The 288358-nt window shown below is 43.5% G+C and overlaps 1 protein-coding gene across 3 annotated transcripts; it reads left to right on the forward strand.

Moving 5' to 3' along the window:
* The first annotated feature begins 109598 nt into the window (after nucleotides 1-109598).
* On the forward strand, nucleotides 109599-112141 carry LOC123395902. 3 transcript variants are annotated; one of them, XR_006609854.1, is made up of 4 exons: nucleotides 109599-110101; nucleotides 110552-110596; nucleotides 111133-111270; nucleotides 111826-112141. XR_006609854.1 is itself a non-coding variant. In XM_045090929.1 (3 exons), exons 1-3 carry the CDS (start codon nucleotides 109721-109723, stop codon nucleotides 111208-111210), a joined length of 504 nt encoding a protein of 167 aa, XP_044946864.1. In that variant the 5' UTR covers nucleotides 109599-109720; the 3' UTR covers nucleotides 111211-111601. The 3 variants fall into 3 exon arrangements, 2 of the variants coding, with proteins under 2 accessions (XP_044946864.1, XP_044946863.1); XM_045090929.1 differs by lacking the exon at nucleotides 111826-112141 and having other exon boundaries at nucleotides 111133-111601; XM_045090928.1 differs by lacking the exons at nucleotides 111133-111270; nucleotides 111826-112141 and having other exon boundaries at nucleotides 109613-110101; nucleotides 110552-110780.
* The last annotated feature ends 176217 nt before the right edge of the window (nucleotides 112142-288358 follow it).

The following is a 288358-nucleotide window of genomic DNA, read 5'->3' on the forward strand; positions in this document are numbered from 1 at the left end:
TAAAAACGTACATCAGACTTTGGCGATCGGTGAATATCTCGCAATGGTTACCAAGAACGTAATTCCGCCACTCTTTCAGTGAATGTACTACTGCAGCAAGTTCGAGGTCATGAACTGGATCGTTCTCTTCATGAGCACGCAAGAGGCATAAACAATCACTTTGCACTATTGCATTAGGACACATACTTTTCCTTCACGAGAAGGATCACAATATATGACGAAATACTTTTTAGTATTTGGAGGAGCAAGTACTGGAGCAGAGGTCAGTTTGTCCTTGAGTGCCTGGAAACTTTCCTGACACTTATCCGTCCACTCATACTTAACACCTTTGCGAAGCAGATTGCTTAAGGGTTTTGCAATCTTGGAGAAGTTCTCGATGAATCAACAACAATAGGTGGAGAGTCCGACAAAACTTCTGACTTGCTTGATATTCTTCGTGGGAGTTCAGTCAAGAATATCTTGAAATCGTTCTGGGTTGACCGCAATACATCCTTGGAGATCACATGATCAAGGTAAGTCACTTCATCCAGCCAGAATTCACACTTGGAATACTTTGCATAAAGTTGATGCTCCCGAAGCTTTTACAATACAAGACAAAGATGTTCAACATGTTGTTTTTTATTCTTGGAGTACACAAGGATATCATCGAGATAAACCACGACGAATTTGTCGAGGTAGTCCATGAAGATAGAAATCATCAACCGAGAGTAGATTGTCGGGGCATTGGTTAAGCCAAAGGATATGACAGAGTACTCGTATGATCCATATCGAGTAACAAAGGCGGTTTTTGGGATATCCTCTTCACGAACATAGATCTGGTGGTATCCCAACCTCAAGTTGAGCTTAGAGAAGACCGAGGGACCACTAAGTTGATCATACACATCATTTATCCGAGGAAGAGGATACTTGTTCTGAATAGTGACATGATTGATGGGGCGGTAATCTTGAACCAAACGATTTGTACAATCCTTCTTTGTAAACAAGAGATAAGGTGCTAGGAAAGAGTCTTGATGACCCATAAGTATAGGGGATCAATCATAGTCCTTTCGATAAGTAAGAGTGTCGAACCCAACGAGGAGCAGAAAGATCTGACAAGTAGTTTTCAACAGGGAAATATCTGCAAGCACTGAAATTATCGGTAACAAGTGATTGTCTGGTGAGATGATTCGTAGCAACCAACAAGTTACAAAAGTAGCAACGGTACAGCAAAGCGGCACAATCCCATATGTAGCAAAGGACAAGCCTGGACAAAGTCTTATAGGAGGGAAAACGCTCCTGAGGACACACGGGAATTTCCGTCATGCTAGTTTTCATCATGTTCATATGATTCGCGTTCGTTACTTTGATAGTTGATATGTGGGTGGACTGGTGCTTGGGTACTGCCCTTACTGGGACAAGCATCCCACTTATGATTAACCCCTCTCGCAAGCATCCGCAACTACGAAAGAAGAATTAAGACAAAGTCTAACCATAGGATTAAACTAGTGGATCCAAATCAGCCCCCTACGAAGCAACACATAAACTAGGGCCAAATGCCTTCCTCTAGGACCAAATAATGGTGAAGTGTTTTGTAGTCGACGTTCACATAACACCACTAGAGGAAAAACAAAATACAACACATCAAAATATCGAACGAATACCAAATTCACATGACTACTATTAGCATGACTTATCCCATGTCCTCAGGAACAAAAGTAACTACTCACAAAGCATAATCATATTCATGACCAGAGAGGTAATGAGTAGCATCAAGGATCTGAACATAAACTCTTCCACCAAGTAATCCAACTGGCATCAACTACAAAGAGTAATTAACACTACTAACATCCTTACAAGTACCAATCGGAGTCACGAGACGGAGATTGGTTACAAGTGATGAACTAGGGTTTGGAGATGAGATGGTGCTGATGAAGATGTTGATGGTGACGAGTCCCCTCCGATGAGAGGAGTGTTGGTGATGACGATGGCGACGATTTCCCCCTCCGGGAGGGAAGTTTCCCCGGCAGGATCATCCTCACGGAGCTATAGATTGGTTCTGCTCAAGTTCCGCCTCGTGGCAGCGACGAATCCTCAAAAAACCCTCCTCCTGATTTTTTTCCTGGACGAAACCCTTCATATAGCAGAAGAGGGGGGCCAGAGGGCCAGCTGGGTGCTCACAAGCCCCCTAGGCGCGGCCGGGGGGGGGGGGGTGTGGTCGCGCCTAGCAGGCTTGTGGCCACCTGTTGGCACCCCTCTAGCACTTCTTCGGCCCAGTATTTTTTATAAATCTGAAAAAAAATCCTCGTTGATTTTTACGGCGTTTGGAGTTGCGCCGGCATTCTACCTCTTCATGTAAACCTTGCAAAATAAGAGAGAAAATGCATAAGAATTGTACCGTGAAGTGAAATAACAGCCCAAGAAGCGATAAATATCAACATGAAAGCTTGATGCAAAATGGACGTATCAACTCCCCCAAGCTTAGACCTCGCTTGTCCTCAAGCGAAAGCCTAGCTCAATAAATATGTCCCCATGTTTAGGGAAAGAGGTGTCGACAAAACAAGATACGAACATGCATGCATCATGATCATGATCAGAACAGCAATACCAGCATATAATCTCTCATGCTAAAATGACAATTCCTTCACAAAGTAAAGCATGAATCAAGAACCTTACTGAGAAGTAACAACCGATAGCATTTATACATTGAAGTAATTGCAATTTATCACAACATCAGAAAGAGTCAAATAAGAGCTTGTAAAGCAAATCCACATACTCAATCATCCTTTCGTTCTCTACAATTGCTACAACTCACGTGGTACTCATGAGATCAAAGTTTCAGTTGGACACAGAGAAAGATAGGGGCTTATAGTTTTGCCTCCCAACTGCTTACCTCAAGGGTAATGTCAACAATAATAATTCATGAATTCTTACCTCCAAGTTGACATATGAATATAGATCTTTCCCTAGCACATGACGTTAGCCAAGATAAAGGCGAAACAAGGAATTAGTGAAGATCACCATGACTCTTTCAAGGGCAAAAAGTAAAGGTACAAGATAGGCCCTTCACAGAGGGAAGCAGAGGTTGTCATGCACTTTTGAGGTTTGGATGTGTGTCCTCTTAGTGCGGAGGAATGTCACTTTATATTATCTCCTATGATAAAGAACTTTATTATGCAGTCTGTCGCTTATATGTCTTCCTCATCACAGGTTCGTTCAAAGCTTATTTTCCACACACTAATAGATCATACATATTAGGGAGCAATTTTTATTGCTTGCACCGATGACAACTTACTTGAGGGATATTATTCAATCCATAGGTAGGTATGGTGGACACTCATGGCAAAACTGGGTTGAAGGTTTATGGATGCACAAGTAGTATCTCTACTTGGTGCGGGAGTTTTGGCTAATATGAGGTGGAAGCAATCCTCACATGCTAAGGGATCTCTAATCATATAACATTGTTCGGAACCAAGCAAACACAATTCATTATGTTGTCTTCCTTGTCCAACATCTACTTCTAGGCATGAAATAGTTTAGTGAGTGTTCACAATCATAGATGGTGTCAAAGATGATATATTTATATGTGAACCTCTCCTTCTTTATCACTTCCTATTAATTGCAACAATGACCAAGGTCTACGTTTGTCTACCCCCAACAAGTTTCAATCAACATTCTTTTTATATGTGAAGCCATCACTTCCCATAAGATCATTACATGATCTTTCATGATTTTGTTCTTTTCTTACTCTTTTGATCATGGCAAGAGGCAAAGCCCTTCTACTAAGACACTCTTTATTATATGGCTCACGAGCTCGAATATGGGGAGACACAAAGCAAAACTCAAGACTAAAACACTAAGACTTTTAAACTACAAGAGAAAAAGAAAACTGAAAAGAAACAAACTAAAGCAAAGGTAACGGCAAAAGATGTGATGGTGATACGATACCGGGGCAACTCCCCCAAGCTTGGCAAAAGCCAAGGGGATTGCCCATACCCATGCTCAGTTGTCTTCCTTTGGAGGTGATGGTGATGGAGTTGCTTTGTCCTTTGATTCCAAGAGGGCCATGAATCTTTCATTTATACCTTGGAGATCTGTGATGTGTTTCTCCAGCAAAACAACTTCACGAGTGAGATAAGTATTGCATCACGAGTTGTTTCACAAAACCTCAAGAGTTCAATCAAGGATGGAGACAACAGGTGGAGGTAGGGTTGGAGGGAATCCACTTCTTCAGCTTCTTCCTTGTTGAGTGATACGTCTCAAATGTATCTATAATTTTTGATGGTTTCACGTTGTTATATTGTCAACTTTGGATGTTTTATATACCTTTCATATCTTTTTTGGGACTAACTTATTAATTCAGTGCCAAGTGCCAGTTCCTGTTTTCCTGTGTTTTTGACTCTTTTGAGATCTGATTTTGGAACGGAGTCCAAACGGAATAAAATCCCCGAAATAAATTTTTCCAAAACAGAAGAAGATCAAGGGACTTGAGGGCCAAGGCAGCGGGCCCACACGGAGCCCACAAGCCCTGTTGCCGCGGCCAGGGGGCCGCGGCAACCAGCCTTGTGGCCTCCCTGGCGCTCCCCTGCCGTAGCTCTTTGGCCTATAAATTCCCTAAAATCGCAGAAAAAATCAGGGCATCCACGAAAACACTTTTCCGCCGCCGCAAGCTTCCATTTCCGCGAGATCTCATCTGGAGACCCTTCCCGGTGCCCTGCCGGAGGGGACTTTGGAGTTGGAGGGCTTCTACATCAACATCATCTCCTCTCGAATGACTCGTGAGTAGTCCACTTCAGACCTACAGGTCCATAGTTAGTAGCTAGATGGATTCTTCTCTCTCTTGGATCTTCAATACAAAGTTCTCCATGATCTTCATGGAGATCTATCCGATATAATCTTCTTTGGCGGTGCGTTTGTCGAGATCCAATGAATTGTGGATTTGTGATCAGATTATCTATGAATTATATTTGAGTCTTTGCTGATTTCTTATATGCATGATTTGATATCCTTGTAAGTCTCTCCGAGTCTTGGGTTTTGTTTGGACAACTAGATGTATGATTCTTGCAATGGGAGAAGTGCTTGGTTTTGGGTTCATACCGTGTGGTGACCTTTCCAAGTGACAGAAGGGGCAGCAAGGCACACATCGTGTTGTTGCCATCAAGGGTAACATGATGGGCTTTCATCATAGATTTGAGATTGTCCATCTACATCATGTCATCTTGCTTAAGGCGTTACTCTGTTCTTTTCAACTTAATACACTAGATGCATGCTGCATAGCGGTCGACGTGTGGAGTAATAGTAGTAGATGCACAAAGTGTTGGTCTACTTGTGTTGTACGTGATGCCTATAGATATAATGATTGCCATAGATAACGTCATGACTGTGCGCGGTTCTATCAATTGCTTGAAAGTAATTCGTTCACCCACCGTCTACTTGCTTTCATGAGATAAGGCACTAGTGAACACTACGACCCCCGGGTCTATTCACAACTATCGTCTCCACTTTCACTTTTACTTTGCTTTGTTTACTTTTTTCTTTCAGTTCTCACTTTGCAAACAATCTATAAGGGATGGACAACCCCTTCATAGTGTTGGGTGCAAGCTCTTTGTGTTTGTGCAGGTACTTGTGACTTGACGCGATCCTCCTACTGGATCGATACCTTGGTTCTCAAACTGAGGGAAATATTACCGCCGCTGTGCTACATCACCCTTTCCTCTTCAAGGGAACACCAACGCAAGGCTCCAAGGCCGCGGGGAAATCCTTTGCATATTTGCCAAGGAAGTCCCTATAGGCGTAGCCCATAGCAGAAGGTTTCCTGGCGCTGTTGCCAGGGAAGGTCCGTTGACGCAGTAGCAGAAGGATTTCTGGCGCCGTTGCCGGGGAGGAGAGATGAAGACAAGATCTATCCAAGTAGGTGTCACAAACTCATCTCTTGCATTTACCTTTTTTGCCAGTTGCCTCTCTTTTTCCTCTCCCGCACTTCACATTTGCCGTTTTCATTTGCCTTTCTCCCTTGCCATTTTCATTTGCCTTTTTGCCTTTCTCCTTTGCCGTTTTCTTTTTCCTTTTGCCGTTTTCTTTTGCCTTTTGTCGTTTTCCTTTGCCAGTTATCTTGCTTGCTTGTGTTCTTGTTGGTTTGTTGAAGTCATCATGGCTGAAAACACCAAACTTTGCAACTTCCCGAGTACTAATAATAATGATTTTATCAGTACTCCGATTGCTCCCGCCACTAGTGCGGAATCATATGAAATCAACGCTGCCTTGCTGAATCTTGTTATGAAAGAGCAATTTTCTCGCCTTCCTAGTGAAGATGCCGCATCCCATCTCAATACCTTCATTGAGCTTTGCGATATGCAAAATAAAAGAGATGTGGATAATGACGTGATTAAATTGAAGCTTTTTCCTTTCTCGTTGCGAGATCGCGCAAAAACTTGGTTTTCTTCTTTGCCTAAAAATAGTATCGATTCTTGGGATAAGTGCAAAGATGCTTACATATCCAAGTATTTTCCAGCGGCTAAGATTATCTCTCTCTGTAGCGATATCATGAATTTCAAGCAACTTGATCGTGAACACGTTGCACAATCTTGGGAGAGGATGTAGTTAATGATAAGAAATTGTCCCGCTCATGGCTTGAGTTTGTGGATGATTATACAAATCTTTTACACTGGTTTGAATTTTGCCTCTCGCAATATCTTGGACTCCGCCTCAGGTGGAACGTTCATGGAAATCACGTTAGGAGACGCTACAAAACTCCTAGACAATATCATGACCAACTACTCTCAGTGGCACACTGAAAGGTCACCTGCTAGCAAAAAGGTACACGTTATAGAAGAGATTAACTCGCTTAGTGCTAAGATGGACGAGTTGATGAATTTGGTTGCTAGTACAAATGCTCCTTTAGATCCTAATGACATGCCACTATCTTCCTTGATTGAGAGTAGCAACGCTAGTTTGGACGTTAATTTTGTTGGTAGGAACTATTTTGGAAACAACAATGCTTTTAGAGGAAACTATGTTCCTAGGCCTTTTCCTAGTAACTCCTCTAACAATTATGGCAATTCCTACAACAACACTTATGGAAATAACAACAAATTACCCTCTGATTTAGAGAGTAATATCAAAGAGTTCATCAACTCTCAAAAGATTTTCAATGCGTCCAGAGAGGAAAAACTACTCAAAATAGACGATTTGGCTAAGAGCGTTGATAGGATGTCTTGTGATATTGATGCTTTGAAAGTTAGATGTGCTCCTCCCAAGGTCAACTTGGGTGAACTTTAAAAGCCATGCGTGTCTCCATGAATGAGAGCAAAGAAAGAACTGCCCAAATTCACGCTAGGCATGAATGGTTTAAAAGGGTGCGTTCTAGTGATGCAAATCACGAAGATCTTAAAGTGCTTGGTGTGACTCCTCTTGAATCTTTGTTTTCGCGTGTCAAGCCTATTGATGAAGGGGCTGGATATGAATACACTTTGGTTGAAAAACGCCCCAATGATTCGGAGTCCACCTATCTTGATGATAAAGGTGTGGAGAGTGGAGTAGAAGAAATCAAAATATTGGGTAGTAATGAAACTCCCACTTTGGATTTCAAGGAATTCAATTATGATAGTTCATCCTTGTTTGAATGCATTTCCTTGATGCAACCCATTGCAAACTCTCCACATGCTTATAGCCAAAGCAAAGCCTTTACCGCACATATCGTAGATGCTATGATGAAATCTATTGAAGAGAAACTCGAATTAGAAGTCTCTATACCTAGAAAACTTCATGATGAGTGGGAACCTACTATCAAAATCAAGATCAAAAACTATGAATGCAATGCTTTGTGTGATTTGGGTGCTAGTGTTTCCGCGATTCCATAGTCTTTATGTGATATTCTTGGTTTTCATGAGATTGAAGAGTGTTCTCTTAATTTGCATCTTGCGGATTCTACTGTCAAGAAACCCATGGGAAGGATCGATGATGTTCTTATTGTTGCAAATAAGAACTACGTACACGTGGATTTCATTGTACTTGACATAGATTGCAATCCTTGATGTCCCATTATTCTTGGTAGACCTTTTCTAAGGACTATTGGTGCTATCATCGATATGAAGGAGGAAATATTAGATTTAAATTTCCTCTAAAGAAGGGCATGGAGCATTTTCCTAGAAAGAAAATAAGATTGCCTTATGAATCTATGATGAAGGCTACTTATGGTTTGAGCACCAAAGATGACTATACGTGGTTCCATCACCTTATGCCTCGCTAAGGGTGTTAAACAATAGCTCTTGTTGGGAGGCAACCCAACGATTCTGTCATTTTTCTTTCTGTTTTGTGTTTTCCACACTTTCATAATTCTGTTATGATTGTGTTTTTTGTGTTTCTTTTGCGTTTGTGCCAAGTAAAACCGTTATGATTAGTCTTGGGGATGATCGTTTGGTCATGCTGGAAAAGACAAAAACTTTCTGCTCACGAAAAGAATTTTTGTTTTTTTCTGTAAGAGATTTTGAGTTGATTCTTTTTGATGCTGATTGCTACGAAAATTCTTCAGACTTCCATAATTTTTGAGAATGGTTGAAGTACCAGAAGTATACAAAGTATACAGATTGCTACAGACTAGTCTGCTGTTAACAGATTCTGTTTTTGTTGAGTTGGTTGCTTATTTTGATGAAACTATGGATAGTATCGGGGGCTATTATCCATGGAAGATTGAAAATATAGTAACCCAACATCAACATAAGTAGAATTTAAGTTTGCTACAGTACCTAAGGAAAGGGTGGTTTTCTTTCTTATACTAATGTTATCACGAGTTTCTGTTTAAGTTTCGTGTTGTGAAGTTTTCAAGTTTTGGGTGAAGTTCTTATGGACAAAAAGATAAAGAGTGGAAAGAGCTCAAGCTTGGGGATGCCCAAGGCACTCCAAGTTGATTCAAGGATGCCGTAAAATCCTAAGCTCGGGGATGCCCCAGGAAGGCATCCCCTCTTTCGTCTTCAACCCATCGGTAACGTTACTTGGGGCTATATTTTTATTCACCACATGTTATGTGTTTTGCTTGGAGCGTCTTGTATCGTAGGAGTCTTTTATTTTTGTTGTGTCACAATCTTCCTTGCTGCACACCTAGAGAGAGAGACATGCACTCACCATGATTTTTTCGAGCTTCACTTATATCCTTTGGTTAGACAATTCAGCTCACATGTGTTTCACTTATATCTTTCGAGCTAGTTGATTATGCTCTGTGTGTTTCACTTCTATCTTTTAGAGCACAGCGACATGTGGCTTGGTGGTTGATCTATGCTATGAAAGTAGTCTCAAAAGGGGTAGTGCATTGAATAGTTAGAGAAGTTTGATTCATCTCAATTAGTTTTGAGTTGTGGTTGTGGTAATATTGAAGTTATACTAGTAAGGTGCTGTGGATCTAGAAATACTTGTGTTGAAGTTAGTGATTCCCGTAGCATGCACTTATGGTGAACTGCTATGTGATGAAGTCTAAGCATGATTAGTCTATTGATTTTCATCCTTTGTGTGGCGGTCGGGGTCGCGCGATGGTCTATACCTAACAACCCTTCCCCTAGGAGTATGCGTTGAATGCTTTGTTTCGATTACTACTAAAACTTTTGCATCAAGTATATAAGTTCTTCATGACTAATGTTGAGTCCATGGTTTAGATGCACTTACACCTTACACCATCACTATCTTCTTTAGTTCCGTGCAACTTTCGCCGGTGCACAAAACCCACCATTAGCCTCCCTCAAAACAGCCACCATACCTACCTACTATGGATTTTTCGAAGCCATTCCGAGATATATTGCCATGCAACTACCACCATGACATGTGCCACCACTTCTACATTGCCATTGCATGATCATAAGATAGCTAGCATGATGTTTCCATTGATGTCTATGCCATGCTAGATCATTGTCACGGTACACTACTGAAGGCATTCCATATAGAGTCATCATTGCTCTAAGTTTTGAGTTGTAAGTGTGATGATCATCATTGATGGAGCATTGTCCCATGTGAGGAAATAAAATAGGCCAGCGAAGCCCATTTACAAAAAGAGGCCAAATATGCCCACCAAATAAAAGAGGCCAAAGAGCCCACCAAAAAAAATGAGAGAAAAAGAGAGAAGGGACCGTGCTACTATCTCCTTTCCACACTTGTGCTTCATATTGAGCACCATGATCTTCATGATTGAGAGTCTCTCGTTTTGTCACCATCATATAGCTAGTGCGAAATTTTCATTATATAACTTGGCTTGTATATTCCAATGATAGGCTTCCTCAAATTTGCCTTAGGTCTCCGTGAGCAAGCAAGTTGGATGCACGCCCACAAGTTTTCTTTAAGAGCTTTCACATACTCTTAGCTCTAGTGCATCATTTGTATGGCAATCCCTAAGCATTCACGTTGATATCTATTGATGAGCATCTCCATAGTTCATTGATATGCCTAGTCAATGTGACCATCTTCTCCTTGTTTGTCTTGCAACCTCTACCACACTCCACTCCACTTATAGTGCTAAAACCATGGCTCATGCTCATGTATTGCGTGAGAGTTGAAAAAGTTTAAGAAAGTAAAGGTGTGAAAACAATTACTTGGCTAATACCGAGGTTGTGCATGATTTAAATTTGTTGTGCAAGGATGATAGAGCATAGCCAGACTATATGATTTTGTAGGGATAACTTTCTTTTGGCCTAGTTATTTTGAAAGTTCATGGTTACCTTGCTAGTTTGCTTGAAGTATTATTGTCTCCACATCAATAGAAAACTATTGTTTTGAATCTAATGGATCTGAACATTCACATCACATAAGAGGAGTTACAAAGGACATCTATGCTAGGTAGCATGAAAGCATCAAAAATTCATTCTTTATCACTTCCCAACTCGAGGACGAGCAGGAGTTAAGCTTGGGGATGCTTGATACGTCTCAAACGTATCTATAATTTTTGATGGTTTCACGGTGTTATCTTGTCAACTTTTGATGTTTTATATACCTTCTATATCTTTTTTGGGACTAACTTATTAATTAAGTGCCAAGTGCCAGTTCCTCTTTTTCTGTGTTTTTGACTCTTTTCAGATCTGATTTTGGAACGGAGTCCAAACGGAATAAAATCCCCGAAATAAATTTTTCCAAAACAGAAGAAGATCAAGGGACTTGAGGGCCAAGGCAGCGGGCCCACACGGACCCCACAAGCCCTGTTGCCGCGGCCAGGGGGCCACGGCAATCAGCCTTGTGGCCTCCCTGGAGCTCCCCTGCCCTAGCTCTTTGGCCTATAAATTCCCTAAAATCATAGAAAAAATCAGGGCATACACGAAAACACTTTTCCGCCGCCGCAAGCTTCAGTTTCCGCGAGATCTCATCTGGAGACCCTTCCCAGTGCCTTGCCGGAGGGGACTTTGGAGTTTGAGGGCTTCTATATCAACATCATCGCCTCTCCAATGACTCGTGAGTAGTCCACTTCAGACCTACGGGTCCGTAGTTAGTAGCTAGATGGCTTATTCTCTCTCTTGGATCTTCAATACAAAGTTCTCCATGATCTTCATGGAGATCTATCCGATGTAATCCTCTTTGGCGGTGTGTTTGTCGAGATCCGATGAATTGTGGATTTCTGATCAGATTATATGTGAATTATATTTGAGTCTTTGCTGATTTCTTATATGCATGATTTGATATCCTTGTAAGTCTCTCCGAGTCTTGGGTTTTGTTTGGCCAACTAGATCTATGATTCTTGCAATGGGAGAAGTGCTTGGTTTTGGGTTCATACCATGTGGTGACCTTTCCCAGTGACAGAAGGGGCAGCAAGGCACGCATCGTGTTGTTGCCATCAAGGGTAATAAGATGGGCTTTCATCATATATTTGAGATTGTCCATCTACATCATGTCATCTTTCTTAAGGCGTTACTCTGTTCTTTTGAACTTAATACACTAGATGCATGCTGGATAGGGGTCGACATGTGGAGTAATAGTAGTAGATGCAGAAAGTATCGGTCTACTTGTTTTGGACGTGATGCCTATATATATAATCATTGCCTTAGATAACGTCATGACTTTGCGCGGTTCTATCAATTGCTCGACAGTAATTCGTTCACCCACCGTCTACTTACTTTCATGAGAGAAGCCACTAGTGAACACTACGGCCCTTGGGTCTATGCACAACTATCGTCTCCACTTTCACTTTTACTTTGCTTTGTTTACTTTTTTGCTTTCAGTTCTCACTTTGCAAACAATCTATAAGGGATTGACAACCCCTTCATAGCGTTGGGTGCAAGATCTTTGTGTTTGTGCAGGTACTTGTGACTTGATGCGATCCTCCTACTTTATCGATACCTTGGTTCTCAAACTGAGGGAAATACTTAGCGCCGCTGTGTTACATCACCCTTTCCTCTTCAAGGGAACACCAACACAAGGCTCCAAGGCCGCGGGGAAATCCTTTGCATATTTGCCAAGGAAGTCCCTATAGGCGTAGCCCATAGCAGAAGGATTCCTGGCGCTGTTGCCAGGGAAGGTTTGTTGACGCAGTAGCATTGAGCACAAATTGCACTTCATCCCATGCTTGATTCTTCTCCTTAGCTTTGCCCTTTGTTTCTTTAGATAGCCTTTCCTCAGCCTCCATGACCTCCATCCTTTTCAGATCAACATGTACTTCTCCATAGACTTGAGGGAGATTGTTCTCCCCCATAGATTCCTGGGACGACATCTTGCTCTAAATCTGCGGCAGAAAACAGGCTCGAAACGAAAACAGAGGAAATCTGCGTGATATAGGGGTCAGACCTTACGGGAGAATATATAATGATTTTTTCCAGACCAGAAGGAGTACTCCGTATGAAAACAGAGTCCGGGAGGCACACGAGGTGGCCACAAGCCCCCCAGGCGTGGCCAGGGGGTGGGTCCGCACGTGGCAGGCTTGTCGCCTCCTCGCGGGCTTTCCGGACGACTTCCAATTTTTCTATTTTTTCAAATATTCCAAAACTGAGAAAAATTCCTATTGGAAAAGTTTTGGAGTCTGTTTTCATTCCGAATCACATACCTCTTCATTTTCGGAGTCTGAAACAGGCTTATAAACATCCCTTAGGTATTTCTCCGGAGTTATGGTATTGATGATATTGCTTTCAACATTTATGGGAGTACCTAAGATATAATGCTTGATTCTCTGCCCATTTACAACTCTCGGACAATTACCTTCTGTGTTGTTGATCTTGATAGCACCGGAACGATACACTTCCTCAACAATATAGGGACCTTCCCATTTAGAGAGAAGCTTGCCTGCAAAAAAACTTAAACGAGAATTGTATAGCAAGACATAATCACGTACATTGAACTCACGCTTTTGTATCCTCTTATCATGCCACCTCTTAACCTTTTCTTTGAACATCTTAGCATTCTCGTATGCCTGAGTTCTCGATTCATCAAGCGAGCTAATGTCAAATAACCTCTTCTCACCAGCAAGTTTGAAATCAAAGTTGAGCTCTTTGATTTCCCAATAAGCTTTATGCTCTAGCTCAAGAGGTAAATGACATGCTTTACCGTACACCATTTTGTACGGAGACATGCCCATGGGATTCTTATAGGAAGTTCTATAAGCCCACAGTGCACCATCAAGCTTCTTAGACCAATTCTTTCTAGACCTGTTGACAGTCTTTTGAAGAATTAGTTTAATCTCTCTATTGCTTAGCTCTACTTGACCACTGGACTGAGGGTGATACGGAGACTCAATTCTATGGTTGACATCGTACTTAGCAAGCGTTTTACGGAAAGCGGCATGAATGAAATGTGAACCACCATCGATCATTAGATATCTAGGGACTCCAAATCTAGGGAAGATAACTTCTTTAAGCATCCTGATAGAGGTGTTGTGATCACCACTACTAGTGGGGATAGCTTCTACCCACTTAGTGACGTAATCAACAGCAACTAGGATATGAGTATACCCGTTGGATTTTGGAAAAGTACGATATAATCAAAGCCCCAAACATCAAATGGTTCAATGACAAGTGAATAGTTCATAGGCATTTCCTGACGTTTACCGATATTACCTATTCTTTGACATTCGTCACAAGACAAGACAAACTTACGGGCATCCTTGAAGAGAGCAGGCCAATATAAACCTGATTGCAATACATTGTGTCCAGTTCTATCTCCTGCATGGTGTCCTCCGTAGGCCTAGGTTTAGCCTCCTTCTTCTCCATGAGGTACTGAATAGCAGCATGATCAGTGTGAATAGTGACTTTGAATCAACTATGTAAGACCTGAACTTTTCACATGCAAACACGACTGCTAAAGACTCCTTTTCTCTAGTAGCATAGTTTCTTTGGGCACTGTCTAGAGTTTTACTAGCATAGTGAATAACATTCAACTTCTTATCAACTCTTTGCCCTAGGACAGTAGCAACAGCATAATCACTAGCATCACACATGATTTCAAACGACAAGTTCCAATCAGGTGGTTGAACAATAGGTGCAGTTATCAAAGCCCTCTTAAGTATTTTGAAGGCTTCCTCACAATCATCGCCAAATACAAAATGGATATCCTTTTGCAAGAGATTAGTGAGAGACCTAGAAATCTTAGAGAACTCTTTAACGAACCTTCTATAGAAACCAGCATGACCAAGGAAACTTCTTATACCTTTGATATCTGTGGGGTATGGCATTTTCTCGATCGCATCAACCTTAGCCTTATCGACTTCAATACCTCTTTCAGAAATTTTATGTCCTAAGACGAAGCCTTCATTAACCATAAAGTGGCACTTCTCCCAATTCAAGACAAAATTGGTGTCTTTACATCTCTGCAAGACTCTATCAAGGTTGCTGAGGCAATCATCAAAGGAAGACCTCAACAATCTTTTCACAAAAGTCACAGAATATAGCCATCATACATCTTTGAAAGGTGGCAGGTGCATTACATAAGCCAAAAGGCATACGTCTATAAGCAAAGGTACCGAAAGGGCAGGTGAAGGTGGTTTTCTCCTGATCAGATTGTGCAACATGTATTTGGGAGAAACCATAATAGCCGTCTATAAAGCAGAAGTGTGTGTGTTTAGACAGTCTTTCTAGCATTTGGTCGATAAACGACAAAGGGTAATGATCTTTCGTAGTGGCTTTATTCAATTTCCTAAAATCGATCACCATCCTATAGCCAGTAATAATCCTCTGTGGGATCAATTCATCCTTGTCATTCGGGACAACGGTAATGCCTCCCTTCTTAGGGACGCAATGCACCGGACTCACCCAATCGCTATGAGCAACAGGATAGATAATACCTGCTTCCAGGAGCTTTAGTATTTCTTTTCTTACTACTTCTTTCATCTTAGGATTTAATCTTGTTTGATGATCATCAACTGGTTTGAACTCAGGATCAGTTTTAATCCTGTGCTGGCATAGAGTGGGACTAATGCCCTTAAGGTCATCAAGAGTATATCCAATAGCAGCACGGTGCTTCCTCAGAGTTTTAGTAACTTTGCTTCTTCATGCTCTCAAAGGCTAGCACTAATAATAACAGGATATATATCTTTTTCATCAAGATAAGCATACTTAAGAGTATCAGGCAACTGTTTAAGCTCAAACACAGGATCACCCTTTGTTGGGGGTGGATCCCCAAGCAGTTCAACAGTCAAGTTATTCTGAAGGATAGGATATTGTTCTAAGACAACTCTATCTATCTCATCCCTTTCATCCATATGCATATCATTTTCATACTCAGGCAAGTATTGCTCTAAGGGATCAGTAGGAGGCACTTCAATAGAAGCTAAGGCAATAGTTTCATCCTTACTGGGAAACTCCTTTTCATGAGGTTGTCTACCAAACTTGGAGAAATTAAACTCATGTGACACACCTTCAAAGCCAACAGTGACATTTTGCTTCTCACAGTCAATATGAGCATTGGCGGTATTGAGAATAGGTCTACCAAATATGATGGGACAAAAGCTATCTTGTGCGGTATCAAGAACGAGGAAATCAGCAGGATACTTCGTTTTACCACATAAGACTTCAACATCCCTAACAATTCCCACAGGGCAGATAGTATCTCTATTGGCAAGCTGAATAGTGACATCAATAGGCTCTATCTCAACAGGTGCAATCTCATCTTTGAGTTCATCATATAAGGATTGAGGTACTACACTAACACTAGCACCCACGTCACATAAACCATGATAACAATGATCTCCTATCTTAACAGAAACAACAGGCATGCCAACAACATGCCTATGTTTGTCTCTAGCGTGAGGTTTAGCAATTCTAGCAGCATCTTCACAGAAATGAATATTATGTCCCTCAACATCGTCGGACATGAGATCTTTGATAATAGCAACGCTAGGTGTCGTGGTTTTGTCACGGCAGATGTCCTCGTGAAATGACTTAATGTTGGAGCCATTGCACCTTGGTGGCGACTCAAAGGGGTTGAACAGGAGCAGGACACAGATTTACCCTGGTTCGGCCCCTCGTGAGGAGGTAAGAGCCTACGTCCTGCTTTGTGTTGTATTTATGATGTTTCGATTACAAGGAGGGCGTAACTCGCCTGACCTAGCTCTCGATGATTTCTCACCTCCCCTCTCCTCCCATGGGACTCGCCTTTATATACAGGTCGAGCCCTTAGGGTTATAAGAGTCATTGCCATCATACAAGTCATGATTCTTTCTATCTCTAAGTCGTCGTGCTTTCCAAGATTGGAGAACTCCCCGATGATTGATTCTCCACGAGGATCTTGAACCGCCATCCAGCTCCTGGGCCAATTGGGCCAAAGCTTGAGTTGCCAAAGGATGAGTCGCCCGCTTGGTGACCCGGCCCAGCTAGGGCGGGTCAGACAGCAGATAATATCCCCAACATTAGGCCCCAGATTGACTTGAACATGTTCACGCCAATACTCTCACCTAGTCAGGAGCGACTCATTCTGCTCTTTTTATGTATCATACGCCTAAACCGCCACCCTTCGCGGAAATATCCAAGTCGCCGAACCGTTTCTTGATGACATCATCTTATCCCTTTAATCTCGGAAGAAATGATGACGCAATCCCCAACGGATCTCTCGGCATAGATATCCCGAAAATCTTGTCGCTATTATGGCGAACCTTTATCCTGTCTTCAGTTCCCGCGCGAGGCGCCTTGATTCCAGCGCCCGACCCAATAAATAGGCTCGGGGAAGGGGGCAGAGAACATCTCCATCTAACCATTTCGTCGGCCTCTTCTTCCTCGCGACCGCACCAAGAACTCCATCGCCGCCCGAGGAACTCCGTCTTCGGCCACCGCGTTCGACGCATCTTCAGGCCGACCAAGAAAGCAACACTCACCGCGGGTCTCTCTTGGTCGCCTCCAGACACCATCATCAGGTCAGCCCTTCGCCATTAGAAATAGATCTTAGCTCCTCGATGTTCATCGTCCGCCAGTTCCTTAGAGCACCTCGAATGCCTCCATATATGTTGATTGATTTGCAGCAGTGATAGGCGCGGTAATATCGACCATATCCTCAATCGATTAGCCCCTGTCGAGGAACTAAGCAAGGCTTCCATCAAATCAACCTCACTGTTTTTACCCTAGCCATAGACTGTTTCACCTTATCCAGGCTCTTTTCTATCCATTTTTACTTGCTCGTCGATCTATATTTTACTGCCTGCCATGTAAAAACCTGTTTATAGATCCGCACTTTACCATTTTAATGAACATCTCTGAGGCTCTGGGATGTCTCCCCTAAACAATAGGAAATTCCTAATTCACCCTTGTGCCCAGATCCGGTCCCTTATTGTCGAGTCAACAGATTCCCTTAGTCATTTGACAAATGTTCGGCGAGTTAACAGATCCTCTTAGCCACTCAACAAGCGTTCGGCGAGTTAATTTATCCGTGACCTTTTCCTCTGTATCTATGGGTACCGTTTTCATGGCCGGTTGGCTCCCGACCAAAGTTGACGACGCCTTCCTCAACGACTTCGTGAAGACGGGGAATCTTGACCTGAAAGAAGTTATCGGATGGCGATCCGGTTTAGGCGAAGAAATCCCCAACCCGAAGGAAGGGGAGATAGTTGTTTTTGCTGAGCACCTCGAACGGGGGTTTAAGCCGCCAGGATCAAAATTCCTCAGAGATGTTATGGCCTTCAAGAACGTCCGCCTCCAAGACCTCGGCCCCAACTCAATTAGCAACATATGTCAGTTTCAAGTATTCTGTGAAGCCTACTTGCATATGGAACCTTCAGTCCCTTTGTTCTGGTACTTCTTCCAGTTGAATCGCCAGACCGAGTTTGCCAATGGCCCTAGCTTAGAACTTGGAGGGGTCAATGTTCAACGTTGCAGGGACAGCACATTCCCATCACTCGCCATGCCTAGCCATCCCAAAGGATGGGGCAAGTCTTGGTTTTATTGCCAGGAAACTTCCCCTCCGGGTGAAAACAAACTCCTTGGCTATAGGAAGGAACGCCTACCTACAAACTTTAAACTTCCAGACAAGCTCACCGAAGAAGAGGAGTCGGATTTTATTCCGGTGCTATCCGAGTTACGATCTTTAACGAACAACGGTCTTACTGGGGTTGATCTGATCCGCTGGTGGGTGGAATGGCGCATCCTTCCCATGAGTCGCCGAGACGGCTTGATGTGTGAGTTTGATGGCACTTTGGACCACCCCCAATGGTACTTCCGCATAGCACTCACGGAGGATGATATTGTGACCATTATCAAGAAGTTAACCGGCGAGCCCATGGCCAAGTGTAGCCAAATAGGGCTCAAGCCATTCTGCAAGATTAACCCAGCTCCTAGGTAAATAATTTAACCCGCCTTTGGTTCATTCTTTCCGACTTACTTGGATTCTGATTCACATAATAAAAATTCCACTTCGGAAAGGCGACCGATTCTAGTCCAAGATGCCGAAGAAGATGGCTTTGAAGCAAGCCAGACCACCTCCAAAAAGGAAAACCAAGGGTAAAAGCAAAACCGCCATCACCGAATCGTCTGATGTGGACAAATCCCAAATCGGCGACGTGTCTTCAGGGGTAAAATTCTATCTTCTTTGTCTTGACAATCTTTGCTATAATTTGTGCTTATATCTCTGCATCTCTTATGTATAGAATGATGATAACGAAAGCCAAGATGACGGCGTAGAGGTAATTTCTATTTCTTCGGACTCATCTTCTCCTCCGCCTAAGTCGGCCAGGCGGGTTTGTGGGAAAGTTCCCATGTCTCACCCGAATGCTTGTCTGGATCCTAATTTTCTCTTGAAGAAATCGCAACACGCTTCCTACCGGAAGACTCGCAGCCACTCAGGAGATTTGGTGTCTGGGTTACCAGTGAAGACTCCCACTAAGAAACGGCAACATGAGGTGTGCTTTATCGATGTCCACCTTAATTTTATTTTGGATTATACTTGTAACCCGCTCATATTTTGAGATATTACTTTTTGCAGACTTCTCCCCTTCATCAGGCGACTCAGTGATGTCAGCCCTTCCGCCAATGGTTCGTGTACCAGGGTAAGTTCTTATAATACTTATGTTCTTCCTGATAATGATGATGCTTGCTTTTAAGCATGACCCTCTTTTCCTTTAGAGCACGAGCGAAGAAGAGAAAACTAGCGGCTCAAATTCCACCCGGCTCCAGAACTTAAAGAAATGCCAGCACCGGCTCGTGCTGACCCGGTGAAAGATATACCTGATGATCGGGTTGACCTTCCAAGTTCTTCCAAGGAAGGCATGGAAGCACCCAACCCGCCAAATCCGTTGAAGGCGACTGAAGATCTTGACGCTGTAATCATTACTGGTACTAGCTTTTCTAAGCCAGCTTTGGCAGTCTTATCAAAGCATGTATCAACATCGTCCGATCCTTCTACTGGACATGAAATTTGCAAGGCAAAACTCTCTCAGTATGAAAATCTTGAGTTTAGAGAGCTCTGCTCCGGCTTCGTAAGTCGCCTGGAAACAAGTTATGAACTGGAGAAGAGCCTGCTCCATATAATGAAGAATAAACATGAGGTGTGCCTTAATGCATACCCTCCTCATTAGCTCCCAAGGGTCGGGTCATCTTTTGAAAGATGAGTCGGGTCTTGATTTGTAGAAAAAACTTTCGACCTGTAACCCCCAAGGGCCGGGTCATCTTTTGAAAGATGAGCCGGGTCTTAATTGTAGAAAAAACTTTTGACATGTAACCCGCAAGGGCCGAGTCATCTTTTGTAAGATGAGCCGGGTCTTGATTGTAGAAAAAACTTTCGACCTGTAACCCCCAAGGGCCGGGTCATCTTTTGAAAGATGAGCCGGGACTTCAAGTGGTATAATTTTTACTAAAAAATTATACATTAGCCCCCAAGTGTTAGGGGTGTTGCTTGCAATAATTCTGAGACTTGACCCTTGATAATATGTTGACAGGAATCTCTGGCCGAAGATGAGTCGACATTGGGCGACTTAAAGAAAAGCTTGGCCGACCAGCAAGATGCACGGGCTAAAGCAGAGGAAAAATACCAGCTAATCTTAGCTGATATGGAAAAGCTGAAAGCCGCCAACAAGAAATCCCAAGCTGACCAGGCCGCCACGCTAAAGCCAGCGGAAATGGCTGAAAGAAAGCTAGAAGCCATGCAACAAGAGCTGGCCGGCTTAAAGAAACATATCTCTAACATGACACAGGCCATCTTTGGTAAGAAGGAAATCCTTGATTTTGTACTTTGCAAGAGAAAAAAATAGTGTGAAAAAAGCACTGACCATTATCGTCCCTTATGCAGGCCCGAGCGCCACCAACCTTCAGGACGACTGCAACTTGAGACTAAAGGCGATTCACACATTGACTGAGCAACTGTATACTGGGAGTGTGCTGACCGTGAAAGCAGTGATGGGCGCCAAGGAACCAATCACATCAATCAAAAAGATGCTTGGCTGCTTATCTACCCTTCCGCCTCAGATAGGTGAGCTAACCCGATCAGCCGCCTGGAAAGGGGTGCTGACTACGCTGAGTCGGTGTTTGGCGTATGCTCCAGAACTGAAACCCGAAGAAGTAGCAGCCGGCTTCCCCCAGCTCAAGGATGACGAGTCAGAATTTACTCAAGATGATTATCAGCGTGTCATGAGGGAATCGCGCTTGGCAGTGACTCAGCTAGCAGCAAGCTTGGACTTGTCAAAATACCAAGCTGCTTATGACAAGAAGAACAAGAAAGTAAACTCGCCAACCTTTGTGACAACCAGCTTGACTCCTCGTCAGCCCAAAAACCCTTTTGATTTTGAGGTGGACCTCTCAGCATTCTTGAATGATGAAGACTAATTTGCCGCTCTATCCAAATGCAATTGGGTGCTGGGCGACTTACAACTTGATGTCGTTAAGAGCCCAGGGCAAGCTGACCCGGAGGCACCAGCAGAATAGATCTTTACTGAATCGGCCATCCGAGCCATGTAATAGGTTAGGGTAGAAAACAATTCCATGCTGCGATATTGAAAAAACCTTGTGTCGCCCTCGGGGCGCCTTATGATGCTTGACCCGCCATGTCAGTAGAGATTTTGACCATCAACCTGTTGGGCTAAAAACATACATCAAAGCATCCTAGTGAGTAATGGATCATAATAAATAATAACCGACTCAAGATGTTCTGGCGAATTGTATGCAGAAAAGCCTGATTCAAAAAGATCTGACGAGTCGTAAAAATTTGTGAAACCTCGTGGCAGTGCCAGGAAGGTTAAGGTAAGAATTTCGTCGGTTCGTTCAAGTCGCGACAGGATAGGACGAGTTAGATAAACTCAAGTGCTACCCGAGGGAGACGTTTTTGTGTAAAAAAGTTCAAGTATTTAGACCGGCTGATCAGGCACGAGTCAAGCTTCAGTGAAGCAGGTTCAATGAACCAATGGTTTCTCTATTATCCATGTGGGGTGCTAGCCGGTACCATCCATGTTTTAACCAAGACGAGTTCAGGGTCCATAGAACGGATTGAGTCGCCAAGAGTTCATGGGTCCATATGGCGATTCGGCCAACACACGGTCCAGTATAACCATTTATAATGCGGTAATTTTTCGCTAGCCAAATGGGTAGTAAGGCTGATCTCAGTGAGAGGAAGTCCCCAAGTGACCTATGATTAGGGGAAAGACCGGTCATAGGATTGTACAAGCGTATACGCTCTTACCACAAAACGACTTGGGAGCTAATAGCCCCCAAGTAAGGCGCCCATGTTTGAAACACGCGCTTGTAGGGACTTGATCCTCTTTGGCTTATCGATACCCAGTGTTGTAATAAGTGCAGCATGGCGACTTATGCTCTCTGGTATGGATAGCGCCCATGCTTGGGCGACTTGTGGAAGAGCAATAAAGATCCATGCTTTCAATAAGATGAAGTGGCAGGAAAGACCCAGAATTCGTGGGCATCAACTTTATTGCTTCATATAAATGAAAGACTTACAATTTTCAAAAGATGAGAAAAGAAAAAGCGGAGCCAATAGCTCAAGTGTAATAAGGCCGCAAGTGGGCTATGTTCCAGGGGCGAGTTGACTCAGCCTCCGTGGTTGGCCGATCAGACCGAAGATCCACTAGATAGTATGACCCATTGCGAAGGTTTTTGCTGACGACGAATGGCCCTTCCCATGGTGGTGACAACTGATGCATGCGAGTGCGATCTTGGATCAAACGGAGCACTAAGTCGCCCTCCTGAAATGCTCGGCTCTTGACCCGGCGGCTATGATAACGCCGCAAGTCCTGCTGATAAATAGCCGATCGGGAGGCAGCCAGATCGCGTGCTTCCTCCAAAGCATCCAAAGAATCCTGACGTGCCAACTCGTTGTCCTGTTCCACATAAGGAGCGACTCTGCGCGAGTCATGCCTAATGTCACTCGGAAGAACGGCTTTTGCTCCGTATACCAGGAAAAAGGGAGTAAAACCCGTTGAACGGTTTGGGGTGGTTCGGATGCTCCATAATACTGAAGGCAACTCCTCAACCCAACACCCCGGGGTGCGCTCCACGGGAACCATAAGTCAGGGCTTGATTCCTCGTAGTACTTCTTGATTCGCCCGTTCCGCCTGCCCATTAGATTGTGGATGAGCGACCGCAGATACATCAAGCCGGATGTGCTCACGGTGGCACAACTCCTGCATCGCTCCTTGTGATAAATTGGTACCATTATCAGTGATAATACTATGTGGGTATCCAAACCGGAAGATCAACTTTTTCAAGAATTTGACGGCCGTTTCTGCATCACACCTATCGACAGGTTCTGCTTCGACCCACTTGGTGAATTTATCAACTGCCACCAGCAGATGAGTTTTTTTGTTGGATGACATCTTAAAGGGGCCAACCATATCTAACCCCCAGATCACGAAGGGCCAGGTGATAGGGATCATCCTCAGCTCTTGAGCCGTCACATGGGCATGTCGGCCATAACATTGACAGCCATCACATCGACGAACTATCTCTTCCGCGCCCGCATGAGCCGTCAACCAAAAGAATCCATGTCGGAATGGCTTTGAGACCAGGGAACGTGACCCGACATGATGCCCACAATCTCCGGCATGGATCTCATTCAGAATTATGCACTCTTCATCGGAAGAAACGCATCTTTGGAATACCCCGGAGGTACTTCGCTTATATAATTCGCCGTCGATGATGACCATGGACTTGCTCCGACGGACGATTTTGCGAGCCAACACCTCATCTGAAGGCAACTCGCCTCGTGTAAGGTATGCCAAATAAGGAAGAGCCCAATCCAGTGTAACCCGGAGAACCACCACCAGCTGGGCCTCAGGATCTGGTATCGCCAACTCCTCTTCTGAGGGCAACCTCACGGAAGGATTATGAAAAATGTCCAGAAAACATTAGGAGGAACCGGCTTATGTTGTGAGCCGAGGCGTGAGAGGGCATCGACTGCTTCGTTAAGTCGCCGGTCGATATGATCAACTTGGTAGCCATGGAAATGACCCGCCACATCAGACACGGCCCTTCCGTAAGCCGCCATCAAGGGGTCCCGGGAATCCCATGTACCCGAAACTTGTTGAGCCACCAGATCAGAATCGCCAGGACATCTGACGCGCATGAGGTTCATCTCCTTGGATAGTCGCAAACCATGAAGCAAGGCTTCATACTCCGCAGCGTTGTTGGTGCATGGGAACATGAGTCGGAGAACATAACAGAACTTGTCTCCCTGGGGTGAAATCAACACCACGCCAGCCCCCGAGCCTTCCAATTGCCTAGACCCATCAAAATAAATAGTCCAGTACGTGAGGTCAGGCCTGTCTTCCGGAATCTGCAATTCGGTCCAATCATTGATGAAGTCGACCAATACCTGAGACTTGACGGCCGTGCGAGGTGTATACCGCACATGGTGCGGCCCAAGCTCAATCGCCCATTTGGCAATTCGCCCCGTTGCTTCTCGGTTCTGGATGATGTCCCCAAGAGGGGCGGAGCTAACCACCGTGATAGGATGTTCTTGGAAATAGTGTTTGAGCTTCTCACTCGCCATAAAGACCCCATAAAGCAACTTCTGCCAGTGCGGGTAACGTTGTTTGGAGAGGGTTAGCACCTCGCTGATGAAATACACCGGGCGTTGTACCGGATATTCTTTTCCTTCTTCCTTCCGTTCGACAGCTACTGCCACACTCACCGCCTTGGAGTTCGCCGCGATGTATAGAAGGATAGGCTCCTTTTCAGTCGGGGCGGCCAAAACTGGCAGGTTAACCAGCTGCTGCTTCAGGGCTTCAAAAGCTTCATTGGCCTTGTCCATACAAACGAAACGGTCAGCTTTCTTAAGCAACAGATAGAGGGGAATAGCTTTCTCCCCCAGGCGGCTTATAAAGCGACATAAAGCCGCGATACGACCCTCCATGCGTTGAACTTGATTGATATTTGCTGTTTCCCAAGCGAAGTAGTTGCTTCAATTTTGTCCGGGTTGGCCTCAATGCCGCGTTCGGACACCAAGAAACCCAACAACTTTCCTGCGGGAACGCCAAAAACACATTTGGTGGGATTAAGATTCATCTGATACACCCGCAGATTGTCAAAAGTTTCCTTGAGATCCTCCAAAAGCGTCTCCTTCTTACGAGTTTTAACCACAATGTCATCGACGTAAGCGTGGACGTTGCGTCCGATTTGGCCACGGAGATAGTTTTGGATGTAGCGCTGGTAAGTCGCCCCGGCGCTCTTGAGCCCGAACGGCATGGATACGTAGCAAAAAACCCCAAACGGGGTTATGAAAGCTGTCTTCTCCTGATCTTCCACAGCCATATTGATTTGGTGATATCCGGAGTAGGCGTCCAAGAAATACAAACGCGCGCAGCCCGCCACCGAATCAATGATTTGATCAATGCGGGGAAGGGCGAAAGGATCCTTTGGACAAGCTCTGTTGAGGTCGGTGTAGTCGATGCACATGCGGAAAGTGCCGTTCTTTTTTAGCACGAGGACCGGGTTAGCCAACCACTTAGGGTGGAAGACCTCCACGATGAATCCGGCGGCCAAAAGACGGGCGACTTCTTCCCCGATTGCCTTGCGTCGCTCTTCATTGAACCTGCGAGGATATTGCTGAATCGGCTTTGCTTTAGGGTCAACATTGAGGTGGTGCTCAGCGAATTCTCTCGGTACATCAGGCATGTCAGAAGTTTCCATGCGAAGATGTCCCGATTCTCACGGATGAATTCGATGAGCGTGCTTTCCTATTTGGGATCCAGACCCGCCCCGATAGTAAACTGCTTGGATGAGTCGCGAGGAACGAAGTCCACCATCTTAGTGTCATCCGTCGGTTTGAACTTGAGGGGTGGCTCAGCATCTGTTGTTGGCTTCTTGAGGGGCGACATATTTGCTGGATCAACATTGGCTTGGTGATGCTTGAGTTCTTCCGCAGCACATGCGCTTTCTGCGTAAGCCGCATCTCCTTCCTCACACTCCTTTGCTATCCTCCTGTCACCATCGACCGTGATGGGTCCCTTAGGGTCAAGAATCTTGAGTTTAAGGTAAACATAGCAGGGGCGAGCCATGAACCGGGCGTAAGCCGGCCGCCCAAACAACGCATGATAAGGGCTCTTTAGCTTGACCACCTCAAATATAAGTGACTCGCTCCTGTCATTGGATGTTGTACCAAAAGCCACAGTGAGTTTGACCCGCCCAATTGGGTATGCCGACTTACCTGGGACGATACCATGGAATACTGTGGTTGACGGCATTAGGTCTTTCTCTAATAGGTTCATCCTTTGAAAGGTGTCAAAATATAATATGTTGATGTTGTTGCCACCATCCATAAGCACCTTCGACAGGGTATATCCTCCGACTTGGGGGCCACGACCAATGCTAAGTCGTCGGGGTGGTCAATTCTGGGTCGGTGATCCTCCCTACTCCACGGGATAGTCTTCTCGGACCAGTGGAGGTACCTGGGGAGTGCCGGCTCAGATACACTATACGTTCGGTGCTTCACCTTCTTGTCTCGCTTACAGGCACTGGTGGTGAACACATGGTATTGCCCGCTGCTTAATTGCTTGGGATTGCTACAGAACCCGCCATGATCATCTTGCCCCTACGGAGCCCCCTGCGGGGGTGGCTGCTGAAACACTCCGGGCGGGTTATACCGCTGCTGGTTATGCATCGGATACTCGCCACTGTTTGGTTGGGAGCCGCCCTGGGCCCCTGGTTCGAGAAAGCCGTCGAACGGGTTCTGGCGTTGATCTGCTGCCTTCTTTTGTCGTTCCCGCCATGATTATGGTGGGCGCGTCCCTGAAACCAGGGGTGATTTTTGGATGACTCGCCTTTCCTCGGCGAGTTGGTTTGCTGCCGTCCTCGCCTGGATCTTTAGTATCGTCCGCCTCGACGTACCGAGTGAGGGTGTCCATCAATTCGCCCATATCCTGCACCTTGCGCTTGAGTCGCCCCAGCTTCTGCACCAAGGGCTCATAGTGGCAGTTTTGCTCCAAGATCAACACAGCCTGAGCCGCCGTGATGCCATCTGACGAGTGGATGATTTCTGCAACCCGCCGCGTCCAGTGGTGGGCCGACTCATGGGGGCGCTGAACGCACTACTGTAAGTCGACTATCGTCATCGGGCGTTTGCAAGTTCCCCGGAAGTTTTTGACAAAACGTTCTTTCAGTTCAGCCCAAGTCAGGATGGAGTTGGGTGGCAGGTTTTTCAACCAAGTGCGTGCCGTCCCTTCGAGCATCATTGTAAAGTACTTGGCACAGACGCTTCACTTACATCGAGCATGTCCATTGCGATTTCATAACTCTCAACCCATGACGCCGGCTCAAGGTCCGGGGTGTAATTGGTCACCTTCCTTGGTCCTTCAAAATCTTTCGGCATCCGCTCATTGCGAAGGGCGGGGGCCAAGCATGGCACCTCTACTTGCCTGCCACCTCCGATAAGCGGCGCTGGGCTGGTTTGAACGTCCTGGTAGTCCTGGCCAGGCGGGTCCCGATGGTCAGGCGGGTTAACCTGAGGTAGGTGTCGCGGTCCGCTGGTTATGGCGGGTTGGTCCTCTGGCCCGCTTCTGGTGCGGCTCGCCTGGGGGTGGAGTGCAGCCGATCGAGGCTGTGCGAGAATTGCACGTTTTGAACCGCCGCCGTCTTCAACATCTCAATGGCTTCTCTTGCTTCTATTTCAGCCGGAGTGTTGCCATAAATCGGAAGGGATTCTAGGTGGCGAGTTGCGGCGAGCACGTTGTCCACGGGGTTGCAAAAGTGGCCCTGAGGCGTCTGGAAATGGGGAACGCGATCCACCGCTGGTTGAAGCGGCGGGTTTGGTGGCTGAGCCGGCCCTTCTCCTAGAACGATTCCTGCCCCGGGAGTGAGCGGAGTGTCGAAAAGGCGGGTAGGGTTCAGATTAGGGTGTAAACGTCCCTCGTGCCTCTTCTGATTAACGGCGTCGGACGATCGTTGATGCCTTACGAGTCGCCAGCTTTCGGTGTTCAAGCGGGCTGTCTCAGCGGTGATCTGAGCTTGTCGGGTCTCAATCCTGGCGGCTTCTGCCTAAGCATCTCGCTGAGCCTTCGCCATCTCATCTTGTAGCTTTGCCAACTCGGCATTTATCGTGCCCTGGTTTTTCGCCGTTACAAGGGTCGCCATGATCCTTGTTAGCTCCGCCGACAAGTCCACCAAGATCGCACGTGGGCACTTGGATGTTTCGCCAGCCCCGTTGTTGCGTGCATGGTTTTTCTCGGACTGAGTCGCCCCAGACATGTATACGACGATCTGACGGCGGGTCCGGTCGAGGACCTCGGGATCCATTTCCATGTGTGTCCCCCATGCAGAGACTGTATTGAATCTGTGTCGCCCCCGTGCAGAGACTGCATTGAATCTGTGTCGCCCATGAATGATTCGTCGTCCGTGTTGACCAGCGTAGTCTCCTGAATCGCCGATCGCTTTGGTTCATCAGAGCCCTGCGTGAAGCCGACGAAGATCGGGCGTGTCAGGTTTGGTATCGCAACGGGATGGATATACCTGGCCGGCTCGATGATGTTGATGGAGGGTGTCCGGCTCAGGCACGGGTGCTCCGACCATGCCGATGAAGATGTTGACCTTGCCAAAGGGAACTCTGTAGCCGGATTCGATTGAATCAGCCTCACGCCCCCACAGCGAGTTGTCGATGCAGTACTTTCCCCGGCGGCTCTAGGTCATGAGCCCAGCCACGTAGCTCCTTGACCCTAGTAGGGATCCCTTTGAGAACTCAACAACACCGTGCGTAGGCCCCACGGTTGGCGCCAACTGTCGTGGTTTTGTCCCGGCAGATGTCCTCGTGGAAGGACTTAATGTTGGAGCCATCGCACCTTGGTGGCGACTCAAAGGGGTTGAACGGGAGCAGGACACAGATTTACCCAGGTTCGTCCCCTCGTGAGGAGGTAAGAACCTACGTCCTGCTTTGTGTTGTATTGATGATGTTTCGATTACAAGGAGGGCGTAACTCGCCTGACATAGCTCTCGATGATTTCTCACTTCCCCTCTCCTCCCCTGGGACTCTCCTTTATATACAGGTCGAGCCCTTAGGGTTTACAAGAGTCCTTGCCATCATACAAGTCATGATTCTTTCTATCTCTAAGTCGTCGTGCTTTCCAAGATTGGAGAACTCCCCGATGATTGATTCTCCATGAGGATCTTGAACGGCCATCCAGCTCCTGGGCCTATTGGGCCAAAGCTTGAATCGCCAAAGGATGAGTCGCCCGCTTGGTGACCCAGCCCAGCTAGGGCGGGTCACACAACAAATAATATCCCCAACACTAGGTTCAACTCTAATTTGCTCAGGGGGTGTAGGTGTTCTAATGTAGCCTCTACGTATCATAGTTGAAGCTTTAGAATGATCCTTTATCCTAACAGGGAAAGGTGGTTTCTCAATGTAAGCACTTGCAACAATAGGATCATTATAGGAAATGACTTTCTCTTCAACTAGATTGGGTTTAACTACATTGACTTCTAAAGGAGGATGATATTTAAACCACTTCTCTTTGGGGAGATCAATCTCAGCAACAAATGATTCACACAATGAAGCTACTATCTCAGAGTCAAGTCCATACTTAGCGCTAAAATCACTAAAGGTATTTGTTTCAACAAAGGATTTAACGCAATCAAACTTGAAATTCATACCTGACTCCTTACCTTATTCAAGCTCCCAATCTTCAGAGTTGCGTTTACTATCTCCAATAAATTCCATCTGAAGTCAATATCTCTCTTCATAAAAGAACGGGCACAAGAAGTGTCAAGCATGGTGCGATCATCATGAGAAAGCCGAGCATAAAAGTTCCGAATGATAATTTCTCTCGGGAGCTCATGGTTGGGGCATGAATATAACATTGATTTAAGCCTCCCCCAAGCTTGAGCGATGCTTTCTTTGTCACGAGGCCAAAAATTATAAATATAATTCCCATCGCGATGTACTAAATGTATAGGATAAAACTTTTGATGAAATTCCAATTTCAACCAATTGTAGTTCCATGATCCAGTATCATCACATAGCCTATACCATGTCATCGACTTATCCTTCAAATATAAAGGAAAGACCTTCTTCTTGACCTCATCCTCGGGCAAACCAGCTTAAATAAACCACAAACTTCATCTACATAGATTAGATGCAAGTCTGGATGTGATGTTCCATCTCCTGTAAAAGGATTAGCCAGCAGTTTCTCAAGCATACCCGAAGGAAATTCAAAACAAATATGTTCAGTAGGTGCAGCAGGTTGAGGAGAAACTATTTGTGCTTCCGTTCGAGGTGAAGATACCCCGAACAAGCCCCTCAAAGATTTAGTTTCCATAGTGACAAGTGACAATACATTTCAGCACACTATATGAATGTTTCCTTACCAAGTTCCACTTACCAAAGGCGCTTCACTACCCGGCAACGGCGCCAGAAAAGAGTCTTGATGACCCACAAGTATAGGGGATCAATCGTAGTCCTTTCGATAAGTAAGAGTGTCGAACCCAACGAGGAGTAGAAGGATCTGACAAGTGGTTTTCAGCAGGGAAATATCTGCAAGCACTGAAATTATCGATAACAAGTGATTGTGTGGTGAGATGATTCATAGGAAGCAACAAGTAACAAAAGTAGCAACGGTGCAGCAAAGCGGCCCAGTCCCTTTTGTATCAAGGGACAAGCCTGGACAAAGTCTTATAGGAGGAAAAACGCTCCCGAGGACACACGGGAATTTCTGTCATGCTAGTTTTCATCATGTTCATATGATTCACGTTCGTTACTTTGATAGTTTGATATGTGGGTGGACCAGCGCTTGGGTACTGCCCTTATTTGGACAAGCATCCCACTTATGATTAACCCCTCTCGCAAGCATCCGCAACTATGAAAGAAGAATTAAGACAAAGTCGAACCATAACATTAAACTAGTGGATCCAAATGAGCCTGAGCCCCTTACGAAGCAACACATAAACTAGGGTTTAAGCTTCTGTCACTCTAGCAACCCATCATCTACTTACTACTTCCCAATGCCTTCCTCTAGGCCCAAATAATGGTGAAGTGTTATGTAGTCGACGTTCACATAACACCACTAGAGAAAAAACAACATACAACACATCAAAATATCGAACGAATACCAAATTCACATGACTACTATTAGCATGACTTATCCCATGTCCTCAGGAACAAAAGTAACTACTCACAAAGCATAATCATATTCATGACCAGAGAGGTAATGAGTAGCATCAAGGATCTGAACATAAACTCTTCCACCAAGTAATCCAACTAGCATCAACTACAAAGAGTAATTAACACTACTAGCAACCTTACAAATACCAACCGGAGTCGCGAGACGGAGATTCGTTACAAGTGATGAACTAGGGTTTGGAGATGAGATGGTGCTGATAAAATGTTGATGGTGACGAGTCCCCTCCGATGAGAGGAGTGTTGGTGATGACGATGGCGACTATTTCCCCCTCCAGAACGGAAGTTTCCCCGGCAGGATCGTCCTGCCGGAGCTCTAGATTGGTTCTGCTCAAGTTCCGCCTCGTGGCGGCGGCGAATCCTCGAAAAAGCCTCCTCCTGATTTTTTTCCTGGACGAAACCCATCATATAGCAGCAGAGCGGGGCCAGAGGGCCAGCTGGGTGCCCACAAGCCCCCTAGGCGCGGCCAGGTGGGTGGTCCCGCCTAGCACGCTTGTGGCCACCTGCTGGAGCCCCTCTAGCACTTCTTCGGTCCTGTATTTTTTATAATTCCGGCAAAAAATCCTCGTTGATTTTTACGGCGATTGGAGTTGCGCAGAATAGGTATCTCAAACTTGCTCCCATTTCAGGCCTGCATTCCAGCTGTCGGCATTCTCCCTCTTCATGTAAACCTTGCAAAATAAGAGAAAAAAGGTATAAGAATTATACTCTAAGGTGAAATAACACTCCAAGAAGCGATAAATATCAAGATGAAAGCATGATGCAAATTGGACGTATCAGAGCTCCCCAAGTAGAGGAACTTGGACGAATGAAACCCAGGCGAAGCAAATTGTTAATTTCTTGCTTAAGTTCAAGGAGCTCGTGTGGTGGCATCTCATAGGCATCTTATAAGAATTGTACTAAGTCGATGAAAAACCCGACAGCTCTAACACGGGGAATCCTTGGAAGTTCTTCTGGAAAGACATCTTGGAAATCCCGGGCAATTGGAATGTTTTCGATTCCTTCAAGAGCCGACGCTTTTAATGCATTCAAGGCATATAGCCGCGCTTCACCATCGCGAACGAGATGAGCATGGTAGCTTATTATTTCATTTAAAGGATGTAGGAGATGAACGAATTTGGTGGCACAAACGATTGAAGCTATATGAGCTTCCAACCAGTCCATTCCCAGAATGAAGTCAATACTCGAAGACTTCACTAATATGGGAGTGGCAAGCCATTCCAATCCTTCAGTTTCAACAGGAACATTGGGGCAAACCATAGATGTTCTACATTGGCCCGTGGGGATGTTTCCACTATCGATATGTTCATCTTTTCGCATTTAATGCCATGCATGAACGCAAAATTTTCTGACATGAAGGAATGTGATGCTCCTGTATCAAACAATACAGAAGGTGGTACTAATTTAACAAGAAGTGTACCCATTACGTTAGCACGCTGGTCTTGAGCTTGACCCATTTCATTGTTGTGGGCCTCACCACGAGCATAAGCAGGCTTGCCATTGTTGTTGCGGTTATGATTGTTACACTGCTAGTTGAGGGTAGTGTTGGGGAACGTTGCATGGGAAATAAAAAATTTCCAACGCACATGAAGACATATCATGGTGATGTACATCTACGGGAGGGAGATCGGATCCACATACCACTGTAGATCGCTAAGTGAGAAGCATTAAGAAACACGGTTGATGTAGTGGTACAGCTTCGTGATTCAAATCACCGTCGTCCCATGATCCGTTCCGATCTAGCGCCGAATGGACGGCACCTCCGCGTTCAGCACACGTACCGCTCGATGATGATCTCCGCCTTCTTGATCCATCAAGAGAGATGGGGAAGTAGATGAGTTCTCTGGCAACGTGACGGCGCGTCGGTGATGGTGATGATCTATTCCTGCAGGGCTCTGCCCGAGCTCCGGAAAAAACCGATCTAGAGGAAGAACTATGAAGTAAAGGTTTTGGGTTGCACGTGACAAAGTTGTGTCTCAAAAATCCCTAAACCTCAAGTATATATAGGAGGAGCCAAGGGGTGAGGCTTTCCCTTGGGGCGCCGGCTGAAGGGAGGAGGGATCCTCCTCCAAGTCGGTTTGGAGGGAGGGGTCTCTTCCTTCCTTCCCACCTCCTCTTTTTTTCTTTCCTTTTTCCTTTCTCCTTGATTTTTCCTCTTTGCCGAAATAGCCCACTTGGTCTGGCTTCACCAGCCCACTAAGGGCTGGTGCGCCACCCTTGGTCTATTAGGTTCACTCCCGGGTAGGTGGGCCCCTCCCGGTAAAAACCCGGAACCCGTTCGTTACTCCCGGTACAGTGCCGGTAATGTCCAAAATATTTCCGTTGGCCAAATGAAACAATCCTATATATCAATCTTCGTTTCCAGACCATTCCAGAAACCCTCATTATGTCTGTGATATCATCCGGGACTCCGAACAACCTTCGGTCACCAACACCTATAACTCAACTATACCGAAATGTCACCGAACCTTAAGTGTGCAAACCCTGCGGTTTCGAGAACTATGCAGACATGACCTGAGACACTCCCCGGTCAATATCCAACAGCGGGACCCGGATGTCCATATTGGATCCTACATATTCTACAAAGATCTTATCAGTTGAACCTCTATGCCAAGGATTCATATAATCCCGTATACCATTCCCTTTGTCCTTTGGTATATTACTTGCCCGAGATTTGATCGTCGTTATCCCTATACCTATTTCAATCTCATTACCGGCAAGGCTTATATGTGATGTTGTATTGCCGAGTGGGCCCCCAGATACCTCTCCATCACACGGAGTGACAAATCCCAGTCTTGATCCATGCTAAATCAACGGACACCTTCCGAGATACCCATAGAGCATATTTATAGTCACCCAGTAATGTTGCGACGTTTGATACACACAAGGTATTCCTCCGCTGTCAGTGAGTCACATGATCTCATGGTCATAGGAATGAATACTTGACACGGAGATAACAATAGCAACAAAATGACACGATCATATGCTACATTCATAGTTTGGGTCTTGTCCATCACATCATTCTCCCACTGATGTGATCCAGTCATCAAGTGACAACACTTGCATATGGTCAGAAAACCTTAACTATCCTTGATCAACTGGCTAGTCAACTAGAGGCTTACTAGGGACATTGTTTTGTCTATATATCCACACATGCATTTATGTTTTCATTCAATACAATTATTGCATGGATAATAAACGATTATCTTGAAACAGGAAATATAATAATAACTATTCTATCATTGCCTCTAGGGCATATTTCCAACAGATAGTGCCAGTTGATTCTGATTCTGCCTGCACTCTCTGGCACGGTAACGTGGACGACCACACTTGAAGCACAACCCGTCCTCAGGACGGGAAGGAGGAGCTCGGGGTGGTGGAGCTAGAAGCCTCGGCTGCCTAGGTGGTGGAGGAGGCAGACGAGTTGCAACATATGATGGCCTTGGAGCAGTAGCAGGTGCATGGTACATGTTGTGGGGAATCCAAATCTTCCACTTATGTGCAAATGATCCCGAAGATGAGCCCATGTCATGGTTGCGCTTGTTGCCATCCTTGTATTCCTGTAGGCCACTTTTCAACCTGAATGGCCTTGTTCACCAAGGTGGAAAAATTAGGATTGTCATAAACAAGGAGTGCCAGGTTGATGTCAGGGTGGAGGCCATCACGAAACTTCTCTTGTCTATGGGCATTAGTTGCAATATCTTCTTCAGCATAGCGGAATAAGTCCAAGAATTCTGGCTGATAAGCATCCACAGTTTGTTGCCCTGGACAAGGTTGTAGAACTCAGGCTTCTTCCGGTCCATGATTCCATGAGGAATGTAGCAGGCATGAAAAGCAACTTGGAACTTCGGCCAAGTGATGGTAGTTCCAGTAGGCTGAAAATGCATGTGATTGTCCCACCATTGAGCAGCAGGACCCTTTAGGAAGTAAGCGGCAAAGTTGATATAGCTTTCGATGGAGCATTGGCAGACTCCAGCTCATATAGCAAAATTGATATAGCAAAGTTGATATAGCTATGTCACGGAGCCAGTCATCAGCGTCGAGAGGCTGAGTTGAGTTGTGGTAAATTGCAGGGTTGAGACGGCATAAGTCTTGCAGTGTCATGTCTTGCAGCTGGTTCATGTTTGGCCTTTGGAATTGGTCCATGAGCCCTTGCGTAAACTGGCAATTCGGTTGAAACTGTTGGATCATCCTAGCCATATATTCAGGGGGTGGGGTGGTGGATTGTTAGCGGCACCACTCAGGCGACCAGCTGGTCTAACCATCGTGCTAGAATTTAACATGGACAATTTAGCATACTATAATTTGAGGGGTATGGAATCATTCATGAAGTAATCAAGCATAATGAAAGGAAATGCGACAGATACTTCATAGTAGCCAAGTTCGACATATAGATCCATACATAAGTTCGATTACAGACAACCGATTACAAGTTCGAAATTTGGCGACAACCAGGACACACTAGGCGGCACGCATGCATGCGGTGGAGGATACAACAACAAGACATAGTGATAATGCTACATCAACATCGGGGACAACCACTGAAATCACAGGTAACATCCTCAACACTTCGTGTGAGTCCCCAATCTTGGTCGTACACATACATACATACATGGCATTTCCCCAAATGGCCCGGGTCAGGAAAGCGGTGACTCATACATACATGGCCAATATAAGCCATGGTTTGGGCCTGAGGCGTGTTGAGAAATCTTTGTCAAGAGGCCGCCAGGGCCCATGAACCAGATGGCAGTTCAAGATTGATGAAGAAGATAAGTCGCCAAGGAGTTTCCTTGGCTTGGCAAACACGGCGACTTAGAGATAAGGAAGGCCACGATTTGTAACGTGGCCAGGACTTTGTAAACCCTGGGGCCTCTACCTGTATATAAAGGCGAGTCTCTGGGGTAGATAGGGAAAGTTAGAAATCATCGAGAGCTAGGTCAGGCGAGTTATGCCCTCCTTGTAATCGAATCCACCATCAATATACACAAAGCAGGACGTAGGCTTTTACCTCCACACGAGGGGCCGAACCTGGGTAAATCTGAGTCTCACTTCCGCTCACCCCCGTTGAGTCACCACCAAGGTGCGATGGCTCATTCACTAAGTCCTTTCATGAGGACATCTGCCGTGACAAAACCACGACAGTTGGCGCCCATCATGGGGCCTGCGCACGGTGGAGTTGATTTCTCAAAGGGAGCACTTCCAGGGTCAGGAAGCTACATGGTCGGCATCATGACAAAGAGTTGTTGTGGAAAATACTACATCGACAACTCGCAGTGGGGACCTGAGGCCGATTCAATCGAATTTGGATACAGAGTCCCCTTCGGCAAGATCCACGTTTTCATCGGCAAGATTGGGGCGCTCGTACTTGAGTCGGACACCTTCACCGACATCATTGAGCCGTCCCGGTACGCCCATCCCACAAAACATTAGGTCAGGGGACGCCACGTTTTCGTTGGTTTTACATAGGGAACCAACCTACCAGACGGGCTGGTAATCTAGGACCCATTGCAAGCACTTCTCCCGTTGCAAGAATCATAGATCTAGTTGGCCAGACTAAACCCACAACTCGAAGAGAATTACAAGGATATGAAATCGTGCATAAGAGAGATCAGAAGAAACTCAAATAATATTCATAGATAATCTGATCATAAATCCACAATTCATCGGATCTCCACAAACACACCGCAAAATAAGATTACATCGGATAGATCTCCACGAAGATCGTGGAGAACTTTGTATTGAAGATCCAAGAGAGAGAAGAAGCCATCTAGTTACTAGCTACGGACCCGTAGGTCTATGGTGAACTACTCATGCATCATCGGAGAGGTCATGGTGTTGATGAAGAAGCCCTCCGTATCCGAATCCCCCCTCCGGTAGGGCACCAGAACGTGCCCCAGATGGGATCTTGCGGAGACAGAAGCTTGCGGCGGCGGAAAAGTACTTTCGATGATCTCCTGATTTTTTTTGGGATTTTTAGGGAATATATAAGCGCAAAACCTAGGGCAAAGAGACCTCAGGGAGCCCACAAGCTAGGGGGCCGCGGCCTCCTCCCTGGCCGCGCCATGAGGGCTTGTGGGGTCCCTGGTGGGCCCGTGCCCTAATTCTCCGGCTCTCCGATCTTTTTCTGTTCCGGAAAAAATCATTTTGGCAGTTTCATTCCGTTTGGACTCCGTTCAAAATCCTCCCATGAAAGGGGTCAAAAACATGGAAAAAACAGGAACTGGCACTTGGCACTGAGTTAATAAGTTAGTACCAAAAAATATATAAAAGGCATACAAAACATCCAAAGTTTGACAAGATAATAGCATGAAACCATAAAAAATTATAGATACGTTGGAGACGTATCAGGCCACCACTCAACCCGGAGCCGCCTCAGCCAATGGAGGCTCGTGCGCCCCGTTTTGAAATGCCACGGGGTCACTTCTCGAACCCTTGGATAACGTGTTGGCGGCAACCCGCCACCTGGAATCTCTCCCGAATGACGGAAACTCCCCGGCTGAGGTGGAGGCGTGAAACGCCATCGAGATGCTGAAAACGGCGGTGGTACAACATGCGCAGTATTCGCATAGCCGCGAGCGGCTACACTCCACGCCCCACGCGAGACACACCAGGAGTCGCCATGATGACCTGCCTGCGGTGACCAGCGAGCAACGGCGCGGCGCTTGCCGCAGACCAATCCGCCCGGGATGCTCGATACACGGGCTCAAGATCTCGTGGATGCGGCGTGAGCTACACGCTTGATGGAAACAGGAGCTGCGGGGGGTCAGGGCTATCCGGCTTACACCCTGCCTCCTCCCACGTTGACCGAGATAGGTGGCAGGCATGTCGGGGTGCCCTGTCTAACACCCGCCCTTCGCAACGAGCGTATGCCGAAGGATTTCAAAGGACCGTGAAAGGTACCCAATTACACACCAGACCTCGAGCCAGGGTCGTGGATCGAAAGTTACGAGCTTGCAATGGACTGATACGTCCATTTTTCATCATGCTTTCATGTTGATATTTATTGCTTTTTGGGCTGTTATTACACTTCACGGTAAAATACTTATGCCTTTTCTCTCTTATTTTGCAAGGTTTACATGAAGAGGGAGAATGTCGGCAGCTGGAATTCTGGCCTAAAAAGGAGCAAGTTTGAGATACCTATTCTGCGCAACTCCAAATGCCGTGAAAATCAACGAGGTTTATTTTGGATTTTATAAAAAATACTGGGCCGAAGAAGTACCAGAGGGGAGCTAGGAGGAGGCCACAAGCCTGCTAGGGGCGCCCCCATGGCAGACCCTAGGGGGCTCGTGGGCTCCCTGCTGGCCCTCTGACCCCCCTCTTTTGCTAAATAAGGGTTTCGTTCCAGAAAAAATTAAGAGGAGGCTTTCGGGAGGAATCGCCGCCGCCACGAGGCGGAACTTGAGCAGAACCAATCTAGAGCTCCGGCAGGGTCGTCCTGCCGGGGAAACTTCCCTCCCGATGGGGGAAATCGTTGCCATCTTCATCACCAACACTCCTCTCATCAGAGGGGACTCATCACCATCAACATCTTCATCAGCACCATCTCATCTCCAAACCGTAGTTCGTCTCTTGTAACCAATCTCTGTCTCGCGACTCAGATTGGTACTTGTAAGGTTGCTAGTAGTGTTAATTACTCTTTGTAGTTGATGCTAGTTGGATACTTGGTGGAAGATTATATGTTCAGATCTTTGATGCTACTCATTACCTCTCTGGTCATGAATAGGATTATTATTTGTGAGTAGTTACTTTTGTTCCTGAGGACATGGGATAACTCATGCTATAAGTAGTCATGTGAATTTGGTATTCGTTCGATATTTTGATGTGTTGTATGTTGTTTTTCCTCTAGTGGTGTTATGTGAACGTTGACTACATAACACTTCACCATTTTTGGGCCTAGAGGAAGGGATTGTGAAGTAGTAAGTAGATGATGGATTGCTAGAGTGACAGAAGCTTAAACCCTAGTTTATGCGTTGCTTCGTAAGGAGCTGATTTGGATCCACTAGTTTAATGCTATGGTTAGAATTTGTCTTAATTCTTCTTTCGTAGTTACGGATTCTAGAGAGAGGGGTTAATCATAAGTAGGATGCTTGTCCAAGTAAGGGCAGTACCCAAGCGCCGGTCCACCCGCATATCAAACTATCAAAGTAGCGAACGCGAATCATATGAATATGATGAAAACTAGCTTGACAGAATTTCCCATGTGTCCTCGGGAGCGCTTTACCTCCTATTAGAGTTTGTCCAGGCTTGTCCCTTGCTACAAAAGGGATTGGGCCACTTTGCTGCACCGTTGTTACTTTTGTTACTTGCTACTCGTTGCGAATCATCTTACCACACAACTATCTGTTACCGATAATTTCAGTGCTTGCAGAGAATACCTTGCTGAAAACCACTTGTTAGATCCTTCTGCTCCTCGTTGGGTTCGACACTCTTACTTATCGCAAGGACTACAGTAGATCCCCTATACTTGTGGATCATCAAGACTCTTTTCTGGCGCCGTTGTCGGGGAGTGAAGCGCCTTTGGTAAGTGGAATTTGGTAAGGAACCATTTATATAGTGTGCTGAAATTTATTGTCACGTGTCACTATAGAAACTAATCCTTTGAGGAGCTTGTTCGGGGTATCTTCACCTCGAACAGAAGCACAAGGAGTTGCTCTCAACCTGCTGGACCTGCTGAAAATATTTTCTTTGAATTTCCTTTAGGTATGCTTGAGAAACTGCTGGCTAATCCTTTTACAGGAGATGGAACATCACATCTAGACTTTCATCTAATCTATGTAGATGAAGTTTGTGGTTTATTTAAGCTTGCAGGTTTGCCCGAGGATGAGGTCAAGAAGAAGGTATTTCCCTTATCTTTGAGGGATAAGCCGTGGACATGGTATAGGCTATGTGATGATAATGGATCATGGAACTACAACCTGTTGAAATTGGAATTTCATCAAAAGTTTTATCCTATGCATCTAGTACATCGTGATCGTAATTATATTTATAATTTTTGGCCTCGTGACAGAGAAAGCATCACTCAAGCTTGGGGGAGGCTTAAATCAATGTTATATTCATGCCCCAACCATGAGCTCTCGAGAGAAATTATCATTTAGAACTTCTATGCTCGACTTTCTCATGATGATCGCCCCATGCTTGACACTTCTTGTACCGGTTCTTTTATGAAGAGAGACATTGACTTCAAATGGAATTTATTGGAAAGAATTAAACGGAACTCTGAAGATTGGGAGTTTCATGAAGGTAAGGAGTCAGGTACGAATCTCAAGTTTGATTGCGTTAAATCCTTTGTCGAAACAAGTACTTTTTGTGAGTTTAGCGCTAAATATGGACATGACTCTGAGATAGTAGCTTCATTGTGTGAATCATTTGCTGCTCATATTGATCTCCCTAAAGAGAAGTGGTTTAAATATTATCCTCCCTTAGAAGTCAATGTAGTTAAACTCAATCTAGTTGAAGAGAAAGTCATTGCGTATAATGATTCTATTGTTCCTAGTGCTTACATTGAGATACCACCTCTCCCTGTTAGGATAAAGGATCATTCTAAAGCTTCAACTGTGATACGTAGGGCCCACATTAGAACACCTACACCCCCTGAGAAAATTAGATTTGATCCTAGCATTGCTATTATCAAAGATCTCCTCTCCGACAATGTTGATGGCTATGATATTCACTTCTGTGAAGATGCTGCTAGAATTGCTGAACCACATGCTCGAGACAAACATAGGCTTGTTGTTGGCACGCCTGTTGTTTCTGTTAAGATAGGAGATCATTGTTATCATGGTTTATGTGACGTGGGTGCTAGTGTTAGTGCAATACCTTAATCCTTATATGATGAAATTAAAGACGAGATTGCACGTGTTGAGATGGAACCTATTGATGTCACTATCCAGCTTGCCAATAGAGATACTATCTGCCCTGTGGGAATTGTTAAAGATGTTGAAGTCTTGTGTGGTAAAACAAAGTATCCTACTGATTTCCTCATTCTTGCTACCACACAAGATAGCTTTTGTCCCATCATATATTGCAGACCCTTCCTCAATACCGTCAATGCTCATATTGACTGTGAGAAGCAAACTGTCACTCTTGGCTTTGAAGGTGTGTCACATGAGTTTAATTTCTCCCAGTTTGGTGGACAATCTCATGAAAAAGAGTTGCCTAGTAAGGATGAAACTATTGCCCTAGATTCTATTGCCGTGCCTCCTACTAATCCCTTAGAGCAATACTTGCTTGACCATGAAAATGATATGCATATGGATGAAAGGGATGGGATAGATAGAGTTATCTTTGAACAATATCCTATCCTTAAGAATAACTTGCTTGTTGAACTGCTTGGAAATCCACCCCCACCAAAGGGTGATCCTGTGTTCGAGCTTAAACAGTTGCGTGATACTCTTAAGTATGCTTATATTGATGAAAAAGAGATATATCCTGTTATTACTAGTGCTAGCCTCTCAGAGCATGAAGAAAAGAAGTTACTAAAAACTCTGAGGAAGCACTGTGCTGCTATTGGATATACTCTTGATGATCTCAAGGGCATTAGTCCCACTCAATGCCAGCACAAGATTAAACCGATCCTGATTCCAAACCGGTTGCCGATCATCAACGGAGATTAAATCCTAAGATGAAAGAGGTAGTAAGAAAATAAATACTAAAGCTCCTGGAAGCAGGTATTATCTATCCCGTTGCTCATAGTGATTGGGTGAGTCCGGTGCATTGCTCCCAAAGAAGGGAGGTATTACCGTTGTCCCTAATGATAAGGATGAATTGATCCCACACAGGATTATTACTGGCTATAGGATGGAGATCGATTTTAGGAAATTGAATAAAGCCACTAGGAAAGATCATTACCCTTTGCCTTTTTTCGACCAAATGCTAGAAAGACTGTCTAAACACACACACTTCTGCTTTCTAGATGGTTATTCTGGTTTCCCCAAATACAAGTCGCACAATGTGATCAGGAGAAAACCACTTTCACTTGCCCTTTCGGTACCTTTTCTTACAAACGTATGCCTTTTGGCTTATGTAATGCACCTGCCACCTTTCAAAGATGTATGATGGCTATATTCTCTGACTTTTGTGAAAAGATTGTTGAGGTTTTCATGGGTGACTTCTCCATTTACGGGTCTTCTTTTGATGATTGCCTCAGCAACCTTGATCGAGTCTTGCAGAGATGTAAAGACACCAACCTTGTCTTGAATTGGGAGAAGTGGCACTTTATGGTTAATGAAGGCATCGTCTTAGGACATAAAATTTCTGAAAGAGGTATTGAAGTCGATAAGGCTAAGGTTGATGCAATCAAGAAAATGCCATGCCCCACAGATATCAAAGGTATAAGAAGTTTCCTTGGTCATGCTGGTTTCTATAGAAGGTTCATTAAAGACTTCTCTAAGATTTCTAGGCCTCTTACCAATCTCTTGCAAAAGGATATTCCTTTTGTTTTTGACGATGATTGTGAGGAAGCCTTCAAAATATTGAACAAGGCTTTGATAACTACGCCTATTGTTCAACCACCTGATTGGAACTTACCTTTTGAAAACATGTGTGATGCTAGTGATTATGTTGTTGGTGCTGTTCTAGGACAAAGAGTTGACAAGAAGTTGAATGTTATTCACTATGCTAGCAAAACTCTAGACAGTACCCAAAGAAACTATGCTACTACGGAAAAGGAATTTTTAGCAGTCGTCTTTGCATGTGAAAAGTTCAGGTCTTACATTGTTGATTCCAAAGTCACTATTCACACTGATCACGCTGCTATTAAGTACCTCATGGAAAAGAAAGACGCTAAACCTAGACTTACCAGATGGGTTCTCTTGCTACAAGAATTTGATTTGCATGTTGTCGATAGGAAGGGTGCTGAGAACCCCGTAGCAGATAACTTGTCTAGGTTGGAGAATGTTCTTGATGACCCACAACCTATTGATGATAGCTTTCCTGATGAGCAATTGAATGTCATCACTACTTCACGTAGTACACCGTGGTATGCTGATTATGCAAATTATATCATTGCCAAATATATACCACCTAGTTTCACAGACCAGCAAAAGAAGAAATTCTTCTTTGATTTGAGACATTACTTTTGGGATGATCCTCACCTTTATAAGGAAGGAGTAGATGGTGTTATTAGACGTTGTGTACCTGAACATGAACATGGACAGATCCTACATAAGTGTCACTCCGAGGCTTACGGAGGACACCATGCGGGAGATAGAACTGCACACAAGGTATTGCAATCAGGTTTCCATTGGCCCACTATCTTCAAGGATGCCCGTAAGTTTGTCTTGTCTTGTGACGAATGTCAAAGAATAGGTAATATCGGTAAACGCCGGGAAATGCCTATGAATTATTCACTTGTCATTGAACCATTTGATGTTTGGGTCTTTGATTATATGGGACCTTTTCCAAAATCCAACGGGTATACTCATATCCTAGTTGTTGTTGATTATGTTACTAAGTGGGTAGAAGCTATCCCAACTAGTAGTACTGATCACAACACTTCTATCAAGATACTTAAAGAAGTTATTTTCCCTAGATTTGGAGTCCCTAGATATCTAATGACCGTCGGTGGTTCACATTTCATTCATGGTGCTTTCCGTAAAACGCTTGCTAAGTACGATGTCAATCGTAGAATTGCTTCTCCCTATCACCCTCAGTCCAGTGGTCAAGTAGAGCTAAGGAATAGAGAGATTAAACTAATTCTGCAAAAGACTGTCAATAGGTCTAGCAAGAATTGGTCTAAGAAGCTCGATGATGCACTGTGGGCTTATAGAACTGCCTATAATAATCCCATGGGCATGTCTCCGTACAAAATGGTGTACGGTAAAGCATGTCATTTACCTCTTGAGCTAGAGCATAAGGCTTATTGGGCAATCAAAGAGCTCAACTTTGATTTCAAACTTGCTGGTGAGAAGAGGTTATTTGATATTAGCTCACTTGATGAATGGAGAACTCAGGCATATAAAAATGCCAAGTTGTTCAAAGAAAAGGTTAAGAGGTGGCGTGATAAAAGGATATAGAAACATGAGTTCAAAGTAGGTGATTATGTCTCGCTATATAATTCTCGTTTAAGATTTTTTGGAGGCAAGCTTCTCTCTAAATGGGAAGGTCCTTACATTGTTGAGGAAGTATATCGTTCCGGTGCCATCAAGATCAACAACACGGAAGGTAATTTTCCGCGAGTGGTAAATGGGCAAAGAATCAAGCATTATATCTCAGGTACTCCCATAAATGTTGAAAGCAATATTATCAATACCATAACTCCGGAGGAGTACATAAGGGATACTTATCAGCCTGTTTCAGACTCCTAAAACAAAGAGGTATGTGATTTGGTAAGTAAACCGGCTCCAAAACTTTTCCAGTAGGATTTTTCCTCCGTTTTGGATTTTTTAGAAAAACAGAAAAATTTAAAGTAGTCCGGAAAGCGCACGAGGAGGCGACAAGCCTAGCAGGCGCGGCCCACCCCCCTGGCCGCGCCTGGGGGCTTGTGACCACCTCGTGTGCCTCCCGGACTCTGTTTTCTTGCGGAGTACTCCTTCTGGTCGGGAAAAAAATCATTATATATTCCCCTAAAAGCTCTGAAGGACAAGATCTTCAAGAAGGTCATCAATCCCTACCTCACGGTAGTGCTGCAACACCCTCAATCTATCGAGATGCGTGAGGGGATGCTGCACATCCGTGATGTTGAGGGGCCAAGAAGACCGGAAGCGTGGAGGCAAGGCTCGAAGCAATGGAGCAACGGGTCTTCAAGTGCCAAGGGATGGTTGAGCGTGGACTCAACGCCAACCACATGATGATCACGGAGTTCACCAACAAGCACGAGATCGATGCCAATGACATCGGGAAGCACCTCTCCAGGCTCTATGACAGAATTGATCACCTCCAAGCCCAGATCTATGACCTGCAGAACCAAAACTGTGAGTATGAGTATAGATTTAAATCAATACGGTTGGCTGCAGATTTGAGGATTCTGGAGACTCGGTCATCTTTCCATGATGGAGCACCTATGCCTTGGAAGACGGGGGATCAAACCTAGGTTGCAACAACTCCACCACCATCACCTCTAAAGGAAGACAACTAAGCACGGGTATGGGCAATCCCCTTGGCTTGTGCCAAGCTTGGGGGAGTTGCCCCGATATCGTATCACCATCACATCTTTTGCCTTTACCTTTTTCTTAGTTCGTCCTTTTTGGTTTTATCTTTCTCTAGTAGAATAAAGTTCTTAGCGTTTTAGGCTTGAGTCTTGCTTTGTGTCACCCCCGATGTATTCGAGCTCGTGAGCCATATAATAAAGAGTGTCTTAGTTAAAGGGCCTTGCCTCATGCCATGATCAAGAGATTGTGAAAAGAACAAAAGCATGAAAGATCATGTAATGATCTTATGGGAAGTGATGGCGTCACATATAAAAAGAATGTTGATTGAAAGTTGTTGAGGGTAGACAAACGTAGATCTTGGTCTTTGCAATTAAAAGGAAGTGATAAAGAAGGAAAGGTTCACATATAAATATATCATCTTTAACACCATCTATGATTGTGAACACTCACTAAACTATTGCATGCTTAGAAGTAGATGTTGGACAAGGAAGACAACATAATGAATTGTGTTTGCTTGGTTCCCAACAATTTTATATGACTAGAGATCCCTTAGCATGTGACGATTGCTTCCACCTCATATTAGCCAAAACTCCCGCACCAAGTAGAGATACTACTTGTGCATCCTTAAACCTTCAACCCAGTTTTGCCATGAGAGTCCACCATACCTACCTATGGATTGAATAAGATCCCTCAAGTAAGTTGTCATCGGTGCAAGCAATGAAAATTGCTCCCTAATATGTATGATCTATTATTGTGGGGGAAATAAGCTTTGTACAAACCTGTGATGAGGAAGACATAAAAGTGACAGACTGCATAATAAAGTTCTTTATCACAGGAGGCAATATAAAGTGACGTTCCTCCACGCTAAGAGGTCGCACATCCAAACCTCAAAAGCGCATGACAACCTCTACTTCCCTCTGCGAAGGGCCTATCTTGTACCTTTACTTTTTGACCTTGAACGAGTCATGGTGATCTACACCAATTCCTTATTTCGCCTTTTTCTTGGTTAACGTCATATGCTAGGGAAAGATTTATATTCATATGTCAACTTGGATGTAAGTATTCATGAGTTATTATTGTTGACATTACCCTTGAGGTAAATGGTTGGGAGGCGAAACTATAAGCCCCTTTCTTTCTCTGTGTCCGACTATAACTTTGATCTCATGAGTACCACGTGAGTTGTAGCAATTGTAGAAGACAAAAGAATGATTGAGTATGTGGATTTGCTTTACAAGCTCTTACTTGACTCTTTCTAATGTTATGATAAATTGCAATTGCTTCAATGACTAAAGGCTATTGGTTGTTAATTCTCGGTAAGGTTCTTGATCCATACTTTACTTTGTGAAGGAACTATCACTTTAAGGTAAGAGATGATATGATGATATTGTTGTTCTGAATATGATCATGATGCCTGCATGTCCGTATTTTGTTTGTCGACACCTCTCTCTCTAAACATGTGGGCATATTTATTGATCTCGGCTCTCGCTTGAGGACAAGTGAGGTCTAAGATTGGGGGAGTTGATACGTCCATTTTGCATCATGCTTTCATGTTGATATTTATCGCTTTTTGGGCTGTTCTTATGCTACTTCTCAAACAACAGCGCAGAAATTGACACGTTGACGGAGATTGGGCTTGCGTTGGTTTTTCCCTTGAAGAGGAAAGGGTGATGCAGCACAGGAGCAGTAAGTATTTCCTTCAGTTTGTGAACCAAGGTATCGATCAAGAAGGAGGGTCTCGTCAAGTCCAGAGTACCTGCGCAAACACAAACAAGCTTGCACCCAATGCTTCAAAGGGGTTGTCAATCCCTTCAAGATTGTTTGCAAAGTGAGATCTGAAGGCGGAAAGTGCAACGAAGTAAAAAAGGTGTAAGGCTGAAAATATGGTGTGGAGTAGACCCTGGGGGCCATAGTGTTCACTAGAGGCTTCTCTCAAAATAGCAAGTATTACGACGGGTGAATAAATTACTATCGAGCAATTGATAGAACCGCGCAAAGTCATGGCGATATCTAAGGCAATGATCTATCATATAGTCATCACGTCCGAGACAAGTAGACCGATACTTTCTGCATCTACTACTATTACTCCACACATCGATCGCTATCCAGCATGCATCTAGTGTATTGAGTTCATGATGAACAGAGTAACTCTTTAAGCAAGATGACATGATGTAGAGGGATAATCTCAAACCAATGATGAAAGCCCCATATATTTATCCTTGATGGCAACAACACGATACGTGCCTTGCTACCCCTTCTGTCACTGGGTGAGGTCACCGCACGGTATGAACCCAAAACCAAGCACTTCTCCCATTGCAAGAATCAAAGATCTAGTTGGCCAGACAAAACCCACAACTCGAAGAGAATTACAAGGATATGAAATCATGCATAAGAGAGATCAGAAGAAACTCAAATATGATTCATAGATAATCTGATGATAAATCCAAAATTCATCGGATCTCGACAAACACATCGCAAAAGAAGATTACATCGGATAGATCTCCATGAAGGTCATGGAGAACTTTCTATTGAAGATCCAAGAGAGAGAAGAAGCCATCTAGTTACTAGCTATGGACCCGTAGGTCTATGGTGAACTACTCACACATCATCGGAGAGGTCATGGTGTTGATGGAGAAGCCTTCTGTGTCCGAATCCCCCCTCCGGCAGGGCACCAGGACGTGCCCCAGATGGGATCTTGTGGAGACACAAGCTTGCGGCGGCGGAAAAGTGATTACGATGCTCCCCTGCTTTTTTTGGGAATATTTGGGAATTTATAGGCGCAAGATCTAGGTCAGGGGACCTCCAGGGGGCCCACAAGCCTACATGGCGCGCCCCCCTGGCCGCGGGGTGGGGGCTTGTGGGGCCCCTCGGGCTCTTATGGCTTGGCCCCCAAGCTCTCCGATCTTCTTCCGTTCCAGAAAAAATCTTTTCGGGGATTTTCTTCCGTTTGTACTCCGCTTCGAAATCTCGTGTGAAAGGGGTCAAAAACATGGAAATATCAAGAACTAGCACTTGGCACTGAGTTAATAAGTTAGTCCCAGAAAATAAATAAAAGGCATGCAAAACATCCAAAGTTTGACAAGATAATAGCATGAAACCATAAAAAATTATAGATACGTTGGAGACATATCAAGCATCCCCAAGCTTAACTCCTGCTCGTCCTCGAGTAGGGAAGTGATAAAGAATGAATTTTTGATGTGGAATGCTAGTTAGCATAGTTGTCCTTTGCAACTTCTTTCACGTGGCATGAATATTCAGAGTCGTACGATTCAAAAAAATAGTTTGCTATTGACATGAAAACAGTAATACTTCAAGCAAACTAGCAAAGTAATCACGAACTTTCAAAATAACAAGGCCAAAGAAAGTTATCCCTACAAAATCATATAGTCTGGCTATGCTGCATCATCCTCACACAACTAATGTAAATCATGCACAACCCCGGAATTGGCCAAGTAATTGTTTTTGCACTCTTACTTTCTCAAACTTTTTATAACTATCACGCAATACCTGAGCGCGAGCCATGGATATAGCACTATAGGTGGAATAGAGTGTGGTGGTGGTTGTGAGACAAAAAGGAGTAGATGGTCACATTGACTCGGCGTATCAATAGGCTATGGATATGTCCATTAATAGGTATCAATGTGAATGAGTAGGGATTGCCATACAAGAGGAAAAATAGTGGGTGTGCATCCAACTTGCTTGTTCATGAAGACCTAGGGCAATTTTGAGCAAGCCCTGTCGGAATTATGCCCTAGAGGCAATAATAAATGTATAGTTATTATTATAATTCCTGTATAAAGATAATAGTTTATTATCCATGCAATAATTGTATTGAATGAAGACTCATTTACATGTGTGGATACATAGACAAAACACCGTCCCCAGCATGCCTCTAGTTGGCTAGCCAGTTGATCGATGATAGTCAGTGTCTTCTGATTATGAGCAAGGTGTAACTGGATCACGTCATTGGGAGAATCACGTGATGGACTAGACCCAAACTAATAGACGTAGCATGTTGATCGTGTCATTTTGTTGCTACTGTTTTCTGCGTGTCAAGTATTTATTCCTATGACCATGAGATCATATAACTCACTGACACCGGAGGAATGCTTTGTGTGTATCAAATGTCGCAACGTAACTGGGTGACTATAAAGATGCTCTACAGGTATCTCCGAAGGTGTTAGTTGAGTTAGTATGGATCAAGACTGGGATTTGTCACTCCGTGTGACGGAGAGGCATTCGGGGCCCACTCGGTAATACAACATCACACATAAGCCTTGCAAGCAATGTAACTTAGTGTAAGTTGAGGGATCTTGTATTACGGAACGAGTAAAGAGACTTGCCGGTAAACGAGATTGAAATAGGTATGCGGATACCGACAATCGAATCTCGGGCAAGTAACATACCGAAGGACAAAGGGAATGACATACGGGATTATATGAATCCTTGGCACTGAGGTTAAAACGATAAGATCTTCGTAGAATATGTAGGATCCAATATGGGCATCCAGGTCCCGCTATTGGATATTGACCGAGGAGTCTCTCGGGTCATGTCTACATAGTTCTCGAACCCGCAGGGTTTGCACACTTAAGGTTCGACGTTGTTTTATGCGTATTTGAGTTATATGGTTGGTTACCGAATGTTGTTCGGAGTCCCGGATGAGATCACGGACGTCGCGAGGGTTTCCGGAATGGTCCGGAAACGAAGATTGATATATAGGATGACCTCATTTGATTACCGGAAGGTTTTCGGAGTTACCGGGAATGTACCGGGAATGACGAATGGGTTCCGAGAGTTCACCGGGGGGGGGGGCAACCCACCCCGGGGAAGCCCATAGGCTTTGGGGAGACACACCAGCCCTTAGTGGGCTGGTGGGACAGCCCCAAGGGGGCCTATGAGCCAAGAAAAAGAAATCAAAGGAAAAGAAAAAAAAAGAGGGAGGAAGTGGGAAGGGAGGGGGACTCCTCCCACCAAACCAAGTCCAACTCGGTTTGGGGGGGGAGTCCTCCCCCCCTTGGCTCGGCCGACCCCTTGAGGGTCCCTTGGACACCAAGGCAAGGTCCCCCTCCCTCCTCCTATATATATGGGGCTTTTAGGGCAGATTTGAGACGACTTTCTCACGGCTGCCCGACCACATACCTCCATAGTTTTTCCTCTAGATCGCGTTTCTGCGGAGCTCGGGCGGAGCCCTACTGAGACAAGGTCATCACCAACCTCCGGAGCGCCGTCACGCTGCCGGAGAACTCTTCTACCTCTCCGTCTCTCTTGCTGGATCAAGAAGGCCGAGATCATCGTCGAGCTGTACGTGTGCTGAACGCGGAGGTGCCGTCCATTCGGTACTAGATCGTGGGACTGATCGCGGGATTGTTCGCGGGGCGGATCGAGGGACGTGAGGACGTTCCACTACATCAACCGCGTTCTCTAACGCTTCTGCTGTACGATCTACAAGGGTACGTAGATCACTCATCCCCTCTCGTAGATGGACATCACCATGATAGGTCTTCGTGCGCGTAGGAAAATTTTTGTTTCCCATGCGACGTTCCCCAACAGTGGCATCATGAGCTAGGTTCATGCGTAGATGTCTTCTCGAGTAGAACACAAAAGTTTTTGTGGGCGGTGATGTGTGTTTTGCTGCCATCCTTAGTCTTTTCTTGATTCCGCGGTATTGTTGGATTGAAGCGGCTTGGACCGACATTACTCGTACGCTTACGAGAGACTGGTTTCATCGTTACGAGTAACCCCCTTTGCTCAAAGATGACTGGCAAGTGACGGTTTCTCCAACTTTAGTTGATTCGGATTTCACCAAGGAGGTCCTTGGATGAGGTTAAATAGCAACTCATAGATCTCCGTTGTGGTGTTTGCGTAAGTAAGATGCGATCCTACTAGATATCCTTGGTCACCACGTAAAACATGCAACAACAAAATTAGTGGACGTCTAACTTGTTTTTGCAGGGTATGATTGTGATGTGATATGGCCAATGATGTGATGTGATATATTGGATGTATGAGATGATCATGTTGTAATAGAAATATCGACTTGCACGTCGATGGTACGGCAACCGGCAGGAGCCATAGGGTTGTCTTTATACTAACGTATGTGCTTGCAGATGCGTTTACTATTTTGCGAGGATGTATCTTTAGTAGTAATAGCATAAGTAGCACGACAACCCCGATGGCAACACGTTGATGGATGATCATGGTGTGGCGCCGGTGACAAGAAGATCGTGCCGGTGCTTTGATGATGGAGATCAAGAACCACGTGATGATGGCCATATCATGTCACTTATGAATTGCATGTGATGTTAATCCTTTTATGCACCTTATTTTGCTTAGAACGACGGTAGCATTATGAGGTGATCTCTCACTAAAATTTCAGGACGAAATTGTGTTCTCCCCGACTGTGCACCGTTGCTACAGTTTGTCGTTTCGAGACACCACGTGATGATCGGGTGTGATAGACTCAACGTTCACATACAACGGGTGCAAAACAGTTGCGCACGCAGAACACTCGGGTTAAGCTTGACGAGCCTAGCATGTGCAGACATGGCCTCGGAACACATGAGACCGAAAGGTCGATCATGAATCATATAGTTGATATGATTAGCATAGGGATGCTTACCACTGAAACTATACTCAACTCACGTGATGATCGGACTTGGGATAGTGTAAGTGGATCATGAACCACTCAAATGACTAGAGAGATGTACTTTTTGAGTGGGAGTTTCGCATATACTTTGATTAAGTTAAACTCAAATTATCTTGAACATAGTCTAAGTCCACTTTGAATATATTTGTGTTGTAGATCATGGCTCACGCGAGTGTCATCCTGAATTTTAATACGTTCCTAGAGAAAGCTAAGTTGAAAGATGATGGAAGCAACTTTGTAGACTGGGCTCGTAATCTTAAGCTAATCTTACAAGCTGGGAAGAAGGATTATGTCCTTAATGCTGCGCTAGGAGATGAACCACCCGCTACGGCTGATCAGGATGTTAAGAACGCTTGGTTAGCGCGTAAGGAGGACTACTCAATAGTTCAATGTGCAGTCTTGTATGGCTTAGAACCGGGACTTCAACGTTGCTTTGAGCGTCATGGAGCATTTGAGATGTTCCAGGAGTTGAAGTTTATCTTTCAAAAGAACGCCCGGATCGAGAGGTATGAGACCTCCGATAAATTCTATGCTTGCAAGATGGAGGAAAACTCGTGTGTCAGTGAACATGTGCTCAAAATGTCTGGGTACTCAAACCGTCTAGCTGAACTAGGGATTGAACTCCCGCAAGAAGCTATCGCTGACAGAATCCTTCAATCACTGCCGCCAAGCTATAAAGGCTTTGTGTTGAACTACAACATGCAAGGGATGAACAAGTCTCCCGGCGAGTTGTTTGCGATGCTGAAAGTCGCAGAGTCTGAACTCCGTAAAGAGCATCAAGTGTTGATGGTGAGCAAGACCACTAGTTTCAAGAGAAACGGCAAAGGCAAGAAGGGCAATTCGAAGAAGAGCGGCAAGCCTGTTGCCAATCCGTCGAAGAAACCCAAGGCTGGACCTAAGCCTGAAACAGAGTGCTTCTATTGCAAGGGTATGGGTCACTGGAAGCGCAATTGCCCCAAGTATCTGGCAGATAAGAAGGCGGGCAAAGAAAAATCAGGTATATTTGATATACATGTTATTGATGTGTACTTAACCGGCTCTCGTAGTAGTGCCTGGGTATTCGATACCGGTTCTGTTGCTCACATTTGCAACTCGAAGCAGGAACTGCGGAATAGACGAAGGCTGGCGAAAGACGAAGTGACGATGCGCGTAGGAAACGGTTCCAAGGTTGATGCAATCGCCGTCGGCACAGTGTCACTTCAGCTACCATCGGGATTAGTGATGAACTTAAATCATTGTTATTTAGTGCCTGCATTGAGCATGAACATTATATCTGGATCTTGTTTATTGCGAGAAGGTTACTCTTTTAAGTCTGAGAATAATGGTTGTTCTATTTCTATGAGTAACATCTTTTATGGTCATGCACCGAATGTGAGAGGATTGTTCATATTGAATCTTGATAGCGATACGCATATACATAAGATTGAGACCAAAAGAGTTAGAGTGAACAATGATAGCGCCATATTTTTGTGGCACTGCCGCTTGGGTCATATTGGTGTAAAGCGCATGAAGAAACTCCATGCTGATGGACTTTTGGAGTCACTTGACTTTGATTCACTTGACACGTGCGAACCATGCCTCATGGGCAAGATGACTAAGACTCCGTTCTCCGGAACAATGGAGCGTGCAAGTGACTTGTTGGAAATCATACATACCGATGTGTGTGGTCCAATGAGCGTGGAGGCACGCGGCGGATATCGTTATTTCCTCACCTTCACTGACGATTTAAGTAGATATGGTTATGTCTACTTGATGAAGCACAAGTCTGAGACATTTGAAAATTTCAAGCAATTTCAGAGTGAAGTGGAAAATCATCGTAACAAGAAGATCAAGTTCCTACGGTCTGATCGTGGGGGTGAATATCTGAGTTTCGAGTTTGGTACTCACTTAAGACAATGTGGAATTGTTTCGCAGTTAACACCGCCTGGAACACCACAGCGTAATGGTGTGTCCGAACGTCAAAATCGTACTTTGTTAGAGATGGTGCGATCTATGATGTCTCTTACTGATTTGTCGTTATCATTTTGGGGTTATGCATTAGAAACAGCTGCATTCACTTTAAATAGGGCACCATCGAAATCCGTTGAGACGACACCATACGAACTGTGGTATGGCAAAAGGCCAAAGTTGTCGTTTCTTAAAGTTTGGGGATGTGATGCTTATGTGAAAAAAGCTTCAGCCTGAAAAGCTGGAGCCCAAAGCGGAAAAGTGCGTCTTCATAGGTTACCCAAAAGAGACAGTTGGGTACACCTTCTATCTCAAATCCGAGGGCAAAGTGTTTGTTGCTAAGAATGGAACTTTTCTCGAGAAGGAGTTTCTCTCGAGAGAATTGAGTGGGAGGAAGATAGAACTTGACGAGGTTGTCGAACCTCTCATCCCTCTGGATGGTGGCGCAGGGCAAGGGGAAACCTCTGTCGTTGCGACGCCGGTTGAGGAGGAAGTTAATGATGATGATCATGAAACTCCAGTTCAAGTTTTTGTTGAACCACGCAGGTCGACGAGATCACGCGCTGCTCCAGAGTGGTACGGTAATCCCGTCTTATCAATCATGTTGTTAGACAACAATGAACCTGCAAATTATGAAGAAGCAATGGTGGGCCCAGATTCCAACAAATGGCTAGAAGCCATGAAATCCGAGATAGGATCCATGTACGAGAACAAAGTGTGGACTTTGGAGATACTGCCTGAGGGCCGCAAGGCTATTCAGAACAAATGGATCTTTAAGAAGAAGACGGACGCTGACGGTAATATGACCGTTTATAAAGCTCGACTTGTGGCAAAGGGTTTTTCACAAGTTCTAGGATTTGACTACGATGAGACCTTCTCACCCGTAGCGATGCTTAAGTCCGTCAGAATCATGTTGGCAATAGCTGCATTTTTCGATTATGAAATCTGGCAGATGGATGTCAAAACGGCGTTCCTTAACGGTTTCCTTAAGGAAGAGTTGTATATGATGCAACCCGAAGGTTTTGTCGATCCTAAAAATGCTGACAAGGTGTGCAAGCTCCAGCGATCCATTTATGGACTGGTGCAAGCATCTCGGAGTTGGAACAAACGCTTTGATGAGGTGATCAAAGCATTTGGGTTTATACAAGTGGTTGGAGAATCCTGTATTTACAAGAAAGTGAGTGGGAGCTCTGTGGCGTTTCTAATATTATATGTGGATGACATATTACTGATTGGAAACAACGTAGAGCTTTTGGAGAGCATAAAAGGTTACTTGAATGAAAGTTTCTCTATGAAGGACCTAGGAGAAGCTGCTTACATTCTAGGCATTAAGATCTATAGGGATAGATCAAAACGCCTGATAGGACTTTCACAAAGCACATACCTTGATAAAGTTTTGAAGAGGTTCAAAATGGAACAGTCCAAGAAAGGGTTCTTGCCAGTGTTACAAGGTACGAGATTGAGTAAGACTCAGTGCCCAGCAACTGATGAAGATAGAGAGCATATGCGCTCCGTCCCCTATGCTTCAGCCATAGGTTCTATCATGTATGCAATGCTGTGCACTAGACCGGATGTTAGCCTGGCCATAAGTATGGCAGGTAGGTTCCAGAGTAATACAGGAGTGGATCACTGGACAGCTGTCAAGAATATCCTGAAGTACCTAAAAAGTACTAAGGAGATGTTTCTCGTGTATGGAGGTGACGAAGAGCTCGCCGTAAAAGGTTACGTCGATGCAAGCTTTGACACAGATCCGGACGACTCTAAGTCGCAAACCGGATACGTATTTATTCTTAATGGGGGTGCAGTAAGCTGGTGTGGTTCCAAGCAAAGCGTCGTAGCAGATTCTACATGTGAAGCAGAGTACATGGCTGCCTCGGAGGCGGCTAAGGAGGGTGTCTGGATGAAGCAGTTCATGACGGATCTTGGAGTGGTGCCAAGTGCACTGGATCCAATAACCTTGTTCTGTGACAACACTGGTGCCATTGCCTTAGCAAAGGAACCACGGTTTCACAAGAAGACCAGACATATAAAACGACGCTTCAACCTCATCCGCGACTACGTCGAGGAAGAGGACGTAAATATATGCAAGGTGCACACAGATCTGAATGTAGCAGACCCGCTGACTAAACCTCTTCCACAGCCAAAACATGATCGACACATGAACTGTATGGGTGTTAGATTTATTACAATGTAATTCACATGGTGATGTGAGGGCTAGATTATCGACTGTAGTGCAAGTGGGAGACTGTTGGAATTATGCCCTAGAGGCAATAATAAATGTATAGTTATTATTATAATTCCTGTATCAAGATAATAGTTTATTATCCATGCTATAATTGTATTGAATGAAGACTCATTTACATGTGTGGATACATAGACAAAACACCGTCCCTAGCATGCCTCTAGTTGGCTAGCTAGTTGATCGATGATAGTCAGTGTCTTCTGATTATGAGCAAGGTGTTGTTGCTTGATAACTGGATCACGTCATTGGGAGAATCACGTGATGGACTAGGCCCAAACTAATAGACGTAGCATGTTGATCGTGTCATTTTGTTGCTACTGTTTTCTGCGTGTCAAGTATTTATTCCTATGACCATGAGATCATATAACTCACTGACACCGGAGGAATGCTTTGTGTGTATAAAACGTCGCAACGTAACTGGGTGACTATAAAGATGCTCTACAGGTATCTCCGAAGGTGTTAGTTGAGTTAGTATGGATCAAGACTGGGATTTGTCACTCCGTGTGATGGAGAGGTATCTCGGGGCCCACTCGGAAATACAACATCACACACAAGCCTTGCAAGCAATGTAACTTAGTGTAAGTTGCGGGATCTTGTATTATAGAACGAGTAAAGAGACTTGCCGGTAAACGAGATTGAAATAGGTATGCGGATACCGACGATCGAATCTCGGGCAAGTAACATACCGAAGGACAAAGGGAATGACATACGGGATTATACGAATCCTTGGCACTGAGGTTCAAACGATAAGATCTTCGTAGAATATGTAGGATCCAATATGGGCATCCAGGTCCCGCTATTGGATATTGACCGAGGAGTCTCTTGGGTCATGTCTACATAGTTCTCGAACCCGCAGGGTCTGCACACTTAAGGTTCGACGTTGTTTTATGCGTATTTGAGTTATATGGTTGGTTACCGAATGTTGTTCGGAGTCCCGGATGAGATCACGGACGTCGCGAGGGTTTCCGGAATGGTCCGGAAACGAAGATTGATATATAGGATGACCTCATTTGATTACCGGAAGGTTTTCGGAGTTACCGGGAATGTACCGGGAATGACGAATGGGTTCCGAGAGTTCACCGGGGGGGGGGGGGGCAACCCACCCCGGGGAAGCCCATAGGCTTTGGGGAGACACACCAGCCCTTAGTGGGCTGGTGGGACAGCCCCAAGGGGGCCTATGCGCCAAGAAAAAGAAATCAAAGGAAAAGAAAAAAAAAGAGGAAGGAAGTGGGAAGGGAGGGGGACTCCTCCCACCAAACCAAGTCCAACTTCGTTTGGGGGGGGAGTCCTCCCCCCCTTGGCTCGGCCGACCCCTTGAGGGTCCCTTGGACCCCAAGGCAAGGTCCCCCTCCCTCCTCCTATATATATGGGGCTTTTAGGGCAGATTTGAGACGACTTTCTCACGGCTGCCCGACCACATACCTCCATAGTTTTTCCTCTAGATCGCTTTTCTGCGGAGCTCGGGCGGAGCCCTGCTGAGACAAGGTCATCACCAACCTCCGGAGCACCGTCACGCTGCCGGAGAACTCTTCTACCTCTCCGTCTCTCTTGCTGGATCAAGAAGGCCGAGATCATCGTCGAGCTGTACGTGTGCTGAACGCGGAGGTGCCGTCCGTTCGGTACTAGATCGTGGGACTGATCGCGGGATTGTTCGCGGGGCGGATCGAGGGACGTGAGGACGTTCCACTACATCAACCGCGTTCTCTAACACTTCTGCTGTACGATCTACAAGGGTACGTAGATCACTCATCCCCTCTCGTAGATGGACATCACCATGATAGGTCTTCGTGCGCGTAGGAAATTTTTTGTTTCCCATGCGACGTTCCCCAACAAGCCCATCATTGGAATATGCAAGCCAAGTTATAAAACAAACATTCCCACTAGCATATGGTAGTGACAAAGCAAGAAGCTCTCAATCATGAAGAACATGGTGCTAACATGAAGCACAAGTGTGGAAAAAGATAGTAGCATTGTCCCTTCTCTCTTTTTCTCTCATTTCCTTTTTTGGGGCTCTTAGGCCTCTCTTTTTTTATTTTCTCTCTTTTTTTTGTTTTGGGGCTCTTTGGCCTCTCTTTTTTTCCTCACATGGGACAATGCTCTAATAATGATGATCATCACACTTTTTAGTTACTCAAAGCTCAAAGATCACAATGATGATGACTCCATAGGAAATGCCTCCGGTAGTGTATCGGGATATGCAACGATCTAGTATGATCATGCAAAGGCAATATGAGAGTGACGGCACAAGTCATGAGACGGAACGGTGGTAGTTGCATGGCAATATATCTCGGAATGGTTATGAAAATGCTATAGTAGGTAGGTATGGTGGCTGTTTTGAGGAAGGAATTTGGTGGGTTTGAGTACCGGCGAGAATTGCGCGGCACTAGAGAGGCTAGCAAAGGTGGAAGGTGAAAGTGCATCTATACCATGGACTCAACATTAGTCATAAAGAACTCACATACTTGTTGCAAAAGTTTTTATTAGTAATCGAAACAAAGTGCTAAACGCATACTCCTAGGGGAAGGGTTGGTAGGTGTAAACCATGGCGCGATCCCGACCTCAACACAAAGGATGACAATCAATAGATCAATTATGCTCCGACTTCCTAACATAGCGGTTCACCATACGTGCATGATACGTGAATCACTAACTCCAACACAAGTATCTCTAGATTCACAACACCCTACTAACATAAATCTCAATATTACCGAATCCATGTCTCAAAACTAATTGAGAGGAATCAAAACTTCTCTTTCTACTCAATGCACATGAAGATGGAGGTTTTTGCATCCTCTTTGGGTACCTAGCACATTTGGGACTACTTTTATAGCATAAGCCAACTACCAAATCACGCACCGCCGTGCTCTAAAGATATAAGTGAAGCACAAGAGCAAAAGGTATCTAGCTCAAAGGATATAAGCGAAGCACTAGAGCAAAAATATCTAGCTCAAAAGATATAAGTGAAGCACTATGAGTATTCTAGGAAAATCACGATGAGTGCATGTCTCTCTCTCTCAAAAAGGTGTGCAGCAAGGGTGATTGTGACACAACAAAAATAAAAGACTCCTATGATACAAGACGCTCCAAGCAAAACACATATCAAGTGTTGAATGAAAATATAGCTCCAAGTAATGTTACCGATGGATTGAAGATGAAAGAGGGGATACCTTCCTGGGGCATCCCCAAGCTTAGGCTTTTGGTGTCCTCGAATTTGGCTTGGGGTGCCTTGATCATCCCCAAGCTTGAGATCTTTCCACTCCTTATCTCTTTGTCCATGAGAACGTCACCCAAAAATTCAAAACTTCACAACACAAAACTTAAACAGAAACTTGTGATAACAATAGTGCAAGAAGACAAACTACCACTTCTTTTGGTACTGTAGCAAACTTGAATTCCATCTATATTGATGATGGGCTACTGTATTATCACTTTTCCATGGCTAGTACCCCCCGATACTAACCATAGTTTCATCAAAACAAGCAACCAACTTAACAAAAACAGAATCTGTCAAAAATAGACCAGTATGTAGCAATCTGTATACTTAGTATACTTCTGGTACCTCACAAAATCTGAAAACTTATGAAGGTCTAGGGAAAAAGCATATAAATCAGAAGCAAAAAGAATCAACTCAAAATATATTTCTGAATAAAAATGAAAAATCATCTCGTGAGCGAAAAGTTTCTGTCTTTTTCCAGCAAGATCAAACAACCATTACCAAGACTAATCATAAAGGTTTTGCTTGGCTCAAACACAAAAAGAAACACAAAAAACCCAATCACAACACAATTATGAAAGTGTGTACGCAACAAAGCACAAATAAAAATATAAATTCATTGGCTTGCCTCCCAACAAGCGCTATTGCTTAATGCCCTTAGCTAGGCATAGTAGCGATAGAATCACGTATCGTCGTCTTTGGTGCTCAAACCATATGTGGCCCTCATCATGTATTCATAAGGCAGTCTTATTTTCTTTCCAGGAAATTGTTCCATGCCCTTCCTTAAAGGAAATTGAAATCTAATATTCCCTTCCTTCATATCGATGATAGCACCGATAGTCCTAAGGAAAGGTCTACCAAGAATAATAGGGCATGTAGGATTGCAATCAATGTCAAGCACAATGAAATCCACGGGTACATAGTTCCTATTTGCAATAATAAGAACATCATTGATCCTTCCCACGGGTTTCTTGATAGTAGAATCAGCAAGATGCAAATTAAGAGAACACTCTTCAATCTCATTAAAACCCAGAATATCACATAAAGACTTTGGAATCGTAGAAACACTAGCACCCAAATCACACAAAGCATTGAACTCGTAGTTTTTGATTTTGATTTTGATGGTAGGTTCTCACTCATCATGAAGATTTCTAGGGATAGAGACTTCCAATTCAAGTTTCTCTTCAAGAGCTTTTATCATAGCTTCGACGATATGATCGGTAAAGGCTTTGTTTTGGCTATAAGCGTGCGGAGAGTTTAACATGGATTGCATCAAAGAAATTCATTCAATCAAGGAGAAACTATCATAATTGAATTCCTTGAAATCCATGGTAGTAACTTCATTACTACTCAAAGTTTTAACGTCTTCTACTCCACTTTTAAAGCTTTTAGCATCAAGATAGATGGACTCCGAATCATTGGGGCACTTTTCAACCAAAGTGGATTCATATCCAGCCCCATAATCATTAGGTTTGACACAAGAAAACAAGGATTCAATGGGAGTCACACCAAGCACTTTAAGATCTTCGTGATTCTCATCACGAGAACACGCCTTTTTAAGCCATTCATGTCTAGCACGAATTTGGGCGGTTCTTTCTTGGCTCTCAATCATGGAAACATGCATAGCTTTCAAAGTTTCATCCATGTTGATTTTGGGAGGAGCACATCTAACTTTCAAAGCATCAACATCACAAGAAATCATATCAACGCTCTTAGCCAAATCGTCAATTTTGAGTAGTTTTTCCTCTATGGACGCATTAAAATCTTTTGAGAGTTGATGAACTCTTTGATATTACTCTCTAGATCAGAGGGTAATCTTTTGTAATTTCCAAGGGTATTGTTGTCGGAGTTGCCAAAGTTATTAGAGGAGTTACCAGGAAAAGGCCTAGGAACATAGTTTCCTCTAAAAGCGTTGTTGTTGCGAAAGTTATTCCTACCAACAAAATTTACGTCCAAGCTAGCATTGCTACTCTCAATCAAAGAAGACAAAGGCAAATCATTAGGATCCAAAGGAGCACTTCTACTAGCAACCAAATTCATTAACTCATCCATCTTAGCACTCAACGAGTTAATTTCTTCTATTGCGTGTACCTTCTTACTAGTAGGTGACCTTTCAGTGTGCCACTGGGAGTAGTTCGTCATGATGTTGTCTAAGAGCTTTGTGGCTTCACCTAACGTGATTTCCATGAACATTCCACCTGAGGCGGAGTCCAAGATATTTCTAGAAGCAAAATCCAAGCCAGCGTAAAAGATTTGAATAATCATCCAAAGGCTGAAGCCATGAGCGGGACAATTTCAAATCATTAATTTCATTCTCTTCCAAGCTTGTGCAACATGCTCATGATCAAGTTGCTTGAAATTCATGATATCATTACGGAGAGATATGACCTTAGCCGGCGGAAAATACTTGGATATAGAAGCATCTTTGCACTTATCCCAAGAATCGATACTATTTTTGGGCAATGAAGAAAACCAAGTTTTTGCCGATCTCGCAATGAGAAAGGAAAAAGCTTCAATTTAATCACGTCATATCCACATCTTTTTTCTTTTGCATATCGCAAAGCTCAATGAAGGTATTGAGATGGGATGCGGCATCTTCACTAGGAAGGCCAGAGAATTGCTCTTTCATAACAAGATTCAGCAAAGCGGCATTGATTTCGTGTGACTCCGCACTAGTGGCGGGAGCAATCGGAGTACTAATAAAATCATTATTATTAGTATTTCAGAAGTCACAAAGTTTGGTGTTTTTGTTCATGTGACTTCAGCAAGCAAGCACACAAGCAAACAAAAAGCAGGCGCGAAAAAGGGCGAACGAAAAGGCGAACGAAAAAGGCAAATTGGTGAAGTTGGGGAGAGGAAAATGAGAGGCAACTGGCAAACAAAGTAAATGCAAGAGATGAGTTTGCGACACTTACTTGGATGAGTTCTTGACTTGATGTTCCTCCCCGGTAACGGCGCCAGAAATCCTTCTGCTACTTCTCAAACAACAGCACCAGAAATTGACACATTGACAGAGATTGGGCTTGCGTTGGTTTTTCCCTTGAAGAGGAAAGGGTATTGCAGCACAGGAGCAGTAAGTATTTCCCTCAGTTTGAGAACCAAGGTATCGATCCAGAAGGAGGGTCTCGTCAAGTCCAGAGTACCTACGCAAACACAAACAAGCTTGCACCCAATGCTTCAAAGGGGTTGTCAATCCCTTCAAGATTGTTTGCAAAGTGAGATCTGAAGGCGGAAAGTGCAACGAAGTAAAAAGGTGTAAGGCTGAAAATATGGTGTGGAGTAGACCTTGGGGGCCATAGTGTTCACTAGAGGCTTCTCTCAAAATAGCAAGTATTACGGTGCGTGAACAAATTACTGTCGAGCAATTGATAGAACCACGCAAACTAATGTTGATATCTAAGGCAATGATCTAGCATATAGGCATCACGTCCGAGACAAAGAGACCGATACTTTCTGCATCTACTACGATTACTCCACACATCGATCGCTATCCAACATGCATCTAGTGTATTGAGTTCATGACGAACAGAGTAACGCTTTAAGCAAGATGACATGATGTAGAGGGATAATCTCAAACCAATGATGAAGACCCCATATTTTTACCCTTGATTGCAACAACATGATACATCCTCGCTACCCCTTCTGTCACTGGGTGAGGTCACCGCACGGTATGAACCCAAAAGCAAGCACTTCTCCCATTGCAAGAATCATAGATCTAGTTGGCCAGACAAAACCCATAACTCGAAGAGAATTACAAGGATATGAAATCATGCATAAGAGAGATCAGAAGAAACTCAAATAAGATTCATAGATAATCTGATCATAAATCTACAATTCATCGGATCTCAACAAACACACCGCAAAAGAAGATTACATCGGATAGATCTCCATGAAGATCATGGAGAACTTTGTATTGAAGATCCAAGAGAGAGAAGAAGCCATCTAGTTACTAGCTATGGACCCGTAGGCTATGATGAACTACTCACGCATCATCGGAGAGGTCATGGTGTTGATGGAGAAGCCTTCCGAGTCCGAATCCCCCCTCCGACAGGGCACCAGGACATGCCCCAGATGGGATCTTGCTGAGACAGAAGCTTGCGGTGGCGGAAAAGTGATTACGATGCTCCCCTGATTTTTTTGGGAATATTTGGGAATTTATAGGCGCAAGATCTAGGTCAGGGGACCTCCAGGGGGCCCACAATCCTGCATGGCACGGCCCCACCCCATGGCCGCGGCGTGGGGGCTTGTGGGGCCCCTGGGCTCTTCTGGCTTGGCCCCCAAGATCTTCGATCTTCTTCCGTTCGAGAAAAAATATTTTCAGGGATTTTCTTCCGTTTGGACTCCGTTTCAAAATCTCCTCTGAAAGGGGTCAAAAACATGGAAAAAACAGGAACTGGCACTTGGCACTGAGTTAGTAAGTTAGTCCCAAAAAATAAATAAAAGGCATGCAAAACATCCAAAGTTTGACAAGATAATAGCATGAAACCATCAAAAATTATATATACGTTGGAGATGTATCATATTACACTTCACGGTACAATACTTATGCCTTTTCTCTCTTATTTTGCAAGGTTTACATGAAAAGGGAGAATGCCGGCAGCTGGAATTCTGGCCTGAAAAAGGAGCAAGTTTGAGATACCTATTATGCGCAACTCCAAAAGCCGTGAAAATAAACGATGATTTATTTTGGATTTTATAAAAAATACTCGGTCGAAGAAGTACCAGAGGGGAGCTAGCACGAGGCGACAAGCCTGCTAGGCGCGCCCCCCTAGGGGGCTTGTGGTCTCCCTACTGGCCCTCTGGCCCCCCTCTTTTGCTACAAGAAGGGTTTCGTTCCAGAAAAAATTAAGAGGAGGATTTCGGGAGGAATCGCCGCCGCCACGAGGCGGAACTTGAGCAGAACCAATCTAGAGCTCCGGCAGGTTCGTCCTGCCGGGGAAACTTACCTCCCGGAGGGGGAAATCGTCGCCATCGTCATCACCAACACTCTTCTCATCGGAGGGAACTCATCACCATCAACATCTTCATCAGCACCATCTCATCTCCAAACCCTAATTCATCTCTTGTAACCAATCTCCGTCTCGCGATTCCGATTGGTACTTGTAAGGTTGCTAGTAGTGTTAATTATTCTTTGTAGTTGATGCTAGTTAGATTACTTGGTGGAAGATTATATGTTCAGATCTTTGATGCTACTCATTACCTCTCTGGTCATGAATATGATTATGCTTTGTGAGTAGTTACTTTTGTTCCCGAGGACATGGGATAAGTCATGCTATAAGTAGTCATGTGAATTTGGTATTCATTTGATATTTTGATGTGTTGTATGTTGTTTTTCCTCTACTGGTGTTATGTGAACGCCGACTACATAACACTTCACCATTATTTGGGCCTAGAGGAAGGCATTGGGAAGTAGTAAGTAGATGATGGGTTGCTAGAGTGACAGAAGCTTAAACCTTAGTTTATGCATTGCTTCGTAAGGGGCTGATTTGGATCCACTAGTTTAATGCTATGGTTAGACTTTGTCTTAATTCTTCTTTCATAGTTGCGGATGCTTGCGAGAGGGGTTAATCATAAGTGGGATGCTTGTCCAAGTAAGGGCAGTACCCAAGCGCCGGTCCACCCACATATCAAGCTATCAAAGTAGCGAACGCGAATCATATGAATATGATGAAAACTAGCTTGACAGAATTTCCCATGTGTCCTCGGGAACGCTTTACCTCCTATAAGATTTGTCCAGGCTTGTCCCTTGCTTCAAAAGGGATTGGGCCACTTTGCTGCACCGTTGTTACTTTTGTTACTTTCTACTCGCTGTGAATCATCTTACCACACAACTATCTGTTACCGATAATTTCAGTGCTTGCAGAGAATACCTTGCTGAAAACCACTTGTCACATCCTTCTGCTCCTCGTTGGGTTCGACACTCTTACTTATCGAAAGGACTACGATAGATCCCCTATACTTGTGGGTCATCATGGACATGCTCGACGTGAACGAGGCGGTCTGTGCTAAGTATTTCACCATGATGCTCGAAGGAACAACACACACGTGGCTGAAAAACCTGCATCCCAATTCCATAAACACCTGGGCCGAGTTGAAGGAACGCTTTGTCAAAAATTTCCGAGGAACCTATAAGTGCCCGATGACCATCGTCGACCTACAACATTGCGTCCAATGCCTGGATGAGTCAGCCAATCATTGGACGCGGCGAGTTGCAGAAGTCATCCATTCGTCATATGGCATCTCGGCGGCTCAGGCCGTGCTAATTCTGGAGAAAAATTGTCATTACGAGCCTTTGGTGTTGAAGCTTGGGCGACTCAAACGTAAGGTGCAAGACATGGGCGAGTTGATGGCCACTCTGAGCAGGTACGCCGAGTCAGACGAAACTAAAGATCCCGGGGAAGATGACAACAAAGTTAGAACCGCCAGGAGAGGCAAGTCGTCAAAAGGCCACTCCCAGTTCCAAGGGCAGAGCAACCACAACCACACGGGACAAAGTAAAAGGAGGCAACAGGAAGGCATCGCGGACTTCGTCTCTAACACTAACGCTGGAAACGGGAACCAACGCCAGAATAAAAGGGGTTTCAGCGGGAAAAAACCACGCAACTATCACGAGATGCTCAAAGGCCCTTGCCCACAACACGCCACTGGCAAAGGTCCATCTACCCACTCTGGGGAGGATTGCTATGTGATGCAGGAGTTCCGAGCTGAGGCACTCAAAAAAGGTCAAGGAGGTAACCAAGGTGGACATCTGGAATAGTTCGGCACGCCCAGATCATACCGAAGCCCGTTCGGTGGGTTTCCCAACCTGGTCCCGCAGGGCGGGTCACACTCTAATGCCGGGCAGTACCAGGTTCACAACAATCAGCGGTACAACACGCAGGGCGTGTTTTAGCAACCGCCCCCGCAAGGTGATCCCCAGCAGCAGGATGACAATGGCGACTTTCAGAATAATCCTAAGCAATTGAATAGTAGACAATATCATGTGTTCACCACCAGCACTTGCAAACGGGACCGAAAGGTGAAACACAGAGCTTTTAGCGTGGTTCAACCGGTGCTCCCTAGGTACCTCAATTGGTCTGAACAACCCATTATCAGGAGTAGGGAGGACCACCCGCCCCGGGTTGATAATCCCGGCGACTTGGCTTTGGTCGTGGCTCCCCAGGTCGGGGTTTACACCCTTTCCAAAGTCCTTATGGATGGCGGCAGCAGCATTAACATCTGATATCTCGATACCTTTTGGCGGATGAATTTCTCAGAAAGCGACTTGATGCCATCTTCCACGGTCTTTCATGGCATTGTTCTAGGTAAGTCAGCTTACCCTATTGGGCGAATCAAACTTAATGTTGCTTTTGGCACGGAGTCCAATTACAGGAGCGAATTCCTCATGTTTGACGTGGTCAAGATCAAGAGCCCTTACCACGCGCTGTTCGAAAGGCCGGCTTATGCTTGGTTCACGGCCCGCCCATGTTACGTTTACCTCAAGCTCAAAATGTCTGGTCCTAAGGGGACCATCACGATCAACGGGGACAGGAAGATAGCTCAAGAATGTGAGGAAGGAGATGCGGCTTATGCCGAGTCGGCTTGCGCGGCTGAAGAGCTCAAGTTTCACCAAGCCAATGTTGACCCGGCAGATATGACACCGCTCAAGAGACCCACAATCGATTCAGAGCCTCCCCTCAAGTTTAAACCGACGGATGATACGAAGGTGATAGATTTCATGCCTGGCGACTCATCCAAGCAGTTCATCATCGGGACGGGTCTGGATCCTAAATAGGAAAGCGCGCTCATCGAATTCATCCGTGAGAATTGGGACATCTTTGCATGGAAGCCTTCATACATGCGAGGTGTACCGAGAGAATTCGATGAGCACCATATTAATATTGATCCTAAAATAAAGTCGGTTCGGCAGTATCATCGTAGGTTTAATGAAGAACGGCGTAAGGCAATTGGGGAGGAAGTCGCCCGGCTTTTGGTCGTTGGTTCATCATTGAGGTTTTCCATCCTGAATGGTTGGCTAACCCGGTCTTGGTGCTCAAGAAGAATGGCACTTTCTGCATGCGCATCGACTACACCGACCTCAACAGGGCATGTCCAAAGGACCCTTTTGCCCTCCCTCGCATTGATCAAATCATTGACTCTACGGCGGGTTGCGAGTGATTGTGTTTTCTGGATGCTTACTCAGGATACCACCAGATCAAGATGGTTGTGGCGGTTCAGGAGAAAACATCATTCATAACCCCCTTTGGATCCTTTCATTACGTGTCCATGCCGTTCGGGCTCAAGAGCGCGGGGGCGACTTATCAACGTTGCATCCAGAATTTCTTGCACAGCCACATCGGGCGCAATGTTCACGCCTACGTTGACAATATCGTGGTCAGATCCCAGAAGAAAGAATCACTTTTGGAGGACCTCAGGGAGACTTTTGACAATTTGCGGGTGTACCAGATGAGACTTGACCCTACCAAGTGTGTTTTTGGTGTTCCCGCGGGAAAGTTATTGGGTTTCCTAGTGTCAGAACGAGGCATCGAAGCTAACCCGGATAAAATTGAAGCGATCACTTCTCTAGGCAAGCCGGCCAATATCAACCAAGATCAGCGCATGGCGGGTCGCATTGCGGCTCTAACTCGTTTCATAAGTCGCCTTGAGGACAAATCCATCCCTCTTTATCAGCTGCTCAAGAAGACTGATCGCTTTGTTTGGACGGATGAAGCCAACTAAGCTTTCGAAGCCTTGAAGCAACAACTAGCTAAGCCGCCTGTATTGACTGCTCCAACTAACAAAGAGCCTTTGCTCCTGTACATCGTGGCCAATTCTAAAGCGGTAAGCGTGGCGGTGGTCGTCGAGCGGAAAGAAAAAGGGAAGGAGTACCCGGTTGAACGACCAATCTATTTTATCAGCGAAGTCCTAACTCTCTCCAAACAGCGCTATCCACATTGGCAGAAGCTGGTCTTTGGGGTGTTTATGGCAAGTCGGAAGTTGAAGCACTACTTTCAAGAGCATCCTATCACGGTGGTTAGTTCTGCCCCCCTCGGTGATATCATACAGAATCGAGAGGCGACTGGACGAATTGCTAAGTAGGCCATCGAGCTAGGACCTCACCATGTGCGACATACCCCTCGCACAACTATTAAGTCTCCAGCGCTAGTGGATTTCATCAACAATTGGACCGAGTTACAGATTCCGGAAGACAGACCTAATCACACGTATTGGACTATCCATTTCGACGGGTCTAGGCAGCCGGAAGGCTCGGGGGCTAGCGTAGTGTTGACTTAGCCTCAGGGTGACAAGTTTTGCTATGTCCTCGGACTCATGTTCCCATGTACCAACAATGCGGCGGAGTATGAAGCTTTGCTCCATGGGTTGCAATCGCTAAAGAGATGAACCTCAGCCGAGTCAGATGTTTGGGCGACTCAGATCTTGTAGCACAGCAAGTTTATGGCACGTGGGATTCCAGAGATCCCTTGATGGCGGCTTATAGGCGAGCCATGTCGGACGTGGCGGGTCATTTTCATGGCTATCAGGTGGATCACATTGATCGTCGACTCAATGAGGCAGTGAATGCTCTTTCATGACTCGGTTCATAGCGTAAGACTGTCGCCGCTAATGTCTTTTTATATGTATTGCATAACCCGTCAGTGAGACTGCCTTCACACGAAGACTTGGCGGTTCCTGATCCCGAGTCTCAATTGGTGGCGGCTCTCCGTGCTACCCCGGATTGGGAAATCCCCTACATGGCGTATCTGGCACGAGGCGAGTTACCTACTGATGAGTTGCTGGCCCGCCAAATCGTCCGTCGATGCAAGTCCATGGTCATACATAAAGGCGAGTTACACAAGCGAAGCATTTCTGGAGTTTTTCAAAGGTGTGTCTCTTCTGAGGAAGGGTGTCCGATTCTCAACGAGATTCATGCAGGCGATCGTGGTCATCGCCGGGTCATGCTCTCTGGTATCCAAAGCCTTATGCATGGGTTTTACTGGTTGACAGCTCATCCGTATGCTGAGGATATAGTTCACCGATGTGATGGCTGCCAAAAATTTGAACGTCAGATGCATGTGTCTGCTCAGGAATTACGGATGATCCCAATTACATGGACATTTGCGGTCTGGGGGATGGACATGGTTGGTCCTTTCAAGATGTTGTCCAATAAAAATACTCACCTATTGGTGGCAGTCAACAAGTTTACCAAGTGGGTTGAAGCAGAGCCGGTTAGCAGCTGTGATGCAGACACGGTCGTCAAGTTCCTGAAGAAGTTGATTTTCCGCTTCGGGTATCCTCATAGTATTATTACTGATAATGGTACTAACTTGTCAAAGGGTTCCATGCAAGAGTTCTGCGCAGAGGAGCACATCCGGCTTGATGTTTCTGCAGTTGCACACCCCCAGTCCAATGGACAGGCTGAAAGGACGAATCAAGAAATATTGCGAGGAATCAAGCCCCGACTTAAGGTACCTCTAGAACGTACCCCGGGATGTTGGGATGAAGAACTGCCTTCAGTTTTATGGAGCATCACAAGCACCCCAAATCGGTCTACTGGTTTCATGCCCTTTTTCCTGCTCTATGTGGCAGAGGCAGTATTACCAAGTGACATCCGACACGATTCACCACGAGTCGCCGCCTATGTGGAACAATACAACGAGTTAGCATGTAAAGATTTGTTGGACGCCTTGGAGGAGGAGCGTGATTTGGCCACATCATGATCGGCAATTTATCAACAAGACCTGCGACGCTACCATAGCCGCCGCATCAAGAGCCGAGCTTTTCAAGAGGGCGACTTAGTGCTCCGGTTGATTCAAGATCATACTGGTATGCATAAGTTATCCCCTCCATGGGAAGGACCTTTGTCATGAGCAAGAATCTCCATAACGGTTCATATTACTTGGTGGATCTTGGCCCAGATAGGCCAACAACAGAGGTTGAGACAACCAACCCATGGAACATTACCCACTTGCGGCCATACTATACTTAGAGCCACTGGCTCCTTACCTATGTTTACAATTTCGAATTTCTAATCTTTCGTTTTATTTATAAAGCAATAAAGCTAGCGCCCACGAACTTCAGGGTCTTTTGTTGTTTCAGCTTCTTGAAATCATGAGTCTTTATTGTTCTATAAGTCGTCCAAGCATGGACACTATCAGCATCAAAGAGCATAAGTCGCCACGTTGCGCTTATTTCAAAACTGGATGTTGATACGGCAAAGAGGACCAAAGTTGCCACGCTGCACGGTTCAAACATGGGCACCTTATATGGTTTTGAGAATTAAGCCGGCTTACTTGGGGGCTACTAGCTCCCAAGTCGTTTTGTAGTAAGAGCGTATACGCTTCCGCAATCCTATGTCTGGCTTTTCCCTAATCAGAGGTCACTTGGGGGCTTCCACTCACTGAGTTCAGCCTGAATACCCTCTTGGCTAGCGAAAAATTAACGCATTACAATCGTTATACTGGACTGTGTGTTTGGAACTTGCGCTATGGTCCCATGTACTCTCGGCGAGTCAATCCACTTTTGGAACCTGAACTTGCCTTGGTTAAAACATGAAAGGTACCGGCGAGAGCCGACACATGGACAATAGACAAACCATGGGTTCACTGAACCTGCTTCACTGAAGCCTGACTTGCGCCTGATCAACCAGTCTAAACAACTAGGGCTGTTGCAAAAGCCTTCTTGGGGTAGCACTAGAGTTTTGCAAACTCATCCTATCCCGTCATAACTCATCGAGCCGACGAACTTTATGACTATCTTTATGGTATCGCCCAAAGGTTTCATAAAAAAATTATAACCCGCCGCGACTTAGTGAGCCGGCTTATTGTTTATAACCCGCCGCGACTCACTGAGTCGGCTTATTGTTTTTTCTCTGATAAACAGGGCAAAGAACATTTTTTGTCAAAACATGACAAAGCTTTGGGAAAGGCGATTCATATTAATGAAGGCTGAAACTTCCAAACACAAATCGCAAGGTACGGTTATCATAGTGTTTTCCTGAATCCTAAGACTATTACATGGCTCACCAGGCCATACCGGGCATCATATCCCGGTTAGAAAGGGATCAAAATATTCTTGGAGGATAAACTTCTTGACAATTCGGTTTAGGCCGCCTCCGGGTCACCCTGCTTCGAGCTTTCCCCTTCTTTGATCTGTAAGTCGCCCAGTTTCCAATTGCAATTGGTCAAAGCGAAGAACTCGTCTTCATCAGTCAAGATGGCAGACAAATCAACGTCAAAGTCGAAAGGATTCTTACGGCGTCGTGGAGTCAGGCTGGTGACTTCATACGAAGGAGGAGTCACCCTTTTGTTGTGTTCATCATAAGTCGCCTGGTATTTGCCTAAGTCTAGGTCGGGTGCTAGCTGAGTCGCCCGGAGCAAGACTCTTTCACACAATGATGGTAGTCTTCCTCGATGAAATCTGATGCATCATCTTTTAACTCTGTAAAGCTAGCAGCTACCTCCTCCGGCTTAAGTTCGAGAGCACAGGCCAAATACCGGCTTAGGGTGGTCAGTGCTCCTTTACGGGCGGCTGACCTTTTGAACTGTTCTACCTCGGGCGGCAATGTTGACAGGCAACCCAACATGTGCTTGATGGATCTTCTGGGTTCCCTGTTTCCCATCACGACCTTCATAGTCATCATGCCCCCGTGTATAACTACTCTGTCGAAGTGTAAATTGCTTTCAGCTTCAGAATGCAGTCATTCTACAGGGTGGCGGCTCGTGGACCTACGAGTGGCAAAACAAGATAATTAGCATTTGCAATATGCCTTGCAGCATTTTTCAGAAGAAGGTAATTGACTCTTACCAAATATAGCTTGGGTCATGTTGGAGATATGATGCTTCAAGCCAGAGAGTTCTTGTAGAGCGGCTTTTAGCTTTTCTTCGGCTTGTTCCGCCCGTTTCATGATGGCGGCTTGTTCAGCATGGGCCTTATCTGCAAACTTCTTGTGTTCAACTTTCATCTTCTCCATGTCAGAAAGGACAAGACAAAAATTTTCTTCAAACTTAGCCCGAGCATCCTGCTGTTCAGCTAAGCTTTCTTTTAAACCGGCCACGGTTGAGTCGGCCCGAGTCAAGGATTCCTGCAAACAAAAATTGGGGAAGCAAGTTTCATGACCATTGCAAGAAATATCCCTCACACTTGGGGGCTAATGTATGACTTAATTCTTTGCAAGTCATACCTTCATTCAAGACCCGACTCATCTTTCCAAAGATGACCCGGCCCTTGGGGGCTACAGGTTGAAGAAATTTTATATTCAAGGCTCGGTTCATCTTTCAAAAGATGACCCGGCCCTTGGGGGCTACAGGTTGAAGAAATTTTATATTCAAGACCCGACTCATCTTTCAAAAGATGACCCGGCCCTTGGGGGCTGCAGGTTGAAGAAATTTTATGTTCAAAGACCCGGATCCATTTTTTGAAAAGATGACCCAGCCCTTGGGGCTGCAGGTTGAAGAAATTTTATGTTCAAAGACCCGGATCATTTTTTTTAAAAGATGACCTGGCCCTTGGGGGCTGCAGGTTGAAGAAATTTTATATTACAAGTGAAGACCCGGATCATCTTTCAAAAGATGACCAGGCCCTTGGGGGCTACATGTTGAAGAAATTTTATATTACAAGTTCAAGACCCGGATCATCTTTCAAAAGATGACCCAGCCCTTGGGGGCTACAGGTTGAAGAAATTTTGTATTCAAGACCCGACTCATCTTTCAAAAGATGACCCAGCCCTTTGAGGCTACAGGTTGCTGAATGATGCAAAAGTATGATTCGTCATGGATGACCCATCCTTTCGAGGACTAATGGGAGGATATATTAACAAAGACAAAGATGTCATACCTCATGTTTGACTCACATCAAGTTGTCCAGGCTTTTCTCCATCTCGCGGCTTGCTTCCAGACGGCTCACTAAACCGGAGTATAATTCTTCGAACTACAATTTTTCATAGTGAGAAAGCTTCATATTGGTGATATCCTTCTCTGCAAATGTGTGGGCATCTTTTGGCGTATGTTTGGTTAACACCGCTGTTGTAGGCTTAGAATAACCAGTACCAGTAACAATGACTGCGTCTGGATCTTCAGGCGTCTTAGCAGGACTGGGCGGGTTGATGTTTTCAATCACCTCCTTTTGAGGGCATGAAGGCTCGACCCAGATATCAGGAATATCATCAAAAGTATAGCCCTGGATTTCAGCTGGATCTTCTGGAGCTTCTAGTATGGAGGCACCTTTACCAGACATTTCAGCCGCTTTGGGAGCTAAAGATGAGTCGCCTATTTTCCTTTTCTTTGCTTGCGCTCTGAGAAACAAAGGTACCAATGTCGGAAGAAAATACATGGATGATTGAAAGAACATGTTAGTAAAGAAACCTACCCCTGAACACGAATCATTAGGGGGCTCTCATAGTCATCATCCTATAAACAAGGGCGATAAAGCATAAGTGCAAGTCAGAATGAAGTAGTAAAAGACAAGAAGTTTTACCTCTGACTGTTCCTCAACGGCCCGAGACTCGCCAATGAGGGATGACTCTTTGATTGCAGCTTTCCTTTGCCCTTCTTCTTCTTCGTCTTGGAGGGAGGTTTTGTTGTATTCTTGACAATTGTCTTGGTTCTCCAGGTCCAGAATGCCGAATCCCTCCGATTAAACATGGTGAAAGGATCAAGACCAGAAACATAAATGAGTATATGAAAAAGTTACATTTTGGAGTCGAGTTGTTTACCTCTGGAGCTGGGTTGGTGATGCAAAAGGGTTTGAGCCCAATTTTGGAGCAATTTTCAATAGGCTCACCACATAGTGTCTTTATGGTATTAACAATGTCTTCTTCCAAAAGCCTCACATTGTAAAAGCATTAGGGGTGGTTCAAGTCACCATCATACTCACACATCAAACCATTTCGGTGGCTTAAGGGCGGTATCCTCCATTCTACCCAACAACGGATTAGGTCAATCCTGATAAGATCATTGGTGGTAAGGCCCCTCAGCTTTCCAAAGATGGGGACGAATGTGGCTTTCTCTTCTTCAGTCAACTTTTCGGGCAACTCGAAGTCCATAGGTAGGCGATCTTACCTGAAGCCTCGCAGAGGGTTCTCGTTGGATGGAGAAGTGTCGCGGTAGTAGAACCAAGTCTTTTCCCAGCCTTTGAGATGACTAGACAATGTGACAGCCGGAAACCCGCATTCACAACGCCGTTGAATATTGACTCCACCCAGCTCTAAGCTAGGTCCATGGGCAAACTCTGTCTGGCGGTTCAGATAGAAAAACATCCGGAACAATAGCACGGTGGGCTCTATTTGTAGATAAGCCTAACAGAAAACTTGAAACTGACAAAGATTACTAGTGGAATTTGGTCCCAAATCTTGAGGATGAAGGTGGAAGAAATGCAGGGCATCTCTAGAAATCTTTGAGCCGGGTGGCTTGAAATCTCGCTCCAGGTGATCAGCAAATATGACTACCTCCCATTCGACAGGTTGGGGAATTGTTTCCCCGAAGGCGGTCCGCCACCCAATGACTTCCTTGGGATCTAGATTACCTATTTTTACAAATTTATCAAGATAAGCATCATTGACCTCTGTTGGTAGCCAGTTGCATTTTGAGATAGTGCCCATAACTACAAAAAGAAAAGAGCAGGGCAGGTGGTCAGGAACTACGGAGTTACAACTCGCCACCTAAATGATCTATGATGTATCTACAGGGATATTACAACTTGCCAGCTAAATGATCTACGATGTATCTACATGGATATTACAACTCGCCAGCTAAATAACCAAAGGTGTATCTACAGGGATATTCTAACTCGCCATGGCGAAAGGAGGCGGGTCACGGCTCTAAAAAGGTTTTTCCTTAGGGATATTCTTGCTTGGGGACAAACATGTTTCTAACATCCAGCGATAATTTATGGATCTACGGGCGATTCCGATGGAGAAAATGATGCTGGCCGAAGGATCAAACACTACAAAACGCAAAAGAACACTGTGAAAAATGGTGTGTAGATCTATAAGCAACAAAGGAACAACGTATTGCTAGGGAGCATGACAAGAACTACCACGATTATCATTTCATATATGGGTCTACGATACCGCATCTAGATGGGCTAAAAAGCAAGGGGATGTAGTGTTCATGGACCTCTGGTTTGCCCTAAGAAGTGCAAAGATTCAGATCTACTCCAATGGGAGAAGGAGATTTACTTGAAGGAAGAAGGAGATGCCACGCGAGGATTGAGGAAGTGTCGCGACGGCAGCCGCACCCTCGGCTGGCTCGGGAAGCAGCTGGACTGCGACGGGGCTTCGGCGGCGACGAGGTGGTCGAGGTACGGCTGGAAGAAGATGATGCGGCCAAAAGGAAGAAGTGGGGGTAGGTGGCGTTGCCCTCCCACTCCCCCGCGGCTATTTAAAGCCCTAGGGCAAGACAGAAAATACGGCAGGCGCGGGAATCGAGGCGACAGATCGAAAATTGGAGATGATGGCGCCTAAATTTTTGGGATGACAGGATAAGGATGAAAAAGGATCCGTTGGGAAGTGATGTCACCAGAATTACTGGAATAGTGGAGAAAGTGACATCGTCAACAAATGACCTCGCGACTCAAGAAATTGAGAAAGCTTGCGGCTTGTCATTCATTGAAGGAAAGATGGAGGTGAGATGAGTCACTGAAGATAAGAGTAAAGATTTGTTGGCATGAATAAATTCAAGTCAAACTGGGGCCTAATGTTGGGGATATTACGTGCACTATGACCCACCCTATTGGGCCGGGTCAGGAAAGCGGCGACTCATACATACATGGCCAACATAAGCCTTGGTTCGGGCCTGAGGCATGTTGAGAGATTTTTGTCAAGAGGCCGCCAGGGCCCATGAACCAGATGGCGGTTCAAGATTGATGAAGAAGATAAGTTGCCAAGGAGTTTCCTTGGCTTGGCAAACACGACGACTTAGAGATAAGGAAGGCCACGATTTTGTAACGTGGCCAGGACTTTTTAAACTCTCGGGCCTCGACCTATATATAAAGGCGAGTCTCTGGGGCTGATAGGGCAAGTTAGAAATCATCGAGAGCTAGGTTAGGCGAGTTACACCCTCCTTGTAATCGAATCCACCATCAATATACACAAAGCAGGACATAGGCTTTTACCTCCACACGAGGGCCCGAACCTGGGTAAATCTTAGTCTCGCTTCCGCTCACCACCTTTGAGTTGCCACCAAGGTGCGATGGCTCCTTCACTAATTCCTTTCACGAGGACATCTGCCGTGACAAAACCACGACAGGAAGATATCACAAAACAACTCTAGACACAAATAAAAGTCATAGAAGCTTCATATTACAAGCTACGGGCCTTGATGGCTCAAATGCAAAAGATCGGGAACACACGACTTAGCAGAAGCAAAAATATCTAAGTAGAGACATAAGACAACAAGTTTTGCCTTAGAGAAGGTTATCACAAAAGATACATACGACGAAAGAGGCGAGGCCTCGTGCCTGGGAACCTCTTGAACTACTCTTGGTCGTCAGCGGCCTCCATGTAGTAGTACACACCATCGGGTTAGTAATCGTCGCCGGCAGGATACGCCATCTCCTGGGCTCCATCATCTGGCCGCGACAAACGTATCAAGGGGAAAAGAGGGAGAAAATCAACGGTGTGTACTCATCCAAAGTACTCGCAGGACTGACATGAGAACTATGCTAAGTATGCATCAGTATCAAGGGAATGGGGTTATATCTGGACTGACTGCAGCAATGCAAGATTAGAGAGAAGGTCTAGTCCCATCGAAGACTAGCATCTTCAGTGTCTTGGAGCATCAGAAGAGTTTAGATCAATAACACATTTGTAGTCATATTGTTGCAACAATTTTAATTAAGTCATTCCCAGAGATTCTTCCTCGACTCCATGCGAGAAAGCAATCTTGGAGCCAAACATTCAAGTTAATTCAAAGTCCTAGTTGTATTAGATCGGGATACAATTCCAAAATGTCCTGTTATCGTTGACACGGCTATTCGAATAGAACAATTCATCCCTGCAGGGGCGCACCACATTTCCCAACACGCTTGATCAACTGTGGCCGGACACACTTTCTTGGGTCATTCCCGACCTCGGAAGATCAACGCATCGCAGCCCTACCTAGGCTCAACAGAGAGGCCAGCCCACCGGTCTACATCCTAAGTGTAGGGTTCTTGGGCCAATCTCCCTTTGCTCTCCTGCACATTGCGAGGGAGGCCGAGATCAGTCCTGGCACCTCTAATACAAGATCAATGCTTACACGAACCACTCGAGCATGCGCCGCTCCAATGCAGACATCCGAAGAACTTCCGCTGATACAACGATGATGAGTACCATAACTACTCCCATGTGAAGGTTAGTGCAAAAGGGGTCAACGACCAGCTCAGATAAAATACTCAAATACCCTTAGAATTTTAAATAACTTGCAGCAATGATCATCAATCCATGATATGTGGTCCCATCACCCCGTCTCGAGGATGTGTGACAAGGGCCAAGAATTCACGGCCACGCCTCGTCACAATCATTTGGGAATCCACTCGCAATACACCTTTCTTCATTTTCCCACTAGTAAGGTCAAGTAACCGTGTAGCTTTTACATCAGAGGAATCTAAGGTATCACCCTCCATGGATTCCAATCGATGTAACCGTCAAGGTGACCTGGGAGGAATCACCTTCAATGGTCCATGCTTGAGGGGTGGCATGACAGAGTCGTTATCGGAGGTGGTGAAGAAGGAATCACCCTCCGTAATTCACCTCAAGTTAACTACACTAGAGAGGTAACATCAGGAGTACGTAATGAGGTGTCACCCTCGGTACTCGATAGTAGCCCTGCAGAGTCGTACAACTAAGGGGGTGTGAAGTGATGTGACGGGTCATGGCTCGTCGATCAGTTGATCGAGTCTTCGATGATAAAGCGGGGGCTACTGGGACTAAGGGGTCAATGGGGGTCACAACTCCAGCTATACTAAGCATTTAATGTACATTATGGTATAGTAATAGTTTATCAAAAACGGGACATGCATTAGAATAGGAGCTATCTACAACAGTAGCAAAATTTAATGCAAACATGAGGGAGAAAGAATGGGTGACATAGGGATGATCAAGGGGGGTTTCTTGGCTTGCCGCTCTCCTGCAAAAGGCGTGTCATAAGGAGGGTAGTCATACTTGGCAGCAACTTTAGCTTCGGCGTCTACCGGAGAGAAGAGGTGGGAGAAACAATAAATAATAGCAAGCAGGTGCATCACGATGCACGGCATGGCAAAATGCAGTGCTAGGCATGAGCTGACGCAATACTACATGTCATGGACAGTGCGGGAATATATCTAACGATATTTCCCGGGTCTGTGGCTACTACCGGCAAGTGAATTTGATGGAAAAGTTCCATGTTCGTTATGCTAGGGGCATGTGACACACGAACGGACAATGTATTCGGGTCCGTCTCGTTTTCCGAGCAACTTTCATGTACAAAGTATTTTCATGTGCGTTACGGATTATTTTATATGAATTTTTAAAGTTTTATTAATATTCAAGAATTAAACATATACGTTTAAAATAAAAATAAAAATATGACATCAACATGACATCATGCTGACATCAGTAGTCAACAGTCTAGTTTGACTGGTCAAACTAATGAGTGGGTCCCACTATCATAGACCGAGTGTTTAATCTGTTGGAAATATGCCCTACTAGCAATAATAAATTGGTTATTATTATATTTACTTGTTCATAATTATCGTTTATTATCCATGCTAGAATTGTATTGATTGGAAACTCAAATACATGTGTGGATACATAGACAACACGCTATCCCTAGTGAGCCTCTAGTTGACTAGCTCGTTGATCAAAGATGGTTTCTTGGACATAGGCAAGTGTTGTCACTTGATAACGGGATCACATCATTGGGAGAATGATGTGATGGACAAGACCCAAACTGTAAACATAGCATATGATCGTGTCAGTTTATTGCTACTATTTTCTGCATGTAAATGTATCTGTTCCTATGACCATGAGATCATGCAACTCTCGGACACCGGAGGAATACCTTATGTGTATAAAACGTCGCAACGTAACTGGGTGACTACAAAGGTGCTCTACAGGTATCTCTTAAGGTGTCTGTTGGGTTGGCATGGATCAAGACTGGGATTTGTCACTCCGTGTGACAAAGAGGTATCTTGGGGCCCACTCGGTAATACAACATCACAACAAGCCTTGCAAGCAAGGAGACTAAGGAGTTAGTTATGGGATCTTGTATTACGGAACGAGTAAAGAGACTTGCCGGTAATGAGATTGAACTAGGTATGGAGATACCAACGATCGAATCTCCGGCAAGTAACGTACCGAAGAACAAAAGGAATGGTATACAGGATTATATGAATCCTTGGCATAGAGGTTCAACCGATAAGATCTTCGTAGAATATGTAGGATCCAATATGGACATCCGGGTACCGCTATTGGATATTTACCGGAGAGTGTCTCAGGTCATGTCTGCATAGTTCTCGAACCCGCAGGGCGTGCACACTTATGATTCGGTGACGTTTCGGTATAGTTGAGTTATATGTGTTGGTGACCGAAGTTTTGTTCAAATTCCCGGATGAGATCCCCGACATCATGAGGAGTTCCGTAATGGTCCGGAAACAAAGATTTATATATTGAAAGTTGGTGTTTGGATTCCGGAAGGTTTTCGGGCATTGCCGGTAGTGTAAGGGGAGTGACAAATGGGTTCCGGAGGCCCAACAGGAGGGCCCACCATGCCCCAAGGGATCCACATGGGTTCATTGGATGTGCAATAAGGCATAATTGGCTAACAAAGTCATCCAAGGAAATCCCATGAGGAAAAAGTGGAAAATCGAAAAGAGGTGGGAAAATTAGGAAGGAGCCCTAATCCAATTGGGATTGGAGGAGGACTCCTCCCTCCTCCACTTCGGTCGAGCCAAGGAGGCTCTCCTTGAGCCTCAAGGCTAGCCCCTCCCTCCTCCTATATATATACTAAAGGGTTTTAGAGTTTTTGAGCCACAACTTTGCCACGTGCAACCCTAAACCTCTACTTCGTAGTTCTTCCTCTAGATCGAATTTCTGCGGTGCTTAGGCGAAGCCCTGCATGAATAGATCACCACCACCACCACCACGCCTCCGTGCTGGAGAACTCATCTACCTCTCCACCCCCTCTTTCTGGATCAAGAAGGTGGAGATCGTCATCGAGCTGTACGTGTGTTGAACACAGAGGTGCCGTCCGTTCGCACTTGATCGGGATGGATCGTGGGACGGATCTTGAGACGGTTCGTGGGGCGGATCATGGGACGGTTCTGTTGGGTAACGTAGCATAAATTCAAAATTTTCCTACGCCATATTCAGATCTTCCTATGGAGAGACCAGCAACGAGAGAGGGGTGAGTGCATCTTCATACCTTTGAAGATCGCTAAGCGGAAGTGTTGCTAGAACGCAGTTGATGGAGTCGTACTCGCGGAGATTCAGATCGCGGTGTGATTCCGATCTAGTGCCGAACCACGGCACTTTCGCGTTCAACACACGTGCAGCCTGGTGACGTCTCCTGCACCTTGATCCAGCAAGGAAGAGGGAGAGGTTGGGGAAGATCTCCGGCAGCACAACATCGTGGTGTCGATGGAGAGACGAGGTCTCCCGGCAGGGCTTCCCCAAACACCGTGGGAGGAGGAGGAAGGAGAGGAGCAGGGCTGCGCCGAGGGAGAGAAGAAACCGTGTGCAAAACAGCCCCAAACCCCTACCTATATATAGGAGGAGGGGAGGGGGTGCCACCCCTAGGTTTCCCACCGTAGGTGGTGCGGCAGCCCCCCCTACATGGGAGGTGCGGCGGCCACGGCAGGGGGAGAGGGTGGCGCACCCCTAGGTGGGCCTTAGGCCCACCAGTGCCTAGGGTCCCCCCCCTCTCCACCTCCTGCGCATTGGTCCCCTTTGTGGGAGGCGCACCAACCCACTTTGGGCTGGTTGCCCTCCAGCTTTTGGCCCATGCTACCTCTTGGGGCTGGTAGCCCCTCGTGGTGGACCCCCGGGACCATTTCCGGTGGTCCCGGTACGCTACCGATGACGCCCAAAACATTTCCGTTGTCCAAAACCATCCATCCTATATACCAATATTTACCTACGGACCATTCCGGAGCTCCTCGTGATGTCTGGGATCCCATCCGGGAGTCAGAACAACTTTCGGTAACCTCATATAACAATTCCCAATAACCCTAGCGTCATCGAACCTTAAGTGTGTAGACCCTACGGGTTTGGGAAAGAGGCATACATGACCGAGACACCTCTCCATCCGATAACCATCAGCGGGGTCTGGATAACCATGGTGGCTCCCACTTGCTCCACGATGATCTCATCAGATGAACCATGATGTCAAGGATTCAATCAATCCCGTATACAATTCCCTTTGTTGGTCGGTATAGAACTTGCCCGAGATTCGATGGTCGGTATACCTATACCTTGTTCAATCTCGTTGCCGGTAAGTCTCTTTACTCGTTCTATAGCATGTCATCATGTGACTATTCTTAATCACATTGAGCTCATGATGATGTTCTACCGAGTGGGCCGAGACATACCTCTCCGTCACACGGAGTGACAAATCCCGATCTCGATTCGTGCCAACCCAACAGACACTTTCGGAGGTACCCGTAGTGCACCTTTATAGTCACCCACTTACGTTGTGACATTTGATACACCCAAAGCACTCCTACGGTATCCAGGAGTTGCACAATCTCACGGTCGAAGGAAAAGACACTTGACATTAGAAAAGCTTTAGCATACGAACAATACGATCTAGTGCTATGCTTAGGATTGGGTCTTGTCCATCACATCATTCTCCCAATGATGTGATCCCCTTATCAATGACATCCAATGTCCATGATCAGGAAACCATGATCATCTATTGATTAACGAGCTAGCCAACTAGATGCTTGCTAGGGACACATTGTGATCTATTTATTCACACATGTATTACTGTTTTTTGTTAATACAATTATAGCATGAACAATACACGATTATCATGAACAAGGAAATATGATAATAACCATTTTATTATTGCCTCTAGGGCATATTTCCAACAGTCTCCCACTTGCACTAGAGTCAATAATCTAGTTACATTATGATGTATCGAACACCCATAGCATTATGGTGTTGATCATGTTTTGCTCGAGGAAGAGGTTTAGTCAATGGGTCTGCAACATTCAGATCCGTGTGTACTTTAAAAATATCTATCACTCCACTCTGGACATGGTCCTGGATGGAGTTGTAGCGGCGTTTGATGTGCTTGGTCTTCCGGTGAAACCTGGGCTCCTTGGCTATGGCAATGGCCCCAGTGTTATCACAGAAGAGTGTCATTGGACCCGACGCGCTTGGAACCACTCCAAGGTCGGTGATGAGCTCCTTCATCCAAATTCCTTCATGAGCCACTTCTGAAGCAGCTATGTACTCCGCTTCACATGTAGATGGTACCAAACCTTCTTGCTTGGTGTTGCACCAGCTCACTGCCCCACCATTCAAAACATACACATATCCGGTCTGTGATTTAGAGTCATCCTGATCTGTGTCGAAGCTAGCATCGACGTAACCCTTTACGACGAGCTCTTCGTCACCTCCATAAACGAGAAACATCTCCTTAGTCCTCTTCAGGTACTTAAGGATATTCTTGACCGCTGTCCAGTGTTCCATGCCGAGATCACTTTGGTACCTCCCTACCAAACTTATGGCAAGGTTTATATCAGGTCTGGTACACAGCATGGCATACATTAGAGAGCCTACGGCTGAGGCGTAGGGGATAGTACTCATCTTCTCTCTATCTGCTGCCGTGGTCGGTGACTGAGTCTTACTCAATCTCATACCTTGCAAAACTGGCAAGAACCCCTTCTTTGAGTTTTCCATATTGAACTTCTTCAATATCTTGTCAAGGTGTGTACTTTGTGAAAGACCTATGAGGCGTCTCGGTCTATCTCTATAGATCTTGATGCCTAATATGTATGCAGCTTCTCCAAGGTCCCTCATTGAAAAACTCTTGTTCAAATAGGCCTTTATGCTCTCCAACATCTCTATATTATTCCCCATCAATAATATGTCATCCACATACAGTATAAGGAAAGCTACAGAGCTCGCACTCACTTTCTTGTACAGATAGGCTTCTCCATAAACCCGTAAGAACCCAAACGCTTTAATCACCTCATTAAAGTGAATGTTCCAACTCCGAGATGCTTGCACCAGCCCATAGATGGAGCGCAGGAGCTTGCACACTTTGTTAGCACCCTTAGGGTTGACAAAACCTTCTGGTTGCATCATATACAACTCTTCCTTAAGATTCCCGTTAAGGAACGCTGTTTTGACGTCCATTTGCCAAATTTCATAATCATAAAAGGCGGCAATTGCTAACATGATTCGGACTGACTTCAGCTTCGCTACGGGAGAGAAAGTCTCTTCGTAGTCAACTCCTTGAATTTGTCGAAAACTCTTTGCGACAATTTGAGCTTTATAAACGGTCAATTTACCGTTTGCATCAGTCTTCTTCTTGAAGATCCATTTATTTTCTATGGCTTGCTGATCATCGGGCAAGTCCACAAAGTCCATACTTTGCTCTCATACATGGATCCTATCTTGGATTTCATAGCCTCAAGCCATTTGTTGGAATTCGGGCCCGCCATTGCTTCTTCATAGTTCGAAGGTTCACCGTTGTCTAACAACATGATTTCCATCACAGGGTTGTCGTACCACTCTGGTGCGGAACGTACCGTTGTGGACCTTCGTGGTTCAGTAGCAACTTGATCCGAAGCTTCATGATCATCATCATTAACTTCCTCTTCAGTTGGCGTAGGCACCACAGGAACAATTTCCCGCGCTGCGCTACTCTCCAGTCCGACAGGGGTGTAATTACCTCATCAAGTTCTACTTTCCTCCCACTTACTTCTTTCGAGAGAAACTCTTTCTCTAGAAAGGATCCGTTCTTGGCAACAAAAGTTTTACCTTCGGATCTAAGATAGAAGGTATACCCAATTGTTTCCTTAGGGTATCCTATGAATACGCATTTCTCCGCTTTGGGTTCGAGCTTCTCTGGTTGAAGTTTCTTCACATAAGCATCGCAGCCCCAAACTTTAAAAAACGACAGCTTAGGTTTCTTGCCAAACCATAGTTCATACGGTGTCGTCTCAACGGATTTAGATGGTGCCCTATTTAAAGTAAATGCTGCAGTTTCTAATGTGTATCCCCAAAATGATAGCGGTAAGTCGGTAAGAGACATCTTAGATTGTACCATATCTAATAAAGTGCGATTACGACGTTCATACACTCCGTTGCGTTGCGGTGTGCCACGCGGTGTTAGTTGTGAAACGATTCCACACTTCCTGAGGTGTGTGCCAAACTCGTGACTCAAATATTCTCCTCCACGATCAGATCGTAGACACTTAATTTTTCTGCCACGTTGATTCTCAACCTCACTCTGAAATTCCTTGAATTTTTCAAATGTCTCAGATTTGTGCTTCATCAAGTAGATATACCCATACCTACTCAAATCATCAGTGAGAGTGAGAACATAACGGTAGCCACCGCGAGCTTCAACGTTCATTGGACCACACACATCAGTACGTATTATTTCCAATAAGTCGGCCGCTCTCTCCATTATTACTAAGAATGGAGTCTTAGTCATCTTGCCCATGAGGCACGGTTCGCATGTGTCAAATGATTCAAAGTCAAGAGACTCTAATATTCCATCAGTATGGAGCTTCTTCATGCGCTTAACACTGATACGACCAAGGCGGCAGTGCCACAAGTATGTGGGACTAGCATTATCAACTTTGCATCTTTTGGTACTAACACTATGGATATGTGTAACATCGCGGTCGAGATTCATCAAGAATAAACCATTCACCAGCGGAGCATGACCACAAAACATATCACTCATATAAATAGAACAACCATTATTCTCTGACTTAAATGAGTAGTCGTCTCGCATTAAGCAAGACCCTGATACAATATTCATGCTCAAAGCTGGTACTAAATAACAATTATTAAGGTTTAAAACTAATCCCGACGGTAGATGTAGAGGTAGTGTGCCGATGGCGATCACATCGACCTTGGAGCCATTCCCGACGTGCATCGTCACCTCGTCCTTGGCTAGTCTCCGCTTATTCCGCAGTTCCTCCTTTGAGTTGCAAATGTGAGCAACAACACTGGTATCAAATACCCAGGAGCTACTACGAGCGCTGGTAAGGTACACATCAATAACATGTACTCCCTCCGTCTCAAAATAACTGTCTCAACTTTGTACTAGAGCTAGTACAAAGTTGTACTAAGCTTAAGACACTTATTTTGGGACGGAGGGAGTATATCATATATACCTTTAACGTTGCCGACCTTCTTGTCCACTAAGTACTTAGGGCAGTTCTGCTTCCAGTGACCTTTTCCCTTGCAATAGAAGCACTCAGTCTTAGGATTGGGTCCATTCTTTTTCTTCTTCCCGGCATCTGGCTTACCGGGCGCGGCAACGGCTTTGCCGTCTTTCTTGAAGTTCTTCTTACCCTTGCCCTTCTTGAAACTGGTGGTCTTGTTGACCATCAACACTTGATGCTCTTTCTTGATTTATACTTCTGCAGACCTGAGCATCAAGTACAAATCGGGAATGGTCTTCTCCATCCCTTGCATGTTGTAGTTCAACACGAAACCTTTATAGCTTGGTGGGAGAGACTGGAGGATTCTGTCAATTATAGCATCATCTGGAAGTTCGACTCCAAGTGAAGTCAGACAACCGTGTAACCCAGACATTTTGAGTATGTGCTCACTGACAGAACTGTTCTCCTCCATCTTACAGCTAAAGAACTTGTCGGAGACTTCATATCTCTCGACATGGGCATGATCTTGAAAAACTAGTTTCAGCTCTTGGAACATCTCATATGCATCGTGTTGCTCAAAACGCCTTTGGAGCCCCATTTCCAAACTGTATAACATGCCACACCTAACCAGAGAGTAGTCATCACTCCGCGTTTGCCAGATGTTCAGAATGTCCTGGGCTGCTGCGAGAACAGGAGGTTCACCTAGCGGTGCATCAAGGACATAAGCCGTTTTAGATGATTCAAGGATGAGCTTCAAGTTGCGAACCCAATCCGCATAGTTGCTACCATCATCTTTTAGCTTGTTTTTCTCTAGGAATGTGTTGAAATTGAGGTTGACGTTGGCCATCTATGATATTTATAAACATAACTTTTAGACTAAGTTCATGACAATTAAGTTCATTTAATCAAATTAAGTATGAACTCCCACTTAAATCGACATCCCTCTAGCCATCTAAGTGATACATGATCCATGTTGACTAACCCGTGTCCGATCATCACGTGAGATGGACTAGTCGTCATGGTGACCAACTTCATGCTGATCATATTCAACCATACGACTCATGTTCAACCTTTCGGTCTCTTGTATTAGAGGTCATGTCTATATATGCTAAGCTCGTCGAGTCAACCTAAGTGTTTCGCGTGTGTAAATCTGGCTTACACCCGTTGTATGTGAACGTTAGAATCTATCACACCCGATCATCACGTGGTGCTTTGAGACAACGATCCTTCGCAACGGTGCACACTTAGGGGAATACGTTCTCGAAATTTTAAGAGGGATCATCTTATTATGCTACCGCCGTTCTAAGCAATAAGATGAAAAACATGATAAACATCACATGCAATCATATAGTGACATGATATGGCCATTATCATCTTTGCTCTTTCGATCTCCATCTTTAGGCATCGCATGATCATCATTGTCACCGGCGTGACACCATGATCTCCATCATCGTGTCTCTGTGAAGTCGCCACGCCAACTACTACTATCACTACTACTATAGCTAACCGTTAGCAATGAAGTAAAAGTAGTAAACACATGGCGTTGCATCTCATACAATAAATTAAGACAACTCCTATGGCTCCTGCCGATTTTCATACTCATCGACATGCAAGTCGTGAATCCTATTACAATAACATGATCATCTCATACATCACACATGCAACATCACAACTTTGGCCATATCACATCACATGTCAAACCCTGCAAAAATAAGTTAGACGTCCTCTAATTGTTGTTGCAAGTTTTACGTGGCTGATTTGGGTTTCTAGCAAGAACACCTTCTTACCTACGTGACAGCCACAAAAATGATATGCCAAAGCTATTTACCCTTCATAAGGACCCTTTTCATCAAATCCAATCCGACTAGAGTGGGAGAGATAAACACCCGCTAGCCACCTTTATGCACGGTGTGCATGTCTGTCGGTGGAACCAGTCTCACGTAAGTGTACATGTAAGGTCGGTCTGGGCCGCTTCATCTCACAATACCGCCGGAAAAGAATAAGACTAGTAGCGGCAAGCAATTGACAAATCATCACCCACAACCTTTTGTGTTCTACTCGTGCATAGAATCTATTCACAGAAAACGTGGCTTTGATGCCACTGTTGTGTAACGTAGCATAAATTCAAAATTTTCCTATGCCATATTCAGATCTTCCTATAGAGAGACCAGCAACGAGAGAGGGGTGAGTGCATCATCATACTTTTGAAGATCGCTAAGCGGAAGCGTTGCTAGAACGCGGTTGATGGAGTCGTACTCACGGCGATTCAGATCGCGGTGTGATTCCGATCTAGTGCCGAACCACGGCACCTCCGTGTTCAACACACGTGCAGCCCGGTGACGTCTCCCGCACCTTGATCCAGTAAGGAAGAGGGATAGGTTGGGGAAGCTCTCCGGCAGCACGACGGCATGGTGTCGATGGAGAGACGAGATCTCCCGACAGGGCTTCGCTAAGCACCGTGGGAGGAGGAGGGAGGAGAGGAGCAGGGCTGCGCCGAGGGAGAGAAGAAACCGTGTGCAAAACAGCCCCAAACCCCAAGGTATATATAGGAAGAGGGAGGGGTGCCACCCCTAGGGTTCCCACCCTAGGTGCTGCAGCAGCCCCCCCCCCCAGATGGGAGGTGCGGCGGTCAGGGCAGGGGGAGAGGGTGGCGCACCCCTAGGTGGGCCTTAGGCCCACCAGTGCCTAGGGTTTCCCCCCTCTCCACCTACTGCACCTTGGGCCCCTTTGTGGGAGGCGCACCAGCCAACTTTGGGCTGGTTGCCCTCCACCTTTTGGCCCATGCTACCTCTTGGGGCTGGTAGCCCCTCCCGGTGGACCCCCGGGACCATTTCCGATGGTCCCGATGGTCCCGATGGTCCCGGTACGCTACCGGTGACGCCCGAAACGTTTCCGGTGTCCAAAACCATCCATCCTATATATCAATCTTTACCTCCGGACCATTACGGAGCTCCCCATGATGTCCGAGATCTCATCCAGGACTCCAAACAACTTTCGGTAACCTCGTATAACAATTCCCTAAAACCCTAGCGTCATCGAACCTTAAGTGTGTAGACCCTACGGGTTCGGGAAACAGGCAGACATGACCGAGACACCTCTCCGGCCAATAACCATCAGCGGGGTCTGGATACTCATGGTGACTCCCACTTGCTCCACGATGATCTCATCGGATGAACCACGATGTCAAGGATTCAATCAATCCCGTATACAATTCCCTTTGTCTGTCGGTATAGAACTTGCCCGAGATTCGATTGTCGGTATACCTATACCTTGTTCAATCTCGTTGCCGGTATGTCTCTTTACTCGTTCTGTAGCACGTCATCCTGTGACTAACTTCTTAATCACATTGATCTCATGATGATGTTCTACCGAGTGGGCCCAGAGATACCTCTCCGTCACACGGAGTGACAAATCCCGATCTTGATTCGTGCCAACCCAACAGACACTTTCGGAGGTACCCGTAGTGCACCTTTATAGTCACCCAATTACGTTGTGACGTTTGATATATCCAAAGCACTCCTACGGTATCCGGGAGTTGCACAATCTCACGGTCGAAGGAAAAGACACTTGACATTAGAAAAGCTTTAGCATACGAACAATACGATCTAGTGCTATGCTTAGGATTGGGTCTTGTCCATCACATCATTCTCCCAATGATGTGATCCCATTATCAATGACATCTAATGTCCATGATCAGGAAACCATGATCATCTATTGATTAACGAGCTAGCCAACTAGAGGCTTGCTAGGGACACATTGTGATCTATTTATTCACACATGTATTACTGTTTCCTGTTAATACAATTATAGCATGAACAATAGACGATTATCATGAACAAGGAAATATGATAATAACCATTTTATTATTGCCTCCAGGGCATATTTCGAACAGGTTCGTGGGATGGATTGTGAAGACGTACCACTACATAAACCGTGTTTATTAACGCTTACGCTTAGTGATCTACATGGGTATGTGGATCCGATCTCCCTCTCGTAGATGATCATCACCACGATAGTTCTTCATGTGCGTAGGAAATTTTTTGTTTCCCATGCGACGTTCCCCAACAATGGCATCATGAGCTAGGTTCATGCATAGATGATATCTCAAGTAGAACACAAAAGAGTTTGTGGGCGTTGATATTCTTTTTGCTGCTCTCCTTAGTCTTTTCTCAATTCAGCTGTATTGTTGGATTGAAGCGGCCCGGACCAACCTTACTCGTACGCTTACGAGAGACTGGTTTCATCAACTAACATGCAACTTGTTACATAAATATGATTGGCGAGTGGTTGTTTCTTCAACTTTATTTGAATCGGATTTGACCGAGGAAGTCCTTGGAGAAGGTTAAATAGCAAATTGCATATCAGTGTTGTGGCTTTGCGTAAGTAAGATGCGATCATACTAGATACCCATAGCAGCCACGTAAAACATGCAACAACAAATTAGAGGACGTCTAACTTGTTTTTGTAGGGTATGCATGTGATGTGATATGGCCAATGACATGATATGATATATTGGATGTATGATATGATCATGTTTTAATAGTTAAATATCGACTTGCACCTCGATGCTACGACAACCGGCAGGAGTCATAGGGTTATCTTTAAACTAACGTTTGTGCTTGGAGATGCGTTTACTATGTTGCTAGGTAGTAGCTTTAGTAGTAATAGCATAGATATCACGACAACCTCGATGGAAGCACAATGATGGAGATCATGGTGTGGCGTCGGTGACGATGAAGATCCTGCCGGTGCTTTGGTGATGGAGATCAAGAAGCACAAGATCATGGCCATATCATGTCACTTATGATTTGCATGTGATGTTAATCCTTTTATGCACCTTATTTTGCTTAGAACGACAGTAGCATTATAAGGTGATCCCTCACTAAAACTTCAAGATAAAATTGTGTTCTCTCCGACCGTGCACCATTGCGACATTTCGTCATTTCGAGACACCACGTGATGATCGGGTGTGATAGACTCAAAGTTCACATACAACAGGAGCAAAATAGTTGCACACGCGGAACACTCTAGTTAAACTTGACGAGCCTAGCATGTACAAACATGGCCTTGGAACACAAGAGACCGAAAGGTCGAGCATGAATCATATAGTTGATATGATCAACATGGAGATGTTCACTACTGAAACTATGCTCGACTCACTTGATGATCGGACTTGAGTTAGTGGATTTGGATCATGCGCCACTCAAATGACTAGATGGATGTCTATTTGAGTGGGAGTTCTTAAGTAATATGATTAATTGAACTAATTATCATGAACATAGTCAAAAGGTCTTTGCAAATAATGTTGTAGCTTGCGATGTAGCTCTACTATTTTTAAATATGTTCCCAGAGAAAATTTAGTTGAAAGATGATGGTAGAAATTATGCGGACTGGGTCCGTAAACTGAGGATTGTCCTCATTGCTGCACAAAAGGCTTATGTCATTAATGCACCGCTCGGTGTGCCGAACCTCGAGCATCGTCTGTGGATGTTGCGGACATCTCACATACACGTTTTTTGATGACTACGTGATAGTTTAGTGCGTAATACTTAACATCTTAAAATTGAGGCGCTGATGCCGTTTTGAACGTCACGGAACATATGAGATGTTCTAAGAGATGAAATTCGGATTTCATGCTCGTGCCCTTGCTGAGAGGTATGAGACCTCCGACAAGATTCTTTGTCCACAAAGTAAAGGAGAAAAGCTCAATCGTTGAGCATGTGCTGAGATTGTCTGAGTGCAATAGTCGCTTGAATCAAGTGGGAGTTAATCTTCTAGATGAGATAGTGATGGTTCTCCAAAGTCACTGCCACTAAGCTACTAGAGCTTTGTGATGAACTATAACATATCAAGGACAGATATGATGATCCTTGAGCAATTCACAATGTTTGACACTGCAAAAGTAGAAATCAAGTAGGAGCATCAATTGTTGATGGTTAGTAAAACCACTAGTTTCAAGAAGGGCAAGGGCTAGAACGGATACTTCATGAAACGGCAAACCAGATGCTGCTCTAATGAAGAAACCCAAGGTTGAACCCAAACACGAGACTAGGTGCTTCTGTCATGAGGGGAACGGTCACTGAGGCGGAACTACCCTAGATACTTGGTAGATGAGAAGGCTGGCGAAGTCGACAGAAGTATATTTGATATACATGATATTGACGTGTACTTTACTAGTACTCCTAGTAGCACGAGGCTATTAGATACCGGTTCAGTTACTAAGTGTTAGTAACTCAAAATAAAAGCAACGGGATGAACGGAGACTAGCTAAAGGCGAATTGACGATATGTGTTGGAAGTGTTTCCAAGGTTGATGTGATCAAACATCGCACACTCCCTCTACCATCGGGATTAGAGTTAAAACTAAATAATTTTTATTTGGTGTTTGCATTGAGCATGAACATGATTAGATCGTGTATATTGCAATACGATTATTCATTTAAAGAGAATAATGGTTATTCTATTTGCTTGAATAAATACCATCAATGGTTTATTGAATCTCGATTATAGTGATACACATGTTCATAATATTGATGCCAAAAGATACAAAGTAGTAATGATAGTACCACTTACTTATGGCACTGCCGCTTGAGTCATGTTGGTATAGAATGCATGAAGAAGCTCCATGCGGATGGATCTTGGTACTCATTCATTTTTGAAACGTATGAGACATGCAAACCAAGCCTATTGGTATAAACGCATGAAGAAACTCCATGCAGACGGATCATTTGGACTCACTTGATTTTGAATCACTTGAGACATGCAAATGATACCACATGGGCAAGATGACTCAAGGCCTCGTTTTCCAGTGAGATGGAACTAGAAAGTAACTTATTGGAAGTAATACATTTGGATGTATGCAGTCCAATGAGTGCTAAGGCACGCAGTTGATATCGTTGTGTTCTTACTTCACAAATTATTTGAGTAGATACTAGTGTATTTGCTTGATGAAATACACGTCTGAATTATTGAAAGGTTCAAGTAGTTTCAGAGTGAAGTTGAAGATCGTTGTGACAAGAGGGTAACATGTCTATGATATAATCATAGAGATGGATATCTGAATTGCGAGTTTGGTACACAATTAAGGCAAATGTGAAAATTGTTTCACATCTCATGCCACCTAGAACACCATAGTGTGATGGTGTGTTCGAACGTCATAGTCGCGCCCTATTTGATATGGTGCATACTATGATGTCTCTTATCGAATTACCACTATCGTTTATGGGTTATGCATTAGAGACAACCGCATTCAGTTTAAATAGGGTACATGTATTTTTATGGAGATGACACCGTATGAACTATGGTTTGGAGAAACCTAAGCTGTCGTTTCTTCAAAGTTTGGGTCTGCGATGCTTATGTGGAAAAGTTTCAGCATGATAAGCTCGAACCCAAAGCGGATAAATGCATCTTCATAGGACACCCAAAACAGTTGGGTATACCTCCTTTCTCAAATCCGGAAGCAAAGTGTTTGTTTCTAGAAATGGGTCCTTTCTCGAGGAAAGGTTTCTCTTGAAAGAATTGAGTGGGAGGGAGGTGGAACTTGATGAGGTTATTGAACCGTCACTTCAACCAGTGTGTAGCAGGGCGCAGGAAGTTGTTGTTGTGGCGCCTACGCCAATTGAAGTAGAAACTGATGATGGTGATCATTAAGCTTGAGATCAATTTACTACAAACCTCGTAAGTAGACAAGGTCACGTACTGCACCAGCATGGTACGGTAACCCTTTCTTGGAGGTCATGTTGTTGAACAACAATGAACCTACGAGCTATGGAGAAGCGATGGTGGGCCTGGATTCTGGCAAATGGCTGGAGGCCATGAAATCTGAGAGAGGATCCATGTATGAAAACAAAGTGTAGACATTGGAAGAACTATTTATTTGTTTTAAGACTATTAAGTACAGATGGATCTTTAAAAGGAAGACAAACGATGATGGTGAAAAGTCACCATTAAGAAAAGCTCGACTTGTCGCAAAGATGTTTCCGACAAGTTCAAAGAGTTGACTATGATGAGACTTTCTCACTCGTAGAGATGCTAAAAGTCTGTTGGAATTATGTTAGCAGTTGCTGCATTATTTATGAAATGTTGCACATAGGATGTCAAAACATTGTTTCCTCGACGGTTTCCTTGAGGAAAGGTTGTATGTGATACAACCAGAAGGTTTTGTCGATCCTAAGGATGCTAACAAGTATGCAAGCTCCAACGATCCTTCTATGTACTGGTGCAAGCATCTCAGAGTTGGAATATATGCTTTGATCAGATGATCAAAGCTTTTGGGTTTATACAAGGTTTATGAGAAACTTGTATTTCCAAAGAAGTGAGTGGGAGCACTATAGAATTTCTGATAAGTATATGTGGTTGACATATTGTTTATCGGAAGTAATGTAGAATTTCTGGAAAGCATAAAGGGTTGTTTGAAATAAGTTTTCCAAAGGAAAACCTAGGTTAAGCTACTTGAACATTGTGCATCAAGATCTATGGCCATAGATCAAGACGCTTAATAAGAACTTTCAACGAAATGCATGCCCTAACAAGTTTTTGAAGGAGTTCAAAATAGATCGGCAAAGAAGGAGTTCTTGGCTGTGTTGTAAGGTGTGAATTTGAGTAAGACTAAGAGCCCGACCATGAAGGGCGTCCCCTATGCCTTAGTCGTAGGCTCTAAAGTATGCCATGTTGTGTACCGCACCAGATGTGTGCCTTGCCATGTGTCTGTCAAGGGGTACAAAGAGTGATCCAGGATTGAATCACTGAACAACGGTCAAAATTATCCTTAGTAACTAGTGGACTAAGGAATTTTTCTCGATTATGGAGGTGATTAAATATATCGTCGTAAAGGGTTACGTCGATGCAAGTTTTGACGCTAATCCGAATAACTATGAGTAGTAAACCGGGTTCGTATAGTGGAGCAGTCATTTGGATTAGTTCCAAATGGTGCATGGTAGGAGCATCTATAGGATGACATAGAGATTTGTAAAGCACACACGGATCTAAAAGGTTCAGACCCATTGACTAAAACCTCTCTCACAAGCAAGATATGATCAAACCCCATAACTGTATGGGTGTTAGGTTCATTACAATCACATAGTGATATGAACTAGATTATTGACTCTAGTGCAAGTGGGAGACTGTTGGAAATATGCCCTAGAGGCAATAATAAATTTCTTATTATTATATTTCTTTGTTCATAATAATCGTTTATTATCCATGCTAGAATTGTATTGATTGGAAACTCAAATACATCTGTGGATACATAGACAACACACTGTCCCTAGTGAGCCTCTAGTTGACTAGCTCGTTGATCAAAGATGGTTAGGGTTTCCTAGCCATAGAAAGTGTTGTCACTTGATAACGGGATCACATCATTGGGAGAATGATGTGATGGACAAGACCCAAACTATAAACGTAGCATATGATTGTGTCAGTTTATTGCTACTATTTTCTGCATGTCAATGTATATGTTCCTATGACCATGAGATCATGCAACTCCCAGACACCGGAGAAATACCTTGTGTGTATTAAACGTCGCAACGTAACTGAGTGACTACAAAGGTGCTCTGCAGGTATCTCCAAAGGTGTATGTTGGGTTGGCATGGATCAATACTGGGATTTGTCACTCCGTGTGACGGAGAGGTATCTCGGGGCCCACTCGGTAATAAAACATCACAACAAGCCTTGCAAGCAATGTGACTGAGGAGTTACTTACGGGATCTTGTATTACGGAACGAGTAAAGAGACTTGTCTGTAACGAGGTTGAACTAGGTATCGAGATACCGACGATCGAATCTCGGGCAAGTAACATACTGAAGGACAAAAGGAATGGTATACCGGATTATATGAATCCTTGGCATAGAGGTTTCACCGATAAGATCTTCGTAGAATATGTACGATCCAATATGGACATCCAGGTCCCGCTATTGTATATTGACCGGGACTGTCTCAGGTCATGTCTGCATAGTTCTCGAACCCGCAAGGTCTGCACACTTAAGGTTCGGTGACGTTTCGGTATAGTTGAGTTATATGTGTTGGTGACCGAACTTTTGTTCGGAGTCCCAGATGAGACCCCCGAACATCATGAGGAGTTTCAGAATGGTCCCAATACGAAGATTGATATATAGGAAGTTGGTGTTTGTATTCCGGAAGGTTTTCGGGCATTGCCGGCAATGTACCGGGAGTGACGAATGGGTTTCGGGGGCCCACTGGGTGGGACCACCACACCCCAAGGGGTCCACATGTGTTTATGGGATGTGCAGTAAGGCATAATGGGCTGACAATGTCATCCAAGGAAAGCCCATGAGCAAAAAGTGGAAAATCCAAAAGAGGTGGGAAATTTAGGAAGGAGTCCTAGTCCAATTGGGATTGGAGGAGGACTCCTCCCTCCTCCACTTCGGCCGAGCCAAGGAGGCTCTCCTTGAGCCTCAAGGCTAGCCCCTCCCTCCTCCTATATATACTAAAGGGTTTTGGGGTTTTTGAGACACAACTTTACCGCGTGCAACCCTAAACCTCTCTTCGTAGTTCTTCCTCTAGATCGGATTTCTGCGGTGCTTAGGCGAAGCCCTGCAGGAATAGATCACCACCACCACCACCATGCTGCCATGCTGGAGAACTCATATACCTCTCCGCCCCCCCTTTTGCTGGATCAAGAAGGCGGAGATCGTCATCGAGCTGTACGTGTGCTAAACGCGGAGGTGTCGTCCGTTCGGCACTTGATCAGACCGGATCGTGGGACGGATCTTGGGATGGTACGGGAGACGGATCGTGGGACGGTTCGTGGGACGGATCGTGAAGACGTACCACTACACCAACCGCGCTCATTAACGCTTCCTCTTAGCGATCTACAAGGGTATATGGATCTGATCTCCCTCTCGTAGATGATCATCACCATGATAGGTCTTCGTGTGCGTAGGAAATTTTTTGTTTCCCATGCGACGTTCCCCAACATAATCTAGGGTTTTATTAATCTAAAATTGAATTATGTTAGCTAATAGGGTGGGTCCCACATGTCATACCCTTTTAATTGATTAACAGAATTAATTAGTCTAACCAGGTTTACACTAATTAAGTTAACTAACTGATCTTATTACTTACTTACTTAATTAATTATTTAATTTTACTAATTAATTATTTTATTTTTCTGTTTTAGTTTTCTAGTTTTCTATTTTCTTTTTTTTTTGTTTTAAGGGGGATGGGCCCCACCTATCATTTGGTGGGGGAACGGGCCAGCCGGGGCGAGTCGAGGCCATGGAGAGCGCTCCGATGGGGCTGTGCCGGCAAGGGTGAAGCACGGGCTGCAGCGGGACGTAAGGGCGAGCAGGGGCACGGGCGTAGTGGCATGCTGCAGAAGTTGCGGTCGGGCGATAAGCCAAGGACACGGGGCACGTCACGGGCGAGGTGGAGGCGAGGCGGGGGCGCGAGCGGGGCAGGGACAGAGTGCAGCTGACGGGGCACGACGATGGGCTTGGGAGCAGGAGAAGCGGCACCTAAGCGCAGTGGCGGTAGCCACGTGAGGCGCGGGCATGAGATGCGGCGGCCACGAACGATGCGGGGTGTGACTTATGCGGGCACGGGGGGCGCATCGGCATCGGGGGTTCGCCGGAGGGGCCGTCAAACCGGGGGATGGGAGGTGAGGAGGGAAGAGGGAGCAGCCTTAGTGTCATCGTGAGGAGAGGGGCGTCAAGGCATGAGGAGGCCGTGCAGGGAGGGGACAAGGAGGAACAGCGGGGCGAGCGACGACGGGGTGGCGTCGGCTAGGGTGGCTGGGGCATCGGGGTGTCTTGGTCGAAGGGGGAGGGCGCAACCATGAGGGGGTGGGGAAGAAGGGGAGGGAGGAAAGATTTTTAGGGTTGCGGGGGTGCTGGCCTTTTATTGGCCGGGGAGTGAAGGGGAGTGAGGGGGAGGCAGGGTTGTCTTGTTCGGCCGGTGGCCAGCTGGTCCGAGGCCCACGAGTAGGGGGGTTCTTTTTCTTTGTTTTATACTTTCTATTTTTTGCACAACTTAGCTTTAGAAAAACAATGTGTGACTTGCTCCAATAAATAATATCCAGTAGTTAGTATTGCTACAATTTGTTTAGGATTTTAATAAATCTGTTTGAATTTTCCATGATGTTTAAAGGGCAAAATAAATGCTTTTGGGCTTTTATTTATTTATTTTGAGGCACCAAAACATTTTATAAAATGTTGGTTACAATTTCATAATTGCTTATGGAATATTTGCAGTCCATCCATGATTTTTATTTCCAGGTTTACAAAACTTTTAAATCCACATTTCAAATGAATTTGAATTGCAAATGAAAAATGAATTAGGATTTGATTCCTTACGTAACCACATATGGATTAGCAAAATGGATTAGCTTAATCCTCATGTTACTGGAACTTAATTACATTGATCAGTGTAGCATGATTCCAAGGGTGTCACACTAAATTTGGGGATGCCAAAGGCATCCCCAAGATAATATCCAAGGAAGAATCAAGTGTCTAAGATTGGGGATGCCCTGGAAGGCATCACCTCTTTCGTCTTCAACACTATCGACATATCTTACTTGGAGCTATATTTTTATTCATCACATAATATGTCTTTTCCTTGGATAATCATTTTATTTTGTTGTCTCTGCTAGATTTCATTGACAATCTTGTTTTTCAATAAAAAGTTCCAAGTATTGCCTTTAGGATGTTTAAATTGCTTGTTTGATATGTGCTGTTGAAAGTGCAATCATGCCCTTAACCATATTTTGTTGTTGTTGACAACATACATATAGGAAACTAATCATCTTCATCAAGTGTATCTCAGGTTTTGTTCCCAAGAGAGTGTTATGTGGATCGTGACTATCATGTCTAGGATGCTTAAGAACAAAGAAACAAGATACCGTGTTCAATCATTTTATTTATCATTCTTGAGTATAGGGACCCTACACTAAGAGGGGATAATTGGGTCTAGCAAAAAACTTGCTCAAAATCTAGGAAATACCTCTCTCTCTATTGCACTTATGGTTGTTCTGCTCTTGTCCAAACGATCAGTGGTTCCCGAATGTCCGGATGCCGGATGAACAACATCCTCCGGAAATTCGGAGCCATCCATCAGATCCAAATCCTCAGATTTCGGGTCCCTCCGGTCGTTCCTGCACCAGACGTCCGTGTACGGTCCGTAATCCGTAGCCACTCACCAGATCCAAATTGTCGGACTTTCGACCCCTTCCAGACAACTGTTCCCCGGACGGCCGACATCCTCCGCACGTCCGTATGCTCTTCACTATTTCCACCAGATGTTGTGCTGACCTGCACCTTCCTGTTTCTTCGGTTGACCGACCCCTGTCGGACGTCCGACCCCTCATGGATGTCCGGACGTCCGACAACTACACAACATAAGTGGCTCCAACGACCATTTTTCTATCACAACTATATATGGTCTTCTCCCACCTCGTGTGGGGGTTGTCCAACACAATCAAAAGATTCTAAGTACACCTTTCTCTCTCACTCCCATTTGTCTACACCAAATCCTAGATTCCAAGTGCATCTGTGAGGTCCTTTGAGTGTTGTTCCAATCAAAAGATAGATAGTATCCCTCTCCTCCTCTCAACGAAAGCAATTTGTGATTTGAGCAAGTCTTGAGTAGTTCCCGTGATCTTGTTACTCTTGGATGTTGGACACTCCTAGGCGGTAGGAGTTCTTCGGAGAGGAATCGAACCTTTCTTATTTCCCCCAGAAGTTTTGTGAGGGTTTGGAGGCCACCTCAAAGGCCTACCACTAGTGGTTGAGGAACGCCTTCACGGTGTTGTCTCAAGGAGAAAATAGGGTGAGCCTTCGTGGTGTTGGTGTGCCTTCGTGGTAACATTCACCTCTCTAAACGGTCACGTAGCTTCCCTCCAAGGAAGTGAACATCGGCATACATCCTCGTCTCTCGGAGTTGCAGTTATCCCTAACCCAAACTCCCTAATTGTTACTTGTGCTTTATTATCTCCTACTTGTTCTCATGCTTGGTACACATAGCTTAAGCTTCATCCTTGCAATTGTTAGGCTCACTTTCATACTCCACAATATTGCCTAAAATTGCTAAGTAAAGATTAAAATTTGTAATTGTACCTATTCACCCCCTCTAGGTCCATCCTGATCCCTTTCAATTGGTATCATAGCCTCGTGCTCTAATATTGTGGGTTAACCGCCCTAGAGCGAGATGAACCATGATGGGACTCCCCTTGTTGTGGATCCAAAGGATAAGGGCGCAACTTCCAGGAAAGTCAAGTGCTTCACTTCTAAGGATCTGGAACAGGCTCTTGTTCAGCAAAAGGATGAGCATGATGCTTCTCTTGAGGCCTTGGTCCAAATGAGATTAGCCACATTATCCACAATGATTGCATCACCTGCACGTGGTGCGGCCTCGAGGCCAACTGTGCATATTCCTTAACTTGTCCAACAACCTCTTAGCAATGATCAAACTAGTGTTCCATGGATTTATGCTAGACCTCAAGTTGAGAAACCTAAGTATAATCCTGGAGGAAAACCTCCCTTGCTTGATGACAGTTCCAACTTTGTTTTTGTGGAGAGTTGATATGCACGATCATCTTAGGTGCGCCAATGATGAAATATTGGACATTTTGGAGCATGGCTACCACCCTGTCGGCCCAAAGAATCTCACTCCAAGACAAACTTATGACAAGCATCTCAACGACGCCACAATCATGTGCATAAGAAAAGGAATGAATGATAAGCAAGGGAGACCTTACATACACCTCACAAGTGCCAAGGAATTATGGGACAACATTGTAAGGACAAATACCGGTACCTCCACCATCCGACTTTCTCAGTATGAAATTTCCAAGGGCCAATTGCAAAAAAATTGTATGGAAAAAGGTGAATCCCCAAGGAGCTCCTAGAGCGTCTCATGACTCTCACCGCCGACATTGAGTCCTGTGACTGTGACAAGACACAAGATGGATTCAACATGACTAAGAGATTTCTCGTGGACAAGCTACTTCATGCTCTTGCTCCATATCATCACCAAATGGTGTGGGACATAAGAAAACATCATGGGTTCAAGGAAATGACTCTGATGAAATCATATCCACTTTCCAACTATTCGAAGAGTCGAAGGCAAATGCTACAAAACATCTTGCCATGCATGGTACCTCAACATCAAATATCAATCTTGTTTTGAAGGCCAAGCATGTATGTGAGGAAGGGCAAAGTGAAGAAGAAGAAGATGATGGCGATGGTGAATATGGTGATGAGATAGAATCCAATGAGAGCTCTTCATATGAAAACATTGCCCTCTTTGTCAAGAAGTTTAGCGTGGGAAAATTCAAGGGAAGATTCGAGAAGAAGAAAGTGAGAAAATGCTACAACTGTGAGGAAACGAACCACTTCTCCAACGACTGTCCTCATGAGAAGAGAGAAGATAAACCAAGGTTTCCGAAGACCTTTTCAAAGAAGAAGTTGCCAAATCCTATGAACTCCAAGCTCAAGAGGAGAGATGGGAAAGCAATGGTTGCTCACGAAGAACCTGATCCAGATGATGTTGGTGGGGTTACCGGAGTAGCTCAAGATTCACAGAACATCTTGAGGTTAGTCAACAAGAGTGGTGATGTTGTCACCTCCAAATATATGAAAGACTACAAGGGCAACGCTCACAAGTGCTTAATGGAAACGGTTGTCATAGAAGATGGAGAGGACCAAAACTCTCCTAACAAGGTCAAGGTAATCCCACGCACAACCCCCCCTCTTTTGTCGTCTACTCCTTGTGATGAGTATCTTGATGTGGAGGATAAGTATGTTGATGACGATACAAATGATCCTATGCTTGCTAAAGTGAATAAGTTCATGTGCTCCCTTAAAGGAAAGTAGCTCACTATGTTTCGTATGCTTATGGAGATGGTGAGTAAGCACACCAATACCACTAAGGAACTCGAAACCCTCATCACCAAGGAAAAGGAAAAGTACAAAGTCCTTGAGCGGAAAGTCCAATATGAGGAAGCACAAAATGATGAACTATGCTTAAAAATTGGTGCAAACACTGATGATCATGCTAAAAATCTTGCATCCTTGAAAAAGGCCAAGAAATCGTGCAAGGAATTGATAAATGATAAAAGTAAGTTTGTGGAGTCTCATGCTTCTCTCTCTAAGGATTGTGAGCTTCTATCTCTGTCCCTCAAGACTAAGGAAGAGGAGCTCACTCTTCTTACAAAGATATTTGAGACACTCAAACTTACTTATCTTAAAACTCTAGCCAAGGTTTACTCTTCACCTATTATCAATGTTGATACTTGTACTACTAACTCTAGTGGTGACCTAGCATCTATTCTTGAGAAAAAATGTTTTCTAAAGGCACAACTCGAGAGAGGACTCGTGACATGTGCTCAAGGACAAAAGAACCTTAATGAGGTACTAAGCCAACACAATGAGGTGTTTGCCAAGCAAGGGCTAGGGTTTGACCCAAGCACAAGCAAGAAGAAGAAGTCTTCTCACAAGTGCACCACCCCTATGAAAGAAACATTTGTACAAGAAAGGCACAAGGAGAAAGGTAAGGTTGTGAGTGGGAAGGACACTAGGGGCATGCCCACTCTCAACAAGCCAAAAGAGTTCATGCCTCCATGATATGTACTTCATAAAACAAAGGATGGAGAGGTTTATGCTAAATTTGTTGGTCCTCATAATGCATTCCGGTTCTATGCTATTTGGGTCCCTAAGACCCTTTTGACTAACTTGAGAGGTCCCACTGCAAAATGGGTGCCTCTAACCAAGTCATAAATTGCATGTAGGTTGCTTCTTTGGTGGAGTCAAATGGGTGATCGATAGTGGATGCACCAACCATATGACCGGAGATAGCAAATTGGTTTTTGATTTCATAGAAGCTATTCAACCATTTATGAGCATTGTGTTGGGTGGAGGATCAAAAGGACATGCATTCGGGTTGGGCAAGGTGGCTATCACAAATGACATGTCTCTTGCAAATGTCATGCTTGTCCAATCCCTTAAATACCATTTGCTTTCTGTTCGCCAATTGGCTTCTGTTGGTTATGATACACTATTTGGACTAAAGGATGTGAAAGTCTTTAAGTGATATACTCTCGAAGTGGCTTTTTTCGAGCGTTGGATGGCAACCTTTACACGGTTGATTTCTCGAAAGAGAGCACATTTCATGCAACTTGTCTAATGGCCAAGGACGACAAGGGGTGGCTATGGCATCGCCGGCTAGCCCATGCCGGCATGAGAAATCTTCAAAATCTCTTAAAGGGTAATCACATCCTTGGACTAACCAATGTCTCTTTTGAGAAAGATCGTGTGTGTAGTGCATGCATAGCCGGGAAGCAACATCAATCAAAGCACCCACCAAAGAATATTGTATCAATGACTCAAAAGTGATTTCTCACAGATGTAAAATATAGAGTCCTCTTGCTCGAAGCTTGAGCCAATACGATTCGTTTCCTTGCATCAAGGGTTTTCTCCTCACAATCCTTTCGCCAATGCATCTTTCAAATTTTTTGAAATGTACTTGGATAAGATCATTAGTTCAATGATACACATGTTGTGATTAATTACCAAAACCACCTTAGGGACCAATTGTGCTTTCAGGGATCGATCATGGAAGGCTTCTTCACCAACCTTGATGCCCTCACGATGATGTGTGTGTAGTTCACCATAGACCTATGGGTCCATGGACAGTACCAAGATGGCAATCCCTCTCTCTTGATCTTCAATACAATGATTATCACATCTTCGCTTTGATCCACATGATGTAATTCCTTTTATGCGGTGCGTTTGTTGGGTTCTATGAATTGTGGGTTTCTGTTCGGATTGTTCATCATAAATATTTGAGTCTCCTATGAATACGTATATGATTCTTATGTGCATGATTGTGGTAACTTTGAAATTCTCTCTAATCTATTGAAATAGTTTGGCGAACTAGATTGATATTTCTTCGGTGAGAGAGGTGCGTTGTAGTGAGTTCAACCTAGCGAATTTCTATTTCCCAGTGATAGGAGGGGACAAGATGCGTCTTTGTGTTTCTACTACTAAGGATAAAACAATGGGGTTTATTCATATTGCTTGAGCTTACTTTGTCTACATCATGTTTTTGTTCTCCATGCATTACTCTATTTACTTAATACTCTAGATGCATGTTGTATAGCAGTCGATGAGTGGAGTAATAGTAATAGGTGCACGCAGGAGTCGGCCTATTTGTTTATGGACGTGATGCCTATATACACATGATCATTGCCACGAATATCGCATTACTATTCGCTTTTCTGCCAATTGCCCAACAGTAATTTGTTTACCCACCGTATGCTATTTTTCACGAGATATGCCATTAGGGAAAACTATATCCCCCGGGTCTATTCACAACATATATAAAAGACCTTCAATCCATTGTTGTCATTTACTTGTTTCTTTATTATCATGCTATCTACAATTATCTACACACCCACTCGCTTGTGAATAACAACAACAAGAGGATTGACAACCCGCTTGCCCGCATTGGGCGCAACTTGCTTGTTCTTTTGTGTGCAGACGTTGAAGACGGTTGTGGTTGATATTCCTATTGGTTTGATAAACCTTGGTTTCATAACTTAGGGAAATGCTTACCCACATTGTGTTTTGATAACCCATTCCCCTTCATGTAAAACCCAATGCAGATCACGAGTATCTCACTACTAAAGGAAGAACAACATATATATCAACAAAATATCAAACAAATACCAACTTCACATGATTACTTATAACAAGATTTCTCCCAAGTCCTCAAGAACAAAAGTAACTACTCAGAAATCATATTCGTGTTCAAGATCAGTGGAGTATTGAATATGCTTAAGGATATGAACAATCAATATTCCACCAAACACACCAACTAGCATCAACTATGAGACGTAATGAACACTACTAGCAACCCACAGGTACCAATCTGAGGTTTTCAGACAAAGATGGAATACAAGAGATGAACTAGGGTTTGAGATGAGATGGTGCTGAAGTGCTCATGCCTAGGTTCCGCCTCGAGACAACGACACTTCGTCCCAAAAGTGTTCTTTTGATTTTTTTTCTTGGAAAATAACATCCTATTGGGGAAGATGGGCTCCACAGGCTTGCTGGTGGATCCACGAAGTCACAAGGCAAGGGTTGGCGCGCCGCCTAATCTCATGACTTTCTAGAACCCCCCCCCCCCTCCTCGTATTTCTTACCCAATACTTTTTACATATTCCAAAATAGTTCTCCATAAATTTTCAGGTCGTTTGGAGCTGTGGAGAATATCCAACTCTATTGTAGCCTCTCCGGGTCCAGAATTCCAGCTGCCGGCAATCTCCCTCTTTGTGTGAAACTTGTAAAATAAGATATAAAAGACATTAGGATTGCATCATAAAGTGAAATAGTGACCAGAAAACTAATAAATATTATTAGTAAAACATGATGTAAATGGGCGTATCATCCCTAAAATTCTTATTGTTGTGATGGATCTCATATTATAAAGGGAAATTTTGGAAAGGTAATCCATAAGTATGGAGTGACTCATCAATTAGCTTCACCATCTCACCATGAAACAAGTGGTCAAGTGGACCTTTTGAACCAAGAGATAAAGACAATACTAACAAAGACAGTGCAAAAGTCCAATAAAGATTGACCACGAAAGCTAAATGAAACGTTATGGGCTTACCGCATCGCTTACAAGAACCCCATGGGTATGTCAAAATATAAGATGGTATAGAGTAAGGCATGTCATTTACTCTTGGAGTTAGAACACAAATCTTATTGGGCACTCGAAAATATCAGTTTCAATCTTAAGGAAGCAGGGGAGAAGAGATTACTAGATATACATGCTTTAGGAGAGCTTCAAAACAATGCTTACGAGAGTGCCCAGTTGTTTAAAGAAAAGGTTAACATGTGGCACGACCGTTAAATATTGAAATGAACAATTGGTACAACGGACAAAGTCCTCCTATTTAACTCTTGTCACAATTTGTTTCCATGGAAACTCAGGTTTTGCTGAGATGGGCCATATGAGATTGAAGAAGTGTATAATGCCGAAGCCATTTGGTTAAAAGGGGGAAAACACATACCATGGATCATGAACAGGGCAACGCTTGAAGCTCTACCTCGTAGATGAACAAAAAGAAGAAAGTAAAGTGGAGGAGGTAAGTTTTGTAACGGCCGCGGAAGCCGAAGAACTCCAACATAAGCAAAATATATATGAATCTTGGTTTAGGAATGATTTCCAGCAAATTAAGCGTGTTTAATTTAAGACCCGTGTCATTTAAGTTTTCATCCTAGTTGGGAGTTTTTGCTACTAACCTTTCACAGATAAAAAAAATCTCTAATGAAGGAATTAACAAACATGCCTATAGATTCAAAGACGGTGTTCCATACAACCGCATCTGATCATTGATGAATCCAATTTATGTGACAATTTTACTAAGTATTTCATGACTGCACCGTAGGCTTTGTGGGATTTTACCACGTTCATTTACCTCATTGTGTCGATGATTCCTCAGCTAACACTTTTTCGACCAATTATCATAATATGGACAATATCCCTAGAAATGGTAGTGAAGTCGCGTATTTAAAGTGATAATCACCTACCATAAAAGAAACAAGCAAGGAGGCCAAAGGAGAAATCATCACAGAGTCTCCAGAGCAGAAGACAGCGTTCCACACGACTACACCCGCTCGTATGGACGGTCGTATGGCGCCGCCGCCACTACCTCGTCAACTATTTCCACTCCGTGTAGTTGGATCGGGAATCAGACGCCCGGAACCACCAGAAACTCATCCATAAGGAATAACCCTAGCCTCCAGAGTTCTTCTAGAGGACGGATTCGCAAGGACGAGAGGGCCATCTTCCTCACCACGTGCATAGGGGCTTCAACATCATCACCACCATGATCGTCATCCTCATCACCACTTTCATCATCATCATCATCCACATCCTTCTTGTTGTAACATCGAGAACCCCACTGGATCATCTTGTGTGTTATATGAATCAACCATGCATGTATTCCCTCGCTATGGTTATGATGTTTGTCTTCCCCATGTGTGAGTAGAACCCTAGTTCTCGAGTATATGGATGAACCTTGGTATGTGCAGGATATGGAATGGTATTTTGGATATGCGATTCTTTGTTGAATACTTAGCTTAATAACTTCGTGAATGTTGCGAAGGGGCGGTAATGTTGTTGAATACTCATCATTTCTGCCTTATGGCCACAAAGTATACCACTATCGATGTAAAGGACAAGGAAGGGGCGGTAATTCAAGGTGACGGTAAAAGCCTCTTGCTCCAAACCTTTGAAATTGATAGGGGAATTATGGACAACCCATAGATAGGCCACATTGACGGGATAACCCTTAATTATCATGAGTTGTAACCCTCTTGGAGAGACCATGATGGTGGCGTGCGTGGCACGAAGTCTACTTCGAGTAGAACATGTTTTTATACCCGGATCTGTTTAGCATAATTGTAAACGGCGGCCCGTGAGTACCTTGAGCAATTGAAAAAATAGATCAGCTGCATTCCATGCTTATTATTATACTCAAGGAAAAATATTCAAGATAAGAAGAATGATTAGCAGTTTTGTGCAGCATCTAAGTGAAAAAATAATTGATGCATATATAAGGTATTGAGGTATACTCTTTGAATGCCCCGAACATCATTATCCCAACAATCTAATCGTGAACTACTTTTATGTCGGGCTTGATTCACAGAGTAAGCACACACTAGATATTGTTTATAAAGGATCTTTTATGGGGACTGAGATTTGACATGTGTGGAATATACTTGATAGAATTCGTCATAACGTCGAGAGTTGGTACTTGTGTTCAAAATAAAAGACGAGATTGATCTTGTTTACAATCACATTAAATCCTTTCTCAGAACTAAGAATATAAAAATTTATCGTCGTGAGCTTAGTATTGGAACTGACCCGCCTTGCGTATTTTGAAAGATTTCTCTGAGTTGTTGGATTTACCAGATAAAAGGTTTGTAAAGCATACTAGGGAAGCTAAAGCGATTCGCGTGGTGGAGGAAATTAAGAAGAAAACTACTCCGCCCCAATGCGGACATGGAACTTATTTTAAGTAGAAGAGCAAAGAGAAGGGGGGTCACTTTCAGTCAAACATAAAAAGAGTATTAAGGTTGAACAATATTGGACTCCAATGTATGATGATATCACGAAGGAACTTGCTACCCCATAATAGTGGTTAACAAACAAGTATACCTAGAGTGAGATTCCATATCTTACCTTAACAGGTATGCCAAAGGTAAGGATACTGGTAAATAAATTTTATCACATTCCTTTGGCATTAAGTCTTATTTTGGACCATATGATCCTGGATCCCTAGTTAATGTTATCCCTTACACTCTTTATGCAAAAAAATTGGAAGAGATTTCTCCCCAAACTCTTGAGCCAACCGAAGTTGTCATTAAACTTGCAGATAAGACATATTGAATACCTTGAGTCATTCTTAGAGATGTCAATATTATAATTGGATCACTCATTTATCCTATTTATATTTATGATTTAGAGGATAAGGATTGTCCTATTTTTTTGGGAACTTATTTTCTGAATGTTGTAGGAGCATATATAAAAAGGAAAACTATCTCTATGAAATGAGGGGATGAGATGATCAAATTTCCATTCTTCTCCATCTTAAGGAAGCCATATCAGGAGGAAGCTCAAGATGAGGATGAGCAAAAATTGAACCAATTAGCTGAGGTTCATCTCCATACTCCTGAAGATGAAGTTGAAAGGGTTCTCGTAAGGTTAGAGTCCATATTTGATGAAGAGGAAAAATAAGAAATTCAAATGATAATGGATGCCACTCCAATAGTCAGATAACACGTGAATGAAGTGTATGAGATACTGGAAAGAAAAGGAGATGGTGACCTACATCCTCATGTTCTAAAACTATTACCTAAAACTAAAAGACTAAGGTATGAGTTCATGGATGATACTAAAAGATTTCCTATTATACTTAATGCTGACCTTTCAGGGAAAGATAAAGAGAAGTTATTGCCAGTTCTAGGTAAGCACCGCAAGGCTTTGGGTACTCCATGAAATATGTGAGGGAATAAATCCCTCCATTTATATAGTGCCTGCTGCCGTGCTCCATTGGATGCTTCAGATTCCATGCGGGTTGTTTGCCTCCTTTGTCCAAGTGATGATGGGTTACCCGAGTGGAGGGAATGGTCCCCGAGTGAGTAATCATTATCCGAGTGACTGGTAGCGTCCGAGTGGAATATGTCTTGAAGATCACTTGAGTGTGCTTCTGTCCAAAGGCTTCCATATTTGTTGATTATGTGGCCCTAAACAATGTCTAGGATGCATGTCCTATGACCCTACTCGTAGTAGGTGACCCCAAAACTATGCTCGACGCTTTACAAAACGAGCCTTGTTCCGATACTTGTGGATCCGTCTTTTTTATTTAGAAACATAGCCTGAGCTGCGGACCATTACTACAACATTCATCTTTGTGAAACATAGACCTGCTACAGACCATTGCAACACTACATATGTTTGAGAGACATAGCCACTCATAAAACCGTTTTTTTATTTTGAAAACAAGGCTTAGTTGGGGATCACTACAATAACATTCGTGTTTTGGAAGGACAGATTGTTGGAGACTATTGAAAAACCACGTATGTTTCAGAAACATAGCCCCTGCTGTAGGAGAAGCGCGCCAGAGGGAGGGTGGTCTGCGGACTCTCATTTGGGCGCGTGTTGTGCATGAAAGACCATGACATGATCCTTGCAATCCGTTGGGTAATAGTAATCATTTTCCAAATTGTTACCTGAGCAAAGAGTTTACTAGACGAAATGAACTAGACATGCAAGATATAAAAATGCTAGACCTATGACTTTACCAGAAGGATCCTACAACCCCTTTCAACTAACATTTTTAGGGGATAAAATAAATTTATATTCAACTAATATAGAGGGTGGAAAATATATATAGTTGCTAAAACTCTCAAATCCGTCCAACTAACTACTTGTCTTCCCCTCTTGTCCTGCGAATTTCTGGTAGGCCGACTTTCCCGGCTGAGTTGAATCATAGGTTGCGAGAGCTTTACTCGGTAAGTATTTTGGGTATTCGATGTAACATCATTTAAATTGAAAATGGTTCACATAAAAATTAAATAAATATTATTTAAGAATGGGTTGACGTGTTGGACCTAGACCGAAACTGACAAAACAATGGGTGTTTGGACTTGTCCGCCAATTCGCCTACTCTGTAAGATTTTTCTTTTCTTTTGGCGGGTACTCGGTAAGATATTGGATACTCAGCTCAGCAGTCAGCCAATTCGCATGGAGCTATAACGAGACGTGTCCGGCCTCCTTCCAGTCACTCCCGCCTCCTGCAGCTCGCTGCTCCTTTTCCCCCATAGCTCCATGGCCGCTCCGTCGCCGCCCACACCAGGCACGGGCAGACTCCCGACGATGGCGGACATCATGGCCACGTCGCGCGCGCAGGGCCTGCGCATGCGCTTAAGCACGCTTGGCCCTCTCTTCCGCGTCACGGCGACCCGCGTCGGCGGCGACGGCGACGTGGAGCTGGGCCGCGCCGAGGGCGCCATCCGGCCTTGGCCCGGGGGCGCCGTGTTGCACCTCGATTCCATGCGGATGTCGCGCGCCACGCTCGAGGTCCCCAACCGGCCCCTGTTCGGTCTCGGCATCTTCCTAGGCGCCGTCACCGTGCGTCATGGCTTCGACGCTGGCTGCGTGCGCGCCGAGCTGCTAGCCATCAACGATACGCCGCTCTATCACAAGAAGGTATCACCTCTTAGACACCGTCTGTCGATTTGTACCAATGGTTAGTGAATTGCAAGTCTGAGCAAATGTGTACCGTAATGATATTTGGAAACATCGTGTGTAAACATCTAGAGTTGTACAAGTACAGAGGGGTTAAGAAGATTTCGAGCAGACGTCTATTATTCTTGATTTGACGACTGATTATTTATAGTGAAGTTAGCTGTAATGACTCAGATTTTCTATATATTTTTTCTATTTACTTTATTTCTGAATTTTCTACCACCTAAACACAAACTTTTTTTTAACTTGATAGAGAAATGAGAGCCGCCAAAAAGCAAGGAGCATGGTTTTTCAATGGATTTTTGCTTAGTGTGAAAGCAAATTCCGTTATATTTTGTTTTTACTGAGTATATTGTTTTTGGAATCTTTTTCATTTATATTCATTAATTGGTGTCTTTTTGTTGTTGTCAGCTTGTTAAGTTCTATACAAGGATGGGTTTCAAGGCTGTGCATGAGGTAGACGGATCATCAATCACAGATTTTACTCATATGTTAGTGTGGGGAGGTAGAGGAACAAGAATGGATGCTGATATAGAACAGCTGCTCATTAAATGGAGCAGAAGATTCGGATCTCAAGACTGAAGGTTTTTTTCTCGAATGGGAGTTGCATTCGTTGGAGGAAGTTATATATATATATATATATATATAGGGTAAAACTACTGGTCCAGCTTTGATTTTTTTTTTCTTTAACGAACTTGCTTGCTTGTGTTTATGTCACGGTAGGGCGATTGTGCAGCGAGAGCGGGTAGTGTTAGGCTCAATGGCACCAGGCCATTGGCCTTCGCAGGTTCCTTCTAGATTAACCATATTCATCATATGTTTGGGGCTTATATGTATTGCTTGGACAAGTTACATCCCATGTGAAAGATCGTCTCAGTGCAAAACATTGCTTCTTATATGTGTGAATATATGCATGTAATATTGATTGACTAGCGAGTGCAATAAGCATGAATAATTGGTTTGCTAACAAGTTTGCAACGTTCCATCTTCAGCATTTAAACAAATGGCCAGACAGATTATATATTTATATCCCGGTGACAACCGAATGTAAGGGAGCAAGAAAATGGTGACTCAGCTCAATATTCAGGAGCTTCACTTCCTGAGAGACAGTCAAGCTCTTCAAACTGCAGGTCAGGTCAAGCAAGAAATCTCCATGATCTGTCACCAACTTGATGATTTCTACATGTGCATCGGCAGTCGACCTTTAGCTCCACCCAGCCAAAAATATAAATGAAGCTGCCTGCTCGTAGAGCTATCAAATGTAACTCTGCCTACAAGCCTATCTACCGTACAAGCAATAGAATCAAGTTTTGATTTTTAGTTCACTTATGATAACATTTAGATCCTTTTGAGAATCAATAAAATCCTTAATAACTCCTTCAAGTTCAATATGTATTCAATTATTATTGTTGTAAGAATTTCCACAAGGATTACATAAGAGTTTGTATAAGGATAGAAGGATATGACCTAGGATTGTTTCCAAAGCTATTCCTATAATCATTTTTATTAAAATTATTCCAATAAAATTAACATCAACTTGATCCTTATTTAGGATCAACGGGAACTTGTATAGAAATAAGCCATATTTTCATTTAACGAAGTGATCTCCTCAACAGAGTTTATCTTCTTATCAATTGAAGCTCTTTCGGTATGGCATTGAGAGAAATTTGATGTCATATTATCAGGTAGCTTGGTTGAGGCACCAAGGGTATTCCCATGAAGGTTTCACCTGCAGCTGAATCGAAAAGAATTCTAGACATAAAGTTAATTCTTTCATATAATGTTTGCACTACCATCCAAGTACCTAAATCACGAATAGGACAATGTTTTATCACATATGTCATTCTTTCCCAAGCTTGGGTTACATGTTCTTGCTCGAGTTGTTTAAAATTCATGTATTAGATTCCTTGGTTGTATGATTTTAACAGGAGGATAATATTTTCCAATGTAAGTATCTTTGCATTTAGCCTATGAATTAATATTACTTTCTAGGCAAAGATAGCAATCATTCTTTTTTTTGAGAGGTCTAACAACGACTATTCTTTAGCTTTATCTCTAAAATGGGAATGAAACCATTTTTTTGAAAAACACCCCATATATTAACTAATCCAAAGATAAGTGCTTACAATCATTTGTTACAACATACACCACGCAAGGCGGAACATAATTAATAAGAATCCCATCAGACCTAGTGCTAAAGCCAAACTTAGCAATCTCATGTGCCACCCCATTTGCAATCCTATCTATCTTCGAAATCTGAAAGTTTAGAATCAACCTGAAGACACTCAGAGCCTCATTGATCAGATCAGCCATCGGGGACCTGTCAGGCTTCTCATTCGCAAGGAAGGAATGTACGAAAGCACAATGAGTCTCCAAAATAATAGATTGGTGAAGGGTGATACCTATATAAAGTCCTGCGAGGCAGGCTCGGAGCTCAGATTCATTCACACTGGTACACCAATCAATAAAATCCAAAGAAGAAATAATAATTTCTTCGTAAGAATTGCGAGCAACAACCCCCACACTCGTTGCATTAGTACTCTCCACAAAACTGGCGTCAACATTGACCTTGATATGGTCTAGAGGTGGAGGACTCCACACCACACTTTTTTTAACGAAGCATAATCAGCTACAACACCCCTTACCTTCTCCTTACCTTTGTGACTAGCGTCCGACAGAACAGTATCATGAGAGGATGTGAAAGTAGCCCAGAAATTGTCCACAAAACGAGAAGAGGCAATAGTGGATTATTTCCCCTTACCCAAAATTAAATCATTTCTCAAATGCCATACACGCCAGAAAAGAAATAATAATTGATCCCGCTGCTGCATGCTCACCTGATTCAAAAAAAAACCCAGTCTGGACCCGAGCATTTGAAGAGCTCCTTATCCGGAATGTTCCACAACTCTCTCAATGCCAGTCACAGAGCTCGAGCCTTAGAGCAATTTACTAGAGCATGAAAAGTTCTTTCGTCTTCTACACCACAAATAGAACACATACCTGACTCAATCTGATGGTGCTTAACTCTATTCATCTGGACCGCCAAGCTATTAGTTGCAGCTCTCCATGCAAAAATTCTGATCTTCTAAGGGATATTAGCCTTCCAAATTAACTCCCAAATCTCCCTTACCCCCTCTGGTTCACCACTAGATTGTCCAACAGTATCCTGATTATCCTTCAATTTAAGAGAAAAATTGTCTGCACTTTTAACAGAGAAAATACCATTCTTTTCATGGTGCCACGCAACAAAATCACCATCCCTAGAGGCTTGAATACGAGTCTTGAGGATTTCTTGTGCATCATGTGGGTAGAAAATATGCTTAATCAAGTTTTTGTCCCAACACTTACGCCCGCTCATGAACAAATAAGATACCCACTTCAATCTGGTATTATGTTTCCTAGCTAAGATTTTAGGCCATGTCCCCTTGGTATCCAATTATCCCTCCAAATATTAATACTAGAGCCATCACAAACCCGCCAAATGGTCCCCTTCTTAAGGAGTTCAAGACCACGAGCAATCCCTTGCCAAGTCACTCAAGTAGCATGTCGAAACACCGTATCCAGAATATGCCCTTGATGATAATACTTTGCCTCCATTAGCTTCGCACATAGCGAGTGAGGATAAACCAACAAACGCCATGCTTGTTTAGCCAAAAGAGCTTGATTAAAAAGTCAGAGATCACGAAAGCCCATTCCACCCTTACCTTTAGGCCTTGTTAGTTTGTCCCACGCTAACTAGTGTGTTTTCCTTCTATCTTCTTCATCTCCCCACCAAAAATTCCCAATAATCCGGGATAAATCCTCAAAGAGAGAAACACGAAATTTGAAAATCCCCATATCATACACAAGTAGATCCTGAATTACTGTTTTGATTAAGTCTTCCTTGACTCCACAAGAGACATATTTTTCAATCCAGTCAGAAAGCCTTTTCAGGAACTTATCTTTAGTGTACTGAAACTTACCAGCCTTCATTCTTCCCTCTGGGACTGGTAAGCCAAGATATTTATCCTCGAACCCCTCCACGGTAACTTTTAAGATAACCAGAATATTCACTTGATTCTCCAAACTACACTTTTTTCCAAACATCATGGAGCACTTATCCGGAATATGTAACTGTCGAGTTCCCTTTTCATATACTGTGAGAATATTTTAATTTGCTAAAGCTTGATCAGTCGAGCCCTTGAAAAATAACAAACTGTCATCCGCAAATAGCAAGAGAGAAACACCAGGAGCTTGTCTATTCAACCTGAATTCCTGAAGAACTCCCCTGACGGACGCATCATTCAGCAATAGAGACAGTGCCTCAACAACAAAAAGAAACAAATATGGAGATAACGGATCACCCTGTCCGAGACCCTCGGTAGGTGAAAATGATTTCAACAATTGACCATTAAAGCAAACCGCAAATTTCACCGAAGTAACACATGTCATAATATATAAATTCCAGTGCCAGTTTTTGTCTGCTGATGTCTATTTTGCAGCGGCTTTTACCCAATTTTCCGAAGCCCAAATAATTCCAAGATAAATATATAAAAAATAAGTGAAACACAAGCTTCCGGATCACCGAAGATGGCCCAGAGGGGGGCCAGGGGCCGTCCAGGCGACCTGCTGGCGTGTCCAGGCCCTAGGCCGTGCCAGGAGGCCGCCTGGGTGGGTCTCACCTCCTCCGGTGCCCTCCTTTGGCCTATATTTAGTCCTCCGCAAGGAAACCCTTCGACTACTTCCAGAATCGCGAATTTCTCCATCGTTCCGCCGCCGCAGCGCTTCCGAGATCGGGAGCGTCAGGAGACCTCTTCCCGACACCCTGCCGGAGGGAGAATTGACCTCCGAGAGCTTCTCCACCACCATGGACGCTTCCCGGACGTGCCATGAGTAGTCCTCCTTGGACCATGGGTCCATGACCAGTAGCTATGTGATGTCTCCTCCCCAATCTTGTGCTTCAATGGTTAGTCCTTGTGAGCTGCCCTACATGATCAAGGCATCTATGTAATTCTCTTTCTATTGCTATGCTCGGTTTGTTGGGATCCGATGGATTATGAGATTATGTTCAGATTGTTATGAGTTATATATTTGTTTATCCTTTTATATTATGTTCCTTAGTGATTCATGCATGTTCTCCGTTGCTATTTTTTGCTTTGGCCCAGTAGTAGATTGTAACTCCAAGAGGGAGCATTATGCATGATTCTGGTTCGTGCCCCTCGATTTCTAACTTGAGTGACAGAAACATGAGACTAGGGGATGTGTTGTTGCCACCACGGAGAAAACAACGGTGCTTGTGACCACGGTTGCAAGGATTGTTTACCTTACGCATAGTTCGTTAATGCAGTTGTCCGTTGCTTTGAGTTTACACTTTGGGTGGGGCTCGCAAATTAATACCAGCGAGATGTTCTGGATAGATATCTCAAGGTGGATGATTAGTAAGTAGATGCTGATGAATAATCGTTCTACTTGTCTTGGCATACTGCCCATTAATATTGAACATCTAACTATCAAGTAGCATAATTAGCATTGCGGTGCGTTCATAATTCTGTCAATTGCCCAAGTGTGATTTGTTTACCCAAGCATAGTTGTTTATCGTGTTTTGGGAGAGAGACATCACTAGTGAACATCATGTGACTCTGATCCATATCACCATCATTATTTACACCTCCATCATTTACCGCTTTCATTTACTTTTCCGTTGCAATCACTATTACTTTCCCGCTTGTGTTTTGATCCTTTGCAAACTACAAGGCCGGAGAGATAGACAACCTCTCTGTACTCGTTGGGAGCAAAATTATTTGTTGTGTGTGCAGGTCCATGTCTTCTGCTAGCGCCAGGGTGGGAGACGCCTACTTGTTGATCCTAGGAGTCTTCCTGGTTCGATAAACCTTACAGTTCCCGTGTGAGGGAGAACTTGCTGCTGACAACATCTCAACCTTCCACTTGGGGTAACCAACGAGGTGCGAGAAGTATATACATCATCTCGTCATCAAGCAAAGTTTTCTGGCGCCGTTGCCAGGGACTCCAGTCTTCAAGATAGGGGAGTTGCACGCTATCCTTTACCTTTGCCTTTTAGTCTTGTTAGTTTGCTTTCTAGTTTTTGCTTTAGAGTCTTATAACAAAAAACCACAAAAAAATTAGTTGCTTTGTTCTTGTTTGTTTCCACTGCTATGGATTCCACTGAAAACACCAAGTTGTGTGACTTCGCTAGTCACAACAACAATGACTTTATCTGCACTCCTATTGCTGCTCCCGCCACTCGAGCCACGTCCTATGAGATTAAACCTGCTTTACTGAACCTAGTTATGAAAGATCAATTCTCCGGTGCTGGAGATGATGCTCCCTTGCACTTGAACAATTTTGTTGAGCTCTGTGATATGCAAAAATATAAAGAAGTAGATGGTGATATTGTTAAACTTAAGCCTTTTCCTTTCTCTTTGAGAGGAGGAGCCAAAGTGTGGCTTCAATCTTTGCATAGGAATAGTACAGATTCTTGGGATAATTGCAAAGATGCTTTTATTGGAAAGTATTACCCACATGCTAAGATTATCCAGTTGAGGATTAACATTATGAATTTTAGACAATTGGATAATGAACATGTTGCTCAAGCTTGGGAACGTATGAAATCTCTTGTTAAGAATTTCCCTACATATGGTTTGACTACTTGGATGGTTATCCAAACTTTCTATGCAGGATTGAACTTTACCTCGTGGAATCTGTTAGACTCAGCCGCGGGTGGAACCTTTATGTCAACTACACTTGGTGCTGCCACAAAGCTATTGGATGAAATGATGACAAATTATTCTCAATGGCACACCGAGAGAGCTCCAACAGGTAGGAAGGTAAACTCTGTTGAGGAGATCTCCTCCCTTAATGATAAGGTTGACATGATCTTGACTTTACTTACTAAGCAAGCTCCTATTGATCCTCATTATGTTCCTTTAAATTCTTTGGTTTCTCAAGAAAGAGAGCAAGTTGATGTTAATTTTATCTCTAGGAACAACTTTAATAACAATGCTTATAGGAGTAGTTTTGGTAGCAATCCTAGACCCTTCCCATCCAACAACTATGGGAACAACAACAATTATCCTAGCACCAAAAACTCCACTTCTGAATTAGAGAGCATGCTTAAAGATTTTATCACTTCTCAAAAAGCCTTCAACAAGAGTATAGAAGAGAAACTAGAAAAATTACATAGTCTCTCTTTGAAGGTGGACAACATAGCTCATGATGTAGAGATGCTTAAAATTAGAACTTCCCCACTTGAGTAAAGGAACACTACACCTATGAATGCTATCCAAGTCCAAATTAATGAGAACATAAGAATGCTAGCCAAACTTAAGGATAGATGGGCTAGAGAAAAAGAAGAGGAAGAGAGAATTAAGAGCCTTCCTACACACACTACCATTGCTACTATACAAGTTGTTGAGGATCTCAAAACTTTTAGCACCCATCGCGCTCCTAGTCCCAATGGACCTATTAATGGTGATGCTAATACCTCAACTACAGGACAAGAAGGTCCTTTGAATTTAGACTTCTATTCCTGGAAAACTAGAAGATGGTTGGGATCCTATGGTCAAAATTAAATTGAATGATATCTCTTGCTTTGCATTGTGTGATGTTGGAGCTAGTGCCTCCGTTATGCCCAAAAGAATGGATGATATGCTTGATTGGAAACCTTATGATCCATGTTCTTTTGGTGTTTGTCTTGTTGATTCTTCCATAAAGAAAACTTTAGGTAAAATGGATGATGTGCTTATTATTGTCAATGATAATTATGTGCCCGTAGATTTTCTTCTTATGGACATTGAATGTGTTCCTTCATGTCCAATTATTTTGGGACGTTCTTTTCTCCGCACCGTTGGTGCTATCATTGACATGAAAGAGGGAATCATTAAATTCGAATTTCCTCTTAAAAAGGGAATGGAACACTTACCTAGAAAGAAGATTAAGTTACCTTATGAGTCCTTTACTCGGGCAAGTTATTCTTTTGGAGTTTATAACACTTGATCTTCTTGCATTATGCCTAGCTCAAAGGCATAAAAGAAAGCGCTTGTTGGAGGCAACCCAATTTGTTTTTTTACTTTCAGTTTTAGTGGTCTTGATGCTTGTTCCTACTGTAGCAACATCATTGTATCTTTATTTTCAAGCTTTGTGCCAAGTTATAGCCTCTGATTGCAAGAAAGTTCAAAAATTGTGACATGCTGTCCAGAAACAGATTCTGTCTGCCTGACGGAAAAAATCGCCAAAAATCACCGATTCATCTTTTTGATGCGATTTTTTTGAACAGCATGCTCTATATAATGGCCTTTCTGGCATCCGTTCTTAGCTTTTTGATTTTAGTTGCAGAAGTGCACCTTATAAATTATTTACTACCTGCTATTCTGTTTTTCATAGATTCTGCCATGTTTTGCGTTTTCATTGTTTTGCAAATCCTAAGCTTACTTTTTATTTGCAAAAAACTTTTGGAAATCATGATAAACATTAGATTTTATAAGAAATCATTATTTCCAGTAGGTAATGAATTATTTTATTAAGGGTACTAACCACTCTAATCAGCTTATGATGAGTTTCGTATGAAGGGAGTTTTCAAGTATGCGATGGGAGATGATGAAAGAAGATACACGAGTGTCAACCGCTCAAGATTGGGGATGCCCCCATGCACCCCAAGAAATATTCAAGGAGACTCAAGCGTATAAGCTTGAGGATGCCCCCGTGCATCCCCTTCTCTATCAACAATCATCAGTTCATCCATTTCCATGCTATATTTTTATCACTTTATATGTTACGTGCTATGCTTAGAGCGTCCCACTCCTTACTTTTTAGTTTGTTTTAGTTTTTCTTGCTGTTCATAACAAGTCGGAACCTAGACTAACTTGTTTGGGAGATATACACACTCCATTCCACTCTAGAACACAACATAGGTTTTCATGATTATCTTTTTGTGTGTTCTTCATCTTTCTATAGCTACTGTCATGCTTAGCTCTTAGTTTTCATTCTTATCTTTTAAGAGCTCTTATTTAGGTTTCTTCTGGAACTCTCTTGAGTTATCATGCTTATCTTGTTTAGAGAGTTGGCTCGTTGCACGGAGTTGTGTGTCTTGCATGAGTAGGTAATTGAGGTTGCTATTTAAGTATAGTAGTAACTTGCAATAATTTTGAGGTATTTGACTTGAATAGTGTTTGGACTATTGGTTCCAAGAGCTTGAGCCTATTAGGGATAGGTGTCGTATTTTGGGAAATCCGTGTGTTTTTCAAAAACTAAAAATTAGTTGAGAACTCTAGCTACTAAATTCATCGCTAACCTCAGGAGGGGTTGGAATATATAGAGTACCCTCACGTTACCATGAGTCGAGTGTGCACAAGGATAACCAAACCCCCAAACACTCCTCCTCGGGGTACTTGTCTCTTTATGAATTTCCTAACTAGATAGAGAATTACCGATAATAAGTGTATGAGTTCTTCGGACTAATGTGAGTATTCGATTGTTGGCACTTCCACCATCCATATTTTTCTAGCCTCTTCGGTACCGCGCATTACCCTTTCTCATCTTGAGAGTTGGTGCAAACTTTCCGAGATACGCTCTGCCATCATAAGCCTCATTATATCTTTCCTCAAAACATCCACCATACCTACCTATTAAGGCATTTCCATAGCCTTTCCGAGATACATTGCCATGCAGCATCCACCATCTCATGACTTGATCTTCATGTCATACATGCTTTTTCTTGATCGTAGATCCGCATGATAGTTGGGCCTTGCCCCAATTATAGCTACATGACGTGCTAGTTTCATTGCATATCCTACTACACTGACAGAGGCATACATTTGCATATATCATGATAGTTTTCACTTGTCTTTATGTTGTGTACTTCTTATAAAGTGTGATGATCTTCTTTTTATTCATGTAAAACATAGAGTGTTGCCCTTAAGTGAGGAAAAGATCCCAAAGAGGACAAACAAAAGATCCCAAAGAGGACAAATGAGAGATAAAAAGAAAGAGCCAAAGAGGCCACAAAAAATAAAAAATAAAAAGAAATAAAAAGAAATAAAAAGAGAGAAGGGGACTAACTACTATTCCTTTGAAAGATCCACACTCGTACTCCATTTCTATATTGGTACTACATAGAGATTATCGTTCATGCATAACTATGTGGGGACCCTTACACTATTGAACTTTGTTTGCATATTCCAATGAAGAGCCTCCTCAAATAAGCTCCAGGTCTTCATGGGAAAACAAGTTGGATGCACCCCCACTAGATCCATTGGAGAGCTTACCTTAGCTCATATGTGCATCCATTACATGGCAATCCCTACTCCTCACATCATATCTATCATTTGGCTTTCTCTCGCCTATGGTTGTCCTCATTGATGTGAGCCTTTCACACCTTTTTGTCTTCCTTCCCCTCATTATTCTTTTTGCCATCCTAAGTGCCAACATATCTTACTTATGCTCTTCCATTGCATGAGTGCTCAAAGTCGAAAGGGAGAGGATAATTTTTACTTGTGCCTGACTGGTGGTTTGGGGATGAGTCAAAATAAGATTCCAAAGGAGACCAAGTGTGAAATTTTAGTAGATTGAGTTCTGAATTAAAACTATATTTTATGATCTCAACCCATCTCCCACTTCTTGCACGCAAACACCATTTGGAGACATTCGAGTCACGGACAGCGAGAGCTCTTGCACCTTTATGTTCTTACTTTGCTAATCTCAATACTAGATATAGACTCTTGCTTGTTATTATCTTGACTTGAATTGCATATCGCACTTGCTTTACTTTGAAGTTCTTATATGTGTGTTAGCATGTCACCACAGAAATTATTGTGTTATCATTTTTCTACTCGAGGACGAGCAGAAATTAAGTTTGGGGATGTTGATACGTCCCAAACGTATCTATAATTTGTGCTTGTTCCATGATCTTTTGTGTGACATTGTTATATGTTTTGCTACACTTTTATATCATTTTACACATATCTGGACTAACCTACTAACTCAGTGCACCCAGTACCAGTTTTTGTCTGCTAATGTCTATTTTGCAGGGGATTTAACCCAATTTTCCGAAGCCTGAAAGTTCCAGGAAACAAATATAAGAAATCAACGAAACAGAAGCTTCTAGATCACCGAAGATGGGCCAGAGGTGGGCCATGGGCCATCCAGGCGACCTGCTGGCGCGACCAGGCCCTAGGTCGCGCCAGGAGGCCGCCTGGGTGGGCCCCACCTCCTCCGGTGTCCTCCTTTGGCCTATATTTAGTCCTCCGCAAGGAAACCCTTCCACAACTTCCAGAATCGCGAATTTCTCCATCGTTCCGCCGTCGCAGCGCTTTCGAGATCGGGAGCGTCAGGAGACCTCTTCCCGGCACCCTGCCGGAGGGAGGATTCACCTCCGGGAGCTTCTCCACCATCATGGACGCTTCCCGGACGTGCTGTGAGTAGTCCTCCTTGGACCATGGGTCCATGAAGAGTAGCTATGTGATGTCTCCTCTCTAATCTTGTGCTTCAATGGTTAGTCCTTGTGAGCTGTCCTACATGATCAAGGCATCTATGTAATTCTCTTGCTATTGCTATGCTCGGTTTGTTGGGATCCGATGGATTAGGAGATTATGTTTAGATTGTTATGAGTTATATATTTGTTTATCCTTTTATGTTATGTTCCTTAGTGATTCATGCATGTTCTCTGTTGCTATTTATTGCTTTGGCCGAGTAGTAGATTGTAACTCCAAGAGGGAGCGTTATGCATGATTGTGGGTTCATGCCCCTCGATGTCTATCTTGAGTGACAGAAACATGAGACTAGGGGATGTGCTATTGCCACCATGGAGAAAACAACGGTGCTTGTGACCACAGTTGCAAGGATTGTTTACCTTACCGATAGTTCGTTATTGCACTTGTCCGTTGCTTTGAGTTTACACTTTGGGCGGGGCTCGCAACTTAATACAAGTGAGATGTTCTAGATAGATATCTCCAGGTGGATGATTAGTAAGTAGATGCTGATGAATAAATGGTCTACTTGTCTTGGCGTATTGCCCATTACTATTGAACCTCTAATTATCAAGTAGCATAATTAGCATTGTGGTGCGTTCATAATTCTGTCAATTGCCCAACTTTGATTTGTTTACCCAAGCATAGTTGTTTATCGTCATTTGGGAGAGAGACATCACTAGTGAACATCATGTGACTCCGGTCCATATCACCATCACTGTTTACACCTCCATCATTTACCGCTTTCATTTACTTTTCCATTGCAATCACTATTGATTTCCCGCTTGTGTTTTGATCCTTTGCAAACTACAAGGCCGGAGAGATTGACAACCTCTCTGTACTCATTGGGAGCAAAGTTATTTGTTGTGTGTGCAGGTCCACGTCTTCTGCTAGTGCCAGGGTGGGAGACACCTACTTGTTGATCCTAGGAGTCCTCCTGGTTCGATAAACCTTACAGTTCCCGTGTGAGGGAAAACTTGATGCTGACTACATCTCAACCTTCCACTTGGGGTAACCAACGAGGTGCGAGAAGTATATACATCAACTCGTCATCAGAGCACTCCTGCTCGTACTAGTGGTCATACCTTGCAGCCCCGGCACCATCTCATCTACACAAGCAACTTTTCCGAAGGCATCATCATCGTCACATAGAGGGAGCCGCCACAACCATGTCTAGAACATAGGGGGAAGAGATCCAGAGAAGAAGAGCTGCCGGAGATCCATTCCTTCTCTTCCACCCATCTCCATTCCCATTCGATGCAACACCACCATAGGGAGAGGAATTCCAAGTTTTAAGATTATGATTTGTAGCCCTATCCATACTCATCTCGAGATTAAGACTTGTTTAATCATTCAGCTTACTACGGGTATTTATTATATTATTTTGATGATTTCCCTTTTTCTAATTTGAGAGTTGTTTTGTTATCATCCTCTCATGCGTGAGTAATTCCCCCTTGATATGTCTCTAACGTATCTACAATTTTTCATTGTTTCGTGCTATTGTATTATCATTCTAGGATACATTTTGAGTGTTAATTTACTAATTTATATTTTTTTGAGCACTAATCAATTTACCCAGTGCCTAGTGCAAGTTGCTATTTTCGGCGTCTTTTTTACTATTCAGGTTTACAGTACCAAACAAAGTCCAATTGCCATGAAACTTTTTTATGATTTTTCGTGAATCAAAAGAAAAGATCGAAGCCTCGGGAGAACACCAGAGGCCACAGGAGGGAGGCACAAGTCAACAGGGCACGACCAGGGGGGTCGGGGCACCCTTATGGCTTGTCCCTCCTTGGTGGCCCCTCTACCTATTGGAAATATGTCCTAGACGCAATTATAATCTGGTTATTAGTATATTTCCTTGTTCATGATAATCGTGTATTTTCTATGCTAGAATTGTATTGATTGGAAACTCAAATACATGTGTGGATACATAGACAACACAGTGTCCCTAGTGAGCCTCTAATGGAGTAGCTCGTTGATAAAAATGGTCAAGGTTTCCTCGCCATAGACATGAGTTGTGATTTGATAACGGGATCACATCATTAGGAGAATGATGTTGTGGACAAGTCCCAAACTATGAACGTAGCATATGATCTTGTTAGTTTATTGCTACTGTTTTATGCATGTCAAGTATCTGTTCCTATGACTATGAGATCATGCAACTCACTGACACCAGAGAAGTACCTTGTGTGTATCAAACGTCACAACGTAACTGGGTGACTATAAAGGAGCTCTACAGGTATCTCCGAGGGTGTATGTTGGGTTGGCACAGATCGAGATTGGGATTTGTTACTCCGTATGACGAAGAGGTATCTCTGGTCCCACTCGGTAATACAACATCACAAGAAGCTTGCAAGCAATGTGACTAAGGAGTTGTCACGGGATCTTGTATTGCGGAACGAGTAAAGAGACTTGCGAGTAACGAGATTGAACTAGGTATGGAGATACCGACGATCGAATCTAAGGAAGGTAACATACCGATGGACAAAGGAAATTGTATACGGGATTGATTGAATCCTTGATATCATGGTTTGACCGATAAAGATCTTCGTAGAATATGTAGGAACCAATATGGCATCCAGGTCCCGTTATTGGTTATTGACCATAGAGTTATCTTGGCCATGTCTGCATAATTCTTGAACCCGCACGGTCTGCACACTTAATGTTGATTGACGATATAGTATAATATGAGTTATGTATGTTGGTGACCGAATGTTGATTTGAAGTCCCTCATGAGATCGTGGACATAAAGAGGAGCTCTGGAATGCTCGAAGGTAAAGATTTCTATATTGGATGGTCTCTAGAAGGGTTTCAAAATTCACCGGAAGAGTTTCAGATGTTTTCCAGAAATACTCGTGCGAAGATACTTTGGTTGGGACAAGGGGTAAGGTCCACGGGGCTTTAGATCGATGCAAAAGGAAGTTTTGAGGAGGTCGGGAACCAGGTGCTAGGGACCCTCGCGTTTGGCCCTGGACGCCAAAGACTGTGGCGTCTGGTGCGGGAATCCGGGAAGGGCTCTTCCTTATGATCCAAACCGACTTTGGGGAGGCTCTCTCCCCAAGTTACGACCAATGGCTCATTATATAAATACACGAGCAAGGCTAGCCCCTACAACACAAGTTTTAAAGCCTCCTCTAGTTGATCTAGTCCTAGTTCTAGTTGGTCCTAGTTAATAATTAGAGCTAGGCTTAGTTACCTCTAATCCTCATAATTAGAAGCCCAATGTGGTTCTAATATCCTTCCTCGAGTCCATCCTCTGCTCTAATTCCATTGTGCTTGGCCAAGCTCTGTGGAAATAGTTTCACCACCACCGACACCATGCCGTCGTGCTGCTGTAACTCATCTACTACTTCGCCCGTCTTGCTAGATCAAGATGGAAAACATGTCATCGAGCCGTGCGTGTGCTGAACACGGAGGTGCCGTCCTTTCAGCGCTAGATCGGAACGAATTGCGATTAGATCAGGAAGACGTACGACTACATCAACCGCATTATATACATTTCCTCTTAGCAATATACAAGGGTATGTAGATGCCCTCCCCTTCTCGTAGATGTTAGTCTCCATAGAATGATCTTGGTGAGAGAAGGAAATTTTTTGTTTACCATGGAAAGTTCCCCAATAGTGGTATCAGAGACAGGTTTATGCATAGATGACATCATGAATAGAACACAAAGGATTTTGTGGGCGTTGATATTCAGATTGCTTCCCTCCATGGTCTTTTCTTGATTCAGCGGTATTGTGGTATGAAGCGGCCCGGACCAACTTTACTCGTCCATGTACGAGAGACCGGTTCCTTCGACTGACATGCAATTTTGTTGCATAAGATGGCTTACGAGTGTCTATCTCTCACACCTTAGTTGAATCGGATTCGATAAAAGCGGTCCTTGTAGAAGGTTAAATAGCAACTTGCGTACCACCGTTGTGGTTTTGCGTAGGTAAGAAGCATTCTTATTAGATAACCATAGCAGCGACCTAAACATGCAACAACAAATTGGAGTATGTCTAACTTGTTTTTTTGGGGTATGTTGTGATATGATATGGCCAAATGACATGATAATATATATTTGATGTATGAGATGATCATGTTGTAATAGTTAATATCGTCTTGCATGCGAGTGCTTTGGAGATGCAGATCAAAAGCACAAGATCATGGCCATATCATGTCACTTATTATATGCATGTGATGTTAATCCTTTTATGCACCTTGTTTTTTTAGGACGGTGTTAGCATTATAAGGTGATCCCTCACTAGTATTTCAAGATAAAATTGTGTTCTCCCCGAGTGTGCACCGTTGCGAAAGTTCGTTGTTTCGGAGCACCACGTGATGATCAGGTGTGATAGACTCTACTTTCACGTACAACGGGTGCAAGACTGTGTTGCACATGCAGAACACTCGAGTTAAACTTGACGAGCCTAGCATGTACAGTCAAGGCCTCGGAACACAGGATACCAAAAGGTTGAACATGAGTCATATAGTAGATATGATCAACATGGAGATGTTTACCATTGAAACCATCTCATCTCACGTGATGATCGGACTTGGGTTGGTGGATTTGGATCATGGCACACTCGAAAAACCTGAGGGAAGTTGAGTTGAGTGGGAATCCTTAAGTAATATGATTAATTAAACTTATTATCATGAACATAGTCTAAGTTGCCCTTACAGAGTATGTTGTAGAACAATAGCTCGCGTTGTAGCTCCCGTGTATTTTTATGCGTTCCTAGAGAAAACTAAGTTGAACGATGGTAGTAGCAATTATGCAGACTAGGTACGTAAAACTGATAATTGTCCTCATTGCTGCACAAAAGGCTTGTGTCCTTAATGCACTGCTCGACGTGCTACCCCCAAAGCGTCGACCGTGGGTGTTGCGAACATCTGACACACACGTTTTGATGACTACATGATAATTCAGTGTGTCATGCTTTACAGCTTAGAATTTAGGCTCCAAAACGTTTTGAACGTCAGGAACATATGAGATGTTCCAAGAGCTGGCATTAGGATTTCAGGCTCGTGCCAGTGTTGAGAGGTATGAGAGCTCCGACAAGATTCTTTGCCTGCAAAATGAAGGAGAAAATCTCAATCGGTGAGCATGTGCTCACATTATGTGGGTGCTAAAATTGCTTGAATCAAGTGGGAGTTTATATTCCAGATGAGTTAGTGATTGACGTAGTTCTCCAAAGTCATTGACACCAAGCTACTAAGATTCGTGCTGAACTATAGAAGACCAGGGATGAAGAAGATGATCCCTAAGCTATTCGCGATGTTTGACACCGCGAAGGTAGAAATCAAGAAGGGACATCAAGTGTTGATGGTTAGTAAAACCACTAGTTTCAAGAAGGGAAAGGGCAAGAAGGGAAACTTCGAGAATGAAAAGGCAGTTGTCGCTCCAATGAAGAAACCCAGGGTTGAACCCAAACCCGAGACTAGGTGCTTCTATAATGAGGGGAACGATCACTGAAGCGGGTCTGCCCTAGATACTTGGTAGATAAGAAGGCTGGCAACATCAAGAGAAGTACATTAGATATACCGTTTAGTGATGCGTACATTACCAGTAATCCTAGTAGCACCTGGGTATTAGATATCGATTCAGTTGCTAAATGTCGGTAACTCAAAATAAAAGCTACAGAATAAATAGAGACTAGGTAAAGGCGAGGTGACGATGCGTGTTGAAAGTATTTCCAAGGTTGATGTGATCACCATCGCATGCTCCATCTACCTTCAGGATTAGTATGGAACCTAAATAAATGCTATTTGGTGTTTGCCTTGAGCATGAACATGATTAGATCGTGTTTATTGCAATGCATTTATTAATTTAAAGTCAAAGAATAATGGTTATTCTGTTTACATGAATAATACCTTCACTCGTCATGCACCCATTGTGAATGGTTTACTAAATCTCGATCGTAGTAATACACATGTTCATAATATTGATGCCAAAAGATAAAAAGTTGGTAATGATAGTACCACTTACTTGTGGCACTGCCGCTTAAGTCATATTGGTATAAAACGTATGAAGAAACTCCATGCTGATGGATCTTGGGACTCACTGGATTTTGAATCGTTTGAGACATGCGAACCATGCATATTGGTGTAAACACTTGGAGAAACTACATGCTAATGCGTCTTTTGGACTCACTTGATTTCGAATTACTTGAGACATGCAAACCATGCCACATGGGCAAGATGATTGAAGGTCTCGTTTTCCAGTGAGATGGAACGAGAAAGTGAATTATGGGAAATAATACATTTTGATGTATGCAGTCCAATGAGTGCTGAAGCACGCAGTGGATATCGTTATGTTCTTTACTTCACAAATGAGAGTAGATACATGTGTATTTACTTGATGAATCACGAGTCTGAAATATTGAAAAGTTCAAGAAATTTCAGAGTGAAGTTGAAGATCATCGTGACAAGAGGATGGAATGTCTACGATGTGATCGTAGAGGTGAATATCTGAGTTGTGAGTTTGGTATACATTTAAGACAATGTGGAAATTGTTTCAAAACTCATGCGTCCGGGAACACCATAGTGTGATGGTGTGTTCGAACGTCATAGTCGCGCCCTATTGGATATGGTGCATACTATGACGTCTCTTATAGATTTACCACTATCGTTTTGGGCTTATGCATTAGAGACAACCACATTCACTTTAAATAGAGCACCATAGAATTCCATTGAGATGACACCGTATGAACTATGGTTTGGCAAGAAACCTAAGCTGTCGTTTCTTAAAGTTTGGGGCTTGAACCCAAAAGCGGATAAGTGCATCTTCATAGGATGCCCAAAACAGTTGGCTATACCTCCTATTTCAGATCCAAAAGCAAAGTGTTTGTTGCCGAAAATGGGTCCTTTCTCGAGAAAGAGTTTCTCTTGAAAGAATTGAGGGGGAGGATGGTGGAACTTGATGAGGTTTCTGAACCGTCACTTCAAACTAGAGAGTAGAAGGGTGCACGAAGTTCTTCCTGTGGCGCCTACACCAGTTTAAGTGGAAGTTGATGATGGTGATCATGAAGCTTCAGAACAAGGTACTACCAAACCTCATAGGTCGACAAGGACACATACTGCTCCAGAGTGGTACGGTAATCCTGTCTTGGAGGTCATGTTGTTGGACAACAATGAACCTACGAGCTGTGGAGAAGCGATGATGGGCCTGGATTCCGACAAATGGCTAGAGGCCATGAAATTCGAGATAGGATCCATGTATGAAACTAAAGTGTGGACTTTGGAAGAACTACTTGATGGTCGTAAGGCTATTAAGTACAAATGGATCTTTAAAAGGAAGATAGACGATGATGGTAAGTGTCACCATTCAGAAAGCTCGACTTGTCGGAAAGAGGTTTTTGACAAGTTCAAGGGGTTGACTATGATGATACTTACTCACTCATAGCGATGCTAAAGTCTGTTGGAATTATGTTAGCAGTTGTTGCATGTTTCAATTATGAAATCTGGCAGATGTATGTAAAAACATTGTTTGCTTAACGGTTTCCTTGAGGAAAGGTTGTGTGTGATACAACCAGAAGGTTTTGTCGATCCTAAGGATGATAAAAGGCATGCAAGCTCCAACGATCCATTTATGGACTAGAGCAAGCATCTCAGAGTTGGAATATACGGTTTGATGAGATGATCAAAGCTTTTGGGTTTATACAAAGTTTGTGAGAAACTTGTATTTACAAGAAAGTGAGTGGGAGCACTACAGAATTTTTGATAAGTGTATGTGGTTGACATATTGTTGATCGGAAATGATGTAGAATTTCTATAAAGCATATAGTGTTGTTTGAAATGAGTTTTTCAAGGAAAAACTCGATTAAGCTAATTGAACATTAGGCATCAAGATCTATAGAAATAGATCAAGACGCTTGATAAAACTTTCAATGAATACATACCTTGACAAGATTTTGAAGGACCTCAAAATAGATCGGTCAAAGAAAGAGTTCTTGGCCATGATGTAAGGTGTGAATTTGAGTAAGACTCAAATCTCGACCACGACAGAAGAAAGAGAAAGGACAAAGGTCGTTTCCTGTGCCTTAGTCGTAGGCTCTATAGTATGCCATGTTGTGTCCCGCACCTTATGTGTGCCTTGCCATGAGTCTGTCAAGGGGTACACGAGTGATCCAAGAGTGGATCACTGTATAGCGGTCAAAATTATCATTAGAAACTTCAAGAATAAGGAACTGTTTCTCGATTATGGAGGTGATAAAAGAGTTCGTCGTAAAAGGTTATGTCGATGCAAGCTTTGACGCCAATCCGGATGACTCTCAGTTGCAAACCGGATTCATATAGTGGAGTAGTCATTTGGAGTGGCTCCAAGTGGAGGGTGGTAGCAGTATCTACAGTATAACATAGAGATTTGCAAAGTACACACGAATGTGAATGTTTCAGATCCATTGACTAAAAACCTCTCTCACAAGCAAAACATGATCAAACCACATAACTTATTGGGTGTGAATCACATGGTGATGTGAACTAGATTATTGACTATAGTGCAAGCGGGAGACTGTTGGAAATATCCCCTAGATGCAATAATAAATTGGTTATTATTATATTTCCTTGTTCATGATAATCATTTATTATCCATTCTAGAATTGTATTGATTGGAAACTCAAATACATGTGTGGATACATAGACAACACACTGTCCCTAGTGAGCCTCTAAAGGACTAGCTCATTGATCAACGATGGTCAAGGTTTCCTGTCCATAGACATGAGTTATCATTTGATAATGGGATCACATCATTAGGAGAATGATATGATGGACAAGACCCAAACTATGAATGTAGCATATGATCGTGTGAGTTTATTTCTACTATTTTGTGCATGTCAAGTATCTGTTCCTATGACTATGAGATCGTGCAACTCACTAACACCCGAAGAGTAACTTGTGTGTATGAAAGATCGCAACGTAACTTGGTAACTATAGAAGTGCTCAACAGGTATCTCCAAGGTTGTCTGTTGGGTTAGCGTGGATAGAGACTGGGATTTGTCACTCCGTATGATGGAGAGGTATCTCTGGGTCCACTCATTAGTACAACATCACAAGAAGCTTGCAAGCAATGTGACTAAGGAGTTATTCACGGAATCTTGTATTATTAAACGAGTAAAGAGACTTGTTAGTAACGAGATTGAACTAGGTATGGAGATACCGACGGTCGAATCTCGGGCAAGTAACATACCGATGGACAAAGGGAACTGTATATGGGATTGATTGAATCTGTGACATCGTGGTTCGACTGGTAAAGATCTTCATAGAATATGTAGGAACCAATATGGGCATCCAAGTCCCGCTATTGGTTATTGACCGTAGAGTTGTCTTGGTCATGTCTGCATAGTTATCGAACCCGCATGGTCTCCACACTTAACGTTCGTTGACGATATAGTATAATATGAGTTATGTATGTTGGTGACTGAATGTTGATTCGGAGTCCGTGATGAGATCAAGGACAGAACGACAAGCTCAGGAATGGTTCGAAGGTAAATATTGATATATTGGATGGTCTTTACAAGGGTTTCGGAATTCGCCAGAAGAGTTTTGGATGTTTCTGGAAATGTTGTGTTGTGAGAATACTTTGGTTGGGCAAAGGGGTATGGTCCGCGTGGCTTTAGGTCGACACAAAAGGAAGTTTTGTGGAGGTTAGGGACCAGATGCCAGGGAGCCATGCATATGTCCCTGAATACCAAAGACCATGGCGTGTGGTGCGGGAATCCAGGAAGGACTCTTCCTTACGTACCAAACCGACTTTGGGGTGGCCCTCTCCCCAAGTTACGACCCGAGGGCTCAACATATAATAGAGGAGCAGGGCTAGCCCCTAGAACACAAGTTATAGAGCCTCCTCTTGTTGATCTAGTTCTAGTTTTAGTTGGTCCTAGTTGACTAATTAGAGTTAGCCCTAGCTACCTCAAATCCTCATAATTAGAAGCCCAGTGTGGTTCTAGTCTCTTTCCTCCAGTTCATCCTCCTCTCTAATTCCGTTGTGCTTGGCAAGCCCTGCGGAAATTGTTTCACCACCACTGACACCACGCCATCGTGTCGTCAGAACTCATCTAGTACTTCGCCCGTCTTGCTGGATCAAGAAGGAAAAGGTGTCATCGAGCCTTACTTGTGCTGAACAAGGAGGTGTCGTCCGTTCGGCGCTAGATCGAGACGGATGGCTATTGGATCGTGAAGACATATGACTACATCAACCGCGTTATATGCGCTTCCACTTAGAGATCTACAAGGGTATGTAGATGGTCTCCCTCTCTCGTAGCTGTTAATCTCCATAGACTGATCTTGGTGAGAGACGGAATTTTTTTGTTTCCCATGTGACGCCCCAACCCTAAGGGACATCATGAAACACTTTTTCGCTGCCGCAAGTCTATGTTCCATGGAGATACCATCTGGAACTCCGTTCCGGCACCCTGCCAGAGGGGATATCATTCACGAAGGGCCTCTTCATCAACCTTGCTTCCCTGGTGATGATGTGTGGGTAATTCACCACATACCTATGGTTCATAGTTAGTACCTAGATGGATCTCTCTCTCTCTCTCTTGATCTTCAATACAACGATCATCACATCTTTGCTTTGATCCATCTGATGTAATACTTTTGTATGGTGCATTTGTTTGGATCCGATGAATTGTGGGTTTATATTCACATTTTTCATGAAAATTATTTCAGTCTTCTATGAAATTATTATGATTCTTAATTGCATGATCATCATAGCTTCGTAAATCTCTGTGATCTATTGAATTGGTTTGGCCAAGCAGCTTGATATTTCTTAAGTGAGAGGGGTGCGTTGTAGTGGGTTCAACTTGATGAGTTTCTATATCCTAGTGGCAGAAGGGGACAAGATACATCTTTGTTTTTTTGCTACTAAGGGTAAAATGATGGGGTTTATTCATACTGATTAAGTATACTTTTTCTACATCATGTCATCGTTCTCCAAGCATTACTGTATTTTTCATGACTTAATCAGTAATGCTTGGAGAACAATGACATGATGTAGAAAAAGTATACTTAATCATGTCATCCTAGAGAGGCAAGCATAGAAGTGCTATTGAAGTTGAGTAATAGTAGTAGGTGCAGGAAGGTGTCAACCTATTTTCTTATGGACGTGATGCCTATATACACATGATCATTGTGCTGAAAATGGCATAACTATCCGCTTTTCTGTCAACTGTGCAACAATAATTTGTTTACCCACCATATGTTGCTTTCATGAGAGTTGCCACTAAAGAACACTATGGCCCCCGGGTCTATTCACTTATATATTTACAAAACTTATATTTACCTTGTTGTTCTCATTTTTCTTTTCTTTTCTTTTGCAATTTACAATTCTCTACAATTATCTGCACACCAAATTCTCTTGCAAATAACGAGATCAAGGGGAATGACTACCTGCTACTATCAGTTGGGTGCAAGTTGTTCGTTTTTTGGGTGCAATCGCTGAAGAGGTTGAGGATTGATATTCCTATTGGTTCGATAAACCTTGGTTTCTTAATTGAGGGAAATACTTACTTGTATTGTGTTGCAGTTACCCGTTCCTCTTCACGGAAAACCCAACACATATCACAAGTATCAGGAAGGATTTCTACCGCTGTTGTCGGGGGATATCATCACCAACTATCAAGTAACTTCAGAAAAACTATAATTCACGTGTTCTTCCTTTTATTTTCTGTTATATTTTGCTTTCTTCATAAAAAACAAAAATACAAAAATATTTATTTGTTTCTTATCACTAGTTTACTTCTTTGCTCGCTAGTTTAATTTTCTTACTTATTACTTTGCTTGCTCGGTCACCATATCTCAAGATACTACTAAGTTGTGTGACTTCTTTGAAGATTGTATTTTTATTTTTAAATTAGTGTTTGTGCCAAGTAAAGCCTTTGTGATGACTTGTATGATAAGTAAAATTGATACGGTGCAAAAACAAAAACTTTGACGTCTAGTGCAGAATTTCTTTGATTTTAGCGGAACGTATTTTAAGCTGAATTTTTTACACAGTGTTTTTGTACAAATTACATTGTTATTCCTAATTGTTCAGAATTTTTGGATTTACATAAGTATAGGTTCTTTACGGATCATTACAGACTGTTATGTTTTAGTTAGATTTTGTTTTTTGCATGCATAGTTTGCTTGTTTTGTGATGCTATGGATTGTATCGTGGGGGGGGGGTATAAGCCATGGAGAAGTTAGAATACATTACCTATTACGCAATAATGAAATATGAACAAATTTATAACAATACCTAAGTATTTGAAATGTTGCTTATACTAACGGATCTCACAAAGTTTTGTTAAGTTTTGATTATCACTCTTGTTCTTCACTTATATTTGTTTGAGATTTAGATAAATAGTAACTGTAATTTGTGTGGGTCATCAGGCTAGTGAAAAAATAATAAGTATTCATTGAGTGAGAATCAAAACCATCGTGTAGCACATAAAGAGAAATTGTGGGTTGATGATATTGATGTGGTAACATGAAAAAGGTGTGAGTGCGTCATTGTTGATTTGTAGAAGTATTGGTATTAAGAGGTGTTAATTTCTTATTCATGTGAATATTAAAAAGTCATGGTGCGGATGTGTGAGCATTACTATTCCTCGTTAAAATCCTAGTGTTGTTTCGGGTCGGAGGAGTGCGATGGTTAACTCCTCCCAACCCCCTCCCTCGGGGCATGCGAGTAGTGCTTTGATTTGTGATAGAACTAATAAAACTTTGCAATAAGTATATGAATTCTTCGTGACTAATGAGAAGCCATGGACATGAACAATCTCACCTCCTCATATTTTGCTAGCCTCTTCGGTACCGTGCATTCCCATTCTCACCTCGATAATTGGTGCAAACTTCGTCGGTGCATCCAAACCCCATGGCATGATACGCTCTGTCACACATAAGCCTTCCTTTATCTTCCTCAAAACAGCCACCATAACTACCTGTCATGGCATTTCTATAGCCATTTAAAGATATATTGCCATGCAAATTCCACCGTTACATCATATGACTAGTTCGTTCATCATCATATTGCTTTGCATGATCATATAGCTGGCATAGCATTTGTGGCAAAGACACAGTTCATTATATTGCTGATACATGTCACACTAGATCATTGCACATTCTGTTACACTGCCAGAGGCATTCATATTGAGTCATATTGCTTCATAGTTCTTCATATCGAGTTTTTATTGAGTTGTAAGTAAATACAAGTGTGATGATCATCATTGTTAGAGCATTGTCCGATTGAGGAAAAAATGGGGGATACCAAATGATTCCACCATTATTAATAGAATGAAAAAAAGAATTGGGAGAAAAATAGAGAAGGGACTTTGCTACTATCCTTTACCATACTTGTGCCTCAAAGTGGCACCTTGTTCTTCATAAGGAGAGTATCATGATATGTCATTTCCATATGCTAGCGGGGATTGATACGTCTCCAACGTATCTATAATTTTTGATGGTTTCATGCTATTATCTTGTCAAACTTTGGATGTTTTGCATGCCTTTTACATATTTTTTGGGACTAACTTATTAACTCAGTGCCAAGTGCCAGTTCTTGTTTTTCCATGATTTTGACCCCTTTCAGAGGAGGATTTTGAACGGAGTCCACACGGAATGAAACTTCCAAAAAGATTTTTTTCGGAATAGAAAAAGATCGGGAAGCCTGAGAATCAGGGCAGGGGGCCACCAGGGACCCCACAAGCCCTCATGTCACGGCGAGGGGGGGCCCGTGCCCCCTGGCTTGTGGGCTCCCTGAGCCTCCTTTGCCCTAGTTTTTGCGCCCATATATTCTCTAAAATTCCATAAAAACTCAGGAGATCATCGAAAGTACTTTACTGCCGCCGCAAGCTTCTGTCTCCGCAAGATCCCATCTCGGGCACGTTCTGGTGCCCGGCCGGAGGGGGTATTCGGATACGGAGGGCTTCTTCATCAACACCATGACCTCTCCGATGATGCGTGAGTAGTTCACCATAGACCTACAGGTCCATTGCTAGTAACTAGATGACTTCTTCTCTCTCTTGGATCTGCAATACAAAGTTCTCCATGGTCACCATGGAGATCTATCCGATGTAATCTTCATTTGCGGTGTGTTTGTTGAGATCCGATGAATTGTGGATTTATGATCAGATTATCTATGAGTCTTGTTTGAGTTTCTTCTGATCTCTCTTATGCATGATTTCATATCCTGGTAATTCTCTTCGAGTTGTGGTTTTTTTTGGCCAACTAGATCTATGATTCTTGCAATGGGAGAAGTGCTTGGTTTTGGGTTCATACCGTGCGGTGACCTCACCTAGTGACAGAAGGGGTAGCGAGGCACGCATCATGTTGTTGCCATCAAGGGTAAAAAGATGGGGTTTTCATCATTGGTTTGAGATTATCCCTCTACATCATGTCATCTTGCTTAAGGCCTTACTCTGTTCGTCATGAACTCAATACACTAGATGCATGCTGGATAGCGGTCGATGTGTGGAGTAATAGTAGTAGATGCAGAAAGTATCGGTCTACTTGTCTCGGACGTGATGCCTATATGTATGATCATTGCCTTAGATATCGTCATGACTTTGCGCGGTTCTATCAATTGCTCGACAGTAATTTGTTCACCCACCGTAATACTTGCTATTTTGAGAGAAGCCTCTAGTGAACACTATGGCCCCCGGGTCTACTCCACACCATATTTTCAGCCTTACTCTTTTTTCTTCGTTGCACTTTCCGCCTTCAGATCTCACTTTGCAAACAATCTTTAAGGGATTGACAACCCCTTTACAGCATTGGGTGCAAGCTCCTTTGTGTTTGCGTAGGTACTCTGGACTTGACGAGATTCTCTGACTGGATTGATACCTTGGTTCTCAAACTGAGGGAAATACTTACTGCTCCTGTGTTGCATCACCCTTTCCTCTTCAAGGGAAAAACCAACGCAAGCCCAGTCTCTGTCAACGTGTCAATCTCTGGCACTGTTGTCTGTTGCCGTAGTAGAGGAATTTCTGGCACCGTTGCCGAGAAGGATCAAGTCTAGAACTCATCCAAGTAAGTGTCGCAGACTCATCTCTTGCATTTACTTTGTTTTCCACTTGCCTCTCGTTTTCCTCTCCCCCACTTCAAAATTTGCCTTTTTCGTTTGCCTTTTTCGTTCGCCCTTTTTCTCGCTTGCTCTTTGTTCGCTTGTTTGCTTGCTTGCTTGCTGGAGTCACCATGAATGAAAACACCAAACTCTGTGACTTCTCGAATACTAAGAATAATGATTTTGTTAGTACTCTCATTGCTTCCGCCACTAGTGCGGAGTCATACGATATCAATGCCGCTTTGCTGAATCTTGTTATGAAAGAGCAATTCTCTGGCCTTCCTAGTGAAGATGTCGCATCCCATCTCAATACCTTCATTGAGCTTTGTGATATGCAAAAGAAGAAAGATGTGGATAATGACGTGATTAAATTGAAGCTTTTTTCCTTTCTCGTTGCGAGATCGCGCAAAAACTTGGTTTTCTTCATTACACAAAAATATTATCGATTCTTGGGATAAGTGCAAAGATGCTTATATATCCAAGTATTTTCCGCCGGCTAAGATTATATCTCTCCATAATGATATCATGAATTTCAAGCAACTTGATCATGAACATGTTGCACAATCTTGGGAGAGAATGAAATTGATGATTAGAAATTGTCCCGCTCATGGCTTGAGTCTCTGGATGATTATTCAAATCTTTTACGCTGGCTTGAATTTCGCTTCTAGAAATATCTTGGACTCCGCCTCAGGTGGAACGTTCATGGCAATCACGTTAGGAGAAGCCAGAAAACTACTAGACAACATCATGACGAATTACTCTTAGTGGCACACTGAAAGGTCACCTACTAGTAAGAAGGTACACGCTATAGACGAAATTAACTCGTTGAGTGCTAAGATGGATGAGTTAATGAATTTGGTTGCTAGTAGAAGTGCTCCTTTAGATCCTATTGATATGCCCTTGTCTTCCTTGATTGAGAGTAGCAACACTAGCTTGGACGTTAATTTTGTTGGTAGGAATAATTTTGGCAACAACAATGCTTTTAGAGGGAACTATGTTCCTAGGCCTTTTCCTAGTAAATCCTCTAATAACTTTGGCAATTCCTACAACAATACTCATGGAAATACAATAGATTACCCTCTGATCTAGAGAGTAATATCAAAGAGTTCATCAACTCCCAAAAGACTTTCAATGCGTCCATAGAGGAAAAGCTACTCAAAATTGACGATTTGGCTAAGAGCGTTGATAGGATGTCTAGTGATGTTGATGCTTTGAAAGTTAGATGTGCTCCTCCCAAGATCAATATGGATAAAACTTTGAAAGCTATGCGTGTTTCCATGATTGAGAGCCAAGAAAGAACCACCCACATTCGTGCTAGACACGAATGGCTTAAAAAGGCGTGTTCTCGTGATAAGAATCAGGAAGACCTTAAAGTGCTTGGTGTGACTCCCATTGAATCTTTGTTTTCTTGTGACAAACCTAATGATTATGGGGCTGGATATGAATCCACTTTGGTTCAAAAGTGCTCCAATGATTCGGAGTCCATCTATCTTGATGCTAAAAGCATTGAAAGTGGAGTAGAAGATATCAAAACTTTGAGTAGTAATGAAATTACTACCATGGGTTTCAAGGAATTCAATTATGACAGTTGCTCCTTGATGGAATGCATTTCCTTGATGCAATCCATGTTAAACTCTCCACATGCTTATAGCGAAAACAAGGCCTTTACCGGTCATATCGTCGAAGCTATGATAAAATCTCTTGAAGAGAAACTTGAATTGGAAGTCTCTATCACTAGAAAGCTTCATGATGAGTGGGAACCTACCATCAAAATAAAAATAAAAAACTATGAATGCAATGCTTTGTGTGATTTGGGTGCTAGTGTTTCCGCGATTCCAAAGTCTTTATACGATGTTCTGGGTTTTAATGAGATTGAAGAGTGTTCTCTTAATTTGCATCTTGGGGATTCTACTATCAAGAAAGCCATGGGAAGGATCAATGATGTTCTTATTATTGCAAATAGGAACTATGTACCCATGGATTTCATTGTGCTTGACATTGATTGCAATCCTACATGCCCAATTATTCTTGGTAGACCTTTCCTAAGGACTATCGGTGCTATCATCGATATGAAGGAAGGCAATATTATATTTCATTTTCCTTTAAGGAAGGGCATGGAACACTTTCCTAGACATAAAATAAGATTGCCTCATGAATCCATGATGAGGGCCACTTATGGTTTGAGCACCAAAGACGACGATACATGATTCTATCGCTTTTATGCCTAGCTAAGGGCGTTAAACAATAGCGCTTGTTGGGAGGCAACCCAATGAATTTATCTTTTTCTTTCTGTTTTGTTGCGTCCACACCATCATAATTATGTTGTGATCGTGTTTTTTGTGTTTCTTTTTGTGTTTGAGCCAAGCAAAACCTTGATGACTAGTCTTGGTGATGGTTGTTTGATCCTGGTGGAAAAAGGCAGAAACTTTTCGCTCACAAGATGATTTTTCATTTTTATTAAGAAAGAGCTTTTGAGTTGATTCGTTTTGCTGCTGGTTGATATGAGTTTTTTCCCAGGCATTCGTAATGTTTCAGAATTTATGAGGTACCATAAGTATATGAAGTATACAGATTGCTACAGACTGGTCTGTTTTTGACAGATTCTGTTTTTGTTGAGTTGCTTGCTTGTTTTGATGAAACTATGGTTAGTATCGGGGGGTACTAGCCATGGAAAAGTGAGAATACAGTACCCCAACACCAATATAGATAGAATTCAAGTTTTCTACAGTACCAAAAGAAGTGGTAGTTTGTTTTCTTGTGCTAATGTTATCACGAGTTTCTGTTTATGTTTTGTGTTGTGAAGTTTTCAAGTTTTGGGTGATGTTCTCATGGACAAAGAGATAAGGAGTGGAAAGAGCTCAAGCTTGGGGATGCCCAAGGCATCCCAATCCATATTCAAGGACACCAAAAAGCCTAAGCTTGGGGATGCCCCGGGAAGGCATCCCCTCTTTGGTCTTCAATCCATCGGTAACATTACTTGGAGCTATATTTTTATTCACCACATGATATGTGTTTTGCTTGGAGCATCCTGTATCATAGGAGTCTTTTCTTTTTGTTGTGTCTCAATCATCCTTGCTGCACACCTTTTTGAGAGAGAGAGACATGCACTCATCGTGATTTTGCTAGAATGCTCATAGTGCTTCACTTATATCTTTTGAGCTAGATAATTTTGCTCTATGTGCTTCACTTATATCTTTTAGAGCACGGCGGTGCGTGACTTGGTAGTTGGCTTATGCTATGAAAGTAGTCCCAAAGGTGATAGGTACCCAATGAGGATACAAAAACCTCCATCTTCATGTGCATTGAGTAGAAAGAGAAGTCTTGATTCCTCTCAATTATTTTTGAGACGTGGATTTGGTAATATCAAGAGCTATGTTAGTAGGGTGTTGTGAATCTAGAAATACTTGTGTTGAAGTTAGTGATTCCCCGTAGCATGCACGTATGGTGAACCGCTATGTTAGGAAGTCGGAGCATAATTGATTTATTGATTTTCATCCTTTGTGTTGAGGTCGGGATCGCGCGATGGTTAACACCTACCAACCCTTCCCCTAGGAGTATGCGTTTAGCACTTTGTTTTGATTACTAATAGAAACTTTTGCAACAAGTATGTGAGTTCTTCATGACTAATGGGAGTCCATGGTATATATGCACTTTCACCTTCCACCATTGCCAGCCTCTCTAATGCCGCGCAATTCTCGCCGGTACACAAACCCACCATCTGCCTTCCTCAAAACAGCCACCATACCTACCTACTATGGCATTTTCATAGCCATTTCGAGATATATTGCCATGCAACTCCCACCGTTCCGTCTCATGACTTGTGTCGTCACTCTCATATTGCCATTGCATGATCGTAAGAAAGCTAGCGAGATGTTTCAACGTCATACGCCAAGCTAGATCGTTGCACATCCCGGTACACTGCCGGAGTCATTTCCTATACAGTCATTTCTAAACTTTGAGCTGTGAGTAAATAAAAGTGTGATGATCATCATTATTAGAGCATTGTCCCATGTGAGGAAATAAAAAAAAGTGAGGCCAAAGAGCCCATAAAAAAAGGGGAGAAAAGAAAAAAAGAGAGGCCCAAGAGCCCAAATAAAAAAAGAGAAAAAGAGAGAAGGGACAATGCTTCTATCTTTTTCCACACTTGTGCTTCATAATAACACCATGTTCTTCATGATTGAGAGATTCTTGCTTTGTCACTACCATATGCTAGTGGGAATCTTCATTGTATAACTTGGCTTGTATATTGCAATGATGGGCTTCCTCAAATTGCCCTAGGTCTTCGTGAGGAAGCAAGTTGTATACACACCCACTAGTTTTCCTTTTGAGCTTTCACATACTTATAGCTCTAGTGCATCCCTTGTATGGAAATCCCTACTCATTCACATTGATATCTATTAATGGGCATCTCCATAGCCCTTTGATATGCCGAATCAATGTGACCATCTCCTCCTTTTTTCTCACAAACACCACCACACTCTATTCCACTTATAGTGCTATATCCATGGATCATGATCATGTATTGCGTGATAGTTATAAAATGTTTGAGAAAGTAAGAGTGCGAAAACAATTACTTGGCCAATACCGGGGTTGTGCATGATTTACATTAGTTGTGTGAGGATGATGGAGCATAGCCAGACTATATGATTTTGTAGGAATAACTTTCCTTGGTCTTGTTATTTTCAAAGTTCATGATTACCTTGCTTGTTTACTTGAAGTATTATTGTTTTCATGTCCATAGCAAACTATTGTTTCGAATCTTACGAATCTGAACATTCATGTCACGTGAAAGAAGTTGCAAAGGACAACTATGCTAGGTAGCATTTCACATCAAAAATTCAGTCTTTATCACTTCCCTACTCGAGGATGAGTAGGAGTTAAGATTGGGGATGCTTGATACGCCTCCAACGTATCTATAATTTTTGATGGTTTCATGCTATTATCTTGTCAAACTTTGGATGTTTTGCATGCCTTTTATATATTTTTTGGGACTAACTTATTAACTCAGTGCCAAGTGCTAGTTCCTATTTTTTCCATGATTTTGACCCCTTTCAGAGGAGGATTTTGAACGGAGTCCAAACGGCATGAAACTGCCAAAAAGATTTTTTCCGGAACAGAAAAAGATCGGGAAGTCGGAGAATCAGGGCAGGGGGCCACCAGGGACCCCACAAGCCCTCATGGCGCGTCCAGGGGGGCCCGCGCCCCCTGGCTTGTGGGCTCCCCGAGCATCCTTTGCCCTAGGTTTTGCGCCTATATATTCTCTAAAATTCCATAAAAAATCAGGAGATCATCGACAGTACTTTTCCACCGCCGCAAGCTTCTGTCTTCGCAAGATCCCATCTGGGGCATGTTCTGGTGCCCTGCCGGAGGGGGGATTCGGATACGGAGGGCTTCTTCATCAACACCATGACCTCCCCGATGATGCGTGAGTAGTTCACCATAGACCTACGGGTCCATAGCTAGTAACTAGATGGCTTCTTCTCTCTCTTGGATCTTCAATACAAAGTTCTCCATGATCTTCATGGAGATCTCTGCGATGTAATCTTCTTTTGCGGTGTGTTTGTCGAGATCCGATGAATTGTGGATTTATGATGAGATTATCTATGAATCTTGTTTGAGTTTTTCTGCTCTCTCTTATGCATGATTTCTTATCCTTGTAATTCTCTTCGAGTTGTTGTTTTGTTTGGCCAACTAGATCTATGATTCTTGCAATGGGAGAAGTGCTTGGTTTTGGGTTCATACCGTGCGGTGACCTCACCCAGTGACAGAAGGGGTAGAGAGGCACGCATCATGTCGTTGCCATCAAGGGTAAAAAGATGGGGTTTTCATCATTGGTTTGAGATTATCCCTCTACATCATGTCATCTTGCTTAAGGCGTTACTCTGTTCGTCATGAACTCAATACACTAGATGCATGCTGGATAGCGGTCGATGTGTGGAGTAATAGTAGTAGATGCAGAAAGTATCGGTCTACTTGTCTCGGACGTGATGCCTATATGTATGATCATTGCCTTAGATATCGTCATGACTTTGCGCGGTTCTATCAATTGCTCGACAGTAATTTGTTCACCCACCATAATACTTGCTATTTTGAGAGAAGCCTCTAGTGAACACTATGCCCCCCGGGTCTAGTCCACACCATATTTTTAGCCTTACTCTTTTTCTTCGTTGCACTTTCCGCCTTCAGATCTCACTTTGCCAACAATCTTGAAGGGATTGACAACCCCTTTATAGCGTTGGGTGCAAGCTCGTTTGTGTTTGCGCAGGTACTCTGGACTTGACGAGATTCTCCTACTGGATTGATACCTTGGTTCTCAAACTGAGGGAAATACTTACTGCTCCTGTGCTGCATCACCCTTTCCTCTTCAAGGGAAACAGCAACGCAAGCCCAGTCTCTGTCAACATGTCAATCTCTAGCACTGTTGTGTGCTTCCGTAGCAGGACTCATTTTTCATTATCATAAACTTGGCTTGTGTATCCTGATGACGGGCTTCCTCAAATGCCCGAGGTCTTCATGAGCAAGCAAGTTGGATGCACACCCCACTTAGCTTCAGTTGAGCTTTCATACACTTACAACTCTAGTGCATCATTTGCATGGCAATCCCTACTCCTTGTATTGACATCTACCGATGGGCATCTCCATAGCCCGTCAGTTCGCCTAGTTGATGTGAGACTATCTTCTACACTTTTTACCCCTTTGATTTCTATCACCATATTCTATTCCATGCTTACGCTATGTCCATGGTTCACCCTCATGTATAGCGTGAAGAATAAAAAGTTGATGCACATTGAAAAAGTAAGATCCTATTGCATGACTTGGACACGGTGGTGCTTGACATTTGTATTAATGTGGTGAAGACGGGGCCATGCCTTGCTAATATCATAAGATGAATGGGGGTAAACATTCTTTTAGGATCGTATACTTTGAAAGATTGATGATTTTGTTGCTTGTGCATATAAATATTACATTGTTGATGTTTGCTAATTCAACGTTTCTGAGTGAGCATACATGCAAAGGATTACATATTGGATAGCATGTCACATCAAATATTCTATTTTTATCATTTACCTACTCGAGGACGAGCATGAATTTAGCTTGGGAATGATTGATACGTCTCCAACGTATCTACAATTTTTTATTGTTCCATACTATTGTATTATCATTCTAGGATACATTTTGAGCATTAATTTACCAATTTATATTATTTTAGAGCCCTAACCTATTGACCGAGTGCCTAGTGCCAATTGATATTTTGTGCGCGTTTTTTACTTTTCACGTTTATAGTACCAAACGAAGTTCAATTGCCTAGAAACTTTTTTATTAGTTTTTGTGGACCAAAAGAAAACCTCAGAGCCTCGGGAGAAGACCACATGACACATAAGGGAGGCACAAGCCAACAGGGCGTGGCTAGGGGGGGTCGGTGTGCCTTGATGGCTTGTCCCTCCATGGTGGCCCCTCTACCTCTGTTCTCTAGCCTATAAATTCACATATATTCCAAAAACCATAAGGAACACCGCGAAAACGTTTTTCCGCCACCGCAAGTCTCTGTTCCACAGCGATCCCATATGGATCTCCGTTCCAGCACCTTGTCGGAAGGAGGATTGACGATTATGCACGAGTAGTTCACAACAGACCTACGGGTCCATAGTTAGTACCTAGATGGCTATTTCTCTCTTGATCTACAATACAATGAGCATCACATCTTCGCTTTCAACCACCAGATGTAGTACTTTTGTATGGTGCATTTGTTAGGATCTCATGAATTGTAGGTTTATGGTCAGATTATTTATGAAAAATATTTGAGTCTTCTCTGAAATTATTATGATTCTTATTTGCATGATCATCATAGCTTTGTAAATCTCTCTGGTCTATTGAATTGCTTTGTCCAAGTAGCTTGATATATCTTAAGTGAGAGGGGCGCATTGTAGTGGGTTCAACCTGACGAGTTTCTATATCCCGGTGACACAAGGGGACAAGATACATCTTTTTATTGTTGATACTAAGGATAAAATGATGGGGTTTATTCATATTGATTGAGTTTACTTTGTCTACATCATGTCATCATTCTCCAAGCATTACTCTATTTATCATGAACTTAATACATAGAGAGGCAAGCATGGAAGCGCTCTTGAAGTGGAGTAATAGTAGCAAGTGCAGGCATGAATCAGCCTATTTTCTTATGGACATGATGCCTATATACACTATGGCCATGATGGACATGATGCCTATATACATGATGATGATTGCCATGAAAATCGCATAACTATCTGCTTTTGTGTCCATTGCCCAACAGTAATTTGTTTACCCAGTGTATGTTGCTTTCATGAGAGATAACACTAGAGAACACTATGGCCCCCAGGTCTATTCACTTATATATTTACAAAACTTTTTCTTAACTTGCTGTTCTTATTTGTCTTTTATTTTATTTTGTAATTTACAATTGTATACAACTATCTATAGACCTCATTCGCTTGCAAATAACGAGATCAAGGGGATTGACAACCCTCTTTCCCGCGTTGGTTGCAAGTTGGTTGCTCTTTTGTGTGCAGCGGCTGAAGACGGTTAAGGATTTATATTACTATTGGCTCGGTAAACCTTGGTTTCTTAACTGAGGGAAATGCTTACCTGTATTGTGCTGCAATTACCCATTCCTCTTCACGGAAAGCCAAACGAGATCACAAGTATCACCCCTATATGTGGGAAAGCCAAACGAGATTCATTTGTGCATATTATATATGTCATCATTTGTGATACTAGTTCTATGATTGTTTAGTGATTGTTTATATATGGTGTGAGTAATGCATGTTGTCCAATTCATTCAACATGGTCTGGAAACCAACACATGTAACACATATTTTGTTTATTGACTCTATGACCTCCAGATGACCGGTGTTGTTATCTTTGAGGAGCGGAGACAATATGAGAAGGTGATCCATGAATCTGCATGCCTTTTTCTGATCACATAACCTTAATTGCAAAGACAACTATATAATGGAAACTTTGAGAAGGACTATAAGGGAGAACAAATCCGGGTGGAGTTCGACCAGTGAAGGATGATCTGCCTACCGAATAAACAATCTATGCTCTAGAATCCATTGGACCGACGCACTTGATTTATACCACGATCCGACATTTCTCTGCGCTCAACCTATCAATTGCATACAACAATCGTTTACTTTAAGTTGCTTTACTTTATGTTACTTACTTTTATTCTATTTGTTATTCTCTCCCAACTCTTTCACCACCCTGGTATATTTGTCCATGGGACAATAATATATTTTGTATATTTTCAGAAAGTTAATTTGCACAAGACTGGTGACAACTTGTGTATGACATCAACACTACACACAATACTCTAATACGCTCTTTGTTGGGAACGAAAACAATTGAGATACTTACCCGAATCTGCTATGCTACCATGTGTGAATTGTAGGCCATAAAGCATATGGTGTCGTTGCCATGGAGCTAAGTGTAGAGTATTTGTTTCCTAATTGATTTGCAAGTGTTGTTATTATAGACACTCGATGTCACAAATAGGGGCTCTACTCATTCAGAAAGAACTTACAACCAGGATATATTCCGCGTTATCCATTGGAGAGACGAGATTCATTAATACAAAATTTTAGAAAAAAAATTCAAACTACTTATGTTAACATTTTGTGTGCACACATTACAGACACTTCAAATAATTAAAAATTTATGAAGGAGTATTGTGCTCCTTGTATAGTCTCAATATATGTCGTAGTTTATCGTACTAATCATTCAACTCATTGTGAATTATTTAAAATGTGAAAAAGCATGCCTATTCAGGAGATGAAGAAAGAAGACCCCCAAATAGATCTAATATTATTTGATGCCCTATATGGTACTTCTAAATTAAAGATATGCCTAGGGATTTGATCTCTCGGAAACTCTTTAAATTCCATTTGAAGGATAAGGCCGAAGCATGGCATTACATGTTTCCTTATAGCAGCATAGCTAGATGGAAAGCCTATGGAGAGAAGTTCATGAACAAGTTACTTCCTTTTGTCCAAAATAGCGGAACTCCAAGGAGCTTTAAGATCATTTGCACAAAAACTTACAGAAATCTTATATGAATCTTGGGGGACTATACAATTTCACATCTATGTCCTAGATGATGAATATGTTATACTCCATTTATGTTATCACAAGATATATGATGAATCTAAATCCATCTAGATATTAGTGCACCTGGAGAATTCATATCCTTAATCATGAAGGCTCGAAAGGAGTTGATACAAAATATCATGACTGCTAAAGCACACTGATATACTGAAGAAAAAGCTAAGTTCTCAGGAAAAGTTTAATATGCTCAAAACATGAATGAATTTAGAGAGGTGCTAAAAGGGAAAGGTACGTGTCGAGGAAGTTCAACAAGAAAACATATATATTTTCAGTATTTGTTAGCGTAATATGAACTCAATGAGTCAATAAGAAAATTCAAACGTCAGCAAGAAGGTTTTAACAAAGACTCGAGGGGATGTTGATGACGAGGTGATGTATATGCTTCTCGCTCCTCGTTAGATACCCCAAGTGGAAGGTGGAGATGTAGTCAACAACAAGTTTCCCTTACACGAAGACTGTAAGGTTTATCAAACCAGGAGGACTCCTAGGCTCAACAAGTAGTTGTCTTCCACCCTGGCTCTAGCAGAAGACGTGGACCTGCACACACAACAAATAACTTTGCTCCCAACGAGTACAGAGAGGTTGTCAATCGATCCGGCCTTGTAGTTTGCAAAGGATCAAAACACAAGCGGGAAGGTAATAGTGATTGCAACGGAAAAGTAAATAAAGCGGTAAATGGTGGAGGTGTAAGAATTGATGGTGATATGGACCGGAGTCACATGATGTTCACTAGTGATGTCTCTCTCCCAAAATACGATAAACAACTATGCTAGGGTAAACAAATCACAATTGGGCAATTGACAGAATTATGATCGCACCACAATGCTAATTATGCTCCTTGATAGTATGAGGTTCAATAGTAAAGGTAAGTACACCAAGACAACTAGACCGTTAATTAATCAGCATCTACTTACTAATCATCCACCTTGACAACTACATTAATGAACTATGTGTAAGATAAACAATCCTTGCAACCATGGTCACAAGCACCATTGTTTTTTTCTCCCTGGTGGCAACAAGCACATCCCCTAGTCTCATGTTTCTGTCACTCAAGCTAGACATCAAGGGGCCCGAACCCAGAATCATGCATAACGCTCCCTCTTGGAGTTACTATCTACTACTTGGCCAAAGCAATAAAAAGCAACGGAGAACATGCAAGAATCACTAAGGAACTTAATATAAAAGGATAATCAATATATAACTCATAACAATCTGAACATAATCTCATAATCCATCGAATCCCAACAAACCGAGCATAGCAAAAGCAAGATAATTACATAGATGCCTTGATCATGTAGGGCAGCTCACAAGTTCTAACCATTGAAGCGCAAGATTGGAGAGAAGACATCACATAGCTACTTGTCATGGACTCATGGTCCAAGGGAAACTACTCACGGCACATCCGGGAAGCGTACATGGCGGTGGAGAAGCTCCCGGAGGTCAATCCTCCCTCCGCCAGGGTGCCAGGAAAAGGTCTCCTGACGCTCCCGATCTTGGAAGCGCTGCTGCGACGGAACGATGGAGAAATTCGCGATTCCAAAAAGTCTGCAAGGGTTTCCTCACGGAACACTGAATATAGGCCAAAGGAGGGCACCGGAGGAGGTGGGGCCCACCCAGGCGACCTCCTGGCGCGGCCAGTAGGCCGCCTGGGAGGCCCCTAGCCCCCTTGTGGCCCTCCTTCAATGATCCCGAAGCTTTTGTTTCGCTGATTTTTTTTATATTTTTCTGGATTTTTTCGGGCTTCGAACAATTGGGTGAAAGCCCCTGCAAAAAAGACATCAGCATGCAGAATCTGGCACTGGGTGCACAGAGTTGGTACGTTAGTCCAAATATGTGCAAAATGATATAAAAGTGTAGCAAAACATATAACATTGTCACCCAAAAGATCATGGAACAAGCCGAAATTATAGATACGTTTGGGACGTATCAGATGTCTTTACCGAAATGAAAAGATTGTATATCACATCTCTGAAAGATTAATTGATTTAATACATGATGCGATAAATTTACATAAACTCTCTCACATGCTTGGAACTCAATACCCGCGAATTTCCAAACTTAATCTTTAATTCTCACTCAACTTGATGAAGATAATGTTGTTCTTTGTAAGGTGATCACTACTAGAAGTGGTAATAGTACCTAGGATCCCGGGAGGTATGAAGAAGAATAAGTCAGGAAGAAAAGAGATAGCCAGCCTCAAACTCAAGAAAACAAAGATTTTTGTAACCCTGACAATTATAAAAGAAGAATCGCTTCAGCAAGACACTCAAGGTAATGAAGAAGAGGAGAAAATAAGGAAGTCACAAACCATTGATGGAGAAGACAAAGAAGAGATTCCCAGAATAACAAATAGTTAAAGATACTATAAATAAAAAAGGAGCAAGCCTCTCTATCCAAAAGAACTCAAGAGAAAGAAGTCACGCCTAAGAGGAGAAAATATAATGGCAAGGACAAGGAGAAAGAAAGAAGTATAACCAAGAAAACCTACCTTACCCTAAGGCATTGTGACCTCCTTCAAACAATGAACTTTAGGCTTATTTCAAAAATGTTGTTAAAAATCTTCTTGTCTCATTGCATGTTACTTATATTTTGAAGGTATCCACTTTTGCAAAGTTTATGTGTGACATTATTAGTACTAAAAGATGTTTGCACCAACAAGAATAGGTGCAATGATAACAAGTTATCCCTTCGATGAGAAGATACCTGCAAAACTAGGAGATCTAGGTATACCGATGATATCTTGCTATATAGGTAACATCGATACACATAATGCTCTATGTGACATCGGAGCGGGGGAAGTGTTAAGTGTTGTCACTCTATATAAGTAGGAGAACTATGCCTAGACATGAATAACCTTGCAAATGGTATATAATTCTACTAAGAATCCAATAGGAATGGTTGGAGAACCGCTTCTAAGATTGGACGGAGATGTCATTCCTATTTATTTTATTATACTCGATATGCATGTAGATGAAAACTATCTATTATTCTCGACAAACCATTTTTAATACCATAGGTGCAGCTTTGGGATGTGGCGAGGAGAAGATTACTTTCAGAATTTATGATGAAGAAATCATAAGATATATTTTGAGAAAGCCAACAAAGAAGGAGAACTACATTCCACGTGAGAAAAGGCTATGTCTGGTAAATGAAAAGATATGCAAACCACCTAAGGTTTGCACTTGAAATGAAGGTATGAGGTTGAGCTTAGCAACCTAAAAACCATTGCTTAATGAGCAACAACCCCTCGTATCATAAATTTTTATTTCCTCTTATGGTAGAAACTCTCTACCACGTGTTCATTTTGATAACTAAATGAAAATCATCAATGAGCCATGTTTTGCGGAAGAAAAGTACAAAGGAAGAAGTATTTGAATGTAAACAAGAAAGAAAGGAAGAAGGTTAGAGCGAGGTGGCTCGTACCCCGAGTCATACTAGGCATTGAGGAGGAGGAGCACAATATAAAAGATGATGATGACATAGAATATGAGTGCTCACGCTCGTACTCCAGCTTGTACCACCCCAATGCCAGGACTTAGATAAATGCTCACCTTCTAAGACAAACCATGGTACGGTTGTGGCCGGTATTACCCTAGCTCATACCAAGGATCGACACCGACTTGCAGAAGGTATTAATTCATAAAAAGTGACAAGTAACAATAGTAGAAAAGGTGTAGAAAGGGAGGCCAATATTCTTTGTAGAAAAGGGCAGGCCGGAAAGTACACTTATATTAGCAAGCACACTCGAGGAAACATGGGAATTTCTGTCTTGTCATGTTCATCATGTTGAGTTGATTCACGTCCGCTACTTTGTTAATTTGATATCTGGGTGGAGCGGTGCTAAGGTGATGTTCTTACTTGAACAAACAACCAATTTATGATTACCCTCTCTCACAAGCATCCACAACTACAAAAGATGAATTAACATAAATCTAACCATAGCATCAAATGTTTGGATCCAAATGAGCGCCTCCTGAAGCAATGCATAAACCGGGGTTTAAGCTTCTGCCACTCTCGCAACCCATCATCTACTCGGTAGTCCACAGTGACTTCCCTTAGTCCCATAACATGGTAAAGTGTCATGTAGTCGACGTTCATGACACCACTAAAGAAGTAAAAGCATACATATAATCAAAATATCAAACGAATACTAATTTCACATGGTTACACATAACAAGACTTCTCCCATGTCCTCGGTAACAATAGTAACTACTCACAATTCAATACATGTTCAAGATTAGAGGTATACTAATAATGACTAAGGATCTGAATATAATATCTTCCACCAAGTAATCCAACAATCATCAAGTACAAGATGTAATCAACCCAACTAGTAACCCACATGTACCAATTTGAGGTTTCGGGGACCAAGATTGAATGCAAGACATGAACTAGGGTTGGAGATGAGATGGTGCTGGTGAAGATGTTGATGAATATTGGCCTGCCCACGAAGGAGGAAGCATTTGTGACAACGATGTCTTCGATTCCCCCCTCCCGGAGGAGAATTCCCCTGGCAAAATCTCACTATCGGAGATCAAAAGGCCCTTTGCCCAGGTTTTCGCCTCGATATGGCAACGCTTCATCCCAAAAGGTTTCTTGTGATTTTTCTAGGTCAAAACACACTACATAGGAGAAGAGGGGGATTAGGAGTCCTACAGGGGTCCCACAAGCCATCAGGGTGCACCCATGGGTTGGATGCGCCATGTTGGCTTGTGGCCAGCAGGTGGCCCCCTCTGGTATATTTTTGGCCCACTAATTCAAAAATATTCCATAAAATTTCTCTGTGAAGTTTAAGGTGATTTGGAGTATGGTGATTTTTCTGCCTTTTTCTTGGTTTCTCGGTCGAGAATTCCAGTTTCCGGATATTTCCCTCTTTGTGATGTACCTTGGATATTAAGAGAGAAAGGGTATAAGAATTGTATGGTAATAGGGAATAATGGACAAGAATAATACAAATATCAATAAAGAATCATGATGCAAAATGGATGTATCAACTCCCCCAAGCTTAGACCTCGCTTGTCCTCAAGCGAAAGCCGAGCTTGAAAATATTGGCCACATCATTTGAGAGGGAGAAGTCGATAAAAAGAAAATATGGACATGAGAGCATCTTGAATATTATCATAGCAGCACGTATTTTATCATATATTTCCTCATAAAGAGTAATAGTCCATTCACAATTGTTGGAGTATAAAGCATAAACCTTATTGACAATCAAAAAACTATGTTCGCAGTCATTGGGACAATCATAATTCATCATTTTTCAAAGGATAGTCTATGTAAGAGCTTTATTATTGACAAGTTCACATACTCAACTATCATTTAACCAATTATGATTGCTCACGCTCAAGAGATATTTTTGGAGCTCATGTTTCCATTGGACACATAGGAAGATAGGGGCTTTAATGATTTGTCACCCAACTTATTTACTTAAAGGATAATATCAACAATAATAAATCATGATCATATACATCCACCTAGATATATAAGTATGTATGTTTCCTCAACACATTATGCTTTCCACTATAGAGTTGATAGGTAGGAAGAGGAATAAACTTTATTAACTCTCGCATAGGGGTGATAACATAAAAGTAAAACATAGGCCCTTCGCAGAGGGAAGCATAGGTTGTCATGTGCTATTAAGTTTTTGGATGTGCAAATTCTTAATTCAAAGGAACATCACTGTATATTTCCCCTTGTGATAACAAACTTTATTATGCACTCTTGCTCTTTTATTTCTTTGCCATCACAAGATCGTACAAAGCTTATTTTCCCTTGCAATAAAATATCATACATATTTAAGAGCAATTTTTATTTCTTGATGCACCGATGATAACTTGAAGGATCTTGTTCAATCCATAGGTAGGTATGGTGGACTCTCATGGCAAGAAACTAGGTTTCACGGTTATGGGTGCCCAATTATCTTTACTTAGTGCAGAAAATTTGGGCTAGCAAAATATCTAAGGAAAGCACCATATGTTAAAGGATCAAAGACCATATAACTTCTATGTGAATATAAATTACCATGATCATTACATTGCCTTCCATGTCCTACATCTATACTTGATCATTATATAATTTTTGGTGTGGGTTCACAATCATAAAATATGTCCAAGATAGTGTATTTATATGAGATTGTCCTCTCCTTTATCATAATCTTGCTTGGATTGTCACGATGAGTAATACTAAGTTTGTTTGTTCTCAACAACTTTTATCACTTATACCCTTGTCTATGTGAAGTAATTACTCCTCATGAGATAAGCATATGATCTTTTATATTTCTTTTATTGTCATGCTATGATGATGGGTGCACACAAGTAAATCACACAAACTCAACCAATCTTTGTTATATGACTCTCATACTAGATCACGAGGGTAGGTAGAACTCAAAGCAAAAATTCTAAGCAAAGTAAATCTGAAAATTTATTTCTCTATATCACAAAATTGCTAAGGATTGAAGTAAGATAGATGGTAATGGTATAAGTGATGGTGATACGATACTGGGGCACCTCCCCCAAGCTTGGAACGAGCTAAGGGTGGTGCGCATACCCATGCACTCAAGCGTCCTTATTGGGTGACGGTGGTGATGATGCGGCAGGCTTGCCCTTTGTCTTCCATGCCATACGTTCCCCATTGAATAAGGAATAGCTCGTCTCTGGAATACTAAAATCTGTAGCTATATATACTCATTTTCTTGAAACGAGATTCACACTCACAGTTTTGGTTTTGCAAATGAAAGATTTGAGACTGAAGATCTTGGAGCCTGACATTAAGCTAGAAGATCATCTCCACAATTTCATCATTGTTCTTCTTGTACTTACGGATGAAATATGTAATCATGGAGTGGTTGGCGTTGAGTCCATGCTTGACCATCCCTTGGAACTTGAAGATATCCTGCTCGAGCGCGGCGAGCCTGGCCTTCTTGCATCCCTCCTTCTTTGGCCCTTGAACATCAAGGATCTGAAGCACCACCTCGTGCATCTTAATGGTCTGAGGGTGTTTCATCACCTCTGAGAGGTAAGGGTTCATGAACTTCTCGAAGAACTTGTCCTTGGAGGAGCTTAATGTTGTCATGACGATCTAGATCTCTCAAAAAACAACCCAAAATAAGAAAGGAGGAAATACTTGCGATATGGTGGTCAGAACAGTCGGGAGTATATAAATGATTTTTCCACGTCAGAATACATGCTCAGGAAGAAAAAGGAGTCCAGGAGGCACACGAGTTCCCCGCAAGCCATCAGGGCGCGCCTAGGGGGCTGGGCACACCATGTTGGTTTGTGCCTCCCTCGTGGGTCCCCCTGGCCCCTTTTCATTTTTGGATTTTTTCTAAAATACTGAAACCAACAAAACATATTTTTTGGAATTTTTGGAGTCGGTTTTCTTATAGTATCACGTACCTACTTATTTTCAGGTTTCTGGAGTGTTCCACGAGGTTTCTCTTATGTGCTCTTCCGGTGTTATCACTTGGATATTATTAGTTTCAACATTAATGGGCATAACTGAGAAGTAATGTTTAATTATTTGCCCATTTACCACTCTTGGATTTTTGCCTTCAAAGTTATTGATCTTTATAGCACCGGAGTGATAGACCTCTTCGACAACATATGGGCCTTCCTATTTGGAGAGGAGTTTACGTGCAAAGAATCTTAAACGAGAATTGTACAAAATCACTAGGTCTCCCACATTGTATTCTAATTTTTTGGATCCTCTTGTCATGCCATATTTTAACTTTTTCTTTAAATAACTTGGCATTTTTATAGGCTCGTGTCCTCCATTCATCTAATGAGATAATGTCAAATAACCTCTTTTTACCAGCAAGTTTAAAGTCATAATCAAGTTCCTTAATTGCCCAATAAGCTTTATGTTCTAACTCGAGGTAAATGACAAGCTTTTCCATATACCATCTTATATGCAGACATCCCCATGGGGTTTTTATAGGCGGTTCTATAAGCCCATATAGTCTCATCAAGTTTCTTAGACCGATTCTTTCTAGATCTATTAAATTCTTTTGCAAAACTAATTTTATTTCTCGGTTGCTCAATTCAACTTGGCCACTACACTAAGGATGATAAGGTGATGCAATCCTGTATTTAACATCATATTTAGCTAGAAGGTTACGTAAAGCATGATGAATAAAATGTGAACCACCATCAATCATTAAGTATTTAGGGACTCCAAACCTCGGGAAAATGATGTCTTTAAGCATTTTAATAGAGGTGTTATGATCAACACTACTAGGTGGAATAGCTTCTACCTACTTAGTAATGTAATCAACGGCAACTAAAATGTGAGTATACCCATTAGAGGAAGGAAATGGTCCCATAAAGTAAAATCCCTAGACATCAAATGGTTCAATAGCAAGTGAATAATTCATTGGCATTTCGTGACGTCTACCAATATTACCAACTCTTTGACATTCATCGCATGAAAGGACATAAGTATGAGCATCTTTAAAAAGAGTAGGCTAATAGAAACCGGATTGTAATACCTTGTGTGCAGTTCTATCACCAGCATGGTGTCCTCTGTAGGCCTCAGACTAACACTTCCTTAGGATTTATTCCTGTTCATGCTCAGGTATACAAAGCCTAAAACACCATCTACTCCTTCCCTATAAAGATGTGGGTCATCCCAAAAGTAATGCTGCAAATCATAAAACATTTTTTTATTTTGTTGATAGGTGAAGCTTGGCGGAATATATTTAGCAACAATGTATTTAGCATAATCCGCATATGAAGGAGTACTACATGAAGTATTTATAACAGCAGGTTGCTCATTAGGAAAATTATCATCAATAGGCACTGGGTCATCAGGAACATTTTCCATCCTAGACAAGTTACCTCCTATAGGTTTTTCAGCTCCCTTCTATCAACAATATGCAAGTCAAATTCTTGGAGTAAAAGCACCCACCTAATAAGTCTAGGTTTAACATCTTTCTTTTCCATAAGCTATTTAATAGCAGCATGATCGGTGTGAATAGTTACTTTAGAATCAACTATGTAAGGTCTAAACTAATCACATGCAAACACAAGTACTAAAAGTACTTTTTCAGTGGTGGCATAATTTATTTGAGCACTATCTAGGGTCTTACTAGCATAATGAATAACATTCAATTTCTTGCCTACTATTTTCCCTAGGATAGCACCAATAGCATAATCACTAACATCACAGATGATTTCAAATGGTAAGTTCCAATCAGGTGGTTGAACAATAGGTGCAGAAATTAAGGCTTTTTAAGTATTTCAAAGGTTCTACATAATCATTATCGAAAACGAAAGGAATATCTTTTTGAAGGAGATTAGTTAATGGCCTAGTAATCTTTGAGAAATCATTAATGAAAGGCCTATAGATCCATCATGGCCGAGGAAACTTCTTATAGCTTTGATATCTTTTACGAATGGCATTTCCTCTATTGCATCAACTTTGGCTTTATCCACATAAATTCCTTGTTCAAAAACTTTATGCCCAAGTATTATAGCTTCATTCACCATAAAGTGTCACTTCTCCCAATTCAAGACAAGATTAGTTTCTTCACATCTCTGCAATATTTGGTCAAGGTTGCTCAAGCAATCATCAAAAGAAGTCCCATAAACAGAAAAATTATCCATGAAAACCTTGATGTTTAGTACGCACTTTATTATTGTAGACGTTGTTGGGCCTCCAAGTGCATAGTTTTGTAGGACAGCAGCAAATTTCCCTCAAGTGGATGACCTAGGGTTTATCAATCCATGGGAGGTGTAGGATGAAGATGGCCTCTCTCAAACAACCGTGCAATCAAATACAAGAAATATCTTGTGTCCCCAACACACCCAATACAATGAAAAATTGTATAGGTGCACTAATTTGGTGAAGAGATGGTGATACAAGTGTAGTATGGATAGTAGATACATGTTTTGTAATCTGAAAATATAAAAACAGCGAGGTAGCTAGTAGAAAACAACAAGCAAAACATTGTATAAATGCTTGGCTAGAAGGCCTAGGGTTCATCCTTTCACTAGCGCAATCTCTCAACAATGCTAACATAGTAGAATCATATGATCATCCCTCATCGTGCAACAAAGAACCACTCCAAAGTTCACAAGTAGCACAGAACATAAGATGAAATTGGTGTAGGTAGTAGAACCACCTCAAAGTTATTCTTTCTTATCAATGATTTGAGATATTCCTATCAGTGTCACAAACATCCCTAGAGTTCATACTAGAATAACACCTATGATACATATCAATCAACCCTAATGTCAGCTAGATACACCAATGTCACCTCAAGTATTCATGGGTTAATTATACGGCATACATCCAACAATTTCAGATTCATCATATTCAATCCAACACAAGAACTTCAAAGTGTACCCCAAGATTTCTATCGAAGAACGTAGTATGAAAACATGGAATCAACCCTTATGCATAGATCCCCAAGGTCACCGGAATCCGCAAGTTGATCGCATGACATATATCAAGTGAATCAATAGAATAAACCAATGCCACTACAAGTATCCGCTTGCACGATGTGCATCAAGTGTTCTCAAATCCAATATACAATCCGACATAACAAAATCTCAAAGGAAAAGATTAAATTCATCACAACAAGATAGCAAGGGACATGAGGGACTCCGGGATTAAGTGGTCCTTAGGTTGCCTGCTTATTCTCATGGGACCGACTCCCAGGATTGTTCGACCATCAGGAGAAGGATCGGAATCAAGATGGACTGTTCCAAAGACTTGGCGTGCAATCCAAGGCGATATAGTAATCAACATATTCCTTCTTTGTTGTAAGTGACCTTGTGTAAACCCTACCACATCTGACATCTATATGAGCGAGGGGGTCATAGCTCGTAGGACATATTAAGCTCATTATGATTATGGTTTAGACCACAACATCCGATGTGGTAGTAGATCAACTTTGTACTATGTACAATTCCATCAATAACAACAAGAGCAGGATGTAAGGTTTTTCCTCCATCAAGAGGGCCCAAACATGGGTAAAACACTGTCGTCATCATATCTTGCTACCCATCGACCCTAGATCCATAGTTTGGATCCCCTAACTCGAGATGAGCTGTTTTTGACACTAACATTGGTGCTTTCATTGAGAGCTCTACTATGAGAACGCCAAAAGGCTCGCTGGCTCGCTTGGTCACCAACAACAATGTCAAGTCCGAGGATATCTTCATCTTTGGCCAATCCTCTGTTTTTAGCAGTACCACCTCGCACGTTAAGGTGGCTCATCATCAGATTGACAGGTTCACCTCGGGTTAGGAATTTAAGTTCGGAGAGTTTGAATTTATTGCCAACACCCGGGGCGACCTGATCCTCTTTGAGGTTCCGGCCGTGGCCGAAGATCTCAAATTTTTTAAAGCTTTAACTTCGGGTCCTCTTCTCGACCTCGGGTCCGGCATAGATTTTAATCTTGATTCTGCCTCGAGGCATGATCCGACTATGGAATTCGGAAGCACGAGGGTCATCCCTCCCGAACACATGTCCTAAGTCGAAGCCCGGAATACAGTTCCATTAGTCCAGCAAATCTCTCATGGTTGAATGAGACGAAGACCCAAGCCCAAACTGATGACTATTCGGATGAGCTGGCCCCGATCCAGGACCTTTCCAGTCTTGGAACCAGGTACAGGAAACTTTATTCCCCACCCACCACCACTTGGTCGCAACCTTTGAAGATCTAATCGATCTGTTAGACTTCTCTTGTGAAGAGGTTGAAGATATGTACACGACTATTAAATCAATAGTCCTACTATAAGTGCATCTAGTGCCCTTAATGATTTTGGTGGTTTGAAGACTTATAGGTTAAGTATCTAATGTGTTCATGAGTGTACATAGGAGCTATAAGTCAGTGAGGAGTTTGAGTTATACGATGAATATCGACCCCTAAAATTTATATATCTTCGGCTGAAGAAATTGGTCTTATGCTGAAGACTTCGATCGCGAAGAAATTGCGATGAAATTGATATTCCTCATGAAGATATTGAAGATGAGGAATTCGGTGTGTTCTGAAGAAAATAAGTTCGAAGACTTTAAAGCGTGAAGATTTATTCTTTCTATTTTATTTTCTTCACTCTTGAGTCATAGGAACACCGTACTGTTAAAGGGGGTCGAGGTAACACTACGGAATGAACTTCCTCATGATGCTCAATCCAAGCCTAATCCTACCAAAAGCCTCAAGTGAGGAATATGATAGACATGAGGACTCTCACAGTTGAGGGTCCAGACCGTTACCGCAATTCGCGCCACATCATTGATCTTATCCACACCAACGGTCATAATATTTAAGGGCATTTATGTCATGTCATGTCGGGATGCTTGCAGGCTACAAATAGCCGCCCCGCCCCACAACCATTAGCTGGTTGGCTGCTCTGCGAGAAACTGACACTTGTCATTGAGAGCAACCCAAATTCCTCAGAGTCTTCGAGAGTAAATCATTAGTGAGGAAATACCCCAAACACCAAAGCACAAACCAAAAACCAAGTGATTGAGCATCACTGAAGAATTTGTTCCTGTGTGGAACTGAAGCCTTTTACCTTTGAGGACTGTGCATCCTCCAGACGGTTAGGCGTCATGGTCTAGGGCAATCCAACAGTCAATTGTGGATTGTCGGGTGACCAACTTTGTGAGGGTTTGGAAGTCTGCCCTGAAGACTTACCACGAGTGTTGGGCGAGGAATGTGTGTCCTTAGCTCAAGGATCATACGGTAGGGACTGTGTGTACCGGGACTGTGTGTCCTTTGGTTTCAATACCAAGCCGCTCCAAACCAGACGTACAACTGTCGCAACAGTTGGAACTGGGTCATCAACCACTGTCTTTACTGTGATACGGGTTCTATTTCTTCAACTCTTTAAATTCCTCAATATTGTATGTTGAAGATTTTTATTGTCACTGTTTGAAGAATTTGCTGAAGACTTTATCTGAATTTCCTCAACCTCAAATTCTTCACAAGAGTTAATCCTCACCTGCTTACTCTATGTGTGCGTACTGTGCAAACTGTTTTTCAAATTCCTCATCTTGAAAAATGTTGTAGTGATACTTTGCACCCCTGATCCTTTGCTGTTTCTGCTGTAAGTTATTCAACAGTGAGGAATTTCCTCAAAAGGAATTTCCTCAGTGATGAAATTCTAAAAATCTCCTATTCACCCCCCTCTAGTCAATATAACGCACTTTCACCTACCGTAACACGACAATGGACCGCCACCTCCACATACGACGTCTACATGGTGGACACCCCCAAGGACGAAAGGTGATATTGCGAAAAGAAATGATGACACCCCAACCCAGAACAATAACGACGAACTCGTCAAGCGCAACCCCAACATAAAAATCCGAAAGCTCGTAAGGGCAAGGAAAGCAATGCAGACATAGGGGAAATCCAGATTTTGAGGATACGGAAAATCCTGCTGAATCCCCAAAACCTTCGGACCCACCATATGAACCCGACCTACCGGGATACATGCATACAGACCAACCTGAAGATCTCGGCGATTCCGAAGACAGTAACTATGTCCCTCCAATCGCGGAGGAGGAGAGCCTGGGAACCGAAGAATTTATCGTCCCCAAAGACCGACTTGATCAGGAAGTATCCAGGAAACAACTCATGACCACTGCTCGTAGCCTTAAGCTTAAGCGGAGACAACTCAAAGCCGAACAAGACTCCGTGAATGCAAGATGAACCAAAGTCTTGGCCACCAAAGAAGGGTATGGACAGGAGCGATAGGGGAAAACCAAGAGTTACCTGCATTGATGCCTGTTGCGAGAGTTTGAAGATGAGGCCTTGGAGTCCGCGCCACCCACATTTGCACAAGAGGATCAACTAGACCATCCTCCTCGAGGACAGGACAAGCAAAAGGAACCGGTTCAACCCAAAATCTAATATGATGTGCGACGAAAAAATAAGTCTAAAGGAGACCAAACCAGATCCATTCACGGATCCAGAAGTCGCAAGCCCGCAAGACAAGACAGATACCAAGCTCAACACAATCACAATGTAGGAGTTCGGAATACGCAGCACGGTAAAACCTCGTCCGATCTCCCGCATGACATAGCTCGAATAAGGGAGCCGCTCACTCAATGTGCTTCACATATGAAGTAATGTGGTATTAGTTCCCCAAAGGTTTTAAACCCGTAAATATCAAAAGTACTACGGGATGACAGTTCGAGCCGTATGAATTGAGGATTTCCTCCTTCATATTCACAAGGCCCACGAATATGATCTCCACGCCATCAAATACCTACGACTTAAGCGCAAAGGCCCGACTAGGCACTGGCTGACAACCTCCCAGAAAACTCCATCGGGAGTTGGGGGTCTGGAAGACGGCTTTTGAGACAACTTTCAAGGCACTTACGTTTGGCCACCTAGGCCCAGTGACTTAAGCCACATAATACAACATCCTGCTACTCCAACAAAAGACCTTCCAATGGCGCCAGAAATAGGTGTGTCGACGGCACCAGGAATCCTTCTGCTACGGCTACGCCTTAAGGGACTTCCTAGGAAATTATGCAAAGGATTTCCCCCGTGGCCTTGGAGCCTTACGTTGGTGTTCCCTCGAAGCGGAAAGGGTGATGTAGCGCAACGGTGGTAAGTATTTCCCTCAGTTTGAGAACCAAGGTATCGATCCAGTGAAGGAGTATCACAAGAGCCTGCACAAACACAAAAATCTTGCTCCCAACGTTATGAAGGGGTTGTCAATCCCTTATAGATTGTTCGCCAAGTGAGAACTAAAAGCAACAAAGTAACAAAGCGAAGTAAAAGCGAAAGTGGAAACGATAGGTGTGAATAGACCCGGGGGGCGTAGTGTTTACTAGTGGCCTCTCTCATGAAAGCAAGTAGACGGTGGGTGAACAAATTACTGTTGAGCAATTGATAGAACCGCGCAAAGTCGTGACGTCATCTCTGGCAATGATTATATCTATAGGCATCACGTCCAGAACAAGTAGACCGATACTTTCTGCATCTACTACTATTACTCCACACGTCGACCGCTATCCAGCATGCATCTAGTGTATTAAGTCCAAAAGAACAGAGTAACGCCTTAAGCAAGATGACATGATGTAGATGGACAATCTCATATCTACGACAGAGCCCACCTTGTTACCCTTGGTGGCAACTACATGATGTGTGCCTTGCTGCCCCTAGTGTCACAGGGAAAGGTCATCACACGGTAAGAACCCAAAACCAAGCACTTCTCCCATTGCAAGAATCATAGATCTAGTTGGCCAAACAAAACCCAAGACTCGGAGAGACTTACAAGGATATCAAATCATGCATATAAGAAATCAGCAAAGACTCAAATATATATCATAGATAACATGATCACAAATCCACAATTCATCGGATCTTTACAAACACACCACCAAAGAATATTACCTCGGATAGATCTCCATGAAGATCATGGAGAACTTTGTATTGAAGATCCAAGAGAGAGAAGAACCCATCTAGCTACTAACTACGGAGCTGTAGGTTTGAAGTGAACTACTCACGAGTCATTGGAGGGGCGATGCTGATGATGAAGAAGCCCTCCAACTCCAAATTCCCCTCCGACAGCGCACCGGGAAGGGTCTCCAGATGAGATCTCGCGGAAACGGAAGCTTGCGGCGGCGAAAAAGTATTTTCGTGGATCCCTTGATTTTTTTTCTGATTTTTAGGGAATATATAGACGCAAGATATAGGTCAGGGGGGCGCCAGGGAGGCCACAAGCCTGCCCACCGGCGCCCCCTGGTGGCGGAGTCGGGGCTTGTGGGCTCCCTGTAGCCCTCCTGGCTTGCCCCACAAGTCCCCTGATCTTCTTCCATTCAGAAAAAAATCATTTCGGGGATTTTATTCCGTTTGGACTCCGTTCCAAAATCAGATCTGGAAAGAGCCCAAAACACAGAAAAAACAGGAACTGACACTTGGCATTGAATTAATAAGTTAGTCCCAAAAAGATATAAAAGGTACATAAAACATCCAAAGATGACAAGATAACAACATGAAACCATCAAAAATTATAGATACGTTTGAGACGTATCAAGCATCCCCAAGCTTAACTGCTGCTCGTCCTCGAGTAGGGAAGTGATAAAGAATGAATTTGTGATGCTTTCATGCTACCTAGCATAGATGTCCTTTGTAACTACTCTTATGTGACGTGAATGTTCAGATCCATTAGATTCAAAAGAATAGTTTGCTATTGACGTGGAAACAATAATAATTCAAGCAAACTAGCAAGGTAATCATGAACTTTCAAAATAACAAGGCCAAAAGAAAGTTATCCCTACAAAAGCATATAGTCTGGCTATGCTCTATCATCATTGCACAACGAATTTAAATCATGCACAACCCCGGTAATGGCCAAGTAATTGTTTCACACCTTTACTTTCTCAAACCTTTTCAACTCTCACGCAATACATGAGCGTGAGCCATGGTTATAGCACTATAGATGGTGTGGAGTGTGGTGGAGGTTGCAAGACAAAAAAAGAGAAGATGGTCACAATAACTAGGCATATCACTAAGCCGTGGAGATGCTCATCAATAGATATCAATGTGAATGAGTAGGGATTGCCATACAAATGATGCACTAGAGCTAAGAGTATGTGAAAGCTCTTAAAGAAAACTAGTGGGTGTGCATCCAACTTGCTTGCTCACGAAGACCTAAGGCAATTTTGAGGAAGCCTATCATTGAAATATACAAGCCAAGTTATATAATGAAAATTTCCCACTAGCTATATGGTGGTGACAAAACGAGAGACTCTCAATCATGAAGATCATGGTGCTTAATATGCACAAGTGTGGAAAAAGTGGTAGAATTGTCCCTTCTCTCTTTTTCTCTCATTTTTTTTATTTTTTTTGGTGGTCTCTTTGGCCTGTTTTTTTATATTTTGGTGGGCTTCTTTGGCCTCTTTTATTTCCTCACATGGGACAATGATCCATCAATAATGATCATCACACTTTCAACTCAAAACTTAGAGCAACTATGACTCTATATGGAATGCCTTCGGTAGTGTACCATGGCAATGATCTAGCATGGCATAGACATTAATGGAAACATCATGCTAGCTATCTTACGGTCATGCAATGGCAATGTAGACGTGACGGCACATGTCATGGTGGTAGTTGCATGGCAATATATCTCGGAATTACTTTGAAAAAGCCATAGTAGGTAGGTATGGTGGCTGTTTTGAGGGAGGCTAATGCTGGGTTTTGTGCACCGGCGAAAGTTGCACGACACTAAGAAGATAGTGATGGTGGAAGGTGAAAGTGCATATAAACCATGGAATCAACATTAGTCATGAAGAACTCATATACTTGTTGCAAAAGTTTTGTTAGTAATCGAAACAAAGCATTCAACAAATACTCCTAGGGAAAGGTTTGGTAGGTATAAACCATCGTGCGATCCCGACCGCCACGCAAAGGATGACAATCAATAGACTAATCATCCTCATATTTCATTACATAGCAGTACACCATACGTGCATGCTATGGGAATCACTAACTTCAACACAAGTATTTCTAGATCCACAACACCTTACTAGCATAACTTCAATATTACCAAAACCACAACTGAAAACTAATTGAGATGAATCAAACTTCTCTAACTATTCAATGGACATGAAGGTGGAAGTTTTCGTATCTCTTTGGATAACTTCCCCTTTTGAGTCTACCTTCAAAGCATAGATCAACTACCAAGCCACGCACCGCTGCGCTCTAAAAGATATAAGTGAAGCACATAGAGCAAAAGTATCTAGCTCAAAAGATATAAGTGAAGCACATGTGAGCTGAATTGTCTACCAGAAGATATAAGTGAAGCTCGACAAAATCACGGTGAGTGCATGTCTCTCTCTAGGTGTGTAGAAAGGATGATTGTGACATAAAAAAATAAAAGACTCCTACGATACAAGACGCTCCAAGCAAAAACACATAACATGTGGTGAATAAAAATATAGCCCCAAGTAACATTACCGATGGATTGAAGACCAGAGAGGGGATGCCTTCCCGGGGCATCCCCAAGCTTAGGCTTTTACGGCATCCTTGAATCTCTTGGGGTGCCTTGGGAATCCCCAAGCTTGAGCTCTTTCCACTCTTTATCTCTTTGTCCATAAGAACTTCACCCAAAACTTGAAAACTTCACAACACGAAACTTAAACAGAAACTCGTGATAACATTAGTATGAGAAAGCAAACCACCACTTCCTTAGGTACTGTAGCAAACTTAAATTCTACTTATGCTGATGTTGGGTTATTGTATTTTCAATCTTCCATGGCTAATACCCCCCGATACTATCCATAGTTTCATCAAAATAAGCAACCAACACAACAAAAACAGAATCTGTTAATAGCAGACCAGTCTGTAGCAATCTGTATATTTCGTATACTTCTTGTACTCCAAAAATTCTGAAACATTACGACAGTCTGAAGAATTTGCGTAGCAATCAGAATAAAAAAGAATCAACTCAAAATCACTTAGAGAAAAAAATTAAAATTATTTTCGTCAGCAGAAACTTTCTGTCTTTTCCAACATGACCAAACGATCATCCCCAAGACTAATCGTAACGGTTTTGCTTGGCACAAACGAAAAAAGAAACACAAAAAACACAATCTTAACAGAATTATGAAAGTGTTTAACGCCCTTAGCTGGCAAAAGGTGATGGAATCACGTATAGTCATCTTTGGTGCTCAAACCGTAAGTAGCCCTCATCATAGGTTCATAAGGCAATCTTATTTTCTTTCTAGGAAAGTGCTCCATGCCCTTCTTTAAAGGAAATTGAAATCTAATATTCCCTTCCTTCATATCGATGATAGCACCAATAGTCCTTAGGAAAGGTCTACCAAGAATAATGGGACATGAAGGATTGCAATCTATGTCAAATACAATGAAATACATGGGTACATAGTTCTTATTTGCAACAATAAGAACATCATCAATCCTCCCCATGGGTTTCTTGACAGTAGAATCCGCAAGATGCAAATTAAGAGAACACTCTTCAATCTCATGAAAACCAAGAATATCACATAAAGACTTTGGAATTGCGGAAACACTAGCACCAAAATCACACAAAGCATTGCACTCATAGATTTTGATCTTGATTTTGATAGTAGGTTCCCACTCATCATGAAGTTTTCTAGGTATAGAGACTTCTAGTTCGAGCTTCTCTTGAAGAGATTTCATCATAGCATCTACGATATGCGCGGTAAAGGCTTTGCTTTGGCTATAAGCGTGTGGAGAGTTTGCAATGGATTGCATCAAAGAAATGCATTCAAACAAGGAGCAATTATCATAATTGAATTCCTTGAAATCCAAAGTGGGAATTTCATTACTACCCAAAATTTTGATTTCTTCTACTCCACTCTCCACACCTTTATCATCAAGATGGGTGGACTCCGAGTAGCGTTGCTACCAACAAAATTCACGTCCAAACTAGCGTTGCTACTCTCAATCAAAGAAGATAGTGGCATGTCATTAGGATCTACAGTAGCGTTTCTACTAGCAACCAAATTCATCAACTCGTCCATCTTAGCACTAAGCGAGTTAATCTCTTCTATATCGTGTACATTTTTGCTAGCAGGTGACCTTTCAATATGCCACTGAGAGTAGTTGGTCATGATATTGTCCAGGAGTTTTGTAGCGTCTCCTAACATGATTTCCATGAACGTTCCACCTGAGGTGGAGTCCAAGATATTGTGAGAAGAGAAATTCAAGCCAGCGTAAAAGATTTGTATAATCATCCACAAACTCAAGCCATGAGCGGGACAATTTCTCATCATAAGCTTCATCCTCTCCCAAGATTGTGCAATGTGTTCATGATCAAGTTGCTTCAAATTCATGATATCATTATGTAAGGAGATGATCTTAGCCGGCGGAAAATACTTGGATATGTAAGCATCTTTGCACTTATCCCAAGAATCGATACTATTTTTTGGCAAAGAAGAAAACCAAGTTTTTGCGCGATCTCGCAACAAGAAAGGAAAAAAGTTTCAAATTAATCACGTCATTATCCACATCTCTTTTATTTTGCATATCACAAAGCTCAATGAAGGTATTGAGATGGGATGCGGCATCTTCACTAGGAAGGCGAGAGAATTGCTCTTTCATAACAAGATTCAGCAAAGCTGCGTTGATTTCATACGATTCCGCACTAGTGGCGGGAGCAATTGAAGTACTAATAAAATAATTATTATTAGTGCTCGAGAAGTCGCAAAGTTTGGTGTTTTCAGCCATGATGACTTCAACAAACAAACAAGCACACGAGTAAGCAAGAAAACCGGTAAAGGAAAATGGCAAAGGCAAAAGAAAACGGCAAAGTAGAAAGGCAAATGAAAACGGCAAATGTGAAGTGGGGGAGAGGAAAATGAGAGGCAACTGGCAAAAAAGTAAATGCAAGAGATGAGTTTGTCAGACCTACTTGGATAGACCTCTCCTCCCCGGCAACGGTGCCAGAAATACTTCTGCTACTGCAACAAAAGACCTTCCAACGGCGCCAGAAATAGGTGTGTCGACGGCACCAGGAATCCTTCTGCTATGGCTACGCCTTAAGGGACTTCCTAGGCAATTATGCAAAGGATTTCCCCCGTGGCCTTGGAGCCTTACGTTGGTGTTCCCTCGAAGCGGAAAGGGTGATGTAGCGCAGCGGTGGTAAGTATTTCCCTCAGTTTGAGAACCAAGGTATCGATCCGGTGAAGGAGTATCAAGAGAGCCTGCACAAACATAAAAAGCTTGCTCCCAACGCTATGAAGGGGTTGTCAATCCCTTATAGATTGTTCGCCAAGTGAGAATTAAAAGCAACAAAGTAACAAAGCAAAGTAAAAGAGAAAGTGGAAACGATAGGTGTGAATAGACCCGGGGGCCGTAGTGTTTACTAGTGGCTTCTCTCATGAAAGCAAGTAGACGGTGGGTGAACAAATTACTGTTGAGCAATTGATAGAACCGCGCAAAGTCGTGACGTCATCTATGGCAATGATTATATCTATAGGCATCACGTCCAAAACAAGTAGACCGATACTTTCTGCATCTACTACTATTACTCCACACGTCGACCGCTATCCAGCATGCATCTAGTGTATTAAGTCCAAAAGAACAGAGTAACGCTTTAAGCAAGATGACATGATGTAGATGGACAATCTCATATCTACGACAGAGCCCACCTTGTTACCCTTGATGGCAACTACATGATGTGTGCCTTGCTGCCCCTAGTGTCACAGGGAAAGGTCATCACACGGTAAGAACTGAAAACTAGGCACTTCTCCCATTGCAAGAATCATAGATCTAGTTGGCCAAACAAAACCCAAGACTCGGAGAGACTTACAAGGATATCAAATCATGCATATAAGAAATCAGCAAAGACTCAAATATATATCATATATAATCTGATCACAAATCCATAATTCATCGGATCTCGACAAACACACCTCCAAAGAAGATTACATCGGATAGATCTCCATGAAGATCATGGAGAACTTTGTATTGAAGATCCAAGAGAGAGAAGAAGCCATCTAGCTACTAACTACGGACCCGTAGGTCTGAAGTGAACTACTCACGAGTCATTGGAGGGGCGATGATGATGATGAAGAAGCCCTCCAACTCTAAAGTGCCCTCCGGCAGGGCACCGGCAAGGGTCTCCAGATGAGATCTCGCGGAAACGGAAGCTTGCGGCGGCATAATAGTATTTTCGTGGATCCCTTGATTTTTTTTCTGATTTTTAGGGAATATATAGGCGCAAGATCTAGGCCAGGGGGCGCCAGGGAGGCCACAAGCCTGCCCACCGCCGCCCCCTGGTGGTGGAGTGGGGGCTTGTGGGCTCCCTGTAGCCCTCCTGGCTTGGCCCACAAGCCCCATGATCTTCTTACGTTCGGGAAAAATCATTTTGGGGATTTTATTCCGTTTGGACTCCGTTCCAAAATCAGATCTGAAAAGAGCCAAAAACACACAAAAAAACAGGAACTGGCACTTGGCACTGAATTAATAAGTTAGTCCCAAAAAAGATATAAAAGGGACATAAAACATCCAAAGATGACAAGATAACAACATGAAACCATCAAAAATAATAGATACTTTTGAGACGTATCACATCCCGATGAGTCATCTTGGCAATTCTGGAACAGATTCCTCACCAAGAAGAATTAGATCGTTCATTGTTCGGATGCTGAGGCATTAGCTTCCTTCCGTAAGAATATACGGGATGAGTGGATTTCCCGGACACTTGGACATGAAAGTCCGAGGAAAATGGCCGCCCTCACCTCCCTCATGACCCGCCATTGCGCGGGTGAGAATACTTGGCTAGCTCGATAGAATAACCCTGCCTCAAACCACGACACTTGTACAGTTGAGGACAGTAATGGAAAATCATGACGCAACGAGAATAAGCGTCAGCACAATAGTGGTGAGGCCGATGACACGGCAGTCAATGCCAGATTCAGCAACTCCAGGCTTGGACCCAAGAAGAAACCTTTCAAAAGAAATCGGGATTTGCCGACCGCGCTGGAAAAAATACTCGAGAGGCCCCGTCAAAGACATGGCACTGAGAATAAGCCTCCTACTCACACAAACCGTAACTGTTGGGTGATCAAGGCAAGGAGCAAGTGCATGGCCAAAGATCATGCGAAGAGCCCGCGCAGTAAGGACGACGAAGAATCTCATCGCCCGAACAATGGGAGACAATAAGAAGTTTCCCCCTAAAGTAAAAACGGTGAACATGATCTATCTCGCCCACTTGCCCCAAAATGAGAGGAAGCGTGCGCTTCGGGATGTATATGTCATAGAGCCAGTGGCCCCGAAGTACAATCCATGGTCGGCATGCCCGATCACCTATGATCGCACAGACCACCCTACCAGTATTCGACATGGGGGTCAACAACGTTGGTACTTGATCCTATCGTGGACGGTACCACCTCACATGAGTCCTCATGGCTGGGGGCAGCAGTCTTAATCTTATCTATGAGAATACAGTGCATAAAATGGGTATTGATCCAAAAGAATCAAACCCAGCAAGACCACATTCAAAGGAGTAATTCCTGGCATCGAAGCTCGTCGTTCAGGCATTATAACCCTAGAGGTAGTGTTCAGCTCACCCGACAACTTTTGTAGCGAAGATTTGTTCTTCGTTGTCCCTTTCCGCGACGGGTACCATGCACTCCTAGGTCATTAGAACATTCACTTAATTTAATGTCGTCCCCCATTATGCATACCACAAGCTGAAGATGCCAGGAGCTAAAGGTGTTATTATAGTCAATGGCAACACTAAGCGATCCCTTCAGACTGAGGAACACACTGTGGCTTTAGCAGCCGAAGTACATGCCGGTGAAAGGACTTCTACGCCAAAGGTATCCGTCATGGAGCATAAACAGGCACATGCCCTATAACAGTCACATACCACGATAGCTAAATAGGGATACGCTCCTCGTAGCAGCTCCTTGCCTCCAGCAAAGTATGTACCTCAAAGACACAACTTTGCGCTCAAGATACGATGGGAAGCTATGGGGATTAATAATATAAGTCTTATTGTTCGGATAAACCGGATCATGGCCAATACAATCTTTGGACATATATAGGTACCATCAAGGACCTATCACTGCGTCGAGCACATCTACATATCAGTGGCTCCTCAAGACCGCCATTGTTCACAAGAGTTGTTCATTGAAGTTTTGTCCTGTTCAAGGAGTATTCTTCGACGAGTGAATGCGCATACATGCAGCTGGGTGCTTATAGGAACATCAAGCTAGTTATACCAAACCCTGTGTAAACCTCTACTTTGTACACTTTTATTCATTTATACATATACAACTGCTTGTGGAGTTCGAATTATATGATTCAAATTTTTTCGGAAGTGCATAACGCTAGCTCTTTGTGACTTATGAGCTTTGCTATGACTTTTTGCTTCCTACTTTTCCTGAACTGTTTCTCGAAAACTTATACAAGTTTGTTTTTATGCACATATTGGCTTCATTAACGTGGGGCTGGGCCGTCACGACCACCCCTTTCGAACCGTTACATTACTATTTGGCATTTCACGAGTACGGCGTCTTGGATTTGCGTTATATGCATGCAATGCCCCAAGAGTGTATCTTGCTATATTTGGAACCTTCTCTATGTGGGTCCATCTTTTTCATTGCAATGAGAGCCTATGCATGTGTTATTTCATGTGTGTCACATTGAGTTGTTCTCCTTTGCATGCATGCATCACTATCATTCCATGTCTTGTCTTTGTGCCCTTGTGAATCCATCTCTGCATGTGGTGTGATGATATGTGATGGTGGGATGGTGTTATGTGAAATGATGTGAGTGCATTTGAAAGTAGGAAGCTGTGTTGGTTTGCACAAGGGTTTTAAAACTTCTCCTTTTCTTTTATCTTAAGCTCAATATTACTTGCCCCATCCATATCTCAAAAATGTCCATGTTTTAGTATGTTTTGTGGTGGATTTGATGCTATGATTTTGCTGTTTTGAACTTTGATTGAGAGGTGCAAAATAATTACAAAACAGTGGATTAAATACTGGTTTGTAAATATTTATAGACTCCAAAAATCCCTTTTCTATTTTTATTAAATAGGTCATAATTTCTTATGACGAGGGGTATGTTTGCCTTATTTTTAGCTTCATCAGATTTGCCTTGGCTTATTTTCTTTTCTATGTTCTTTCGGTAATTAGAAAACCCCAAGAGTTTATTTCCTTCTACCTCGCGCCAACTAGTGGGCCTCCTCCCACTAGCAGGCCCAGCTTCTCTCTGTTTCCCTGCGGCACGCCAGGCGCGCGTCCCTTCTCCTTTCTTCAGACGGCGTCCCCCCAGTGTCTGCTTTCCGTGAGTGCAACCGAGAGAGAGAGCGAGAGAGATGACGATGCGTCCCATCCGCGGACCCCATATAACCTTGGCGTCCGCACCCCTTCCCCTAGGGTCCCGCGCTTCCCCTCTTTGCGCCACCACCATCTCCCTCCATCTCCTCCTTCCTCCCCTGGTAAGTTCTCTGTAGATCCATTAGCAGAGAGAGAGAGGTAGCACACCGCCGATGTTCGCCGTGCTTCCGTCGTCTCCGACGACGACCACCATGTCTGGGGGATTGGGGCAGGACCCCGCGTTCCATTCCCGTCGTCGTTGAGGCCGGGGCGCGACCACAGCGACGGGCAGGACCACGTCGCCGGCGTATTCCTGGTGGACTTCTTCCTCTACTTCGGTCTGGAGCAAGACTTCTTCATATCGGCTCCGGTCCTCTCCAAGCTTCTCCTCCGATCGTATCGGCCCTCTTCTCTTTCCCCTCGGTGAGACCTAGCTCCTTCCTCCTTCCCCCTCGGTAGACGCGCAGTAGAGATCGAGACCGGCCTCTCTAATCGGAGATGAGCACGGTAGTTCCTGTGTTGTGTGTGTGTGTTCGTGATGTGGCGTGCACGGGCTTGTGCAGAGTAGCAGCGCAGTAGTGATAGGGTAGTTGATCCTGCGGCGCAGCAGCAGTAGCAGGAGACGCTCCGATGAATGTCTCTGTCGTCGTTGTTGTGCAGTAGCAGAGCAGGTCGTCCGCGTGTGTTTACTTAGTTGGATGCCTCGGTTCTATCGAGATCCGTAGCGTAGCATAGTGGTTTTCCATGTATGTGTGTTGGTCTGAGGGTGTGGGTTCGAATCCCAGCGGCAACACCCCCCTTTTTGTGTGGTATTTTTTTGGCACAGTAGCATGCAGTAACTTCAATAGCTCTATAACCTGCTTACCTCCATGTTGCTGTCGAGTAGAGAGGTAGTAGCAGGATGGTTTGATGTTGTGTGTTCGTACCAGGGCGTCTAGGGATCGTATCCCTTCCCCAACCTTTTATATAGTCTTTTCTTTTCCTGTTTTGCATTGATCACTTGCATACTTGCTGTGGTGAGCTTGGCACCTCTTGTGCTATTTATTTTAGTTCTCAGCAAGTAGGTTTCTCCTATGTATGAGATAGTGTTTGAGATAGCATGTGTAGGTGATGATTGGTCATGTGTTTGTGCTAGTGATAATGGGTGTGGCTAGTGTGCATTTGTGTGTGTGATACTCTTGTGCATGTAAGATGAGCTCATGTACTAATTGTGCAAGAGTGTGGTGTATGTGTGTGTGTGGGCTTCCCCCCACATGCTTTGTGTGTGTGTAGGTGCACATGTATGTGAGTGAGTTTAGCATGTGTGTGAGTGGTGTTGTGTGTGCTTGTGTGTGTGTCTCACACATGCCCATGGCATGGTGTGTCTTATCATTCACTTGTGTGCAAGTAGATGTGTAAGTGTAGGTATGCTTATGTGAGTGTAAACTAGTGTGGCTGTTCTCATTAGCATGAGTAGGACTTGCTATATGTTGTGCTTGATGCATGTGAGTGTGTGGTGGTGTGCTAAGGCACATGAGCATGAGGTCTACCCCTCATGTGCACCATTTATATGTGAGAGTTTGCTAGTGCTTGTGTAGGTGGTGTTCTAGTGAGTAGCACATGTGATGATGCACTATTCACTCTATGTGATTCCATGTAGATTTTCCTTTCCAGTTTGCGCCCAATTGTTCTATGCAAGTGCCTATGTATTATATATGTTTTTGGGGTAGATACATCCCAGGAATCCATTGGTGAAGTCAATTTTGCCTTTGGAACACTTTCTGGGAATGTCATATTTCAGTTTTGTTCCATGTTTAGAGCTTGGTTCCATGAGATGTGATGAGCCCAAGAGGTTGATTCTTTGTTGTGGCAGTAGAGGGTGAACCCCTCTACAACATGTTGGTTATGTTTCATGATTAGTAGTTCATATGTGCAAGTTGTGCCTAGTCAAAGTAGGCATGTGGCTGAAATTCCAGTCTAGTGAAAATCTGTTTATATTTTCTTCTCATGTTGTTGTGCTTGTAGAGGTCCATGTGTTGGGAATCAGCCTTTGCTATCAAGTGGAGAGTTGAAGCTTTTGTGTTTTTCTAGCTCTATATAAATTTTCATTCCATTTGGAGTCGTGTAGCTATTGTTTTGGGTGCTGTCAAAATGCTTCAGAGCATAAACAACTAGTGAGAATCTGGAATTTTCACTAAGTCCCTGAAAACTGATATTTTTGTCCAAGTTAGCAGCTGTGTAACTTTCTGTGGTAACTCCTTTGTATTATCTTTTTTTCTTGTGCTTGTAGAGCTTTTGAATAGCTTCTGCCACATATCTTATTTGGCATATTTGGGTGGCTGTAGGTGCTTTGCATGTAGCTCTCAATCGCTATGATGCTGTTTAGAACAGATTGTGTAGTTTTGATGTTTTGAAGCTTGTGAGTGCATAGATTATGTTGTGGTGATATTTCTTTACACCACCCCTTCCATGCTTGTTTGTTTTATATCTTGGCAACCTGGGAATACCAGACGTATGCCATTGGAGTGTGTTGTGATGATTTTGATACGTAGGACTTCATTTCATGTTTCGTTGTTTCCATTGATCCGTAGCTCTGATCATTACGTTCTTTATATGTTTTTGCTTCGTTTTCGCGTGACGCATCTGTTCATGTCACCGTCATGCATGTCAAGATAGCTTAGAGTGCAGTTCTGTCCAGGAACTTGTATTCTCTTCTCATGCTTGTGCTAGTAGCTAGGATAGAGGTGCATGTTCATTTTGATCTCATGCATCATGTGCTTGTTGCATCTTGTGGTGCTGTTGTTCATTGGATGCTATTTTATGTTGGGTAGCACCGGGATGCGAGAACGAGTACGTGGATCCGAGAGAGTACATGCAGGACGAACAAGAGCAGTTCCAAGCTGAGGACATCACAAGCAAGATGTTATGACCTTGATTCCATCTCTAGACTTGTTAAGCTAGATTCACGTTTCCTTCGTCATATGCTCGCTGCCTACCACTGAAATAATTGCCTCCTGATATTGCCATGAAACCCAAAGACTTATCCCTTCCTAGCAAATATTGAATGGATAAGCAGGCTTGCTCAGCTACTAATGTTAGCGTTGCTAGTTGCAGGTGCTTTGTCTCATGTGATAACATAAGTTTGATATAATTATGCTAAATCTGATATTTAATTAATGCACCCATATACTTGGTAAATAACGGAAGGCCTAGCCTTTTGCCGGGTATTTTGTTCCGTTATTGCCGCCATAGTTACCGGCTACCGTTGTTTGATTCCATAACTGATCGCCCCTAACACATTCGGGGTTGTTATGGGGACACCCTTGATAAATCGTGTAGTGTTAAGACTTGTCCGGCAGGACCCAACATTGGTTTTGATCTGCTAATCACTTAATAATAATCTGCATAGGGAATAGCTACCAGAGGAATTAATTAACAACCCGTGCCAGTGCTCCTCATGAGTGTTGGTCCACCCACCTAGCAGTCGGCAATACCACCTCGGGGAAACTTGAGGTTTTGTCATTGTCCACTATGCATAGACGGTGTTGTCCTGAGACTGAGATACACGGCTCTTATCAGGGTCGTCGACACACCGGGAGGTCCTGCTAGTCTTGTCTTACCTTAGCGATATATCTTGCATATAGGAATCCCTGTGAAGCTTTGGTTCTCCCCAGAGTTGAGGTTTTCCTCTAAGGAATCCAACGAGATCACGAGATTTGTGATAGAGGATTACTTTGCGGCTCGTGACTGTTTGTGATGGACTAGTTGGAGCACCCCTGCAGGGTTTAATCTTTCGGAAAGCCGTGCCCGCGGTTATGTGGCAACTGGGAATATTTGTTAACATCCGGTTATAGATAACTTGAACATAAACTAATAAAATTGCCAACTGTGTGCGTAACCGTGACTGTCCCCTTCGAAGTCCTCTCTTCGATCGTGAACACGGTGGGGTTATGATTGACGTAAGTAGGTGTTCAGGATCACTTAGTGATCAGCTAATCATCGATTGCTAGTATAGTCCACCTTCAATACTTGTTCTACGTAAGTTAGCCACTATAAAGCTTAGGATGCTGCAACCTAAATACTCCACCTTCCTTACCTAATAACTTGACTAGTTCTGGCACCGAGGTCATAGATTGCTGAGTCCCCGTGGCTCACAGATTCCTTCAACACACCAACAAGTACAGGTACGCCCGACACAGGTGATCCCGACGGCACGCAGCTGGCGTGGCAGTATGATGAGGAGACCGATCGCTTGCACGTGAACTATCCAGAAGTCTGAGGCGTGGTCGTGATCGTGGGCAAGCATGCAGGGTAGCATAGACATTTCTCATGTTATGTAGTCTGTAGCGGAACTACCTTGTCTGAAATAATGCGTGATGTGAACTCTGATATTATGTATGAGATGGCAGTTGAATCCCTAATTGTCATTCTATTGTTATGTATGTGCTATGTTACCGTGCTTGCGAAACGCTTAGATGCGCTTCTTTCCAATTCGGGGCCCCGTTCCCTCATCGGAAAGGATCACATCTTAGTCGTTACAAGTTGTTAATTAGAGCCTTACGACCATAGGAGCCTTTGTGTGATCGTACTTAGACGAGTCGAGTCTAGTAAAATGCTTTGAGTCTTAGTTATATCGGAGAGTAGGATTCTTTTTTCTCCTCTTCCATGCTCTGGTGAGGTTCCTGTCTTTGGAAATCTTAATTCTACTCCTCTTCTTTCTCAAATTTATTTTAGGATCATGCGGGTATTTTTGAAATCTATATGATTTCGATGTGACAGAGTTCTGTCTTGGTGCCTCCTGTCTACCTTGATTTCTTCCGGGGAGTTGAGCTCCAGGGGATTCTTGCGCACATCGCCATCATTCAGATTTCTGAGTATCTAAGAATGAAGGATGTTCGTAATTTCTTCAATACTAGTAGTGGCGAGATAACCCCGATGTCCCCAGTACTGGTGCAGATTCTTCGGGAGTACTGCCATACTTTGTATCGTTGTGATCACGAGGGTCTGTTGTAGATGAAGGTCCGAGATTCAGGTTATGTGATGACGGATGTGATACAGTGGACGGGTTAGTATAGGAGTTTTGTGAATATTACTCCTTGTATCCGTGTACCAGATTGCATCACCAGATATTTCGGGAATTCATAGGTGGGATATCAAGTAGCAACTTATAGGACAATTTTCCTACAGATGCATGATGCGAGGTTGGGATTCGATATTCTGTGGGTATGTTTGTTCACGGTCGTCTTATAGTGGTTCTCGTTGTGTCTTGAAGAGTCCTTGTAGCTCTCTACGACTCGGGGATACTTCATAAGTCGTGTGCACTACCTTGCACAGGATGGCTACTATAAATTCGAGCCCGTGCGATCTTATCCACGAAGATATCGGATGAAATCTCGATCATATGTTTGTTCCGTGCAGTTTTAGCTCATACTTGTTTGCAAGTGGTCTTAATCAGAATTTTGTCGACCGTCACTTTGAGGAAGCATTCTTACTATTTTGTTCGAGTGCAATTGCTAATATTCCTATTCAGATATTCCTGCCATTTTTGATTCACCTATACCTTCAATTTATTATGTGGGCTAATGTGTTGTCCGTCTTCAGGATGGCTCCACCAACTCGTCAGAATCCAGGGCGTGAGGATGTGCCGCCACCACCTCCTCCTCCGGAGAATCCTCCTCCTCAGCCGCCTCCTCCTGCAGAGGCTTGGCAAGCGGTGATGGCTGCTACAAATGCAAACACTCAGATGCTGCTACAGTTGTTGCAAGAGAGGGGTAATCAGCAGCAAGCCAATTTCCAGCATGGTGGCAATCAGTTTGCTAATCTGAGTCAGTTCCTGTCAAATCAGCCGAAGACTTTCACTTCCTGTGACCAGCCGTTTGATGCTGAGGATTGGATCCGTGACATGAACAAGCACTTTGAATGCAGCAATGTTCGTCCTGAGGATTTTGTCAAGTTTGCCACATTCCAGTTGAAGGGGCAAGCATCTATCTGGTGGCAACAGTTCAAGGATTCCAGGGGTGCTAGAGTGATCACTTGGGATGAGTTCTGCCGTGACTTCAGATCCGACTACATTCCGTCCAGCTTCGTGGAGGAAATGCATGAGAAGTTGAGGCGCTTGAAGCAGGGTGGTAACTCCGTGTACAAGTACAATGTCGAGTTCCACGAGCTAGCCCGATACGCCTTGCAGGATTTCTCTGATCAGAAGAGCAAGATTTATCAGTTCAGAGGTGGCTTGAAAGAAGATTTGCATTTAGCTCTTGCTTTGTACGATCCTGAGGAGTTCGATAAGTTCTACAACTTAGGTCTCAAGGCTGAGGCAGCTTTGCTCAGGGTGAAGAATTCTAAGAAGCGCTTTAGAGATTACAGCTCCTCTTCTTCTACTCAGGTGGTTCAGAATCAACAGAAGTTTTGGGTGTGTCCTCCTCCTCTGCACAGACAACAGTTCAAGCATTCTGGTGGACGTGGTTCTTTCCACCCACCCAACCCAGCCTTTCAGCAGAGATTCTAGCAACAGAAGCAAGGGCCTCCTCAGACACAGTACCGTCAGCCAGCAGATGTTACTTGTCACAAGTGTGGGCAGAAAGTTCACTATGCCAACAAGTGCACTTCTCAGCTCCGTCTGCCGCCTCCTCCTCCAGGCAAACCTCCAAGCAATGCTCTTGTGAAGTTCAAACCCAGGTCAGCTCGAGTCAACATGGTGAATGCGGCTGAGGCAGAAAACTCATCATATGTGATCATGGGTAACCTCCTCGTTAATGATATTCCTGCTAAAGTGGTATTTGATTCTGGTGCATCGCATTCGTTTATCTCAAGGCCATTCTCATTTAAGCATGGGTTCTCAATTCATGATTTGCCTAAGCCTCTATCAATTGTGTCTCCTCTCAAGATCATGAATTCCCACATGGTGGTTCCAAATGTTTTTGTCAACATGGGTAGTTATTCTTTTCTGGCGTCTCCTATTGTCTTGGGCAATTCCGACATTGATTTGATCCTTGGTATGGATTGGATGGCCATGAACAAGGCATCGATTGATTGTGAAGCTAAAGAAGTGAAGCTTACTCACTCATCGGAGGACGTGATTATATTCGCGGCGCGCGATGATACAATCCGTCTGTTCTCTTTGAATGAAAAGGGTGATATTAATCCTATTTTGTAAGTCCGAGTGGTCTCCGAATATGAAGATGTGTTTCCGGAAGAGCTGCCAAGAATGCCCCCGCACCGAGAAGTTGAATTTGTCATTGAGCTTGAACTAGGTACTGAGCCTGTGTGCAAACGGCCGTACAAATTGGGTCTAGAAGAGTTGAAGGAACTTAAGAGGCAACTCGATGAGCAGGAGCGTTTGGGTTTGATCAGACCAAGCTCGTCTCCGTGTGGTGATGACCCACAAGTATAGGGGATCAATCAGAGTCCTTTAGATAAGTAAGAGTGTCGAACCCAACGAGGAGCAGAAGGATCTGACAAGTGGCTTTCAGCAAGGTAAAATCTGCACGCACTGAAATTGTTGGTAACAAGTGATTGTGTGGTGAGATGATTCGTAGCAAGCAACAAGTAACAAAAGTAGCAACGGTGTAGGAAAGTGGCACAATCCCTTTTGTAGCAAGGGACAAGCCTGGACAAAGTCTTATAGGAGGAAAAACGCTCCCGAGGACACACGGGAATTTCTGTCATGCTAGTTTTCATCATGTTTATACGATTCACGTTCGTTACTTTGATAGTTTAATATGTGGGTGGACCGGCGCTTGGGTACTGGCCTTACTTGGACAAGCATCCCACTTATGATTAACCCCTCTCGCAAGCATCGCAACTACGAAAGAAGAATTAAGACAAAGTCTAACCATAGCATTTAACTAGTGGATCCAAATCAGCCCCTTACGAAGCAACGCATAAAATAGGGTTTAAGCTTCTGTCACTCTAGCAACCCATCATCTACTTACTACTTCCCAATGCCTTCCTATAGGCCCAAATAATGGTGAAGTGTTATGTAGTCGACGTTCACATAACACCACTAGAGGAAAAACAACATGCAACACATCAAAATACCGAACGAATACCAAATTCACATGACTACTATTAGCATGACTTATCCCATGTCCTCAGGAACAAAACTAACTACTCACAAAGCATAATCATATTCATGACCAGAGAGGTAATGAGTAGCATCAAGGATCTGAACATAAACTCTTCCAGCAAGTAATCCAACTAGCATCAACTACAAAGACTAATCAACACTACTAGCAACCTTACATGTACCAATCGGAGACGCGAGACGGAGATTGGTTAGAAGTGATGAACTAGGGTTTGGAGATGAGATGGTGCTGATGAAGATGTTGATGGTGACGAGTCCCCTCCGATGAGAGGAGTGTTGGTGATGACGATGGCGATGATTTCCCCCTCCGGGAGGGAAGTTTCCCCGGCAGGATCGTCCTGCCGGAGCTCTAGATTGGTTCTGCTCAAGTTCCGCCTCGTGGCGGCGGTAAAACCACGAAAAAGCTCCTCCTTGATTTTTTTCAGGACGAAACCCTTCATATAGCAGAAGAGGGGGGCCAGTGGGCCAGCAGGCTGCCCACAATCCCTCATGGCTCGTCCAGGGGGTGGCCACGCCAAGCAGGCTTGTGGCCACCTGTTGGCGCCCCTCTGGCGCTTCTTCGGCCCAGTATTTTTTATAAATCCAGAAAAAACTCCTCGTTGATTTTTACGACGTTTGGAGTTGCGCAGAATAGGTATCTCAACTTTCCTCCTTTTTCAGGCCAGAATTCCAGGTGCCGGCATTCTCCCTCTTCAAGTAAACCTTGCAAAATAAGAGAGAAAAGGCATAAGAATTGTACCATGAAGTGAAATAACAGCCCAAGAAGCGATAAATATCAACATGAAAACATGATGCAAAATGGACGTATCAACTCCCCCAAGCTTAGACCTCGCTTGTCCTCAAGTGAAAGCCTAGCTCAATAAATATGTCCACATGTTTAGGGAGAGACGTGTCGACAAAACAAGATACGAACATGCATGCATCATGATCATGATCAAAACAGCAATACCAACATATAATCTCTCATGCTAAAGTGATAATTCCTTCACAAAGTAAAGCATGGATCAAGAACCTTACCGAGAAGTAACAACCGATAGCCTTGAGTCATTGAAGAAATTGCAATTTATCACAACATCAGCAAGAGTAAAATAAGAGTTTGTAAAGCAAATCCACATACTCAATCATTCTTTCGTTCTCTACAATTGCTACAACTCACGTGGTACTCATGAGATCAAAGTTTCAGCTGGACACAGAGAAAGATAGGGGCTTATAGTTTTGCCTCCCAACTTCTTACCTCAAGGGTAATGTCAACAATAATAGTTCATGAATACTTACTTCCAAGTTGACATATGAATATAGATCTTTCCCAAGCATATGACTTTAGCCAAGATAAAGGCAAAATAAGGAATTGGTGAAGATCACCATGACTCTTTCAAGGGCAAAAAGTAAAGGTACAAGATAGGCCGTTCGCAGAGGGAAGCAGAGGTTGTCATGCGCTTTTGAGGTTTGGATGCATGTCCTCTTAGTGCGGAGGAACGTCACTTTATATTGCCTCCTGTGCTAAAGAACTTTATTATGCAGCCTGTCGCTTTTATGTCTTCGTCATCACAGGTTCATACAAAGCTTATGTTCCACACACTAATAGATCATACATATTAGAGAGCAATTTTTATTACTTGCACCGATGACAACTTACTTGAGGGATCTTATTCAATCCATAGGTAGGTATGGTGCACTCTCATGGCAAAACTGGGTTGGAGGTTTATGGATGCACAAGTAATATCTCTACTTGGTGCGGGAGTTTTGGCTAATATGAGGTGGAAGCAATCGTCACATGCTAAGGGATCTCTAATCATATAACATTGTTCGGAACCAAGCAAACACAATTCATTATGTTGTCTTCCTTGTCCAACATCTACTTCTAGGCATGCAATAGTTTAGTGAGTGTTCACAATCATAGATGGTGTCAGAGATGATATATTTATATGTGAACCTCTCCTTCTTTATCACTTCCTATTAATTGCAACCATGACCAAGGTCTACGTTTGCCTACCCTCAACAAGTTTCAATCATCATTATTTTTATATGTGAAGCCAACACTTCCCGTAAGATCATTACATCATCTTTCATGCTTTTGTTCTTTTCTCACTCTTTTGATCATGGCAAGAGGCAAAGCCCTTCAACTAAGACACTCTTTATTATATGGCTCATGAGATCGAATACATCGGGGGTGACACAAAGCAAAACTCAAGACAAACAGTAAGACTTTTAATCTACTAGAGAAAGAGAAAACTGAAAAGGAAAACTAAAACAAAGGTAAAGGCAAAAGATCTGATGGTGATACGATACCGGGGCAACTCCCCCAAGCTTGGCACAAGCCAAGGGGATTGCCCATACCCATGTTTAGTTGTCTTCCTTTGGTGGTGATGGTGGTGGAGTTGCTGCAATCTTCGACTCCAAGAGGGCCATTAATCTTTGATTTATATCTTGGAGATCTGCGATATGTTTTTCCAGCAAAACAACTTCACGAGTGAGACAAGTATTGTGAGAACGAGTTGTTTCACAAAACCTTAAGAGTTCAATCAAGTATGGAGACAGTAGGTCGAGGTAGGGTTGGAGGAAATCCACTTCCTCAACTTCTTCCTTGTTGAGCACAGATTGCACTTCGTCCCACGCCTGATTCCTCTCCTTGGTTTCGCCCTTGGTTTCTTTAGGTAGCCTTTCCTTAGCCTCCATGACCTCCATCCTTTTCGTATCAGCACTTACTTCTCCATAAAATTGAGGGAGATTGTTCTCCCCCATAGATTCCTGAGACGACATCTTGCTCTAAATCTGCGGCAGAAAACAGGCTCGAAACAAAAAACAGAGGAAATCTGCGTGATGCAGGGATCAGACCAAACGGGAGTATATATAATTATTTTTTCCAGACCAGAAGGAGTACCCCACACGAAAACGGAGTCCGGGAGGCGCACGAGGTGGCCACAAGCCCTCCCGGCGCGGCCAGGGGGTGGGCCCGCGCCGGGCAGGCTTGTCGCCTCCTCGCACACTTTCCGGACTACTTCCAATTTTTTATTTTTTCAAATATTCCAAAACGGAGAAAATTTCCTACTAGAAAAGTTTTGGACTCTGTTTTCTTACCGAATCACATACCTCTTCGTTTTTGGAGTTTGAAACACGCTGATAAATATCCCTTAGGTATTCTTCCGGAGTTATGGTATTGATAATATTGCTTTCAACATTTATGGGAGTACGTGAGATATAATGCTTGATTCTCTGCTCATTTACAACTCTCGGACAATTACCTTCCGTGTTGTTGATCTTGATAGCACCGAAACGATATACTTCCTCAACAACATAGGGACCTTCCCATTTAGAGAGAAGCTTGCCTGCAAAGAATCTTAAACGAGAGTTATATAGCAAGACATAGTCACCTACATTGAACTCACGCTTTTGTATCCTCTTATCATGCCACCTCTTAACCTTCTCTTTGAGCAACTTGGCATTCTCATATGCCTGAGTTCTCCATTCATCAAGCGAGCTAATGTGAAATAACCTCTTCTCACCGGCAAGTTTGAAATCAAAGTTGAGCTCTTTGATTGCCCAATAAGCTTTATGCCCTAGCTTAATAGGTAAATGACATGCTTTACCGTACACCATTTTGTACAGGGATATGCCCATGGGATTCTTATAGGAAGTTCTATAAGCCCACAGTGCATCATCGAGCTTCTTAGACCAATTCTTTCTAGACCTGTTGACAGTCATTTGCAGAATTAGTTTAATCTCTCTATTGCTGAGCTCTACTTGACCAGTGGACTGAGGGTGATAGGGAGACGCAATTCTATGGTTGACATCGTACTTAGCAAGCGTTTTACGGAAAGCACCATGAATGAAGTGTGAACCACCGTCGATCATTAGATATCTAGGGACTCCAAATCTAGGGAAGATAACTTCTTTCAGCATCCTGATAGAGATGTTGTGATCAGCACTAGTAGTGGGGATAGCTTCTACCCACTTAGTGACGTAATCAACAACAACTAGGATATGAATCTACCCGTTGGATTTTGGAAAAGGTCCCACATAATCAAAGCCCCAAACATCAAATGGTTCAATGACAAGTGAATAGTTCATAGGCATTTCCTGACATTTGCTAATATTACCTATTCTTTGACATTCGTAGGCCTCGGAGTGACATCCTTGAAGAGAGTGGGCCAATAGAAACCTGATTGCAATACCTTGTGCGTAGTTCAATCTCCTGCATGGTGTCCTCCGTAGGCCTAGGAGTGACACTTATGTAGGACTATCCCTGTTCATGTTCAGTTACACAACGTCTAATAACACCATCTACTCCTTCTTTATAAAGGTGAGGATCATACCAAAAGTAATGTCTCAAGTCAAAGAAGAATTACTTCTTTTGCTGGTATGTGAAACTAGGTAGTATATATTTAGCAACGATACAGTTTGCATAATCAGCATACCATGGTGCACTACGTGAAGCATTGGTGACATTCAATTGCTCATCGGGAAAGCTATCATCAATAGGTTGTGGGTGATCAATAACATTCTCCAACCTAGACAAGTTATCTGCTACTGGGTTATCAGCACCCTTTCTGTCAACAACGTGCAGATCAAATTCTTGCAGCAAGAGAACCCATCTAATAAGTCTAGGTTTAGCGTCTTTCTTCTCCATGAGGTACTTAAGAGCAACATGATCAGTGTGAATAGTGACTTTGGAATCAACTATGTAAGACCAGAACTTTTCACATGCAAACACGACTGCTAAAAATTCCTTCTTCGTAGTAGCATAGTTACTCTGGGCACTAGTAATGCCCCAAGTGTGTAGCCTTCCCTTTTTGGAACCTTCTTCATGTGGGTCCAACTTGTCATGGACATGAGAGTTATCTATGATTATGATTTCATGTGATGTCACCTTGTTATTTCTTCCTTTGCATGCGTGCATTCCATATCATTCCATGTGTCATGTGTTGTTGCTTTGTGGTCATATGATTTCATGTGATATCTTGTCTGATATGTGGTTTTGTGATGTGTGGTGTGCTGCAACTCTAGTAGATTGCATGTGATAGTAGGAATAGCCTTGTGGATTGCATAGCCTTTAAAACTCTCTTCCTCCTATTTATCTCAAGCCCACATATCTTTACTCCTTCCTTGTTTTAAAAATGCCCATGTGTTAGCTTTCATTTGTGGTGGTTTGGAGATGTGGTTTGCTGTTTTTGAATAGGTGTTTAAAGGGAGCAAACAATTACAAAACAAACCCTATAATTCTGTTTTTTAAATATTTAGAAGCTCCAAATAATTCTTTTGCAATTTATTCAAATAGGTCATGATTTATCATTTCCAAGGATGTGCTAGTTTTATTTTTAGCACTCATAGTTTTCTCTGTGCATTCTTCTCTTCTCTGCCTATTTCTGTAAAAGGGAAAACACCCCTAGGGTTGTTTTTCCTTCTATCATGCGCCACCCTTGGGCTTCCTCCCACAGGCCGGCCCACTCCCTCCTCTCCTAGCGCGCGGTAGCCCAGCTCCCACGTCCCTCCTTCCACCTCCTGATCCGTTCCACCTCTGCCTCCTTACCGTCAGACTAGCAGAGAGAGCGCGCGTGCCGCCGTGAGGGCTCAGACGTCGAGGGTCCCCATATAACGTCGTCGTCCATGCCTCCCCTCTTCCTAGGGTTCCTCCTCTCCCATATGCCACCGCCACTCCTTCCTCCTTCCCCATCTCTCTTTCTCCCCCCCCCCGCAGGTAGGTTCTGTAGTTTGCAGCACAGAGAGAGACCAGCATATCGCCGGCGTCTACCCCGCTCCCGTCGGTGTCCGGCGCCGCCAGCATGTCCACGGGCATGGGAGAGGTGCCTAATACGTCTCAAACATATCTATAATTTTTGATGGTTTCACGCTGTTATCTTGTCTTCTTTGGTTGTTTTATGTATCTTTTTATATCTTTTTGGGACTAACTTATTAATTCAGTGCCAAGTGCCAGTTCCTTTTTTTCCGTGTTTTTGACTCTTTTCATATCTGATTTTGGAACGGAGTCCAAACGGAAGAAAAACCCCAAAATGATTTTTTCCCGAACGGAAGACGAGTAGGGGGTTTTTGGGCCAAGCCAGGTGCGCTCGTGGGAGCCCACAAGCCCCCACTCCGCCACCAGGGGGGAGGCGGCGGTGGGCAGGCTTGTGGCCTCCCTGGCCGCCCCTGACCTAGATCTTTGGCCTATAAATTCCCAAATATTCCACAAAAAATCAGGGGAGCCTCAAAAATACTTTTCCGCCGCCGCAAGCTTCCGTTTCCGTGGGATCTCATCTGGAGACCCTTCCCGGCGCCCTGCCGGAGGCGACTTTGGAGTTGGAGGGCTTCTTCATCATCATCATCGCCCCTCCAATGACTTGTGAGTAGTTCACTTCAGACCTACGGGTCCGTAGTTAGTAGCTAGATGGTTTATTCTCTCTCTTGGATCTTCAATACAAAGTTCTCCATGATCTTCATGGAGATCTATCCGATGTAATCTTCTTTGGCAGTGTGTTTGTCGAGATCCGATGAATTGTGGATTTGTGATCAGATTATCTATGATATATATTTGAGTCTTTGGTGATTTCTTATATGCATGATTAGATATCCTTGTAAGTCTCTCCGAGTCTTGGGTTTTGTTTGGCCAACTAGATCTATGATTCTTGTAATGGGAGAAGTGCTTGGATTTGGGTTCTGCCATGTGGTGACCTTTCCCGGTGACAGTAGGGGCAGCAAGACACACCTCAAGTAGTTGCCATCAAGGGTAAAAAGATGGGGTTTTTATCATTGCTTTGAGATTATCCCTCTACATCATGTCATCTTGCTTAAGGCGTTACTCTGTTCTTATGGACTAAATACACTAGATACTTGCTGGATAGCGGGTGACGTGTGGAGTAATAGTAGTAGATGCAGAAAGTATCGGTCTACTTGTTTCGTACGTGATGCCTATAGAAATAATCATTGCATAGATATTGTCACGACTTTGTACGGTTCTATCAATTGCTCGATAGTAATTTGTTCACCCACCGTCTACTTGCTTTTATGAGAGAAGCCACTAGTAAACACTATGGCCCCCGGGTCTATTAACATCCATCGTTTACACCTCCGCTTTTACTTTGCTTTGTTACTTTGTTGCTTTCAGTTCTCACTTGGCAAACAATCTATAAGGGATTGACAACCCCTTCATAGCGTTGGGTGCAAGCTTTTGTGTTTGTGCAGGATCTTGAGATACTCTTCCGCCGGATTGATACCTTGGTTCTCAAACTGAGGGAAATACTTACCACCGCTGTGCTACATCACCCTTTCCGCTTCGAGGGAACACCAACGCAAATCTCCAAGGCCATGGGGGAAATCCTTTGCATACTTGCCTAGGAAGTCCCTTAAGGCATAGCCGTAGCTGAAGGATTCCTGGTGCCGTCGACACAACTATTTCCTGGCGTTGTTGCAAGGGATACACAGAAAACATGAGAAGTATTTCTGGCGCCGTTGCCGGGGACGAGAAATCAAGTTCTATCCAAGTAGGTCTCACAAACTCTTCTCTTGCATTTACTTTTGTTGCGAGTTGCCTCTCATTTTTCTCTCCCCCACTTCACATTTCCCATTTCCATTTGCCTTTTTTCTGTTCGCCCTTTTTCCGCTCGCTTTCTGTTTGCTTGTGTTACTATGTGCCTTCTTTTAGCTTGCATCTTTGCTTGCTAAAAATCCATTGATATGGATCCTCATCCACTTGCTAGTCTCTTTAAGAGACCCACTCGTGTGGAACAAATTGCTAGTGAGTTGAGGGCAATTGAGTATTTCTTTGGAATTTTGCGTAAGATGCGTGAATCTGAAAATTGTGAGGAAGAAATTCATGAAGTGATTCGCGAGGGCTCCTTGAATGAAAAGCATGATTGCAATGGTTTCACTATAAATCCTATTAGTGACAATCATGCTAAAATTATGAAAAACCCTAAGCTTGGGGATGCTAGTTTTGCTATGACCACTACTTATTGCAACAATCATGATTGGGGTGATGATCTTTCTTATGATCTTGAAAATTTGTCTAAACCTCATGATGAATATGATATTTCCAATGATATTGAAAGTGGGTTTGGAGACGTCATGACTTTGGTTGATGATAATCCCACTATTTTTGAAGAGCGTCAACTTTGCATGCATGTGGATCATGAAAAAAATATCCTATGGGATAGCTATATTGTTGAATTTGAATATGATCCCACATGTAATTGCTATGAGAGAGGAAAATATTTGGGTAGAAACTTTCATGTTACCAAATTACCTCTCGTTATGGTGAGATTGCTATTGTCTCTTTCTTCTTCCTTGCATATGGCAACTATTGGTTGTCTTGACAATCAGTTTTCCTATAAAATGCCTATGCATAGGAAGTATGTTAGACTTAGATGTGATTTTCACATGCTTTAGGATGCTCTCGTTGTGCTTCAATTCTTGTCTTTTGTGAGAGCATCATTGAATGCCTAGCTAAGGGCGTTAAACAAAAGCACTTGTTGGGAGGCAACCCAACGAATCTATCCTTTTTCTTTCTCTTTTGTGTTTTCCACACTTTCGTAATTCTGTTATGATTGTGGTTTTTGTGTTTCTTCTTGCGTTTCTGCCAAGCAAAACCGTTATGATTAGTCTTGGGGATGATCGTTTGGTCATGCTGGAAAAGACAGAAACTTTCTGCTCACGAAAAGAATTTTCATGTTTTTTCTGTAAGAGATTTTGAGTTGATTCTTTTTGCTGATGATTTCTACGCAAATTCTTCAGGCTGTCGTAATTGTTCTGAATTTTTAAAGTACCAGAGGTATACGAAACATACAGATTGCTACAAACTGGTCTGCTGTTAACAAATTCTGTTTTTGTTGTGTTGGTTGCTTATTTTGATGAAACTATGGATAGTATCGGGGGGTATTAGCCACGGAATATTGAAAGTAGAGTAACCCAACATTACCACAAGTAGAATTTAAGTTGCTACAGTACCTAAGGAAGTGGTGGTTTGCTTTCTTGTACTAATGTTATCACGAGTTTCTGTTTAAGTTTCGTGTTGTGATGTTTTCAAGTTTTGGGTGAATTTCTTATGGACAAAGAGATAAAAGAGTGGCAAGAGATCAAGCTTGGGGATGCCCAAGGCACCCCAAGATATCCAGGGATGTCGTAAAATCCTAAGCTTGGGGATGCCCCGGGAAGGCATCCCCTCTCTCATCTTCAATCCATCGGTAACGTTACTTGGGGCTATATTTTTATTCACCACATGTTATGTGTTTTTGCTTGGAACGTCTTGTATCGTAGGAGTCTTTTATTATTATTATTTTGTGTCACAATCATCCTTGCTGCACACCTAGAGAGAGAGACATGCACTCACCGTGATTTTGTCGAGCTTCACTTATATCTTTTGGTAGACAATGCAGCTCAGATGTGCTTCACTTATATCTTTTGATCTAGATACTTTTGCTCTATGTGCTTCACTTATATCTTTTAGAGCGCAGCGGTGCGTGGCTTGGTAGTTGATCTATGCTTTAAAAGTAGTCTCAAAAGGGGTAGTTATCCAAAGGGATACGAAAACTTCCACCTTCATGTGCATTGAATAGTTAGAGGAGTTTGATTCATCTCAATTAGTTTTGAGTTGTGGTTATGGTAATATTTAAATTCATGCTAGTAAGGTGTTGTGGATCTAGAAATACTTGTGTTGAAGTAAGTGATTCCCATAGCATGCACGTATGGTGAACCGCTATGTGATGAAATCTGAGCATGATTAGTATATTGATTGTCATCCCTTGCGTGGCGGTCGGGATCGCGCGATGGTTTATACCTACCAATCCTTCCCCCAGGAGTATGCGTTGAATGCTTTGTTTCAATTACTAATAAAACTTTTGCAACAAGTATATGAGTTCTTCATGACTAATGTTGAGTCCATGGTTTAGATGCACTTTCACCTTCCACCATCACTATCTTCTTAGTGCCGTGCAACTTTCGCCGGTGCACAAAACCCACCATTAGCCTCCCTCAAAACAGCCACCATACCTACCTATTATGGCTTTTTCAAAGTCATTCCGAGATATATTGCCATGCAACTACCACCATGATATGTGCCACCATGTCTACATTGCCATTGCATGATCGTAATATAGCTAGCATGATGTTTCCATTTTTGTCTATGTCATGCTAGATCATTGCCACAGTACACTACCGAAGGCATTCCATATAGAGTCTTCGTTACTCTAAGTTTTGAGTTAAAAAGTGTGATGATCATCATTAATGGAGCATTGTCCCATGTGAGGAAATAAAAGAGGCCAAAGAAGCCCACCAAAATAAAAAAAGAGGCCAAAGAGCCCACCAAATAAAAAAATGAGAGAAAAAGAGAGAACGGAAAATGCTACCACTTTTTCCACACTTGTGCATATTAAGCACCATGATCTTCATGATAGAGAGTCTCTCGTTTTGTCACCACCATATAGCTAGTGGGAAATTTTCGTTATATAACTTGGCTTGTATATTCCAATGATAGGCTTCCTCAAAATTGCCTTAGGTCTTTGTGAGCAAGCAAGTTGGATGCACACCCACTAGTTTTCTTTAAGAGCTTTCACATACTCGTAGCTCTAGTGCATCATTTGTATGGCAATCCCTACTCATTCACATTCATATCTATTAATGAGCATCTCCACAGCTCATTGATATGCCTAGTTAATGTGACTATCTTCTCCTTTTTGTCTTGCAACCTCCACTACATTCCACGCCATCTATAGTGCTATAACCATGGCTCACGTTCATGTATTGCGTAAGAGTTGAAAATATTTGAGAAAGTAAAGGTGTGAAACAATTACTTGGCTAATACCGGGGTTGCGCATGATTTAAATTCGTTGTGCAATGATGATAGAGCATAGCGAGACTATATGCTTTTGTAGGGATAACTTTTTTTGGCCTTGTTATTTTGAAAGTTCATGATTACTTTGCTAGTTTGCTTGAATTATTATTGTTTCCACTTCAATAGCAAACTATTGTTTTGAATCTAATGGATCTGAACATTCACGTCACAAAAGAGGAATTACAAAGGACACCTATGCTAGGTAGCATGAAAGCATCAAAAATTCATTCTTATCACTTCCCTACTCGAGGACGAGCAGGAGTTAAGCTTGGGGATGCTTGATACGTCTCAAACGTATCTATAATTTTTTATGGTTTCACGCTGTTATCTTGTCTTCTTTGGTTGTTTTATGTATCTTTTTATATCTTTTTGGGACTAACTTATTAATTCAGTGCCAAGTGCAAGTTCCTGTTTTTTCCGTATTTTTGACTCTTTTCAGATCTGATTTTGGAATGGAGTCCAAACGGAAGAAAAACCCCGAAATGATTTTTTCCCGAACGGAAGAAGACGAGGGGGCTTTTGGGCCAAGCCAGGTGGGCTCCAGGGAGCCCACAAGCCCCCACTCCGCCACCGGGGGGAGGTGGTGGTGGGAAGGCTTGTGGCCTCCCTGGCCGCCCCCTGACCTAGATCTTCGGCCTATCAATTCCCAAATATTCCGCAAAAAATCAGGGGAGCCTCAAAAATACTTTTTCGCTGCCGCAAGCTTCCGTTTCCGCGAGATCTCATCTGGAGACCCTTCCCGGCGCCCTGCTGGAGGGGACTTTGGAGTTGGAGGGCTTCTTCATCATCATCATCGCCCCTCCAATGACTCGTGAGTAGTTCACTTCAGACCTACGGGTCCGTAGTTAGTAGCTAGATGGCTTCTTCTCTCTCTTGGATCTTCAATAAAAAGTTCTCCATGATCTTCATGGACATCTATCCGATGTAATCTTCTTTGGTGGTGTATTTGTCAAGATCCGATGAATTGTGGATTTGTGATCAGATTATCAATGATATATATTTGAGTCTTTGCTGATTTCTTATATGCATGATTTGATATCCTTGTAAGTCTCTCCGAGTCTTGGGTTGTGTTTGGCCAACTAGATCTATGATTCTTGCAATGGGAGAAGTGCTTGGTTTTGGGTTCTGCCATGTGGTGACCTTTCCGAGTGACAGGGCAGTAAGGCACACATCAAGTAGTTGCCATCAAGGGTAAAAAGATGGGGTTTTTATCATTGGTTTGAGATTATACCTCTACACCATGTCATCTTGCTTAAGGCGTTACTCTGTTCTTATGGACTTAATACGCTAGATGCATGCTGGATAGCGGTCGACGTGTGGAGTAATAGAGTAGATGCAGAAAGTATTGGTCTACATGTTTCGGACGTGATGCTTATAGAAATAATCATTGCATAGATATCGTCACGACTTTGCACGGTTCTATCAATTGCTCGACAGTAATTTGTTCACCCACCGTCTACTTGCTTTTATGAGAGAAGCCACTAGTAAACACTACGGCCCCCGGGTCTATTCACATCCATCGTTACACCTCCACTTTTACTTTGCTTTGTTACTTTGTTGCTTTCAGTTCTCACTTGGCAAACAATCTATAAGGGGTTGACAACCCCTTCATAGTGTTGGGTGCAAGCTTTTGTGTTTGTGCAGGATCTTGAGATACTCTTCCGCCAGATTGATACCTTGGTTCTTGAACTGAGGGAAATACTTACCTCCATTGTGCTACATCACCCTTTCCGCTTCAAGGGAACACCAACGCAAAGCTCCAAGGACACGGGGGAAATCCTTTGCATACTTGCCTAGGAAGTCCCTTAAGGCATAGCCGTAGCTGAAAGATTCCTGGTGCCGTCGACACAACTATTTCATGGCGCCGTTGCAAGGGATACACAGCAAACATCAGTGCCCGTGCCCTATTCCCCTCCTCGGTGAGGCTGGGGAGCGACCTCACCAACGGCCAGCTCGACGTTAACAACTCGGACTCGGTGTTCTCCTTCCACTACGTCGGCCTGCAGCAGGGGCTCCTTCGGCGCGTCTTCTTCCTCTCCAGTCGGCCTCATCCACCGTACGGCTTCCCCTCTTCCTTCCCTAGGTGAGGAACTTCTCCTCCCTCCTTTCCCTCGGGTAGATCCAGGGGTAGCTCCGGCCGGCGAGCTTTGCAAGTCTCTGTTTGTAGGGGAGATTTTCAGGCATGTGTGTTCTATGTAGTGGTGCTCGTGTAGTCGCATCTCAGTAGTTGTAGTGTGTGTAGAGGAGTCCCTTGCAGGGGGTGTTCTTCCTCCCCCTTCCCTGCTGGCGTGGTAGAGGCGCGAGTTGAGAGATCGCTCTGGTGAGAGACTCTGTCGCCGGCGCGCAGGTGCAGAGCAGAGTCATGAGTTGTGATAGTATTCCTTGAAGTAGCCCCCTGTTCTGTGAGACTCTCGTGCATAGCGTAGTGGCGCAGGTGTTGTGTGTATTGTGTGCAGGTTGTGGGTTTGAGTCCCACGGGTTGCTCCCCCCTTTTTTTATTTGTGTTTCAGTAGCACTGTAGGAGGCAGCGACAGATCAGCTTGGTGGCTTTCCTGTGTTATGTCGAGAGCCTGGTGCCTAGTGCAGTGGTGTAGTTGCAGAGTTGGGGTCCCAGGGGTACAGGGTTTGAACCCTCACCCCATATCTTTTATTTTTTTGTTATTTTCTTTTCTTTTACTTTCTTGTTTGCATAAGCATATTTGTAGATGTGCTGTAGCTACTAGAACGATTATGTGGCATTTTTTTTGCCCTTAACTAGCATGATGTTGAGTGTCTTGTGCTTGTACTTTTTATTTGCATGTGTAGTTTGTGTAGATATGTGTAGTGTTATGTGGTGTAGTGATGTAATAGGTCTTGTGATGCTTGTGCCATGTGAGGTAGATGAAAGTTAGTGGTTGACTAGCACTCTCTGGCAATAGCTAGACGAATGTTGATTCTGTGACAACAAACCTTCCCCTGCAACGGCACCAGAAGAATGCTGCTAGCACTCCCCGACAACGAAACTAAAAGAATGTTGTTGATGGCCCACCAGTGTGTGGGTTCGCAACAGTTTTCGAGGGTAGAGTATTCGACCCAAATTTGTTGATCGCCAAACAGGAGGTGCGAGAATACTCTCGAGTATTAGCAGCTGAATGTGTCAGATTCAACCACACCTCAAAGATTAGTATCTGCAAGTAAAGTAGTAACAACAAAGTAGCCAGTAACGGCAGTGGCAAGGAACAACAGTAGTGACAGCAGTAGCAAGTAGCAGCAGTAGCAAGTGACAGTAGTAGCAACAGTAGCAGCACAGCAAGACAAGTAACAGCAGCAGAGCAAGACAAGTAACAGCAGCGGCAACAGTAGTAACAGCAGAGCAAGACAAGTAACAGCAGCACCAACAGTAGCAGTAGTAGGACAAACTCGTAGACAATGGATCGGTGACTTGTTTGGATGATATTCATCATGCTACAGCTATAACACAGAGAGATATGCCGCTAGCTCCCGTTCGTCAATGTGATGTAGGCATGCATTCCGTGTGTCATCATACGTGCTTAGGGAAAAGAACTTGCATGACATCTATTGTCCATCCCTCCCGTGGCAGCGGGGTCCAAAAGGAAACTACGGGATATTAAGGTTCTCCTTTAAATAAAGAACTGGACCAACTCATTAGCACTTGGTGAACACATGAACTCCTCAAACTACGGTCATCACTGGGAGTGGTTCCGGTTATTGTCACTCCGGGGTTTTCAAATCATAACACATAGTAGGTAACTACAACTTGCAAGATCGGATCTAAAACACACATATATTGGTGACAATATAATAATTTCAGATCTGAAATCATGGCACTCGGGCCCTTGTGACAAGCATTAAGCATGGCAAAGTAGTAGCAATATCAATCTCAAAACATAGTGGATACTAGGGATCAATCGCCATCAAAACTAACTCGATTACATGATAGATCTCATCCTACTCATCACCGCCTAGCGAGCCTACGAATAGATTACTCACGAACAACGAAGGGCTTCATGGAATTGGAGAGGGAAGAAGGTTGATGATGACGATGGCGACGATTTCCCCTCTCCAGAGCCCAAAACGGACTCCAGATCTTCCCTCCAGATGTAGAACAGGTTGTGGCGGCGCCTATGTATCGCAAACGCGACGAAATCTTCTCTTTTTTTTTCTGGGACGAAAGTGAACTTATAGAGCTGAGGTTGGGGGCGGCAGAGCCGTGTGGGCCCCACAAGCTTGCCCACCACCACCAGGGGGTGGCGGAGGCAGGGCTTGTGGCCCACTGGCCCACCCCCTCAAGTGGATCTTTGTGCAGGTATTTTTCATATTTTCCAAAATGCTCCCCGTAAATTTTCAGGACGTTTGGAGAACTTTGATTTCTGCACAAAAATAACACCAAGGCAATTCTGCTGAAAACAGCGTCAGTCCAGGTTAGTTCCATTCAAATCATGCAAATTAGAGTCCAAAACAAGGGCAAAAGTGTTTGGAAAAGTAGATATGATGGAGACTTATCAACTCCCCGAAGCTTAAAACCTTGCTTGTCCTCAAGCTACTCAATTGACAAACTGAGAGGGAAAGAAAAACTTTGACAAACTCTGTTTGATCTTGTTGTTGCAACTATGTCTAACTCATAACCAGAATTTCAGCAAGATCACAAGTTAACCTCATAAGCAAGTGACACAAAGGTCTCACGGTAAACTAATATCAATGGCATAATCAGCTAACAAGCAAATAATAATGAGTTTCAAATACAAACACTTCAATCCAAACAAGCATGAAGCAATATGAATAGGTGGTATCTCGCTAGCTCTTTGTGAGACCACAAAACAGAAATGCAGAGTACTTTCAAAGATCAAGGGCTGACTAAACATTGTAATTCATAGCAACGAAGATCCAGTCATAGTCATACTCAATATCAATCAAAATCAAAGCATAAAAATAACAAAGGTGCTCTCTAATTGGTGCTTATAGAAGAGGAGGATGACTCAACAGGAAAATAAATAGACAAGCCCTTCGCTGAGGGAAGCATTGATTTGCAGAGGTGCCAGAGCTCAAGCTTTGAAAACAGAGATAGTAATTTTGGGTGGCATGCTTTCATTGTCAACGCAATGACCAAGAGTTCTCAATATCTTCCATGCTACTCATGCTATAGGCGGTTCCCAAACAAAAAAGTAAAGTTTTAACTCCCCCACTACCAATCAATCACACTCCACGGCTAGCCGAATCCTCGGGTACCGTCCATACTAACATCAATCCGGGGGGAGTCTTGTTTTACAATTATGTTTTCGATTTAAGCGTGGAACTGGGCATTCCAATTATTGGCCCCTTTCTCGTGAATGATAGTGAATAAACACATGTCGAGGATAACACTCCTAACATGGAAGATACCAATAGCCCTCTGTCAGCACATGAGCGGTTCGGGCATGCAAAACAGATTATTTCTTGAAGATTTAGAGAATGGCACATGCAAATTTACTTGGAACGGCAGGTAGATACCGCAAAATAGGTAGGTATGGTGGACTCTCATGGAAAAACTTTTCGGTTTATGGAAGTGGATGCACAAGCAGTATTCCGCTTAGTACAAGTGAAGGATAGCAAAAGAATGGGAAGCGACCAACTAGAGAGCGACAACAGTCATCAAGATGCAATGAGTTTGACTAACATTGAATGCAAGCATGAACAGGATATAAATCACCATGAACACGAACATCATAGAGGCTATGTTGATTTTGTTTCAACTACATGCATGAACATGCTCCAAGTCAAGCCACTTGAAACATTCTATCATACTATCCTATCATACTACATCATAGTCATCTCAAAATCTATGTTGGCATTCAAGACAAACCATTATAAACTCTCAGCTAAATAAGCATGGCATCAGAAACTATGATCTCTAAGTTGTCATTGCAAACATGGTTCTCTTACAACAAAGCTGAATCTAGGACGACAAGCTAGTCATATTTACAAAAACAAAATAGATAGAGTTCATACTAGCTTTTCCAATCTCAGTCACTTCATCATATATCATCATTATTGCCTTTCACTTGCACGATCGAACGATGTGAACAATAATAAGCTTGCTCGTGCAATGGACTAAGCTGAATCTGCAGGCAAACACAAAGGAGAAGACAAAGTAATATGGCTCTTTGAAAGATAAATAGGTATGCATGCAAGAGCTACTAAACATTGTCCAATATCTTCTACCTTGACCCAAAGAAAAAGAAAACTATTTACACGGGAAAGCTCTCAACAAGCAAAAGAAGAAAGAAAAATATTTTTGGGTTTTCTCAAAAGGACACAAAACAAGAAAACAAGAAAACGAAAAATAAACTAGCATGGATAATACGGTGGCAAAGTGTAAACACCGGATAACAAAGTGAAAGCATAAGCATGAATGTAAAGTCGGTGAGAACACGTACTCCCCCAAGCTTAAGCTTTTGGCCTAGCTTGATCTACTCCCATGGATGGTCCTGGGGAAAGCCAAAATCATAATGGGTGTTATACGGGAGTGCTGCAACCACTGCCTGAATAGCTGTCTCGCGAAGTCGAGCAGCCGTCGCCTCCCTCTCATACTCCTCTGCCTCTCCTATGGTTATGTAGTATCTTTGTTTTACCTGAAAGTCAAAGAAAGCAGGAGCTGGAAGGGTAATATGGAAAACACGCTGCCGGTTAAATATCAAGCGGTAAAGGAGGGATCCATGATCTCTCTCAAGGAACTGGTAGCGTGTTAGAGCGACACGATCAAGGTAGGCTGTACGGAGAGGAGGGTCTTCTGAACGGATGGATATTCCAAAAAAGTTTGGTAAGCGTGTAGCATAAACTCCACCAAAGAAATCCCCCTCACTAGCATTTTTTATTCAGCCTCCTTGCTATAATAGCTCCCATATTGAAGCTCCTGTCACATGTTACTGCGCTCTTAAGGATACTAAGGTCGGAAGCGCATAGGTGACAATGTGTACCCTTGCCGTTAATGCACCTACCTATGAAGAGGGCAAAGTAGTGCAAGGCAGGGAAATGGATGCTTCCTATGATGGCTTGCGTGATATCTCTAGTTTCTCCAACAGTTATACTAGAGACAAAGTCTCTGACCGAAGATTTAGAAGGATCATTAATACTACCCCCATCGGGTATCTTGCAAATCCTATTGAAATCCTCCAAATCCATGGTATAGGATTTATCCTACAGATCAAACAGTATGGATGAGTCACGGCCAACTGAAAATTGAAATCTACGCACGAAAGAGGCAGTGAGCATAGCATACTGTTCACATTTATCTGAGAGGAATTCTTCTAACCCGGCATTGCGGACGAGTGTATCAAACCTATCCTTGAAACCTGCTTCGATCATAAACTCATCGGAAGGCCATTCACATGGTTGCACTGGTGCGTCCCTTAGTTGAAAAGGTTCGGGCTCCCAAAAAGAAAGACGGGGACCCTTCTTACTTGAGGAACCACCATGAAACTTCCTCCTGAACATAATTCCCTTTTGCTGAAATTTTTGAAGTTCAAGAGAAAAGTGAATGAAGACCAACCATACATTGTAGCAACTACTCCTACTAGTGCCTAGAGACCGTATCACACGCTAAAACTACTTGGGACCAGCTAAAATCAACCTTTCTAGCTCAAGAACAGGGTCACCAAGGTAGCAAGAATACGCGAAAGATAAAGCACTAGAGCAAAAACTAATTGGACCAATAGAGGAGTCACTTACCAAGGACTAATTTCCCCAAAACGGTTCGGAGAATGGTGCTTTGAGCAAGGAGATCGAAAATCACAGCCAAATGAGCAAGAACACGGGTTTGAGCTGCGAAACGATTCTTTCTGGAGGTGGAAGACGAGGCTGGGAGATGGAATGAGTGGAGAGGTTCCCTGTAGGCCCCACAAGCTTGCCCTCCGCCACCACAGGAGTGGCTGTGGCAGGGCTTGTGGCCCACTGCTTTGGCCCCCAGGCCAGCTCTCAGGCCCAGTAATTTTCAAAAATTCCAGAAAAAATCATACTAAATTTTCAGGACCATCGGAGAACTTTTATTTTCGAGGTATTTTTCTGAGGGACGCTAAAACAGAAAACAAAAAAAACTAAACTAATTCCATCATTTTTCTTCTAAGCAAAAGAAAATAAAACCTCAAAACAGAGGTATGTGTCTCTTTGATTCATCCATTTCATGGTCATCGAAAGAAATCCGTCAATGGGGTTGATCAAGTCCTCGTGAGAAAACCTTCTCGGATCGCAAGAGAGAACGGAGAATTTTCTAATAGCCAATAAGTCACCTCAATGGGGAGATGTATCTCCCCAACAAGCAAATCATACTTCATCTTGACACGAGGAATAGGGCATTCAAAGCTCCCAATAAGAATCGATGAAGTCTTTTTGATAGCATTGACGCAATGTACTTGATATCGTTTCTTCGGAAAGTGCACTGTGTGCTCATTACCGTTGACATGGAAAGTGACATTGCCTTTGTTGCAATCTATAACAGCCCCTGCAGTGTTTAAAAAGGGTCTTCCGAGGATGACAGCCATGGCATCGTCCTCGGGAATATCCAAGATAACAAAGTCTGTTAAGATAGTGGTGTTAGCAACCACAACAGGCACATCCTCAAATGCCGATAGGGAAAGTAGTTGATTTGTCGGCCATTTGCAGAGAAATTTTAGTGGGTGTCAACTTATCCAATTCAAGTCTACGATAAAGAGAGAGCGGCATAACACTAACACCGTCTCCAAGGTCACATAAGGCAGTTCTTACGTAGTTTCCTTTAATGGAGCAAGGTATAGTGGGCACTCGGGGATCACCAAGTTTCTTAGGAGTTCCACCTTTGAAAGTGTAATTGGCAAGTATGGTGGAGATCTCAAGATGTGGTATCTTCCGTTTATTAGTCACGATATCTTTCATATACTTGGCATGCAGAGACATCTTGAGCATATCAGTTAACCGCATCTGCAGAAAGATGGGTCTTATCATCTCAACGAAGCGCTCAAAATCCTCATCATCCTTTTTCTTGGATGGCTTAGGAGGAAAGGGCATAGATCTCTGAACCCATGGGTCCCTTTCTTTACCATGCTTCCTAGCAGTAAAGTCATTCTTATCGTATCTCTGAGGTCGTGGATTATCAGGATTAACCGTAGGTTCAATCTCCACATCCTCATCATTGCTAGGTTGAGCATTATTATGAACATCACTGTCCATATTGTCACCGGTTTCATGTTCATCACCATATTATGTTTCTGAATCAGACGCAGAAATATCATTAGGTTCTTCAGGTGTGACAGTATTTGGTGAACTGGCATGTAGGTTTCTATCATCCTTCTTCTTCTCCATAGGATGACTGGGTGTATCAGCATTGATTCTTTGAGAATCTTGATCAATTCTCTTAGGATGACCTTCAGGATACAAAGGTTCCTGAGTCATTTTTCCTCCTCTAGTAATGACTCTGATAGAGTTGTCATTTAATTCATTGAGCAAGTCATTCTGAGCTTTAAGTACTTGTTCTACCTGAGTAGTAATCATAGAGGCATGTTTACTCGGAATCTTCAGATCATTGACATTTCTGTCTACACAAGCACTTAAATGGCTAAGCATACGAGCACTTTGTTCCAAATGTTTGCTAACATAATCATTGAAACTCTGTTGTTTGGCAAAAAAGTTTTCAAATTCATCAAAGCATAGGCTAGCAGGTTTATCAAAAGGAATACCACTCTCATCAAACCTACGCAGAGAATTCACTTCTACTACCTGTATCGGGTTATCGAGACCATGGATCTCTTCGATAGGTGGTAGATTTTTGACATCTTCAGATCTAATGCCTTTCTCTTGCATAGATTTCTTGGCTTCTTGCATATCTTCGGGACCGAGGAATAGAATACCTCTTTTCTTAGGAGTTGGCTTAGGAGGTGGTTCGGGAATAGTCCAAGCATTATCGTTGATCAAGATGTTATTCAGTAGGGTCTCAGCTTGTTCTACATTTCGTTCCCTAAAAACACAACTGGCACAACTATCTAGGTGGTCTCTAGAGGCATCGGTAAGTCTGTTATAGAGAATATCAAGTATCTCGTTCTTCTTAAGAGGGTGATCAGGCAAAGCATTCTGTAGCTGGATGAGCCTCCCCCAAGCTTGTGGGAGACTCTCTTCTTGGAGTTGAGAAAAGTTGTATATTTCCTACAAGGCAGCTTGCTTCTTATGGGCAGGGAAATATTTCTCACAGAAGTAATAGACCATATCCTGGGGACTACTTACACATCCAGGAGCAAGAGAGGTGAACCAGGCTTTAGCGTCATCCTTTAGAGAGAAAGGAAACAACTTAAGGATATAGTAGTGGCGGATGTTCTCCTCATTAGTGAAAAGGGTGGCTATATCGTGTAGTTTGGCAAGATGGGCTACGACCGTCTCAGACTCATAACCGTGAAAAGGATCAGATTCGACTAGAGAGATTATCTCAGGGTCGACAGAGAAATCATAATCCTTATCGGTGATAAAGATAGGTGAAGTTGCAAACTCTGGGTCGTATTTCATCCGAGCTTACAGAGATTTTTCCTTCCATTTGAGAAGTAATTTCTCAGCGTCATAGGCATCCTTATACGCAATAAAATCCTCAGCTATCTCTCCCTCCATAACGAAACCCTCAGCTATATCAGGCAATTAATATTTAGGAGAGCTAAATCTAGTAGGAGCAAAAGCAGGTTCTATCTCAATAGTATCGTCAGTTTCAGAAGCATCACGAGCATTGGCAGTAACTCTAGCAATATGAGCATCAAGGAATACCCCTAGTGGAACATCAGGCAAAGTAGTGTCTTTAGCAGTATCAAGCATAGCATCATTAGGCAAAATAGCATCTCTAGCAGTATCAAGCATAGCATCATCAGGCAAAATAGCATCGCTAGCATCATCACGCAAAGCACTATCAGGCATACCATCTCTAGCAATATAAGGCATAGTATCAAGCATAGCATCTCTAGCGGTAGCATCATAAGCATCATCAAGCACATGCGACATATCAAGATTTCTAGCAGGAGGTGATGTCGCAAACTTATTCATAACTGAAGGTGAATCAAGTGCAGAGCTAGATGGCAATTCCTTACCTCCCCTCGTAGTTGAGGGAAAGACTTTGGTTTGTGGATCCTTCAAATTCTTCATAGTGATCAGCAGATATAAATCCCAAGTGACTCAAACAATATAGCAATACCTCCCCGGCAACGACGTGAGAAAAATGCTGACTGGCACTCTCCAGCTGTAGCTTGACGAATGCTGATTCTCTGACAACAAACCTTCCCCTGCAACGGCAACAAAAGAATGCTGCTAGCACTCCTCGGCAACGAAACTAAAAGGATGTTGTTGATGGCCCACCAGCGCGTGGGTTCGCAGTAGTTTTCGAGGGTAGAGTATTCGACCCAAATTTGTTGATCGCCAAACAGGAGGTGAGAGAATACTCTCGAGTATTAGCAGCTGAATGTGTCAGATTCAACCACACCTGAAAGATTAGTATCTGCAAGCAAAGTAGTAACAGCAAAGTAGCGAGTAACGGCAGTGGCAAGGAACATCAGTAGTGACAGTAGTAGCAAGTAGCAACAGTAGCAAGCGACAGTAGTAGCAACAGTAGCAGCAGAGCAAGACAAGTAACAACAGCAGAGCAAGACAAGTAACAGCAGCAGCAACAGTAGTAACAGTAGAGCAAGACAAGTAACAATAGCAGAAACAGTAGCAGTAGTAGGACAAACTCGTAGGCAATGGGTCGGTGACTTGTTTGGATGATATTCATCACGCAACAGTTGCAACAAGGAGGGATATGTGGCTAGCTCCCGTTCGTCAATGTGATGTAGGCATGCATTCCGTGTGTCGTCATACGTGCTTAGGGAAAAGAACTTGCATGACATCTATTGTCCATCCCTCCCGTGGCAGCGGGGTCCAAAAGGAAACTACGGGATATTAAGGTTCTCCTTTTAATAAAGAACCGGACCAACGCATTAGCACTTGGTGAACACATGAACACCTCAAACTATGGTCATCACCGGGAGTGGTTCCGGTTATTGTTACTCCGGGGTTGCCGGATCATAACACATAGTAGGTAACTACAACTTGCAAGATCGGATCTAAAACACACATATATTGGTGACAACATAATAATTTCAGATCTGAAATCATGGCACTCGGGCCCTTGTGACAAGCATTAAGCATGGCAAAGTAGTAGCAACATCAATCTCAGAACATAGTGGATACTAGGGATCAATCCCCATCAAAACTAACTCGATTACATGATAGATCTCATCCTACTCATCACCGCCCAGCGAGCCTACGAATAGATTACTCACGAACGACGAAGAGCTTCATGGAATTGGAGAGGGAAGAAGGTTGATGATGACGATGGCGACGATTTCCCCTCTCCGGAGCCCAAAACGGACTCCAGAACTGCCCTCCAAATGAAGAACGGGTTGTGGCGGCGCCTCCGTATCGCGAACGCGATGAAATCTTTTATTTTTATTTTTTCTGGGACGAAAGTGAACTTATAGAGCTGAGATTGGGGGCGGCAGAGCCGTGTGGGCCCCACAAGTTTGCCCACCGCCACCAGGGGGTGGCGGAGGCAGGGCTTGTGGCGCACTGGCCCACCCCCTCAAGTGGATCTTTGCGCAGGTATTTTTCATATTTTCCAAAAATGCTCCCCGTAAATTTTCAGGACGTTTGGAGAACTTTGATTTCTGCACAAAAATAACACCAAGGCAATTCTGTTGAAAACATCATCAGTCCAGGTTAGTTCCATTCAAATCATGCAAATTAGAGTCCAAAACAAGGGCAAAAGAGTTTGGAAAAGTAGATACGATGGAGATGTATCAGTGGTGGTCTAGTGGATGGTGTGCAGTAGCATATACATGTGAGTGTGTGCACGTGAGTTTGGTGATAAGGTGTGGAGGTGATGTTCATGTGCATGAGTGTGGTGCAAGAACCAAGGGTGATATGCTTGTGCACCTCTTGTGCAATATGAGTTGTGAGTGTGTGTGTGGGTTTCCCCCTCACCTACCTTGTGTTATGTAGGAGCTCTTGTCATCATGTGTGTGTAGCTACTGGTGGTGATTCAAGCAAGTGAAGGTGTTCATGTGCATGTGCTTGATGTGTGTGATGGTGTGGTGGTGTGCCAAGGCACTTGGGCATGAGGTCTACCCCTCATGTGCACCATTGATATTGTGGTCATGTGAAAGTGCTTGTGTAGGAGGTGTTCTAGTGAATAGCACATGTGATGATGCACTATTCACTACATATGATTCCATGTAGGTTTTCTTCTCTAGTTTGTGCCCATTTGATATATACAAGTGCATAGGTATTATATATGATTTTGGGGTAGAAACATCCCAGGAATCAATTGGTGAAGTCATTTTGCCTTTGGACATTTTCTAGAGATGACTTATTTCAGATTTGTTCTATGTTTGGAGCTTGGTTCCATGAGATGTGGTGAGCCCAAGAGTTTGTTTCTTGGTTGTGGCAGTAGAGGGTGACCCCCTCTACCACATAGTTGTTTTGTTTTATGCTTAGGAATCCATATGTGCAAGTTGTGCCCAATCAAAGTAGGCATGTGGCTGAAATTCCAAAATAGTGAAACTCTGAGATTTTCACCAAGTCTGAGAATCTGTTTATATTTTCTTCTCCTGTTGATGAGCTTGTGCAGGTCAATGTGTTGTGATTCAGCCTTAGCTTTCAACTCGAAAGTTGAGGCTTATGTCTTTGTCTAGCTTCCTGTAAATTTCCATTCCATTTGGAGTCTTATAAATATTGTTTTGGTTGCTGTGAAAATGCTTCAGAGCATAAACAGATAGTGAGACTCTGGAATTTTCACAAAGTCCCTAAAATCTGATATTTTGGGCTAGTTTGCAGCTGTGTAACTTTCTATGTGTAACTCCTTTGCATTTTCTTTTTTGCTTGTGCTTGAAGTACTCTTGGATAGCTACTACAACATATCTTATTTGGCTTGTTTAGATGGATGTAGGGCATTTGCATGTAGCTCACAAAGTGCTATGATGCTGTTTTTGGCAGATTGTGTAGTTTTGGTGTTTTGATGTTTGTGAGTGCATAGATGATGGTGTGGTGATATTCTTTGCACCACCCCATCCATGTTGGTTTGTTTTATGTCTTGAAAACCTGGAAATACCAGAGTTGAGCCATTGGAGTGTGTTGTGATGAATTTGACACGTAGCACTTCATTTCTTGTATCGTTGTAGCTCCGTTTGTAATATTCTTTATATGCTTTTGCATCATTTTCATGAGACGCATCTGATCATGTCATTCTCATGCATGTCAAGATAGATTAGAATGCATTTTTGTCATGGAACATGTAATTACTTCTCATGCTTGTGCTAGTGATAGAAATAGAGATGCATGTTCATATTCATCTCATGCATCATGTGCTTGTTGCATCTTGAGGTGTTGTTGTTCATTGGATGTTATTCTTATGTTGGGTTGCACTGGGATCGGAGAACGAGTACGTGGATTCGGGAGAGTACGTGCAGGACGAACAAGAGCAGTTCCAAGCTGAGGATATCACAGACAAGATGATATGACCTTGATTCCACCTCTAGAGTTGTTATGCTAGATTATGTTTCCTTTGTCATACACTTGCTGCCTACCACTGAAATAATTGCCTCCGGAATTGCCATGAAACCCTAACACTTATCCCTTCCTACCAAATCTTGAATAGCTAAGTAGGCTTTCCTAATCTTCTAATGTTAGCGTTGCTAGTTGCAGGTTCTTTGTCTCATGTGATAACATGAGTTGATATCAGTATGTTAAATCTGTTATTTAATTAATGCCCCTATATACTTGGTAAATAACGGAAGGCCTAGCCTTTGCCGGGTGTCTTGTTTCGTTATTGCCGCCATAGTTACCGGCTACCGGTGTTTGGTTCCATATTGATCGCTCCTAACACGCTCGGAGTTGTTATGGGGACCCCCTCGATAAATCGCGTAGTGTTAAAACTTGTCCGGCGGGACCCAACATTGGTGTTAGTTTGCTAATCACTTAATAATAATCTGCATAGGGAATAGCTACCCCGAGGAATTTAATCAACAACCCGGGCCAGTGCTCCTCAAGAGTGTTGGTCCAAACTAGGCAGACTATGGGGCCACCACGGGGGAACCTGAGGTTTGGTATACCTGTAGTGTGACTCATCCGTCGTGTCCTGAGACTGAGATACGCGGCTCTTATCAGGGTCGTCGACACGACGGGAGGTCCTGCTAGTCTTGTCTTACCTTAGCGATATGTCTTGCGTATAGGAATCCCGGTGAAAGAATTCGACGAGATCACGAGATTCGTGATAGAGGATTATTTTGCGGCCCATGTACGTTTGTGATGGACTAGTTGGAGCACCCCTGCAGGGTTTAATCTTTCGGAAAGCCGTGCCCGCGGTTATGTTGAAACTTGGAATATTTGTTAACATCCGGTAATAGATAACTTAAACATAAGATAATAAAATTGCCAACTATGTGCGTAACCGTGACTGTCCCTTCGAAGATCTCTCTTCGATCAGGAACACGGTGGGGTTATGATTGACGTAGGTAGGTGTTCAGGATCACTTAGTGATCATCTATTATCGACCGCTACAATAGACCACCTTCTATTCAAGTTCTACGTAAGTTAGCCACCATATAAAGCTTAGGATGCTGCAGCCTAAATACTCCACCTATCCAACCTAATAACTTGACTAGTTCTGGCACCGAGGTCATAGATTGCTGAGTCCCCGTGGCTCACGGATTCCTTCACAACACCAACAGGTTCAGGTACCCCCAAGACAGGTGATCCCGACGGCACGCAGTTGGCGTGGCAGTACGATGAGGAGAGCGACCGCATGTACGTGAACTATCCAGAAGACTGAGGCGTGGTCGTGATCATGGGCAAGCATGCAGGGTAGCATAGTCATTTCCCTTGTTTTGTAGTCCGTAGCGGAACTACCTTGTTTGGATGCGTGATGTAGCTCTCATATATTTATGAGATGATAGTTGAATCCCTTATTGTCATTCCTCTATTATTATGTATGTGCTATGTTACCATGTTTGTGAAATGCCTAGATGCGCTTCTTTCCAATTCGGGGCCTCGTTCCCCATATCGGAAAGGACCGCATCTTAGTCGTTACAAGTTGGTAATCAGAGCCTTACGACCATAGGAGCCTTTGTGTGATCGTACTTGGCCGAGTCGAGTCCAGTTAAACGTTTTGAGTCTTAGTTATATCGGAGAGTAGGATTCTTTTTTCTCCTCTTCCATGCTCTAGTGAGGTTTCCGACTTAGGAAATCTTAATTCTACTCCTTTTCTCGCTCAAATTTTTTTTAGGATCATGCGGGTATTTGTGAAATCTATATGATTTCGATGTGACGGAGTTCTCTCTTGGTACCTCCTTTCTGCCTTGATTTCTTCCGAGGAGTTGAGCTCCAGGGGATTCTTGCGCACATGGCCATCATTCAGATTTCTGAGTATCTAAGAACGAAGGATGTTCGTTATTGCTTCAATACTAGTAGTGGCGAGATAACCCCGATGTCCCCAGTACTGGTGCAGATTGTTCGGGAGTACTGCCATACTTGGTATCGTTGTGATCACGAGGGTCTGTTGTAGATGAAGGACCGAGATTCTGGTTGTGTGTTGACGGATATGATACAGGTGACGGGTTAGTATAGGAGTTGTGTGATGTTACTCCTTGTATCCGTGTACCAGATTGCATGACCAGTTATTTAGGGAATTCATAGGTGGGATATCAAGCAGTATCTTATAGGACATTCTTCCTACAGATGCATGATGTGAGGTTAGGATTCGATGTTCAGTGGGTGTGTTTGTTCACGGTCGTCTTAGAACAGTTCTCGTTGTGTCTTAAAGAGTCCTTGTAGCTCGCTATGACTTGGGGATACTCCGTATGTCGTGTGCACTACCTTGCACAGGATGGCTACTGTAAATTCGAGCCGGTGCGATCTTATCCACGAAGATATCGGATGAAATCTCGATCATATGTTTGTTCCGAGCAATTCTAGCTCATACTTGTTTGCAGCGGTCTTAATGAGTATTTTGTCGACCATCACTTTGAGGAAGCATTCTTACTATTTTGATAGAGTGCAATTTCTATATTCCTGTCATTTTGATTCAGCTATATCTTCAATTTATTTTGTGGGCTAATGTGTTGTCCATCTTCAGGATGGCTCCACCGACTCGTCAGAACCCAGGGCGTGAGGATGTGCTGAGGCTTGGCAAGCGGTGATAGCTACTACAAATGCAAACACTCGGATGCTGCTACAGTTGTTGCAAGAGAGGGCTAATCAGCAGCAAGGCAATTTCCAGCATGGTGGCAATCAGTTTGCTAATCTGAGTCAATTCCTGCCGAATCAGCCAAAGACTTTCACTTCGTGTGACCAGCTGATTGATGCCGAGGATTTGATCCGTGATATGAACAAGCATTTCGAGTGTAGCAATGTTCGTCCTAAGGATTTTGTCAAATTTTCTATATTCCAGTTGAAGGGGCAAGCTTCTATCTGGTGGTAACAGTTGAAGGATTCCAGAGGCACTAGAGTGATCACTTGGGATGTGTTCTGTCGTGACTTTAGGTCCCACTACATTCCTTCCACCTTCGTGGAGGAGATGTGTTAGAAGTTCAGGCGCTTGAAGCAGGGTGGTAACTTCGTGTACAAGTACAACGTTGAGTTCCATGAGCTAGCCCGATACGCCTTGCAGGATATCCCTGATCAGAAGAGCAAGATTTATCAGTTCAGAGGTGGCTTGAAAGAAGAATTGCACTTAGCTCTTGCTTTGCACGATCCTGAGGAGTTTGACAAGTTCTACAACTTACCTCTCAGAGCAGAGGCAGCCTTGCTCAGGGTGGAGAATTCTAAGAAGCGCTTCAGAGATTCCAACTCTTCCTCTACTCAGGTGGTTCAGAAGCAACAGAAGTTTTGGGTGTCTCCTCCTCTTCCTCGGCACTCGCAGCAGCTCAAGCATTCTGGTGGCCGTGGTTCTTCCCACCCTCCCAACCCTGTCTTTCAGCAGAGATTCTAGCATCAGAAGCAAGGGCCTCCTCAGACTCAGTACTGGCAGCCAGCAGAGGTTACTTGTCACAAGTGTGGGCACAAGGGTCATTATGCCAACAAGTGCACTTCTCAGCTCCGACTGCCGCCTCCTCCTCCAGGCAAACCTCCAAGTAATGCTCTTGTCAAGTTCAACCCCAGATCAGCTCGAGTCAACATGGTGAATGCAACAGTGGAAGAAAACTCGTCAGATGTGATCATGGGTAACCTCCTCGTCAATGATATTCCTGCTAAAGTGTTATTTGATTCTGATGCATCGCATTCTTTCTTGACATATCCTTTTGCGGCAAAGCATGATTTCCATCTTCAAGAGTTGGCTAAGTCTTTGGACATTGTTCCGGATATGCTTATGAGTTCTCGTTGGGTTGTTCCGGATGCTTCTGTCAAGATAGGAAGTTATTCTTTTCTGGCTTCTCTGGATGTCTTGGGCAATTCCGACATTGATTTGATCCTTGGTATGGAGTGTCTGGCCATGAACAAGGCATCAATTGATTGTGAAGCTAAAGAAGTGAAGCTTACCCACTCTTTGGAGGAGGTGATTATATTCACTGCACGCGATGATACAATCTGTCTGTTCTCTTTGAATGAAAACAGTGAGATTAATCCTATTTCGCAAGTCCCAGTGGTCTGCGAATATGAAGACGTGTTTCTAGAAGAGCTGCGAGACATGCCTCCACACCGAGAAGTTGAATTTTTCATTGAGCTTGAGCCAGGTACCGAGCCGGTGTGCAAACGGCCGTGCAAATTGGTCCAGAAGAATTGAAGGAGCTTAAGAGGCAACTCGATGAGCAGGAGCGTTTGGGTCTGATCAGACCAAGGTCGTCTCCGTGGGGCTGTGGAGTTCTGTTTGTCAAGAAGAAGGATGGCACAGACCGTCTATGTGTCGATTACTGTCCATTGAACAAGAAGACAATCAGGAACAAATATCCACTTCCGAACATAACTGAGTTGTTCGAATAGTTGAAGGTGCTAAGGTCTTCTCCAAGCTCGATCTCAGAATGGGCTATCATCAAATTCGCATTCGTGAAGAAGATATTCTGAAGACTGCCTTCAGGACTAGTTTTGGCTCGTATGAGTATACGGTCATGTCTTTTGGTCTAGAAAATGCTCCTCTGACATTCTGTCGATTGATGAACTACATATTCTCTCCGTTCAAGAATGACTTTGTCTTGCTCTATCTCGATGACATTCTGGTATTTTCTGAAACTGAGGAAGAACATGAAGAACATCTCAGATTGGTGCTTGATAAACTGACGGAGTACAATATGTATGCCAAGTTTTCCAAGTGTGAGTTCTGGCAGAAAGAAGTCGTCTATCTTGGTCACATTATCTCTGCCGAGGGCATCAAGGTTGATCCGTCCAAGGTGCAGGCCATTGTTGAATGGGAGGCTCCGCAGAATGTGAAGCAGCTCCGAAGCTTTCTTGGGCTTGCAAGCTATTGCAGAAGGTTCGTTGAGAACTTCTCCAAGATTGCGAAGCCGCTCTCAAGTCTTCTTCAGAAGGGTGGGAAGTATGCTTGGTCTCCAGAGTATAAATTGGCCTTCGACACACTCAAAGAGAAGCTTACCTCCACTCCAGTCTTGGTTCCTCCGGATGATTCCAAGCCTTACCAGGTGTTCTGCGACGCTTCTCTCCAGGGTCTTGGTGCAGTTCTTATGCAAGAGAAGAAGGTGGTTTCTTATACCTCGAGGCAGTTGAAGCCAGCGGAGAAGAACTATCTTGTGCATGATCTTGAGCTAGCAGCTGTGGTACACGCTCTGATGACTTGGAGACACCTCTTGTTGGATCGAAGGGTTGAAGTGTTCACCAATCACAAGAGTCTCAAGTACATCTTCACTCAGCCTAACATGAATCTTCGGCAAACACGTTGGGTGGAAATGCTCCAAGATTTTAATCCGAGTGTTGAGTACACGCCAGGCAGAGCTAATGTCGTGGCAGATGCCTTGAGCAGGAAGGCGTACTGCAACAGTCTCATTCTGCAACCTCTCCAGCCTGGTCTTTGTGAGTCTTTTAGGAAGCTCAACCTTCAGTTAGTACCTCAGGGATTTCTTGCAAACCTTCAGATCTCTCCTACCTTGGAAGTTCAGGTCCGAGCAGCACAAATTCTTATGCAATGGTAAAGAAAGTCAAGATTGGCGTGGCAAAGAGTCTTCCCAAGTATAAGTGCTTCAGTGTCTATGCCAGAGACACGTTGTTCTTTGAGGATCGTCTTGTCGTCCCGAAAGGTGATCTGATAAAGGTAATCATGGAAGAAGCTCATAACTCTCTGCTCTCTATTCATCCTGGCAGCTCCAAGATGTATCAGGACTTGAAACAGACCTTCTGGTGGACTCGTATGAAGCGTGAGATTGCGCAGTTCGTAAACGAATGTGATGTATGTCGAAGGTTGAAAGCAGAGCATCAACATCCAACAGGTCTTTTGCATCCTTTGCCCATTTCTGAGTGAAAGTTCGATCATATTGAGATGGATTTCGTCACCATGTTTCCGAAGTCCAAGAAGGGTAATGATGCCATCTTCGTCGTCATTGACAAGTTGAGTAAAGTGGCTCATTTTCTTCCAGTCAAGGAATCCATTTCCACAGCTCAGCTTGCAGAGTTGTACACTTCCAGGATTGTGTCTTTGCACGGCGTGCCTATGATGATCTCTTCGGATCACGGAAGTATCTTCACTTCCAAGTTCTGGGAATCTTTTCAGTCTGCTATGGGCATGAAGATCCGCTTCAGCACAACTTTTCATCCTCAGACTAGTGGCCAAGTGGAGCGAGTCAATCAAGTTCTTGAGGATATGCTCAGAGCCTGTGTTATCTCTTTTGGCATGAAGTGGGAGGATTGCCTGCCTTTTGCGGAGTTCTCGTATAACAACAGTTATCAAGCTAGTTCTGGCAAGGCTCCGTTTGAAATTCTCTATGGCAGGAAGTGTCGTACCCCCGCTCAACTGGTTCGAGACCGGCGAGCGTCAGATCATTGGGAATGATTTAATAGAAGAAGCTGAGGAGATGTGTCGAGTCATTCACGACAACCTCAGAGCAGCTCAGTCCCGTCAGAAGAGCTATTATGATAGCAAGCATCGTGACATGTCTTATGAGCTTGATGACTTCGTCTATCTCAAGGTGTCGCCTATGAAAGGTATGCAACGCTTTGGCATCAAAGGTAAGCATGCGCCTCGTTTCGTTGGTCCGTTCAGAGTGGTTGGCAAGAGAGGCGACCTTGCGTACCAGCTCGAGCTCCCATCAAACTTTGCAAATGTGCATGATGTGTTCCATGTTTCTCAGCTCCGGAGATACTTCAAGACCCCCGAGCGCACTGTTCATCTTCAAGACATCCACCTTCAGCCTGACCTTTCTTATCATGAGCATCCAGTTGTGGTTCTCGAGGCGACTGAGCGCAAGACCCGCAACAAGACATTCAAATTTCTCAAAGTGCAATGGTCACACCATTTCGATAAAGAGGCTACTTGGGAACGCGAAGATCACCTCCGTTCTGAATTTCCGGAGTTCTTTCAGGCGTAGATCTCAGGGCGAGATCTTTTTGTAGTGTGGGAGAGTTTGTAATGCCCCAAGTGTGTACCCTTCCCTTTTTGGAACCTTCTTCATGTGGGTCCAACTTGTCATGGACATGAGAGTTATCTATGCTTATGATTTCATGTGGTGTCACCTTGTTAGTTCTTCCTTTGCATGCATGCATTCCATATCATTCCATGTGTCATGTGTTGTTGCTTTGTGGTCATATGATGTCATGTGTTATCTTGTGTGATATGTGGTTTTGTGATGTGTGGTGTGGTGCAACTCTAGTAGATTGCATGTGATAGTAAGAATAGCCTTGTGGATTGCATTGCCTTTAAAACTCTCTCCCTCCTATTTATCTCAAGCCCACATATCTTTGCTCCTTCCTTGTTTTAAAAATGCCCATGTGTTAGCTTTGATTTCTGGAGGTTTGGAGATGTGGTTTGCTGTTTTTGAATAGGTGTTTAAATGGAGCAAACAATTACAAAACAGACACTATAATTATTTTTTGTAAATATTTAGAAGCTCCAAATAATTCTTTTGCAATTTATTCAAATAGGTCATGATTTATCATGTCCAGGGATGTGCTAGTTCTATTTTTAGCACTCATAGTTTTCTTTGTGCATTCTTTTCTTCTCTGCCCATTTCTGTAAAAGGGAAAACAGCCCCAGGGTTGTTTTTCCTTCTATCCTGCGCCACCCTGTGGGCTTCCTCCCACAGGTCGGCCCACTCCCTCCTCTCCTAGCCCGCGGTAGCCCAGCTCCCACGTACCTCCTTCCACCTCCTGACGTCGTTCCAGCTCTGCCTCCTTTCCGCCAGACTAGCAGAGAGAGCGCGCGTGCCGCCGTGAGGGCTCGGACGGCGAGTGTCCCCATATAACGTCGTCTTTCCTGCCTCCCCTCTTCCTAGGGTTCCTCCTCTCCCATTCGCCATCGCCACTCCTTCCTCCTTCCCCATCTCTCTTTCTCCCCCCGCAGGTAGGTTCTGTAGTTTGCAGCAGAGACAGAGAGCAGCATCTCGTCAGCGTCTACCCCGCTCCCATTGGCGTCCGACGCCGCCCGCATGTCCAGGGGCACGGGAGAGGTGCCCGCGCCCATTTTCCGTCCTCGGTGAGGCCGGGGAGCGACCTCACCGACGGCCAGCTCGACGTCAACAGCCCGGACTCGGTGTTCTCCTTCCACTATGTCGGCCTGCAGCAGGGCTCCTTCGGCGCGTCTTCTTCCTCTCCAGTCGGCCTCCTCCACCGTACGGCTTCCCCTCTTCCTTCCCTAGGTGAGGAACTTCTCCTCCCTCCTTTCCCTTGGGTAGATCCAGCGTTAGCTCCAGCCGGCGAAATTTGCAAGTCTCTGTTTGTAGGGGAGATCTTCAGGCCTGTGTGTGTTCTATGTAGTGGTGCTCGTGTAGTCGCATCTCGGTAGTTGCAGTGTGTGCAGTGGAGTCCCTCGGAGGGGGTGTTCTTCCTCCCCCTTCCCTGCTGGCGTGGTAGAGGCGCCAGTTGAGAGATCGCTCTGGTGAGAGACTCTGTCGCCGACGCGCAGGTGCAGAGTAGAGTCATGAGTAGTGATAGTATTCCTTGAAGTAACCCCCTGTTCTGTCAGACTCTCGTGCATAGCATAGTGGCGCAGGTGTTGTGTGTATTGTGTGCAGGTTGTGGGTACGAGTCCCACGGGTTGCACCCCCCTTTTTTTTAAATTTGTGTTTCGGTAGCAGTGTAGCAGGTAGCGACAGATCAGCTTCGTGGCTTCCTCTGTTATGTCGAGAGCCTGGTGCCTAGTGCAATGGTGTAGTTGCAGAGTTGGGGTACCAGGGGTACAGGGTTCGAACCCTCACCCCATATCTTTTTTTTTGTTATTTTCTTTTCTTTTACTTTCTTGTTTGCATAATCATATTTGTAGATGTGCTGTAGCTACTAGAATGATTATGTGGCATTTTTTTTTGCCCTTAACCAGCATGATGTTGAGTGTCTTGTGCTTGTAGTTTTTATTTGCATGTGTAGTTTGTGTAGATATGTGTAGTGTTATGTGGTGTAGTGATGTAATAGGTCTTGCGATGCTTGTGCCATGTGAGGTAGATGAAATTTAGTGGTTGTCTAGTGGATGGTGTGCACTAGCCTATACATGTGAGAGTGTGTATGTGAGTTTGGTGATAAGGTGTGGAGGTGATGTTCATGTGCATGAGTGTGGTGCAAGCACCAAGGGGGGTATGCTTGTGCACCTCTTGTGAAATACGAGTTGTGAGTGTGTGTGTGTGTGTGGGTTTTCCCCCTCACCTACCTAGTGTTATGTAGGAGCTCTTGTCATGATGTGTGTGTAGCTAGTGGTGGTGATTCTAGCAAGTGAAGGTGTTCATGTGCATGTGCTTGATGTGTGTCATCATGCCTCCTGGGGAACTGACCTTAATAGGTTGGCTGAGGGTTCTAGTTGGCAAACTATACTTTTCCACAACTACGCTTGATATGAATGAATGCGTTGCACCAGAATCAAAAAGTACCAATACTGGATGTGAATTTGGCAAAAACTTACCAACCACAGTATCGGGGTGATCATAGACTTCTTCCACATCAATGTGGTTCACCTGAGCTCGAGGAAAAGGATTGGGCTTCTTTGCTGCAGAGTTGCCGTTGCCGTTTCCATTTCCCTGCTTGTTCTGGGGACAATCAGTGGCATAGTGTCCCTTCTTCTGACACTTGAAGCAAGTGATGTGAGTCAGATCCTTCTGAGCTGGAGCTGAATTTTGCTGAGTGCCAGTAGCGCCATTCTTGAAGTTGTTGTTGTTGCGGTGATTCCCATTTCCTCCATGGTTGTGGCTTCCATGGTTGTGCAGAGGGTGGTTATGCTGACCGTGTCCACCAAACTTACCGGATCCAGTCCCAGTATTCCCTGAGTAGGGGGTGTAGCGAGGCTTCTGCTGAGTGCCGGAGTTGAACTTTCCAACCCCATACTTTCGCTTGCGGTTCTCCATCTGCTGATGTTTCCCCTCCAAGATGAGGGCCTTATCAACCAGCTCCTGGTAGTTGTTGACGGTGGCTACCGTCAACTGAATGCTCAACTCATCATTCAGTCCTTCCAAGAACTTTTCCTGCTTGGCCGCATCATCGGCCACATCTCCAGGTGCATAACGGGTGAGCATGCTGAAATCATCAACATACTGGGCCACGGTGCGATTCCCCTGGCGTAAGTTGCGAAACTCACGCTTCTTCAGACTCATTGCACCAGCCGAGACATGCGTGGTGCGGAAGGCTTGCTTGAATTGCTCCCAAGTGACTCCAGCAATGGGATAAGTGGTGGTGTAGTTCTCCCACCAAGCAGCTGCAGGGCCTTCAAGTTGATGCGCGGCAAAACGCACCTTCTCAGCTTCAGTACAACCAGCAGTGATAAGTTCACGCTCCATCTTGCGGAGCCAATCATCTGCCACAATGGGCTCAATGCTGCTGGAGAAAGTTGGAGGGTTCAACCTCAGAAAACGGGCAAGGTTGTCGGCCTGGGGTGGGGGACGGTTGTTGTTGTTCTGGTTCTGGATGATCAGCTGCATCAGAGTGTTTTGTTGCTGGATCAACTGGGTGAGTTCCGGCGGAAAGTTGGACTCAGGGGCGCGTCTCGGAGGCATCTGATGTTTGTAGAGGGGTGAGATTAGCATAGAACAATGGTCTAAGAGGAATTGCACTACCCATATGAATGCAACACACAAATATCACACCACACATTTATTCAATCATCACAAAGGTTCACACGAGGATACAAAATCAATAATCCTAAACATCGGCCTAACACGTAAAAAGATAAAGTAAATTTGGTGGTCTAGTCTAACTGTCCTCCTCAGAATAGCATGGTGTCGGATCCTTCGGTGGAGCTTTCTTCATAGTCCTCGTCGTTGCTGATCACGGGGGCTACGTCTCCTTCGGGATGAAGGTTCTCGCCCATGTCCAGTTCCTCCTCGAGGTATGCAACTCGAGTCTTCAGCTTCTCGATCCGCTCCAGAAAGTCCTTCACTTCCAGCTCATGCTCATACTGGGCTTCCCGGGCTGCATCTTCAAGCTCAAGCTCGCGGAGTGACAGTTGCTTGATCTTCCTGGCGTCCTTGATCGCGTGATACTCCAGAGTTCCGCTGTGCTTCTCCAAGGTCTGGGCATAAGACAAGAGAGTGTCGTTGGTCTTGCTTGAGATGATGTCTCCGTCTTCATTTCTCCAGGATACATCGAATAGGTCTAGAGAAATAGGGCAGCCTTTGTATTCATCCTTGATACGTCCGAGTGCACAATGGATCGCCATGTCCCTTCCGAGAATCCAGCTGGGTGCGATGAACTTGAAATCCATCGGCTCAGTGCGCGGTTCGAATGTCCTTCCGGGAATATGAACCTCGATCCTGTAGCATGACTCCTCCGGGTAAGACGAAGTTGGCTTCCCTGTGATAGTCGGCAGAGCAATCCTCAAATCCTTGGTGATCTACACCAGCTCTTTTCCGAACGGCATAGTGGTGTCGGGCTGGCAAAACTCCGTGAACTTAACAGGGACGAAGGTGGCCATCTAAACATTGGAAAATCGGAGAGAAGTCAGAAATGATCAGAAGAGTAAATAGAAGATATAAGAGAAAATAGTTTTCTTCCTAAGGCTTTTCCATTCCTAGAGGTTACGTCCTAAGGTCAGCGTGTGCTCTGATACCATTTCTGTAGCGACCCGACTCAACGAGTCAAGCCTCTGGTGTTTCTGTACCATCCCAAGATCATGCTGGTACACACACAGTACATAATGTATATATTCAAGAGTGCAATCACACAGCTTTATTAATCGAAATCTCATAAAGAGTACTTTATTACAATAAAGGAGTACAATAAAGTGGCTGAAGGCCAACTCATGAGATTATCTGACGAAGACTAAGCGGAAGCATCAGGTAGGCGAGTCCATCCGACTCCAAGGGCATGTCGCTGAGCGTAGAACCGTAGCCTCACTCCTGGTCGGAAAAGTACTCTGCAACATGATACGTTGCAGCCATGTAGGTCAGCATATTGAATATGCTGGCAAATCATCAAGAGAGGGGGTAAAATAATAATCAACTATCTCTACATGCATATTTGGCCGGTGGAGCTAAGTTTTTGCATAAAGCCAGTTTTATCCTACAACAAAAGGGGTCGAAAGCAAAATATTACTACATAGTTTGTTGTTAACGAGATGGTTCCGCCAACCAGTTCTCGTACCCGAATAGTTGTTAACACCCACTTCATTATTAAGTTGTGTCGAGAGTTCAGGGGAAATTCAATGCCTTCGGCTCAAGTTATCCATGACCGTGGACACGGCTAATCGATTAGGTTGAGTACTCTACAGAGTTTTGCACACGTTCCCCACAAGATTTGATCGCCTCCGGATTTGTCCTCGCACTTCAGGGTGTTTGAAGACCGGATGATCAAAACATGGTCTTTCAACGGGTCCCTCTGAATCCCTGTCGGCGCCCATCCATTCCTACCGTTCGTCTACATCTGCTAGCACCGCCTGTCCAGAGTCGCCGCGTTGTCCAACCAAGCCAGAGCCCATAATGACTTGTGGTTGTGTAGGTAAGCCTTGAGTCTTGAAGTCTCCGTCCGTCCCTTTGAGCCTGGGTGAAGCTTTCCGCAGGATGACATGGCCTCTCCAGCATCCCGGGCATCCACTGGGTTTTTCCAGGGAGCCGATCAACCGTCCTTCACCCAGTGTTGCATTGCGTCCGAGGTCTTGAAAATCTTGTCTTAGTCCGGTCTTGATTATTATATCAACCTCGCATCACTCGTGGAATACACTCAACCGATAACCCGTCTACTAGAGCATAGCATATATAACATTGTCGTCCCGGGGCCAAGTATCGGGGTGTTGGTGTTCCTACCACATGATACTACAACTATGACTAAAGTTTCCAAGTACCTAGGCAGCATGCAAATAGGGCAAAGAAGGTGATCTACTATGCATTGAAAACATAGGTAAAATAACATGATCAAAGATGACTTGCCTTGATGATAGTTGTCCTGCTCGAGCGTCTCTAAGTAACACGCTTTGCACTCCGGATGATCTACCGATACAAACACAAAGCACACCATAAGCAATTCAATCATGCCTCGAGTAAAAATAACATCACATGCAATGATTTGCAAAAGACTACGCAAAAGCATTTATCGCCCGCCGGTATGCCAGAAACTTGTTTCTGTTGAAAACACCAGTAAAAATACTTTAAAAAATTCTGAAAATTCTACCACAGTAAGATTTTATCCCTAGAAAACAGTAGCAAAAAGAATAAACTCAATATCATTTTTCAAACTCCTGGAATAAGCAAAACAGTGTTTAAACTAAATCTGCTCTAACTTATATAAAAAAAAATCAAACATAGCCAAATTATATATTTTTAAAAACTACAGGACATTTGTGAGCTACTGCAAAAAGAATCAATGTCATTGGACGTAGGTATAAAAAGTTGTGATCAAAACAAGATTGAAAGTTTCTGTTTTTGAAATCTGGACAGAAAGTTACAAAACTGCTAGTGCTAAAAAAAAAGGCACACGTGGCAAGTTTCTACTGGCTGTAGTGGCTGCTTGTTTCGTGACTTCGGGCAAACGGCCTAAGGCTAGAAAAGTCGCCGGTTAATTCATAAGTGACTAAAAGAACCTAATGGTTTTCTGGAATAAACCGAAGGGGTACTAGTGTTCTAATCCTAGCCATTGCATGGGATTGCATGGGATCTAATGGCTGAGATTGAGTGCATGAAATATATAGAGAGAGAGGTTGCTACCTGCTGCTGGAGGTGTTGCACCGGCGAGGGGACGTTGGCCGGCGGGGAAAGAGGGAGTAGCTCCGGGCGGTGGAGACGTCGGGCGGCGGGGGAGTGGTTCCTCCTCCGCGGGGAAGAGGCGGCGGTGGAGAGAGAGCTCGGGGAGGGCTCCTCCTCCTCGTGAGGCCGAGGTGCAGCAGCTTTCGGGCTGTTGCTGCTGCTCGCGGCGGCGGCTAGGGCGGCGACGGGGTGAGGTGGCGGCGGCGGGGTGAAGTGGCAGCGGCTAGGGTTGGGGAGGGGTGGCGGTGGAGAGGGGTTTATATAGGCCTAGGGGAGGTGGCAGCTATGGAAGGGGAGAGAGAGCTTTGGGAAGGAGATCACGGGGGAGGGGTAGGTCTCGGTCTGTGTGGAGAAAGGAAAGAGAGGGAGGAGAAAGAAGGAAGGAGGAGAGTGCACGGGGTGGAAGGAAATCAAGGGAGAAGAGAGGAAGCTGGGAGGAAGCTGCGGTCTGGAAGAAAAAGGAAAGGGAGGCGAGAGAAGATCGCGTCTCTGTAGAGAAAATAGGAAGAGAGGGAGGCGCTGGGAGAGAGAGAGGAGAGAAAAGAGAGGAGACGTGGGGAGAGAGAGAAATAAGGGAGAGAGAGGAGATTACGTGGGGGCTGATCTGCATGCATGGCTGTAGGCTTGCATGCACTCGGGTGGGGCTGGTGCGTGCATGTGGGCAAGGGTGCCCTTGGTGGCGGCTGGGCTGAGCCACTTGGCTCGGCCTCGCAGGTTTTTTTTTTTTTGAAAAACAAACTAACAGCAGCAAAAAAGAAAAAAAAACAGTAAAATATATTTTCCTAGCTAACAAAATACTAGAAAAAAAAGTAGGTACTAATATACATATATGCACTAGAATACTTAGGAAAACAAAATAACATATACAACTAATATATATATATATATAATATATATAGTAAACCCTAGTTCCACCTAATGCAACTTTTAAAAATAGTTTTATGCAATAGGTCACACAACGCGATTGAAAAAAAAACCCAACTAAAATAATTCGGAGTTTAGAAAAATTTGCAAAAACCAAAATGGTGACTTTAACTCACAGGGGAGAAGTCATATTATCTCCACTCCGATAAATTGCCCGTAGTCACATAACGATAAAATTTTCAGAAGAACACAATGATGCATAAAATATGAGATGCATATGAATGATGTATTAACATCCCAATTTGAGAAAATTGGGATGTTATAGTGTAACTCCTTTGCATTATCTTTTTGCTTGTGCTTGAATTACTCTTGAATAGCTATTGCCACATATCTTATTTGGCGTGTTTAGATGGATGTAGGGCATTTGCATGTAGCTCACAAAGTGTTATGATGATGTTTGTGGCAGATTGTGTAGTTTTGGTGTTTTGATGTTTGTGAGTGCATAGATGATGGTGTGGTGATATCCTTTACACCACCCCATCCATGTTGGTTTGTTTTATGTCTTGGCAACCTGGAAATACCGGAGTTGAGCCATTAGAGTGTGTTGTGATGAATTTGACACGTAGCACTTCATTTCTTGTATCGTTGTTTCCCGTTGATCCGTAGCTCCATTTGTAATGTTCTTTATATGCTTTTGCATCGTTTTCACGAGACCCATCTGATCATTTCGTTCTCATGCATGTAAATATAGCTTAGAATGCATTTCTGTCCAGGAACATGTAGTTACTTCTCATGCTTGTGCTAGTGATAGAAATAGATATGCATGTTCATATTCATCTCATGCATCATGTGCTGGTTGCATCTTGAGGTGTTGTTGTTCATTGGATGTTAGTCTTATGTTGGGTAGCACCGGGATCAGAGAACGAGTACGTAGATCCGAGAGAGTACGTGCAGGACGAACAAGGGCAGTTCCAAGCTGAGGATATCACAGGCAAGATGATATGACCTTGATTCCATCTCTAGACTTGTTATGCTAGATTACGTTTCCTTTGTCACATGCTCGCTGCCTACCACTGAAATAATTAACTCCTGAATTGCCATGAAACCCAAACACTTATCCCTTCCTAGCAAATCTTGAATGGCTAAGCAGGCTTTGCTAAGCTTCTAATGTTGGCGTTGCTAGTGCAGGTGCTTTGTCTCATGTGATAACATGAGTTGATATCATTATGTTAAATCCGTTATTTAATTAATGCACCTATATACTTGGTAAATAACGGAAGGCCTAGCCTTTGTTCTGTTATTGCCGCCACAGTTACCGGCTACCGGTGTTTGGTTCCATATTGATCGCTCCTAACGTGTTCGGGGTTGTTATGGGGACCCCCTCGATAAATCGCGTAGTGTTAAGACTTGCCCGGCAGGAGCCAACATTGGTGTTAATTTGCTAATCACTTAATAATAATCTGCATATGGAATAGCTACCCCAAGGAATTTAATGAACAACCCGGGCCAGTGCTCCTCATGAGTGTTGGTCCAAACTGGGCACGCTATGGGCCACCACAGGGGAACCTGAGGTTTGGTATACCTGTAGTGTGACTCATCCGTCGTGTCCTGAAACTGAGATACGCGGCTCTTATTAGGGTCATCGATACGATGGGAGGTCCTGCTAGTCTTGTCTTACCTTAGCGATATATCTTGCGTATAGGAATCCCGGTGAAGCTTTGGTTCTCCCCAGAGTTGAGGTTTTCCTCTAAGGAATCCGACGAGATCACGAGACTCGTGATAGAGGATTACTTTGCGGCCCGTGTACATTTGTGATGTTCTAGTTGGAGCACCCGTGCAGGGTTTAATATTTCGGAAAACCATGCCTGCGGTTATGTGGCAACTTGGAATATTTGTTAACATCCGGTAATAGATAACTTAAACATAAGCTAATAAAATTTCCAACTGTGTGCAGAACCGTGACTGTCCCCTTCGAAAATCTCTCTTCGATCAGGAACACGGTGGGGTTATGATTGACGTAGGTAGGTGTTCAGGATCACTTAGTGATTGTCTATTATCGACCGCTAGAATAGACCACCTTCTATTCAAGTTCTATGTAAGCTAGCCACCATATAAAGCTTAGGATGCTGTAGCCCAAATACTCCACCTATCCAACCTAATAACTTGACTAGTTGTGGCACCAAGGTCATAGATTGTTGAGTCCCCGTGGCTCACAGATTCCTTCACAACACCAACAGATTCAGGTACCCCCGAGACAGGTGATCCCGACGGCACGCAGCTGGCGTGGCAGTACGATGAGGAGAGCGACCGCCTGTACGTGAACTATCCAGAAGATTGAGGCATGGTCGTGATCATGGGCAAGCATGCAGGGTAGCATAGTCATTTCCCTTGTTTTGTAGTCCGTAGCGGAACTACCTTGTTTGGATGCGTGATGTAGCTCTGATATATTCATGAGATGACAGTTGAATCCCTTATTGTGATTCCACTATTATTATGTATGTGCTATGTTACCATGTTTGCGAAACGCTTAGATGCGCTTCTTTCCAATTCAGGGCCTCGTTCCCCAAATCGGAGAGGACCGCATCTTAGTCGTTACAGCATTGTCTAGAGTTTTACTAGCGTAGTGAATAACATTCAACTTATTATCAACTCTTTGCCCTAGAACAGCACCAACAGCATAATCACTAGCATCACACATGATTTCAAAAGGTAAGTTCCAATTGGGTGGTTGAACAATAGGTGCAGTTATCAAAGCCCTCTTAAGTATTTCGAAGGCTTCCTCACAATCATCTTCAAAAATGAAAGGAATATCCTTTTGCAAGAGATTGGTAAGAGGCATAGAAATCTTAGAGAAGTCTTTAAAGAACCTTCTATAGAAACCAGCATGACCAAGGAAACTTCTTATACCTTTGATATCTGTGGGGTATGGCATTTTCTCGATTGCATCAACCTTAGCCTTATCGACTTCAATACCTCTTTCAGAAATTTTATGTCCTAATACGATGCCTTCATTAACCATAAAGTGGCACTTCTCCCAATTCAAGACAAGATTGGTGTCTTTACATCTCTGCAAGACTCGATCAAGGTTGCTGAGGCAATCATCAAAGGAAGACCCGTAAACGGAAAAGTCATCCATGAAAACCTCGACAATCTTTTCACAGAAGTCAGAGAATATAGCCATCATACATCTTTGAAAGGTGGCAGGTGCATTACATAAGCCAAAAGGCATATGTCTATAAGCAAAGGTACCGAAAGGGCAGGTGAAAGTGGTTTCCTCCTGATCAGATTGTGCAACTGGTATTTGGGAGAAACCAAAATAACCGTCTAGAAAGCAAAAGTGTGTGTGTTTAGACAGCCTTTCTAGCATCTCGTCGATAAAAGGCAGAGCGTAATGATCTTTCCTAGTGGCTTATTCAATTTCCTAAAATAGATCACCATCCTATAGCCAGTAATAATCCTGTGTGGGATCAATTCATCCTTATCATTAGCGACAACGGTAATGGCTCCCTTCTTAGGGACGCAATGCACCGGACTCACCCAATCGCTATGAGCAACATGATAGATAATACCCACTTCCAGGAGCTTTAGTATTTCTTTTCTTACTACTTCTTTCGTCTTAGGATTCAATCTCCTTTGATGATCAGCAACTGGTTTGAAATCAGGATCGGTTTTAATCTTGTGCTGGCATAGAGTAGGACTAATGCCCTTAACATCATCAAGAGTATATTGACTGGCACTCTCTGGCAATAGCTAGACGAATGCTGATTCTATTACAACAAACCTTCCCCTGCAACGGCACCAGAAGAATGCTGCTAGCACTCCCCGGCAACGAAACTAAAAGAATGTTGTTGATGGCCCACCAGCGCGTGGGTTCGCAGCAGTTTTCGAGGGTAGAGTATTCGACCCAACTTTGTTGATCGCCAAACAGGAGGTGAGAGAATACTCTCGAGTATTAGCAGCTGAATGTGTCAGATTCAACCACACCTAAAAGTTTAGTATCTGCAAGCAAAGTAGTAATAGCAAAGTAGCGAGTAACGACAGTGGGAAGGAACATCAGTAGCAAGTACCAACAGTAGCAAGCGACAGTAGTGGCAACTGTAGCAGCAGAGCAAAACAAGTAACAACAGCCGAGCAAGACATGTAAAGTAGCAGCAACAGTAATAACAAAAGAGCAAGACAAGTAACAACAACAGCAACAGTAGTAACAGCAGCAGTAGGACAAACTCGTAGGCAATGGGTCGGTGATTTGTTTTGATGATATTCATCATGCAACAGTTATAACACGGAGAGATATGTGGCTAGCTCCCGTTCGTCAATGTGATGTAGGCATGCATTCCGTGTGTCGTCATACGTGCTTAGGGAAAAGAACTTGCATGACATCTATTGTCCATCCCTCCCGTGGAAGCGGGGTCCAAAAGGAAACTACGGGATATTAAGGTTCTCCTTTTAATAAAGAACCGGACCAACGCATTAGCACTTGGTGAACACATGAACTCCTCAAACTATGGTCATCACCGGGAGTGGTTCCGGTTATTGTCACTCCGGGGTTGCCGGATCATAACACATAGTAGGTAACTACAACTTGCAAGATCGGATCTAAAACACACATATATATTGGTGACAACATAATAATTTCAGATCTGAAATCATGGCACTCGGGCCCTAGTGACAAGCATTAAACATGGCAAAGTAGTAGCAACACCAATCTCAGAACATAGTGGGTACTAGGGATCAATCCCCATCAAAACTAACTCGATTACATGATAGATCTCATCCTACTCATCACCGCCCAGCGAGCCTACGAATAGATTACTCACGAACAACGAAGAGCTTCATGGAATTGGAGAGGGAAGAAGGTTGATGATGACGAGCCGAGGAATTCCAGATCTGCCCTCCAGATGAAGAACAGGTTGTGGCGGCGCCTTCGTATCGCAAACGCGACGATATCTTCTCTTTTTATTTTTTCTGGGACGAAAGTGAACTTATAGAGCTTAGATTGGGGGCGGGGCAGAGCCGTGTGGGCCCCACAAGCTTGCCCACCGCCACCAGGGGGTGGCGGAGGCAGGGCTTGTTGCCCACTGGCCCACTCCCTCAAGTGGATCTTTGCGCTGGTATTTTTCATATTTTCCAAAAATGCTCCCCGTAATTTTTCAGGACGTTTGGAGAACTTTGAGTTATGCACAAAAATAACACCAAGACAATTCTGCTGAAAACAGCATCAGTCCAGGTTAGTTGCATTCAAATCATGCAAATTAGAGTCCAAAACAAGGGCAAAAGAGTTTGGAAAAGTAGATACCATGGAGACGTATCATATATCCAATAGCAGCACGGTGCTTCCTCACAGTTTTTAGCAACTTCTTTTCTTCATGCTCTGAGAGGCTAGCACTAATTATGACATGATAAATCTATTTTTCATCAAGATAAGCATACTTAAGAGTATTAGTCAACTGTTTAAGCTCGAACACAGGATCACCCTTTGGTGGAGGTGGATCGCCAAGCAGTTCAACGCGCAAGTTATTCTTAAGGATAGGATATTGTGCTAAGACAATTCTATCTATCTCATCCCTTTCATCCATAGGCATATCGTTTTGATGCTCAAGCAAGTATTTCTCTAAGGGATCAGTAGGAGGCATGGCAATAGAAGCTAAGGCAATAGTTTCATCTTTACTAGGCAACTCCTTTTCATGGGGTTGTCTACCAAACTTGGAGAGATTGAACTCGTGTGACACACCTTCAAAGCCAACAGTGACAGTTTGGTTCTCACAGTCAATATGAGAATTGACAGTATTGAGAAAAGGTCTACCGATGGGACGGAAGCTATCTTGTGCAGTAGCAAGAACGAGGAAATCAGCAGGATACTTCGTTTTACCACACAAGACTTCAACATCCCTAACATTTCCCACAGGGCAGATAGTATCTCTATTGGCAAGTTGAATAGTGACATCAATAGGCTCTATTTCAACAGGTGCAATCTCGTCTTTAATTTCATCATATAAGGATTGAGGTATTGCACTAACACTAGCACCCACGTCACAAAAACCATGATAGCAATGATCTCCTATCTTAACAGAAACAACAGGCGTGCCAGCAACATGCCTAGGTTTGTCTCTAGCGTGAGGTTTAGAAATTCTACCAGCATCTTCACAGAATTGAATATTATGTCCCGCAACATCATCATACAGAAGATCTTTGATAATAGCAATGCTAGGTTCAACTCTAATTTATTCAGGGGGTGTAGGTGTTCGAATGTAGCCTCTACGTATCACAGTTGAAGCTTTAGAATGATCCTTTATCCTAACAGGGAAAGGTGGTTTCTCAATGTAAGCACTAGGAACCACAGGATCATTATAGGCAATGACTCTCTCTTCAACTGGAGTGGGTTTGACTACATTGACTTCTAAAGGAGGGTGATATTTAAATCACTTCTCTTTGGGGAGATCAATATGAGCAGCAAAGGATTCACACAATGAAGCTACTATCTCAGAGTCAAGTCCATATTAGCGCTAAAGTCACAAAAAGTATTTGTCTCAACAAAGGATTTAACGCAATCAAAAGTGAAATTCATACCTAACTCCTTACCTTTTTCAAGTTCCCAATCTTTAGAGTTGCGTTTAATTCTCTCCAATAAATTCCATTTGAAGTCAATATCTCTCTTCATAAAAGAACCGGTACAAGAAGTGTAAAGCATGGTGCGATCATCATGAGAAAGCCGAGCATAGAAGTTCTGAATGATAATTTATCTCGAGAGCTCATGATTGGGGCATGAATATAACATTGATTTAAGCCTCCCCCAAGCTTGAGAGATGCTTTCTCTGTCACAAGGCCAAAAATTATAAATATAATTCTGATCACGATGTACTAAATGCATAGGATAAAACTTTTGATGAAATTCCAATTTCAACCGATTGTAGTCCCATGATCCAGTATCACCACATAGCCTATACCATGTCAATGCCTTATCCTTCAAATATAAAGGAAATACCTTATTCTTGACCTCATCCTCGGGCAAACCTGCAAGCTTAAATAAACCACAAACTTCATCTACATAGATTAGATGCAAGTCTGGATGTGATGTTCCATCTCCTGTAAAAGGATTAGCCAACAGTTTCTCATGCATACCCGAAGGAAATTCAAAGCAAATATTTTCAGTAGGTGCAGCAGGTTGAGGAGCAACTCTTTGTGCTTCCGTTCGAGGTGAAGATACCCCGAACAAGCCCCTCAAAGTATTAGTATCCATAGTGACAAGTGACAATAAATTTCAGCACACTATATGAATGTTTCCTTTCCAAGTTCCACTTACCAAAGGCGCTTCACTCACCGGCAACGGCGCCAGAAAAGAGTCTTGATGACCCACAACTATAGGGGATCAATCATAGTCCTTTCGATAAGTAAGAGTGTCGAACCCAACGAGGAGCAGAAGGATCTAACAAGTGGTTTTCAGCAAGGTACAATCTGCAGGCACTGAAATTGTTGGTAACAAGTGATTGTGTGGTGAGTTGATTCGCAGCAAGCAACAAGTAACAAAAGTAGCAACGGTACAGCAAAGTGGCCCAATCCCTTTTGTAGCAAGGGACAAGCCTGGACAAAGTCTTATAGGAGGAATAACGCTCCCGAGGACACACGGGAATTTCGGTCATGCTAGTTTTCATCATGTTTATATGATTCACGTTCGTTACTTTGATAGTTTGATATGTGGGTGGACCAGTGCTTGGGTACTATCCTTACTAGGACAAGCATACCACTTATGATTAATCCCTCTTGCAGGCATCCGCAACTACGAAAGAAGAATTAAGACAAAGTCTAACCATAGCATTAAACTAGCGGATCCAAATCAGCCCCTTACGAAGCAACGCATAAACTAGGGTTTAAGCTTCTGTCACTCTAGCAACCCATCATCTACTTACTACTTCCCAATGCCTTCCTCTAGGCCCAAATAATGGTGAAGTATTATGTAGTCGACGTTCACATAACACCACTAGAGGGAAAACAACATGCAACACATCAAAATACCGAATGAATACCAAATTCACATGACTACTATTAGCATGACTTATCCCATGTCCTCAGGAACAAAAGTAACTACTTACAAAGCATAATCATATTCATGACCAGAGAGGTAATGAGTAGCATCAAGGATCTGAACATAAACTCTTCCACCAACTAATCCAACTAGCATCAACTACAAAGAGTAATCAACACTACTAGCAACCTTACAAGTACCAATCGGAGTCGCGAGACGGAGATTGGTTACAAGTGATGAACTAGGGTTTCGAGATGAGATGGTGTTGATGAAGATGTTGATGGTGACGAGTCCCCTCCAATGAGAGGAGTGTTGGTGATGACGATGGCGACGATTTCCCCCTCCGGGAGGGAAGTTTCCCCGACAGGATCGTCCTGTCGGAGCTCTAGATTGGTTCTGCTCAAGTTCCGCCTCGTGGCAGCGGCGAATCCACGAAAAAGCTCCTCCTTGATTTTTTTCTGGACAAAAACCTTCATATAGCAGAAGAGGGGGGGTCAGTGTGCCAGCAGGCCGCCCACAAGCCCTTATGGCGCGGCCAGGGGGTGGCCGCGCCAAGTAGGCTTGTGGCCACATGCTGGCGCCCCTCTGGCGCTTCTTCGGCCCGGTATTTTTTATAAATCCAGAAAAAAATCCTCGTTGATTTTTACAGCGTTTGGAGTTGCGCAGAATAGGTATCTCAACTTTGCTCCTTTTTTAGGGCAGGATGCCAGCAGCCGGCATTCTCTCTCTTCATGTAAACCTTGCAAAATAAGAGAGAAAAGGCATAAGAATTGTACCGTGAAGTGAAATAACATCCCAAGAAGCGATAAATATCAACATGAAAACAGGATGCAAAATGGACGTATCGTGAGGCTGTGGAGTTCTGTTTGTCAAGAAAAAGGATGGCACAGACCGATTGTGTGTCGATTAACGTCCATTGAACGAGAAGACAATCAGGAACAAGTATCCACTTCCGAACATAACTGAGTTGTTCGAACAGTTGAAAGGGGCTAAGATCTTCTCCAAGCTCGATCTCGGAATGGGCTATCATCAAATTCGCATTCGCGAAGAGGATATTTCGAAAACTGCTTTCAGGACTAGTTTTGGCTCGTATGAGTATACGGTCAGATCTTTTGGTCTGGCTAATGCTCCTCTGACATTTTGTTGATTGATGAACTACATATTCTCTCCGTTCAAGAATGACTTCGTCTTGCTCTATCTCGACGATATTCTGGTCTTTTCTGAAACTGAGGAAGAACATGAAGAACATCTCAGATTGGTGCTTGATAAGCTGAGAGAATAAAATTGTATGCCAAGTTTTCGAAGTGTGAGTTCTGGTTGAAAGAAGTCATCTATCTTGGGCACATTATCTCTGCCAAGGGCATCAAAGTTTATCCATCGAAGGTGCAGGCCATTATTGAATGGGAGCCTCCGCAGAATGTGAAGCAACTTCGAAGCTTTCTCGGGCTTGCAAGCTATTGTAGAAGGTTCGTTGAGAACTTCTCCAAGATTGCTAAGCCTCTCTCAAGTCTTCTTTAGAAGGGTGTGAAGTATGCTTGGTCTCTAGAGTGTCAGTTGGCCTTCGACACACTCAAAGAGAAGCTCACATCTACTCCAGTCTTGGTTCCTCCGGATGATTCCAAGCCTTACCAAGTGTTGTGCGACGCCTCTCTTCAAGGTCTTGGTGCAGTTCTGATGCAAGAGAAGAAAGTGGTTGCTTATACCTCCAGGCAATTGAAGCCAGCGGAGAAGAATTATCCTGTGCATGATCTTGAACTAGCAGCTGTGGTACACGCTCTAATGACTTGGAGACACCTCTTGTTGGAACGAAAGGTTGAAGTATTCACCGATCACAAGAGTCTCAAGTACATCTTCACCCAGCCTAACCTGAATCTCCGGCAAACTCGTTGGGTGCAAATGCTCCAAGATTTCAACCCGAGTGTTGAGTACACACCAGGCAAAGCTAATGTCCTAGCAGATGCCTTGAGCAGGAAAGCTTACTGCAACAGTCTCATTCAAAAACCTCTCGAGCCCGACCTTTGTGAGTCTTTCAGAAAGCTCAACGTTCAGTTAGTACCTTAGGGATTTCTTGCAAATCTTCGGATCTCTCCTACCTTGGAAGATCAGGTCCCAGTAGCACATCTTCTTGATGCAATGGTGAAGAAAGTCAAGATTGGCGTGGCAAAGAGTCTTCCCAAATATAAGTGCTTCAGTGTTGATGCCAGAGACAGGTTGTTCTTTGAGGATCGTCTTGTCGTTCCGAAAGGTGATCTCAGAAAGGTAATCATGGAAGAAGCTCATAACTCCCTACTCTCAATACATCCAGGAAGCTCCAAGATGTATCAGGACTTGAAACAGACCTTCTCGTGGACTCGCATGAAGCGTGAGATTGCTCAGTCGTAAATGAATGTGATGTATGTCGAAGGGTGAAAGCAGAGCATCAACGTCCACTAGGTCTTTTGCATCCATTGCCCATTCCCGAGTGGAAGTTCGACCATATTGAGATGGATTTCGTCACTGGATTTCCAAAGTCCAAGAAGGGTAATGATGCCATCTTCGTCGTCATCGACAAGTTGATTAAAGTGGCTCATTTTCTTCCAGTCAAGGAATCCATTTCGGCAGCTCAGCTTGTAGAGTTGTACACTTCCAGGATAGTGTCTTTGCACGGCATGCCTATGATGATCTCTTCGGATCGCGGAAGTATCTTCACTTCCAAGTTCTGGGACTCTTTTCAGTCTGCGATGGGCACGAAGATACGCTTCAGCACAACTTTTCATCCTCAGACTAGTGGTCAAGTGGAGCGAGTCAATCAGGTTCTTGAGGATATGCTGAGAGCCTATGTTATCTCTTTTGGCATGAAGTGGGAACACTATTTTCCTTTCGCTGAGTTCTCGTATAACAACACTTATCAAGCTAGTTCAGGCAAATCTCCCTTTGAGATTCTCTATGGCAGGAAGTGTCGTACCCCGCTCAACCGGTCCGAGACCGGCGAGCGTCAGATTCTTGGGAATGACTTGATAGAAGAATCTGAAGAGATGTGTCGGGTCATTCGGGATAATCTCAGAGTAGCTCAGTCCCATCAGAAGAGCTATTATGATAGCAAGCATCATCACATGTCTTATGAGCTTGATGACTTTGTCTATCTCAAGGTGTCCCCTATGAAGGGTACACAACGCTTTGGCATCAAAGGCAAGCTTGCGGCTCGTTTCATGGGTCCTTTCAGAGTGGTTGGCAAGAGAGGCCACCTTGCGTACCAGCTCGAGTTCCCGTCAAACTTTGCAAATGTGCATGACGTGTTCCATGTCTCTCAGCTCCGGAGGTGCGTCAAAACTCCTGAGCGCACTGTTCATCTTCAAGACATCGACCTTCAACCCAACCTATCCTATCGTGAGCATCCAGTTGCGGTTCTCGAGGCGACTGAGTGCAAGACCCGCAACAAGACTGCCATATTTCTCAAAGTGCAATGGTCACACCATTCTGATGAAGAGGCTACTTGGGAACGCGAGGATCACCTTCGTTCTGAATTTCCGGAGTTCTTTCAGTCTTAGATCTCGGGGCGAGAACTTTTTGTAGTGTGGGAGAGTTTGTAATGCCCCAAGAGTGTATCTTGCCATATTTGGAACCTTCTCTATGTGGGTCCATCTTGTCATTGCAATGAGAGCCTATGCATGTGTTATTTCATGTGTGTCACATTGATTTGTTCTCCTTTGCATGCATGCATCACTATCATTCCATGTCTTGTGTTTTTGCCTTTGTGAATCCATGTGTGCATGTGGTGTGATGATATGTGATGGTGTGATGGTGTTATGTGAAATGATGTGAGTGCATTTGAAAGTACGAAGCTACGTTGGTTTGCACAAGGGTTTTAAAACTTCTCCTTCTCTTTTATCTTAAGCTCAATATTTACTTGCCCCATCCCTATCTCAAAAATGTCCATGTTTTAGTATGTTTTGTGGTGGATTTGATGCTACGATTATGCTGTTTTGAACTTTGATTGAGAGGTGCAAAATATTCACAAAATAGTGGATTAAATACTGTTTTGTAAATATTTATAGACTCCAAAAATCCCTTTTCTATTTTTATTAAATAGGTCATAATTTCTTATGACCAGGGGTATGTTTGCCTTATTTTTAGCTTCATCAGATTTTCCTTGGCTTATTTTCTTCTCTATGTTCTTTCGGTAATTAGAAAACCCCAAGAGTTTATTTCCTTCTACCTGGCGCCAACTAGTGGGCCTCCTCCCACTAGCAGGCCCAGCTTCTCTCTGTTTCCCTGCGTCACCCCAGGCGCGCGTCCCTTCTCCTTTCTTCAGACGACGTCCCCCAGTGTGTGCTTTCCGTGAGTGCAACCGAGAGAGAGAGCGAGAGAGATGACGGTGCGTCCCATCCGCGGCCCCCATATAACCTTGGCGTCCGTGCCCCTTCCCCTAGGGTTCCGCGCTTCCCCTCTTTGCGCCACCACCATCTCCCTCCATCTGCTCCTTCCTCCCCTAGTAAGTTCTCTATAGATCCATTAGCACAGAGAGAGAGGTAGCACACCGCCGACGTTCGCCGTGCTTCCGTCGTCTCCGGCGCCGGCCACCATGTTCGGGGGCTCGGGGAAGGACCCCACGTTCCATTCCCACCGTCGTTGAGGTGGGGGCGCGACCATAGCGACGGGCATGACCACGTCGTCGGCGTGTTCCCGGTGGACTTCTTCCTCTACTTTGGTCTGCAACAGGACTTCTTCAGATCGGCTCCGGTCCTCTCCAAGCTTCTCCTCCGATCGGATCGGCCCTCTTCTCTTTCCCCTCGGTGAGACCTAGCTCCTTCCTCCTTCCCCCTCGGTAGACGCGCAGTAGAGATCGAGGCCGGCCTCTCTGATCGGAGATGAGCATGGCAGTTTCTGTGTTCTGTGTGTGTTCATGATGTGGTGTACACGTGCTTGTGGAGAGTAGCAGCGCAGTAGTGGTAGGGTAGTTGATCCTGCAGCGCAGCAGCAGTAGCAGGAGACGCTCCGGTGAACGTCTCTGCCGTCGTCGCTGTGCAGTAGCAGAGCATGTCGTCCGCGTGTGTTTACCTAGTTGGATGCCTCAGTTCTGTCGAGATCCGTAGCATAGGATAGTGGTTTGCCATGTATGTGTGTTGGTCTGAGGGTGTGGGTTCAAATCCCAGCGGCAACACCCCCCTTTTTGTGCGGTATTTTTTCAGCACAGTAGCATGCAGTAACTTCAGTAGCTCTATAACCTGCTTACCTCCTTGTTGCTATCGAGCAGAGAGGTAGTAGCAGGATGGTTTGCTGTTGTGTGTTGGTACCAGGGGGTCTAGGGATCAAATTCCTTCCCCAACCTTTTATATTTTCGTCTTTTCTTTTCCTGTTTTGCATTGATCACTTGCATACTTGCTGTGGTGAGCTTGGCACCTCTTGTGCTATTTATTTTAGCTCTCACCAAGTAGGTTTCTCCTATGTATGAGATAGTGTTTGAGATAGCATGTGTAGGTGATGATTGGTCATGTGTTTGTGCTAGTGATAATGGGTGTGGCTAGGGTGCATTTGTGTGTGTGATACTCTTGTGCATGTAAGATGAGCTCATGCACTAATTGTGCAAGGGTGTGGTGTATGTGTGTGTGTGGGCTTCCCCCCACATGCTTTGTGTGTGTGTAGGTGCACATGTATGTGAGTGAGTTTAGCATGTGTGTGAGTGGTGTTGTGTGTGTGTGTCTCACACATGCCCATGGCATGGTGTGTCTTGTCATTCACTTGTGTGCAAGTAGATGTGTAAGTGTAGGGATGCTTATGTGAGTGTAAACTAGTGTGTGTGTTCTCATTAGCATGTGTAGGACTTGCTATATGTTGTGCTTGATTCATGTGAGTGTGTGGTGGTGTGCTAAGGCACATGAGCATGAGGTCTACCCCTCATGTGCACCATGTATATGTGATTGTGTGCAAGTGCTTGTGTAGGTGGTGTTCTAGTGAGTAGCACATGTGATGATGCACTATTCACTCTATGTGATTCCATGTAGATTTTCCTTTCCAGTTTGCGCCCAATTGTTCTATGCAAGTGCGTATGTATTATATATGTTTTTTGGGTAGAGACATCCCAGGAATCCATTGGTGAAGTCAGTTTTGCCTTTGGAACACTTTTTGGGAATGTCATATTTCAGTTTTGTTCCATGTTTAGAGCTTGCTTCCATGACATGTGATGAGCCCAAGAGGTTGATTCTTTGTTGTGGCAGTAGAGGGTGAACCCCTCTACAACATGTTTGTTTTGTTTCCTGCTTAGTACTTCATATGTGCAAGTTGTGCCTAGTCAAAGTAGGCATGTGGCTGAAATTCCAGTTTAGTGAAAATCTGTAATTTTCACTAGGTGTGATAATTTGCTTATATTTTCTTCTCTTGTTGTTGTGGTTGTAGAAGTCCATGTGTTGGGAATCAGCCTTTCCTATCAACTAGAGAGTTGAAGCTTTTGTGTTTGTCTAGATCTCTGTAAATTTTCATTCTATTTGGAGTCTTGTATCTATTGTTTTGGGTGCTGTCAAAATGCTTCAGAGCATAAATAGCTAGTGAGAATCTGCAATTTTCAATAAGTCCCTGAAAAGTGATATTTTTGTCCAAGTTAGCAGCTGTGTAACTTTTTGTGTGTAACTCCTTTGTATTATCTTTTTGCTTGTGCTTGTAGAGCTTTGGAATAGCTTGTGCCACATATCTTATTTGGCATATTTGGGTGGTTATAGGTGCTCTGCATGTAGCTCTCAAACTGCTATGATGTTGTTTAGAACAGATTGTGTAGTTTTGATGTTTTGATGCTTGTGAGTGCATAGATGATGTTTTGGTGATATTTCTTTGCACCACCCCTTCCATGCTTGTTTATTTTATGTCTTGGCAACCTGGGAATACCACAAGTATGCCATTGGAGTGTGTTGTGATGATTTTGATACGCAGGACTTCATTTCTTGTTTCGTTGTTTCAGTTGATCCGTAGCTCCGATCGTTACGTTCTTTATATGTTTTTGCTTCGTTTTCGCATGACGCATCTGTTCATGTCTTCCTCATGCATGTCAAGATAGCTTAGAGTGCAGTTCTGTCAAGGAACTTGTATTCTCTTCTCATGCTTGTGCTAGTAGCTAGGATAGAGGTGCATGTTCATTTTCATCTCATGCATCATGTGTTTGTTGCATCTTGTGGTGTTGTTGTTCATTGGATGCTATTTTATGTTGGGTAGCACCGGGATCGAAGAACGAATTCGTGCATCCGGGAGAGTACGTGCAGGACGAATAAGAGCAGTTCCAAGCTGAGGACATCACAGGCAAGATGATATGACCTTGATTCCATCTCTAGACTTGTTAAGCTAGATTCACGTTTCCTTCGTCATATACTCGCTGCATACCATTGAAATAATTGCCTCCTGATATTTCCATGAAACCCAAACACTTCTCCCTTCCTAGCAAATATTGAATGGCTAAGTAGGCTTGCTCAGCTACTAATGTTAGCGTTGCTAGTTGCACGTGCTTTGTCTCATGTGATAACATGAGTTTGATATCATTATGCTAAATCTGATATTTAATTAATGCACCTATATACTTGGTTAATAAAGGAAGACCTAGCCTTTTGCCACGTGTATTGTTCCATTATTGCCACCATAGTTACCGGCTACCGGTGTTTGATTCCATAACTAATCGCTCCTAACACGTTCGGGGTTGTTATGGGGACCCCCTTGATAAATCGTGTAGTGTTAAGACTTGTCCGGCAAGACCCAACATTGGTTTTAATCTGCTAATCACTTAATAATAATCTGCATAGGGAATAGCTACCCTGAGGAATTAATCAACAACCCGGGCCAGTGCTCCTCATGAGTGTTGGTCCACCCACCTAGCACTCGGCAATACCACCACAGAGAAACTTGAGGTTTTGTCATTGTCCACTATGCATAGACGGTGTTGTCCTGAGACTGAGATATGCGGCTCTTATCAGGGTCGTCAACACACCAGGAGGTCCTGCTAGTCTTGTCTTACCTTAGCGATATATCTTGCGTATAGGAATCCCGGTGAAGCTTTGGTTCTCCCGAGAGTTGAGGTTTTCCTCTAAGGAATCCGATGAGATCACGAGATTCGTGATAGAGGATTACTTTGCGGCCCGTTACCATTTGTGATGGACTAGTTGGAGCACCCTTGTAGGGTTTAATCTTTCGGAAAGCCGTGCCTGCGGTTATGTGGCAACTGGGAATATTTGTTAACATCCAGTTATAGATAACTTGAACATAAGCTAATAAAATTGCCAACTGTGTGCGTAACCGTGACTGTCCCCTTCGAAGTCCTCTCTTCGTTCGGGAACACAGTGGGGTTATGATTGAGGTAAGTAGGTGTTCAGGATCACCTAGTCATCAGCTAATCATCGATCGCTAGTATAGTCCACCTTCAATACTTGTTCTACGTAAGTTAGCCACTATAAAGCTTAGGATGTTGCAACCTAAATACTCCACCTTCCTTACCTAATAACTTGACTAGTTCGGGCACCGAGGTCATAGATTGCTAAGTCCTCGTGGCTCACAGATTCCTTCAACACACCAACAGGTACAGGTACGCCCGACACAGGTGATCCCGACGGCACGCTGCTGGCGTGGCAGTACGATGAGGAGACCGGTCGCTTGCACGTGAACTATCCAGAAGACTGAGGCGTGGTCGTGATCGTGGGCAAGCATGCAGGGTAGCATAGTCATTTCTCATGTTATGTAGTCCGTAGCGGAACTACCTTGTCTGAAATAATGCGTGATGTAAACTCTGATATTATGTATGAGATGACAGTTGAATCCCTAATTGTCATTCTATTATTATGTATGTGCTATGTTACCGTGCTTGCGAAATTCTTAAATGCGCTTCTTTCCAATTCGGGGTCCCGTTCCCTAAATCGGAAAGGACCGCATCTTAGTCGTTACAATGCATCGGTTCTGAATTATGTCTTTGGTCAAATTGGGTTGCCCCGCTCGTGTATTTACCCATTTACGTATGGCGCTCCGCCTGATTACCAGTGTAGCCAGACGGTCGCCGCGCATACCAGCCCAGGAAATCACTCTGGCATGCACGTTTACAACAGGTATCAGGAACATAGGCATTTCTATTAATGAATATATGAGTTTTACAAGATGAGCCACAAGGGTGATAGCAGCGGAAAAGCTCTATCTAAGGAAGCATGGTCTTGATGCCGCTCCAATCCACACGGATCTGACTCGGTTACGCTCCTAGCCCGCGAACACTCTGTCTCCTCGCCTACGACGGATCCTTATGTGAACCTGTCCACGTTAAAACCCATTGAGTACTTTTGAATGTACTCGCAAGCAAACCAAAACTAACATATACAGTAAGCAAATCAATCTATGGCATTCAAGCATGCATTTGTTATTAGAGCAATATTAATCATCATGACATAGCATACCTATCTAGCAAGGTTAATTATCAAGGTATAACAGGGTTATCTAGCAAGATAACTTCTAAAGTAAATGCGATAAGGTAAAGCATATTAGGTAAATGATTTGTACTCCGACTATTCTCAAAATCCAGTCTAAATCTGGTCCAATCCAACTCATGTGGACATCGACCACTCATCTCATAGCCATCTCATGGCTAACATGTCATATACCGGACATCTTCCGATGTCTGCACAAGACGAGTTCTTCCATCATTATCATCGCTCTTACAATTGATCACCTACTGATTTCTCGTCGGGCTGTCCAATACCGTGGACTCGGCTATTCGAATAGATTTGACACTCTATAGAGGTTGCACACTTTACCCACACTATGGAGCACTGACCTCGTGATCCCATTCGGGTGGACCAGCGTTACTCCAACGAAACTTGCCTGACCCATGAATCTTTCATCGTACCCCCGGCAACCACTCTCCCAGAGTCTTGTTGGGGAACGTCGTAAGGGAAACAAAAAATTTCCTACGCGCACGAAGACCTATCATGGTGATGTCCATCTACGAGAGGGGATGAGTGATCTACGTACCCTTGTAGACCGTACAGCAGAAGCGTTAGTGAACGCGGTTGATGTTGTGGAACGTCCTCACGTCCCTCGATCTGCCCCACGAACTATCCCGCGATCAGTCCCACGATCTAGTGCCGAACGGACGACACCTCCGCGTTCAGCACACGTACAGCTCGACGATGATCTCGGCCTTCTTGATCCAGCAAGAGAGACGGAGAGGTAGAAGAGTTCTCCGGTAGCGTGACGGCGCTCTGGAGGTTGGTGATGATCTTGTCTCAGCAGGGCTCCGCCCGAGCTCCGCAGAAACGCGATCTAGAGGAAAAACCGTGGATGTATGTGGTCGGGCTGCCGTGGAAAAGTCGTCTCAAATCAGCCCTAAAACCTCCGTATATATAGGTGGGAGAGGGGGAGCCTTGCCTTGGGGCTCAAGGAGCCCCAAGGGGGTCGGCCGAGCCAAGGGGGGGAGGTCTCCCCCCCAAACCGAGTCCTGCTTGGTTTGGTGGGTGGAGTCCTTCATTCCTTTCCCACCTCCCCTTTTTTTTCTTTTTCTGTTTGATTTTTCTTCCAATGCGCAAAGGGTCCTTTTGGGCTGTCCCACCAGCTCACTAAGGGCTGGTGCGCCACCCTCAAGGCCTATGGGCTTCCCCGGGGTGGGTTCCCCCCCCCCCCCCCCCCGTGAACTCCCGGAACCCATTCCTCATTCCCGGTACATTCCCGGTAACTCCGAAAACCTTCCGGTAATCAAATGAGGTCATCCTATATATCAATCTTCGTTTCCGGACCATTCCGGAAACCCTCGTGACGTCGGTGATCTCATCCGGGACTCCGAACAACATTCAGTAACCAACCATATAACTCAAATACGCATAAAACAACGTCGAACCTTAAGTGTGCAGACCCTGCGGGTTCGAGAACTATGTAGACATGACCCGAGAGACTCCTCGGTCAATATCCAATAGCGGGACCTGGATGCCCATATTGGATCCTACATATTCTATGAAGATCTTATCGTTTGAACCTCAGTGCCAAGGATTCATATAATCCCGTATGTCATTCCCTTTGTCCTTCGGTATGTTACTTGCCCGAGATTCGATCGTCACTATCCGCATACCTATTTCAATCTCGTTTACCGGCAAGTCTCTTTACTCGTTCCGTAATACAAGATCCCGCAACTTACACTAAGTCACATTGCTTGCAAGGCTTGTGTGTGATGTTGTATTACCGAGTGGGCCCCGAGATACCTCTCCGTCACACGGAGTGACAAATCCCAGTCTTGATCCATACTAACTCAACGAACACCTTAGGAGATACCTGTAGAGCATCTTTATAGTCACCCAGTTACGTTGCGACGTTTGATACACACAAGGTATTCCTCCGGTGTTAGTGAGTTTATATGATCTCATGATCATAGGAACAAATACTTGACACGCAGAAAACAGTAGCAACAAAATGACACGATCAACATGCTACGTCTATTAGTTTGGGTCTAGTCCATCACGTGATTCTCCTAATGATGTGATCCAGTTATCAAGCAACAACACCTTGTTCATAATTAGAAGACACTGACTATCTTTGATCAACTCGCTAGCCAACTAGAGGCTTGCTAGGGACAGTGTTTTGTCTATGTATCCACACATGTAAATGAGTCTTCATTCAATACAATTATAGCATGGATAATAAACGATTATCTTGATACAGAATTATAATAATAACTATATTTATTATTGCCTCTAGGGCATAATTCCAACAAGTCTTGCCCTGGGTGGCCCTGTGTCCTCATGACACCTGCCACCGTCGTGGCCAAACTGAACTGTCCCACCTAGGGACAGGCCCAACTCAACTCAACTGGCTCACAAGATTATCACCGCCCACCTGACCAGGGTAGCACGCCTGCATAATCCTCCCTCTTTTTGAGTACTGGTGAAAGGTCACACGATCGCCCAAGTCACGGCCATCCCAAATCGGCGAATGTGGTTGCACGGATAAGCCCGGACAGGTGACTCGAGATCAACCCATTAGGTTTGCTTTAAACAACATATTTATCAAGCATGGTTGTTGTCAGCAATGACTTAACATAATGATGATTCTGCATGAAATAACAACGGTAGAAACACCTCAACCTATCTCTATTTTATGAGTCATTAATAAGACAGTATGTAAATGAAAGGTTATTACTTTACAAGCTCTAACTGTAAATTAGACCCTCGGAACCCTCGCATAAAACCGGCAAATAAATCGGTAGCCACCAGAACGATCTTTACAACACAGATCTGGGACGTTACCGGAATAACTCAACCCCGGCTCAAGACGGCTGGAAAGCAGCACACAGCATGAGGCGGTGTTGATAAAAGAATGTAGCAGTTCCCTAAGACGGCCTAAGAAGAGCTCAGAGCATAGGGTCACTGCCACGGAAAGAAATTCAACAGCTGCCTGCGATGGTCGAAAAGCAGCTCAGAACACGAGTTAGCTGTCGATGAGAGAGTTATAAAGTCGGCATCCATCCCGGACGGCCGAAAGCAGCTCAGACTCGGGCGTGGTGCTGTCATTGAAGAAAATGTGAGCAAGGGTTCATCAGAGTCACGTACCACACGTTACTATACATACAATCGTAAGCATATTAATTGAACATGCAGGAACAACACAAAGCAAGCTTTAGGGCATATATCAGGTGGTCGGCTTGCCTGGGGTCGAAGAATACTCCCGGAAGAGGTGCGGAGAGTCCGCAGAAAGGATCGCATAATACCGCTCTCTCTCGAAGGGGCTGATTGGAAACAAGGACACAATGGTCATTTTCACAGTGTAACCACCTTGTGAAAGTGCTACCAGCGCGACGGGCTCGATGAGACGAAGACGTGAGCGTTGGTTTCACCTCGATCGGAGTCACGGTTAAAAAGATACGGACCAAAGAAGATCAGGGACCAATCTGCAAAAAATATCCTCTCCAACAGGTCCCTGGGCTGAAAAATAGAAAACGTATTGCTGGAAATGCGCTTCTGCTTAAATGAAAGCGTATTTACCAGAATACGCTTCCACTTAACAGCTGGACCAGGTCTTCTCTCATCGACAGGTGGGTTCGGGGCCCACCTGTCGGGTCCCCTCTCTCTCTCCTCAGGCGATGCACGGGCCCCACTTTATCCACTCCTCTCTCTCTCTCTGTGTTACATGCGGGCCCCGCCCCAGCTCCTCTCTCTCCTGCTTCTTCTTCAACCTCCCGACAGGGCCACAGGGAAGATCTTGCGCCGGTCCTCACGTCGCTACGCTACTCCGGGAGGCCGGCCGACGGGCGCAAGAGAACCACCGCACCTCGCCGCGCTCGAGGGTGGCGATGGGGTCACCAGAGATGGACCACAGCGCCACCGCCACGCGCCGATGCGCGACAGGCGAGGAGTTGTAGTGGGCGGTGCCGGCAGGGCCTTCCCTAGCAGGGTCAGAGATCGCGCAAGATCCAGAGGGGTCTCAGGCAGGGGCTAGGCAGGGAGGAAGTGGCCGAGGTGCTGTAACTTGAGCCGGAGCCGAATGCGGCAATGGCGGCCATGGTGGGCAGAGAGCTCCTCGAGCTCGAGTGGGAGGGGCTTGGGGAGCTTTGGGCTTGCCAACGAGGAGGGGGGCTTGGCTTGCTCCTTAAATAGCCTTAGGGGAAGCTTCTGGGCATCTCTCGCCGGCGTCCGAAGCTCCCGAAGCATCAGCATTGCTCCGGTGGTCGACAGAGGTGTCCATGGCGAGGAACAGAGGAGGGGGAAGGACCGCACCATCACGGTCTAGCTACTAGACATGGAGGGGACGCGAGAGGCACAGGGAGTGGATGAGGCCGGGGCCCAAATGCACAGAGCTTGCATATGGCGTGCTCTGCCGGTGATCACCACGTGCACAACCCGATTTGACACCTCCTGCGTCTCCAATCATGTCCAACAGCACCCTCACTGCTCCAGGAGATAAGAATGGAAGTTGGATTGAGCTGGGAGGCTCTAGGGAAGAAGGAACTTGCCAAAACAGATCCTGATATGAAGGTGTTTGTGGTTGTTTCTCGAGAAATGAGTGGATAATTGGAGTTGGATCTTTGTCAAAATGAAATAGGATAGTAAGAACTATAAGCTTGCAAAATTTTAAGTCTTCTGGACCATGTTTGCATACACTTCCTTCACAAACCACAAAATGGTCCAGAAACTAGAATTTGAAGTTGGGCTCAAATGGCTAAATGAATTTGGCTCAAACTTGGGGAAAGATGATGACTTGATCAAATGAAGATACTGGAGAAGTTTCAGCTCAATTGCAAATTCCTAGAGGGTACTTCCTTCACAACGCTTCCAAATGGGCAGAAACTTAGGAAAATTGCTGGGAAAAGATGGTGAGAGGGATTGAGTTGATTTTTGGTACTCACTAGTGATTTTAAAATCTAAACCATCATGAAAACTGTCAGCTCAAGGAGATCAAGGAACAGAGCACTTCCTTTGCAAATTTCCCAACTGGACAGAATTTGCAATTTGACGTTGTGCTCAAAATTTGAACTCGGGAACTTGGGATTTTGATGTAAATGATGAAGATATGGATAGGAGAAGCTTCACAAATTGTTGAGGATTTTTCCTGGCTACCAAAATGGTAGTTCCTTTAGAAAGTGCCCAAAATGCTATATTGGCATTAAATAGGAAAATGCAATTTTCCCTTATTCTGTGATGGCCAATATTCTATGGGAGCTCAATATGATCACAAAGAATATCTCTACAAGTTTTCATGAGCTTTCAATATGGATAGCTATTTTCCTGGATTTAATTCCTTTAAATGGCAGAAAAAGGAATTAGTTCTAAATCAAAAATATTGCAAATGACTTGGCAATATTTTTGCATATCCAGGGTTCAAATATGATGGATGATCATTGGGAAAAGGTTTGGGAGGCAACAGGGCAAAAGAAATTGGGATTCCTTTGAAATAGGAGAGATCAGAGTTTCCCTTCCGGCAATTCGAAAGGTAGGGTTTTGACGGCAAAACCATGAGAAAAGGTCTTGGGTGGAACGGCTAAATTGGGGAGAATTTAGGGAAGGCAAGGCTAGATGACAATATTCACATTCCCAGAGTGAAAGAAATTTGATAACCCGAGAAAAAGACGGGGGGGGGGAGGGTCAAATCTCGCAAATGAAAAAAATCACGGAGCGAAAACGAGGGTGTTACAAACCTACCCCCTTAAGAAAATCTCGTCCTCGAGATTTCCACGCTTACCTCCCGGGGAAGACGGGACTTACCTGTGTACGACTTGGATCCATCAGTTGTCCTGCCTTCATTGATTCTCTGACTTTATAACTCCCTCTTCGGAGGGACCAAGTGTTGTATTTGCACTTGGCTTTCTTGAATCCTTCTCTTTCTTGTCGGCTATACCCTTTATTCTTATAGTGGTCTTGCGGGGTAGGGTAGCGGGTACTGCCAACCAACATCATGTTTCAGGGCCTCAAAGTATCTGCTTTGGGCTTTATTGTAATGCTTTGGATCCTAGATGTCACGGTAACTCATCCTTTCCTGGTACCAGGCTCACGTACTCGCATGTCCTCGAGTGAATGGGAGTGGCTTCCTTTTTGCCATGTCAGAATGTTCAGTCTGGATGTGTGTTTAGTATTGGTGTTTCTCGTTGCCTCAAGCATTTTGACCTTGTCCTTAGGTTATTCATGACTCAAGGAATCAACATGACTGAGCTATTGCTGCTATATCCTTGACTAAAACGTCAGGCATGATCAAAAAATAATCATAGACAGTAATCTCTTATGATGTCATGCTGTCTACGAGCTGTTGTTGTCGATGTGCTTTGAACCATTTGATCTTAATGTCTCATTCAGACTTTGGTGTTTGTGGGGATGGATCTGTCATATATATAGCCTCTGCAGTCCTTGTTGTGATCACTGAGATGTGCATGGTATGCCTATCACTTGGTGTATCTTTCAGGGCATAGCTTCTTATCTCGGTTGATGGTCCATATTCATGAGGAGTGCGGCAAGCTCGTTTGTGGCCGCATATGCAGGAGTCTCACAAGGGTTGGTAATGCCTCTTTGTCTGCGAAACGGTATCTTGTTCACCGCCACAGAGGTCGTTTGCCCACGACTTCTTTGGTCTTGAGGACTCCTTTGATGTACTTTTCATGTTACGCCAACACCATTCCATGATTGTTTTCCCTGAGCGTTAGCTTGTTCCCACAACTTACTCTTCTGTATCTCATAGAGGTTGCTGTGCTCATATTCTTCTTTTAAACATAGGGCTGAAGTTTCTCTGAACGCAGTCATTCCCGGGTACAAGTGGCTTGCATGAATTTATCCATTAAACATATGCAAATGTAGGATAGATCCTTCCATAACCACTGGGTTTTGAAGCGAATGTTTGTCCAAACTAGCTCATGCTCCTGACAAGTTTGTTGTAGTCACGATGGCGTGTTGAAGAAGATTGAATTCTTTATGCTCGAAGCTTTGATACATCCATTTTGCATCATGCTTTCATGTTGATATATCGCTTTATGGGCTGTTATTACACTTCACGGTACAATACTTATGCCTTTTCTCTCTTATTTTATAAGGTTTACATGAAGAGGCAGAATGCCGGCAGCTGGAATTCTGGCCTGGAAAAGGAGCAAGTTTGAGATACCTATTATACGCAACTCCAAAAGCCGTGAAAATCAATGAGGATTTATTTTGGAATTTATAAAAAATACTGGGCCGAAGAAGTACCAAAGGGGAGCCAGCAGGAGGCCACAAGCCTGCTAGGCGCGGCCTACCCCCCTGGCCGCGCCTAGGGGGCTTGTGGGCTCCCTGTTGGCCCTCTGGCCACCCTATTTTGCTATAAGGAGGGTTTCGTTCCGAAAAAAAATCAGGAGGAGGCTTTCGGGAGGAATCGCCGCCGCCACGAGGCGGAACTTGAGCAGAACCAATCTAGAGCTCCGGCAGGGTCGTCCTGCCGGGGAAACTTCCCTCCCGGAGGTGGAAATCGTCGCCACCGTCATCACCAACACTCCTCTCATCAGAGGGGACTCATCACCATCAACATCTTCATCAGCACCATCTCATCTCCAAACCCTAGTTCATCTCTTGTAACCAATCTCCGTCTCGCCACTCCGATTGGTACTTGTAAGGTTGCTAGTAGTGTTAATTACTCTTTGTAGTTGATGCTAGTTGGATTACTCGGTGGAAGATTATATGTTCAGACCCTTGATTCTATTCAATACCTCTCTGGTCATGAGTATTATTATGCTTTGTGAGTAGTCACTTTTGTTCCTGAGGACATGGGATAAGTCTTGCTATAAGTAGTCATGTGAATTTGGTATTCGCTCGATATTTTGATGTGTTGTATGTTGTCTCCCCTCTAGTGGTGTTATGTGAACGTTGTCTACATAACACTTCGCCATTATTTGGGCCTAGAGGAAGGCATTGGGAAGTAGTAAGTAGAAGGTGGATTGCTAGAGTGACAGAAGCTTAAACCCTAGTTTATGCGTTGCTTCGTAAGGGGCTGATTTGGATCCACTAGTTTAATGCTATGGTTAGACTTTGTCTTAATTCTTCTTTCGTATTTGCAGATGCTTGCGAGAGGGGTTAATCATAAGTGGCAGGTTTGTCCAAGTAAACGCAGCACCCAAGCACCGGTCCACCCACATATCAAACTATCAAAGTAGCGAACGCGAATCATATGAACATGATGAAAACTAGTTTGACAGAATTTCCCATGTGTCCTCAGGAGCGCTTTACCTCCTATAAGAGTTTGTCAAGGCTTGTCCCTTGCTATAAAAGGGATTGGGCCACTTTGCTGCACCATTGTTACTTTTGCTACTTGCTACTTGCTACGAATCATCTTATCACACAACTACTAGTTATCGATAATTTCAGTGCTTGCAGAGATTACCTTGCTGAAAACCACTTGTCAGATCCTTCTGCTCCTTGTTGGGTTCGACACTCTTACTTATCGAAAGGACTATGGTAGATCCCCTATACTTGTGGGTCATCAAGCTTGTGCTAGAGTAGCGTGCTGAAGACGGCTGGTTATCATACCTCAAAATCTTTCCTTCATGTGGCTTGCTGTGGAAGGTTGGGTTCCTTATGCCCGAAGCTTTCTGTGGTAGCTTGTTATGGAAGATGGGAGTGTAGTCTCCCATAAGAATCTTTAACCGAGTGGCGTACCGAGAAAGTGTGGAACCATACGCTCTTTTTGGTAGTTTGTGCTGGAAGGCTATGTTACTTATTCGAGAAGCCTTTTTGCTATGACGTATCGTCGGATCTAGAGCCGATTCTGGCTTCCTTTTGAATTATCCGGAATTTTACCCATAGTAGAACCATAACTTGATACAGGCTATACCTTGGCTGAAGATATTCCATACATCGCTTGTCCTTCCGTTGGTCTGGTTGTTTTTGTTGTAAAGGTTGCATAACTGGTGCAGACCTCAGGTGGACAATTAATTCGGACGGCCATATGTTCAAACCAGTTGTTGTCGATAATAAGCAATTGATGGATAATTCCATCTGGTTCAGCTGAGCTTCCAAGCATGTTGGGTGCTTCTTAATTCGGACAACCGTGAACTTATCCATATTCCTTGCAAACCTTTTTCACAGTGTCCGGAAAATTTTATGTTTGCACCGATGTGCTTTAAGATTTTCCTTGAAATTTGTACCAATGTACCGGAGTTTTGTTGCTGCTTTTGGGTCACTTGCATTCTTGAAATATGTCCTTGGTGAAGAATAAATGGCTTTTGAGTTTACTCAGAAAAGACTCAAGGTTTACCTTACTGACTAAAATAATACGTGTATTCCGGACGGAATATTTTGTCCATACGGATGTTCATTCTCGGTAGTTCATCTGACTATTTCCTTTGCTATGATCGATTCTGAGGCCAAGTCTCTTAGGTATTTTCGGGCCTTGTCTGTTGCACACGATTCTGCTTCTGAGCCATTCATCATTCTTGACAGATCCGGTGGTAATGTTCTGAATATCAAGAAGTTGGCATGGCTTGACTTTGGTTGAAATGGGGATTCTTGGGTATTATCCCGGTTGCATGCTGATTTTCTTAGACAACTCTTGCAGATGGATCCAATTGGAGCAGAAAAATGAAATCGACAAAAGAAACGAGAACCGCGAGAAACTAGAAAGCAAATAAGCTCAAGTGTTGCGGACCTTAAACATGGCCAAGGATCCACTAGTATAACTAATATAGCGCACTCGATGCATTTCTAAGGATTTAGAAGCGAAACCGCACCATGCTCCTGATAACACTGGTGTCATGCTCCTACTACTTCCTTAGGGAACATCACTCTCGACACAGGACTATAGCAAAAGTGGCTTAGTCAAAGTTCCTAAGGTTGTGGAAGAGAGATGGAATTTATAAGCGTTTCCCAAAGGAAACTAGAGTGAGAAGAGGAATGGCATGGCTAGCAAGCAGGGGTAAGGATATCTTGTTGACCTAGGGGTTTCAGGGCTCACGAGTCGTTGCCGGGTGCAAGCATTTCACACCGGAGGCAAGGGCCACGAAAGTTGGGGTCTGATGGAGCCGAAAACCTATGGGGTTGCCTTATGATCAATAGTAGTCGTGCCAAGTGACAAAGATGGCTGAAATCCATCTGGGCTTTCTACTGAACACAAGACAGTGAGATCTGGCTAGGGTAACCTATACTCAGCCTGGATGCTCTGATACCATTTGTTGTGGCGCTCTGACTGATTACCATTGTAGCCAGACGGTCGCCGCGCATACCAGCCCAGGAAATCACTCTGGCGTGCACGTTTACAACAGGTATCAAGTGATGGTAGCGGAGAAGCTCTATCTAAGGCAGCATGGTCTTGATGCAGCTCCAATCCACAGGGATCTGACTCGGTTACGCTCCTAGCCCGCGAACACTCTATCTCCTCGTGTACGACGGATACTTATGTGAACCTGGCCACGTTAAATGCCACTGAGTAGTTTTGAATGTACTCGCAAGCAAACCAAAACTAACATATACACTGAGCAAAGCAATCTATGGCATTCAAGCATGCATTTGTTATTAGAGCAATATTAATCATCATGACATAGCATACCTATCTAGCAAGGTTAATTATCAAGGTATAACAGGGTTATCTAGCAAGATAACTTCTAAAGTAAATGCGGTAAGGTAAAGCATATTAGGTAAATGATTTGTACTCCGACTATTCTCATGATCGAGTCTGAATCTAATCCAAACCAACTCATGTGGTCATAGACCACTCATCTCATAGCCATCTCATGGCTAACATGTCATATACCGGACATCTTCTGATGTCTGCACAACACGAGTTCTTCCATCATTATCATCACTCTTACGGTTGATCACCTACTAAGGTTTGGTTGGGCTGTCCAATACCGTGGACTCGGGTATTCGAATAGATTTGACACTCTCCAGAGGTTGCACACTTTACCCACACTATGGAGCACTGACCTCGTGATCCCAGTCGGGTGGACCAGCATTACTCCAATGAAACTTGCGTGACCCGTGACTCTTTCATTGTACCCCCGACAACCACTCTCCCCGAAGTCTTGCCCTGGGTGGCCCTGTGTCCTCATGACACCTGCCACCGTCGTGGCCAAACTGAACTGTCCCATCTAGGGATGGGCCCAACTCAACTCAACTGGGCTCACAAGATTATCACCGCCCACCTGATCAGGCTAGCACGTGTGCATAATCCTCCCTCTTTGGGAGTACCGGTGAAAGGTCACGAGATCAGCCGAAGTCACGGTCGTCCCATATCGACAAATGTGGTTGCAGGGATAAGCCCTGAAAGGTGACTCGAGATCAACCCATTAGGTTGGTTTAAACAACATATTTATCAATCATGGTTGTTGTCACCAATGACTTAACATAATGATGATTCTGCATGAAATAACAACGGTAGAAACACCTCAACCTATCTCTATATTATGAGTCATTAATAAGACAGTCTGTAAATGACAGGTTATTACTTTACAAGCTCCAATTGTAAATTAGACCCTCGGAACCCTCGCATAAAACCGGCAAATAAATCGGTAGCCACCAGAACGGTCTTTACAACACAGATCGGGGACGTTATCGGAATAACTCAACCCCGGCTCAAGACGGGTGGAAAGCAGCACAAAGCATGACGCGGTGTTGATAAAAAGAATGTAGCAGATCCCTAATATGGCCGAAGAACAGCTTAGTGCATAGGGTCACTGTCACACTCGGGCGTGGTGCCGTCATGGAAGATAATGCGAGCAAGGGTTCGTCAGAGTCACGTAAAAAATGTTACTATACATATAATTGTAAGCATATTAATTGAACATGCAGTAACAACATAGAGCAAGCTTTAGGGCATATTTCAGGTGGTCGGCTTGCCTGGGGTCGAAGAATACTCCCGGAAGAGGTGCGGAGAGTTCGCAGAAAGGATCGTCGGATACCGCTCTCTCTCGAAGGGGGCTGATTGGAAACAAGGACGGAAGGGTCATTTTTGAAGTGTAACCACCTTGTGAAAATGTTACCAACATGACGGTCTCGACGAGACGAAGACGTGAGCGTTCGTTTCACCTCGATCGGAGTCACGGTTAAAAATATACGGACGAAAGAAGATCAGGGACAAATCTCGAAAAATATCCTCTCCAACAGGTATCTGGGCTGAAAAATAGAAAACTTATTGCTGGAAATGCGATTCTGCTTAAATGAAAGCGTATTTACCAGAATACACTTCCATTTAACAGCTGGACCAAGTCTTCTCTCACCGACAGGTGGGGTCGGTGCCCACATGTCGGGTCCCCTCTCTCTCTCTCCTGAGGCGACGCACGGGCCCCACTTTATCCACTCCTCTCTCTCTATTACATACGGGGCCCGTCCCAGATACTCTGTCTCTTCTGCTTCTTCCTCAACCTCCCGACACGGCCACGGGGAAGATCTGGCGTCGGTCCTCGCCGTCGCTACACTGCTCCGGGAGGTCGGCCAACGCGCGGAGGAGAACCACCGCACCTCGCCGCGCTCGAGGGTGGCCACGGGGTCACCGGAGATGGACCACAGCGCCACCGCCACGGGCCGGTGCGCGGCGGGCAAGGAGTTGCAGTGGGCGGCGCCGGCAGGGCCTTCCCTAGCGGTGTCGGCGATCACGCAAGATCCACAGGGGTCTCAGGTAGGGGCTAGGCACGGAGGAAGGGGCCGAGGTGCTCTAACTTGAGCCAGAGCCGAATGCGGCAATGGCGGCCATGGCAGGCAGGGAGCTCCTCGAGCTCGAGTGGGAGGGGCTTGGGGATCTCTAGGCTTGCTAACGACGAGGGGTGCTCGGCTTGCTCCTTAAATAGCCTTAGGGGAAGCTTCTGGGCATCTCTCGCCGGTGTCCGAAGCTCCCGAAGGATCGGCATTGCTCCAGTGGTCGGCAGAGGTGTCCATGGCGAGGAACAGAGGGGGGAAAGGACCGCACGATCACGGGCTAGCTGCTGGACATGGAGGGGACGCGAGAGGCAGAGGGAGTGGACGGGGCCAGGGCCCAAATGCACAGAGCTTGCATATGGCGCGCTCTGCCGGTGATCACCATGTGCACAACCCGATTTGACACCTCCTGCGTGTCCAATCATGTCCAACAACACCCTGAATGCTCCAGGAGATAAATATGGAAGTTGGAATGAGCTGGGAGGCTCTGGAGAAGAAGTTACTTGCCAAAACAGATCGTGATATGAAGGTGTTTGTGGTTGTTTCTAGGGAAATGTGTGGATAATTGTAGTTGGATCTTTGTCAAAATGAAATAGGATAGGAAGAACTATAAGCTTGCAAAATTTTAAGTCTTCTGGACCCTATTTGCATACACTTCCTTCACAAACCACAAAATGGTCCAGAAACTAGAATTTGAAGGTGGGCTCAAATGGATAAATGAATTTGGCTCAAACTTGGGTAAAGATGATGATTTGATCAAATGAAGATACTGGAGCAGTTCCAGCTCAATTGAAAAATCCTAGAGGGTACTTCCTTCACAGAGCTTCCAAATAGGCAGAAACTTAGGAAAATTTCTGGGAAAATATTGTGAGAGGGATTGAGCTTATGTTTGGTATTAACTAGTGATTTAACAATGTAAACCATCATGAAAAGTTTGAGGTCAAGGAGATCAATGAATAGAGCACTTCCTTTGTAAATTTCCCAACTAGACAGAATTTGAAATTTGATGTTGTGCTCAAAATTTGAACTAGGGAACTTGGGATTTTGATGGAAATGATGAAGATATGGATAGGAGAAGCTCCACAAATTATTTGGGATTTTTCTTGGCTACCAAAATGATAGTTCCTTTAGAAACTGTCCAAAATGCTATATTGGCATTAAATAGGAAAATGCAATTTTCCTTTATTCTATGATGGCCAATATTTTTTGGGAGCTCAATATGATCACAAAGAATATCTCTACAAGTTTTCATGAGCTTTGGAGATGGATAGCTATTTTCCTCGATTTAATTCCTTTAACTGGCAGAAAAAGGAATTAATTCTAAATCAAAAATATTGCAAATGACTTGGCAATATTTTTGCAGATCCAGGGTTAAAAGATGAAGGATGATCATTGGGAAATGGTTTGGGAGGCAACAGGGAAAAACAAATTGGGGTTCCTTTGAAACATGAGAGATGATGTGGGGACCCCGACTTATGAGTCGAGACCGCCGTGCTCAGTGATCCCAAAGATCAATGCTCACTGAACACAGATACCGAATAAAAGAGTCTTACATCCATACATACCGTTTGATACAATAAATGATCACCTCGGCCGAGTCTTACATATATAGTGCCTTAAAGGCGAAAGCTCCAAACTGGACCAATAGCAGAATTATTGGTTGAAAGCGTGAACCCACGCCATCAGCCTTAACCTACACGCATTCTGACTGGGAAGCGTCCTAACTCGCATGAAGTCACTGAGTTAATCTTCACCATATCCTGTTCTTTCATACCTGGTTAATGAAATAACCAGTGGCAAGCCAATGAGTACTTTGAATGTACTCGCAAACAACCCATGACATAATCAACGAAAGTGAAGGATAACAATATCATGCATCTCTAGTGTAACTCATCTCGGTGGCATGATCATGAATATGCATCAAGTTAAAGAATTACTCTTGAAGAACACGTTACAGATATCAGTATATCTGTCGAGGGCTGAACCATTCGGGTTCACCCTATATGCCAAGTCACCGAACTTGGTCATATCATTGCTATCATAGCAATACCTTTCTCATATCCACACACACACACACACACACTTGGTTTATGCGGAAATAACTGGACGTAGTTTAAGAAGGATTACCCAACTGTCCTTGACCGTGGACATGGCTATCCGAATAGTTTACACTCTACAGAGGTAGTACGCTGGACCCACGAGATCCGGGAAACTTTCGTGTCATCCACGACTCGTGGTATATCACATACCCGAGGTAAGTACCCGATCAATGCCTTTCCCCTGACGATACTAGACAAAGAGGTACACTCGATTGGTACCCAGCCCACATGTTGTACGTCTTACGAGCACTAACTCTCGACAGTACCAACCATGTGGGGACCAATGGTGTCACGGGAACTTGTAAAAATGGCATAGTCGTCCTACCCGGTACGACCCCATCACGAGAGTGGCCACACATCACTCCCGCCACTAGTACTGTGGCTCTTTGCTACCACCGACCAGAGTAATTAACATAGCCCCGTCCCATAAGGGCTAACGTGGTCGTACTGGTAAGGTTGGGACGGTCGACACATCATAAATCTAATCCCATTTCCGAAACCATACTCACACAAATACCGGGTGCATCACTTCACCAAAAGTGACCACCTAACTCATCATCACCCTCGGGCATTAGTGGCACCCGACTGGGTTTTCATAAACTCTTGTTTTATGACAACATCATGCTCATGATACTACTACTTCTATCTTTACTTGTCAACATGGTATTAGCATGACCCTCAAGGGGTAGGGTCAAGCTCAATGCATGTGCTCCGGGGGAGCCTTCGGTAAAATCATATCAAATGACTACCGACACTTATGATCATATGCAATGGGAATACTTGCTATTTTAACATGCAAAGTAACATATGCTCAGTTATGGTCAAAGGGCTGCTTGCCTAGATCACGTAAGTCCTTGGGGTCTTCGAGGTCTTCCGCTCCAACTCCGAATACTCCGTCTACCCGTCAACTATCGTCGGAAACAACCACAGGAAGCCACACATCAAGCAGAATAAAAGTGTTCTATAAATAGAACTTTCATTTTTCTTGGACCTCTCTGGTCATAAGAAAAAACCCTGAAGCTTGATATAGGAGAATTGGAACATCAGGGAATTTTGAATGGATAAAAGGAGGAATAGGTGATCATTGAAGAAGCCAGCGGATTCATTCTGTTAAAAATGAGTGGAGGCACCCATTTAAGAGAGAATGATTTTAGAAATATTTAGGAAATGGTTTCACTAGATTTGGAGTTGGAATGAATATTCTTGGAATTTTCTACTATGGAGTAAATAGCAATAGAAAGCTATTTATTATAAGCAACAGAATGAAGCTTGATAAAAATGTTGACCAAGGCTCTAAAATTAGTACATGATATAAGAAGGTTGTGGAAATTTAAATCACTCCAATTGGAGTTGATTTGAAGCCTATGGCATTTTTGAAAGGTGGGGCTAATAATATCCAGATCTGGATTTGAATAACAACACTACAGAAAATACTCTTGGAAAAATGTGCAAAGCACATTTGTGGATGGATCTTGAATTGAGGAACCTGCGGAAATTTGAACCATTAGAATCAGAGCAAAATGGATTTATGATAGATTTATGAAGTTTTACTAAAATAGGAAAAAGAGAAAAGTTCCCATCCTTCGAGCTAACTAGCGCTAAGGGCGCCAGATAAGTGAATGGGCTGGCGGGCTAGCCACGCAGGAGGCGTATTCCTTCGGATACGCCTTTGGCTCGGCGAAGGCGGAAAGCGCTAGTGCACTTCCACTCATTTGTCGGGCCCGGCTCGCAGGTCACCGACACCTGGGGCCCGCCCGAATCCTTCTCTCTCCCCTGCCCTTCTTCTACCTCACGACGGGGGTAGATGGGGGTGCTGGCTGCCGCGGCTTTCGACACCTGCTGACTCAGCCGCCGAGCCAAGGGCGCGGGCGGGTGCCCAGCTCCCTGCTGATTCCGGGGGCGGTCTTGGCGGCCGCGGGGAATGGCCGGAGCGAGCACCTCGCCATGAGAGGCGGCTGACGGCCCTGACTGTTGTGGAGGGCGAGGCACGACCTTAGGGAGGGGCCCTAGAGGTGTCCAGGAGGACGGGTGAGCTGCGGCGACGCGGCTGAAGGGAAGGCCCGAGGCCAGGGGAGGTTGGCTAACTCGAGAGCGAGGGAGGCTGCCGAAGGGCTTTGGCCATTGCTGGGGGTAGGAGGAGGGAAGCTTGAGAGAGACGGGAAGGAGACCTAGGAGCCTCCCAGGGAGAGGTAGAGAGCTGCCGAGGCAATAGTGGCTCGGGGAGGCTTCAAATGGAGAGGGGAAAACCGAAGAAAAGCTTGGGAGCTCCCGGAGCTCCGAAGGCATGGGGAAGAGACACGTCTCTAAGAGAGCTTGGCGGCTTCTAGGTGTTGGTAAGGGCTTGGACCAGTCAAATGGGATTCACTGGTGCTCTGAGACATGCTGCAACGGTTGAAAACAAGATGCAACAAGAGGACAAGGGGTAGAGCACCATTATTGCAGGATGCAAGCGTGGACACCATGGCAACTTGTGTCCTTAGCATTGCAATGATCAGTCAAACATGTCCAGCACGTAGGGCACACATGCAGCAAGGAGACTCTGGAGTTTGGCAACTAGTGGAAGTGGTTTGATGAGGTTTGGACTCTGGTTAAGTTTGCAGCAGCAAACTTGGGGCTGGCATAAGTGGTTTTCACAGGAAGGGATGGGAGGTGAAACCATGTCCTGGAGCATGTGGTATGGAAGGACTACACATCTGCAAAAATTCAGCTCAAGCAAAGAAGTGTAGCTAGCACTTGCTGTACAAAGCTATATTTCAGCAAGAAGTGAAGTTGTAGATGTGATGCTCATTTTCTCCACATGAGCATGCCATATCTTTGCTTGAAATGAAGCATTGACACACTAGAGAGGATCTGGAAAGAATTGGGGGTATTAGCTTAAGCAGAAGTATGGGAAGAGAGGTAAGATAGTGATTCCAAGGGTAAAATGAGAGATAGTTACAAAGGGTCCTTCTCCAATAATTGACCAGTGGCCATGGTAATGTTACTGCAGGTAAAATATAACTATGTGAGGATGTGGTAGAAAGTTGAGCTCAAGGGTAAAATGGGAAGGGGTCAAAGAAGCCAAATTAGTGAGTGCACACAAGGTGTTTGATCTGTGGTTAGGCTACCAGATGGATTCCAATGGCTATGAAACTTAACAAGATCAAATAATAGATGAAAATAATCTTGCACACCAAATTTGGGATTTGCTGGAGAAGTTTTCCAATGTAGACTTGGAAAACCCCTGAAATGGGCAGAAATGGGTTTCTTCTTACAACCCTATTCAAATAAATTCCCACAAATTCAATATTTGGTGTAGCGGCATTATTTGATCATTAAGGCATGCACAAAAAGATTGAGGTCAATTGGAGAAACTTTATAATGTAAAGTTTACCAAAGTCAGAAATCAACAAAGAGGGTTTTGAGGGTCTTAGGACAAGTTCTTCTATTCTCCTTGATGTACCACTTGGTTTGGATGCCTTATTGGAGTATTAGAACATGTCCACCAAATTTGAGCATAATTGGAGACACTTCACAATGTAGAGTTGCTCAAATTTGAATCTGGACAGATAGGGTTTTAGAATGCTTAGGGGAGCCAAATCAACTTGGATTGAGTTGAAACTTGGCAAGATCATCCAGAATATCATAGATGACATGCTGAAATTTTACTGGAATTTATTGAGAATATTTCTAATAGAAATATTTCAAAAGCTTGAAATAGGCACGAAGGGTTTTGGAGGGGTTTGCCCAATATTTGAACATGACCATGTGTTGAAACTCATATTTATGGAATAATTATATCCAGTGAGTTTTCCTAAATTTTCTTAAATATTTTGGAAGCAATAAAAATAACTTTCCTTCATAAGAGACCATTTCTGGCCTCACAGAAAGGCTTTTAAATAAAATAATAAAATAACTTTTAAAATAATAATATGGAGGTTTTTGGAAGTCATTTTGATAATAGGTTTTAAATAAAATAATTGGTGCAAAATAAATTCCCTAATTTGAGGACTTGTAGTACAAGTCTCATCTCACGGGCTTTAAGGTTTAATTCAAGAAATGCTTTTTGGTAAAAATAATATTTGGTAAAAGTAGATATTTGTCCTAAACACATGGCATGATCATTAGGCAAGAGAACATGGGATGAGGAGGTGATTAGGAAGATGGCAAGAATTTATTGGGGAGCAATCACATGCATTCCAGCAAACACGCAAACAATAGTCACTCCAAGCATCACAAGTATTCACAAAAAAATTAATTGGTCCTAAGTTTGAAATAAGTTAATTAGTCAGTAAAGCCAAAAATAGGGTGTTACAGACCTTACCCCCTTAATAAAATCTCGTCCCCGAGATTTCTAGGCTAGGGGTTGGTGAGATACAAAATCTTGAGTCGGAGGTAGTCTTCATGTCCCAATGTTGTTGTTCTGGTCTTCAGGTGCTTGATAATACAACTTTGAATGTTCCGCACGTCCTTGCCTGATCGTGGGTGGGGTCTGGTAATAAGTTAGGCTTGACCGAGGTCAAGGGCTTGGTGAACTAAGTCTGTGCAAGGTTCTCGCTTGCGAGTGTATTCCAAGGCCAGAATACGTGGCAAGATGGTGTGTCTCGGATCTAGTCCTGGGGCTTCGCATGCCGGTGAGTGACATCAAGATGTCTCGTGTTAGAACACACTGTCAAAGTCTTCGTATAGGTTCCTGTTTATGGGGAAGTCCTTGACTTCCTTTCGGCAGTCAAGCTATGGTCGCAAATAGTCTTCGAATGCTTCTCGTGAACGGGCCCGGGTTGGGCCTTACCCATGAGTCTAAGATCGGAGGCTCAGAGTCCAGAATGGTCCTGCCATCTTGGGGGGGTTGCGAGGGTTTTTGGATGAGCTGGCTACCCAAGAGTATAGACGAGTCATCCATTCCCAAGGTGTCCGACTCAGCGAGCGGTGAATCACCTTTGGCAGGTTTTCACCATGACTTACTAGTACTCTCGTCCTTGATTTGTACCAAGGAGAGGTTTCCTGATTCTTTCGCTTGTCCAAAGGCTTCATCATCTTGAGTCGTCAAGGCTTCTTGACGTTGTTGATGCAGTCGGCGCGCGGTCGGTGGTTGACTTCTGTTGCTTCATCGACGTTGTCGTGGCTTCCTCGCCACGGTGGTTCTTCGTCTTGACTTGAGTAGGATAGACTTCCGTTGTCTTGGTATTGCTTCGAGAAGCCCACCTTCTCGAGATAACACTGTACCCTCGAGAGGCATAACAATCGGCGTTCTTGAGGGCTCGTCCAAATAGGACTAAGGTGTTCTTCCTCTTACTGGTGACTAAGTATGTCATCAGTGAGGGTGAACACATACTTTCCCGAAACAAGACATAAGCACAGTGCTCAAGAGTCGGATGAGGAGAACGGGGACTTCCTATGGGCGTTTACTGGCCACATTTTAACGACTTAGAGTCGTTTTCTATGGTCGTGGTCCGTCCATCTTGTGGCTCGGCGAAGATTTAGGGTCTCAAGGAACTTAGGATGTGGGTGAACAGTTATCATCTCATCTCTAAGAACATTCCTTAGATGCCAATAGTTCGACCTCAAATCTCGAGACGATATCACCTCATTTCGTCAAAGATACCATCCCACGTGGGTCAACTCCACACCGCTCATGCTAGCTAACTCCGGGTTGAGGGAAGAACTAAACCCAAACACTACAGCATGGTGTAGCAACGATGCACATGCATTATTATGCAAGAACCTCGGGGAGACATACAAGTTCCTATGACTGAACTTAAGACACAACAAATACAAATATCCATCTAAGTTTTCCCATGGACAGGGTACTGCATTACTATATTAAGGAAACACGTAGTATAGCAACCCAATATCTTGTTTCCTTCCTATGAATCCGATCGAGTGATCCATCAATCCGACCAATCATTACTGGACCTATCACTCCTACAAATCCAACATTGACACGGTTCTACATAATCTCTTAGAGTCCTCATAATTCCCATATTACTGCAAGGATTACGTCGTAGTATATCCAACAACTTCAGTAATCATGGCCAGCTAATCTCCAAGGCCAAACCACATAGGTTGTAAATCAATTTGGCAACTCCAAGTATACGCACTCTATATCCACCGAGAAACATGGTATCATGATCGAGATTATCGGGCTAAATCCAATTTACTCCGAACCATGTGGCCTCTGTCATCCTCGATGCTTTATTAAGATTACCTATTTAAATCCAAGACTCAAATCCAATAAGAATTCTACCTGATACTCCAAGTCGTTATGGTAAAGGCATCAAATCATGCCAACTACTTGCTAAAGTCATGTATACCACCAAAATATTTTTGATTGCGATAATGATCGTCCTACTAAATCCAATCTTACTACAAGGATATGTATGTTATGCTACTATATCTATTTGTTCCACCAAATTCACTTACCCTCATAAGGGTCTCAAGATCCACCAAGATAGCCTAGCTATATCCTTAGGACATATATCGTCATCACCACGACAGTCTTTAGTCTATACTCTTATATCTGAGATCAGTCCTTCTTATGGCATCAGGGTTATGGTGCTATCTTAAGATTGAAGGATACGGGCTCACTACAATCACTCATTCCATTCAGAACCCGGTGCTAGGCGGGGTTCATTGGGGACCTACACGTGTTCTAGCAAGTCCGTGTACTAGACATGTGACCAGAAAATTTGAGCCGGAAAGGCTTGTGGAGGTTAATCTGGTTTAGTGTGGTTTTCCAATCTTGAGGGAAAATCACACTCCTACGGGTTGCGTGTGGTTACGCATAGCACAGTCGGTGTCTTAAGTGTCAGCCATACTTCGAAGTGGATCCTTGGTGCATCTTGCCTTGCCGTCTTCAGTTGTCGAGAGGGGTGAGAGAGAGAGAGCACAAAGGGGAGTGTCTAAAGGTCTTAGTGCAATCAAACAAGCGTTGGAAAGTCAACTCAAACAAGTGCCAAAATCGTTTTGAACATCAAAAATAAGACGAGTGATACAACCGCATGCTTGTTGCCTAAGCAAAAATGCGACTTATATCGAAGCACAAACAACAAAAACAAGCAACACACAACATGGTCCATCCGAACCAATTCACGGACTCGACTTCGCATGGGGAATTCACGAGTCATCTTAACCTAGGTTCTTGGACTCGACAGTCATGCTTGCTTCGTGCTCCGGAGAGGAGTCCGCTAAGTCTTCTGGACCTTCTCATGGTGTTGCCACACCTCTTGTTGTCGCTTGCCGAACTTCTGGGGTTGAGTTGAAGGGATCCTTCATGACTTCGCATCTGGGGGTTTGCTGACAAAGGTAGTTCTTCATTGCTGTCAGTGACAGGGTCTTCTGTTGTCTTCACGATCCTTTCATCGCCTTCTTGTCTTCTCAGGCTTCGAGAGTCTCAAGTGGACATCTTCATGCATTGATATTTGCTAGACATGATAGAGTTCTGATCTGTCAATCATACTAATTGCAATATCGACACCTAGAGCGGGGGATGAAGAGAACCATTTTTCCCGCTCACTAAGGTGAGGCGGACCAAATGGCGGGGTTCTCATCCACCGGTGGTGGTCGACACAATCCTTATAATTGACAGGGTCACCCTATTAGTGATGCAGATCATGGTTTGCATATATCTTGTCCAGATTATCGTAGGTGCAAAAAGCATCACTCTGGGAACAGTGCCCAGGGTATCACCATCTTCTAAGCCTTGATGTCCTTGTTCCTCATGGAGGTACTTCTGTTGGTGTCATCTGGTCGCAACGTTGTCTTCTCTGTCTTTCCGCACAGGTGTTTGCCTGGTGAGGTTACTTCCTTCCAGGTTGCCCAGGAGGATTCTAATTTATCGAGTAGTCGGAGGGCATAATGTACTAGCGACCATTTGCAAGTTTTTGGAAAAAGTAGATGAGTAGTGTCAAGGAAATAAGAGTGGAAGGCTAGAGCATAACCTTCAATTTCAATGAAGATTTAGGAGAGTCGAGAAGACATATAGGTTTTGTAAGTATTTTGAAGGATCTAGAAAGCAGTTTTATCCTAACTAACGTTCGTGCTAACTAAGGGCTTCCTACAGTCACGATGGCTCTCATACCAGCTCTGTGGGGACCCCGACTTATGAGTCGAGACCGCCATGCTCAGTGATCCCAGAGATCAATGCTCACCAAACATAGATACCGAATAAAAGAGTCTTACATCCATACATACCGTTTGGTACAATAAATGACCACCTCGGTCGAGTCTTGCATATATAGTGCCTTAAAGGCCAAAGCTCCAAACTGGACCAATAGCGGAATTATTGGTTGAAAGCGTGAACCCATGCCATCAGCCTTAACCTACAGGCATTCTGACTAGGAAGTGTCCTAGCTCGCATGAACGTCACCGAGTTTATCTTCACCATATCTTCTACTTTCATACCTGGTCAATGAAATAACCAGTGGCAAGCCAATGAGTACTTTGAATGTACTCGCAAACAGCCCATGACATAATCAACGAAAGTGAAGGTTAACAATATCATGCATCTCTAGTGTAACTCATCTGGGTGGAATGATCATGAATATGCATCAAGTTAAAGAATTACTCTTGATGAACAGGTTACATATATCAGTATATCTGTCGAGGGCTGAACCATCCGGGTTCACCCTATATGCCAAGTCACCAAACTTGGTCATATCATTGCTATCGTAGCAATACCTTTCTCATATCCACACACACACGCGCGCGCGCACTTGGTTTATGCGGAAATAACTGGACGTAGTTTAAGCAGGATTACCCAACTGTCCTTGACAGTGGACACGGCTATTCGAATAGTTTAGACTCTGCAGAGGTAGTATGCTGGACCCACGAGATCCGAGAAACTTCCGTGTCATCCACGACTCGCGGTATATCACATACCCGAGGTAAGTACCCGATCAATGACTTTCCCCTGACGATACTGGACAAAGAGGTCCACTCGATTGGTACCCAACCCACATGTTGTACGTCTTACGATCACCAACTCTGGACAGTACCAACCATGCGGGGACCAATGATGTGACTGGAACTCATATAAATGGCATAGCCGTCCTACCCGGCACGACCCCATCACGAGAGTGACCACACATCACTCCGGCCACTAGTAATGTGGCTCTTTGCTAGGACTGACCAGAGTAATTAACATAGCCCCATCCCATAAGGGGTAACGTGGTCATACTGGTAAGGCTGGGACGGTCGACACATCGTAAATCTAATCCCATTTCTGAAATCATACTCACACAAATACCGGGTGCATCACTTCACCAAAAGTGACCACCTAACTCATCATCAGCCTCGGGCATTAGTGGCACCCGATGGGGTTTTCATAAACTCTTGTTTTATGACAACATCATGCTCATGATACTACTACTTCTATCTTTACTTGTCAACATAGTATTAGCATGACCCTCAAGGGGTAGGGTCAAGCTCAATGCATGTGCTCCGGGGGAGCCTTCGGTAAAATCATATCAAATGACTACCGACACTTATGATCATATGCAACGGGAATACTTGCTATTTTAACATGCAAAGTAACATATGCTCAGTTATGGTCAAAGGGCTGCTTGCCTTGCGCAAGTAAGTCCTCGGGGTCTTCGAGGTCTTCCGCTCCAACTCCGAATACTCCGTCTACCCATCAACTATTGTCGGAAACAACCACAGTAAGCCACACATCAAGCAGAATAAAAGTGTTCTATAAATAGAAGTTTTATTTTTCTTGGACCTGTGTGGTCATAAGAAAAATACCTGAAGCTTGATATAGGAGAATTGGACCATCACGGAATTTTGAATGGATGAAAGGAGGAATAGGTGATCATTGAAGAAGCCAACATAATTCATTCTGTTAAGAATGAGTGGAGGCACCCATTTAACAGAGAATAATTTTAGAAATATTTTGGAAATGGTTTCACTGGATTTCGAGTTGGAATGAATATTCTAGGAATTTTCTACTATGGAGTAAATAGCAATAGGAAGCTATTTATTATAAGCAACAGAATGAAGCTTGACAGAAATGTTGACCAAGGCTCTAAAATTAGTACATGATATAAGAAGGTTGTGGAAATTTGAATCACTCCAATTAGAGTTGATTTGAAGCCTATGGGATTTTTGAAAGGTGGGGCTAATAATATCCAGATCTGGATTTGAATAACAACACTACAGAAAATCTTTTTGGAAAAATGTGCAAAGCACATTTGTGGATGGATCTTGAATTTAGGAACCTGTGGAAATTTCAATCATTAGAATCGGAGCAAAAATGGATTTACGAAGTTTTACAATAGGAAAAAGAGAAAAGTGCCCATCCTTCGAGCTAACTAGCGCTAAGGGTGCCAGATAAGCGAATGGGCTGGCCCAACTGCCATGGCCACTGGCGGGCTGGCCACGCAGCAGGCGTATTCCTTCGGATACGCCTTTGGCTCGGCGAAGGCGCAAAGCGCTAGTGCGCTTCCACTCATCTGTCGGGCCCGGCTCGCAGGTCGCCGACACCTGGGGCCCGCCCGACTCCTTCTCTCTCCCCTACCCTTCTTCTACCTTGCGACGGGGGTAGATGGGGGTGCTAGCTGCCGCGGCCTTCGACACCTGTTGGCTCAGTCGCCGAGCCAAGGGCGCGGGCGGGTGCCCAGCTCCCTGATTATTCCGGGGGCGGTCTTGGCGGCCGCGGGGAATGGCCGAAGCAAGCACCCCGCCATGAGAGGCGGCTGATGGCCCTGGCCGCTGCGGAGGGTGAGTCACGACCTCGGGGAGGGGCCCTAGAGGTGTCCAGGAGGACGGGTGAGCTACGGCGATGCGGCTGAAGGGAAGGCCCGAGGCCAGGGGAGGCTGGCTAGCACGAGAGAGAGGGAGGCCACCGAAGGGCTTCGGCCATTGCTGGGGGTAGGAGGAGGGAAGCTTGGGAGAGACGGACAGGAGACCTAGGAGACTCCCAGGGAGAGTTGGAGAGCTGCCGAGGCAACAGTGGCTCGGGGAGTCTTCAAATAGAGAGGGGAAAACCGAAGAAAAGCTTGGGAGCTCCCGGAGCTCCGAGGGCACGGGGAAGACACGCCTCCCTGAGAGTGCTTGGTAGCTTCTTGGTGTTGGGAAGGGCTTGGACCAGTCAAATGGGATTAACTGGTGCTCTAAGACATGCTGCAACGGTTGAAAACAGGCTGCAACAAGAGGACAAGGGGTAGAGCACCATTATTGCAGGATGCAAGCGTGGTCACCATGGCAACTTGTGTCCTTAGCATTGCAATGATCAGTCAAACATGTCCAGCACATAGGGCACACATGCAGCAAGGAGACTTTGGAGTTTGGCAACTAGTGGAAGTGGTTTGATGAGGTTTGGACTCTGGTTAAGTTTGCAGCAGCAAACTTGGGGCTGGCATAAGTGGTTTTCACAGGAAGGGATGGGAGATGAAACCATGTCCTGGAGCATGTGGTATGGATGGACTACACATCTGCAAAAATTCACCTCAAGCAAAGAAGTGTAGCTAGTACTTGCTGTATAAAGCTATATTTCAGCCAGAATTGAAGTTGTAGATGTTCTGCTCATTTTCTGCACATGAGCATGCCATATCTTTCCTTGAAATGAAGCATTGACACACTAGAGAGGCTCTGGAAAGAATTGGGGGTATTAGCTTAAGCAGAAGTATGGGAAGAGAGGTAAGATAGTGATTCCAAGGGTAAAATGAGAGATAGTTACAAAGGGTCCTTCTCCAATAATTGACCAGTGGCCATGGGAATGTTAGTGGAGGTAAAATATAACTATGTGAGGATGTGGTAGAAAGTTGAGCTCAAGGGTAAAATGGGAAGGGGTCAAAGAAGCCAAATTAGTGAGTGCACACAAGGTGTTTGATCTGTGGTTAGGCTACCAGATGGATTCCAATGGCTTTGAAACTTAACAAGATCAAATAATAGATGAAAATAAGCTTGCACACCAAATTTGGGATTTGCCGGAGAAGTTTTCCAATGTAGACTTGGAAAACCCCTGAAATAGGCAAAAATGGGTTTCTGCTTACAATCCTATTAAAATAAATTCCCACAAATCCAATATTTGGTGTAGGGGCATTATTTGAGCTTTAAGGCATGCACAAAATTTTTGAGGTCAATTGGAGAAACTTTATAATGTAAAGTTTACCAAAGTCAGAAATCAACAAAGAGGGTTTTGAGGGTCTTAGGATAAGTTCTTCTATTCTCCTTGATGTACCACTTGGTGTGGATACCTTATTGGAGTATTAGAACATGTCCACCAAATTTGAGCATAATTGGAGACACTTCACAATGTAGAGTTGCTCAAAATTGAATCTTGACACATAGGGTTTTAGAATGATTAGGGGAGCCAAATCAACTTGGATTGAGTTGAAACTTGGCAAGATCATCAAGAATATCATATATGACATGCTGAAATTTTATTGGAATTTATTGGGAATATTCCTAATAGAAATATTTCAAAAGCTTGAAATAGCCAGGAAGGGTTTTGGAGGGGTTTGCCCAATATTTGAACATGATCATGTGTTGAAACTCATATTTATGGAATAATTATATCCACTGAGTTTTCCTAAATTTTCTTAAATATTTTGGAAGCAATAAAATAACTTTCCTTCATAAGAGACCATTCCTGGCCTCATAGAAAGACTTTTAAATAAAATAATAAAATAAATTTTAAAATAATAGTATGGTGGTTTTTGGAAGTAATTTTGATAATAGGTTTTAAATAAAATAATTGGTGCAAAATAAATTCCCTAATTTGAGGACTTGTAGTACAAGTCTCATCTCAGCGGTTTTAAGGTTTAATTCAAGAAATGCTTTTTGGTAAAATAATATTTGGTAAAAGTAGATATTTGTCCTAAACACATGGCATGATCATTAGGCACGAGAACATGGGATGAGGAGGTGATTAGGAGGATGGCAAGAATTTAATGGGGAGCAATCACATGCATTCCAGGAAACAGACAAACAATAGTCACTCCAAGCATCACAAGTATTCACAAAAAAAATTAATTGGTCCTAAATTTTGAAATAAGTTAATTAGTCAGGAAAGCCAAAAACAGGGTGTTACAAATCAGAGTTTCCCTTCCGGCAATTCGGAAGGTAGGGTTTTGACAGCAAAACCGTGAGAAAACTTCTTGGGTGGAACGGCTAAACTGGGGAGAATTTAGGGAAGGCAAGGATAGATGACCATCTTCACATTCCGAGGGTGAAAAAAATCTGATAACCCGAGAAAAAGACGGGGGGTCAAATCCCGCAAATGAAAAAAATCAGGGAGCGAAAACCAGGGTGTTACATTACGTTCCACCAGTTCGGCTAAAAGGGTAAAGGGAGAACCATTGCGATTGTATTTCCATCTAGTCTGGTTAAGTACCTGAGTGGAGAAAGCCGAAAACTGACCAGCATGATGAGCGAGAACTAGTCCGCGATCCGAGAACAAGTGTGAAACTAATGAACCATTAGGGGTTCATCATGTTTTGCAAAAGGTTTGAAGTCATTCCGACCAAATGATTCCAGGTTCTACACCACGACATAAGCCGAATATTAAATTTTTTGAAAGGGAACTACTTAGCACCCACGATAAAGCTCTTATGGTTAAATGAAAGCGTTAAAGACAAATAGTTTGATTTCCTGGTTTTCTCTCACATTAACGCCTTAGGGTGTCAAGATGTTGGCACGGGTAACTATGTAGAAGCCAAAAACACAACCGCTAGAATCTGGCGGAGGGCTGAAGCCGACGACTGGAAACTTTCAATATCAACACACCAAAACAAGAGATGTAATTAAAAAGACATGGTCTACAATGCAAAAATTAAAAGGAATTTTATTATACAACCACTTTTAAAGGATACTATTTTGTACTCAAAGACTATGTCTTTATATCATTGTGCCTTTATATCTCGGGCACCTTCCATAGAGTGGAAAAATACAGTTCAGGGCGTTTGTGCTCCTTCCCAGGTGGCAGAGGTGCGATGGCCATCTTCGAGGGCTCCAACTTTGGCAAGTGCATCATTGTCTTCATAAAGTCCATACGATATCCTTGAATGCAAAAGAAACGCTTTAGGATGTTGATTCGAGGTGAAGTAGCAATTAGCTTTTGAACCAAGCCAGAGTAGCTACTGGGAAATGGTTCGGTTGGCCATAGACTGATGCACAAGTCCTTCATGGCCGGCTTGATCATCTTGTGTAGCTCCATCAACTGTTTCAACTAATCAGATGCTAGTTGAGGATGCTTTAGATTTTGGAACTGTGCCTAGAACAGACTTTGCTCCGCCGCGCCCTCTTGAGAAGCATACTACTTCTCAACTTCTTCTGCACTCTTTGGAAGATTTGCAATTGCACATGTAGAACTCCATATTTGAGTAATAGACACAAATCTTCGTCTGCCAAAGGTACATTGTAGTAAATATCGCATACCAGATATGATTTGCTTGATCTTATGGACTTATTTCCGATGGTCATGTTCTCCTTCTGCGCTTCTTGGAGTGCGGCAGTGACCGATGTCAGTTCGGTCATTGTTCTCTCTTTCTTTCTCCTCAAGGGCCTCATTCTTCGTGATGGCCTCCTCTAGTTCTTGCTTAACCTCGCTCACCCCGGCCTCGGATTGGTCGCTAACAACTTTTTCCTATGCGGCCACCGCCCTCTGTTTGGCGGCCTCTTGATTGGCCTAGTCTAGTTCACCTTTAAGCTGGTCCACATGAGCAGCAACAGCTGAGACAGTCATTTGGACAACACACATTTAGAGACAAAGATTACAAATAAATAAATAAGAGAGCAAAGTCTTGCACACTTACTTTGAGCATCTTCAAAACGTTGTTGATGCGATCCAGCTCCTCTTTGAAAACTTTTAGTTTTTGATTAATTTCTGCCAACTACACAGAGTTGGGGCTACGGCTGATATACAAGCGTGTAGAAGAATATATTTTGTTAGTTTTCAGATTGTTTCGAAATATTTTTGCTAGGGTGTTTTCTCATCAACCCACCAGAGCCTTGAGGGCTACACGTACTCTTTTTGAACTATTCTAACCCTCGCATGAGTCTTTCAAAATCACACAGGGCTTAGGGCTACTAGGCATAATAAAACTTTTAGACAATGCATAATTACAAACGGAACAGTATGCGGATTACCTTAATACCTTCTAGCATTGCGTCAAAAGCTCCTTTCATATGAGCCAAGATTTGGATGTTGATTGCTCGACCAATACAAGAGACCGTTATCAACGTATTCAATGCTTTGCAAAACTGCGCTCAGATGAAGGTGACATTCTTTAGGAATGGAGGGATCATTCAGACCTTCATCCCTTAAGTTAGGCCACCCAGTTCGGAATGGCTCTATCGTGGATGGCGCCAATTGCGTCGTAGGAGTCTCCCTTTGCAGAGAGACTACTACTGATGGCACAGGAGAGGGATGACCCTCCGGAGTTGTCTTCAAAGGATACCCAGAAGGTCCAGGCCCTCCCTCCTTTGTCACTAGGGAGAGTTCATCCTCCTGGTCCTTTGTGGCCGAAGTATTAACCTTGGCCATAATATTGTCAACGCCGGTTGTAGTCCTCGGAGTGGGGGAGGGGAGGTGCTCCCTGGTCTCCTCGGCTACTGCGGGAGATGTGTGGTGCAAGCCGGTCCCGCTTTCAGCTAGATCGGATGGCATGAAATCCCCCTCCAAAATTTTATCGGTGGGTAAATCGTGTTGCGGGCTGTAATGCGGAGTATGAGCCTAGTTATAAGAACGAGAATTAGAGGGAAGGTATATTTAGATTGTTTATACATACCTTTTTGCTCGGGATTTCACCCTCAGGGTCCTTCGAGGGACCAGTGCCTAATCCGGGGACTCCTCATTCGAGTCCAGAATATCATCAAATAGGGTCGTAGGGGACCTACGTAGATTCTTCATGGCAACGGGAGCTTGATCTCCCTCGGCATCTTCAGACGTTGCTCTTTTCTTTGTATGGGAGGAGTCACTCACCTCCTCCTCATCTTCTTCCTCAACCTCCAGCTGGGAGGGGGCCAATGTCTGTTCGGACTTAGTGTCCGGGGGACCCTTTGACCGAAGACCCTCTCGGATCTTCTTCTTACCCTTCTTCTATTCCTCCTTCTCCCTCGGAGCCGTGTACGACTTCTCGGCTAGCATGGTGGCCAGCACAGGGGTCATAACATCCTCGGGCAAAGGTGTCAAATAGTTAATCCATCCGGACTTCTTGAGCCAAATCTGCATGCATTAGGGAGGGAAGGAATGAATTGCTTGTTAAAAAAGGAAGGGATGGAATCTAAAAAATATGGTCAAAACTTTACTGGTCCCACAGGGTTGAGGAAGGACAGGCCTTTGTCTTCCTCCTCGCCGGGCCAAGTCTTTTATGACTTGAACAGCGCCTTCCACAGCTTCTCGCGAGTAGTGCGTTAAAAACTCCGCACGGGGCCCGCCACACTATCTCGATCCTCCGGATTGTAGTCCCACATTGGGATAGGCCGATTCTAGAAGGGGAGTGATACGTCTCCAACGTATCTATAATTTTTTACCGTTCCATGCTATTATATTATCTGTTTTGGATGTTTTATATGCATTAATATGCTATTTTATATTATTTTTGGGACTAACCTATAAATCTAGAGCCTAGTGCCAGTTTCTATTTTTTCCTTGTTTTTGAGTATTGCAGATAAGGAATATTAAATGGAGTCTAAACGAAATAAAATCCCCAGAATGATTTTTCTTGGACCAGAAGAAACCTGCCAGACTTGGAGAGGGGGAAGGAGACCTACGGGCAGACGACAGGACTGCAGGGCGCGCCCTAGGGGGCGCCCCTTGGCTTGTGCTCCCCCTACAGGCCTCCTAAACCTAATCCTCCTCCTATAAATTCCCAAATATTCCCCCAATACCAAAAGAGCAACAAAATTACTTTTCCGCCACCGGGAGCCTCTGTTCCCGTAAGATCCAATGTGGGAGCCTTTTCTGGTAATCTTCCGGAGGGAAAATCGATCACGGAGGGCATCTACATCAACTCCATTTCCCCTCCTATGATGCGTGAGTAGTTCACCACAGACCTAAGGGTCCATAGCTAGTAGCTAGATGGCTTCTTCTTTCTCTTTGTTCTTCAATACCATGTTCTTCATGATCTTCATGAAGATCTATCCGATGTAATACTCTTTTGCGTTGTGTTTGTCGAGATCCGATGAATTATGGGTTTATGTCCAGATTATCTATGAATATTATTTGAATCTTCTCTGGATTCTTATATGCATGATTTCATATGTTAGCATGTCTCTTCGAGTTATTAGTTTGGTTTGGCCAACTAGATTGGTAACTCTTGCAATGGGGACGTGCTTAGTTTTGGGTTCAATCTTGCGGTGTCCTCACCGAGTGATAAAGTAGGGGTAGCGAGGCACATATTGCATTGCTGACATCAAGGATAAAAGGATGGTGTTTTCATCATATTGCTTGAGTTTATCCCTCTACATCATGTCATCTTACCTAATGCGTTACTCTGTTCTTCATGAACTTAGTACTCCAGATGCACGCAGGAGTTGGTCGATGCACGCCGCAGTTGGTCGAACTGCTACCTCTTGAGCTTTCGTTTGTTTTACCTTGAAGAGGAAATGGTGATGCAGCAAAGTAGATAAGTATTTCCCTCAGTTTGTTGAGAACTAAGGTATCAATCCAGTAGGAGGAACAAAAAGGCTCCAATAGTAGTACCTACACAAATAATCAAACACTTGCACCCAACGCTATAATGGGGTTGTCAATCCCTTCAGAGTTATTTGCAAGGATGAGAACTGATAGGGATAGATATAAAATATTGATAGGTCTTGAAAGTAAAACTAAAGTAAATAAATTACAGCAAAGTATTTTTGGTATTTTTGGTTTATAGATCTAAAAAGTAATATGGAAAATGGACCTTGGGGCCATAGGTTTCACTAGAGGCTTCTCTCATAAAGGAAAATAATACGGTGGGTGAACAAATGACTGTCAAGAAATCGATAGAAAAACGAATAATCATGAAGATATCTAAGGCAATGATTATCCATATAGGCATCACGTCCGTATCAAGTAGACTGAAACGATTCTGCATCTACTACTATTACTCTACACATCGAACGACTCCTACCTGCATCTAGAGTATTAAGTTCATGAAGAACAGAGTAACGCATTAATTAAGATGACATGATGTAGGGGGATAAACTCAAGCAATATAATGAAAACCCCATCTTTTTATCCTTGAAGGCAACAATACAATATGTGCCTCGCTACCCTTACTGTCACTGGGTAAGGACACCGCAAGATTGAACCCAAAACTTAGCACTTCTCCCATTGCAAGAATTACCAATCTAGTTGGCCAAACCAAACAAATAATTCGAAGAGACGTGTAAAGATATGAAATCATGCATATAAGAATTCAGAAGAGACTCAAATAATATTCATAGATAATCTGAACATAAACTCACAATTCATCGGATCTCGCCAAAAACACTGCAAAAGAGTATTACATCGGATAGATCTCCATGAAGATCACAAAGAACATGGTATTGAATGCCAAAGAGAGAGAAGAAGCCATCTAGCTACTAGCTATGGACCCGTAGGTCTCTGGTGCACTACTCACGCTTCATCAGAAGGGCAATGGAGTTGATGTAGATTCCCTCCGTGATCAATTCCCTCTTTGACAGATTACCCGAAAAGGCTCCTAGATTGGATCTCTCGGAAAGAGAGGCTCCCGGCTGTGGAAAAGTATTTGCACTCCTATTTTTGGTGATATGGGAATATTTGGGATTTTATAGGCCAACAATTAGGGTTAGGAGACCTGCAGGGGGCACACAAGCCAGGGGGTGCGACCACCCCCCAGGGCGCGCCCTGCAATCTTGTGGCCTCCCAGCAATTGCCTCGCCCCCTACTCCAAGTCTGTTGCATGTCTTCTGGTCCAAGAAAAATCTTTCGAGAGATTTTATTCCATTTGGACTCCGTTTATTATTCCTTATCTGCAATATTCAAAAACATGGAAAAAACAGAAACTGGCACTAGGCTCTAAATTAATAGGTTAGTCCCAAAAATAATATAAAACAGCATATAAATGCATATAAAGCATCCAAAACATATAATATAATAGCATGGAACAATCAGAAAATATAGATACATTGGAGACGTATCAGCATCCCCAAGCTTAATTCCTGCTCGACCTCGAGTAGGTAAATGATAAAAACAGAATTTTTGATGTGGAATGCTACCTAACACATTTATCCAGGTAATATTCTCTAAAGTGGCATGACTATTCAGATCCATAAGACTCAAAACAAAAGGCTATATTGACATAAAAACAATAATATTTCAAGCATACTAATAAGGCAATTGCTTCCTTTCAAAATAACATGGTCTTAGAAAGTTATCCGTACAAAATCATATGGTCTCACTATGCTCCATCTTCACCACACGACGTATCTAAATCATGCACAACCCCGATGAAAATCAAGCAATTGTTTCACACTTTTTATGTTCTCAAACTTTTCAACTCTCACGCAATACATGAGTGTGAGCCATGGATATAGCACTATAGGTGGAATAGAGAGTGGTGGAGGTTGCCAAAAGAAAGGAAGAAGATAGTCTCACATCAACTAGGCATATCAACGGGCTATGGAGATTCTCATCAATAGATATTAATGTGAGTGAGTAGGGATTGCCATGCAACAAATGCACTAGAGCTATAAGTGTATGAAAGCTCAAAAAGAAAACTAAGTGGTTGTGCAAAAGATGTTATTCCACTAGTTATATGAAAATGAAAAAATATGAGACTCTCTATGAAGAACATGGTGCTATTTTGAAGCACAAGTGTAGAAAAAGATAGTAACATTGTCCCTTCTCTCTTTCTCTCTTTTTTTCTTTTTTTCTCTTTTTTCTTTTTTGGATGGGCTTCTTTGGCCTCTTTTTATATGGGCTTCACTGGCCTCTTTTTTTTTTAAAGCCCAGAGACTCATCTCAACTTGTGAGGGAATCATAGCTTCCATCATCCCTTTTCTCACATGGCACAATGCTCTAATAATGCAAATCATCACACTTTTATTTACTTACAACTCAAAGATTACAACTCGATATCTAGAACAAAGTATGACTCTGCAAGCAATATGGAACTGATGGTGCGTGTCATAAAAACTAGATGGTGGTGTTGCATGGTAATATATCTCGGAATGGCTATGAAAATGCGATAATAGATAGGTATGGTGGATGATTTGAAGAAAATATATGGTGGCTGTTTTGGGGAAGGTGGGTTTAATGAACCAGCGAAAGTTGTGTGGTACTAGAGAGTCTAGCAAAGGTGGAAGGGTGAGAGTGTGTATAATCCATGAACTCAACATTAGTCATAAATAACTCACATACTTATTGTAAAAGCCTATTAGTTATCAAAGCAAAGTATTAGACGTATGCTCCTAGGGGAAGGGTTGGTAGGAGTTAACCCTCGCGCGATCCCGACCTTCACGCAAAGGTTGACGATCATTAAATAAATCATGCTCCGACTTCATCACATAACAGTTCACCATACGTGCATGCTATGGGAATCACAAGCTTCACAATTACTTACTAGCATGACTCTCATATTACCATCTTCACATCTCAAAACTATATGCAAGGAATCAAACTTCTCATCATATTCAATGCACTTAATATTAAAGTTTTTATTATATCCATCTTGGACGCCTATTATATTAGGACTAAATTCATAATCTAAACCAATTACCATGCTATTTAAAAAAATCTCAAAATAATATAAGTGAAGTACGAGAGTTTAATAATTTCTATAAAACACAACACCGTCGTGCTCTAAAAGATATAAGTGAAGTGCTAGAGCAACATTGCCTAGCTCATAAGATATAAGTGAAGCACAAAGAGTATTCTAATAAATTCACAATTCAGCATCTCTCTCTCTAAAGGTTTGTGACTCATATCGTACAAGACGCTCCAAGCAAAACACATATCATGTGGTGAATAAAAATATAGCCTCAAGTAAATTTACCGATGGATTGAAGACGAGAGAGGGGATGCCTTCCGGGGCATCCCCAAGCTTAGGCTATTTTCTATCCTTGAATATGGCTTGGGGTGCCTTGGGCATCCCCAAGCTTAGGCTCTTGCCACTCCTTATTCCGTAGTCCATCAAATCTTTATCAAAAACTTGAAAACTTCACAACACAAAACTCAACAGAAAACTCATGAGATCCGTTAGTATAAGAAAAATAAGTCACCACTTAGGTACTGTTGTGAACTCATTATTTTTTTATATTGATGTAATATTTACTATATTCTAACTTCCCCATGGTTCATACCCCCCCACCCCGATACAACCCATAGATTCATCAAAATAAGGAAACAACACAAAGAAAACAGAATCGGTCAAAAACAGAACAGTCTGTAGCAATCTGATTACTTCGAATACTTATGTAACTCCAAAAATTCTGAACAATTAGTAAGATCTGGGAAATTTGTAAACTAATATTTTGTAAAGAATTCAGATCAAAATCACGTTCTTGCAAATTTATAAAATTCCAGGACTGAGACGAAAGTTTCTATTTTTCAGCAAAATCCACTTGCAAACACCGTAGACCATCCCAAAGGTTTTACTTGGATCAAACACTAATTGAAACAAGAAAACATGATTATTACAGAAGTAATAATATGTGTATCACACAAAAATAGAAAAAAAAAAGCAAAACAAATAAAATTTGGTTGCATCCCAACAAGCGCTATTGTTTAACGCCCCCACCTACTCATAATGCAATAGATCTAGGTATTGTCATCTTTGGTATGCAATCCATAGGTAGCTCTCATAATAGATTCATCAGGTAATCTTAATTTATTTCTAGGAAAGTTCTCCATGCCTTTCCTTAATGGGAATTGGAATATAATATTACCTTCCTTCATATCAATAATTGCACCAATTGTTCTAGGGAAAGGTCTACCAAGAATAATATGACATGTTGGATTGCATTCTATATCAAGAACAATGAAATCTACAGGCACATAATTTCTATTGGAAACAATAAGAACATCATTAATCCTTCCCGCAGGTTTCTTAATTGTGGAATCCGCTAAATGCAAATTTAAGGAACAATCATCAAATTCGTGGAATCCTAACACATCACATAAAGTTTTTGGAATTGTGGAAACGCTAGCATCCAAATCACACAAAGCATGTCACCCATAATCTTTAATCTTAATTTTAATAGTAGGTTCCCACTCATCATAAAGTTTTGTAGGTATAGAGACTTCCAACTCAAGTTTTTCTTCAAAAGATTTCATCGTGGCATCCACAATATGTTTAGTAAAAGCTTTATTTTGACTATAAGCATGTGGAGAATTTAACATGGACTGGAACAAGGAACCACAATCAATTAAAGAGCAACTATCATAATTAAAATCCTTGAAATCCGAAAGAGTTGGCTCATTGCTATTTAAATTTTTGACCATCTCCATCCCACTTTTATCAATTTTATCATTAAGATCTAAAAACTCTGAATCATTGGGACGCCTTCTAACTAAACTTGACTCATCTACAGTCCCTTCCTCTTCAAGATTTATGCTAGAAAACAAAGATTCAATAGATGTCACACCAATCACTTTAAGATCTTCATCATTACTATCATGAGAAAACACCTTTTCAAGTCATTCACGCTTAGCACGTAGTCTAGCGGTTCTTTCCTTACACTCATCAATAGAAATATCATAGATTTTAAAGACTCATTAATATCATGCTTGGGTGGAACATATCAAATTTTCAAAGAATCAGTCTCAAGAGAAATTATATCAACGTTCCTAGCCAAATCATCAATCTTGAGCAATTTTTCTTCAATCACAGCATTGAAACCTTTTTGAGAGCTAATGAATTCTGTAATATTATTCTCAAGATAAGATGGCATTTTATTATAATTTCCGTAATAATTGTTGTAGGAATTAAAATAATTATTAAAGGAATTACTAGGGATCGGTCTAGGATTAAAATTACCTCTATACGCGTTATTGCCAAAATTATTCCTACCAACAAAATTCACATCTATAGAATCATTATTATTTCCAATCAAATAAGACAAAGGCATATCATTGCAATCAATATGAGAACTCTTACTAGCCAACAATTTCATTAATTCATCCATCTTTCCACTCAAAGTATTTATTTCTTCCATAGCATGCACTTTTTACTAGTAGGAGATCTTTTGGTATGCCATGGAGAGTAATTAACCATAATATTATCTAGGAGTTTAGTAGCTTCTACTAACGTGATTTCCATAAAAGTACCACCCGTGACTGAATCAAAAAGATTTCTAGAAGGAAAATTCAATCCCGCATAAACAATTTGTATAATCATCCATAAAATCAAACCATGTGCGGGACAATTCCTAATCATTAGTTTCATCCTCTCCCAAGATTGTGCAACATACTCATGATCAAGTTGCTTAAAATTCATTATATCGTTCCTAAGGGAGATGATCTTAGCGGGCGGAAAGTACTTGGAAATAAAAGCATCTTTACACTTATTTCATGAATCAATACTATTTTTAGGTAAAGATGAAAACCAAGGTTTAGCACGATCTCGTAGTGACAAAGGAAAAAAGCTTCAATTTAAAATTTTAATTATCCACATCTTTATTATTTTGCATATCACACAACTCAACAAAAGAATTTAGATGGGATGCGACATCTTCACTAGGAAGGCCGGAAAATTGTCGTTTCATAACAAGATTGAGCAAAGCAGCATTAATTTCACAAGATTCCGCACTAGTGGCGGGAGCAATCAGAGTACTAATCAAATCATTATTAGTAGTAGTGAAATAATCACATAACTTGGTATTCTCTTGAGCCATCGTGACAAAGCAAGCAATCCAGCACACAAACAAGCAAACAAAAAGACGAACGGAAAAAGGGCGAATAAAAAGGCAAATCATTTTGGTATTTTTTGAAATTAATTTTAGAAGTGGGGAGAGGAAAACGAGAGGCAAATGGCAAATAAAGTAAATGCAAAAGATGCGTCTGTGATGGGTACTTGGTAATCTTGCTATGTATCCTCCCCCGTAACGGCGCCAGAAATCCTTCTTGCTACCTCTTGAGCTTGCGTTGGTTTTCCCTTGCAAATGAAGTATATAAGTATTTCCCTTAGTTTGTTGAGAACCAAGGTATCAATCCAGTAGGAGGAACAAACAAGGCTCCAATAGTAGTACCTACACAAATAATTAAACACTTGCACCCAATGTTATAAAGGGGTTGTCAATCCCGTCAGAGTTATTTGCAAGGATGAGATCTGATAGAGATAGATATAAAATATTGATAGATCTGAAAGTAAAACTAAAGTAAATAAATTGCAGCAAAGTATTTTTGGTATTTTTGGTTTATAGATCTGAAAATATAATATGGAAAATAGACCCGGGGGCCATAGGTTTCACTAGAGGCTTCTCTCATAAAGGAAAATAATACGGTGGGTGAACAAATTATTGTCGAGGAATTGATAGAAAATCGAATAGTCATGAAGATATATAAGGCAATGATTATGCACATAGGTATCACGTCTGTATCAAGTAGACTGAAACAATTCTGCATCTACTACTATTACTCCACACATCGACCGACTCCTGCCTCCATCTAGAGTATTAAGTTCATGAAGAACAAAGTAACGCATTAAGTAAGATGACATGATGTAGAGGGATAAACTCAAGCAAAATGATGAAAACCCCATCTTTTTATCCTTGATGGCAACAATATAATATATGCCTCGCTACCCCTACTGTCAATGGGTGAGGACGCCGCAAAATTGAACCCAAAACTAAGCACTTCTCCTGTTGCAAGAATTACCAATCTAGTTGGCCAAACCAAACAAATAATTCGAAGAGACCTGCAATGATATGAAATCATGCATATAAGAATTCAAAAGAGACTCAAATAATATTCATAGATAATCTGAACATAAACTCACAATTCATCGGATCTCGACAAACACACCGCTAAATAGTATTCAATGATACGAAATCATGCATATAAGAATTTAGAAGAGACTCAAATAATATTCATAGATAATCTGAACATAAACTCACAATTCATCGGATCTCGACAAACACACCAATAAATAGTATTACATTGGATAGATCTCCATGAAGATCATGAATAACATGGTATTGAAGATCAAAGAGAGAGAACGATCCATCTAGCTACTAGCTATGGACCCTTAGGTCTGCGGTGAACTACTCACGCTTCATTGAGGGGCAATGGACTTGATGTAGATGCGCTCTGTGATAAATTCCCTCTCCGGAAGATTAACGGAAAAGGCTCCGAGATTGGATCTCTAGGAAACAAAGGCTCCTAACAGCGGGAAAGTATTTGCGCTCGGGAATATTTGGAATTTTATAGGCCAAGAATTAGGGTTAGGAGACCTGCAGGGGGCCCTCAAGCCAGGGGCGCGGCCACCTCCTAGGTCGGACCCTGCAGGCTTGTGGCCTCCCAACAATTGCCTTGCCCCCTACTCTAAGGCTGTTGCGTGTCTTCTGGTCCAAGAAAAATCTTTCCGGAGATTTTATTCCATCTGGACTCCGTTTAATATTCTTATCTGCAATATTCAAAAATGTGGAAAAACAAAAACTGGCACTAGGCTCCAGATTAATAGGTAAGTTCAAAAAATAATAAAGAACAACATATAAATGCATATAAAACATCCAAAACATATAATATAATAGCATGGAACAATCAAAAAGTATAGATACGTTGGAGACGTATCAAGTACCCGTCACAAACTCATCTCTTGCATTTACTTTATTTGTCATTTGCCTCTCGTTTTCCTCTCCACCACTTCTAAAATAATTTTCAGAAAATACAAAAAGATTTGCCTTTTATTCGCCCTTCTTCCATTCGTCTTTTCGTTTGCTTGCTCGTGTGATAGGTCTATTCGTCGCCTCTATGTCCGAATCTGGGGAGGTTTACATTGAAAAGGATAGTAATAATCTTGAAGAGAATAAAGATTCTCATAGAGAACCTACTATCATGCATACAAAAACATCCGCATAGGCAGTGACAATATTATTGGAAAAGGTGTTATTAAAGATTTCTTTACTTGTATTGGTACGCTACATACTTTAGGCGGGTCTATCCTCAATAAAACTAATAGTCTTGCAGACGCCATAACACTACTAATAATTGAACTTGAGAGGCAATTTGTTCATATGCATCCTTGCATACAAAGGATTTTTCTTGGGTTCTCTAATATTCAGCTTGCTTCCGTTAAGTGTGTCGCCACTATATTTCTAGCCCACGAGTTTAGATTCATTATGAAAGAGGCTAGTTGAAAGGACGTGGATGTTGCCTAGAGGGGGGTGAATAGGCTCTTTAAAATAATTACGGTTTAGGCTTGAACAAATGCGGAATGAAACTAACGTTTAATTTTTCAAGCACAAAACCTAAAACAACTAGGTTCACCTATGTGCACCAACAACTTATGCTATAAGCAATAATAACAACTAAGTGATAGCAAGATATATGTCAAGAAACGATATGGCTATCACTAAGTAAAGTGCATAAGTAAAGGGTTCGGCTAAGAGATAACCGAGGCACGCGGAGACGATGATGTATCCCGAAGTTCACACCCTTGCCGATGCTAATCTCCGTTTGGGTCAAGGTAGAAGACCATGGTTACAATGTTTAGTGGCTCTCGCATGCATATCTGTTTATCTATTACAGATCCATATTACTTTGTCTTCTCCTTTGTGTTTGCCTGCAGATTCCAGCTTTAGTCCAATGCACGAGCACGCTTATTATTGTTCACATTGTTCGGTCGTCCAAGTGAAAGGCAATAATGACGTTATATGATGAAGTGACTAACCCTGGAAAAGCTGGTATGAACTCAATCTATTTTGTTTTTGTAAGTATGACTAGCTCATCATGCCTGATTCAGCTTTGTTGTGAGAGAAACATGTTTGCAATGAAAACTTAGAGATCATAGTTGCTTATGCCATGCTTACTTAGCTGGTAGCTTAAAATGGTTTGTCTTGGATGCCCACATGAATTTTGAGATGACTGTGTTGTAGTATGATAGGATGATATCCTCCTTTGAATGATTCAAGTGGCTTGACTTGGCGCATGTTCACGCATGTAGTTGAAACAAAATCAACATAGCCTCTATGATATTCATGTTCATGGTGATTTATGTCCTACTCATGCTTGCACTCAATGATGGTTAATCTCAATGCATTTTGATGACTGTTGTCGCTCTCTAGTTGGTCGCTTCCCAGTCTTTTGCAAGCCTTCAATTGTACTAAGCGAGAATACTGCTTGTGCATCCACCCCTATAAACCCAAAGTTGTTCCATGTGAGTCCACCATACCTGCCTATATGCGGTATCTACCTGCCGCTCCAAGTAAATTTGCATGTGCCACTCTCTAAACCTTCAAGAAATAATCTGTTTTGCATGCCCGAACCGCTCATGTGGTGACAGGGGGCTATCAGTATCTTCCATGCTAGGCGTCTTATCCTCGATACGTGTTTATTCACTATCATTCACGAGAAAGGGACCGGTAATTGGAATTCCCAGTTCCATGCTCAAATCAAAAAGATAATTGCGAACAAAACTCCCCCAGGATTGATGTTGGTATGGACGGTACCCGAGGATTCGGCTAGCCGTGGAGTGTGATTGATTGGTGGTGGGGAGTCAAAACTTTACTTTTCTGTTTGGCAACCGCATATAGCATGTGTAGCGTGGAAGATGTTGAGAACTCTTAGTCATTGCGTTGACAATGAGAGCATGCCACCCAAAATTATTATCTCTGTTTTCAAAGCTTGAGCTCTGGCACCTCTACAAATCAATGCTTCCCTCTGCGAAGGGCCTGTCTATTTATGTTCCTATCAAGTCATCCTCCTCTTATAAAAGCACCAATTAGAGAGCACCTCTGTCGTTTTTATGCTTTGCTTTTAACTGTGTTGAGTATGACTGTGACTGGATCTTCTTTGCCATTAATTACAATGTTTAGTCAGCCCTTGGTCTTTGAAGGTGCTCTGCATTAATGTTTTGCTATCTCAGAAAGAGCTAGCGAGATACCACTTGTTCGTACTGCTTCATGTTGTTTTAATTGAAGTGTTGACATTTGAAGCTTATTATTATTTGATCGCTAGTTGATTATGCCATTGATATGAGTTTACCGTGAGACCTAGATGTCATTTGCTTATGTGGTTTGCTTGTGATCTTGCTGAAATTCTGGTTATGAGTTAGACATAGTTGCAACAACAAGATCAAACAGAGTTCTTCAAAGTTTTTCTTTTGTCTCTTTCAGTTTGTCAACTGAATTGCTTGAGGACAAGCAAGGCTTTAAGCTTGGGGGAGTTGATACGTCTCCGTCGTATATACATTTCCGAACACTTTTACCCTTGTTTTGGACTCTAATTTGCATGATTTGAATGGAACTAACCCGGACTAACGCTGTTTTCAGCAGAATTGCCATGGTGTTGTTTTTGTGCAGAAATAAAAGTTCTCGGAATGACCTGAAAATTTACGGAGAATTTTCTGGAATTAATGAAAAATACCTGCGCAAAGATTCACCGGAGGAGGTGGGCCAGTGGGCCACAAGCCCAGGGGGCATGGCCACCCCCCTGGCCGTGCCGTGAGGGCTTGTGGGGCCCATGAGGCTCCACCGCCTCCAATCTCAGCTCTATATATTCCATTTCGCCTGGAAAAAAATTAGGGAGAAGGATTCATCGCGTTTTATGATACGGAGGCGCCGCCACCTCCTGTTCTTCATCTGGAGGGCAGATCTGGAGTCCGTTCTGGGCTCCGGAGAGGGGGGATCGTCGCCATCGTCATCATCAACCTTCCTCCATCGCCAATTCCATGATGCTCTTCACCGTTCGTGAGTAATCTCATCGTAGGCTTGCTGGACGGTGATGAGTTGGATGAGATCTATCATGTAATTGAGTTAGTTTTGATGAGGATTGATCCCTGGTATCCACTATGTTCTGAGATTGATGTTGCTACTACTTTTCCATGCTTAATGCTTTTCACTAGGGCCCGAGTGCCATGATTTCAGATCTGAACCTATTATGTTGTCGCCAATATATGTGTGTTTTAGATCCTATCTTGCAAGTTGTAGTCACATACTATGTGTTATGACCCGGCAACCCCGGAGTGACAATAGCCGGAACCACTCCCGGAGATGACCATAGTATGAGGAGTTCATATATTCACCAAGTGTTAATGTGTTGGTCCGGTTCTTTATTAAAAGGAGAACCTTAATATCCCATAGTTTCAATTAGGACCCCGCTGCCACAGGAGGGATGGACAATAGATGTCATGCAAGTTCTTTTCCCTAAGCACGTATGACTACATACGGAATACATGCCTACATTAGATTGATGAACGGGAGCTAGTTACTTATCTCTCCGTGTTATAGCTGTTACATCATGAATTACATCTGGCATAATCATCCATCACCGATCCAATGCCTACGAGTCTTTTACTACTGGTCCTTGCTATGTTACTTTGCTGCTACTGCTATCACTGCTGCTACTGTTACTCCGCTGCTACTGCTGTTACTTTGCTGCTACTGGTTACTGTTGCTACTGATGCTATCATACTACCTTGCTACTGATACTTTGCTGCAGACACTAAATCTTTCAGGTGTGGTTGAATTGACAACTCAACTACTAATACTTCAGAATATTCTTTCGCTTCCCCTTGAGTCAAGTCAATAAATTTGGGTTGAATACTCTACCCTCGAAAACTGTTAAGATCCCCTATACTTGTGGGTCATCAAGAGATTTTTCTGGCGCTGTTGCCGGGGAGGCACAACTATATTCTCTGAGTCACTTGGGATTGACGTCTGCTGGTCACTATGAGGAATCCGAAAGATCCAAGAACTGAAATCTTGCCCTCAACTACGAGGACAGGTAAGAAACTGCCATCTAGCTCTGCACTTGATTCACCTTCAGTTTTGAGTAAGTTTGCGACACCACCTCGTGCTAGAAATCTTGATATGTCGCCTGTGCTTGATGATGCTACTTCTGCTGCCCATGATGCTTATGATGATGCTATGCTTGATACTGCGTTGCCTGATGATGCTATGTCTGATAGTGTTTTGCCTGATGATGCTATGCCTGATACTGCTTTGCCACTAGGTGCATTCCTTGATGCACAAATTGCTAGAGTTGCTGCTAGATGTGATGATACTTCTGAAACTGTTGATACTATTCAAGTAGAACCTGCTATATTGCATGTTATGCCTGAGCGTTATGTTATGGAGGGAGAGATAGCCGAGGATTTTCTTGCGTGGAAGGATAGCCATCATGTTGAGAAATTACTGCTCAAGTGGAAAGAAAAATCTCTGAACGCTAGGATGAAATACGACCCGAAGTTTGCTACTTCGCCTATCTTTGTGGCCGATAAGGATTATGAATTCTCTGTCAACCCTGAGTTAATCACTCTGGTCGAATATGATCCTTTTCACGGTTATGAGTCTGAAACGGTTGTAGCCCATCTTACCAAACTGCACGATATAGCCAGCCTATTCAACAGTGAGGAAAAGATCCGCCACTACCATATCCTCAAGCTGTTTCCTTTCTCGCTAAAGGATGATGCTAAGGCCTGGTTCACTTCTCTTGCTCCTGGTTGTGTGCATAGCCCCCAGGATATGGTCTACTACTTCTCTGAGAAATATTTCCCTGCCCATAATAAGCAAGCTACCTTGCAGGAAATATACAACTTTGCTCAAGCTGAAGAAAAGAGTCTCCCACAAGCTTGGGGGAGGCTCATCCAGCTACTGAATGCTTTGCCTGATCACCCTCTTGAGAAGAATGAAATACTTGATATCTTCTATAATGGACTTACCGATGCTTCCAAAGACCACCTAGATAGTTTGCTGGTTGTGTTTTTAGGGAACGAACTGTAGAACAAGCTGAGATTCTAGTGAATAACATCTTGTGCAATGAGAACGCTTGGACTATTCCCAAACCACCTCCTAAGACAACTCCTAAGCAAAGAGGTATTCTATTCCTCAGTCCTGAAGATATGCAAGAAGCTAAGAAATCTATGCGAGAGAAAGACATTAAATCTGAAGATGTCAAAAATCTACCACCTATCAAAGAGATCCATGGTTTTGATAACCCGATACAGGTAGTAGAAGTAAATTCTCTGTGTAGGTTTGATGAGAGTGATATTCCTTTTGATAAACCTGCTAGCCTATGCCTGGATGAATTTGATAACTTTGTTGCCAAACAACAGAGTTTCAATGATTATGTTACCAAACAATTGGAACAGAATGCTCGTATGCTTAGTCATTTAAGTGCTTGTGTGGACAGAAGCGTCCATGATCTTAAGCTCTTGAGTAAACATGCCTCTATGGTTACTACTCAAGTAGAACAAGTACTTATAACTCAGAATGACTTGCTCAATGAGTTGAATGACAATTCTGTTAAAGTCGTTACTAGAGGCGGTAGAATGACCCAGGAACCTTTGTATCCTGAGGGTCATCCGAAGAGAATTGAACAAGATTCTCAAGGACTTAGCACTGATGCACCTGGTCATCCTAGAAAGAAGAAGAAAGATGATAGGAATCTGCACGCTAGCAACCCTGTTGCTGCTACACCCGAGGATCCAAACGATGTCTCTGTCTCTAATGCTGAAACACAATCTCGTGATGAAATGAGCCTAATGATGATATCAATAGTGATGTTCATGTTGATGCTCAACCTAGCAATGAAAAGGATGTGGAGATTGAACCTGTTGATCTTGATAACCCACAGCCTAAGAATAGAAGATACGATAAGAATGACTTCGCTGCTAGGAAGCATGGTAAATTAAGGGAACCATGGGTTCAGAAACCTATGCCCTTTCCTCCCAAACCATCCAAGAAAAAGGATGATGAGGATTTTGAGTGATTCGTTGAAATGATTAGACCTGTCTTTCTGTAAATGCGTTCGACAGATATGCTCAAAATATCTCCGTATGCTAAGTACATGAAAGATATTGTGACTAATAAGAGGAGGATACCTGAGGTTGAGATTTCCACCATGCTTGCTAACTATACCTTCAAGGGTGGAACTCCTAAGAAACTAGGTGATCCCAGTGTGCCCACTATACCTTGCTCCATTAAAGGTAACTACGTTAAAACTGCTTTATGCCACCTTGGAGTTGTGTTAGTGTTATGCCTCTCTCTCTTTATCGTAGACTTGAACTGCATAAGTTGACACCCACTCAAATCTCTCTGCAAATGGCCGACAAATCAACTGCTTTCCCTATCGGCATTTGCAAGGATGTGCCTGTTGTGGTTCCCAACGTCACTATCTTAACAGACTTTGTTATCTTGGATATTCCTGAGGACGATGCCATGGAGGTCATCCTGGGAAGACCCTTTTTAAACACTGCAGGGGCTGTTATAGATTGCAACAAAGACAATGTCACTTTCCATGTCAATGGTAATGAGCATACGGTGCACTATCCGAAGAACCAATATCGAGTACATTGCATCGATGCTATCAAAAAAGCTTCATCGATTCTTATTGGGAGCTTTGAATGCCCTATACCTCGTGTCAAGATGAAGTATGATTTGCTTGTTGGGGAAATACATATCCCCATTGAGGTGACCTAGTGACTATTAGAAAATTCTCTGTTTTCTTTTGCGATTCGAAAAGGTTTGTCAAGGAGACTTGATCAACCTCACTGACGGATTTCTTTCGATGACCATGAGATGGATGAATCAAGGAGTCACAACCTCTGTTCCAAGCTTTCACCTTCGGTTGCTTAGAAGAAAAATGATAGGTTTAGTTTAGTTTTCCCTATTTTCTGTTTTAGCGTCCGGTAGAAAAGTACCCCGAAAATAAAAGTTCTACGAACGTCCTGAAAATCAAGTATGATTTTTTCTGGAATTTTTGAAAAATACTGGGACGAAGTGCTTGTCTGGGGGCTACAACAGTGGGCCACAAGCCCTTGGGGCGTGGGCAACCCCCTGGCCGCGCCACCCAGGCTTGTGAGGCCCACAGGAACCCCCTCCACTCATTCTTGCTCTCATCTGGTTCTCCTACCTCAAGAAAAAATCGTTTCGCAGCTCAAACCCGTGTTCTTGCTCCTCTTGCTGGGATTTTCGATCTCTTTGCTCAAATCACCATTCTTCGAACTGTTTTCGGGAAATTGCTCCTTGGTAAGTGACTCCTCCATTGGTCCAATTAGTTTTTGCTCTAATGCCTCATACTCCGCGTATTTTTGCTACCTTGGTGACCATGTTCTTGAGCTTTGCATGCTGATTTTAGCTCATCCCAAGTAGTTTTGATGCGTATTATGGCCTCTAGGCACTTGCGGGAGTAGTTGCTACGAGTCTTGTTGAGCCTTGTTCACTTTTCCTTAGAGTCACTAAAAATTTCAGAAATTTTCAGATATAGAAAAGGGAAAATATGAGGAGGTTCTTAAGAGGCTCTTCAAGCCGTGACCCCCAAGGATGATGGAAGTGAGAAGAAGCCCAAATATCTGGTCCCTCGAGTCGCGGAAGTTCGAGCGTGCGAGTGGCCAAGCGACGTGTTCTTACACGCCGCTGGAATTTATGAGGACTTTTATCACTTGGTGGAGAACGCATGCCTCACCGCCTTCGTTGGAGATAAGTGTCTGCAATACCTCCTCCTCACTAATATCTTCGTACAAAGCTTTAACTTCTATCCGAGGAAGAATCCTCCTATGGTTGAGTTCAAACTTTATGATATCCCCCAGCGCATGTCACTCCAGGATTTTTGCAATGTTTGCAAATTACCTTACATTGGGGATATTCATGAACCTCGTCCACGGGACTTGGAAGCTTTCCTAGATACAATTGATGTAGGAGAGGAGAGAGGAGTGTCTTGCGCTAGAGCTGCTAGCATTCATTTTCCCGTGCTTCGGTACTTCTCATTATTTGTGGGAAAAAATTTGATTGGCCGTGGGAAATTTGGGTCACTTAGTTCTCCAGATCTTGCGGTCTTGCGCGAAGCCCTTTATAATGATAAAACTTATAGCTTGGGCGCTGTAGTAGCTCAATGGTTGAACACGAACCATTCTAAACGCATTGTCTATGGAGGTATCTATGCTACTCGTCTTGCTAGACACTTTGAGATACCTATTAGACTAGAGGAGGAAGAAGAGATTCTTCTTCCCAAGAGATATCTAGATTACGATAGCATGGTTCGCCATGACTTTCTTGATAGAGATATAAATAGAAGGATGATTTATAACCTGGTATTTAGACTATTACTTTGCCTGCTCCTTCTTTGTTTAATCTTCATGCAGGCAGGTACATTATTATGCCCTCGGACATCTACGCATATTGGGGCTTAGCCCCACCACAGGTGCCCGTGCCCGAGCCACCAGTCGAGTACCAGACGCCAGTTTATCAGTGGGAGCCAGAGGAGCTCACACAGCAGTGGCATCCCCAGTCCACTCTAGAGTATCCCGGAGCTAGTTATTTCCCTCATTGGGAGTAGACAAACTTAGGCCAAAAGCCTAAGCTTGGGGGAGTACGTGTTCTCACCGACTTTACATTCTTACTTATGCTTTCACTTTGTTAGCCGATGTTCACACTTTGCCACTATATCATCCATGCTAGTTTATTTTCTTTTTCTCGTTTTCTTTTCGTGTGTCTGTCTGGTTTGAGAAAACCCAAAAATATTTTATTTTTCTTCTTTTTCTTGTTGGGAGCTTTCCCGTGTAAATAGTTTTCTTTTCTTTGGGTCAAGGTAGAAGACCCTAGTAACAATGTTTAGTGGCTCTCGCATGCATATCTGTTTATCTGTTAAAGAGCCATATTACTTTGTCTTCTCCTTTGTGTTTGCCTGCAGATTCCAGCTTTAGTCCAATGCACGAGCACGCTTATTATTGTTCACATCGTTCGGTCGTGAAAGTGAAATGCAATAATGACGATATATGATGAAGTGACTGAGCCTGGAAAAGCTGGTATGAACTCGATCTATTTTGTTTTTGTAAGTATGACTAGCTCATCATGCCTGATTCAGCTTTGTTGTGAGAGAAACATGTTTGCAATGAAAACTTAGAGATCATAGTTGCTTATGCCATGCTTACTGAGCTGGGAGCTTATAATGGTTTGTCTTGGATGCCCACATGAATTTTGAGATTACTGTGTTGTAGTATGATAGGATGGTATCCTCCTTTGAATGATTCAAGTGGCTTGACTTGGCGCATGTTCACGCATGTAGTTGAAACAAAATCAACATAGCCACTATGATATTCATGTTCATTGTGATTTATGTCCTACTCATGCTTGCACTCAATGATGCTTAATCTCAATGCATTTCGATGACTGTTGTCGCTCTCAAGTTGGTCACTTCCCAGTCTTTTGCTAGCCTTCAATTGTACTAAGCGGGAATACTGCCTGTGCATCCACCCCCATAAACCCAAAGTTGTTCCATGTGATTCCACCATACCTGCCTATATGCGGTATCTACCTGCCGCTCCAAGAAAATTTGCATGTGCCACTCTCTAAACCTTCAAGAAATAATCTGTTTTGCATGCCCGAACCGCTCATGTGGTGACAGGGGGCTATCAGTATCTTCCATGCTAGGCGTGTTATCCTCGATACGAGTTTATTCACTATCATTCATGAGAAAGGGGCCGGTAATTGGAATTCCCAGTTCCATGCTCAAATCGAAAAGATAATTGCAAACAAAACTCCCCCAGGATTGATGTTGGTATGTACGGTACCCGAGGATTCGGCTAGCCATGGAGTGTGATTGATTGGTGGTGGGGAGTCAAAACTTTACTTTTCTGTTTGGGAACCGCCTATAGCATGTGTAGCGTGGAAGATGTTGAGAACTCTTAGTCATTGCGTTGACAATGAGAGCATGCCACCCAAAATTATTATCTCTGTTTTCAAAGCTTGAGCTCTGGCACCTCTACAAATCAATGCTTCCCTCTATGAAGGGCATGTCTATTTATGTTCCTGTCGAGTCATCCTCCTCTTATAAAAGCACCAATTAGAGAGCACCTCTGTCGTTTTTATGCTTTGCTTTTAACTGTGTTGAGTATGACTGTGACTGGATCTTCTTTGCCATGAATTACAATGTTTAGTCATCCCTTGGTCTTTGAAGGTGCTCTGCATTTATGTTTTTCAGTCTCAGAAAGATCTAGTGAGATACCACCTGTTCGTACTGCTTCATGTTGTTTTGATCGAAGTGTTGACATTTGAGGCTTATTATTATTTGCTCCCTAGTTGATTACACCATTGATCTGAGTTTACCGTGAGACCTAGATGTCATTTAATTATGTAGTTTGCTTGTGATCTTGCTGAAATTCTGGTTATGAGTTAGACATAATTGCAACAACAAGATCAAACAGAGTTCATCAAAGTTTTTCTTTTGTCTCTTTCAGTTTGTCAACTGAATTGCTTGAGGACAAGAAAGGCTTTAAGCTTGGGGGAGTTGATACGTCTCCGTTGTATCTACTTTTCCGAACTCTTTTGCCCTTGTTTTGGACTCTAATTTGCATGATTTGAATGGAACTAACCCGGACTAATGTTGTTTTCAGCAGAATTGCCATGGTGTTGTTTTTGTGCAGAAATAAAAGTTCTCGGAATGACCTGAAAATTTACGAAGAATTTTTCTGGAATTAATGAAAAATACCTGCGCAAAGATCCACCAGAGGAGGTGAGCCAGTGGGCCACAAGCCCAGGGGC

Source organism: Hordeum vulgare, chromosome 5H (genome assembly GCF_904849725.1).
Source record: "Hordeum vulgare subsp. vulgare chromosome 5H, MorexV3_pseudomolecules_assembly, whole genome shotgun sequence".
NCBI lineage: Eukaryota > Viridiplantae > Streptophyta > Magnoliopsida > Poales > Poaceae > Hordeum > Hordeum vulgare.

Excerpts from the sequence above, each read along its gene's own strand:
- LOC123395902 (XM_045090928.1), top strand. The coding sequence starts at position 109,721 with ATGGCCGCTCCGTCGCCGCCCACACCAGGCACGGGCAGACTCCCGACG. Across the intron at positions 110,102-110,551 it reads CGCCGCTCTATCACAAGAAG|CTTGTTAAGTTCTATACAAG; the intron begins GTATCACCTCTT and ends TGTTGTTGTCAG.